At 46.8% G+C, this 212,007-nt stretch overlaps 1 protein-coding gene and 1 long non-coding RNA gene across 7 annotated transcripts; both read right to left on the bottom strand.

Moving 5' to 3' along the window:
• Nucleotides 1-24,543: 24,543 nt before the first annotated feature.
• Nucleotides 24,544-28,058, bottom strand: LOC132673434 (uncharacterized). The gene is made up of 3 exons (XR_009608054.2): nucleotides 27,921-28,058; nucleotides 27,437-27,526; nucleotides 24,544-25,300 (listed from the first exon to the last, which is right to left on the bottom strand). It is a non-coding gene; the product is annotated as an uncharacterized LOC132673434 (long non-coding RNA).
• Nucleotides 28,059-47,097: 19,039 nt separating this feature from the next.
• Nucleotides 47,098-163,441, bottom strand: NRP2 (neuropilin 2). Of its 6 annotated transcripts, none has more exons than XM_060623126.3 (17): nucleotides 162,468-163,438; nucleotides 147,397-147,574; nucleotides 128,567-128,748; nucleotides 122,176-122,406; nucleotides 120,620-120,775; nucleotides 118,606-118,775; nucleotides 116,553-116,708; nucleotides 103,944-104,088; nucleotides 102,462-102,811; nucleotides 100,501-100,645; nucleotides 95,844-95,960; nucleotides 92,782-92,922; nucleotides 80,991-81,253; nucleotides 79,369-79,465; nucleotides 78,171-78,191; nucleotides 52,980-53,027; nucleotides 47,098-50,404 (listed from the first exon to the last, which is right to left on the bottom strand). In XM_060623126.3, exons 1-17 carry the CDS (start codon nucleotides 162,538-162,540, stop codon nucleotides 50,100-50,102), a joined length of 2,778 nt encoding a protein of 925 aa, XP_060479109.1. In that variant the 5' UTR covers nucleotides 162,541-163,438; the 3' UTR covers nucleotides 47,098-50,099. The 6 variants fall into 6 exon arrangements, with proteins under 6 accessions (XP_060479109.1, XP_060479107.1, XP_060479108.1 ...); XM_060623124.3 differs by having other exon boundaries at nucleotides 52,980-53,030; nucleotides 78,156-78,191; XM_060623125.3 differs by having other exon boundaries at nucleotides 52,980-53,030; nucleotides 162,468-163,436.
• Between the last annotated feature and the right edge of the window lie 48,566 nt (nucleotides 163,442-212,007).

Consider the following 212,007-nt stretch of genomic DNA (forward strand, 5'->3'; position numbering starts at 1 on the left):
TATGGTTGAATAATATTCCATTCTGTGTCTAAACTACATTTTGTTAATCCATTCATCTGTTCATGGACACTTGGGTTGTTTCCACCTTTTGGTTATTGTGAATAATTACTTAATAAGAGTTTCTCTCTCTCTCAAGTAAAAAAAAAAAAAAAAAAAGAGAGAGAGAGAGAGAGAGAGAATGAACACATGAGCAGGGGAGAGGGGCAAAAGGGAGAGAGAGAATCTCAAGCAGGCTCCACGCTCAGCCGAGGTGGGGCTCAATCCCACAACCCTGGGATCAAGACCTGAGCCAAAATCAAGAGTCAGATAGATGCTCAACTGGCTGAGCCACCCAGGTGCCCCAAGAGTTACTTTTTAAATCATGACTTTATGTTGAATTTTATAACTGTTTTGTTTGTGTCTGTTGAAATGATTGTGTATATGTGTTGTCTTTTACTCTGGTAGCATGTGAATGACAGTTCAAGTCATGCGTGGTCTCCATCACTTTACTGGCCATCAGCCCTTTCTCAGGAAGCTTCTGGAGGATATGCTCCACCAAACTGAGGTTGTAAACCAAGAAAGAGGAAGACATGGGAGACAGGAAACAGAAGACTCAACAAAGGAGAGAGGAGGAGCCCTGTGACAACCATGTACCCAGAACTGAGGTGCTGAGGGCAATCTGGAACAGGTCAGATGGACCCAACAGGGATTTATTCAGTAAGATGACATTGAGAGTAGCTCTGTGCATTCATAAACATGGAAAAGAGGAGAGTGTTGAATTGATTAGTGGTAAAAATGTTAATCACAAGAAAGCAAAATGTTAATGTCAGACAAAACGGAAAAAAAAAGGTGTGCAGGCAAGAAAAAGTAATCATGGGATAGCTCGTGGCTCATCTGTAAAGAGAGTTTACTTAGTCATTGATATAAACACAGCATATTAATCGATCTAAAAAGGGGATGCAGTGTCTTGGAGAATTGAGGGCAGGAGGAGTGCATGTGTGTGGTAGGGATGGAGGCATCTGACAAAAAAAGAGCTAAATCCTCATCTCCCATAGTGAGAAGTCTGTGCATAATGCCTAAAAAAAGAACAATCAGGACTTAGAAATACAAACATGTTATTTGCTGATACGGACATAAATACCCAAAGAACTCATGGAAAGAATTGAAATCAGTTGCCTCTGGGGAAAGGATAAAGGGGGGCAGGGACTGATATTTGTGGCAACAAGTCTAATTTTTTTACAGTTTATTTAGAGAGGGAGAGAGAGAGAGCTGGGGAGGGGCAGAGAGAGAGGGAGAGAGAGAATCCCAGGCAGGCTCCCCGCTGCCAGTGCAGATGCTGAGGTGAGGTCCGATCCCACAAGCTGTGAGATCATGACCTGAGCTGAAATCAAGAGCTGGACACTTAGCCAACGGAGCCACCCAGGTGCCCCTGCAACAAGTCTTAAGGAACTGTTTGGCTCTTTAAATTTTGTGCCTGTATAACTTTGACAAAAACTAAATTAAAAAGAAATGAGGGGCGCCTGGGTGGCTCAGTCGGTTGGGCATCTGACTTCGGCTCAGGTCACGATCTCGCAGTTTGTGAGTTCGAGCCCCACGTCGGGCTCTGTGCTGACAGCTCGGAGCCTGGAGCCTGTTTCAGATTCTGTGTCTCCCTCTCTCTCTGCCCCTCCCCTGCTTGCACTCTGTCTCTCTCCCTCTCAAAAGTAAATATACATTAAAAAAATAATAAAAAAAAAAAAGAATGAAACACTTTCTTCTCTATTATCCTTACATCTAATCAATCACCAAGTGTCTCCAGAATGTACCTCAAATCCACCCTCTTCTTGCGTCTCTGTTATTCATGTGGCTCTTTGAACTTTTGTCTGTTTCAAAGGAAAGTTTTAAGGAACTATTCAAATAAGCACGTGACTCTTTAAAATCAAGAGGAACCGAGGTTTAAAATGAGATTTCGGAAGGAGAACAGGCCCATAGACAGGCATCCTATCAACTTCCTGCCTCTAACCTGAATCCACACCCATCCCCGCTCGTCTCCTGCTTCCGTGAAGAAGGCTCTCCTCCCACCTGAGAACCATTTCCTGCTACCAGCCTCTTACACCTCCAGAGGTATTTACTTCACTTTCTTGATTATCTCCTCTCCTCTGGCCCCTTCCTATGAACATTTCAACAAACCTTTGTCTTCCCCCCCCCCCCTTTTTTTTAAATACTTCCTTGATCTCTCAGCTCCTTCAAGCTATAATTGTACTCTTTTACTCCATTCATTCTTTCAGTATTTGTTGAGTGCCTACTCTGAGCTGGTCACTGTTTCGGGCCCAGGGGCTCAGTCCTTGCTCTCAGGGCACTTTTAGCCTAGTTGGGGAGGTCAACCTTACACATCCACACAAATAATTCGTTGCACTTGTGTTAAGTGATATTGCAAAGGAAAGTGAAGTGGGTACAAGAGAGTGTAATAATGAAATCCAATCTCATGGGGAATCAGAGGAGAAGGTGAGGAACAAGAAAGCCTTCACTGAGGACATGCCATTTAAGCTGAGCCTTGAAGGAGGAGTACAAGTTGATTGGTCTGGGGATTGAGATGGGGTGGAGGGAAGAATGAACTCCAGGCAGAGGGAACAGTGTGGATGATTGACCCTGATTTTGGAAGGGGGCCTGAAAGGGGAACCGTGTGGCTGAGTTATGCTGAGCAAAGGGTTGGTGACACCAAGTCAGCTTGCGTTCGGTTCGAGGGATGGGCAGGGGTCTCTTTAGGCCTCAGTGAGGATTTGGGATTTTAGCCCAAATTCTTTGAATCAACATTCACTTAGTCATCCCGTATTCACTCATCCCACCACACCTATTTCCCACCTTAGTGAAAATCCTGTTTCTAGGTCACTAATGAGCCCTGTTGCTAAATTCAGTGGACTTTGTCTTTCATGTAATTCACTTATTTTCATTCAACAACTGTTTAGGGAATCCTGACCCTGTTGACTTGTCTCTGGAATTATCCACTTTCCCTTACTTCTGTTTTCCTCTTACTTTTTAGTTAGTTTTTTGTCTTTTTTTCTCATACCTTTTTCTGCCCACTCTTAAAACGTTGGTGTTTCTATAAAGTCCGTCCTAAGGGATCTCTAATCTTCTCACGGTACTAGATGTATTTTAGATCGTCAAATTCTCTCGGTTCTGGTCCTGTAATTGCATGACTCCTTTGGTCTTGAATGCTTTTTCTCTCCACCCTTCTACTTTTGCTGGTGTTTCTCTCCATTCTTTGGCTTCTGCTTAATTGTAGCCTCCACGAGAAAGTGGTTTCTCTGAGTGGATTTATAAACTACCATGGTTTCAAAAAGCTCATACACGCTCTTGACTCCCAACTGTGGCTGCAGAACCCAGATTTCCTTCCTGAGCTGTGGACCTACGCCTTCCACTCCCTATCTAACAACCACATATGAATGTCCTTCTGACACCTATAGGCCAACCTGTGCAAAACTGAACTTTTCTTCCTTCCATATCTGCTCCTTCTCTGGGCTTCTCTGTGTGCGTGAATTACATGATCATTCACTTATTTGCTTGAGCCAGAGTGTCATCATTACCTCTCTCTCCCCCAGGCTCCCATTCACCCTACTCTTAAGCCCTTTTGCTGCAAAAGAACTCTGTCCTCTTTCCCCATACCCAGTGCCATTCATTATCCCAGTCGAGGCAATTATTGATTATCGCCTGTCTGCTTTTTTGGCATAGACTCTAGCTGGTGTCTTTCTCTGTTATTGCCCTCCTGTAACACATTGTTCACATTGTAGGCAAAGAGATCTTTGGAAAATGCAAATTTCCCTTTCTCCTGTTTCATATCTTATCCTGGCTCCTCAATACCCTTAGCATAAATGTCAAACTCTGTGAAGTAACTTACAAGGCCCCATTAGGTCTGTGGGCTGCTTATCTCTCCAGCATCCACTCTCGTACACTCTTTCCCCTGCCACAAGGCTGAAACTTTATTTTAGTTCCTCCTCATTTAGTTCTTTTACCACTGGTCCTTGGCACAAGTGTTCCCTTTATCTTGTACACTTTTTATTCTACCCCATCCACTTCATTTGTTGATTTCTACTTGCCCTTCACCTTTCTGCTTAGATATTACTGCTACCAGGCAACCTTCTCTGACATCCCTTTCCAAGTTTTGATGAGCGGCCCCTGCTGTGGGCCCCAAAGGATCCTTTATCTCCCTCATCATAGCAATTACTAAACTGGATAGTGATTGGGTTGTTTATTCCCAACTAGGCTGTAAACCATCAGGACAAAGATTATATCTGTCTTCTTCACCATTTTAACCTCAGTCCCCAACCCAGTACTTGGCCCTCGGGATGCTCAGCAAATATTTGTTGATGGACTCGCTGGATGTGTTACCCAATGTTCTTTTGGGACCTGGGGCTCCCTTGCAGGGCCGCGCCAGGGTGAAGAATGTTAAAAGCTGTATTTATGGTCTCATTGTTTTTAAAGTCCACTTGTGGTCTCTGATTGTCTTAAAGTTCCAGAGCATTAGAACTAATGGACGTAGTTCGTTAGCTCCAGATGTGCCCAGGCCAACCCCATGTGCAAATGGGGAACCACATCAAAGGAGGAGGAAGATGGTACAAGCTGCCAGAGGCACCAACAGCAGGGATGGTGGAGTGACAGAGTACAGAGAGTGGTGAGCTACCCAGAGCAGGGCTGGCTCTGGTCTTGGTTAAAAATCATGCTAGCTTAACTGCACTGGGTTTCATGTGGGACCACAATAATAGAGTCAGGGAGGTTAGGCAGGAAATTCTCAGATCCTCTTAGAGAGATGTTCTCGAAGTGTGGTCCAGGTTCCCTGGTGGTCTGCAAAGCTGGTCTCCTGTAGGATGAATGTTAATGTTAAGCTTTTGTTGCTGGTATAAATGAGTAATTATTTATGATGGCGCTCCTTTGGTGTTTCAGTGAAAGCCCTACCATTCTTCTCTTGAATTCTCCATTTGTCTGAGGATGGTGAGTAGGAGCTGCGAGGGTGGCATCTTTGTCTCACTGTGAGCAGGGACGTCTGAGAGGCGTGGCTTTGAGGGGTGACTTGGCCAGAAAAGGGATAGAAGCCAGGAAATCATCCCACATCTTTCTCTGTTGCCCCACAGTCATTCTTCACGGGGCTGGCTGCTAGCCTCTAGCTTCTGGCTGCCTGGAGTGAAAATTGTAGGAGGAGAACTGGAATTACCCAGAAAGTGTGTTTTTTTTTCTGAGACTGCCACAGTGCAGCTACCATTAGGTCAGCAGGAAGCCACTGTTGATGATAGTGGTGATGATAAGGGTAAATGAGTGCTTAGGCTCATCTGTGCAATTTTAGACTAGGCTCTCTGGTAGCAGAAGGGTCTAGTTATTGTTTTCCACTCTTTCTGCTCTGGAAAATCCATTCACTCACTCACTCAGTCATTAGTATTTTTTTGTTTTTGTTTTTTGAGAAACTATTACGTAGGAGGCACAGAGCTTGACTCTGAGATAACACTGGTAAAGAAAACAGATTTGGCTCCTGACTTCATGGAACTTACAGTCTCTCAGGGAAGGTGAAGATCAGCCAGATAAAGACCCAGCTGCTTAATCACAAATGGCAATGTGAGCTGTAAAGCAAAGTAACAGGGTGCCCCGAGAAAAATGGGGCCATGTAATTTAGATTGAGGGGTCAGAGAAGGCTGCTCCGAGAAGGCAAAGAAGGGAGCAGAGAGCATCTTGGGCAGAAGAAATGTGCACAGGGTAAAGCCTCAGTGGAGCCAAGAAAGATGAAAGGGGCTGGAAGAGTGAGCTAGGAAGAGGTGATGGGCAAGGTGAAGGTGAAGCGACAGGCAAAGGCCAGGTGATGCAGGCCCTTGAAGGTCATGTGAAGGATGTTGTGCTTTATTGTAAGCACAGTGGACAGCTGATGGAAAGTTTTAGGCAAGGAAATAATATACTTTTAGGAGATTACTTTGGCATCTTTGTGAAAATAAATAGGGGGCAAGAGTGGAGCAAGGAATAGAAAGTAGTGAAATACTGATGCATGCTGTAACAGGGATGAACCTTGAAAATGTTCTGCTAAATGAAAGAAGCCAGACACAAAAGGTCACATATTGTGTGATTGCATTTATATGAAGTGTCCAGATAGATAAATCTATGGAGACAGAAAGCAGATCAGTGGTTGCCCGGGGCTGGGGGGGGGAAGTGATTGCTGAATGGAGATGAGCTTTCCTTTTTGGGGTCATGAAAATGATCTGCAGCTAGATAGTGGTGATGGCTGCACAACATTGTGAACGTACTAAATACCACTCAGCTGGGCACTTTGCAATGGTTAAAATGGTGAATTTTATATACGTGTGTTTTACCATGAAATAAAGGTTAAAAAAAAGAATAGAAGCAAGGAAACCGGTTAGGAATCCATTGCCTTTGTCTGGTGAAAGCCAAGCGTGGCTTGGACCATGGTGGTGGGAGTAGACAGAGGAAAAAAGTGAATGGATTAGGGGTATATTTTGGAAGAAGAGGTAAGAGGACTTGGTGATGGATCGGTGATGGAGAGCAATGGGGAGAGAGGTTTAAGGGATCACCTGCAAGTTTCTGGCTTGAGCAACTTGCTGGGCTGGAGAAGGGTTGGGTGGGAAGGTCAGGCGTAAGGAGTGGTGGGGGAGGGCAGATCCAGAGCCTGTCCAAATGGACAGGTTAAGTTTGAGGTTCCCATGAAACATCTAAGAGAGTTGTCCAGTCAGCAGTGGGTCTGTAATCCTTTAAGTGGGCTCAGGAAGGTGACCTGGGCTTGAACTGTGGGCCTGTAGGTAAGTGCAGTCACACAGGGAGACCGTGGAGGTGAGAGAGGAGAGGGCCAGGACTGAGCCCAGAGAGTCCTGTAGATGAGGAGGTGCTAATGAGAAAATGAAGAAGGGAGGTAGGGAGGATGGTAGCCGGAGAGCCAAGAGAAGAGAGAACAGGAGTGTTAAATGGGGAGGAAGATGGCAGCATCTGGAACCCACTATGGGCTTCTGAGCAGAGATTAGTAGTAAGGACAATAATGAACATTTAGAGTCCCAGTCCACCAGACACTGGGCTCAAATGCTTCACATGACTTCTCCTGATTAATAACTATCATATTGTCTTTTTACAAATAAGGAAACTGAGGCATAAAGGAGTTGAACTTGCCTGAGGCCACGCAGCTAGTAAGCAGTGGAGCCAGGTCTCACCCCCGGTTCTTGCTGACTCCAGGATCTACAAGTAATCTCTACCCTCACTGCCTTGACTCTTGGCCCATACGGATGAAGACGGATGTGCTTTAGGCTCACCGTTGATGTATTAAAGCTTAGATCGAGAGGTCTCACCTTATTGGCAAAAAACCCCCAAACACAGCTTTGTTTTTCCAGTAACTCCTACCAGCTGTGCTCTGTCGACCACGAGTCCCTCCCTACCTGCTGGGCCAGCAGCTTCCCTTAGCAACTTCTCAGTTGGATTCCGTAGTTTTTCACTCACTTCCGCTTATTAGAACAGTCTCCTGGTTGTTGGAATTTGCCCTCATTCCTTTGGCAGTTTCAACTTCAACCTCGGATTCTGTTCAAAGCTCTTTGCCTTCCTCCCAGCACTGGCTGCATTCACGGCCCCAGCGGCCCGGAGGGGAGGTGAGGGTATGGTCGGCCATCTTGTACATCCTCCCTTCCTGTGATTTGCCCTCTGTGGTGAGAGGTGGGGGTGGGAGGAGTGGGGGTAGCCTCTTTCTACCCAATTGCCAGCGGGGACCTTGCTTGTCCCCTTTCAGGAGGTCATTCCAGTGGTGTAGCTTGTTGACCCTGGGTTTGGTATGGAGAAATAGAAACCCCAACAAGCCCTCAAGGGCCTATTTATGGCTGCTTCTGAGCTTTGCAAGCCTCGACTACATCTTTCAGACATCCTCCAGGTGGTACTATGGGGCCACACTCCCCTGATATTGTCCCAATTTGGCCTGTGTCTCAGTGGTGTCAGCTGAGCCTGCAGCCCAGTGTCTATGCTCCATGGCCTCCTTGCTGGGCCTAGAGGCAGAGGTAAATCCATCTTTAGTTCTTCTGGAAACTGGCACTTTCAGTCTGGCCATCTGTCCTCAGTTCCTGCTACCAGGGCTAGTCAGGAAGCTCACAGGCTAAGAAGTCAACCAGTCAAAATGCCAGCCTCCTTTTCTGATATACACCCCTAAATGTGATGAGCGAATCTCTGAGGTCACCCACCTCCCTGGCCTTGAGAGCGGAACTCCCTCTCTTCTGACAGACAGCCTCTGTGACTTCCCATGCCTCCTCTTTCAGCTCTTCATGATGAAAGCTGTGAGCCAGATCTCTGGTTCTGCCCCTGAGCACCAGAGACTTCTTTGAATCCAGCTCTGGAAAATGTGGAAACTTTTCTCTCGGTGGGGATTTCTCTATGTCTGGTGTCATTTCCATGACCTTCAAGGTTGGGACAAGACCCCAATCAGTGCCTCACACCAGCTTGGTATATGTGACTATATTCCTTTCAGAAAGCTGGCTGCCATGGAGTCTTGGTAATCATTAGGATTTTTAGATCCAGAATACCCATGATGGAGTAGAACGAACCTGGGGTATGCCCCTTTAGGCTGGCATAAAGGCATTAAGGGGACCCAGCTCTGGACTTTTTTTTTTTTTTTTTTTTTTTTTTTTTTTTTTACCTCTTTACATTTTTTCCCCTCAGAGATAGGAAGCACGAATGAATAATGTAGCTAACTCTTTGGATATCAAGGGCTCCTGAGAGTAATGAGTGAGGTCCTGGGGCCTAGTTTCTTTAGTTACCCTGAGAAAGGCAAATAAATGTCACATCTTCCTTCAATACAAACTCTACCAGTGTATGTCCAGGTCACCTGTCCCAACACTGGCTTATCTGATCCTCAGAGGATGCTGTGAGGGAGATGGTATTTCAGAAATACTGAAGGCTGGAGCACTGATGTGTTCTATGGTCACCTAGAAAGTAAATGGCTTGGAGTTTCTGACTTCACATCTAATACTGCTGGCTACCTCTTTGAGGAAGTAAGGAGGTGAGAGACGGAGGTAAGAATGGCCAGGAAAGAAGCTGTGTGTGTGTGTGTGTGTGTGTGTGTGTGTGTGTTGTCTCAGTGTGTGTCCTAGTCATTGCAGTAAATAGGCCTCATGATGGAGTCACCAGGGTTTCTGATGGATGTAATAACTTAGAAGCTACCCTCAACATGTGAGCAAAGTAGTTAAAAGCACTGACTACAATATGAGCATAAGTTCTGGCCCCATTCCTTACTAGCTGTGTGGTGCTGGGTAAGTTACTTTACCTCTTTGAGCGTCCTTATTGTTTACATAGTGCCATCCTCTTAAAGTCTTGTGAAAATTAAATTAGTACATGTTAAGTGCTTAATAAATGATATATTAATTTTTTTTTGTTTTTTGTTTTAACGTTCGTTCATTTTTGAGAGACAGAAAGACAGTGAGTGAGTGGGGGAAGGGCAGACAGAGAGGGAAACACAGAATCCAGAGCAGGCTCCAGGCTCCGAGCTGTCAGCACAGAGCCTGACGCGGGACTTGAATCCACTGACCGCGAGATCATGACCTGAGCTGAAGTCGGATGCTTAGCTGACTGAGCCACCCAGGTGCTCCGATGATACTATATTTAATAATCTAATAGATGCTATTCTTCTTAGTAGTTACATTCCCTGGCAAGATGACATTCTCAATAATCAAACTGGAGTTATTTTAAAAATATTCTGTTACATCCACTCTGCAGAGTTTCTATTGAAGCTACAAAAACAACAGTATCTGGCCTCTGCTTGCAAAGAAAAATGAATACCTGTTAAATGCAAAGCTAGGGAAAAGCCCCAAACAGTCAATCAGCAGCAGGCTGTTTAAGGATCTATCTGTATGTTTTCAATGAAATATTGATTTAAACAACTTTCCTGGAAATTTTATACTAAGATGACAAAGATTGCGGATGCTAAGATCACAGAAGCCAGCCTGAAATTCAACCACCCTGAAAATGGCTCTGGACTGGTCCTGAGCTGCAAATTTTTCAGTGTGTTGCAGATAAAGACAGTGAGCCTGCTTTGCTCTGAGGATCTTACTAACACGCCAGGAAACATTGTAACACAAGATCCTTAAAAACACTTGCATTTGCAGTATGCCCGCCTCCCTTTCCATTTAGGGCAGAGGTTGAACTGTTCACTGGTTCTGCCATTAGAAGTCAGGTGTATGTGTATACAATGATGAAATATACAGGTTGCAATAGGAACCATATGTCAAAATTTTGCCAAATCCAGCTATATAATCATAAGAACTAGATTCATCAAAACCATAAAAAGCTTCAGCTGTTTGCTATCATTTTAGAAAATTTTCAAAAGGCACCATCTGTGTGGTTGGCTATTTAATTAAAGTTCATTATTCAACCTTGGGTACACCCTTTTTTTCAGATTCGTTTAAAAATAATTTCCAGTGATCATAATAGAGCCTTCCTTTCCTAGGCTCAGAAGTTTTAACAACAACCTGCTTCTAATTATACTTTCTACCACTGTTGTGAATCCCAACACCCATGCCTATTTGTTATCAGCATTTCAAATTATTTAAATGTGTATTCATTTTTGAGAGAGAGAGAGAGAGAGAGAGAGAGGATATGAGACTGGGGGAGGGACAGAGGGAGAAGGAGACACAGAATCCGAAGCAGGCTCCAGGCTCTGAGCTGTCAGCGCAGAGCCCAATGAGGGGCTCGAACTCATGAACTGCGAGATCATGACCTGAGCTGAAGTCGGATGCCTAACCGACAGAACCATCCAGGCACTCCTGTTATCAGCATTTCAAAATTCCACAGGGGGACCACAGCACATGCAGACATGCAGTCTGTTTCAGGTGAGTGTCCCCATCAACCACCTAGAGCTGAGTGTGGCATACAGGTCAGATTAGAGAGTCTGTTTTCCAGTCTGCAGTGATTGAGTGGTGAATAAATATTCTATTTTTGGGTGGAATATTCATTAGATGTCTGTTACATTTAGCTGGTTTATGATGTTGTTCAAGTCTTACATATCCTTGTCAGTCTTCTTTCTAGTTGTTATATCCATTATCAAAATTGGGGTATTGAAGTTCCAATGATTGTTGTTGACTGACCTTTTCCCCATCAATTCTGCTAACTTTTGCATCCTGTATTTTGAGGCTCTGTTGTTAGGTACATATAAGTTTATGATTACTATATCTTCCTGATGAATTGATAATTTTATCATTATAATATATCCCATTTATTTTATAAATCATATATATTATAAAATGTATTTTTTATTTTATAATGTAGTGACATTATCTGTTTTAATGTCTGTTTTATCTGATATTAGTATGGTCACTCCTGGTCTTTTTTGATTGCTGTTTGCATAATATATCTATTTCCATCCTTAACCATCCATTTGTATCCATCCATGTCAACCCATTTGTATCTTTGAATCTGATATGTGTTTCTTGTGGACACATATAGTTGAGTCTTATTTCTTATCCAGTCTGGCAATCTATGCCTTTTGGTTGGATTGTATGTTCCATTCATATTTAGTGTTTCTACTGGTGTGGTTAGATTTATGTCTAACATTTCTCTCTTTTTTTTCCTTGTATGTCTCATATCTTTGCCCCGCCCCCCCAGGCAAATTCTACCAAAAATTTATTTATTTATTTATTTTTCTTTTCAAATTTGTTTTTAAATTCTAGCTCATTAACATACAGTGCAATATTGATTTCAGGAGTAGAATTTAATCAGAATTATATACAATCCCCAGTTCCCATCATAACAAGTGCCCTCCTTAATACCCGTCACCCATCTAGCCCATCCCCATCCACCTCCCTCCATCAACTCTCAGTTTGTTCTCTATCTTTCAGGGTCTCTTATGGTTTGTTTCCCCCACCCTCTTTTTTCCCTTCCCACATGCTCATCTGTTTTGTTTCTTAAATTCCACATATGAGTGAAATCACATGGTGTTTGTCTTTCTCTGACTGACTTAATAATCTGCTCAGCATAATAGACTCTAGCTCCATCCATATCATGGCAAATGGCCAGATTTCATTCTTTTTGGTGGCTGAGTAGTATTCCATTGTGTGTGAGTATATGTATATATATACCACCTCATCTTTATCCATTCATCAGTTGATGGACATTTGGGCTCTTTCCATAATTTGGCTCTTGTTGATGGTACTGCTGTAAATGTCTCATATCTTTTTGATCCTCTTTCTTTGCTGCCTTATTTTGCATTAACTGAATATTTTCTAGTAACATTTTAATTCCTTTATGATTTTTTAACTATGTTTTTTGAATTATTTTCTTAGTGGCTGTTCTAGGACTCTAGATATACATATTATCTTATATTAAGATTTAGTTGATTTTCTTAAATGAATGTTTCTCCATTTGATGTATCCCTTAGGAAAGTTTTCAGAGACTTTAAATGGTTTTTCTTTTATAAGTGGTATTTACCTGGGGAGAAGGTCTTCAGAACTCAATACATTGCCATTCTATGGTCACTCCCCACCATACTACTTTTAAATCTTTTCATGCAGCAACCTCAAATCTGGAAATATCTTGGGCACAATTTGAGCTAATTCCTGTCTAGAAAAAATACCAGAAAAGGTAAGTCATTTATTGTTCCACACGGTAGAATCTCTCTTTATCTTGTGCCAGCCACTTCAAACAAACAAACAAAAAATTAAAACCACAGCCAAAATGCCATGGTGATGGATTAATCTGATGATTCCTTTATGATCATAACTCTCCAGTGTTACCTGTTCTTACATTTAGAGGCATACTAATTTAGTTCCGCTTTGATCTTTGAAATTCATTTTAAAGCACATTCTGTGCCTACTCTTTGCTCTGTGAGTGTTGAGAGGGTCTTTGTCCAATTGCATTAGAGTTTAGATCTATGACAAAATTCACATGCAAGGAACAACTAGAGAACTATTAAGAACAGAAGTAGGCAATCTTGTGTTGAAGTGCAGAAGAAGTGTGGATAAAGGAGATGTTCTTGAAGGTTGGAGAATCTGTTTGAGGCTCCAGAGGCACTGAAGCCAGGCCTTGAAGGAGGAGTAGGATTAGATCAGCAGTGAAAGGGAAAGATTTATCTTACCTGCCTATGAAGGACCACACATTCCTTTCTTCTCACCTGGGAAAAATTAGTTTTCAACATCTATTGTTGACTTGATTGAAGAGAGAGTAATGACTTGACCTCGTCTGATAGCAACTTTCTTAAAGGGGGTGCCTTGCTCAAAGTGTAATCTATAGACCAATAGCATCAGCACTACCTTGTCAGAAATACAACTTTTTGGAAATGTAGATTCTCAGACCTTACCCCAGACTTACTGAGTCAGGATCTTTTGGGGCGGGCTTAACAACGTGCATTTTATAGTTTACCAGTTGGTTCTTATGCAAGGTAAAGATTGAGAACAGTATTCTCGAGTGTTTTTCCTGGCCACTGTTGGCATCCAGGGCATATTTGGAATGAAGTAGCCACGGTCAGCATCTAGGACCTCTAAATATGGATCAAGGCTGGACAGGTATGGCTATCCAATTAGCAGATCATGTAAATGGAAAACCATATGATTGTACCCAGGCCAGAGGAGTAGTTGAATAAATAGAAAGATACCTGGCTCTCCTCTCCCACAGCTGCCTCGCATTTTTCAACCCCAGGCAGCAGAAGTAGTGGGAGTGGTGCCGGCTCCCTGGCATGAGGCAGTCTGGCTATCTAGGCAGAGGGAGCAGCTTACTTAAACTGCCCTCATGAAAATACCTCAATATCAGCAAGATTATTACTCAGATCTCGTTCCCCTGACAGCAAAGTAGAACCATAACCAAGACTCCCAGTCATTTTGTCAACCTAATTTTATATTTCCCCTCTCTTCTTTTCATTAACATTAGTTTAGGGAAAACTTTCCTGATTCATTGACTCTCCAAGCCCACAAATCATTGAGTCTTTGCTCCCACTCTAGAGGGGATCTGGAGAGTGTGATGAGAACCACTCATGTATTCTCAAAATAGTCTTGGTTTCTTAATAGTCTCTTTAGGCCCAATAATGTTAGAAAGGGCTTAGAGGAAAGGGTCTCCAGGGGAGGTCAGAGTCCCTTAAAAAATGGGCTGCCCAGATGGATGGGCTGGGCTTTCCAAAGCCCAGCAGTTTGGTTTCCAATGGTGGTTGGATCCAGCTGCCAAGAACCCAAATTAGGGAAGGTTTTGTTGACAGCTCATAAGAGGACAATTTGAAAGACCGATTGAAGGTTACTGCTAACCCTAGACAATAAATAGACAGATATACAACCCAGGGAAAAAGCGTGTGCAAATATGTATTTGTTAAGTGTATATATGTTCCTGTGTGTTACCAAAATAAATGTGTTTCTCACAGTCTTTGCCACGCATGAAATGATCAAAACCAGCTGCTCTGTGTGGTTCTTCATTGAAAGGAATAGAGGGGTGGAGCTGGCAGTTAAGGGGGATCTACAAGCGCACTTCAGCATCGGGCCGACTTATCACTCCTCTGGAAATGGTTAACATGCCTGACTCAAACCACCCGTCCTGTGGATGTTATGTGCCTCTGAGCATTTCTGTAGATGACAGGTATTTACTTCACCCCCAAATCTGAGGGGCAAAGGGTCACTTCACAGGGGAAGCCAGTTTGCTTCTGAGCCAGTTCATTTGCATTTCTCATTAATCCAGGCTAGACCCTTTTTCAAGTCTCCACCATAATCTATTCAAAACAGTTCAAACATTTGACTTTGTTTTGGTTGAGTTTACTCTAATGTGGTTTCTGCATAGCTCTCTCTTTTATGGTAATCAAATGTTCTGCCAACATTTCTCCCGCTATGTGCACCAGCTAAGGAAACCAGATGCTTCGGGTTGGTCTTTTCAATGTATCTAGTGTTGTTTTTGTTTAGAATTTCAGAGGTTTGGCGAAAGAGCACTGTTTTATAAATCTGACCCTTGATGCACTCCATTTCCCAACCTACTAATAGTTTTGGCTACTGCTCACATCGTGATTTGAAATTGCCCCCCAGCCCCCCGCCCCACTATGTGGGTTAGCATGTGGAAAGAGAAGCTCACTTAATTAATCTTGTTTGATTTGCTTAATTTTCCTGTTCATCATTTATTCCATTTTGTAAGTTAAAGTAGATGAGCAGAGGAGCTGAACAGCCGACCCAGAACCACGCCCTGCGTTGTCTCTCAACCAATCACAGACCTGAGTAGGATTGCTCTTTGATGTGCGGGTGTTGTTTTCCCCTCTCACACCCTCAGTGTGGGAAGGAAGCAAGCCAGCTCTCGTGGGAGTGTTGGCTTATAGTGCAGACTGAAAGTGTTTAGAAAAGTAACTTGGCATTGAATCAAACTAATAAGTGGAACTGCTTGTCTGTATGGATTGAAAGAAGACTTTCTAGGGCCTCAAGAGTTTGTGGGAGAGAGAAGAGGAAAGGGCCGAGGGTAAAGCCTGTGAAAGGGAGCTTTATAAAATATGGGGCTTGAAGTTAACTCACTGGGAACAGTCCCTCAAAAATGGGAAGATGTAAAAGAAAGACAACCTGGTAACGTTAGCCCTCTCTAACCTTGGTTCTACTCTCTTGCTTGGTTACTAGGGGTCTCTGGTCTGATCAAGTCTATACCTAAGACAGGAAGGAAAATTAGAAATTCAAATTCAGTAACTGAAGAAAACCAGAAAGGACCTAGTGGTCTCCCAGGACTGAGCAGAGGATAGGATACCTGAACATATATAGATGGAAGCAGTGTTCGAGATTACATGTAGTGGTTAATAATTGCTGAGCCATGGAAAACAGAGAGGGTAAAGAGCTACATTTACACTAAATGAAATCAGAGGGATCAGTCTTCCCTTCAAGGATCTTCAGTGTTGGCCCTGAGATCTAGAAGTTGAGGCTCTAAAAGACACAGGGTGAGGAAAGTCTAAAGGGAACCAAATTCCAAAAGAAAGAATAGAGGGCAACTGTTAATGGATTAAAGTTAGTTTAAAGCCATGAGTCTAAATAATCCAAAGAAAAAGCACCAGACATTGGTTTTTCAAGAACAATAGCTATAACCACACACATTCAAACTCAAAAGAAAGACAAATCTGAGATCTCCAGGGAAGAGTGTTCAGACCAAAGTCTTGGCACATATTCCAAATGTTCAAAAGACTGCACATTTTCATTGTAAGTTTGTGCCTTTGTGAAGTCCACTGACAAAGAGGTGGTCCATTTGAAATGGGTCCCACACTACCACCATAAAGGATAAATACTTACTAAGTTTCAGCTGTGTGCCAAGGAATGTTGGGAAGCTCGGAGAATAGAAGCGTGGTGGGGACCAAGACCTTTGCTTCTAGAAATAGGTTTAATAAGAGATAAGGTAAAGACATGGACATTTTTGGAAGAACAGCAAGTGTTCTCAAGTTTACCAGAGTAAAAATGAGAAGATACAAGAAAACTGGTTCATTTTTTAGCCCAAATAGGATGTTAGACTCCAACTACAGGTTTTAGTTCTAGAAATTAGTCACTGTGTTTGGATTTTTTCAAACATACTTTTGAAAATCCAGGCACATTTTATTTTACTCATGGATGCCAATGAATTTAACAAAGGGAAAACTATCTTGCTTGGGAAAAGATGATTAATTTTGACAGTAGCTATATCCATAAGATCTGGATTAATGAGTTTTTCAACAGTTGTGTCTGTTTATTATAAGTAGTCAGAGATGGCTATACAGCATGAGTCAGTGGATTGAGGATGTTAATATGTCATTTTCAGAGTTTTCCAGGATTTGGCTCAATTAGAAGAAACAGATAAACTGGATTTCAACTTTTGTGCCATTTAACTTAGTTGTTCTTTTCTTTCTTTTCTATTTAAAAAAATCATTTGGCTATCAATTCCATTCTTCTTTCAATTTTTAAGATGTGGCACACCAACCCGTGCATATGTATGCAAATATTTGTGGAGGAACATGACCAGGAGCAGAGATTTTTATAAAAGGCTCAGAGGATCAAAGTGACATTCATAGAAGAGGAATGTAGGTCTCCATTTAAGATGATTTGTAGGGAGTGCTGCAACCCTGGAAATGTGGAGGTTGGTAAGGACATGATTCTAAGAGCCTAGGTGGGATACATGAAGAAAAAAAGAGTCAAAAAATGCTGGAATTTTGAAGTAGGCTGAATGATGTTTTTAAATTTCTAACTTTTTTTTTTCTTTTTTTGAGAAAGAGAGCATGAACAGGAGAGGGGCAGAAGGCAGGGAGAGAGTGAATCTTAAGCAGGCTCCACACAAAGTGAGGAGCCTGACTCGGGGCTCAGTCTCACAACTGTGAGATCATGACTTGAGTCAAAATCAAGAGTTGGTCACTTAGCCGACTGAGCCACCCAGGTGCCCCGATGGTTTTAAATTTCTAAGCTTAGGGAGTTTAAGGTCTTGGAATGCTGAGAATACTGCCAACAAGCCAGGCCCAGAGGTTAGCTTTTTCTTTGCTTGGCCTTATATGATGGCAGGACAATTATGGTGTGATAGACTGACTGGGAAAATGGCGGATATATGAACACACCCAGTTGAGATCAAGTCAGGCCCACATCACAAAACTACCCACAGCATTCATATACTCACAATCAATGAAAATTGGTTAGTGTTTTTAAGCCATTAAGTTTTAAGGTAGTTTGTTATGCACTGTCATTGTGACAATGGATAACTGACACATGTATCTTGGACGGACTTTATGCTGTAGATCGAAAAGATAAGGAATAGAAGTTGGAGATCATACATGTAGCTGATAGGAGATCTACATAATTAGATGAACCACTAATTGGAAGTGCTACATGGAGAAGAATTAGAAGCGACAGTCATTGGGCAGGAGGAGAAATAAGAATCTGCCAAGGAATTGTCAGAAAGGTTGGAAGTGATCTGCTGTATGGATGTATCTCTGAAGTCTAAACATAAACTATCATAGTACTAGGAAAAGGGGTAAGAAGAACACAATTTCTAGAAAGATTTGTACACAGGAAAACTATTGGGTTTGAGACAAATACAAATACGCAGTGATGGACAAAACCCAGATTATAAAGTATTAAAGAGGGAGGAAGAAGAGAGAAATCAAAGTCAAGATTTTCTATGCATTTTAGAGGAACAGTGTGGTAGGGGCTCTGATGGATGGTGAAATGACAAGAAGGCCTTCTAGGAGTAAAGGATTAAATGTGCTCTTAAGCACAGAGGGGACAGACCAGACACAAGAGAGTGATGACCTAGGAGAGGGGGTGACAGTGCAGGGGCTATTAACAGCTACTCTATAATGATAATACCGTGAAGTCAACATTCAACCTGAGGCCCTTTAGGATTTGCAGATCTTCATTAATTCTGTGAAATTCCTCTGTGAGATTCAGTTACACATCCAAGGTTGGGAGCAGCCCAAGAGCCAAAAATAACATGGCCATCATATTGTTTTACTCATGTTACAGATGAGTAACTTTAGATATCAAGTAGTTAAATAACTTGCCCAAAGTCAAACAGGAAACCTGTTATTGAGTTGCTGAAAGACCCCAGTTCTGCAAATAAACTTCTAGTCCACCAGCTTTTCACCAAATGAGTTAGTGAGAAGTCAGATTAAGTTCATGTATTTATGGATCCATTGATTTAAGCAAAAAAAAAAAAAGTTACTTCTAATGGGAGGTCCTAATATCAGAGTTTCTTTACATATGAAGTGGTGTTTACTTTTCCATTATTATCAATACTTTTTTTTTTTTTTTTTTTACTTTTTACACACCCTTTACCTTTCACACAGACATTTTTGGCTTCTTTCTGTGTGTGTGTGTGTGTGTGTGTGTGTGTGTGTGTGTGTGTGTGTTTAATGTTTTATTTATTTTTTGAGAGCGAGAGACAGAGTGTGAGTGGGGAGGGGTAGAGAGAGAGGGAGACACAGAATTCGAAGCATCAGCACAGAGCCCGATGCGGGGCTTGAACCCACGAACTGTGAGATCATGACCTGAGCTGACCAGCCACCCAGGTGCCCCTCTGTGTTTTAAGGTAGTACCTGCTAGGTCTGAGTCACAGCAGCCAGTTTTTCATGCTCCACACTGAATTTATAACACCATAGGGCATTTATTAGGTTCTGGAACCTAAGACTGAAGTCTTAACATTTTGTGGAAATCCCCTTAATCTGCTAGTGAGTCTAGGATGTGAAAAGATGATCACTATCTTTGGGAAATGCACTTTGGTGAGTTTACTCCTGAAGTTCATATTGCTTATCACTTTGAGGCTTAAATTTCTCCCCCAAGATCATCTTTTTTTTTTTTTTTTAGATTTTTAAAATTTTATTTATTTTTATTTAAATTCAAGTTAATTAACATATAGTATAGTCTTGGCTTCACGAGTAAAACCTACTGATTCATCTCTTACATATGATACCCAGTGCTCATCCCCAAAGTTGCCCTCCTTAATGCCCATCACCCACTTAACCCATCCCCCGCCCCCAGCAACCTTCAGCTTATTCTCTGTATTTAAGAGTCTCTTATGGTTTGCCTCCCTCTCTGTTTTTATCTTACTTTTCCTTCCCTTCCCTTATGTTCACCTGCTGTGTTTCTCCAATTCCACATATGAGTGAAATCATATGATATTTGTCTTTTCTGACTGACTTATTTCACTTAGCATAATACACTCTAGTTCCAACTATGTTGTTGCAAATGGCAAGATTTCAGTCTCTTTCATCGCAGAGATTTCCATTGTATGCATATACCACATCTTCTTTATCCATTCATCAGTCGATGGACATTTGGGCTCTTTCCATAATTTGGCCATTGTTCGTAGAGCTGCTAAAAACATTGGGGTGCATGTGCCCCTTCAAATCAGCATTTTTGTATCCTTTGGATAAAGGGATACGAAGGATATCCAGCAAGTGCTGGGTCATAAGGTAGTTCTATTTTTAATTTTTTGAGAAACCTCCATACGGTTTTCCAGAGTGGCTGCACCAGTTTGCATTCCCACCAGCAGTGCTAAAGGGTTCCCCTTTCTCTGCATCCTCACCAATATCTGTTGTTTCTTGAGTTAATTTTAGCCATTCTGACAGGTTGAGATGGTATCTCATTGTGGTTTTGATTTATATTTCCCTAATGATAAGTGATATTGAGTACCCAAGATCATCTTTTAACTTTGCCGATCTCCCCTTTCCTTGCTTGGTCCAAGGAAAGTATCAACCTTCCCAAAGCTTTCGGGCCTCCAGCTTCTGCACAGGATGAGGATTTTATATTAAAAGTACAGTCTGCTAATCAACCAGTCTGACACATGGGAAGGCAGCATTTTTTTTTCCTATTTTTACTAGAGATTAAGAAAACTAATGAATATTAATGACCATATGTATTCACCTATGAAATGACATTGCATTTGAGATGCTCTCTAGTTTCTGAGACAAATGGGAGGAGGGAGAAACTGAGGAGAGTCAAAATGGCGGATAAGAGAGAAGATGGAAGCTGGGGGAGAAAAATGGACAGAAGGGAAAAGCAGGTAGGGAAAAAAAAAAGCAGAATGTAGAAATAAATGCACTAGAGAAGAATGGTAGGCATGGGGAAGAAGGTATATTGATTTTCATATTTCAAAAAACTGAAAAAGTTGCATTTCATAAATACTTGGATATTTGTGCACGTACACAGGCCATTATCACTGCATTGACAATTAAACTTAATCTCAAAGCTTCAAAGTATACTATGGAGGTATTGATTCAGTTAATCCTCTCCAGGTGGATGAAACCCATCCACCAACATCCCTTCCACGGGGGGAAAAGGAAGGAAACAGCGTTTCACTCTGGGACAGGGGGGAAGCGGGCAAGAGCCCCGGCAATCCATGTGGTACCAGTCCTGCTTTTCCAGTCAGGCCTACCCCGAGGGAAAGGCCACTGAGCTTGGCATTTTAATGATAATTCATGGCATGTTATTTTCAGTTGCGGTCCTTTTATGTATTTTAATTAGTGTCTTAACATACTTGCCTTGGGCCCCTGAGGGAATAGTCCAAACAACCAAAACCCCAAACCCCAAAATACGACAGAATGAGTGAGTGAAAATTAAAGACAATCCTGGGAGTTCTTGGCTTCCCAGCCTGTGTTGTAACCACTGAAGCTCCTGCCCCTCCCCAGCGCCCCCTCCGCAGCCTTCTTTAGCCCGCCACCTCCCATCGCATCTATGCTGCAGGGAGCAACCACATCTTTTCTGTTTCCTTTGGCTGGGCATCAGTTTCAAAGGTCCCCCCCTCAGCCAAACGCCTGTTGCTCGTGTCTTTGTTGCCGGCCTCTGCCAGCCAGCTGCCCCCTCTCCCGCCCCCACAATCTGCAGTGCCTTGCCTTCCTTATTTGCAGTCCTTAGTCCACCTCTTCCCCACTATGCCTCTGCGGCCCTGCCGCTCTTTTAAGTCCAGGTTGGAATCTTTTCATCACGCTGCCTCAGCCTGAAAAGACGCCTATTTTTTTTCTGCTCCTAGCTTAGATTTATGGCCCTTGTCAGGCCTTCCTGCCGTGGCCTCTGACAGCCCCTGCCTTTCCTAACATCAGATTCATTGCCGTTCCTAAGGTCCTTTAAGATTTTAATGCTAAGTCTATAAATTTCGTTTCCTTTCTGCTTTAACCTTTCTTTAGACCTTCCCATTGTCTGATGGGATGTCCCCCAGGCGTTGATTTGCAGCCCCATTTCTCCACTCCAGGGTGAGCTGGGGGGGGGGGGGGTGGTTGTGGTTGGAACCCATGATGGGAGAAATGGCGAAAGTAGCCGATGAATTTAGATTTCCATCAGCTCCAACAATTCTTCAGGGTTTGATAGGGATTGACATTTTCCTTCAAAGCTGTGATTTGCTGTGGACTTGTGGTGGCTTTTCATTAAAATAGTATCTGAGAGTTAAAAAAAAAAAGAGAGGGTTGGCTGAACAGATATCCAACCTCCCTTAATAAATGCATCCGAGCTTACATTTTTTCTCTCTGATGTGTCAGCTGGAGACTCTCTTCCATCTCCAACACACATGGGCACTGCTTAAATCACTCTGATTTCTCTCCCAGGCAGACTCCTGCCGAAGAAACTTTTCTCACCTTAAGATAATAAAGCCCCCAGTTGAGAGAGGTGGAAATGGCAACTGGCTTGAAATTTCAGGGGAGAAGACTAGGTCACTGCAGAGAAAGAAGAGCTTGCCAGCTCCATGAAGCACAATGAGAGTACTTTGGAAGTATGATTTTTGGAATTCATTTTGTCTTTCTTTGGCCTTGGAGGTGTTAACAGCCTCACGGGCCTCGCTTTTCCTTTACTCCCATTCAGGGCAGCTGTAATGAGGGGGAAGGTTGGAGAAAGAGTGGGAGAAAAAGACTTTTGTGTCCAAATCACTTTGATTACATTGCTTGTTCAATCTTAAATTTATTCAAGGTGACAGTAAAAGTCTAGGGAGCAAGCCATTAATGGAACGGTGAATTATGTAACATATATGGAAGTCTTGCTTCCCTAGGTCAGACGTAAGTGGAGTCAAGGCTTTTGTTTTTTGATGGTGTCTGTCTCTAAGAATTCACTCCATTTTCGTGTTTGGATTCCAGGTATTGGAATCCTGTGGGTCATGATGCCTTGCATGCTTTTTCTTTAAGTTCTGGTATAGTTTTCCATTCCTTTGAGCTGATTTGTGCTGGTTTTATTGCTGTCCCTACTTTAATGTCCTTAAATCTAGTTCCAGGACTCTCCTCTATTCCTCCAACCATGACGAAGTGGTCCCCCAAACTCCTACAGACAAAAGATTTGCACTTTTTAAAGCCAACTTTAGATGGCTTGACATTCAATAAAGGCAGCTTAATATCGGATGTGGCAGAGACTAGCTAGCCATTCACTTCACCAGCTCCCTTTTCCTCTTGGGCACACAACTCGACTGCATTTCCCAGTCTCTTTTGTAGCTGTGAAATTTGCAACCACATGACTCAGTTCTGGCCGATAGAATGTAGAAGTGATGTCTGCTACTTCCAGGGCTGGCCCATGAAATTCTTACCCAGTCCTCCACGTCCACTCTCTTCCCTTGAGTGATAGTCAGATTTAGAATTTGCCACTGAGCATGGTGGGACCTACACACCTGAAAATCGGTAATCTGATAACAAGGACTTCGTAACTCCCTTGGAACCCACCAATTCCGTCTGCTAACCATTAGCAAAACCCAGCTATGTTTTATAAACACCCACTTTTATCTGTGTTTTCTACAATTTAGTAAAAGTTACCTTGAGTGAATTGGGTCACATTCCTCAGAAGGAGGCCCTTTGCTCTAAAGAATTATGAAAGCTTGTGGAAAAGATACGGAGGAATTCTTGCCATTTAGGAGAAAAGAAGGTCTCCTATGTGGGTTAAGAACTGCGATAGAATGGCTTATAGCTCCCAATGCTTTACCCTTTTCTTTGTCTTTGCGTTTCGTTATTCAACTTTTAAAGTTATCTTTATGCATTTAGGCATTTCCATTTTTTATCGAGGTACGAGTATTAACAAATGAAATTGTATATATTTGGGTTGTATAATATGATTTTTTAAAAAGGTGTACAATGTGATGATTTAATGCATGTATACAATGTGAATCAAGCTAATTAATACATTCATTGTCTCACATATTCATGTTTGTGTGTGTGTGTGTGTGTGTGTGTGTGAGAAAAACACTTAAGATCTACTCTCTTGAAAATTTCAAATATGCAATACAGTATTATTAACTATAATCACTATGCTGTACATTAGATCCCCAGAACTTATTCATCGGATAACTGAAAGCTTGTACACTGACCACCATCTCCACATTTCCCTTACCCCTAGTCCCTGGCAGCCATTGTTCTACTCCCTGGTTCTATGAGTTTGACTTTTTTAGAGTCCACATCCAAGTGAGATCATACGGTATTTGTCTTTTGTGTCCGGCTTTTTTTTTTTTTTTTTTTTTTTAACTTGGCATAATGTCCTCCAGGTTCCTCCATGTTGTCACTCAGCTTTGCAGTTCCTTCCACCAGTACTGGAGTATGCTTCCCTGCCCTTTGTCCTTGAGCTCAGCTGTGTGCTTTGGCCAGTAAGATGTTAACAGACACCGTGCAGACCAAGGCTTCAGGTATGTTTGAGTGTTGGGTGTGCCCTCTTGTGCTTCTGCCATCGCTATGAGAAGATGTTCTGCCTAGCTTACCGGTGTGAGGGGATGAAAGACACGTGAGACAGACTTGGCTCCAACCTGTAGTCTGGAACCAAGCCCAGTCTAGCTCACACTGGATCACCTTACCCCCAGATGGCCTACAGATGAATGACTGAAAACAAATGAGTTTTTAAATAAAGCCAACAAGTTTTCTTTTCGAGGTAAAATTCACATAAAATTTAGCATCTTAACCACTTTATTTTTTAAATGCTTATTTATTTATTTTAGATAGAGAGAGTGCACACAAGCAGGAGGGGGGGGGGGCAGAGAGCACGCAGAGCCCAACACGGGGTTTGATCTCATGATCAGTGGGATCATGACCTGAGCTGAAAGCAAGAGTCAGATGCTTAACCGACGGACGGGGCCACCCTGGTGCCCGGCCTCTCAACCATTTTAACATGTACAATTCAGTAGTATTTAGCGTATTCACCATATTGTGAGACTATTACCACTAACTAGGTCGAGAGCATTTTCATCACTCAGGAAGGACACCCTATACCCAGTAAGCAGTCACTTCCCATTTCCTCTCTCTCCCACAGGCCCTGGAGACTGTTATCTGCTTCCTGTCTCTTGGAATTTGCCTATTTTGGATATTTCATACAAATGGAATTACAGTATATGTGTTCTTTTGTGTCACTTAACATAGTGGTGTTGAGGCTCATCCATGCCCTGGCATATAGCATCTCATCCCTTTTTGTGGCTGAATAATATTCCACTATATAGATATACCACATTTTATTATCCAGTTTGATGGACCTTTGGGTTGTTTCCACCTTTTGGCTATTGTGAATAGTGCTATTATGAACATTTGTGTACAGGTTTTGTTTGAATATCCGCTTTTAATTATTTGGGCTATATAACTTGGGCTGGAATTGCTGGATCATATGGCAATTCTATATTTAATTTTTGAGGAATCACCAAACCGTTTCTGTAGTGGCTGCCCTATTTTATATTTCTACCAGCAATATAGGGAGGGTCATCTGCACCGAAGTGGCTCGCTTGGCTTCAGCCTCGTTTCTTGACTATGTCCTCTTCATCCTTCAACCTCTTCTATAGCCTTTCGGATCCTTCCTGACTCCAGGAAGTGTGGGAGCTCTATGTTGTACAGAATGAGTCCTGCCTTATTCTGTCCGTGAGCCTTCCCTTTCTCCTCCAGCTGAGCTTGAGGGAGCCAAGATGGCAGGTTCTTCTTAGTAGAGCTTTCACTGGTGCAGGGATAAGCCTGTGCAGGTGCCTGAATGACATTAGAGGGTTGGCATGTGAAACTGTTGGAACCCTTAAAGTGAGTCAGATACATCTTTTACTTAAGGTAAAAACATAGGAAAGGTTTTCGTCAGAAATAGAATTAAGACACTGGTTTCTTCCCAGCTCATTAATTATGTAGTCTGTTTAGAGAAATACATGAAGAGAAAACAAGTGGTTCATCCCCACTTTTTCCATTCCTTTTTTTTTTTTTTTTTTTGATTGTCAAAGTTTAACACAGCTGCTTTTCTTTCCTATTCTCTGGCGCTGGCATCTGATTACGGTAGAACTGATTTATGGTGGGAAAACCAGGAGGTGAATTATTTATTCTCCCCAAGTAAAGGATTAGCTATTTCTACTTTTAATGGATTTTTGTTGAGGTGTGTTTATATATTTTTAGATGGATTAAGAAGTCCTCTGACCTCTAATATCATATACAAAGCTATTTGCAAATCACATTAAAAGTCTGGATTTAGGGGCGCCTTGGTGGCGCAGTCGGTTAAGCGTCCGACTTCAGCCAGGTCACGATCTCGCGGTCCGTGAGTTCGAGCCCCGCGTCAGGCTCTGGGCTGATGGCTCGGAGCCTGGAGCCTGTTTCCGATTCTGTGTCTCCCTCTCTCTCTGCCCCTCCCCCGTTCATGCTCTGTCTCTCTCTGTCCCAAAAATAAATAAAAAACGTTGAAAAAAAATTAAAAAAAAAAAAAAAAAAAAAAAGTCTGGATTTAAACTGATGAAAGCAAAGAAATGAAGATTTGTAACATTGAGTCTGTGACCCAAGAGATTTTCCTTAGTTTATATTCTTGTGCCCCAGAAGGAATACATTGATGTGAGAACAGTACCATAGTCCAATAGACTGTGATAAGCTAGCCAACACAGGTGTCCAGCTTCCAGGCACGGTGACTCATCTCAAAGGCTGCATCATCCCCCAGCGGGTGAGGGAAGAAGCCTGGAGAATAGGGGAGAGACTGGTCAAGATGTTGAATGTCCAGGGCATCGACTTCAACTATAGAGCACTGGCAGGGGGCCATGCTCCTTAGATTGTCGTAAGATGGGTTTATTTATCTATCTATCTTAAATAGACAATTTAAAGTTTTACAGTAAAAAGTTTTCCCTTCGATCCTTACCCTTCCCCCATCCTCCTAATTCTCCATTCTCCTGCCATGACAGTCATTCCTCTTAGCTTCCTTCATATACTTCCAGAATTCCTTAATGTAAAACAAATGCAACTATATATTCTCATCCCCCCACCACTTTTAGACAAAATTTGGAATGCTTTATATGCTGTTACTCTGTGCGTTAAACAAAACAAAACAAAACAAAACAAAACAAAACAAAACAAAAACTTAGCAATATATCTTGGAGATCTCCATGTGAAAGTACACAGAAAATGTCCTCACTGAAAATGTCTACATTACTGCATAGTATTCAAACGCTCTGCTTCTACCAAGGTTTATCTAATGAGCTCCCTATTGGTGGACGCTTGGCTCATTTCCATTTTGCCATTTCAAACAAGTCTGCAAAGAACAACCTTGTACCTGTTGTATGCCACATGGTGGGGAGGTAATCTGGAGGATAAATTCTCCAGTGTGACCTGCTGGGTTGAAAAATATTTGTAATTTTGATAGATGTGTTCAAATTGCCTTCTGTAGGAGCTCTGCTGCTTACGCCCCCATCAGCAATGCCTGAGAGACCATACGCTGTGTGTGTGTGTGTGTGTGTGTGTGTGTGTGTGTGTGGTGGGGAGAGGTGTGGTTTAAATTTCTCTGAAAGTTGTGATAGTATTTAAATAAGAGGGGTGGAGTGAGAGAAGGAAGTGAAAGAGTTTCTCCTGGATCCCCGGAATGTGAGCAAAGAGCAACAGGGACTCCAGAGAATAATAATAACGCTAATTGTTAATGTTTAATGTAATGCTTGCTATGTGTTTGACACTAAGCGCTTCACTACATTCGCTCGTTGTTAGGCGAGGATGGTTCATCTGCTTTTGATTTTCTTCCAATTTTTGTTTTCAAATAAGCATCAAGAATTTACCGTGTGTGAGACATTCTGCTAGGTGCTGGTTGACGTAAGTTTTGTTGACAGAAGCCCTGCCAAATGTCAACAGAAGGGGAATTTGGGGGCAAGCTCTTACCAACACCGACCAAGTTGGTGTGGAAAGTATCAACAGCAATCTTGTGTCGGGCACCGTGTAATGTCTCCCGGAGGCTGTTTGCCCTGGAAGCTGCAACACAGACAAGGTGTGTGGTTGACTCACCTGCTGTAGGTTGAGGCAGAGCAAATCCCAGTAGCTTCATGACACGCGTGCACTGATGGTCTGCTTTGTTTCATGTTTCTGTTTAATAATTCCAGTTTGGGGTTGGATGGGTCGGAAGGGGGAGGAAGAATGTGATTTTGTGTGAATGAGCGAGCAAGTGTGTGTGTTGTAACACTCAACTAAGAAATAAATCCAGTTCGACGACACGTCAGATTTTGTCAATAGCTGGCAGTTATAATTAGTATATGTGATGTATTACTTCAAAGGAATATTGAGAAGGCAAAAAAAAAAAAAAAGTCAGAAGACAGAGTTGATTAGCATTGAGAGCTACTGCTTCCCCTTACTTTCTGGTTTTTCTTACTTTTTTCCCTCTGCCCTAGGCCGCCTTCAAGATGACTCCAAACTTCTATTGTCCTCACTCCTACCCTCAGCTTCCAGAGACTATCCCTTTACCGCAGCTGGCCTGCCTTCCTGGTTTCTAAGCCAAGCTATGTTATAGTGCCAGGGATGATTAGCCTTTGTTTGTACATCATGGGGCTATGATGTCAGTGTTACCCTTGTCTTTAGGATGAATTTGAATAATGGGAGGGGTTTTAGGGTGGGCCAACTATGGTTAGAGTGTTAGGCATTGGAAACTAGTTTTAGGGATAGTATTTATAGCGAGGGAAGGTGTTTGGGGTAGAAGAACAGTCTTTTGGAGCTATCACTGCTATTTGGAAATAGAAAAACAGGGGTTTAACAGGAAAATAACTCACAGTAATCGATTTTTTCCAAGGCAGAAGCAGAGAATGGGGTTCTGACTCTAAAAAGCTGGGCTAAACACGGTTTCAGTCAAGGTCCATTCCGGTTAATGTAAACCACAATAGTTATTTCAAATAGGGGGAGACTTACTAGAGGGAAGTGTATACAAGCATCACATCTGGGAATAACTTGTTTGGGCTTGGAACCAAATACACTCTTTATTTTTTATTTTTTTATTTTTTTTTAAATGTTTATTTATTTTTGAGACAGAGAGAGACAGAGCATGAATGGGGGAGGGTCAGAGAGAGAGGGGACACAGAATCCGAAACAGGCTCCAGGCTCTGAGCGGTCAGCACAGAGCCCGACGTGGGGCTTGAACTCACAGACCGTGAGATCATGACCTGAGCTGAAGTCGGAAGCTCAACCGACTGAGCCACCCAGGCGCCCCAAATACACTCTTTAGATAGGACGCATGCCTTGCTGTGTGCCACAGCCCCTGCTTGGCCCATGAACCGGGTATAGGCTGGCTAGGCCCCTGAGAGTGTGATCCTGATTGCAGAAGGAGTTTGTAGCAACAGAATCAAGATGTGTTTCTTGGGTGAAAGCCTTTCACCTTGTCGATGTTTTATAGGCAGACTATCATTACCTTCCGGTCACTTTTGACACATGGGTCCCTGAATTTTTAGACCTGTCCTTGACACTCCTTAAAAATAGGTCCAAGGCCTTCTCTTCTCAGGCTGTATTTGACCCATCCCTAAGAGATCCCATTCATACAATGGCTTCAGTGGTGCACAGACAATGTTGTGCCTCCGGCATAGTCTCCTATTCTGAGCTCCAGTCCTCACGGATGCTTCAAAGGCGAATCATTTAACACGTGTGAGACCGAGCTCACCATGCCCTACAAAACTCAACCTTCTCCCAGTGTTCTCCCAGGGACAAACATCACCATCTATCCAGTGGTTCAAGTCAGCAACCTGGGAGTCATTTATGACCTTAGCTCATTTTTCCACATCTAATTCATTGCTAAGTCCTCTCGCTTTTACCTCCTAACCATCTCCTGAGTCTGTCCTTTTCTCTCTCTCTCTGCCCCTCCCACCCTAGTCTAAGCTACCATCAACTCCCTCCTGAATAACTAAAATCGCCTCCCCCCTGGTCTGTCTCCATCTATTTTGATTTCCCTCCAGTTAATTTTCCAGCTGACTCTGGTGTGCTCTTTTCAAAGGCATATCTCATGCTAACATATTTTTCCCTCAGGGATGCTTTCTCTGCCCTTCATATCACTAATCACGGTGGCAATTTTACAGGGCTGAGTGTCATTCCTCAGTTACTGCCTGCCTTTCCCTGTGGATTGTCAGCTCTTGGAGGGTGGTGGCCATGTCTGTTTTTCCTGAATTTTCTGACATTCTGGCTCTCAGTGAGATGTATAGCACATAGCAGGGACCCAGCAGACATTTTCCATAATACTTAGCACAGAGTTTTGTACTTCCTCAGTGCTCAGTAAATACTATTTACAAATACCAAATATCAACTGAGCAAATGACTTTCAGCTTCAAAGGTGGGTTGAGATGCAGTTACCAACCTATCTGAAAGTATGAACGGAAGTCTGTGAACCTCTGTTTCCCATGGGATATGAAGGAATGCTTCTCAGGGTTTTTAGCTGCAAGTGATAGAAGCTGGGTCTGGCTGAGTGCGCGGAGAAGGATTTGTTCAAGGGGTACAGAGGGGTTCACAGGATCATTGAGACAGCTGAAGGGCCCGGCTAGAGGCTAAACCTCTGGAAACATGCCTACAATTATGCCATCAAACCAGTCTGATGGGGAAGCCACTGCAGCCACCACCATGCATTGGACACTCTGATTCCGTAGCAACCTCTGCACCAGGAACTCCATGTGCTCCTCCCGCCATTGCGTCTGATTGGAGGGGCCCAGGCCCCATGTCTGCACTGCAGCTGCAAGGGAGATAGGGAAGTGAGTTCCTCTCCAAACATAAGATGCATATGTAAAAGATGTCAGGCAGCCACCAACCTGACCCATGTCCTCTATGCATGGACGGTCATAAAGTCTTTGCTTGCTCCTAGCTCGTAATGGTGCATCTGGATGTTGGCATGTACCAGTAAGAGAAGTTATGTGGATAAATGGTCAGAGCTTGACCCAGAGTACTCTAAACTCTTTTCCTCCCTTTGTAGCTGATTTTGCATTTCACCATTAGATGCTTTAGCTTAACCATCTAGACAATTAATGTAATACTAGCTACCAAATGCTGAGAATCAGCAGTAATGGTAATGTGTTTTGAGGTTCTTGGATAAAAGGCACTCCAAAGATTTGCTGTATCATTATTTAAAATAGAAGATTTCTGATGAAAATGCTAAGTTCAAAGGGCTTGATGGCTTCTCAGGATGCAAAATGGGCAATGCCTGGTACATTAGCTTAATAAAACCAGTCCCGAAGATGTTTGCCTAACTCTCCTTCCTGCTCCTCTGTGGGCTTTTGAAGGCAGGAATATGCGGGAATGGTGATGGGCGTAGTCAGTCACCACGTGTGAGCCTGTTCCATTGGCTGCAGGCACGGTTGAAGCCTTCTGAAATGAATCGCCGCTTTTTTGCAAAGTTCATTGGGTCGGACTTTCTAACGCCCCCTCATCCCAGATAGGTTGAGTGGCAGAGAAACTCCAGATGAGGCCACTGATAGCACTATTTACTCATGTGTGATGCAGCATGAGAGACTCACATGTGATAAACACACATCTCTGTTCTTTCAGTTGTGGGATCTGGAATCTTTTCCAACACGGTAGGATCAGCAATTGATTTCCTCTTATGGCTCTCCTTCCTTTTCTAGTTCTCTCTCTCTCTCTCTTAAGCCTGGTAGCCTTCGCTCACTTCTTCCCTAAGGTTGCCAGCCGGTTTTTTGTCACTGACTACTGCAAAAAATGGCTACTCCAGCTTTGTAATCCTTCTTAACCTCTTGCAGCTGACCTTCTTTGGTGGATTGCTCTCCATCCCCAGAGAGGCCTTCATGGATCCCACCCTTCTCCTTTACACTCTTTCCTTCTTTTCCCATTCATTGGTTGAGTCTCCATCGATTTCCAAGTTAAGGTCATGGCGTGTCTATGTGTCTCTTCTCTGTCCGGTCTGCAGTGAGCCCTGGTCTTTTCCCTTTTCCCTTTCCCCTTATCAGCTGGAACATACACCCTGTTCTTCCTGTAAGAGGCCATGGCTTCCATGTTACAAGGTGCTTTACGTGGACTGCGGTAGGTTCTCTTTTCCTGTCAATAACATGGGGCACATAGAAGGATGGACGCATTAGGTTCCCACATCCCGTTATACCACCTGAGCTGATCTCAACTGAGGAATAATTTAGAGGGACTCTACCAACCCCAGTATACTCATGCTAATTTGCTAGCAAGCTTATTTGGAGGGAAAAAAAGCACTGAGAATTCCTTTTTTGGAGCCATCACAAGATGCAGGCGCCCAAGAAAGGTTTTTTGAGCTGAATCTGGCCCCTGATCAGTCAGTTGATTGACTATGACAAGTGACGGGAAGGTACAAAGCCTCCCTAAATGGCACACAAATTATAGTGGGGTGGTCATAGACCGAGAGGGCATTGGAGAAAGATTGAGTATTTATTAAAATATCTTTTGTCAGCCAGATTTATTTTCGTCTTTCTTTATAAGATGTGATAGTTTTGCATCAGCGCATCTAAATGAAATAATTTGCTAAAGGTCAAATGCAATTCCCTCCAGCCAGCTTTCATTTACCTTCTAATTAATAACTAAATGTCCACACATACATTAGCCTGAGGCTCATGCATAAAATATTAAGTACCATTTATTGAACACCTATTATGTCCCAGGCATTTTGAATACATTATCTCAAGTTCTCACAAACCCAGAAAGTAGAAATACTCCTCTAATAGAGGAGGAAAATGATGCCTGGAGAGGCTAAGTAATTTGCCGTTGGTCATGCAAATTAATATCTGAAGCCAAATGCTCAGTGCTTCCTCATATCACACTATAGGGCAGTGGCTTCCTGCAAAGATTTGATGTCTTGTGCCATCTGCTGTTACTAATGAACGGGAAGATGAGAGATTGGTATGGAAGACTGTGACTTTGTGAGTCAAACACTTGCCCACCGGAGGACATTGTGTTGCCCAAAGCTTGTAGTCCTTGATGGTTGCCATGGTGCTAGTAGCTGGGTAACTGAGGTAGGGACCTTGAGAGAAGAGCCAGAAGAGCCTCTGAAATGATGAAAGCTTTAGGAAATGAGCCCTCTGAGAAATCTTTGGCTCCTGTGAGCCAGTAGGGGTTGAACTTCTCTAAGAGAGGATGTGTCTTAGTATGTCTCAGCTCATATTTCTTCTCTGGGTGAACGAGTGCCATGATGGGTCAATGAAAAACAGATCTTCCTTTGCAGAACTGAGGTAAGAAGCCATTCTTCCTACATTTCGACTGACGTACGGTAGCCACAGGCATTCCACAGAGGGAAATTACAAAGGTTCCTGGTGTTAGGGCCACACTGCTACGGGGAACTTGCATAATGATGGAAAGAGAGAGAGGAGGAGGTAAATATATATTTGGGAGGTAGCAAAATGCTGTTCTGTTCTTGTTCTCAATCAATTCATTCCCCCCCCCCCCCCACCATGTCCTCTCAATTAAGGGAAAGGTTGCAATTAAATCAGAAGAACATGCTTTGTATTGGTAAGGCAGGATTGGATGTGCCTCACCTGGAGAGGTAGGTGAATAGATCAAAACAGAGATTCGCGACCAAATGGTGATTTCCTAATGCAGGCATTAACAGGTTAGCTTTTCGGGTGTTACCAGCTCATCACTTCCGGGGAGAGGCAGGTGGAACTGAAAAGTAGACAAAACTTTTTTCCGTAGCTCTCCAACCTCTTTCCTGACTCCTATTTCCATGTGTCCCGGACCCTGAAACTCTACAATGTATCAGCTGTTTACAAATCTAGTGCTCATTTTTCTTGCACATTACTTTTGGTATTGAATTTGTAAAAACCATCCAAACCTCCTTTTATTTTGAATTGGAACAAGCCAAATAAGCTTTGAAACATTTATTGAGTAGTGATTGGACTACATCACATTTCAATGACAAAATCACCACCTTCTGACCTCTCAGAGCCCTCCTTCCCATTATGCCTGTAATTTGATAAATTTCCACCTGGTGGTGATTCCTTGCTCCAGCTGCATAGGTCCAGGACATTACCCGGTATATAAATCATAAGAGTAGCTTCTCAATAGCGCGATGTAAATCCCTTGCATCAAATTACCCAGGACTTATTTCCTGTCCCTTGTTAAAACACAGATTCCTGAGCCCCAACCCTTCATCCACCTAATTAGACTTTTTGGGGCGTTGGGTTCAGGAATCATCATTTTGCGAAAGCTTCCTTGGTGATGCTGATGCAGAAAAGCTTTGGGAATCACTCATTTTGAGAAAAATAGAAATGCAAGTAAGAAAATCTCCTTATAACTTTAAAAATAGTAAGAAGAGTATAGAAAGTGATACCCATCTTAAAAAAAAAACCAAACAACTGCTGTACAAAAATCGATGTGCAGCTTAAGTCTTTGTCTCATTAGATTTGATTATCAACCAGTGTTTATTTGTAACTCTGCTTTTCCTTTCTTCCCTCTAAGCAAAATGTCCCTATTTTCAATTATTCTTAGAGTGTTAGACCAATCCCTTGGTCTCTCCTCACAAGCTCCTGGCAGTCTCCCTCATCCTACAGCTTTTACTGAACACCTTTAGTACTTCGACCTCCTTGTCGTGTCTCATCACCTGGCTGAGGTTCAACTTGTCTCTTTCCCAGGAAAGCCTGGCCTTATTAGTCTTATAAAGGTCCCCAAACCACATTCTTGCTTCCTGTTTCATCACTCTGAAACTGAAAAAAGAAAAAGAAAAAGAAAAAGAAAAAGACTGCATGGCAGTTTGCATAAAATTACTGTTTTTATTTTTCAATAAGGAAAATGTCCTTTTGGCAATCAAGCCATACGTTCCCTTCTATAACTGGCTCTTCCAGGTGTGGCAGAGGGATTTTTTTTTTTCTTAGATGGATGCTTATTCTTCAACTAAATTAGCAACTACACAAATTCCAGCTGTTTTTATTTCCCTCCATGCTACCTTGGGTATTGAATTTGTAAAACTCAGCCAAACCTCTCTTCTCTCCTAATATTTTAAATCTGAACAAGCCAGACAAACTTGAAAGCATTTATTAAGTAGTTACTTGACAGTAACACACAAATACATTTAGACATTCAAGGGCAATATATTAAGCTGATCTGCAAGATGTTCCTCTTTTACTACATTCAAGACACTTTGTTTTCACCTTCCAATTCTCGATGAAGAAATTTGATATTGGTTCTGTTTCATCTCCAGCTTCTGCCTACTGGGAATAGAATTTCTAGCAATTACCCTAAAGCGTCAATGGGAAGAGATCATTTGACTACTTCATTGGTTGGCTGCAGGGAGGGGTTGGATTGTTATAATGAGGTATTTCTTGTATAACCCATTTAAGGGTTAGGATAGCGTATCACTTGACTGATGAGTCATTCATTCATTCATTCATTCACCATTTCCCAAACATATATCCAGAACCTTGGAATGTTTCAGGTGCTAAAACACTCTCCTAAGTTGGCTTTTTCGTCAAAGTAGTCACCACAATTTGGTGGAGGATAAATGCAAGACAAAATAGACGGTGCAGGCATATGTATGATTCTCTTACATTGATACTTGTTCCTGGTGTCCCAGCCAACTCAGAAGGGGAAAAATTCGCAAGGGAATGTTGCAGTTTGGTCCAGCCTTTGTAATAGTTTTACAGCCAATTTCAGTTGAGTCCTGGAGTCTTCTTTCCCTCAGCTAGGGAATGCTAACCTCTGCCTCTGATCTTCACCTCTGTGCCTCTGGATTATTATAGTGATTTATCTGTACTCTTGGAAGTAATTCCTCATCACTCTTCTTAACTGCCTTACCACTTACATCACTTGGAGAGCTTATGGGTCAGTCTCGGGAGACTTGTTCCCAAGAGGTGTCACGTTGTCAAAATTTAAGAAACCTTTCCAAAAAAATGGGAGTCCAGGGCCATACTGAACAGTAATGTGGGCCTTAAACAGTGGTGAGCCGAGTGTTCATTTGACTTGATGGCATGAAAGAACTCATAGCCAAATCTGCCCAAATGAAAGTAGTCAGCCCTTACTTCCAAATTAGCCTACTTGTGTCTGGATGGAAGATCCGATAGGTGGAACAGCTGAGAAGAATTATTACATTTTAGGCAGATATCATATAGATCATTTACATCAGAGTTGGGGCTTCCCTCCTATGTGCTTAGTGGTTTAGAGCGTGGGCCCAGGAGCCAGGATGTCTTTGGCTGGCTCTATCTTTCACTGGCCAGGTAATATCAGGCAACTTTTCCTCTTTGGACTTCCTTTTCCTTATCCACAAAATGAGAAAAGTAGTGGAATGTGCTTTACAGGGAATCGTGAGGATGAAAAGAATAATTCACTTAGCACACGGTAGGTACTCAGTATGCGTAAACTATTATTTTTCCTTGTGATTCAGGAGCATCTCAGGTTCTGCCTCTATTTCTTTGGGTTGCACCATTCTGAAGATGTCTTTTTAGTTAAACTTGAAGCATCGTGTTATTACTGATACATTCATCTAACGCATGCATTTCATGAGATTTGGAGTCCCTTTGCTCACAGGAGGAGTCCCACTTATTAACCTGGAGGGCAGCCTCTGTGAAAATAGACACTGGCCCATGTGCCCAAGGCCTACCAAAGTTCAGGAGGCTGAGGAGATCCTCACAGAGATCACACACACACACACACACACACACACACACACACACACACAGAATATTTGCTATTTATTTGGCTTCCTGGAAGTCTGAGTCCATTGGCAAGTGAGTGAGTAGTGACAGAGGGGACGGTTTAATGCGAATGGGAGCCTATGTATTGCTTATAGTCTATGTGGACTTTCCTAGAGCCCTGAAACTTTTTCCTGATTATTTTAACTTTTGACTAGATAACAACCATAGAGCTCAAACATTAAAAAATACGAATAGGCTTATGGTGGAAATTCTTCTCCTTTCTTCTCTTCCTTGCCCTAGTGCTCACCTACTCCTCCATGGGTGAACCTTATTATTTAGTTCTTGTTGAGCATTTCAGGTTTACCGCATGGAGGCATACCAGCAGTACTGGCTTTATGGGTATGGGGAATGTGTGTGGCAGTCACACAGGGCCCTGTGTTCAGGAGGGCCTTGCCTTGGATTTAATGCTCTGCTCTTGCTGTCTTGCAATTCTTAGTAATTTTTGACCCCCTGCCCCTCCATTTCAGTTTGCACAGCCCTGCAATTTACATGGTCTGTGCTGCATGCTAGACATCATTCTTCAGTTTGCTTCTTGGCTTCACTATATGTCTTAAAGATCTTTTCATATTTATACATAAAGAACTTTCTTGCTATTACGATTTTTTACAGCTGCCCAATAGTCTATCCCCGAGGATTCAAAAACAAAAACCGTATACATGGCTGCTTTAGGATCCCTATACCAGTATTCCAGTCCTTTAATGCTTCCAAACTTGGGAGAGAGAAAAAGATTGATTGAGAGAAGCACCAGAAAATCTTCCCTCCGGCTGGATCCCTCGTTCCGCCCTCATGGTTTTAGAAGCCCTCAGAAGCAACTCTCATTTCCTTACCAGCTTCCTGACTAGCAGTGTCCCCACTCCCCATGGCTCTTTTCCTGCCACCCCCCACCTTGCTTTACCTTTCAACTCACGGTTACTGAAATCCTTGACAAGGAATCATCTGGGCTCCATCAGTCACAGCAAACTACTTCTGTCTTTGCCTCGATCTGCAGACAAATACTTTGAGCTGAAGGACAGAGTGGTCGCCAGAGACACTCTTTTAAAACCCCCCTTCCATTCCTTCTTAATTCTTACTAATCACTATTTCTGGATAAATCTATGGTCACGGCCCAACGATGTGGCTGCTTTTCAGAAGCGCCTAGGCCCTCTCTCCTAAGGAGTCTCTCAACTGTTGGAAGGCACCGGAGTAATGTCCCGAAGCCCATAACTCATTTTGAAACAGCCAATAGCTCTGGCTCCATTACAGCCAGACCTATGTCCTTGAAGCCCTCTCTTGGAGTTAGACAAGGACCGTTCACTCATTCAGGAAGAGATCCCGAGTGCCCCACACCATAGCCGTTCCGAGCGGCTGTCCCTTTGGAAAGAGCAAAACTTTATATGAGGTCCACATTCCCTGGGAGGCGAGCGCTGGGGTCTTGTACACAAGCACATGTCTTGCCTGTCACCCTTCCTCTGGCCATGACTTCGGTTTGAGTACACAGATCGGGATCCTTGTGCCAGACTTAGTCGTTGAGGTGCGCAACGGGGCCGGCAGGCCCCCAGCAGAGCCCTAAGAGGTGCTGGCCGCCAAAGGCACCTGCCACCAGACCTTGGCCTGTGCAACGGCCGCGTGGTGCGTCTGCCAGCGTGTGTCACGTGGGATAGACACCCAGGAGTGAACGGTGACTCAGGTGGGTGGGAGACAGTCCACAGCCTTGTTGTGTTACCGCCTCTGTTCCTTATGGGGGAAGAGAAACCACAAACCACTCAATGGCTTACTTCTCCTCGTTTCAATCAAGCCATACCCTCGGCACCTGGAAGGAAGATTAACTGGATGCTAAAAATGCACTTTTGGAGTCCAATTCCACTGCCAGGGAAAGCTTCCAGGTACCCTGAGACTCCACCGGGAGAAAACAAGGCTACGATTCCAATTAAACACCATATTGAGTACTTTGGTCTCAGTACACTCTATTTGTTTAGTTTATTTGAATATTTGATGAGGAATGCTGGGGTGGCAAAAATTAATTAAAATAAGAAAGAATGATCTTAAGAGAGGAAGGGGGGAAAATCCTAAGAAGCCGTAGATGGCTTCTCCTCACACCTGCCAGCAATTAATTAATCGCTAATCCATTTGTTATTTCCAACTTAGGAATCTCTGTCCCCTGGACAAAAAAAAAAAAAAAGGTTATTATTTTGTAAATGTCTAATTAAAACATGTCCAAAGACAATCTCTGAAATGGGTTTGTCCCATGCTAATCATATCCGCAGGATGGTTGGGAGTTGATGAAGTGCAGTCTTGGGGCTTTCTGGGATTGGAGAAATCTTTTCTCATCAAAGCGCTGAGCCTTTGAGGCCTCCCTTCCTTACAGATCACCATGTGCGCCTTCTCACTCCAGGTATCAGTGGGCAGGGACGGGCGAGAACATTAACAGTGATCTCGTCCGCCTTCCTGCAGTGGGTCGAAGGGGAGGGCGGAGGATTTCCACCATAGTCGTCCTGGGCAGCTGGTTGGAATATATGTATTTATAATAGCATTATCGAGACCTAACTTACATGGTCTAAAGTTCACCCTAGATTGTATTCTAACCCTCGGCAATTGACTCGGGAAAGTGCTGTACCTCTGCTTGGGCTGAGGACGGACGGAGGGAGTTCCAAGTTTCGCGCATCTCCATCCGGGGCCCAGCCAAGCGTCTTTATCCCAGAGCCCCGGACCCACCCAGGTGCTTGTCCCCTCGTTTTCCTGTTGCCTGCTCACCCTTCTTCACTCCAGCAGCTGAGAATCTTTACCCAAAGTGATTTACAGCTGTGTGCATCAGGCTGGGTCTGACACTGATGGAGTCCCTTATCTCCCTCCTGTCCTCCCTGCTGACAGCCTCTCCCTCAGGTATGAATCAGGGCATCAGCTCCTTACTTCCGGGTGAGCCGGGGGCTGTCGGGGATGCATTCTACCTGTCATCTTCATCCGAACTGCCACCTGCCCTTCACGGCTTAAAGTCTTTTTGAGGCGTGCGGGGGAGAGCAGGTACATACACTCTTCCTAAGCAACCTGCCACAGCTCGGGATGGTTCCACGTGTTTTGGACAAATTTGGGGATCGTGGTTTCTAAAAGGCAGCACAGGGGACATTTGCTTGCATCAGCTGTTCAGCCTCCAAATCTCTGTCAGGATGTTGATGGGGGTGGCGACAGCCTCACCTGGCAAGCCCCTTCCCCCCCAGGAAATATCAGCACGCTGTCCTCCTTCCAGGGGCCGCAGACAACTAGGGCTTTGGGAGCTCTGAGGCTGACGCTCTCGAAGAATGCAAGTGAGGAGCCCGTAACGGAGGAGACAGAGCGGTGCCGAACGAACACAGGAGTGGAGCGGGTGGAGGGGCAGCCCCTGAAGACTCCCCGGGATTTAAAACCATGGGGGCCAGGAGAATGAAATAGAACACCCGTCTAAGCCTGGCTGTTGAATCGGCTCCAAATGCAGTGACATTTTCTTTCTTGGCTGCTTTGAAAAAGGAAGTGAGGAGAAAACGTAGGCTCTGACATTAAAGATGGATGGGGCTTAGACAAATGGAACAGTTTTGAAGGTTCCCCCCATGCGGGGAAAGCTGAGGGCACGTCTCCACGGTGCGCTGCTGGGAGAGGCGCTCTCTCTCTGCTGAAGCCCAGAGAGAGAAAGCTGCATCAGGAAATGGCAGCTTTCAGTCCGGGCCAGCTGCAAGGTGTCGGCTGGCGGGTGTGCCGGGGTTCGCTCATCCACTTTAGGGTGGCATTTGCAACGGGAATGCGACCGGGCCTCTCAGTGGGGAGGAGCTGGGTGCAAGGGTGAGGCCAGAGGACTGAGCTCTTTGGTCTTCTGCAGAAGGCACCTGCGGAGAAGCCCCCTCCCGGGCAGAGCCTGTCGGTTCTGGGCCTGGCTGCGCATTTGACTTTAAAAGCAGATTCAGCTGGCTGGCCCCTCGGCATGTGAATGGCTGTGAATGGCATCTCGAAGGAGCAGAAATCCCATTAAGGAAGAACTATTGACCCATCTGTCTGCGTGCTGTTGACTCTCTGCTAACCTTCCATTTGTGGCCTGTGATTCTTTAATGTGGGAAGTGGTAATTGGAGAAGAGGGATTAGGAAGAGGAATGAGACAATGACTGCATGTGACACTGGAGAGCAAGGACTTGAAGGCCACTTGATCTGTGACGTCCTCTTGGCCACCACAAAACGGAGACTCCCTGTTCCCGTTGCCCCAGCACCTGTTGGTCCAGAGGGGCTCCAAACCCAGTGTATCTCATTCATCCTGGTCATTCCGCTGTCTCCAGCGCAGAATCTATGCTGGCACCTACTAGGTTCTACGTCGGTCTGTGTCTGTGTCAGCACAGGGCAGAAGCACAAGGGACCTGGAGGCCAACAGGGGTGATGGCCAGGCACACCTACCGGGACATACGTGCACCCAGGATGAAAAGCAAATTATAGGACCAACCCTCCCCACCCCCCCCCCCAAAAACCCTCACCCTGTTTTCATGCCATAGATAGGTGCCAGACTGACAGCAGTCACAGCCGGTGCAGGCTGGACGTAAAGAATTTCGCGTAGCAGGCAGGTTGAATCTGCTGCCATTGGCATTGGCTGCCGCCGTGGCCCCCTTTTTGATTAGTGTAGCTGAATGAACTTCCCCGCCTTTGGGCTTCACTCCCACCATGCAACACAAATTGAAATAGTGGGGTGGCAGGCAGGGGCAGTGGCGGCTGTGGTGGGGAGGGGAGCACAGGGACCTTCCATCTTGTTAATGTAACACTTCCTTATGTGATGGGAGCTGAGAGCAGCCTGTAATGAATTTCTCCTCTGGTAATCATTCACCAGTGCATTGTGACCCGTGTGTTTTTGCTGTGCTACACATTTCCAGACTTTCGCAGTGACTTGTCAGCACCTAGTAAAAATGAATTGGACACGACCCATCTCTTCACGAAATGCCCTCCCCCGCCGCCTTTCGTCTCGGTTGGGAGAAGGAGTACGTGGGACCACCTGGAATGGCAGCCGTGGACTCCGGGGCTGTGGTCTGATTCCAGGCCCATATCGCAGGCAGATTAACGCAAGCATGCCAGTCTGTGGGCGCTCTTGTTACACTGAGCCATGTTCTCTGGTCCAAATGGTTCCAAAGTGGCCTTTGCCTCTTGCACCTGTTGTTTCTTGCTGCACGATGAGCCGGGGAGGCAATTTCTTTCATCGAGAAGACATGGGTGCAAGCGGTGGTACAATTAGGCATCTGGGCACCCCATGGGTTCTTACCAACTCTGGTGTGAAGACGCATTGATGGCGGGGGACGAGGCCATCGTCTGAGTCATCCGCATGAGCGTCGCCATCTGCAACTGTAATTCTAGCCACGTGGTCAATCGTAAGACGGCGTTTACAACCAGCTTTTACTGCATTTGTGGATCATGATGATTAAACAACAGATGGGAAACCCAACCAAGATTTTTAATCTCTACCTCTTCACTGAGGGAGCGAGTGAGGGCTGAAGGAGTCACTTCGTGGCCTCTGTGTAGGGCTGAGTCTATAATTAGGGCAGGCACCCCCCTGATATCCTAGCCTATTTTGTACACTTATCCCTATCAGACCACAAGCACCCAGTTTGGGTTTTGAAATGATGGTACCTGAATCCTGGGAAGGTTCTAGGAAGCTCATGGTGAAGATAAAGCCCCACATTTAGGGTTGCCAGATAGAATGCACGATACCCACTTAAATGTAGATTTCAGACAAAGAATAAATGCTCAGTTTGAGTATGTCCCGAGTATTAGCCATAAAAAATAAGACTTCTTAAAAAAGGCAAGTTGCTTTTTTAAATTGTGGTAAAATGTACAGAACATAAAATTGACCGTTTTAAACATTCTTTAGCACACACTTCAGTGGAATTAAGTACATTCACAATGTTGTGCAATCCTCACCACTACCCATTTCCAGAACTTTTCCACCATCCCAGATTCTGCACCTGTTAAACAGCAATTCCCTATTCTTCCTCCCGCCAGCCTTTGGTAACTTCTAAGGCACTTGCTGTCTCTTTGAGTTTTCCTGTTCTAGGTATCTCCTAGTAGTGGAATCGTAGGACATGTCCTGCTGTGTCTGGCTTAGTTCATTTAGGATAATATTTTCAGAGTTCGTCTATGTTGTAACATGTATCAGAACATCATTCCTTTTTGAGGCCGCGTAATATTCTACTATACACGTGTACCCAATTTTGTTTATTTTCTTGCCTGTTGACAGACGTTGGGATTGCTGCCACTTATTGACTACAGTGAATAACGCTGCTGTGGATGTGGGTGCACAAGTATCTGTTTGGTCCCCTGCTTTCAATTCGTTTGGGTGTATGTACTTAGGAGTGGAATTGCGGGATCACGTGGTAATTCTATGAATAACACGTTGAGGAGCCACCCTCCTCTTTTCCACAGTGGCTGCACGGGATATTTTAATTTGTTAACTCTGGCAAGCCTCCAACTTTTTCAACGGTATTTTAATCCGAATATATTTAACCTGAATCATCATATCTAAACCGAAACAGTGCCCATCTCCACGTTGGAACTTGGGGGCATAATTTCTCAGTGCAGCCTCTAGGAAATCTGTCAGGTTTGCGTCTAGAGTGGAGCATAGGTAGCAATGAGGAAGAATTGATATACATCACGCATTCCTTTAGGAAACATTTATTGTGTTTGTGTGGTAAGTGCCGGGTCGGAGCTGGAGGTCCTGGTACAAAGGGGGAGAGAGACGTTTCTCCTTACCCCCCGCTTTTGCTCCACCCGGGTTTCCCTCTGGCTCCGAACCTCTGTCCATGCTGGCCCTTCTCTCTGACACATTCTCCCCCTGCCCTTCCCATTCACCTGACCCGGCCCGGGGTTTCAGCTCCCATGGGCCGCGGTGCTCAGGCTTCCCTGACCCCTCACGAACTCACAGCTGTCCACACGTCACTCCACAGCTCTTGCCCCGGTTGTGATGATAGATTCGTGTGGTTATTGGATTCACTTATGTCCATCTGGATCGTAAGCTCCTCGAAGGCGGGGACCACGTCTGTTATGCATATCACTGTCCCCTAGCACCTAGCAAGGCACATAGCATGCATTTAATATAAAAACGTGTTCACTACATGAATGAATCCATGCATTAATTATTTTCTCAGGAGTTAGTGGGAGACCCGTAAGCACATCTGCTTCCATGGGGCTCTGGCAAAGAGAGCACTTATGCCGAGACGGAGCTGGGATTTGGGCCAGCTCCACAGTGCAGTCAAGCCCAAGGATGTGCTCCCTGGCGCCTCCACAGTAGGGACACGGAGGCAAGGCAGGGACAGGAGGCTCTGCAGAGCTTTTTCGGACCGTGCGACACACAACCAAACAGAACTGTTCCATCGCTAGGATGTCAGAGCCTGGGGCTCAGAGTTGGTTTAGCCCAACTGCCCTCTGCCCAGATGGGAAAGCCAAAATGTGCATCACCTTCCCGAGGTCACTGTGCTCTGAGGCAAAACTGAGAACCCTGCTCTCGCAAGTTCTGGGACCAGAGCTCTCCCACCTCCTCAGCATGCCCACGTTCAAGGTTAGAAGAGCGCTGTGCGTTTCAAAACCTTCTAAAGGTTTCTTTGAACTCCCACAGGATTTAAAAATCGTTGGCTGGGAATAGAAATGTGAGTAATCAAGATTAGGTGGTAAGGGTGGTGGGGGAAAAGGTAGAGAAAGAGGGCAAATCCAGAAAGGCTGCCTGCCAGGGCTCTGGAGGCAAGGCCCTGCCAGGGCACTTATGCGTGAAGCTTGGCAGGGCGGAGGGGGGGCAGCCAGCGGGCGCTCGGAAAGGCTGCGCTTCAACTCCCAGCGGAGGCAGTCAAGGGCTTCAGGATGGAGATTTATTAGCGGAGCTGTGCTCCAAACCGCGGCATCCTGGCCCTGCAGACGGTTCTAAGCGAGGCCTGGGGGCTGCGGAGGCTGCCGCTTGCCCTTGGCGAGAACTGTACCGGTTTCCAGGGGACTCTGTCCGAATGGGGGTGTCAGAGAGTCCACGCCTGACCGCGGCTGCCCAGGCCGGCTGGTTTGGTGAGGGGCCCAGAGCAGAGCACCCCAAATCTTCACATCCTGGGTCCTTGGCCCCTGGGCCTTACCTCCCTGCTGGTGGAGGGCTTTTCTGGGCCCCTCTGTGTGCTGGGCCTCAGGACAGGGTTTTGCACCCTGTGTGGGACCTGCTTGGGCCGGGTCCTCCGTGGAGAGAGGGGTCCTGCTAACCTGGTGCCACAGGGCAGGAGGAGGGATGAGGAAAGGCTCAGACCCTGGGGCCAGGTGAGGCGTGAGTCCTCAGCGGAAGGGTCTCTTGTTCTCATAGCACTTGAAAGCCAGCCATGACAGGAACCGTGTGCCTGCACACACAGGTGTTGTATGGGGTTTTCTGGCAGGGAAGAGAGAGGAAACAGGTGTCATTCTCTGGATAAGCTGCGAAAACAACTGCAGCCCCTCCCTCAGAGGTCTCTCAGCCCGGTCTTCAGGGAGTACAGAGAAGGCATGCCCTTCCTCCAGAAGCTCCTCACAGGGTCAAAGGAAAGGAACGAGGAGGCCAAGCCTTGCAGGCAGCGAGGCCCAGGAATTCTGAGAAGTGAGAATTCAGAAGCAAGCTGTGCCTCTGCCTCCCAGGCCTTTGGCTTCTTAGGGCCCTTCCCATTTTGTTGATGGGAACAAGAGTCACAGTTTCTGTGGAGCCTGTGGGTGGATGCAAGGCAGCTCTGAGGACCCACACAGGTAGCATTTCCTATTCTGACCATCACCTCCTCCTCTCACACCCAGTCCCCTGGCGGGGAAAATGTTTCCCCAGGAATTTGTTTAGCTCAGCCTGGGATTAGAGCCTGAAGCCTGTAAGAGCTGGAACCGAGTCATCTTTCCATTTCTTCTTCAGGCTTCCCTTCCCCCTGCCGTGCGCGCCCCCCCCCCCCCCCCCCCCCATCGCTACCACCAACGTTGCAGAGACAAGGGCACCTCAGCATCCAGATGGGTCCTGTTTCCCTCAAGGATGGGCTTGTTCCAACTTCATTTCACTCCCTCCCCTGAGGGTTGTATAAACATTTCCAGAAGGATGCAGATAAGGAAAAAAAAAAAGACCTTATATAAACACTAGATGGCTAGGGACCGGGAGATATTATTAGTTTCTTAGGACTTTGAAAATACCCAAAAGCTCAACTAAAGGCAAGTACAAATTTGCTTTCATTGTAACCTCTGTTATTGTTGCTAGGGTCAGTAATATGATAGAAGCAGGCATCTCAGGAGACACATGATACCGTCAAGATCACAGGGGGGCAGAGAGGGAAGTTGCAGAAATTTGACTGTGGTGACCTTACCGGCCAGTGAAGAATGGCAAGGGGTGGTGGTGGGGGTCAGGGTGAGGAGCTGTCTTTTCTCTAAATTAAGGAAGGCCAAAGGGTGATACAGATCAGAGAGTATCTCCCCACTGTGCCTTAAAGGATCTTACCCGGCTCCCCAGCCTCTTCTCCATGCCTTTCCCCCACTCATGATCCTGTTTTTAACCAACCATTGCTTTGTGTTCCTAGGGGGCGCAGCAAACTCTTTCCCACAGCAGGGATCTCTCAGTGCTGTTCCTTCAATTTGGAAAGCTTCTCCCAGGCACTTGGCTGAGCTGACTCCTCCCCGTCAATTCAGGTTTTAGCTTAAATATTACCTCCTCAGAGGCCTTTTCTGACCACCCAGTTAGTGGGAGTGACCTTAGTGATTTTTTAAAGGGAGTTCTAAAGAGATATATTGTATTAGATTTCAGATTCATTAGATTTCATTATGGTAAGTGTTGTTGACTCTAAAATTAGACAGTTTTATGTAATTACTGCAAATCCTATAACATCAGTAATAAAGAGCCGTGTTTTGCAAATACAAACTCAAGTAACACAAATATTACACCTTCAATGTCTAGTAATTTTCCATCAGAGCCATCGGTTTATTGCTTTTACATAACCAGTCCTTATTCTATGTGTTTGGCTATTTGCTTTCTGTCCCCTTCACTGGAGTGTAAGCTCCAAGAGCTTATAGAATCAGGAAGTACTCAAAAACATTTCCTGAGTAAATGATTGAACCAAATTTCCTTTCCAGGGTGAATACAGCCTCAGGATGGGGGGGTGGCAAATTTGTCTTGTGGAGTCTCCCATTTATGTGTATGTGGGAAGTTCATAGTACAGCTTCTCCCTCCTCCTTCCCTGGGACCGGGTACTGCCTAGAGGTGAACTCAACCTCCTAATTTAGCTTTCCCTGGCCAAAGTCTAGTTTGCTTTGAATCCAATAACCCATCGTTGAAAAGATCCCTGACCATTTTGGGAGGCCAGGCTACTTTGCCTTTCTCTGAGACCAGAGGTTCTTAAACTTGAAAGTGTCCCAGAACCCCCTGGAAGGGCTGTTAAAACACAGGATCCCTAGGCCCTCGTCCCAGAGTGTTTTAGTCAGTAGATCTGGAGTGGAGCCCAAGAATGTACAACTCTGACAAGTTCCCAAGTGATGCTAATCCGCTGGTCCACACTTTGAGGAGCAGTGTCACAGACCTTAAAATCAGCACAGATGTTGACAAGCTAATGTTTGACCAGGAAGAAGCAGAGAAGAGTCAAAAGTTGCAGGGGATTGGCAATATCTTGGGGGTGGGGGTGGGGGTTGACAGGGATCATAGTCTTGGAACTTTACTGGGCAAGCCTTTGAGTTAAAGTAGCCGACCTGTCCAGGTAGCCCATTCCCCATCCCCATCTTTCACTTTATAAAAAGCCAGCCAATCGACCTACTAACTCCATAAGAAGTGTTTAGAAACATTGTCCTAGGAGAATGACCAACCATCCTGGTTTGGCTGGGATTGAGAGGTTTCCAGGGACATAAGATTTTCAGTACTAACACCTGGGGAAGCCTTGGGCAAACTGGGATGCTTTGGTCATGCTCAATCCAAGTCTCTTTGTCTCCGATAAAAAATACGCAGAAAAATATCTCTGGTATAATGTTTATTTAAATAGCAATCTTAAAAAGGCTTTATACAAATCATATAAACACAGTTTGACCTTGTCGTTTATTTTTTACATTGAAGAATCACAGTAAAAGCTCTCAAGTTCCCATGATCTGGCTCAGCCAGCGAATGGTCGAATACCTTTAGCTGCAAACTCTGGAAAAGTTAATCTTCTGTGTGACAGCTTAACCTTTCCCCTTGTGTTCTTGTATTCATGCTCATTCCTCGGACCCTCAACCCTGTCAACTCCCCATCCCCGCCCAAGAGAGAAAGCAACCCTGTGGCCCTGTTGACTGCCTAGTCCGGGAGAGCGTGGAGGTAATGTGTCATTCAGTACAAGGCAAAAAAGGAGATCAATACTGTGAGTTGGGTTTCCCCAAGGGAACGATTCAAGGAGACGGGTCAGCTAGCCTACCTGCAGATAGAGAAAACAAACGCACCAGGGTGCCCCCTGGCCGAGTTAGAATCAGGCCCCACTGTCTTTCTGTCTTAGGACAGCCCAGCCTCCGGTGTTGGTGAGGTATCTACATGCAGCCCCGGATGGCCAGCTTTCCTTTAGCAGGGCCCACCCAGGGCCTCAAACCAGCCAATGGTGAGTATGGTTCCAGGACTGGGAGAGGGATGCAGGTTGGCTTGTGGGTAACTTAGAGGCGAACTGCAGGCCGAAGACAGGGCTGGTCTTTGGGGAACTGTACAATGGCCCGCTGAGCATGAGCGGGCCAGGACCCCCAGGGTAGGCTTTTGAACTTCCCTTCTTCTGCAGGCAACTTCTGGAAATCCCTAGGACTCGCTAGCTTCCTGAACACTGAGCTACGTGGGAAGGTGAAGAGGAGGGTGGGCTAATGAAAAACTTGCTTCTGCTGCATGCCCAGCTCGGGGTGGGGGTGGGGGGGTCCTAAAGCTAAGCCCTTGGGCTTGACAGCTTTACTTTTCACCTCTAACTACCACTGTGCCAACGAGTGCGAGATCAGCGGTGACACTCGGGCCCTAGGTCAAAGTCACAACAACATCACTGAGTCCCACATGACCATTCACATACACAGTAGATACAGAGAACTCAAAGGCTCGCAAAGACACACATATATGAATAAATAGCTGTCGGTTTGGACTCTCCCTCTCTGCATACAAAACACTGTGACATTACCATTTGAACTAGTATTTCTGTAAGTTAACATGTAAGGGAACCAGCCAGTCCCATTCACCCTTTCCCTTTCACCTGGGTAGGAGACAAATGAACTTGTGGGTGACCATAGCAGCAAAAATGGTCTGACAGTTAGTTTACCACTGATAAGCAATGGGCTGGGCATACTGGTGGGGTTTCAAAGGTATTTCCAGCACACAGGCAATCTTTAGGCATTACTACAAAATCAAGATTTGGATCTTGACGCGGACAATCTTATCCTTCACACGGTTTTTCTGATGCCTCCCCTTCTAGAGTAGCTGAGAGTCATCGAGGGCTATGACTGCGCCTCGGGAAGCAGGGCTCAATCCATTAGTAGGATCAGCGGTGAGTTGGGGGAGCTGGCAGTGGGGCCACAGGGGTTAGGGAAGAAGGGATGCCTTACTTAGAGGATACTCACTGATTTCTACATAGAGGGAAAATACAGTTTTCTTCATTGTTTCAAGGCACTTAATAAAAAATACATAAAGTGTGTGTGTGTTTGTGACCTAAGATAGACCTAAGAACATAGGTCTCTCTGGGATTGAAGCAGTGTTGTTAGTGTTTTGGTCCGCAGTCCTTGCATACTTCTGGCTCAAATCAGCTCGCGTACATCCTACCTGCCTCTCCTGAAATGCTGTAAACCCCGAGGAGTAGTCAATGTTTACTAGCCTATAGGAGAGACTGATTCATCAAAACGTCTCTGTACAGTCTGCTTAGCCTTGGCTATGACATGATCACAGAGGTTGGATTTCCTTTTCCCTCTCCACTGTTCTCCTTTCCGTCCAGTGGTCTCCAGTTACATTTCACTGGGGGAAAAACATACTAACAGCCTGTATTTACCACCCCATCTCTGAGAGTATCAAACAATGCTATGCCTTGGGGACGAGACGCCCGACAAATGGGCGCACGTGCGTGTGTGTGTGTGTGTGTGTGTGTATGTTTTAGAAGAGCAAGGAGGAGGGTAAAGAAAAAGTAAAACCACCACCAGAGGCCCCACGAAGTAGCCTCACAGCCACAAATTCTAGGTCTAGATGTAATGAATGGCTCCTAGTCGCAAAGCACGTTAAGGCTTGTCCGCTTCTAACATGGAGGTGCTTCTGTGGATTTCTGACGTGTGAAGTTTCCTTTCTGGTTTGTTTTAAATCGCATATAAGAAAGAGCTATTCATGCTGACCCTAAAATGGCAATTTTCCCCTGGATAAAAAAAGTTAAAGGCAACAACATCCTACTTAAATGCTAGGACTGGAAACGGCAGCTTGTAGGGTTGGCTGGCACGAACCTACACAGCAAATCCCGTAAAGTCGTAAAACGATCAGAGGACAGGATAAGTTGGACGGCTTTTTTTTTTTTTAAGCTTTTTTTTTTTTTTCCTAAAGATGAAAAGTCTGAAAAGACCTTTTGCTTTTCAAGTGTTGATTAGAAAGAGGAAGCAGAGTACCATGACCGCCACTCTGCTTCTATCCTGGAAAAGTCATTCTCCTCTTCTGCCTCTTTGAGTTGCTCACAGACCAAAGAAATAAAATATAATAACAACAAACTCACAAACGAAATAGAACTGTGACCCCCAAAGAGATGCGCTCCCGTCTTAGTCCCAGCAACAACTCAGCCACCGCGCTTCTAGGTGGGTTGTAACCCCCTTCGCAGCTGCATCGCCCTGCCTCCCTCTACTCGTCTGTCTGTTCTGTCCACACCTGCGGTATTCTGGATCGGTTTGATCGAGATTATGGCATTCAGTTTCCAAAGGGGAAAAAAAAAACAACGTAATCTTCACTAGCCCCTCTTGCTGGAATGAAGCGTCAGATGTGATTTGGGTGCAATCCATCATGCCTCGGAGCAGCACTTCTGGTGGTTCATCTTGACCTTGTGCTTGAGGCCGTCGTAGAGCTCAAAGTTGTAGTTCTCCAGCGTGGTGCAGCTGCGGGAGCTCAGCCCTGAGTAGGAGCAGGTGCAGTAGAGCAGGAGCCCCGCACACGTGGCCCCCAGGAGGACGCCCAGGGAGCTCATGGCGATAATGGTGATGAGGATGGGATCCAACGTGTAGAGCCAGCTCTTTTCTTTGTCAGCCGAAGGGGCACCAGACCCTGAGATCGGGGAAGAAGAGTTGCTCCAGTCCACCTCATACTCATCTGTGACACAAAGCATATGAGAATTGTGGGCACTGCCTCTTTCGAGGTGAAGTGACTGACACCCACCCCCCGCCCCAGCCCGGTGTAGAGGTTCTTCAGGGCACAAGGACAAGCAGGGGGACCCTGGAAGTGCACTGGCTGGCGTCAAAGCCCAGCCTCACCAGGTCTTTGCTGTGTGACTTTGGGCAAGTTGCTTAACCTCTCTGCCTGTGTCTTCCCATCTGTAAAACAGGGATACTGTTAAGGCTGCCTTTACTGGGTTGCTAGGAGGATTAAATGAATTAATAATTACATGTAAAGTGCTTGGTGTCCAGCACATAGCTAGTACTAAGTATTTGATATTTAAATAATTTGACTCCGACTAGGTAAGCTCAGATTTTGATGAAAGCTTCAGGGTGCCTTTGGGACACTGGGGTGGTCCCGTGATCTGGGCACGCTTCTTTCTTTGCCTCCTCACCCCCCACGTCCACTTGCTTCAAGTTCAACCAAAGGATAGACAGGCTGAGACTATTTTCACATGACAAGTTTCCCAATTTAGTATTGCTGGCCATCTGAGCAGCAGACTTTTTTCAAGCCACCACACTCACTTGACATACACCTTACCTTACTGTTACGGGTTGAATTGTGTCCCCCATATGTTCATATGTTGAAGTTCTAACCCCTAGTACCTCCGAATGTGACTTTATTTGTAGATGAGGACCTTGAATTTTTTTAAAGTAGGCTTTACACCCCGCGTGGAGCCCAACCCAGGGCTTAAACTCATGGCCCCGAGACCAAGACCTGAGCTGAGATTAAGAGTTGGACGCTTAACCGACTGAGCCACTGAGGCACCCCTGGAGATAAGGTCTTTATAGAAATAATCAACTTTAAATGAGGTCTTTAGGGTGGGCCCTAATCTAATACGGATAGTGTCCTTATAAAAGGGGGAAATTTGGGGGCAGACACAGGTGGGACATTGCCTTGAAAACATGGAGATGACCATCTACAAGCCAGTGAGAAAGGCCTGGAACAGATCCTTCCTTCCCTCATGGTCCTCAGAAGGAACCGGCCCTGCTGACCCCTTGATCTTGGGACTACTAGCCTCCAGAAAGGTGAGAAAATAAATTTCTGTTGTTTAAGACCCCCAGTTTGTGGTACTTTGTTACAGCAGCCCTAGAAGACTAATACACTTATTATTTCCATAGTGTGGCCAAGGCATGACCACATCCACAGCTCATTTTGTAAGATTTCCTAATAATTCCACGAAGAAGACAGGGTACTATTATAATTTTTTAACAGGTGAAGAAACTCAGGGGCACCTAGGTGGCTCAGTTGGTTAAGTGTCCGACTCTTGATCTCAGCGCAGGTCATGATCTCACAATTCATGAAATCGAGCCCCGTGACCAGCTCCATGCTGACAGGCAGTGCCTGCTTGGGATTCTCTCTCTCTCTCTCTCTCTCTCTCTCTCTGCCTCTCCTCCCCACCTCCCATTCTCAAAAAAGAAAAAGAAAAAGAAAAAGAAAAAAGAAAGATGAAGAAACTCAGGTTTTTAAGAAATTAGGTGACCAGATAACTCACTTGAGGTTCCAGACTTAGCAAGCAGTTAAACCAGGAATAGGAATCTGGCTTTCTGTATCCTTATCCCCTGCTCTCTGTACCCATCATAGTGCCTCTTGCTGCTACACCTACTGTGGCCTCTCCTTTTAAGCCAGTTCCACAGCTTTGCCCATAAAAGGAGCGTTAGACGGGGTTTCGCAGGGAGAGTCTGCATTGAGTTAACAAGGTGCTGTTTGGGTTAGTCACTCTGTTTCTATAACTACACTTGAAGTGTTTGATTAAGGTCGGGTTAAAAGCAGCTGTTCTATAAACAGCTCTTCTTAAATGCATCAATCTTGGTCTAAAGTTGTTCTTTGAGAGGAACTGTGGTGATCTCTCTTGCAGATCAACTCTGGCACTCAGAGAAGCCCAGACAGACATGTGCTGCTCTGAGTCGAGGGGAGAAATTATATCTACATGTTTGCTCGGCGGCCCTCGAGTCAGGGCTCTTGCTTTATCCTCTTGAAGTATGTGTATCTGAAGTGGGCTAAATACAAGATGGGCATTGTAGAAAAGAAACCTAAATCTGGCAATGGGCCCCAACTTGGAGTCTTGGATAGTGTGAGAAAGGCTCCCCCCCAAGCCAGGGAACAGGAAACCACAGAAAGCCTAGGAGAATATTCACATTTATACTCATTTACTCAGGTCCTTTTTGGGAAGAGGTCAATGGGTTCAAGCAGCAACACATTTAGAAGAGCCTTGCTTTTACTTCTAAAGGGTTTATCCAGATTTGAAGTCCATCAATGTCGAAAGTTGCCTGAAGTAGGGGACCTGTTTCAGATTAGGCAGAAGGAACTCAATATACTTTCCAAATTTCTAAATTTGACCTTGACAAAGCAATTGATGGTTTCTTCACTGCTCTCTGGATTCTTTTCCCTTCTATTTCTGATTGGTAGTTCTAAATTTTGGCCTTCTCATACCCCAGGCATTATTTTTGTTGACATCTTTATAACCAAACCTGAATTTCATGATGATCTGCTAAATCACAGCAATACTCACCATCAATTTCATCTTCATAGCCCTCTCTTCCATGTATTTCTGGAATGTCTACTATAATGAAAAAGAAAACAAACAAATCAAGTTATAACAAGTTCTATTGCCATGGCTAACAGGCAGAGATGCAGCCTTTCTGAGAGTGACTCCCCAGTACAGTGGGCAGCTAAAGAATCACATCTGCTTCTAGATCATTTAGTATGTACATTATTGGATTCTTTCCCCTTCAAATGATTTGTCTTTATTGCCAACAGCAACCAGAAGAACAGAAACAAAAAAGGTCTTTAGCTCCAAATAACTCCTCACTTGTGTTGTGGTAATGACTGTAGTTCATTGCCATTATAGGTCTGCATTTATCCAAGGCAACTTGGATGGCATGCCCATCATCAGTTGCTACAAATGTGAGGTTTATTTAGTGTAATGGACCCTCCTCATATGCATGCATGTAAGTAGACATATCCTATAAGGGTCTTTCTCCTCTGGCTTTCAAATAAACGTATGGTAATTCAACAAAGTCACATTTCATCATTATATGCTTTCATGTAGAAGTAGGACTGGAAAGAATGTCATAAGGCCTGTCCAGCTCCACGTATCTGTGCTAATATCTCTTGTCTTTCCTTCTCAGTTTACTTTTCCACTGGTTTTCTTTATGGCTTAGAATAGGTCAAACGTGGGCATCTCATCTGACTAGCCCAGGCTTGAAAAGAGCTAAATTAATTTATTGTGGATTTTCTCCAGTATTATCACTGTCTATCCTTTTCTTTTTTTATGATAATTTGGGGGGGTTGGGATGTGGGAAAGACAGTCTCTCTATTCACTATGCTGTCCATCTTACAGAAATCAGAGCCAATGAAAATTACTGGTCTAAAATGGCAAAACATCAACAAAGAGAATCAAATATGTGGTGATTTATCATTTCTTTGTTTCTCACAGGTTAATTATGCCTGCCCTGGCTGTCAGCTCAAGATGGCGTTAGCAAGTGTATGGACATGTTAGGAGTTATATTGAACCCTAAGTCAGGTGCATAACCTTGAGGTCAGCACTATAAACCGATACCCCAAAATTCAGGCTTAAGCAAAACCAAATCCCAAACAGCTAATACTATCAAACAAGAGGAAGAGAAGAACTTCACACTGGCCTGAACTTTCCCTCATCAGCACATCTCAGGGAAGATCTACTTGACCATGACATGAACTGAGGATTGATCTATCACCGCCACACTTGAAATTCAGTCTTTTCCTGGAAGCAGTGATTTTAGTCATGTTAGATAGAAGTCTTCCTCATCCTGGCCAGAGTGCTAAAGCACATTTTGATCCCCCTGGTTGTTAGTAAGGGATGCAACAAAACAACTTGCCAGGACCCCACTTGAAAGGATCAATGCCATGTGGCACTAATTTGCCATAAATCCAGCCTGTTTCTGGCATGTTTATAGCACAGCAACTGGCACCTGCAGGTCACAACAGCTTCCCCACCTCAATGCCCATCCCCTGCATTATTCTCCAGGACCCTACAATCCAGGCTGTTTCCTTGGAATCAAGATGTGACTATGAATCAACAAGAGGCAGGAGGTGTCTGTCATAGGGATCAAACTGAGCTTGTGAAAGTCAATCTGGAGATTTTTTTTTAACCTTGTGAAAAAACAAACAAACAAACAAACATGGAAGAAAAGCATCACATTTCCATCCACTAATCGTTTTGATGGGATGCTCATATGTCTTAACACCTTCACGGTTAAGAGATGCAGAACATTGGATAAGAATATGCGAATCAGCCTAGTACAAAAACTGTGGGGCTCTTGCCAGTGACTTTTGGGCCAAATCCTGTTCTTGCTTTTAGGGATTTGGTCTCTGCCAAGGATGTGACAGATTCTTGGAGGCTAGAATGCCATTTTGCTCCATCTCACACCCTCAGGGAAGAACTCTTAGGACACTATTGACCGTGGCTGGAAAGGAGTAGATGTGCCATTGATCTTAAAGGAAAAGGGGTAAAAGGATGGTAATGAGTGTGAGTACATTTTGTCCCAGGAGATCACAGCCTCTTGCCTCTGGAGGTGGAGGACTGGATGAGATGACCTCCCAAGAATTGGTCCATTTCTAAGGTTCTATGTAATTGATTGCTTAGATGGGCCGAGATTTCTGCACCTGGTGAATCAAAGGCTACCTAAGGTGAAGAAGAACACTTTAGAGGCTTGACTTGGCTTTTTGTGTAATCACTGCTCCCAGGAGTTTGGGTGAGTGGGAAGGGTCAACAAAAGGATAAGTTAATCAACATTTTCAAAAGCGCATCTGTTCATCAAGGCTTAAAGAAAGAATGGCACACTAGGGAAAACCCAAATAAAGGGAACATTTGTACAAAAAAGCAATTTGCTTTGAGAGCAATTTTCTCTAGTCCCCTTGTTAATATTCTTGATATCTGTGATTAAGAGCTTTCTTTCTTAAAAGCCCCATTGCTCTTCATGGGCCGCCTTCCTTTTCTGTTAAGCCCAATAGGTAAACCTCACCTTGTTTCCTCAGGATGCTGGTAGGAAGGAGTGTGGCTCTCCCACCAGGTGCCTGTAGTTCTAGCAAGACAAGGCAAGGGCGGAAGGGAGGGAGAAATGATGAGCTCGAGGCACAGAGTAGAGGTAGCACCTCCCTGATAGCAAAAGATAGCACAAGCATGTAGGGACCAGGGACTCTGAACCGAATTGAATTTCTCTTTTTTTGTCATGAGGACAAACTTGGAGAAGACCTTCCAGGATCCTGGTTTAGTGAGTGGGTGTGTCTATGACTAATGGACGGACAAGGGCGAGTGGAATGGGCCACACCTCTAGGATCACACAGATCTGGAAAGGATCTTACCACCCACATGACTTCCACTTTCACCCTTTGTGCTCACATGACCTTATTTCCTCCGGGGCCCTGTATGGACTCAGTCTCAGCCAGTTTGACTCCAAAGCCTGAATTCTGACTCTTCAGTACTGTGTGAGGGCCAGAGGTGACCTCTCACCTCCACCCAGGTCTGCCTCCAAGTTCTCTGGGTATAGGCAGGACACTGCATCTATCAGCGTATAATTACTACCTTATTCTAACAGTAAAAACAGGCCTGCCTTGTCTCGGATCCTAGTTGACTGGATATACGCTCTCTGGCTCTTTGCCTGCATCGCTCTCCAGACACTTTGATGGGAACTCAGGAGGACTTCTCATGAATGGGAAAATACGGTCTGAAATTTGAAGCTCATGTTTTCTGTGATAGGCGTGACTCAGGGGGGAAGGCTGATTTGCCTTCTTCTTCCAAGGGTAGTCTTCATTACCCAACCAGTCAACCAATCCTCACTTATGAAAGAGGTTTACAAAGTGCCCAGGAGCCACACTGGGTTTTTGGAAAAATGAAGATGGATGGGACCAGGTGTCTACAGTCAAGGCCCCTCAGCATGGTTGGGAAGCAAAGACTTGTCCATGACAAAACAGTATAAAAGAACGTGGGGGCTTGTAGACAGGACGCTAAATGCTGCTGGCATCCAGGGTAAGGATTGGGCACATGAAGCCAGGCCACTGCCAGGAAGGAAAGCATTTGAGTGGGGAGGAGGGTGCTTCAGAAGAGAGGCTGCTGCACTGTGGCGGTTGGTGAGTTCGAGCTCCTTTATCCGTTTGATGGACAGGAATGGCTTCGAACGTGGCACCTGAGCCTTTTTACTCATATACTGATCCCTTGGTTTTTGGCTTGAATTCGCTTTTGTCTGCTCCATCAAGGAATTCAAAGAGATGGCCAGGCCTGGCCATGTATCTTCCACCTGGATTTCCCTACATGAGAGTCAGGTTTCTGCGCCTCTCCTCCACCAGCTGCTGTGAACCAGCACAGTGAAAGGAAGAAGTAAACTCATGAAGGACCGGAACGGAGTTTACTAGAGTTTAAGTAATCAAGTGAGCAGACTCACTACTACTTAAAAAGCAAACAACCTAATTCAACAAAACCTGGTTATTTTCATATTGTCATCAAAGCCTCAGGCTGCAAAGTCCAGTTTCCCCAGGAATCCTTTCCCTTAGCACCGTCAAGAGGTCGGTGAGGTACACAGTGGAGAGTGATTCAAAGTCTTAGTCCATCTCCTATAGTCCTGATTTTTCAGGGCAAGAGGCCCAGAGGGGCTAGTTATTAAAACACTCACTGACTGTTCCAGAACTCCTTCCACCCTAGAAGAGTCACGTATTTTCAAGTGTCTTTGTCAGTAAATTGCAACACTATGGCACAAAAGGTTAACGGCCATACCCAGTCATAAACCGAACCTACTCTAAGGAGCTATGTTTTGCCCTGTGGGGTCTGGAACACTGCCTGGTGGTGTCAGACCACACATGTTATGCAGGAGAAACACCCCCAGACACTCAACGTGCAGCTGGGGGATTCCCCACCGAGCATGATTTACGTCTCAAAGAGGAATGCTCTCTCCCAGTCTTGGCTTCCCATTCTCTCCTTCCCCACCTTACATGCACCTGCCTGTGCGCACGCACCCCCCCTTTATCTATCTTCCTCTCTCCTTCATTTTCTTCCATTTTTTTCCCCTCTTAAATTAAGATCCTTTGGTGTTAAACTGCTTTTCTGCAATTACTCTTAGAAAAATTTCGACCTTCCCTTTCACCACTACTGCTATGCTGTGGTCTACCGCGAGTGTATCAGCGCGGGTGTTGTTCTATTTACTTTCTGCATCGTAAAAGGAGCTTCACAAGACTGCTGGGAAGTGAAAAGCCTGCCCCAAACCACTGGCTACTTTCAGATAAATCATTGAGGACAGTCCATTCCCGGGCTATTTGCATGGAGATCATCTCAGGACACCAAAATACACTGGTTTTCTTTGAAAAGTCCCTTCCACGTGAACTCTGAGCAGTGGAGTAAGAAGCCTGGTTGAAGCTGATGACAGATTTGTGAGCCAGAGGGTGTAGCAGAGACCCTCTAGGAACCGTGTAGTGTCCGCCCTGCTCTCTGTCTGAAGGAAAGGAGCATGGGATTTGGAGGAGCACTGCACTGGGAACAGGTTGCCTACTTCTCACCTGAGCTCCGCTATCCACTGCGGGTATGAGAGTCTGGGTGAGTCATTGACCCTTTGAGTCTCAGTTTGCTCCTCTGAAAGTAACCACTCATGTTCTTCCCTGCTCTAGTCTTCTATGTCTTACGGGAAGAAAATGAGAAAGGTCTGAGGGCCCTTCTGATGAGGGCACTCTCAAGAGGCTGCTGGTTGAGGTAGACAAGGTGACTCCCATAGAAAAGAACCCCACTCTGCTCACCACTCCAGTCTTCACCCCAGGTCTGTTTTCTCCTAGGTTGTTGCTCCCTGAAGACAGCCGCCTTAAGGTGTGTGTGCAAAGAGAAGACCACGAAACAGACAGGTAAAGGGAAGCTGTGAGATCCCATGTTTCCAATACTGGTTCATTTGCCTTAGAAATCAGCCCTGCGAACTGGTAATTTAAAAAGTGGTGGGTAAATTGTGCCCCGAGTTTTAAACTTCCACCTTAATGGAAGCCAGGCTGATAAAACCAACCTTAACGTGGCCACTTAACCCACCAAAGTGCAACCGGCCTTCAAAGCAAGGATTGAAGAGTCTCTTACACCCAGAAAATCATTGAAATCATTCATTTTCACAGGCACAGGTGTCACCGCTTCTATTTTAAAGAGAATGAAATTGAAGAAGGAGGGTAGAAAAATGCAGTAAGTCATTGAACAAATCAGTGCTAAGGCGAGTAAGCCACATTTTCGACACCTAGTTTGGGGCTGTGATTTATGTGGGATAAGCTCTTGGCTACTTAGAACCCTTGCTGAATTTGATTCCAAGTTCTTGAAACCCCTGAGCCAGCTAAATCACCGGACTGTTCAGATGGGAGTAGTCTTTAGAAAATTCTCTCAGCCATTTCGTTTTGATCCCAGCAGGAGATGTAACCCTGAGACTGAAATAAATGAGAAATAACGAAGGACTAGGAGATATTTCTTGGCCTTTTGCAGTGTTTAATTCAGTTTAACATTTAGTTTTGGCTGAGGGCCCCCCCCCCCCGCCCCACCCCACCACCTTAATTTCCCTAATTCAGTTTGTTCATCCCCAGTTGCTACAGGAGCCAAAAGTTCAGATGTTGATGAAAGCTATGCCAAGCTCCTCCATTAGAGAGTCAGGGTACTTGAGAGCCATTTATCCCTTGCTGGGTTTGGCTTGAGTTGAGAAACACCACCAGAAGATCCTTTATCATGGGTTTTTATCTCTTGGGCTTATAGCCAAATATATGCAAAGTCATGGAAAAAAATATTTTTTGGAGTTTTCAAATGGTTTCGAGCTGGAAAGCACAGGTTTGAGATATCTGGAGTCTGAACTTGAATTTAGCCATTATTTCCTATTATTTTTAGTTGAATAACTAGATGGAAACACTAAAAAGGGTTGGAAATACCAACTGCAAATGAGAAAGCTGTGAAATGACCTAATAATATTTTCAAGTGTGGAGGCGGATGAGCAGCTGAGGCCAGAATGGCTCCACTGAGCCCCAACGATGATGTGAAAATAAGAAAAACGCAGCCAGAGAAATATTTAGCTATAAAGATGGGATTCAGAACTGTGCAGGTTGGAAACACCCAGCAATGATGATGGAGGAACATTCTGGAATCTCTCCTCCACCCTAGGTCTTTGAAAAATCAGAGATTTTCTTCATAAGTACCAGTAGATATGTCAACAACAAGAAATAGATACGTGAACAAAAAGAAATTCTTCTTTTGTTGGCTACCTTCTCAGAGTATGAAGGTGCGAAAACCCTAAAATTTCAGGGAAATTCTCACATGTTCACATTTCAGAGAGCTCGCCCAGCGGGCTTTGACATTTCTTCTCTCCTCCAATCCTGATACTCGGGAAGTGTGCATGATGGGAACACCACTCAGGTGGAGTAGTTTCCTACCTCTTGGGTGAGTGAAAGAATGGCGTCAAAGAAACAAAACCACATTCGCTTCCACTGTGAAAAAGAGATGTCTTGTCAAAGCCTCCCCTCATATTCTGTAAGGCCCTGAAAAAATGCCCTATGTAGCTCACCAAGTAAGCTTGCTCTACTTAAAAGGTGGGCTCTACTTCAGAACACAAGAATGAACAACACTGTGGTAAGAGGTTCGGGGTTCCAAAAAGGAACCTGTCTCTACCCACTCAAGAGGTGATTTTCCCCAGAAGCTTGCTGTTATCCCAGGACTGTAATTATAACATAAGAGAATAATTTGGTCTCTAGTAAGAACACAACTACTTGGAGGAAAGTAACCAATTGAGCTTTCGTTTGAGGGAATCCGCCCCCCCCCCAACTTCTCTGGGAAAGAGTTTGATGAAGGGGTGGGGGTGGGGAGCAAGTATGAGAATGACAGAGGAGAGGAGAAGGGGCCACTAGGAGAGGGGGTTGGTGCAGAAAGGGGAGGCTGGAAGTTGAAGACGAACGATATCTGGCACAAAGGCAGAGGGGTGGAGACAGGTCCTCCTTGGGGAAAGAGGAGGCGATGGAGGCCCCGTGGCGAATTGCAGAGCGAGACAGAGGACGGCGTCGTGGGTCTGGACTTCCTATGAACGCCATTATTGAGCTTACACCCTCGGTCTGCAGTTGGCCGAGGCTAATGAGGTGCTCTGGGTGGCTGCTTTTACCATCCATGTCGGCCCCCGCCTCGGTCCTAAGGCCCATCTTCCCGCCTCAGTGCCAACTGTTGGGAACTGCCCAGGAGAAGCGACAGGGAAGTCCACGCGGGCCTCCTTCTCCCAGCCCCTCGGTGGCGGTAAGGAAACACAAAGGGACGAAATCGTTCTTTCACAGACTGTGCTAAAAGGCAGCCTCAGTAACTAGCAGGCTGGCTGAGAATAGGACTTCGGTCAAGGCCTCCTCCAGCTCAAAGCTTTCTCTGCACTGCCATCATTACTGGAGCCGGCCGCTCTCTGGCAAGTCAGAGAACTCTAGTCCAGGGCCCGTGTTAATGAGTCCTGCTGCCCGACGACGAACGCTCTACTGCCGAAAGCCAAGACTTGGTATGCTACCACTCCGGTTCTGGATCAGTGCCCTCGCTTAGGGGTATGTTAGTTCATGATCTCTAAAGAGTTCAGTTTTGCACAATTACACACAGAAGACAAAACAAGGCGTGTGCGTGTGCGCGCGTGTGTGGGTGTGTTTGCAGTGACATATTCGAGCTCATCCATATGTCATGCTCATGCTGCTTTCTTTCCTGAACTTCCCCCCAATTATCCACCTGAACCCCATGCCCAAGAGGCAGAAGTCCTGGGTTTTTGGCAGGGTGGAGAAAAAAGCCCACAAAGCCCACAAATGGCGGTAGACACTGTCCGTTACGCTCGGAGTCCAACTCCCATTACCAAGATCCCTTTGTCTTAGTGCACAGTAGAAGTCAGAGGAGCGCTCTTGGAGGAAAAGATGTTTTGACCAAACAGGCCCATTGGCTTCTCTTCCACTCGCCACTCCTTGCTGGAGCCACTTGGGGCCGGCAGCTTTGCCTACGCACACACACACCTCCCACTAGAAAACAACCTCGCCTCCTGGTCACTTTTCTTGGGTCCCAGCAGCCCTGGACCTCCTCGGAAGAAAGCCCGACGCCACCTTTTGGCCCGGAAAGCCTGCTGTCCTGGGGACCGAGGTGGGCGCTTTGGTCCTAAGGCCCCAAGGATTGGAGACTTTCTGTCGACACGTGGGCCCTCCTCGTGGCTGCCGGAATATTTTAGTCTGCAGCACAATACTGTGCACTGACCTTAAAGGATGTTTTTTACATGAATTTTTTAGTAGGAAACATAAATAAATAACAGCAAGGCACAGTGCAGTCATTCTTTGAGGAAACCAAGTGGAACTCATTAATCATGGAGAACAGGGCTCTGCCTACAGAACCCAGGGATGGAATTAACCCCTGTACCACAGCTGCCACAGCTCTGGTGAGCTGCCACTTACAGTCAGGCCACATTCGCCACAAATTGACAGTTAAAAAAAAAAAAAAGTCCCTGCAATTAAAATTCCCTTCAGCTAAAACTATATAAAGTCTTCTCTTACAAGCGCTCCACCCACTCCAGGAGAGAGAGATAGACCCAGAGATTACGTGGCCTGTGGCGATGTGGGAGGGGATAGAATCCAGGACGTCCACTAGTTTGTGACTCTCTCAAATGGGGACAGGTTCACTGTAAAAGGTTAACCTCAGCCACTTGAAGCATCTGGTAAAATGAATCGAGGCACACCATTTGGCCGACTCGTTCTATCGCAGAGAAACATGTGCGCAAAGATGCAGCCTCAAAGATGTTCATTGCAGTATTGTTTATAACAGAAAAAAAAAAGCGGAATTAAACGCAACCTGAATGCCCACCAGTAGGGGAGCAGTTAATAAACTAGGGTACAATATGGAATGCGATGCAAGAGCTAAACACAATGGGGTAATCTGGCAGTGGGTACTGTCAAGATTTTGTGAAACGAAAAGGAGAAAGTTGTCCGACAACGGAGCAAATGTTGTGATACCATTTATGCAAACAAAACCGAATCCAACCAAACAGATCACATAACCGGACACAGACATACAGGTTTGTAAAGGTCTAAAACAAGGCCTGGAAATATATACCTCAAGCTGTTTCTCGTGATTACTCTCTTTGGGGAAGAGAGTGGGACTGGTTAGCAATGAAATGGACTTCTGCTTCTTCTGTATTACGTACACATTTCCAGGATGTCGTTGTGTATAACTTGTAAGTTAAAAAAAAAAAAAAAAGCGAGAGAAACATCCAGCCAGTTATTATCCTAAAATTTCCCCCAACAACCTCTTTCAGGATCACTGACCACTCTGGTCCTAAGCCTCCAGAACAAGACGTTTGCCCCCTTCCGCCCCCAGGGTGACGCTAGAATGTCAGTTGCTGATTTTTCAAACAGCCTTTCCTATTTCTTGGTGCAGTGCCTGTGGGCATTTAGTCTTTTTGGGCTCTTGGAGGTCGGTGACGGCAAAGCCTAAGGACAATTAGAGTAGAATGATTCTGGGTCTTCTGCCCACTGGGCTGTGGGGGGAAGGAGGAATGGTTTCTGCTGGCTGCCCGCAAGCACCTAGATTCTCCATTGAGCCACACTATGCTAAAAGGGGTTTTGTTCCTTGGCCATTCTTCACATCTTGCGTCTCTACTGCGCTTAGGTCTGGGGCCAAACGGACTCCTCCACACGGTTACTGCAAGTGTATTCTGGCTGAGGCATGTGGCCTGACGCCTTTTGAGGGTGTAGGTTCCTGATTATATCTAACCTCTAGACATACTCCAGTGCACCTGATCTATGTCAGGCTTAATTAAGTCGCACACTATTCTTAGATTTTATTTACATAAGGCGATTCTTTGCTGACTCTAAGACCATCAGCTGGTGTTCCTCTCTCCCCTCCTTTTTCTCTGGTTGGATTGGTTTTGTGTTTTCTTTGGGCCATCACCGAAGGGGACGAAAGGCAAAGGACAGCTGGCAGAGCCCCAGTGATGTGCACAATTAAAGAGCGAAAGCAAGCCGCACCTACACCTTGGCTCAGATGTGTAGCCCACAACATGGACAAACCACAACTTAAAAATGAAGCTCTTTTCACCAAAGATTACAGAAAGGCCACAATGTTTGTGCAAAACAACTGCAAAGTCAGTGAAGAGGGGTGATGGACGCAGACGCTGTGCCGCAGCAGATCGGCTGGGCTTGGGTTATCTGGGCTGGGAGGGTGGTGTCTTGCTTCAACAGCAAGAACACACATTTAAACCATCATAAAGGGCCAGGTGGGAGCCAAGGAAGACACACGGGGCCTTGACATCTGGTATTTATGATCCATGGAAACACAATGTCTGTAACATTTATGCTTGGGCTCGTTCTGAAATACCACACTGATAACAGTGCTGCACTTGATGCCTAAGATTAGAGTCCTAACAGTCGTTGCCCTTTTGGGGAAGAGAGAATGCTTCTAGAATTAGCCCTGGGACTAGAACCAAAGCAGGAAGAGCAACGATGAAATTCTCAACCATGGCTCTAAAAACAGGAACGCTAATGAAGCATAAGTGATGGCTGGTTTAATTTAGTCTGGCAAATTTGGCCCCAGGCCAGCTCAGGGAAGTGTTGACTGAGCCTGGGTATTTGCCTGAAATAAATACTTTTGAGAGGCTTTCATTTTATCCTTTACTAATGGGAACAAATGGCTTTAAGGAAAGCCAAAGATCATTTACACAAAATGGGTAATTATACTTGTCATTAGAGGCACAAACAATGCTCTCATCATGGACATTCTACTCTATTCTCTGGCATAGGACAGTGACATCTATACTGAGCCATCTGTACTAACAGAGTTTCCTGTAGGATCTGAAAACCAAATCCTATTTCCTTTTAGCACCCCTTAGGTTTTACGGATGTAAAAAGTATTCCTTCCTGGATCTGGGTTTAGAGGGGAAAAGTAGGACTCTGGTGGAAATAGTCTCTCTGGACAGTCCCTTTTCTTAGAACCTTTAAGGATGGTTCTTGGACCCCTGAGGAAGTCTCCTGGGCTGATGGAATGCTCTTAATACACCCCAGGAATAGGGGGTGGTGGAAAATCCTTCCCCAACTTCTTCTTGACCACCATTTCACTGCCACGTTGTACTGCCTACGTTTCCCTGCCAATCCCCCACTGATAGAAATATTTTATGTATTTGATATAACTAATCACTAATGACCCAAACGGGAGAACCAAAGAAAAATATGTGTCCACAAGATCTGGCTTTTAGGGTAAGTTTCCCCAAGCCTCTCTCGAAGTTTTTATGGAATATTCCTTTTATAAACTTCTCTAGCTGGACAGTTCCAGGTACATAGTCATCGTAGAATTATCTTCATTACTTGCTCCAAAATGAAGTCTGGAATATTTTGGAGCCTTGAACACGCCATAAGTTCCCATTTTGTCTGGGAAAGTGCTCATAAAGAGATCAATGTCCCCATGGAAGAAATGATTTGGTAGGCGAGGGGCATCATGTCGCCGCTTCTTCTCCAAAGGAAGCTATCTGTCTCTGTAGAGCCAAGTACATGATTCAACTCCACTGGTCCCATTCCCCCTGGGGCCCCTGAAAGGCAGAGTCCAATCTCCAGGGATTTGCCATCAAGAGAAATTTTGTGGAATCACACTGAGCAATTTAGCACTTAGCAACTTTTGCAAAATCCCACACCAATCATAAAAGTTGGCTCAGCTGCACAAATTGGATAAAACTCCTAACAAGCAGTAATAAAAATAAAAGAAGAAAAAACTGGCATCCAGCCTCAAGGAGAAAACCCACCTACCTCCCACAGCAATGCCCTGTAGCTCAGAAGGCAGTGGTCAAACTTTGGAAACATCAATTTGTTCAAAGCCTACATTTCAACTTTGTTCTCATAGGCAAACAGGAAAAAAAAACCCAGATGTTTGTATAAAAATATCATCATTTTATTACATTCCACACAATACATTTTCAAATAGTTTCCAATGTCCACAAGTTATTTAGACACACAGGCAACTGAGCAATGCAAGAGATGTCACAGTTATAGGAAGAGGGATAAGAATAGGAAGTAAAAATCTTTAAGTTTTCTTGTTTTGTTGTTTTTCTTTGGTAATTATCGATTATTTTAGGTGTTTGCTTGCCTGCTATTTTTAGTTTAAAGACAAGATCTTTTTAAAGATGGGGTATCAACGTCAGAAATATTACTGGATTTCCTATCCTATTCTGGCTTTAATCCCAAAACTGTGGGGTGAGGGAAAAGACAATTTCACTTTATTTTCAGGGTCCTGTTTTGTCAATGGCAATGCTATAATTTTTTTTTCTTTTTTCTGCCTTCACCAGCAATTAGGGGAGAGCAATTGTTAGAATAATATCAAGGAAGGGATTTTTTTTTTTTTTAAACCCCAGAGATAAGGGTTGCCCTCCTGGAGCTGTTAATATGAAACCTCTACTAAGGCAAAAACTTTACCAGCCCGAGCTAGACCTTCAATTCTTCATTCATTCATTCATTCATTTATATTTTAGTAGTTGCTATCACCTTTTTGTCTTCTGAGAAGCAACTCTAAACACATGCATGCATGCATTCACCTGTCCAGTCTATTTTTCTTAGAAGAGAGTGATCCTTCCCTCCCTCCATGAAATACAGAATTTTGCTTTCTAAAGCTGCAAAGCATGATTTTATAGAACAGCTGCCCTTTTAGCATAGTACCTAGATAATACTATGAAAGTTGCTGGGCCAGAGGGGGAGAGAGAGAGAGAGAGAGAGAGAGAGAAGGAGAAAGTGTGACATCCCCAGCTGAAGTTCATCATGGGATTCACAAAGATTTGAGCAGTCTCATATTCTCAACTATGGCATGTACATAAAGATGATGCCACATGGGGCACCAGATAAAGACACAGCAAATGCACAAAGTTGTTGTCATCTTCTTGTAAAGAAGGGAAATCCTCAAGGGTAGATAGTAAGTAACTCAGACAGTTGATACACTGGCTGGATTTTCCAGGTGTAATTTCCCGACACCATACCTCCACGGGGTGCCTACGGGGATGTCAATCATTTCGAGGGAATGCCTGGCCCCAAATGCACAGCTGGATGTGGACACCTGAGATAAAAAGCTCGTAGTGACTGGCATGGAATTCATCACACGGTATGTTGGGCTTGTGCCCCTCCTCCCTCTCGCAGCTTTGTTTTCCATCTTCAGCTGGGGTAGGACACTTGAAATCTCAAGGTAGCTCATGCTCTAGCCTTTCATCTTTTCTTTTCTTGGCAGAGCTTCTGTGGTTGAGCCAGAGTAGCTCTTTGAAATAGAATAAGAGTGGGAGAGCACCTTTCTTTCAGAAGGATGAAACAAACCAGATGCGAAAGTGAGCGTGTGTTGGAGGGACCTGCGAATATATTCTGAAAGAATGCTAAAAGTCTCTCTCTCCCAAGCAGCCAAAAAAAAAAAAAAATTAATATTTTGTTCTCAGAAGGTACCTGGAGGCTTTCAGCCCAGGCAACCATCTTTGGAGAGAATCTCACACTTCCCTGGTGGATTCCTAGCAGGAAGTGGAGAAATCAACACCCCCAAGGCTGAGCCCCAAGTCACTGAGCGTCTCGTTAAAATACGCATTTTCTATCAATGAAATTGACTTCATTATTGAATCTATCCTTTGTATAATATCATTAGGCAATTTATCTCTAACATCCCTCTCCCTGCGTTGCTTAGAGAGGACACACGGGCAGCAACAGATTTATCTTCATTATACCCTCTCCTGATGCAGCAACATCTGGAAATGCCAGGCCAGCCTAAGAAGGTGTATTTGCCAGATGCTATGAATGCTTTAAGGGGTAGCATTTTAAGGGTTGGCAGTTGACATTTAAAAAAAATGGTTACTTCTGAATAGCCTCAGAATATTTAAATAAGTCAGGTGAACAGTCTTATGTTTTAGTGGCTATAGATTCAGGCACACATTAATACCACAAAAGGAAACGATCCCTTCCCCCCATATTTTACAAATGCTATTACAATGACCAATAGAATACCAAAGATTACAATTTTTAAGCTTCTTACTCAACTCCATCCCAAGTCGGGCACAGTAAACCCCCCAAGTGAGGAGACTTTGAAAAGACCACATTCAGTCCTCCCTGCTCCTCCCTTCTCTCCTCCACCTCTCGCTCCCACCTTAAACAGGCTACTGCTTTTCCTAAGCCAGTCTCAGACTTGTTATTCTTTATGACGTATTCCAAGATTGGACTTAACTGATAAAAGCTACACATTCATTACGAGCTTCCCTTTCATAAGGCAACACGAGACAGATTTGCTTCAGGGCCGGAAGTAGAGATGATTCTGCACGCACCCAATGGCTGCCATCTTGCTACTTCCAAGACTCCAGGAGACATGACAAGGGGTCATGTCTGAATGCACTGGGGGAACTTTCCTCTTGGGTCAGGTGGATCGGGAATGGGATAGGGATGGGAGGGGCCACATTTCATTTCATGCGGCCTCGAGTTTTTTTTGGGTACCTGGAGATGACAGTGGTAGCCAACAGAAACCCAGCCAGAGCTAGATAAGGCAACAAAAAGCTTCAATCTCTTCTCCAAGTAAACAAAACTAGTACAGCATATTATTTTTTTTGGAGAATGTACCCCCGGAGAAGTAACACAAGGGTTAAAGGGGGTCCTCTCTCAACACATCCACACACACTACCCCCCACCCCCACAATGAACCAGTCTCTCTCTCACGTCCACACACACACACACACACATACACACACACCCGACACAGAGCGATTCACACGCACATGTATATACTATGTACAAACACACAGATCCAGGTTTCCTCTCCGGTCTCCTGGCAGACTGCCCACCGGGAGGAGGTATGGGATAAGGCAAGGGGAAGAAACAGGGAACCAGTCTCTGAAAGAAAACCAGCTGAGCCTTCAGTTGTGAAGTGCTGAGGGGCGTATCTCTTCTCATATTCCAAGATGCAGCATTAGAGGTGGGGGTGGTTGGTTTGGAATCAACAAAGGATAAAAACAAACCAAGAGAGAGAGAACCCAAGGACAATGGTCAGGATGAATAAAAGCACACAGGGTTTGGGCCCCCGGGGGGAGAGAGAGAGAGAGAGAGAGAGAGGAGAGACAGACAGAGATGTCTTGAGAGTCCACACAGAGACTAGGCGAGGAGAAAAAAGTGCAAAATCGAGGCAACGTGTTGGTAGTCTTTCTCGTTTGTTTTGGGTGCCGTCCTTGGCTTCGGCCCTCAGCAGTGCGAGCCGCGGTCTTGCTCTAGTTTAATGGTTAGGGTGGGCTCCACCGCCAGAGGGGCCCCGTTGGTGTAGTGGGAGGTTTTGTAGGTGATGGAGTGATCGGTCTTCTTGGCCGCATAGCGGAACCGGTGGTAGTGGAGCACCAGGGCCAGCGCGACGGAGACGAGCACCAGCACGGCGCCCCCGGCGGCCATTACGTAATACCAGTAGGCTGGGATGGGCTGCACGGGCACCGTGTCCACTGTGGGCTCGGTCCCTGGTAGGAGGGTGCCCCCTGGTGGAGAGACATAGAAGAGTGTTGCTAGGCTGAGAGCATGCAGACTACTCCAAAAATTAATTAAAAAAAAAGAAAAAGGAAAACACATACATGCTTTGGAGCGGATAGGGAAGGGGCAGGGGAATAAGATGGTACTGAGTACTTCGCTCGTGACAAGCACTGTTAAACGACTGACATCATTTCCTACTCGCAACCTGATGAGATAGGCACTGTCGGGCCCATTTCACAGATGGAGGTCTAAACAGAGGCTCAGAGAGGTTAAGTGACGGGGGTTATACAGCAAGTGATGGTAAATATGGGATTCAACCAAGAGCTGTATGATTACAAGGCTCTTTCCTTCTTTCTGTTAAACCGCAGTTACCCTACCGTAGACAGAAGCGTCATAATTCACACACGTACGGACACTCACGGATGCGCACAAGCAAGTAAATGATGCTGGAACGACTTCCGGGATTCGGGCAGGCTGATTCTCGGAAGGGGTGAAAATAGAGTATTTGGTCCGGTTGGCCAGCATTCGTAAACAAATGTATTAATTAGGCTGGCTAGACTTAAAGGTGAATTCCACTTTGGCTTGCCAAGGCTTCCATGCCCATCGAAATCAGCCTGGTCTTGTCTAGACAGGCCGGTTATCACTGTCAAGCCATGACTAACGCATCTTCATTTTTTTTTTTTTTTTTAATTGGATGGAGGATTTCGAAAGCTGATTGGAAAGACGTTGCAACAGAAAAAAAAAATGTGGGCACACATGATATGGGTATGTTAAGAGAGAGAGTGAGTAAGTGAGAGCCAAGGGAGGGAGATCATTCTTAATCTCAGAAAAGACAGAGGAGGGAAAGAGAAGCTAGCAGAGGATTTCGAAGGCAACCACATTCGCTGGCCAGCCTCTGGTTGCCATGGAGATGATATAGCAGATTTAAGCCCAGGGAAACTCTGGGGAAAGACTGGCCGGAGTCCCACTTGATGCAAAACAGTGCTACAACTTGATTCTCCCAAAGATTTACATCAGATGAGAATCTGGCCCAGAATGGGACTAGGAGCTTTGGAGCTTGCCAAAACCAGACATGATCTTTACTTCTGAAAAATGATGTATGCTTAACCTATGAAAGCTTCCATCCCTAGCTGCTTCCATCAAGTGGTGGTGGCCAGAAAGACCCATCCTCTCTGTCCCTGGGATCCCTCAGGGGGACGCACGGCTGGGAGGGGCCGCTGCCTTCTTCATCCATCCTTGGTCCTACACTGTGGGTGCATCTCTACTCAAGATGTAGCCAGGGTGCATTTAGATTTTCATGCCCCCCCTGCCCCCCCCCCCCACCCCCACGAGGCTTGGAGACCCTCAAGTGGAAGAAGTCCCTCTCCTGTTGATGTCTCCCTCAGGGGATGGACAAAGAAAGCGCTCCACAAATGCTCTTGACTGAAGGGCTTCTGAGGTGAAGCCTCCTATCTGTGGGTCAGTGTTGGCCAACTCCTCAGCCTGAACACCACAACGCCTCTCTTTGATTTGGGGAATAGCTGGGGGGTGGGTCAGACCTTCTGATGTGTCTCAGAAGTGGAAGCAAAATGAGAGCATTTTGCTGGAACTATCTTCTAGAGCCTGTCCACCTGCCCAGCCTTTAATCACTGGTTCCTCTAGTTTTAGGGATCCCCTTCTGCTAAAGTGCAGGGTTTGTTGGTGCCTCTTGGGCCACCAGGAGGGTGCAGTATCGGAAGAGCTTTGACAAGGATGTGTCACACAGCATATACACTGGCAGCCACGTCCAGAGCCCCACCGTCCCCGTTCTATCTCGTCCCCTTCGTTATCACCTCCTCTATTTTCCTTTATTCCCAAATCACTTGTCTTTTAATAATTTCATTTCTGTAGCTGAGAAAGCTCTTTATCTCCCTCTCCCCCTTCTGCCTCCCCTCCCTTTCCCTCTCTCTCTCTCTCTCTCTCTGTCAATCTTTGTGACCATATTGAAAATTACGCATAGAAACGGAAAGAGAAAGCAAGGCGCTGAAAACAGCTCCTTGAAAATGGCCAGCTTTTGAGTCACAGTGAACTGGTGGCAACTCATTATTCAGGTCACTAAGAGTATCTGCTGCCTGGCAACCACCCTGCCGTTGGATTTTCATGTGGGCTCAGAAGAATGCACGAGAAGCAACAAAGTGCATGGGGACGGGCTGAAGTTCCCCAGTGCCAACCCCCTCTTCCCAAAGGGCATCCTTGGGTTTGCTTCTGATTTCGATTTGGTGCCACAGTGAGAGCCCTCCTCTAATGAGAAGAAAGGAAGGTGATACATCTACAGGGATTCACTCCCCATCTGAAGCACCTGATCATACACCACAAAGGGAGCAGCACAAATTTTTGTCAAGCCAAAAATGGTCACAACTGCTCACATTCCCTCCAAACCACATAGTTTCAGTTCAAAGGCTTGCTTTCCTTCAGTCAAAATGCTGGTTTTCAACATTAAATAACCCCCCCCCCCCCCCCCAGAGCTCAGAGTGCTAGGGCTGGGCCTCAGTGCTACTTCTGAAGTGTTTCTTGTGATAGAGACAACATTGGGCCACGGCGGGGAGGATGTCAGGGCCCAGAAGAAGGGGAGGTGGCAATACACGGGTTACACGTTCAGAGTCACAGCAAGACCCCTGGTCTCAGAGTTCTGTTCCGCTTTGGAAGACACACTCCACTTTAGGTATGAGACCCCTTCCCCTTTCCTACCAATGCTCCCCTCCCCCCAAGTTATCAACATGAAGAAAATTTTCGTGACAAAAGCCATCTTATGGACAGTGAAGGACAGTACGTCAGCTCCTCAAACATTTTCCTTGGACATTTGTTTTGAGAAATGAGGAAGCATGCTATGTGAGTTTGTGCTTTTAATATGAAGGGAGTTAGAAAAGAGAGGATCCACCTACCAATTCTTCTCTCCTCCCCCCACAGGCAATTTTGGGTGACGCACAGTTGGGGCCAGAGTTTCTCAGAACATTCTCCAGCTAAAGAGACTTAACTCCCACAGACAGGTGGATTGCTGGTTTGGAATCTGGCTTTGTGGCAGCCTTCAGGGGCTATATACTAAGGCTCTGGTTTGCCAGACAGAGAAAAGAAAGGTGATAGATCAACAGGGGTTACATGCCCTTCCAAAGAGCCTTCCCAGACAATAGCAGCAATCCAATGGATGTCAGAGGGATGGATGGATGGATGGATGGATGGATGAACAAATGGATGAGAGAATGTATTTGAAACAACATCCAGAGTCCCTGGAAAACATTGACGACCCACTGGTACTTCACATAACAGTTATTCTTGGAAAGTGCTAGCAATTTTGCTGGCTCATATTGTGCCTCTTAGGTGAAGTTGCACAAAAGGTACCCCCCCTCAGATAGATGTCACCTGCACCAGGTGCCCAGGTTTGTGAGTGCCTCTGTTTTGGCCCCACTTATCCCCTCAGTCATATGGGGTGGCTGGGCCATTGCTTTGTAACAAAGGAGCCTGGGCTGGTTCCCCGATATGGGAGAAAGAGGGTGGGTAAGACCTCAGCCTTGTCTAGAGCTAGCAATGTGCTGGACTGGAATGTTCCTTTTGATTGCAGTAACGTCTATCACTTATTCACATCCCTCCTCCCCCCCCCCCTTTTTTTACCCAATTGGAAAATGCCTTCAACTCTTGAACTATTTTTCTTTAATTACCATCCTCTAATTCTCCACAAAGTTTTCTCATTGTGTGAGATAATGAGAAACAGATATTTAAATAGTCAATAATTTCAAGTGTATTTGCAAGGTTGAGCAGGCTTCCATCTGTAAAAGTTCTGGGCCCCCTGGAGAAAGGGGCAATGCAAAGCCATAAGAATTTGAATTCTGGCAAACCATAAATTCTAAGAAGCCATGCATAGGAGGAGACTGAGGGAAAAGAAGACACCCAGGTAGTGCTCCTTCCATTCCTCTCGTGCACACAGGGTCACTGAATTAATAAACCCCTGGGAAATGTGGCCATAACAACAGCTACAACGAGCGGTCACTTTCCATGGGAAGGGTATTGGGCGACAGGCTTCGCACGAATCACCCTGTTTGCTCCTCGTGACCCTCAGACGGGAGACCCGAGAATCTGAGAGGATGAGTGATTTCCTCCTGGTTTTACCTGGAGGAACATTGAGGAAGAGGGCAGCGCAGCACAAAGCAAAACCCTAGCGATGGCTTGGAGCCCTCAGGAAGCCGTTGGAAAGTAGCAGCGTCAGGACCAGAAGCACGTGCACCCAATCCCCAGCCTGTGCCAGGGCCCCGGGGTCGGATGACCGCTCTGGCCCGCTGCCCAGTTTTGTCCATTCTGGAACACAGCCACCCTCTTCACATATTGCTTACGGCTGCTTCTGTGCTACAGCGGCAGAGCTGAGTACTTGCGACCCAGAGTCTTATAAAGCCCGACATGCTCTCTGTCCTTTTCCAGAAGAAGCGTGCAGACCCCCGTTCTAACCAAGCTGGGATGGGACAGGAAGTCACCCTCTCTCTTTCTGCCTCCAGCCTCCGTCTGAACCTGTCTGAGGACCATCCCGGTCAAGTTCTCTCTGAACCACTGTATAGAGAAAGCACGTCCTACAGCCAAGTTTACCCCATGTCCTCTGGACCTGGAGGAGTCACCCAGGTTTCCAAAAGAAATGCTCTGAAAGACCCCGGTGCCAGGCGGGCCATCTCTCCCAGAGGAAGGGATCAAGGCTCGCTGCAAGTAAGAGGTGGCCTCGCTGTGGGGAGACTTGGCCTGTCGGCCGCGTCCTAGCTGCACAGCTTGGAAATGAGGTGCAGGCGAAGGAGTATTTCAGACAAAAAGTCTTGTTGAATTTGCGAGATTAGACAAACAAACGAAAAAGGTTGGCGCCTCTGGAGAAGTTTATGAAAGACAGTAGACGAACGCGGCCACGTCCCCTGGCCTGTTCGGAAGAAGATTGTAAAAGTACAACGTCTCCCTGAGAAATGACTCTTTAATTGGCCTTACAAGCAGTGTCCAGAGGGGCCTTGGAAGGGTGCCACTAGGCTTGCAGAAGCTGCACTGATCCCCCACATCTATCCCAAGTGCCTCTGAATTCAGAGCTGTGGCTGGCTGGAGTTTCGGACACTTCTCTCTGGTGGCACTCTCTTCCTGGAGAGAGGAGGCGTCGGTGAAAAAAATGTCCTTCTCCCCTTAGAGAAACTGACTTTGGCAGCTGTTTAGATGAATGGCGAGCTTGCGAGGAGGGGCGCGTCGGGCCTCTGTGACGGGGGAGGCAGCTTGCACAAGCAAACCTCACAAAGAATGCCTCAGTGTCCCCTTAGGCAAGCTGTGGCAGCCAAGCAGTTATGCGGTTTACGCACATCTGATCTCCATGCTTCCTTGCTCAGCAACACCTAGCCTCAATCCGGCAGCTGGAGACGTTAAGGGGAGGGGGGCCAAGGAGAAGGAATCGCACACCACAGCCGCCTTTCCGGAACCCTGGCAGGGCGTAGGAATGCTTCTCTGCCTTTCAGCCACGTAACCCTCACCGCCTCTTGGAAGTGCTTCTAGGAGAAAAGAGCTCAAGGGGAAGCCAAGGAGAGAGGGCACTGGGGGGGGGGGCGGGCAACCCCAGGTCCTGCGCCCTGGGATGGGGGGATGCTGCACTGATGGGCAATGCCTCTGGGAGACGGCCAGTGGGGAATAAGGGGGGGGGGGGATAAAAAGGGAGAGGTAGTGGGAATTGGTCCAAATTGGTTTGGACCAGCTGGCACCAAACAAACAGAACTTAAAACGTGAGGCATACCCCGGCCAGCTCTGTCACTACCTGGGAATGGGTCTCTCTTAAGACTGCTCCCCTCTGTGCCCAGGAGACTGACTGAGATGTTCACTTTCTCCTGGTGTAATTGAGCAGGGCTGCAGAAAGTGAACCCTGAGCGAGACCCACGGCTCTCAGAACTGGTCTGAGAGCCCAAGCTCACAGCCATTAGTTAGCAAGAGACACTGATGTCCCTTTTAGCATCCATCAGTGGCAGACCCAGTGCTTCTGAATCCTTTACTGTAACAACCACCTTCCCTGAGAGCCCCCGTGCCTGGGATTTCCATGGGCCTCTAATGGGTAGGGTACCAGACCCGGTGTCCCTGCTCCTGCGTTGTTCAAAGTCCTCAGCCTCTAACATGAACAAAACCTCTTGCATCTACTGTGAGCTCCTAAAAATAACTACTTGGTCAACAGCTACAGAGCTCTGATCATGGGCCCTCCACATTTTTACTGGCTTCTTTATTATTCTTTTTTCTTTTATGGAAAAAAGAAAGTATTGGTTAAGGGGAAATAATCCATCACCTTAATTATACCACTTTTCGGGTTTTTTTTGTCCTTTTCCTTTGTACGGGTTTTCATTTGTTAAAGCTCACATTCTAGAAAAAGATACATGACGGCACTGTGCTTATAGCCGATGCTTAAAAAAAAAAAAAGAAAGAAAGAAAGAAAAAAAATGCACACCAACCCGGGCTACATTGTTTAAGATGTGACTCATAACAACAACAAAAGTCTTTTTACAAATCACATGACAACGCAGCTTATTCACGTTCTCTTTTCCTTGTTCCTTCCCTCTATGGCTTGTTTCTCTTCATTACTGACTCATACCCTGGTTTACAATCAAAGTATACACACAAAGCAGAAAACACAAGGTGATTGGAATAAAAAAAATGTTTCATGGCGAGAAATGAGTAAGAGGCAGAAAAATGAAAGACACTTGCCAATATAACAGATCAAGAATACCTAACAAGACCCAGCCCAGAGGCTACTTCTATTGCATTTCCTTAAAGATTGACCTAGTCCACACTGGGCTCTCCCAAAGAATGAGACTGCGTCTGTCACATGGTTAATTTATAATGGAAAAGAAAAATAACCCAGATTCAAAAAAAAAAAAAAAAAAACAAACCAACCACACCAACAATGTAACCATCTATGGTTATTAGCGTTGAACCACCAACTCTCTGCATCCTGCCTGCCCAAACCTGAGTTCTCTTTGTTCCCCTTTTTGAGAGAAAAGGCCAATTTAATCCCAGGACACCCAGGCTCTCACCAGGGCCAGCGGTGCCCTGACCAGGAGAGGAGCAGTGCACCAGTCACCAGGTTAGGCAGGGCAGATGGTCCTCCTTCCTTTAGCCAGTGGAAGGCTTTGCTTGAGTCAAAACACAGATTGCATGCTGAGACCAGAGGGGTCTCAGCCCAAAAGAAGACCGGTCCTGGGTTCATCCGGCTACCGACTCTGAGTGCCATGTACAGCTTGACAATGTGACAGAAACTGTCCATGTTCAATTTCAATCCTGCTCTTGACTCTATGTTCCTTGGCCCAGTCTCTGCCCCCCAAGACTCGGTTTCCTTCTTCCAAAGTGCTCGTTACCTCCAGAGACAACAGTCATGGGCCAATGCACACCCCCCGTGCGCTGCTTTTGCTTAACGCCCCAGATCAGCCCTTCGTGAGAGCGCTGGAGACGCTTACCTTCAAGTCACTAAGCCCTGTGTTTATTTTGGCTAAATGAGCACTGCGGCTCCGATGATATTTTATTTATATATTTTTTACAAGAGAACATGACTGGACTATAAAGCCTCACGGTAAACACAACCTCAAGGAAGCACATGTGCCCCGGTTTGTTTATTCTCTTACAGAAGCAGAGCACTTAGCCCCCGTTCTTGTCAGTCATGGACCCAGACACGCGTGCTCACTCACAACCATGTCTGTGGTCATAGCTGCAAGCCTTCAGCCAGCCTTCCCGGGAGCTTTGAGTCTTAATCAGCAGGTTTCACTTCCCCAACATAAATATTACCTTGGGTCCTAGAGGTTAGAGCTTGAATTCAACTGTGATCCAAGTGATTCAGTTCGGATCTCAGCTTCCCTCCCAATGCTCAGATCCGCATTAGCATAAATCTCACGCCCAGAGAGCACCAACATGCACACGAATACTCTCCACCCTTTACAATGTGCAGCGGGGAGCGGGATGCCGTTCGGGAGGCAAGGAAGGGCGAGAAAGAAAGAAATTGTATTCTGTGTCCGTCTTGCATGCTCTGTTCTGCCGCTTTCTTCCCCACCTATTTGCTTAGAGGGTGAGGAGTGGAAAATGAGGCCAGATGATTTGGAGGCAACGGCGCATCTAGGTGGCAAACCAGGAATTCATCTCTTTCTAGCCAAGGAGCTGGACAGATTCATGAGAGCGAAGGTAACGAGTCTAGACTTCAGATGTAAAAATGACTTCCCTTACCGCTGGAACGCTGTCACCTCTGGGGTTAAGGCCAGCCAGTGCAAACAGGGCACAGGAAGCCTCACAACTGTTTGCATAAACCAGGGTATGAAAAACCCCTGTCCTCGGGTGAGGGCGAGTGTCTGAATGAGCTTTGCCGCCCCGGCCAACGGAAAGGAAGAACTTAGGAGTGGCTTCTAAACACTCAGCATGGGGACCGTGGGCGGAAACGTGATCGGTACGAACTCACTGGAGCACAAGGAGGGCAGAGTGTGGGACCCACTGCACCCCCACAGGACAGGCGTTACCACCACCCAGGCTCTGAGGGTACGGCCATCATCCCCAGTTCCCCTCTCTTTACTGTGCTCTCTCCTTTAGTAGGGAGAACATGGCCTGAGCTGGGTTTCAGTCCCCTATTTAAATGCTCTAACTCCAGTCAGCATATGTGCCTCCATCTTCCCTTTACCAGACACCAGCTCCAGATTTCTGCACCTTTTTCCCCTTAGGATTATCCTTCCTTGTGTCTTTTCCCTAACTTTCTGCCCTCGTAAAGCGGCCTGCCACCGTACCTCCCTGAGGGTTCATTGAAGCCACTGCCTTGGTGCCCTGCAGCTGGAAAGAAACCATCTTCAGGCGAAAATAAATCATTGCCACCTCATTTCACTTTTAATTTACTACTGATTTTTTTTTTTTGTTGTTCACTCTCCCCCACAGCCTCTCCTTTCTCACCACTCATGCATTTTCAGCCTCATTGCTCCCCGTTGGACAATGCAAGGCTGAAAGGTTTATCTGTAACCTATTTGTCTCTATTATAGGTTTCTAAACTTTAATTAAACAGGAGACAGTGAAGATCTCAATCCTCTTTCCTGGAAGCTACAGGTGTGGTTGGTGCCATCTAGTGGCGGGAAGGTGTGGTGTCTCTTTTCTCGTGAGAGCTTTGTCAAATTTGGAGGTTTCTTCCCCATACCAAATTCACATCACATGGGGGGAAGAAAAAGACATGCAAAAAAAAAAACAAACCCGTAATTTTTTTTACCTTTAAAATTCTCACCTGCAAAAGCCGATATGGGTTCTGGGGGAAAAAAAAAGAAAAAATATTGAGTTAGACAAGGTGAAGAAACAATCGGGCAGGTAGAGGGTATGATGTAGATGACTTCCAATAATTTTTTTGGTAATACCCCATGGAAAGTGTCCTGTGTCCTCCTCATGCTCTAGACTGTGTCTAACATATCAGTATCACGGGGGCTGGGTGGGTGGGGAGAGATTCCCAGAGTTGCTTTGGAACAAAAAGTCCTTTATAGAGCAATGGGTCCCCAAAGCATTGTAATCAGTCACTTACCACTGATTACTTTCTCAGAGCCTGGATTATGCGTAGATGCCCAGGCCCGAGAGCTGCCTGAAGGGACTGGGGTGGTCCCAGGCGCTCCTGACATCATCAGGCACATACACATCGGGACCCACGTGCCAAGAAAAGCACTCGGTGAGTGATTACAGTTACTCTGCCAAGTAAAAGCAGGTCCGTTCCTTCTGGGGATTCCCTCTTGTTTTGGAAATGCCCATGGCTCTCATGGGAGATGGTCAGGATGCCCCTGGGGTGGCCTGGGTAAAATGTGTGCATCTTCCTTGGGCTGGTCGCTCAGCACTTCTGTCCAAAGGGACACTCATGGTGTCCTTCTTGTGCTGGTCACCTGGCATGTGATGTTTAATCTTACAACTCTGGGATCTTGGGCACTGAAGGTGTCAGCTTCAAAGCAAACTCTAAAATCTTACTTCACCTGCCATAGTTTGCCCTGTAATTCATTCATGTAAGAGAACAACTTGGGTAATTGTGTTATCACTCTGATATAACATATGTACTATTTTCGTTCACCAGTGAAGGCTTCCATTAAAAACATCAAACCTTTGCAGCATGTAATTCTGACTGGCAGTTGCTCTCAGCCTCTAGCATTTTCTTTGCTAAAAGCTGGAGTCTGACGATGGGGTCTTGGCACCCTGAGTCTCCATATACTTAATGCATGTCTATTTCTGAATGGGAACAGGAGATAGAAGACTTCATCCCATTTATACCCCTCCCATCCTGAATGCAGCCTAAGATACAACTACATTCATACCTCACCTCCTGCACAGACTGTTGCTGTTCTACCCCCTGGGTATCACTGGGTTTGAAAATGGTGTGATGCTTCCTCTTGTATATCCCAGCCCTTGGTATCTTATTTGGAAGAGCCACAAAGAGACAGCTATTCACGTACCCATACAGTTCTCCAGTGGGACATCAGTGCTTATCCGAATGTCATCAATGGCAATTTCTCCTGAACGTCCTTTTCCTATGACTCCTTCAAACACAATCTAGAAGCCAGAAGAACAAGAGCCATGGTTAACTGAGCTGCTTGGAAATAGTGCAAAGATTTCCAATTCTCTGTTAACTGCAGCTTAAAGCGTGTGCGTGCGTGCGTGCGTGTGTGTGTTACTGTACCTGGTACACACATCTGTTGACCACATGACTATGGTGCTTGAAATCTTAATTTAAAGAGTGGTTCAAATCAAACGTATATCTGAGAGGATTAAAAATATATATAACAAGGTGATGGACACTGTTGTCTAGTAATCAGAATGTAGAGATTAAAAGGACGAGAATCAGGACATGTTTACAGGAGGGTTGAAATGTCTCTAGCAATCTTGGAGGTTCCTTTCTCATGAATCTTTTAAATGCCCAATGCAGGTACTGTATTCGGAAACTCAGAGCACATAACAGGTGGGGGTAAGGTGAGAAATACAGCACTGGGCTTTGCCTTGGGGGCAAATTATTACACTATTACAACTAGGAGGGGAAGGATCTCTTCCTTCACCAATAGTTTACTGAACACCTACTATGTGCCAGGCACAAGGACAGTCACAAAATCTAATAACCCAGACCCTCTGCCCAGAGAATCTCACCATCTGGCGGGGGAGACAAAAATGCAACCAGGCACTTACAACACGAAGCATTCAGGTTTCTAAACGGGAATGCAGTTAGGAGTGCGGCGGAACTGGGGATAGCTTGCAACCTCCAGGGCGACTGCAGGCGGCACACAGAGGCCCCTCTGCTCTGTGGTCTTCAATCCTCCCTCATTCCACCCTCCCGGGTTCTTTCTGCAAACTAGCACATGTCCTCTGGCAAGCCGAGCGAGCAGTTGGCTGCCTCACCAGCCATCTGTTGCTGCTTCTCGTCTGGGGAGGAGCAGGTTAATGCTTTGGCTGGTTCTCAGTCACCTCTTCCACAGTGTGTCTACTCCTACCCAAGCCTCAGCCACAGCTGTGCAGACCCATCTGTGACTCAGTCTTTTGCTCCGTGGGGCAGAGATAATAGAACTCCACTCCTGGAGCCACTGGGAGAGAAACTACTCATTTGGGAGTCTTTCTGGTCGGCTGGCCACTGAGTGCAAACAGCAATCCTCCCCTTCCCACGTTCACCCTGGGACAGGTCTGGCAGGATTTTCCCCTCTCCTTGGAGTGCGAGAGGGCTGGGCAGTCTCCTTCCCGTGCGTGTAGAGGTTGGTTCGTGTTGATTTCCCTGGCTTCTGTGTCCCTTTGTCAGCCTACCTGATAGCAATCTAAACTAAAATGGAGAGAAGAAACATTTGTTGGGAAGATTTTGGCAATATAAAAGGCAATAGGAGGAACAAAGAACCAAGTCTGGATGTGGAGATAGGCACGTTTTGAATAACAAATAAGAGTGTCATTCAGTTGCCATGGCAATGTGAGAAACACAATGAAAACAGCAGTGCTTAACCACGTTCCCTAATGATGAATGGGCACGGCCCTTTTAAAGCCTGAAATACACATCACAAAGATTCCCTTGGATCTCTGCACCCACCTCCTGTCACCACCCTACCTGATACTCCATGTCATAGCTGGGCAAGATGATGCGCCCGTGTTTCCACTCGTTGCCCTGGTCCTCGCGGATAACCCAGAGGAGCTTGCTCTCCTGGCTGGCTTCGCGCACCACCTGCAGCGCCACCCCGCGGCCGCCCGTGGCTTGGTACTGGAACTCCATGCACACGGGGCTCCGGGGCAGGTGCACCGGCGGGCTGATGAGCCGCGCGTACTGGCCCTCTCTCCGGCCATCGCTCTGCAGCCGCAAGAAATTCCTGTCATCTGAGGGAAACAAACCCAGAGGTTCTTGGTAAACGCTTGGGAAAGAGACCAGTTTGCGGCTGTGGCCCCTCCTGGGGAAGCTGGGACCAGAGTTTAGGTGTCTTGTCGATTCATGCCTTTGTCCTCCAGGCCCCGTGTTTCTTTCTCAAGGTGCTTTCGGGGCTTGGCTGAGACGCCGCTTCCTTTCGAAGCCCCTTCTGGAGGCTCTATGTCAGGTTGGTCCTTCCTGCCTATTTCTCTGCGTCACCTTCTTTGCGCCTCTTTCGCATACGGCACTCGGGGCGGTTGGCCTTGTGTCTTGGCTGGTGGCATCTGCTCTAAGTCTTGTCTTCCTGAATTCTAAGATGCCAGGCCCATGTCTGATTCACCAGGGGCTTACCCAAAGGGCCAGTGCAGCCCAATGAACTACATTATAAGGGGCTGAGGTGGCTGCTAGGCTGGAAGATGATTCTTGCAGGTGGTTTATGCTTGAAGCCTTTGTCATCTTGGCCGGGCACTGTCCAAATGGAAGACATTGAAAACCGTCTGTCTCCACCAGGGCTACTAGACGGTGCCCGGACTCTAGGGAGTATTCGGAAGCCCAGTGTCAACTTTAAGCACAAGAAGGGCTGGATGGCGGCTGCACAGGGATGAGTCAGGGACTCGACCCCCTACTCCCTTCCCTGTTTGGCTTGGGGAGGCCAGAGGCGGCCTTTTTCAGAGAGCCTGGCAAACAGAGCTCCAGCGAGAACAGGCACTGTCATTATCACTAATAAAGGCTATGTGTTTAATAGAGAAGATACGCATGATGGGAAATTAAGGTTTCGCCCGCGCAAATGTTTGGGGAAAGGGCCTTTCGGCGGATTAGTTTTCAACCACATCAGACACTGTGCAGAAGACTAAGTTCTTGTTGCCATTTGCAGACCTCACGCCCTGCAGATATAGGTGTGGGGGCCTGTAACTGCAAACCCACCTGGCACAGAAGCATTCTGGCCACTTGCACAGAAAACAGGCTGCGATTTGAGGAGACAGGCTCACTGCCTCCTTTTGGCCCTGAAACATCTTATGCTGAACACTTCTGCAAGATGGCAAGGGCACTTTCACACCACACAGCCAGCACACCAGACACTTCAGGATCATGTTAATCTGAGACATGTGAACCCAGCTTTTCTATTCACCAGAGACTGTGAATATCCCAGGCTTGTCAGCAGAGGACAGGAGAGGACTCCAGAGCCTTGTATCAACAGGTTAGTCTCTGGACCGCTGGTTTGCTGTTACTACTCCTGCTGACATCGCGACTCTAGCAAGAATGAGCCTGTGACAGTCTTCTTATCCATGGCCCCAAACCAGCTCCTTCATTTGCCCCCCTAGCCATTTCCCTTCCTCCTTCCTGGCTCCCCTAAGTCCCCTCCAGTTAGATTCTCTGGGATTATTGCTCCAGAAGCTACTCTCCCCGGGGAAGTCAAATCAGACCAGTTTAGGATGCATAGTTGGGATTCCAGTTTGTCTCCTTAACCATCCAGAACCATGTCTGTCTAATACCCTCACAACATGAGACTTCTGCAAGGTCAAAGTCAGCGCAGATGGCTAGGCAGCTGCCTACACCAGAGAATTTTAAAGCTGGTGATCTGCCAAGGGAGGAGACGTGGGCACTGCAAGCAGACACTCAAAGACCTTCCAAACCTAAGCTTCTCCTATCGGATCTCATTACGACCGCTATTAATGATAATAATTACAAGTCATACCTGCAGAATGCTTTGTGGATTCCAAAGCACGTCACATGCATTATTTCATCTAACCCCATGCTAGATACTTGTGAGCCAGATCTTCTTAATCTCGCTTCGGACAGGATGATGCAAATGAGGCTCAGGAAGGTTCAAGTGACATGTCCAAAGTAGGGGGTAGCAGAGCTGAACCTGACGTTAGGTTTTCCACCTGCTTGTGGCAGGTTCTTCTCTTCAGCTGCGCCCCAGGTACCTGCCCCGAGGCTGGGCAAACAGGCACACTCTATTCAAGCCGGACTGGCTTCCCCACCCTGCACCCTGCTCCTGGACCTCCTTAGTGTCCCCTCTCACTCCCCTAACACCCCACTTTTGCTAGTTCTTCTCCTAACTCTTCTGGCACATTTCAACGAATGCTGCTTTTCTCTCCACAACTTGAGCGTTTGCTGACTGCACCGCTAATCTTATCTTGTTTTTATTTTTTTATTACTTACTTATTAAAATTTTTTTTAATGTTTGTCTTGGGTGGGGGGGAAGGGCATAAAGAGGGAGACACAGAATCGGAAGCAGGCTCCAGGCTCTGAGCTGTCAGCACAGAGCCCGACATGGGGCTCGAACCTACAAACCTCGAGATCATGACTTGAACTGAAGTCGGAAGCTTAACCAACTGAGCCCCCCAAGTGCCCCGTTACCTTGTTTTTAAAAAGACTTGAGGCCATTATTCATGCATGTCAGCAGGGAACCGCCCACTACCTTGTGCTGTAATTTAACTGATTCATGTGTGTCTTTCTCATCACTCCGGTTAGATGATTAAGTCCCGGTCTTACACATATGAGGGTTAATACTGCTCCTTCTCCCTGACATACATATGCCACTACTCAAGAAAAGTTTGCTCCCATGGATGAATGACAAGCACAGATAAAGAATGATACGAGTCTCTATATTCTCACGAGAGAAGCAAGAAAATCCCACAGACCCAGACAACGTCTTCACAATTCCCTGCCACTCTTCCGAGCCAACAGCCCCTTTCAAAGGTGAGGTGCACTGACAATAATGGGGTGACCTGTGGACACACCCTGGAGCCACCTGTGAGAAGCCCTCAAATGCTGCCATGCTCCAGTAATTTCCAAGCCCTGACTGTTTCTACCTCATATATAAAGAAAACCAGATTTCAGAGACTTATTATTCAGCCTTCTTCCTTCACAGTTTCACAAATAAGACCCACTTGCTGCTTGAAAATTGCTTGGCAGAAATACTGTCACTTGTGTGAATTTACATTCTTAAGCGGCAGGGGATTCATAGCATAATGGTTAGAATTTAGTAAGTAAAATGTGTGTGGAGGTGGAAAGAGCCGTGCTGGCTGGATTTGATCTGGGTCTGTTCTATTTACCCATCCTGTTGCTAAAACTTCAGGCACAATCAGGCCAAAGGTCTCACAGACTGCCGCACCCGGGACAGGGACGGAGCTAGCCCCCTCCTCCTCTCCTCTCCCCCCCACCCCCTCTCCCTCCACAATAAGACGATAATCGCTTCGCATGATTTAAAGGACCATTGGAAGACCAGGGAGTTAATGCTGGTGGCGTGCTAAGCACGAGCAGCTGAAGGATCATAATTCAGCGCTGACATCTAAGCTAATCCACTAGTTTGCAGAATCTCAAGACAAGCAGGCCTCTGAATTTCACTTAGTTAAATCATTTGTGCCCCACTTGTCTGTTAAGTGCTGTGAGCTTGAGGGAAGAAAGATGATATGTAAATTTAAGGAATTAGCAGTAGACATCAGTCAGAGGGACACGGAGCTGCAAAACGTCCCTGCCTGTCACTGAGAGAGGGCTGATTAGAAGCAGGACATCACGAAGGAATAGCTCAGACCAGGAAGAGCCCAGGGAGGGGATAAGAAACGCAGGGGCAAGAGAACTGACGTTCCCTGGGCACCTACTATGTGCCAGATGGTGCAGCGGAAGCCTTGTCTGCCTTTTCTTATGTGGTCTTCCCTGTGCAGTCTAGGTCTGTGAAACAAGTATTGTTTCCTCCATTTTCACCAGAAAGGAAATGGAAGCTCAGAGAATTGAAGCGATGTGTCCGAGACCACTGCTGGAGAGTGAAGTACTACATGAGCCCCGACTGGAGTGAGTAGAATTGCCAGGGCATGGCCTCTCATCTGGCTTGGAATCCTGGTCTAATGCTCACTAGTCTTTTAAAGCCTCAGCCTCCCCATCTGTAAAATGGATATAATAACAGCATTACTGGATAGGGTTGTGAGGAGGAGGAAATGGAACAAGCCATGCAAATGCCTTGCACAGTAACAGGGATATAGTAAGTGCTCAATAAATGTTAGGATCTTTGTCTCATGACACATACTGCCTGCTATACTTGCCCCCCATTTTTTTTCTTAAGAAAGAAAAAGGTCACAAGAGCACCAATAACCTGGAAAGACTACTCCTAGACTCACAAGGAAGTATGGTTTGGCCCGAGGGCAGTGAAGATGCTCTCTGGATTGGCTGATCCATCCAACCCCGGCAACCAGCCAGCTCCTACTTGTGCATCATGTGCTGTTTACCGATGTCTTTCCTGTCAAGATATAGTAGATGAAATAAAGTACTACATGATTCTGGAATGAGAGTGGGACCTCAAGAGACGGTTTAGATTGGGTCAGCCTGGCTGCCCAGAGGAACCATGCTGTAAACATCCCTAGAACAGCTGTCCACCCTCTGCTTGAAATTCTCCAGAGAAGGAGATTCCATAGGCCACATCGGCAATGTGTTTTCTGGGTCACAACCCTAACTGTCAGGGACTTCTTAAATTCAGTTTTAGGTTTTCCTGCTGTCATTGAGACACATGTCCCCCTTCGATCCCTGATGGAGCACGGCCAATTTCTGTCCTCTAACTTGGAAACATTTTCACCCGTGAAGAATTCAGACCCCTAGTGTTCGCTTTCTCGGGAAACTCAATCCTTGCCTCTTTACATGTCCACTTTCCAAGCCTTTACTTATGGTGGTAGGTCTATACCAACCCTCCTCTAAGCTAAGTGCGCTTTTAAGCCACGGCACCCATATATATGTTCTTCTAGAACATTCTAATTTATGGCCTGCCACTGACAAACACGGAGGAGGTTTTAAGCACACAGTGGCCGTTGATGACTGGATATAGCAAGGGCTTGGCATGGTACGGGTGGGCCACTTTAGCGATTTACTTGGACTTCAAGGAAGAGCCCTGTGGATTGTAAAGAGGTCCCCAAACATGACAACTGACCAGCTAAGGACCAGCTCTGCCTCCTGGAGGCCGTCTTCTTGTTCTTGTAGCTGATGGCAGTGCTGTCGGCAATGGATAGCTTCCAACAAAAAGACAATGGAAAGGAAATATGTTCACTCGCTGAAAGAGAGTGAAGAAATAATGTCCCAGAGACCCAATCCCTCTCCTCCTGGACCTGACATATTTGGGAGGCATTTTGCTAAGTTCTTGACTCAAAACATCTGTTGTTGTCCGTGATACAGGGGAAAATAATCACACGGGAATGAACAACAGGAGTGCAAAAGGGCAGAGAGGAAGTGCAGAGGACAGGGCCATTCAGGCATTTTAACCTGCTGTTGTCTCTCGAAAGGGTCTCCTGACGTTTCACCTGGCGATTTATGGCCGCATCTGGCTTCAGCTGCATAAGTGCTGGGTGAACATGTGACTGTGTTTGGCCCGACAGCAATGGTAACGGTTGTGTCCACACCTTACCAAACCCTGAAGTAAGTCGCCAGTCTGATCCTCCTGGCTATGGCAAAGCCAAACACACCATCTGTCCAACACACACATCTCCTGGCTAGCTAGCATCTTGCCCTCCTACCAGAACAACCATCTGAAAGAATATTTAGTGCTGCAGGAGATGTAATCTCTCTGTATAGGTCATGCTTAAAACATGAGTCAGCCCCTCAGCTGGCCTCCCAAGGTCTGTCTATCTCTGCTAAGGTCCTCAAATTAACAGCCAGTTAAGGGAAACATTGACTTTGCATGAACTCAGCAGGGTATCTTCAAGGTTTACAATTGACCATTTTGTGGACATTTGGGGTTTTAGGTCTGGTCTTTGCAAGAGTCTTCTCAGAGCTGGTTTTTTGTTTGTGTGTTTTTTAGTGTGTCAGCTTTCATGAAGGCTTTTCAATTGAGGCAGTCTTGTTATCATTCTGCCCTTCATTATCAATCTGCACACTGCTGCGGAACTCAACCAATCAGGACTTTCAAAAAAAAAGGAATAACAGCTTCTCTTTACTGCTGTCTTTTCTATAAAGTCAGAGATACTTTTCTTCCTATTTTTCTTAAAGAAGCACCGCTATGCTTTCCTTTTCCAGTTGAAGTTATTCCTTGAATATTGGCTTTCTTTCAGCCAAGTTCTTCCTGGTCTTTAATTATTCATTGCAGTCTAAGCCTGAGAAGGTCCTGTGTCTGTATTTGCAGTGGCTGTGCCCCAGCCGAGCCCCATCAACCTTTTTTTGAAGGCAACTCAAGGTAATGCCAATGCAGCTTCTGGATTCTTTGCTACCATCGGTCCCACCTACCGGGGAGGTCTTTTGAGTTCAGGGAGAGTTGCTTTTTAATTCAGAGTCACTATTAGTTCCCTGTCAAATATCAAGCCCATCATGGTCAAGTTCAGTCATCAATTCTTTCCCATAATTTCTTTGCAACCATCTACTCCCCCACACTTAATCTTCTCGTGTACATGTTCCCCAGGGAACCATAGTTCTGGTCCTCTGCTCTCATGGAGTTTATAAATGGCCCAATCTGCATCAACACAGCCCCATGATACGTTAACAACTTTACCCCTGACATTTGATGGAATAGCTACCATTAATAAAATTTGAATATTTCAGAACACTGTATTCCTTATTCTGTCTTGAGCTTATTTTTGAATCCAAAGTAAAGGTTCTGTTTTCTCAATCCAATAAACATATAAATGCGAGGCAGCCAAAGCTCTGTCTTACCATAATGGTGTACTGGTACAAATAGGCATGGCCTGTTTTCTTCCTCCCTCCCTCTCTTCCTTCCTTCCTCCCTCTCTCCCTCCCTCCCTTCCTTCCTCCCTCCCTTCCTTCCTTCCTTCCTTCCTTCCTTCCTTCCTCCTCCCCTCTTCCTTCCCTCCCTTCCTTCCTTCCTTCCTTCTTCCTTCCTTCCCTCCCTCCTTCCCTTTCCTTCCTTCCTTTCCCTTCCCTTTCCTTGATTTTGCATAAGCTCCACACCCAGTGCAGCACCTGAACCCACAACCCTGAGACCGAGAGTCTCATGCTCCACCAACTGAGCCAGCCAGGCTCTCCTGCATATTTTCATTATATCACTTCCATGATTTGAAGCTATTGAAATAAAGAAATACTGTAACCATACTTCATGAGGTCAACAAATGCATAGAAGAACACACACTTAGGGAGACCAGACATTTAATACTTAAGGATTCTGAAGCTAACATGGTACCCTCTTTCTCTAGTCTTCTTGTCCCATTCCTGACAATAATGGTGATAATAGTAATAATAACAACTATTATTACTATTATCGGCATTCCTTAGTATTTACTTTTTTTGGTCCAATGAAATAGTTCCCACACTATCTAATGCTAAGCTATCTGCTTGCTTTCACTACTATGGTTGTTCACTGAGGTCGAATGGCTCAGTGAATAGCTGCCACTGGACACTGTCACTAAGGGACCGTAGAGAAGCCACGTCCACCTAATTACTTGCTTCCTGGTTTACGATGTGATCGGTTCCCCTCATGGGGAAGCAGGGTCAGCAAGGACCCCAGAGGTTACACATACGTCAATGCCAAAAGATGCCTGAGCTGTCTAACCAAGACAATTCTGCAATGATGGCCACGTTTTACATCTGTGCTGTGCAGTATATCATGGCCACCAGGTCCCTGAAATGAGGAACTGAAATTTCAGCTGTATATAACTGTAATTAACTAAAATGGAAATAGCTACTTGCAGCTCTAGACATGTGAGCTCACCATATCGTCTCAGAGTTTTTACCTTGTTCCTTAAAGACCTGATCATTCTCGACACTGGGTTGATGATCATCGCACTTGAGAATGTCTGTAGAAAATACTACAGCTCCCTTGGGGTGCCTGGGTGGCTCAGTCGGTTAAGCGTCCGACTTCAGCTCAGGTCACGATCTCGCGGTCTGTGAGTTCGAGCCCCGCATCAGGCTCTGGGCTAATGGCTCAGAGCCTGGAGCCTGCTTCTGATTCTGTGTCTCCCTCTCTCTCTGCCCCTCCCCAGTTCATGCTCTGTCTCTCTCTGTCCCAAAAATAAATAAACGTTAAAAAAAAAAAATTAAAAAAAAAAAAAGAAAATACTACAGCTCCCACTAGGGAAGACATTTTCTGTGTCATAGCTACACAGAAAAGACAAAGTGGCTTCTCAGAGGACACCGGACCGGTTCCTCTACAACCACCAGGGGTCACTGGATTCGGGACAGGGTTCCCCAGGGGCTGGTGTGAGCACAGTCCAGGCTTCCAAGCCACAAGCAAAGATCTCAAAGAAGGAATTCTGAGTGGCTTGAAAGATCATCTTGAAAAACAAAAACAGTGGCATGAAACCAGTGGGTGTCTTGTCAGCCTTAAGCAACTATTACCACTGGCCAAAAGAACAGAACTAATTGCTGACTTAAAAGGAAAAGAAAAAAAAAAAAGGCAAAACAAAACATGAGAAAAGAACTAATTCAGAAAATATCTAAGGAATGTAAATAGTTTCCACAGACACTTCTAATCAAACAGGCTGCATATGATATTTCAACATGGCTATTTCTTCTTCCTTTTCTCTCTCCTTGTCTATCCTAATGCCCCCTCTATACTTGATGGAGACACCTCCTTTCTTGCATGCAATTACTTTTGTTTATCTACCCAATAAGCGGGTAAAACATATGACACACTTCTCCTAAAGAGCATCTCCTCTTTGTGGAGTGGCGAAGTGTGGGGGACACAGGACTTTTGGGTTTGACTGGGAAGGTCCAGCATTTGCCCTGTCCCTGGTCAGCACAGCTGTTTCCTCTCTCCCAACTGCTCCCCTCGGGGCCCCATTTTTGTTTTTTTTGAAGAAAGGACCACCCTGAACAGAAAGGGCTTTCTATCCTTCCCTGCTTAAAGCCCCATATCGAGTTTTGTAAGGAGAAGGAAAATGGGAAACACAGCAGACGACTTTTAAAATCATCAGAGGATAGAAAAAAGGGTTCTGAAAAGAATGTCACAGTTTTGTTTCCTGGAGACAGGTTACGAGTGCCACTTTTTCAAACTTCAGGGGTTCCTCTGGAAGAGGGAAATAATTATTTTCCTTCTCAATATCTTAAGGGAAAAACAACATTAGATCTAGCAGTTCCTTATGGCCCTAATTTTCTTTTTGTCCCCATCCATCCAGCCAACGGTTGGAATTCTGCCCGTGCTTTGCGAGCTTGCTCTGAAAAGCCCTCCCAAACTGCAGGGTGGAATGAATCAACTGGAATGAGGACAAGAACTAGAATTTCCAACCGGTTGCCAGGGCAGTGGAGGGGGCACTCAGGTGAGGGTGAGACCCGCCGCAGGGGGAGGCCAAGGGCAGAGGGACAGAAGGACAGAGGTCAAGGCCAGGCTCAAATGGAGAGTGACTGAAGCTCTCCCAGAAGTGGCACTTGCTAACTGGTGGCCTTGTGGCCTGGACAGGGCTGGCCTCAGACATTCTTAGAGAAAGTCTGCTCAGAAGACGGCAAGGGAGGAGGCCAAATTTTTAGGGAGAATCTGAAGAGGGATGTTGAGTAAGAGCCAGTAAATCTCCCCATGCTGTGCCACCTACACCCGTTCTTTCAGAGCGCCTCTGCCCAGCTGCCCCCTTGTACACACCTCACACGATGTGCGTGCACACGCACGGCACTCATGCATACGAACCACGAACACACTCAAATGCAAACACACACACATGCGCAGGCAAACACACGTGTATACATATTCACAAACACCTACGCATAAATCGCATGACATTTGCACACACACACAAAACCCACAACACCCTGAGAGAGAAACACATATGCAAACACATACATACCCACATCACCCACAAGTACACACTGTGCGTGCATACACTCACGCATACCCCACAAACCTTCCTTATGTTGGGATGAAAAGTGGAGGTTGGGAAAAACAACCAATTAATTGGGCCGAGTCTCAAAGGAGAGGAAATGAAATGAAAAATCCAGGCTGGGTTATAAAAATAAGTATTTTTTTTCCAGCGTGCAGGAGGCTCATTATACTAATTAAACATTATTGCAGTGAACGAGAGGGGGGGGTGATTAAGGCTGGGATGAGGGTGAGTACTCTCTCCCGTTGCCCGAGGCCGTGGTGATCTTCAGGTATTAATCTCTCCAAGCACTCAAATGCTGAAGAGACAAACACTTGAAATATGAAAATGTTTTTCTCCAGAGCAGACACTGTGACCCTCCAGGAAAGCAAGTGCAGGCCGTGTTGGGAGGCCGGCCGGCAGAGCTCTCCTGGCGTCTGTCCCACTGCTGTCCCCTGGGGGACAGGGGATGCGACCAGTCCTTGGGGTTGAGGAGCTGCAGAGCAGCTCTGGGGAACCCTGTAGAAGGCGAGGCCCCTTCCTCCCTTTATTCTCTAGTCAGGCAACATTTGATGTACTAATTTCCAGAATTAACCCCTTTCCTCTCAAAAGCTTATGGGGCCCCGAGGTCCAGGCCAGGGGTGCAGAAAAAATGGAAACCGAACAAGCGGTGTGTGGGAGCCAACGTGTGCTGGCTTGCGAGAGCAGACTGTTAAAATTTCCAGAATTTTGCAAGGCAGGTGGTAAACGCGGTCATTATTACAAATTAAATTACATAAAGTTACCATTAAATAAATGATATTGAAAATGAAAGGCCATACATTCTCAAGACTCAACACTTCCTAATGATTTTAATACCTTTTATCAGTATCAATGCTCCTGACGTCATTCATATCTATTCTAGCCGTCTGATGGCGAAAAACCATGTCGTGTAGTTCCTGTGCTTCCCAGCCCCGCCTCTGATCATGTCCTGTTGGCAGCTCAGCCACAGGAGGGCTTTATACCCCCAAAAGCTGCACACATTACAAAGCAGGGTTTTTCTTTATCCTCAGAGTTGGTGGTGAGACCCTGACCCGAACGCCACTGTAAAAGCACGCTGCGGTGCAGAGGGTAGACGACCCTTGATTCTATGGGCTTCTAGGAGGGCTACAGGCAACCCCTCTCTGGCCACCGTGCCAAGAGGGGCTGCTAAGACCTGGCTCTGAAAGAGCGGCTGGACGATAGTTCAAGGACAGGCGTCAACACGCTCCTGGAGGCTGAGCGCCAGGCCACTCTACTAGACCCCCTGGGTGTGGCAGCATTTCGGACCCTCAGCTTGGTTTGCTACTGAAGCGATGATACCCTCGGAGAAGTATCAGCCAGGCTTGAGGCCAGGGTTTCCTAAGGAGGCATTTTAGGAACAACAGGCGGCTTGGTGTTGACAAGAGGCTCTGCCGTGTCAGCCGTGAGCGCTGGCTATGGAGACAGGGAGGCACTGACTCATCCCGTCTCCTAAAACCTCCCAACTGCTCTTTCTTTCTTCCTTTCCTTTCTTTTCTCTTGGCCTCTCTTGCTCCCTCTCAGCTTCCAGGCTGCACTGTAATCACAAGACGGGGCTAGAAACCGCCAGCCAGCTATGGTGTAGGGTGACGTTGTAAGCAAAGACTGTGGTGGTTTGTGGGCGCAGAGCAGAGGATTGCTCTGTGGTGGGGAGTTACGAAGCTTGCCGGGGAATCTGGGGCTGGGAGACGTGGAGCAGGCTCCTCTTACCTCCTTCACCGCTGAGTCTCTAGCCGGCTTACCTGGAAACGTCCGGTCGTGTGGGCTGGAGCTGCTGGCCCAGGTACTCCTGAGCCACTTGGCATGGTCGTACATCCAACCGCAGGGCTCCTCGGGGAAATCAAAGTTGCAATTGAATCCTGAAGGGAGCTGCAGATCTTTGTCTGAAAGTGGGGGGAAAATAACCCAAAGAAGGCAAATGAAATGGGTTCGGACAACAGCCACAGTGGTGCCATTGAAAGGGCTGGCAAGGCCTAAGTGGAGGGCAGAGAAAGAAGCGGCTCCCTTTGCTTATTCATTTAACTCATCTTGGCGATCGTTGGCTTTCGGGTCAGCCTTTGGTCTCATCCTTCCCAGGCATGAAAGCCAAGTCTGCCAGTGGTTCCCAGAGTAAGCAATTATAAATGAGGCCACCAAATGGCTTCGGGCTCTAATCAGGCTCTTCTGTCCACCTCAGAGAGCAGACAAATGTGAAAATTGCTGTTCCCTAAGTGCCAATGAAGAATGTCTCCCCGGTGCCTCAGTGGAAGGCTGGTTCCTGCCAACCTGGCTCTCAGAAGTGACGGGGCAGCCCATTAACATCCAGAGAGGCTGAAATGCCGGGGAGGTGCTGGCCAGGGCGGAGAAAGTGGGCTCAGAAACAAGGAAGTCTTTCACCTCCTGTGATAGGTCTTTTGTTCCAGAACACAGGGTCAGCCCGGCATCCCCGTGGGGTGCCAAGGCCAGGTAGGTGATTTGGCGTGTTAGGGCAGAACGAGGGGGCCAGACCAGCCGGCTGCCTAGCTCAGCACTGACCGGCAGAAAACATAATTCCGCACGGCACTGAGAGCCTGCAGGCCAAGATCCCAGGGCACTAGAGAATGCTTTCCTCGTGGACATGTCCAAAGTGGCCGCGCCGTGGCCTGTCCCGTCTGCCTCGTTGTTCACCTGTCTAAGCTCCCACTCAGCTCTAAAAACCCAGTGTAAGCTGGTGCAGATGCATGATTGAGCGGGGGCGGGTGTGGAGGTGGGGGAAAGAGGAAACGGGAATCCAAATGTGGAGGCTTGCCGGCCCGTGGCCGTGGCCGTAGAGACAGCGGAAAAGTGCTGGCTGATGCTAGCAGCGGGGAGGAAGCAGGGTTTTTGGCCTTCTCACTTCCCTTCTCAGGGTTCCCAGAGAGGAATTTCCGTGGGGAAGGCCTCGAATGCAGGGTAGGAAGTCTAAAGGGAACAACAGATGGGTGGGAACAAATTGCTCACACCATGGGGGCGAGGAAGGCCCACCTCTGAGGGGAAGGGACTGCCACCAGGCTCCCGTTGGGCCGCCCCTTCCCAAGACACAATACTACACGTTTGCCTGCCCTCAGCCAAAGTCAGCTTGACTTGACAGGAAACACATGGAGTCTATTACAGAAGCATCAACCTGTGGCTTGGAAAAGTCAGCCCTTAGCCCTCACCCCCCTTCTCCCAACAATTTCTGAATTTCTATTTTTCTGTTAAAAAATATGGAGTAATTCAATATACCATAATTCCTCTCTAATGTTTACACGCATACTGTAGCTCAGGAACCAAATTCCACAAAAAGACCTTTTGCAAAAACAAAAACAAAACAAACAAACAAACAAAAAAAAAAAACAAAAAAAAAAAAGAAAAGAAAAAGAAAAGAAACAGAGAAAAGGGAGGAACCATCAAAGAAAGCTAAAATGAAACAAACCACTATCAACGGGAAAATTATACGAAACTGCTGAAAGTCTGTGGCAGGACTCTGACATTTCCCTTTGGATTGCCACTTGGATAGAGCCCCGTCCTCCTGCCCTCCACCAAAGCTAACTCTGCTGATCCCATGCTGTCTATTAACTCCCTGTGCATTCCACTGTGAGCTCTCCAACTATCTGAAACACGCCTCGGAAGATTCTCCGAGTCTCTTTCTCCTCTTCACACAACAAAAACAAGTTCATTAAAATGTCAGAATCCTGTATTCAACTAACCCTGACCAAGAGCGTCCCCGCGCCCACACGATATACAAAAGCACATTCCTAAAAGCATATGCGTTAAATTATCATTTTTCAGTCACACAACTTCAGCATTTATTTTTGGCTTCCCGCCCATTCTGCTTTGCAGTCACTGTTTGGAGCCGTCCACTCCATCAGTGCGACCGCTCACACCGCAGTGGCCGGTGTGATGGCCTCGGCAGGTTGTGCCGTCCACCTACTGGGTGGGGGCTACATTGTGTGTCTCTGCCATTCCCCAAGTCCCTCCACTGGTCTTCCCTCATCTCATTTAATGAAGGTTTAATAATGATCAGTAATGTACTGTAAATGGAGGCTGGCAAGCATTACATTCTAGCCAGAAACGCCAGGTGTTCCGAAATTTGTGGTTTGTTGGGAATGTCCTCACACTCAGTAAGGTGATGTTCTTTTGGGCTCTGCCAATTAGTGTTTTTATGTCACTCGGATGTGTTTACAAGATGAGAAAGGAGGTGACGCAGGGTGCCCAGGTGAAGACGCTGATCCGGAACCAGGAGGCCCTGTGATCTGAAGGAAGGGTTGAGGTGCCTTTGCCCATTCCTGCCTCTGTCACTGACCTGGGCTCACCCCATGGAGGATGGGATGTGCCATTTGATGGAGCCATGGTTATCACGCTTTCTCAATGGGCAGTGTGCAAAGACACAGCGAAATTCGGTCGAGGAGTGGTTAACTGCTGTGTTAACCTGACTGCCGTGCTCCACAGACCGAGTCAGCCAGACGACCGTCAGATCTTCACCTGGCTGGACGGTGGAGTCACAGCTCAGTAGCAAAAGGCCAAGGATTCTAATGAGGCCAAGCGAGGGCTGGAAAGGGAGCCTTCTCAAAGCAGGGGTTGGGGGTCCTCCCTGGATGGACTCTTACCTCAGCTGATGACCACTGGGTTCCCACTTATAGGCTGTACTGTTTGTTCCAATATCTGAGTGTTTCCAGAGCGATTGTAAATGGCCTCTGACCTCACACACCTCCCTGACCTCTGACCATGGGACGCCCAGGTCCCTGCCCCAGCCACAGACCAGCGGTCTCTGACTGTTAGCACCGTGCCATCCCGGATGAACCATGACTCTGACCCCAATTCTCACCGTCCTCGAAGCTGCAATTCTCCCCACACTCCGTGGCCTCTTCATCAATGGGATATGGGGTGGTGGTCTCTTCACTCTTCACAGTGGGTCCCAGTGTCTCTACTGTGGGCTTCGAGTCTGTGTAATGGCAAAGAAAGGGGAATGAACACTGTGTATGGCAGTGTGCATTGAAACCCAGCAGGAGGAAGATGCCCCAAACTAAGTTTCCTTTTTATGTATTTATTTTTATTTTTTGAGAGAGAGAGAGTGCGTGCGCATATGAACACGCTGGGGCAGGGCAGAGGGAGAGAAAGAGAAAGAGGGAGGGAGGGAGGGAGAGAGAGAGAGAGAGAGAGAGAGATCACCTTAAGCAGGCTCCACGCCCAGTGAGGAGGCCAATGTGGGGCTCCATCTCAAGACCCTGGGATCAGCCAAAATCAAAAGTCGAATGCCTAACCAACTGAGCCACCCAGGTGCCCCTAAGTGTGGGCTTATAGAGGAGGAAGAAAGGATAACTACTAACGATGGACACACACACACACACACACACACACACACACACACCGCTCCGGAGTCACCTCTGTGAGCTATCAACAAATTAGGAGCATTGTCTGAGTTGAGCGAGAATGGTCCCAAGCTGCAGAAACAGCCACGACAGAGGCACGGACACAAATCCGTGCTCTTTACCCCACAGCAGAGGTCCTGGAGCCGGCATGAGAGGCCACGTGGGGCCATGGTGGACGTGGGTGAAGCTGACCCCAAGGCAGGCTAACCCGTGCTCTGGGTGCTCTGTCTACGACAGAAGCGTGGGTGATACGCACGTGCACGAAATGAACAGTGTCCCCCTAAATGAACGGTATCCCTCTAACACAGTTTTGAGAAAATCCCGGTGTTTCATGAAATGAGCTTCTTGTGCACTGTCCCTCGGTGGCTCCTGACGTGCCTTCCTGCCGACTCACCCTGCTTTTACGTGGAAGGGATGTTCTCTTTTCAATCTTCTCTGACTCACACAGAACTTTTATGGAACCCAAGCTAACTGACTGATGCGGCCCACCTATAACAAGATAATCAGAAGCACAATAGCGAAGCCAAGAGCCAAGCCAGACAGCTGGGGAGGTGTAACTCCAGACATTGTTGTTCGTGTTTGCACGAAACTGAATGGAAAGGAATATGGACTCAAAGGGACTCATGCTCCACTTGGTGGAAGTAATTAGGCCTGTGCCTCTAGGTCAGGTCAGGGTGTGGCAAATTCAAATGCTTACTGAACGCAAACGGCTACTGTAAGCAAGACAGCTGACTGGGGGCCAGGAGAGTAGAGTGGGGGATAGAAGGTGGCAGAGGGGATCTCGCACGCCCAGTTTAAGGGCGGCCACCAGGACCGGCTCCAGCACCCTGAAGGCCTGAGGGGACGTGGCCCAATGCGGCCAGATCTTGCAAAAAAATTTTTTTTCCCACAAGAAGCCAAAAATCCCCATGGGAGATCTCTAGACCTGTCAGTGTTGGCAACTTATCCAAAGTATTATAATAAGGAGCATGCAGCAGAGCTTGGCCGGGCCAAACCTGGCTGCAGGCAGTCAGTTCTGACCTGGGCTCTAGGTGATTCATTCACCCTTCCATTCACTTGTCTATTTGCTCCCGCCGCCAGTCATTCATTCAGCAACTTACTTATGAAATGAACGAAACAATGAGTCAGGCCCTGGGTGGGGCCAGGAGGGGTTCTGGTAAGTGGCGCTCAAGTCTGTGTGTTGCGGGGTGGGGTCTTCATCCCAGAGCTGCCCTCCAACGCGACTCTCCGAATAAGCTCATGCATTGTTCTTCCCATTTCTATACATGTTCCTTTGCACTATTGTACGTGATTAGGCACCTTTGTCAGGCACACTTCAGGATACCATTTAATAAAGCCAGGAGCTGAAGGAAATCGCTAAATACGCTGAATAGCTTTTTCACGGTCGACTTCCCACCTTTCTGCTATTAAATACTACGCACATAACCTTTCATACTTCCCTTTGCCGTATCTGCCTCTTGCTCACAGTAAATAGCAAATAACCTCGAAGTGTCCTAATTTGTAAGCTCAGATTTGTCACTGTGTCACAAAATCTCAAACTCGATTGTAAAGCAAACTACGGGCAGCAAAGCAAGAAGTAATCATTTGAAACACAAACAAACAGGTGAGCCCGCCCTGTCACATTATTTAGCTGCAGTGACTCAGGCCAGCCCTATTATTTTTCCTGCTATCCTTTCAGGGTAGGAATGAAGTGAACCAGGGATGAGTCGCTGAAGGAATGGGAAATTGAACAGCAGAAAAGCCACATGGCCTAGGAGAATAGTTTCTGGGAGATGTTAGGAAGCTGGTTGGCATGGATAATGTCAAATCCAGGGGTACGGGGGGCTGATGAGGCGAGAGGGCAGGGCGTGTGAAGGAAAGTGAGAAGGCGGGGCCGTGTCTGCTGTGTTTTGCTGGGAGCTCAGAGGTAACTGCCCATCAAACTGCAATGCTCCCCTGCAATTGAAACCAGATGTCAGAGACTTCAAAGGGAAGGAGGCTGGGCGGAGGGTAAGAAGCCCCAACTCTGATGTTCCAAGGAATGGCCAGGCAGGACTTTGAAATGAGAAACCTGTTGCTGACCATCACCAGGGTAATTTGGGCCAGGTTGGGGTAGGGGGGCAATAAGAGGAAAAGGACATTAGCAACTGTCCTGCCAGTCATAAAGCAGGGCCAGCCTGGGAGAGGCAGGGCACGGAAGGCCAGAGCATAGGAGGGAAGCAGGAGTCAGCATCCAGCTACCTAAGCAACCTCTGGCAAGTAGCTTCCTTTCTCTGGGACTCAGTTTCCCCATCTGTGAGAGAGAGGTTGGCCTAGATATGTGATTTTTGTTTTTTGATTTAAAGTGTGTGCCACACTCATTAGCAGGTTGTGGGATCAATGTGTCGGGTCATGGCCAGCATTTTTTTGAACGTGAACTGTAATATTTCAGAGTACGCTCACATGGGGAAAATGAGCACTGATCTGGGAACCTTTCGTTCCGTTGTATTTACTCATTATAACAGGTTTGTTAGGTGCCAGGCAGCAGTCTAAGCAGCTTACATCCATTATTTTACTGAATCCTCATTACAACCCTGGAGGGTAGATACACTCTCATCATCCCCGTTTTTCAGCTGAGATAACCAAGATGCTGAGAGGCTAAGTAACTTGTCTGAGGTCATGCAGCCAGCGATCGGCAGAGACAGGGCTTCTACTTGGCAATCTGTGCTCAGGGCCCAGGCACTTAACAGTACGCTATAGCCCACATGCACACACTGTGTGAGTGTGTGCCTGCAAGTCAAGTGGATTGTGATACAAATTTTCAACCGTCGATCATGGTCAAAAATGTTTAAAAGCCCCTGGCCTACAAGCTCCTGGCTCCCCTGCAGCTCTAACCGTTTGATTTCGAAAAGGCCGTAAATGAAGCCAGCTTGTACCCCTGTTGGACGGCAGTTTTCAGCACCTGCAAGCAGACAGCTGACGTGCAGGCTGCAGCGAATTGGCCTTTCCCCTACGTGACGGGGAATAAAGTGTCTTCCCACTAAAATGTGTTCACTGGGGCTGCCTTCAATCCAAAGGTGAGAGAGGCTAATTTGGGCCTGATTTCCAGCCTGCGTGCCTCAATGGGGCTCCTCCTCTGTGCCATCATGGCCAGCACACAGGCAGCACTTTGCTCCCTGGGAGCCAGAAGCACTTCTCCGACATGCCCTTATTAATCCTTCCCGCTACCCTGCTGGGTGAGCTGGCGACAGGTACGGCACAGACAGGAAAATGGAGATACCTGGGGCTCTGGTGGAGAGAGGGAGGGTGGCTCTGCCTGTGTGCTGCTCCTGCTGGCACTGGGTTCATGTGGCCCCCCTGAGCTCCTTCTGGAGGGCAGTGAGCCAGCTCCGGGTGAGATCTGCTGCCAGCTTTGCTACAGGAGGTGCCCGGAGGGAAGGTGGGGCCTGACTCAGAAGAAAGGGGTGCTTTCCAGAAACCAGAAGCGTGGGCATGCTCGGTGGGCCTTATCCACATTAAGGAGAATTAGAGGACCCCCCTGCCCCCGCCACCACCAGCCTGGGCCACTGAGGAGGGGGCGGGCAGGAATGAACAAGACTCCTGCTCCACACCGGGAAGAAGTCCTATTCCCGTCAGCTTCCCTGCAACAGGGTCCCTTCTGAGCAAATAAATGCCTTTTACAGATGTGGCTTCAAAATGAAAATGAAGTCTCTTAGCCACTGACATCTGGAGGCCAGATTCAGACATAAACCGATTACTTTATTATCATGAGGGGGTTTTTTTCTTCCCTAAATCAACAGCCACAGCCTTCTGGCCTGAAGAGTCAGGGTCTAATTGAATTTGGGTGGGTCGTGTGTGGTTACGATTTGTTTTTGAGAGACTTGGGCTGGAGAGCTGAAACGATCCTTCAAAAAAGACAAAGCACATCCCTTGAGAAACTGTCCCGAGCCCAGAGGCTGCGGTGCCCGTGGTCTGAGGCAGGGGAACACAGCAGGGCCTGGGGTGGGTCAGGTTCCGAGCTGACAGAGCTTCAGCAGGGAAGGCTGCCCCCTCTGCCCATCCGTGTCATGGTCTGAGCTCCTCCCAGGGCATCCCGGGAAGCCAGGCTCACGAGACCCCGCGGGCGAGAGCCCTGGAGTGGAAGGCGGGCCTTACCTGTCCAGTCGCAGCCCAGCACTTCCAGCCGCATCCCAATCCCTGCTGGAGACCACCGCTCGGGGTACACCCGCACGTACTGTGCAGGAACGGGGTCGAATCTTCGGATGTCCGGGGTGTCGTAGTGCATGTTCCCTTCAAACAGCTGCAGGGGAGACAGGCCACTCAGCCCTTCTTCTGTGGGACGCCCTCCCCTCTCCCCCTCTTCTTCCTTCTCCCCTTCCTGCCCTTCTCCTCCATCCAGAAGGCAGCCTCATAGTTATCTCACTGGACATGACAACCCACAGGAGCTCCATTCTCAGACCGAGGTTTTGATTCAGTTGGAAGATGGCTAGGGTCCCAGAAACATGGAAAAGAGGGAGCAAACGCAAGTGGCAGTTGCCAGCTTCTGTCTTCTATCCTGGGACGGGAGACCGAGGGCTCGGGAAAGAATTAGGCTCCGAATAAGCCTTAAGTTGGACTTGGCTGGAGAAGTGAGTTTGAGGCTGCTTTGCCCGTTGTCTTAGAAGTTCTTGTTGCAAAGCTACAAAGTCTAGATGTGAGACCCAGCTCACTGATAGCTCTCGGGTCACTGAGGTCGCTGAAGGTAAAGCCATCCTCTTCTCTAGGCTAATGACAACATCGTCTCATCACACATTTGATAGTCTGAGACTATGTTCCTTAGTTTTGTTCAGCAGAGCCAATTCTCTCACAACAAAGCTCACCTGAAGCCCAGGTACCTGAATTGAGGACAGTATGGCTGCCCCGGTCAAAGGAGGGTGGGGGACCCAAACGAGAGCACACGTAGAAGCCACCGATTTAGGGTGATGCCAGTGTGGAGACGTGCTAGGGGCTGTGGCACCTAGGGACGCTGCAGGGCTGCCTCACTTGCAGGATGCCCACAATTCCCAAAGGGGGGCACTGTCATCGGGAGGGCCAGGCCCTGACCCTGGCTAAGATCATCTCCTTTCCCAGGCTCCTACGATGGTCCAGAAGAGTCAGGGTCAGCTCTCCCGGGAAAACCCATGATCCAACTTCTGCTCTGCCCACTACAGGTTCTAGCTACCAACTCCTGAGCCTTTCCAGGCTTCCAAATTGTGAGCTGGGTGTTTACATCAGCGCTGCAGAGCCTCCAAACCAGCCCGTGCCTCTGCATTAGGAATGGAAACATTTGCTGAGCAAAGGCAGCCAAACGGAGACACGTCATTCCCCCTTCCTTGGTAGGGGTCTGCTCTTCTGAGGAAAACGAGGGTAACTTGGCAGTTAGGATCAGAACGCCTGACTACCCCCAAGATTGACCCGGAGAAGGACAAAGGGACGATGTCTTTTCCCCTTGCTGGGGCTCCTCCATACCCCGTGTTGAGGGCTGACCTTCCTTCCCTGATGGTGGGAGGGGCAGGCTGCGTTGGCCTGGGTGAGTTTCTCCCGCCTCTCCCCAGCCTCAGTATGAGAGGTGGGAAGATCGAAGCAGAGTCAGGACTGGGAAAATACAAACGAGTGCAGTGACATTCAAAAACAACAACAACAAAACAGTTGTTTTTGGAAGTAATCCCCTCGTTTCTACAGTTTAGCCTCCAAAAGCTACATCCCGTTTGGACGTCTGGCCAATTCCAAGGAAAGTTCATGTGAAGGAGGGTATAAAGGGTATCACGCTTTACAGAAAGGCAGTGCTGAGTGGTGGGTAGGTGTCTGGGCTCCGGAGTCAGGCTGTGTCCGAACTGTGGCTCTCCACAGGTATACATCAAGCCTCAGCTTTGTCATCTCTAACACGGGAGTGGCAAAACAATCTCCCCCTCTAGAGATGTTGTAAGGATTAAACATGGCATTTAGCACAGTGTGTGGCACAGAGTAATGTATAAGTTAATGCTTGTTTTGTTAGAACACAGGGGTTTGGTGAAGACTGTCTAGTTGGGCAGTCAGCACCTCCAAACTGAACTTCTCTGTCCGGGGTAAAGTTAGGGAATCTTCCAGAAAATACCTACCTTCGGCTGCTGGGTCCTGGGGTCCTGGATGTGTTCCCAGTCTCTGCCGTTTAGGCTGTAGGAGACTTTGAACTTGCGCACAAACGCCCTGGCTTCCACGGCAGTGATGCTGTCTCCTCCACGAGCCCCCTGGATGATGATGCCCTTCACCGTCTTGGGCACTCCCAGGTCCACCTGCAGCCACTCCTCGCCCGGCTGGGCCTGAGGGACCCGGGGGAACCAACCCGAGCGGCTGCTGACGAGGCGGGCGGCGCTGGGGCTCCAGAGGTACTCGCGGGTGGAGGAGGCTGAGATCTGAGAATCAGGGATGAGGCCCGAGAGCATCCCCAGCATGTTGGAGCAGGGGGCATCTGTGGAGGGGAGGAACGTAACAGCTCGTGGCTGGCACCCTGCTTAACGGATACCACCTCCCGTTAATAGGGAGCTACAAAAGAACCCGACTATCAAACGCTGTCGGCCAGCACCGATTTCTTTGCATTTCAAGCACGGTGGTTAAGAGCCCAGACTGGCAACCAGACTGCCTGGGTCCACGTTTGTTTTGTCGCTTGCTAGCAGTTTGACCTTGGGCAAATGATTGAACTGCTCTGTGCCTCAGTTTATCTAGGTCTAAAGGAGGGCTGGTGGCAGAACTTACCTCTCGGGGGTTGTTGTAAGGATTCCATAAGTTACTACATGAACGCTCATGGCACAGGGCCTGGCACATCTCAGCGCTCACACTGTTAGCCAAGGGCTCTCGAATCCTCACCAGTGACACCAGTCCCCAGTGAGCCTCCCAGGGCAGTGAGCGCGGGGGGAGTTCAGCTGAGCCCAGAACTGCTTCCCGGGTGACTGCTTTCCCAACTGGATGGACACGTACCTAGGGTCAGGTTCTTGCTTCCACTTGTTATCACCGCTCGTTACTACCTTGCATCCTTTGCACATGCTGTTCCTCCCACTCCAAATGCTGTTCCCCTCAGTCGTCATCAGGCTAACCTTTACTCACCCCCAAGCTTAAGTGTCCCCTCCTCAGAAAGGCCATCCCCAAATTTCTAATCAACAGTCAAGTCCCCTCGGCCACTGTTTCTCGGAGCACCCTGTTCTTTTCCTTCCTACACGCATCCTAGTTTATAACTATCCAGTGCTTGACGACGTTATTATCTATGTTGCCCACCAGCCTGAAAAAGTGTCATGATGTTAGAGACCCCATCTGCTTGTTCACTTTTCCTGTCCACTTTCACTCCCAGTGTGGGGCCTGGGGCACAGCAGACCTTCAAAACACACTCGTGCCGCCAATGACCAAGTGGCTAAGACACAGATAAATGGCGTGCGGCAAGGCAGGGTCTGCAGTCAGGGTGCATTAGATGCTTATAAACTGAGTTCCAGGTGAAAGCGGACCTTCGGGAAAGGTCACGTGGTGCAATCATGCTATGGGCAGAGGGCTGGAGGGGGGAGCAGAGCCCAGGGCACCATCAGCTCCCCAGCCTTACTGGGGCGCCCCCTCACCTGTGACCCGGCAGCCGAAGAGCTCCAGCCGCAGGGCAATGCCGGAGTGCCAGGTCTGGGGCCGGACCCTGACGAACCTGGTCAGGAGCGGCGTGTGCAGCTTGTTCAGAACCACCTCCGTGGCATCGTTGTTGGCTTGGAATACCTGCAGCGGAAGACGGGAAACCGCCGTTGAAGTCCCGGTTTGTAGGCTGGCCACTCAACACAGTCCTTGAAGGCAGTGCAAAAGTTCCGTTGAACCTTATTTCCCTCCAGTTTAGAAAGAATCAGTGCGTTTGTTGTTTGGGGCTTTGTTAGAAGCCCCATGAAAAAAAAAAATCTAATGGCTCACACTGCTCTCACGTGAAAACAATAAATGGTCTTCCAAAAACTTTTAAAAGAAAGGAAAATTTTGCCTCTGGCCGAGAGCAAGCAGAGGGAAACACGTTTGCCTTGAAAAGGAAAACGCTTTCAGGAGCAGAGAGAGGGAGAGGCACAAAAAGTGGAATATTCTTTAAAAATGGAGCCGAAAGGTCATCTTTTAGGGCTGGCAGACCCCACCCACTAGCTCGAACTTGATGCTCCCCCCTCCGTCATGGTGCAGGCATATAGGAATATTCACAGGGTATTTTCACAAAGTGCTTCAACAGTTGTCTTGTTAGTTACTTTGAGGCCTCCCTGCTCCATGAGCGGGTGAGAGCATGGGGCCACCCACCATCTACCCCTAATGGCCCTGTGTCAATCAACACTTTTTTGGTTCTCTCTGGTCTTTGTTGTAGGGTCAGGGTTGCAGACAGTCTCTCAGAGTCCTGCTCTGGCTTCCTCTCACTGTAATCCCCACCCTGTAATGAAATCCATCCCTGTCCCCATCTGACCAATGCATCTCTTAGGGGAGGAAAGGCTTTTTGGGAGTAGCTTCTAAGCCAACATGGTAGGAGTAAGTCCTAGTTTACCAGATGGCCCAAATCAATAACTGCCATATGGACCTTATGCTTTTCTGTGCTCTCCATTAAAAAAAAAAAAAAAAAAAAAGTAGCTGGTGCAAGTATATATGAGTTTCTCTTGGTTTCTCTGGCTAAGGGTGGAGGGAGAGACCGACCAACCGTCACTTCTAAATCATACCTGTCAGCTCTAACAATCAGGAGACTTTGCAAATCTACTCACGGCCAACTCTGCAACACGTAGCAATTTCTTCTGGGTCGAGGGACTAAATACTTCAGCTCATGATACCTATAGCATGCCAGGCATTTGGGCATGACAGGGCTGGGGCAAGACGATGGGGGAAACTGGGATGTTTGAATACCCCTGAGCCAGACGCTGTGTAAACACAATTACCTCTATAATGCCCCAGAAGGTAAGTATTATTATTTCTGCTTTATTGACGAGAAAATGGAGGCTCAGAGATGTCTGTCTGGATCCAAAGCCCCTGCCATGTTTTTAGGCTGTAGGCTTGTGGGTTCCTACGTTGACTGTCATCTCTTTTAATAAATTTGCAGCGTTTATGTTGGTGGCTAGGAGTCTTGGAGCCCTTAAGGTCTCCAAGCATGGGCTGAATGGAGGTGGAGTTGCTGTTCAGGGATGTGTGTTTATAATCCTGACATAGAAAGCTCTAGGTCACAGCAGTGGGCTGCATGGCAGCTTAGAGCTAATTAACAACGTGGTTCTTTCTTTCCCATGAACTGTAACTAGGAACTCTGCCATTTGGCAACCTTGAACCCTTCATATTTCCCACTTGCTGAGGTCAAAAGTTAGAGCCATTTAATAGCACAGCACTGATGGCGGGGGGGGGGGGGGGTAGAGTAAGAGACGCTACACCTTTTGCGACCAGATGAGGGGAGGTGGCTCATTTAAGACAGATGGACGAAAGGCGAGGAGGAAACAGGTTTTCACTGGCCTACCATATTCAGTTTAAACCTCTTGTTCCTGGTGCTAAGCCCACCGACCCAGGGGAGCTCCCCCCGACAGCCTGCCCAGCTTGCTGCTTCCCTTTCCTTGCTGGGGAGCCTCCTGCCCAGCCCTGAGGCCAAGTTCCTTCCTTTGCTGCCTTGCTAACTGCAGGGAGTAAGAGGCAGAACTGGTTGACCACCGGTCTCTCTCACAGGTTTGATTTGGCTGCTTCCTTTACAGTGATGGGGGACAAAGAGGGGCAAGAAAACAAAACAAGGGAAGAATGGCCAGGGAAACAGGAGGAAAGAGGCTTAAGGTCAGACACTTGGGGAAAGGCCGAGGGGGAGAAGGGGAGAGAGGTACCAAGCCTCTGTGATCTTAATCTTGGAGAAGGATGACCGGAGGAGGGGACAGGGTGGAGGACGGCTCTGGCCTGGCCATGCCCACTCCATGGCTTCTTGGGTGCTTCTAAAGGACTCTGCAGCTCTGAGAAAGGAATGGAGGAACTGAATCCAAGAGAATGAGATGACTCAGTCCTCCTAGAATTCAGCATGAGGCAGAAGCTCTTGTTTGTTTGTTTGTTTTTGTTCTTTTGGCAAGGCAGGAGCAAATGCAGCACTTTGCTTATTTGGGGAGGGTGCTGGGAGCAGTGGGGGGCCACCACCAGCCTGCTCCCTGAGGACGGTGAAGGTGACTGTGTGTGGCCTCCATCCGGAGATGCTGAGGAGTTCATATGGGGGCGGGGGGAAGCTTGATTTGTCATGTGAATACAGAACTGGAGCGTTGAGTGGATTTGAACTTTAACACGGCTGCTAATCCACAACATATACACCACGCTGGTACCGTTTAGAAACACAGCACGTCTTATGTGTTTTTAATATCCAATTTTATCTTATCTGACCCCTTCATTTTTCAGCCTTGGCAGACAACAGTGCGAAACCTTTCCTTCCTCCCGCTCAGTAAGGAAATGACTGTGTCTTTGGACTGCCTTTGGGCGGCTGGCATGTGCGTGAGTGCGGCTGCATGTGGGCGTGGCCACGCGCACACGCGAGTGACCCAGTCTGGCGAGGGGGTTGGTCTTCCCCCAGAGGCACGAGGTCCCAGACTTTGGGTGAGCCCCCTGGATCTCCGCCTACGGTGGCCCCAGTCGGAGAGGGGACGAGCACACGGTTTCTCTGCTGAGGCCACCTAGCTGACCGCTCCAACTCCGCGTCATTCTAATTCCGTTTTGCTCACTCTGCTCCTGCCCCTGCCTGGAGCCACATGAAGCCTCATTCAGTGTGGCCTCAAATTATCCTTCTTGGTTTCCTGTTTGCCCTTGCCTTTGTGCTCAGATCTGCCCCTGCTCTCTGGACCCTTTGCTGAAGGAATCCCACCTTGTTTGATTAAACCTGTGATACACCTTTCATGCTGAGTGTGGTGGAGTGGGGAAAAAAAATCCTCAGACTTCACTGAGGCAGGAGCCAGGACAGACGCTGCCCTGCCGATTAACTCGTAAGTGTGGGCAAATATCTCCACCTCCCCCAGGCCTCAACTTCCTCCTCTATTAAATGAGTTGATTTGTAAGGTCTTTGCTGGCCCCCAGATTCGAAGGCTTTCTGCATAAGAGTGTCCAACTAGAATTGCCCCAGCAATGTAACAGGGCATTTTAGTTGTCCATTGTCCCTTAGAGTCTGAGTGCTTTTGTAGATGAGTGCTGTGGGTTTTAATACGCTTCAAATAGTGCCCAAAACACATGATGAGTGCCCCACTCAGAGGGAGAGTATACCTTGTTGATGTTTTCGCTCAATAACGGTTCAAATTATGAATAATGAAAAGTAATGAATAACAACACCTTAGTCCTTACATATTGTCTTGCACCCAAAGATACCAAAGTGCAATTTATGAAAATCCATTTTTAATGAAATATTAAGCAGTTTCTATTTCTCCTGACCCAATGGATTTACAAGGTCTCTATTTTTCTCCCTGCATCTTCCTATTTATAGCTGGTAAATGCTATCATATATTATACATCTTTATGACTTTCTCAATGCTTCTGTGGTTTCAGAATCACCCTTCATATGTTTTTTGATCAAATTCTCTGAGATGGATTCTTGGCATCTAGTCTAGGCGCTGCAAGGTAAGGGGTTGTGTGCATGGGAAATGATGCCAGGAAATTGGTTTTATTCCCTACTCCCTGCCGACTCACTGAATCACTATAGGCAAATCAATAATCCTTAGATACCTTGGTTTCTCCTTCAGGAAGATAAACTCAATAACAGGCTTGCAGGTGAACGCTAAAGTCTACCAGCCCTCCCTGCTGGCTCCAATGGCTGCACAACACCCAGGACAGATGTTACAGTGAAAGCTACATCACAAGTGACAAATGGGTCTCTGTTCAAAGGGGAGGGTTCAAGCTCTAACAGCCATTGACTCTCATGTCCCACTTCGAGGTCGTAACTTGACAGTAAGGTGTCCATAATGCTGAGAAGAATCAGTGGATCGTCAGTATATGGTACACACCCAGATAAGCATAAGACACCCAGATCATCAAACTGTGATAACATGATAACATCTGTTTTAAAAGCTGGATGTCACAGATGGTATATGTTTTTGTTAATTTTAAAAGAAAAACTGGGGCGCCTGGGTGGCTCAGTCGGTTGAGCCCCCGACTTCAGCTCTGGTCATGATCTCACTGTTGGTGAGTTCGAGCCCGCATCGGGCTCTGTGCTGACAGATCAGAGCCCGGAGCCTGCTTCCAGTTCTGTGTCTCCCCCTCATGCTCTCTTTCTCTCAAAAATAAATAAACGTTAAAAAAAATTTAAGAAAAATAAAAGAAAAATGCTAATATGGTTGCTTTACCACCCCAAAAGAAAACCAGAAGTGTATTCAAGTAGGGATACACAATTAGTGTATCCCTAGTTTTTTTAAGAGGTAAGGATAGCATTGATTGATGTAATTATTAAATTGTGTGTGTGTGTGTGTGTGTGTGTGTGTGTGTGTTGAACACATAGATTTCTTCAAGTGCATCCCTGTAAACCAAGTTTAAAAAGGAATTCAGGCACAAAGTGGTTTGGATGATCCATTTGGTGCCTCGCTGAATTCTGAACATAATCCAACACTTTCCAATTGATTCTTGAGACCTTTGGTTTACTTGCAGTAAGACAGAATCTGAGACCAGCAGCACTGCAAAGATTTTCTGATTTGCGCCTCTGGGGGGAGGGGGCACCTGCCAATTAACTTGGCTGCCACCCAGCATCCCAGCGTGGTTACTTTCTATACCCCACCCAGGAAAAGAAAATCAACATGTTTTGACCATGCCTACGAGCTCCTAAGGCGTGGAGTATACCAGTACGTGAAATGAAAGAAAATAATATATGTGATCTAATAGGAAACATCTAGCCGGAAGGCATCCCTGATGGTTTTGAGGTCATCTCTTCTCTGTTTTTCATCCCCTTTCTTGTTACAGCCACCGCTCCCCGCTGACCTGTCCGTAAGTCTTCTTTTAAGAGTATGCAGTGACTCTAGCAAAGCTGAGAACAAGTGAAGTGCTGGCCAGGTGGAGGCCTCTCTGGGCAGGGGTGTTTCCTGCCAGGCCCACATCCCTCGCCGTCGCCCCCCTCATCTCTGCCATCAGCACTCAGGTGCCCGGGACGGCGTGGATGCTTCACGTCCATCGCAGGCTTTGAGCTTCTTGGCAGAGAGATACGGTGCAGGCTCGCGGTGTGAGCTGGCTGCTTAACCTTCCTCAAGCAGGCAGGCCCTATAGTTGACACGCGCGGGCTCTCGTCATGTGCACCGTCTCCCATCCGAGTAGGGCTTTGGTATTCAGTCTGCACACGCCTGTCTCTTCATTACCTATGGCATGACCTACAGTTTATTCAGATTTTGCTGTAAGTATCTGAACGTGGCCAGCTCCAGGGACTGCAAAGAAAGCAGGCAATTTTTCAAAGGCAACACAGTGCTGGAGCCCTGAGGTAGAAATTGTGCAGGAGATGTTCTTCTTCTTCCCTTTTTTTTTTTAAATAAATATTTCTCTCCGCTAATAAATGTTTCATTGCATCCAAAGTTCTCCTTTTCAATCTACTTGGCACGGACACTCAAGGAGGAGGAGAACAAAGCAGGCAGAAGGGAGAGGTGGCAGGAACAGAGGGCAGAAACTGGGGAAACCAGTGGCAGATTTTAAAAATTTCTCTCTGAAACAACTGAATGGACTCATCCTCACTGCAGAACCAAAGGCCTGTCTGCTCTCTCCCACCCTCTTCCCTGGCATCTTCTCTAAAACCAGCCACCGGGCCTACACATAAAAATAGTTAATCAATGAACACCATCCTGTTTAATTAATTTGTTGCACCAAACAGGCAAGGGGTGGGGGGCAGGGTAGGGGGGCTGTTGCACTCGGGGACAACGATGTTAAGGTAATGGACGCTTTTTTTTTTCCTTTTTGTAAATCATGGCCCTGACAATTCTCTCTTAAAACTCCTCCTTAAAGACTATAAAAAAATTTTTTTAAAGCTGCTTTCATTCTAGTGGATGTGGGAACTTAGCCAGACACAGAGTCAGAAGGGATGTGTCTCATATAGATGTGTATACATATACAGATATGAGAGAGAAGTGGGGGAGACTTTAAGGGAGGGGAAGAAGGGGGGCAGGGCAGAGAAAATTCCTTAGCCACCAAATGCTCATTTATGACCATGATGCCCTCCTGTCTCCTGCTCCTTTACTTAGGGCTGTTTTTGTCATCAGGCAGCTCTGCTGATGCAAAGGAGAAGACAGAGGAGCAGGGACATGTCATGGGGTGGAGGGCGGGGGAGGCCGGTTTCTTCCTGAGGGTGAGGGCGGAGGTGGGTGGGATGTGTGCATCCCATCTGTGTGTGCCTTGTGGGTCCCCGTTAGATTTACTGCAGGATTATGTTACCCCCATCGAGACGCCGAGCCCTGGAACACAGCATACTAACAGGATTAGGGTTTTGGGACTGGAGACAGGAAAGCACCAAGGAGAAGAGGAGGGGAGAGCAGCTCAGGGATTTGGGGCTAGAGGAGAGATGGTGTGGGGGAGAGTATAGCATCAGAGCAATGAAAGGGAGTGGCCAATGTCCTCCCGGGAAGGTCGGGAGAGAAACACAGGCATTCTCACATTGTCACATTTTTTGAGAAGGTGCCTTTAACTTGCAGGTGGGCAGAAGAGAGCGTGAAAGGGTATGGGAGTCAGGCTCCGGAGACTCTCTGCCAACCGCATTCCTCTTCCAGCGGAATCTCAGCAAATCTCCGAGCAGGGAAATGGTGATGGCAAAGAACCCGACAACCTACCAGATGAGGTGTTCACTCCAACGCTCATCTAGAGACGCTGGGGTTAGGGCAAAGAAGAGTTTTTCCAGCCCCAGCAGAATCACTACACCCTTTTATAAGCCCTGCTCACTCGCTCTGTCCCACTGGCCTCGGTGCACGGCAGTGAGATGGAAGGCATTGCGAATTTGGCAGGGAGCATCGTAAGCGCCAGGGAGGCTGGCCTCAGCTCCCAGAGACAATTCAGCACCCATGGGAGTTGGGTGAAGCCGGCCACAGGAGCCTGATAGAAAAAAGGTTCCAAGCTTATGTGTAATGACATTTTCCCTTGGGCTTCCTAAGTGGAGAGGCTAAGGGTCTGAGCTCATCCCATGGCAAATGGATAAGGGACAAACTTAATTACGTAGGGCCCTGGATTCTTCTCAGTTATAACTGTAGGGGGCAGAGAAACCAGGGGACATGAATTTCGAAAGGGCATCGGCTCTCTTCGGAATATACGCAACCCTGGTTCGACGAGGCAACCATACGCATGGCTTCTGAAGTCTGAGGCTATTTCCCAGCTGACAGCTTGTGTCATTGTCGTCATCTCATACACAATAAACAAAAACTACAATGAAAAGGATAAGGGGAATGCAGTCATCCGCCAGGAGGTTAAAAAAAAAAAAAAGGTATTTTTTGAAAACTGTGCGTTGTTAATTAGGGGAACGACTGGATCCCTCACAGAAGACTGGAGCCGAGGAGGGCAACGTTCGTCTCAGGCAGCTCCAGCGCAGGGGCCATCGGATGCAGGGAAAGGTCTGGGTGACTTATCAGGTCCCTTCCAGACCTCCGATCTTAAAGGAGGCAGATACATAACCCATGGGGCCTTGTTACTTTTTAAACTGATAACTTGCTTCTGCTCAAGAAGAGCTTTGTGGGTCTAATACACTAATTCCACCTGCAGACAGACTTCCATCTACAGATCCCAAGGTGCTCTGCCAAGAGCTGCCGCAGCACCATTCCATTTGGGCAGGCGGAAACACTGAGGCACGGAGCCATGAAGAGAAATTTCCAAGGTCACACAGTGCATCCTCTAAGGGGATCTGAAAATAGACGCCGCGTGGTTCTGTCCGCCGACTGATTTGGGGGGTTTGGTTTCAGGACACCACTCTCTCTCCTCCTAAGTCTCTGATACTTTCAGACGGTTTAAAATTCTCAAGTGGCTTTCAAAGTCATTTGTTTTAATCCAGAAAATAAATATAGGGCAGATAATTTTCGAAGTGAGGTGTTTAAGTGTCTTGAAGGGATATGGCTGAATCAAGCGCAAAGCAACTCCATCTTCAAGATTCTAGGATGCAGCCCATTCTGTGATGTAACTCCAAGAGCCTGCCGTGCTGAGTCACACTGTCTGAGCCCAACTTCAGATCTCAAAACCAATGGAGGCTCTCCAGGAATATGCACACCTCTAGACCCTCAGACTGAACATCTAGGAAGCTGATTTCCCTCTGGATCCAAGACGACGGCCAGGCCTAGATCAGATTGCTGGGAACACCCTCCTAGAGATCAAAGCCCCAGGACCAGGTGCCTTTCACGGGGACTCCATGGTTCCCCACGTCCTGGGGCAAATTACTTTAAGAGCTGCGATTCCAGTCTTTGAAACAGTGCCACATTCTGAAGTGAATGAGGTGGTACCTGAAGGCTCTCTGATCCCGTTGGCGGCCACGATTGCATTAGTATGACAAGCTTCGTGCGTTTCCGCCACTCATTACAGGGTAATTCTGCAAATGCTTGGACCTCATCCCTGTCCTCCCCCTCCCATCCTCAGTCTGGCCATCAAGATATGTTTAGCACCCCCACAGACTCTCTCTTTGAGCCCAGATTTCTTCCAAGTACATCAGAACAGCCAGCAGCATTGTGACTAAGAGCAAGGTAGCCGGGGCTATGTCAACAAGGAGACGCCCACGCTTACCAAATAGGGGAGGAAGGAAGGCAAGGGCTTTTGCTTAGACACATAAGGGCACTGGCCTCTGTCCCTCTGTCCTGACACTAGAAGTCTCGGTCTCATTCCCTCCAGTGCACACTCCCAGAATCAGCAAGTCAGAGGTAAGTGGGGTCCTGGCCAAGGCCTCATGCCCCCAGCTACTCCCATCTCTCTCTATGCCCCTCTCTTGGTTTGTGTGCACATGATTGTGCCTATAATTATAGGCACGTACACGAACCTTCTAATACCGTATTTACAACACTATGTCAATGTTTGGGGTGTTATTAATATAGCTGGCGAAACCAAAAGCAGTCGTTTTCTACTTGTGGTTTCTGAAGAAATAGATCTGAAGCAATTTGTATAATCTAAGGGAGCACATGGGCTGGATATGGGCTCCATCAGGCGGACAAGCTCTCTGCCTTGTGGTTACGCCATAAATATGCATGAGGAGGGCCCACCCTATAGGAAAATCATAGGTTCCATATATTTATGGCATGTGTAATTGGATAAGGATTTGGGGATGTGCTGTACATGTGGCCTGCGTAAGTCGGCTGTGTTTTGCCAGGAGGATGCTCGCAATACCCCCCACAATAGCGGAATGCCTCCCCCATAGGCAACCTCGTCACGACCTACTGGGTGGGAAGAGACAAAGAGGAGGCTGCTCGGAGGCCGAGGGAGGCTGGAAAGAGCTCCCTGGTCCCCACTTCCTGGACAAGAGTCGTTCGGCCATAGGCCCAGGCCCTGCCTCAGCCTGGTCTGGGTCCAAACTGTAAACGGTGTGTAGCAAGGAGATAGCATAGCCATCCCCCACCACCTCCAGCACTCCTTCATCTTGTTTTTCTCCGATTTCCCTGATTCCCTGGTCTTTGGTACACCGTGTTGGTGCTGACCCGGGGACCCAGGAATGGAAATCAAGTTCCTACATCTCTGCCCCCAACGGCACAATCCCCTCCTCACACCCCGCGCGCGGGCTTGCGTCTGCAAACCCTCCCTCCGCACCGTGGAGCAGAACAGCCTCCGCCTTCCCCTCTGCTATGCTTCGCTCACAGGTCCTGAATTGTGCTTTCAAGCCCACCACCCGGTACTGGCCGGCCTGGCGTGGCGCCCACCATCCATCCAGCGGCTACAAAGAAGAACCTAGTGGTAGCGACCGACCCAGACGAAGCCTCTTCCCCTCTTGCCCCCGACGCCCCTCCTCACCCCCCTCCCCTTCATGGCATCAAATCAAACTGCAGCAGACTTGACAAATCTATTTGGCATGGTTCACTCAACTATTTCAACCTGAACAGCCCAGAGAGCCGCGCTGACGCCCCTTGAACGGTGCGGAATCTGCACGTTAAATACAGACATCTGGGAGACGGATCTGCTAATGGGGGAGCAGCAGAGATCACCCCTGGAGGGGAGGACGGGCAGGTCTCCCTCGTCACCCACCACACCCGTGGTGGGGCAAGGGAGCGTGGGGAGGGAGTGACGCCTTACTGGCAGGCTTTCCATTCTCCAGCCTCCTTCTAGGTTAGCCAGAGAATGAATTATCTAATGGGGAAGGGAAGGGGCTTTTCCTCTGCCCCAGCACTTTTTATGTGAGCAGGACGGATTCACTAAAAAACCAAACAACAACAACAAAATGAAAATGAAATTACCCCTTGGCTCCTGGGCAAAGAAATTTAGCCAAGGGTGAGAAGAGAAAGTGAGAGAGAGAAAGAATAATGCATCCAATATGAAAAAGTTGAGACTGATTCCAAAGGAGCCCAGAAAGCTAAATTCAATTCTCAGGAATAGCTTCCCTGCAGAATGAATACCAGGGATAAAGCCAGGGAGGACAGCATTCTGTCAAAATGTGCAGTGCTAAGGTATTTCCGAAAGCAGATTTCCTACAAATAGTGTTTTAAATAGCATCCCAGTCCATCTGCGTGCTTTTAAAATCAGCTTATGCTACAGTATCCCTCTGGCCAGCACTGCTTAGTCATTGCGCCTGGACAGGGAGGCTGTCAGGTGAAACTCCTCCTTCTCCCTCAGGACCCACTCCGACTCAGCGCGGGCCCTCGCCTGCCTGGCTCAGCTTCTAGGTTCCACCAGTTTCTTATTGAGCAGGGTGGGTGGGGAGAGAAGGCATGAAAAAGAGTAGGTTGGGGAGAGGACTCAGCCCATGCACCTAGCATCCAGTGCCAGCTCCGGCTTGCCATTTCCAAGCGATATTTGCAACTGAAATAAACAAAGTCAGTGAGAAACCAGACCTGGTTGAACATGTTAAGGTGAGGAGGTCCTTCAATTAACTACCTCACTTTCCCTATTCGTGAAATGAGGAAAGTGTGTGTGTGTGTGTGTGTGTGTGTGTGACACCTGGTAATATCTAGAAGCCGTGATTTTCAGATGAATGGTGCCACGTTACTATGGCAATTTTAATAATAAAAAAAAAATCCACTGCCTTAAAAACTCACATTTCCAGAGAGAATCAGTGCCGACATTACAGTGGAGTATTTTCTCGGTTCAAGGTTTCCAGTCTCCCCAGCGAGGGCAAGCAGCCTCGGGGCAGTGGTAGGAGACAAGGAGGCTGTGTTTGCAAACGATCTTTGGCCTCTCTAGGTGCGGTGCCACGTGTCCCATTTTGATCATTCACAGCGTGACAGACAGGGGAACCGTAGCGCTAAAGAGGAGGGTCTCTTTGCCTGTCCCCACTTCCATTCAGGGAAGGATAGGCACTCTCCTCCTAGAGCTGGGAGCCAGCGCATGACCGTGTTCTCCCCCCGCCCAGGTGAGACCACCAGCCACTTGCAATAAGCCCCCTATACGCTGCGTGCACCTTATGAGCAGTGTATCGCCAGTGCCGGCCCGGGCCCGCTCACTGGCAGAATGCCACATGTCTAAGTAAGCCGAGCGCCAGCATTCATCCTTGTGCACAACAAAAACCCCACATCACCCACACGGCCACACCTCTGGGGGCCACAGACACTGAAGACACCAGCTGCGAGAATTCAATGCCTTGCCGCCAAGCGTGATTGCCAGTTCAGATCCCATCCCTGACAAACTGAATTTCTCCTCATTATTTATTGTCCTCTTTCTTCTTCGGGACATTGTGAGTCCCTCTCAGGATTTGTGCCCTTTCATTTCCAGACCTCGGTAACTCCTGAACTACAGTTTCATGTGGCTTTGTGATTGTTAACCCAGCATGTGGAAGGGACTCAGGCCATAAATGCTCAATGAATCCTGTGTAGGGAGGCGCGGACTGGGAACGCATTTTCTCCTTCATTTGCAGTCAGAGAGCACTCCGCAAGCTTGCTCACTCTCTCTCTGCTGTGCGACATGCAACAGCAGCCTGGCTGTCGGAGAAACCGTGTTTTCCAATCGCTTTAGCATAAGAAAGGATATTTTCAGGGCCACCGCCTCCCACGCCTCTATCAATTATTTGAACCTCACGGAACAAGGCCTCCTCCCCTCTGTGGGGTCAACTGGAAGCTCCTCTGGTCCCAAGCCTCCTGCACCACCCCAGCATGCCTTTGAGGTGGGGATATGGGTTTTACCTTGTGGTTTTTGCCGTGCCGGTACACCATCCAGTCTTCACCGTTCGTGCTGACTTCCAGCTTGTACGATTTGACGTAGTAGCCATTCTGGGTTTCCCTGGAAATCGCTCCTTGCGTGGCAATGGCTGTAAGCATGGTTAGAAAGTGCAAATCCACCTGAGGGAGAGCAGAGGAGGAGTGAGGGGGCCGCAGCTCCTGACAGGAGGGCAGCATCTTGCTTTTTCTTCAAAGGACACAAATGGAATACCCGGCTTACAAGTCGTGTCTGTGATTCCCTCAGAATCAGTGCGATCAGTTATCAGTTTGCAATTCCAAGCTGGACGGTTAATCTCGACTTATTTGACACTGGATTGGACACCTTTGAAACCGTAACTTGATTATTTTTCTGCTTTTCTCTTCTTTGCAAATCTGAATGGACGGTAGTCAGTTTATCTTAAAGGGATCCTTGAACATCTAGAACTGTGACCCCTTCTTACTGGACTACAGCCCGCCTTAAGTAGTAAAAGCAGACGCTATTCTAAAGGAACAATGGTTAAATCCACGCCACTCCGCCCACTCCACCCCAGTCCAGTCCAGTCCAGTCCAATTCACTTATGACCCCCTTGTTGCAGCGTCTCAGCTCAGGGCTGCTTTGCCTCCCGTGCCCTCAGTCCCTCAATCCATTGTGTATTTAGTCACTCAGGTCACTAAAGGGTCAAAGGGCATGCAGAGTCTGCCCAAGCAATTAGGCTTATGCACCAAGTCCTGACCTTTCGCTTGATGAAGAAGATGGCCGACATTTGGAGGCACCTTTCTCCCCACAACGCCAAACCCATTTGGAAATTGCTTTGGAAAAAACCCAAAGGAATGCCATTCCTTTGCTGGCCACGGCGTTTCTTAATGGCAACCTCTGTGTGATCAAAATTTAGCCAGCACTCGCAGGTAAAATTTGAGTCAGGAAGCATTTATTGGCTACTTACTATGTGCTCAGCATAGTAAGCAATTCAAGAGAAGTATGCGGGGCTGCATATGTGTATGACAGACAGCTGGATAGCAATAAGAGAAAGTTTATGATTGAGGCCGAAAAATAAGGAGTGAAATCAATGGGACATTGATTATAAAGGAGAGCGTTCTGGAAGCTTTGCAGGATCAGAAGGGTTTTTGGAGAGGCAGAGGAGACACAGTTACAAAATGGCCGGAGGACTGTGCTGTTAGAACCTCTGTGGACTCCCTGGAAGTTTCTAAGTAGCCCTTCTCCCTTTCCTGCTGCCTGTTCCACAACATCCTTCTCAGAGCGGAGGTCACTGTGTCACATCAGAACTAGGACAGGATTGTCAATGGGTCACAAGGCCGTCTGGTATGTGTGTCATAAAAGCAGTCATTGCTCTAGCATGGACCCAGAAGCTGCTCTTCCCTGGGGGATGGGAGCTGGACCAGTCTGTAGTTTCAGGGTGATTATTCAACACAAACTGCAAGTCTTATTCAGAAGGAAGGCAAACAATAGTCTGAAAAGATGCCGCAGAGCATCTGGGCAACTAGAGTTTCATTCCCGGTAGTGACATTTTCCCATGTGTTCTATCTTCTCTGATAGCTATGTGCAAAACCTTCCTGGCAGGGCTCCCTCCAAGTAGCAAAGATCATGAGAGGCTGCCATGCTCAGCTAGCGACTCAAGTCTGCCCTTAGGAAGACGCCCTCCCCCTACCAAGTCTCTGATGCCTCCCTCTGCCAAGAATGAGGAAGATCTGGAACTGTTTATAGAACGTTCCATGGATATCTTTACTGAGAGGCAAACAGCACCCAGGCCAAACAACTTCTCCGAGGCCTGGTAAGTGTCACAAGGGCAGCAGCAGTGTCCATCTTACTTGTCATTTTTATCCCAGTAGTTAGCACAACACCTGGCTAAGTCTATTCGTGCCTGGCACATGTGTTTTTGGACGGATGGATGAATGGGGTTCTCGAGTAGGCTGTGTTTATTTTCTTTGTGTCCTCTGTCCGCTCCAGGCGAGGGGCCACCTCCCTTGTCCACCAATACACGTGCCCTCTGCACACCCTCTAGTACATCTGAGTGAGTACCTGGAGATATTCCTTGCTGGAATCCAAGTTGGGTGTCCAGCCATTGTCGTCACCATGGAGGCGGCTTTGCTGGGGTGTCCACCTTCCATCAGAGTAGGTAGATGAGGCACTGATCTGTTCATTGGCAATCCGGCCAGATTCCATTCCCAGAGGGACATTGCACTGGAAGTCTGGGGAGTGGAGATGGTCAAAGGCAGAGTTATGTCTCTCAACCTCGAACCCCTGGGACTCTCAAAATGTTGCTCCCTCTTAGGGGCAAGTCCTTGCAGGAACTCGCTCATCTTAAAGACCTCATTATACGCTCGCATTTTAAAAAACAACCCTGCCAAGTCACAGACTTTGACAACCCCTCTGGGTCTGAAAGAAACTAAATTGGGCCTAAAAGAAGTCAGGCTGTGGGTAAATAAGAATCATCATACAAATTAAAAATACAATCTAAAGCACAAGAACTGTTGGTGCCGCAGGCTACGGATGCTCACAGACACCAGATGCACCGATATTGAAATACAGGTAAACGTGTGATAGACCCGTGGCAATCTGGGTGGGCTGATACATCGTGGGAAGCTTGCTTTATTAATAAACACCCAGGAGGCACTTTTGCTTCTTTCTTTCACTCAATTGTCTCGAGTTCTGGCACAGAAGACAGACATCACAAAGCAGTAAATGCCTGTCTTTGGGACACCTCTCCACGAGCACAGGCGTGTCACTCCATTCCCCTGAGCCACTTGCTTGGGCAAATGGACCCAGAAGTCACTGAGTCTGGCCATGCACCATTAGCTCAATTGCTGTCCTTCCCACGGATACCTCAGGCACTGGTCAATATTCGTGTGTGCACATGTCTGATAAAGACCAGCAATTTTTTCAGCTATCAAATCCATTCTCTAGCTCTGTGACTGAACTGGCCCATTGCAGACCCTGGTGCAATTTGCAGTACTGTTTTCCTGTCATTCAATCTTCATGGGCTTTTTGAAGAAGCGCAAAAGCAAAACCCAGAACAAAACTCGTCACCTTTCCGGCAGGCCAGGCTGCCCTGTGCGTAGGTAGGCACGCAATAAGCTGTCTACAACCGTGGCACGATTTCCCCAGCTCCAAGCAGCCTTCAAGTACGTCTTTAGTACTTAAAGTTATCCTTTGGGTTTCTTGGTGGAAATGGCAGCACATGTGGGGCACACATCCTAGAGGAGCTGATGTGAAGATTCAGGAGGTGGGAGTAAACGTTGATGGAGGCCGGAGACTCATGGCCTGGATGGGAAGTTCCAGGGCAGCTGGCGCCAGAGCTATACTTTATGCTTTGCACGGCACCTGGCACATAGCAGAAGCCTGGGAACTGTGTATACTGGAAGCGTGCAGTGAAAGTGCAAGCGTGTACCAGTCTAGTGAGAGAAGCTCTACCCAGGGCCAGAGATGTTTTATATATATATATATACACACACATATATATACATATATATGTATATACGTATATATATACGTATATACGTATATATGTATATGTATACGTATATACATGTGTATATATATACGTATATATATATGTATATGTATATATATATATGTATATCATATATACATATATATATATATGAGAGAGGTGTAAAAATTACTCAGTTTTCTGACAATGGCCACTGAGGCTTAGAGAGGGAGAAAAATAGCCTCAGACTCAAAAAATGTTAGCACAGGGTAGGGGACTCTATAGAGACGTCCTCACTAACCTCCCTTCCGTTCACAGATGGGAAAACTGAGGCTTGCGATGGTTCTGAGACTTACTCTGGGAATAACTAATTCTTGGTACACATACGTACTTTGTAAAGAAAGGAGTACCCAGTCGACATCTGTTCTATTTTCATTAATCTCTGCCTAGCAAGAAGATATAGCCCCCATTCCCTGAACTCAGATGCTACTATAAATTCTGGAGAACTGCTCTCTCCTTTCCCAGAGGCCAGTCTGTCTTCATTACATGTCCTCACAGCCCTGATGGAAGGACAGGACAGAGGTTCCCAACTGCCCAACTCACTGTCTGGTGGCTCTTGATGGACCAGGTAGTAGCGTGCAGAGAAGCCATCCTTGGCCACCGCCATGTCTGTGTGGAAGGTCAGAGAGAGGATCCCGGTCGACGAACGGAGTTCAGAGGGTGTTTTGGTCCCACAGTACTTGCCAATCAGGGGGCCGACTGGACATGCAAGACAAAGACAAGTCAGTAGACATGGGAAGGTCAAACTCCATTTTCGATACATTTACACTTGCCACAATCACCAGTCACTCCATGGAGCATCCTTTGGGTATGCCTTGGCATAAAAGAATGACCAAAAATAGGTCTTAAGAACAACACGTAGTATTTTTCCTGGACATTAAAAAGTACAGTTCACCCTTGAACAACACGGGTTTAAAGTGTGTGGATCCACTTATACGTGGATTTTTTTTGGAGAAATACAGTACGCTCCTGTAAATGTATTTTCTTTTCCTTATGATTTTCTTAATGACATTTTCTTTTTCTCTAGTTTCCTTTATTGTAAGAAGACTGGGTACGCTACACATAATATATAAAATATGTATTAATTGACTGTTTATGTTATTGGTAAGGCTTCCGGTCAACAGTAGGCTATTAGCAGTTAAGTTTTTGGGGACTCAGAGTAACGTGTGGATTTTTCAACTGCATAGGCAGTTCAAGTATTGTTCAAAGGTCAACCGTACTTTCCCTGACCTGGCTTCATTCTGTTCTCTCCCTCTGTTCAGGGATGGGCCAGAAAGCTGTCATGATGATGCCTGTTCTACAGAAGAAAAAATTGAGGTTCAGAGAGGTCACATGACTTTTCCATGTTCATACGGCTAGGAAATAACAGAGCTGTGACTCAAACCTGAGTTTTCTGACTAAGTCCTAGGCTTTTCTCAGGAAATGAAACTGCTTAGCCATCAAGTCTCCCTTATAGTGCAAAACACTAATACTGACCACAAAAGGGAACAATTGGTTTCTTCACCAATACAGATTCTGCTCAAGACCTATGTTGGTCTCCCCCTGAGAAGCACCAGTTCCTCTGGGCCTTGGGTGATGCACCTTTTTGATATTTGTGATTGTCTTAATAATAGTAAAATCATAGTAATAATAATGGTGATGAAAACAGTTTATTTATACACATAAGACACAGAGTTTAAGTGACCTACCCAGGGTTGCAGAACTGCTCAGAGCAGAACCAGGATTCAAACCTAGTCAGTCTGGCTCTGGCATCCTATTGGGGCATAGTGGTCACTGAGTCACTTTCTCTGGAAATCCTGACAACTTGGGGTAGAAAAGAACATTACCGATAGGTTTTCTCATCCTCATCCAAGTACCTATTCACTCTCCTCCTATCCTTCTCCAAAAAAATACCTCCAAGAAAGGAAACTGCCTTCCTGTAATTTCTCTGAAATCATCCTTGGTGAAGAATACGAAGAGAAAGTCATCATGGGTCATACACAAACCCTAAGGAGCTTTGAAGTCTTTGTTCTCTCTCTCTCTCTTTTATCGTTACTAAAGCAATTCACAGGCAAAGGCAAAGCTCCTGAGAAGGGTCTCGTGACAGCGACATCACTTACCATGAGGAATGCCGTCCCAGATGTCCAGCCAATCGTATTTGCAGTCTCCTTCGCCCACCTGCAAAGGGTCATGCTCCAGGTCAAAGGTCAGAAACTGCAGGATGATCTCCATCTTGGGTTTGGCCAGGATGGTAAAGGTACAGTCCAAGTTGTGTGGGTACTTCTCGGGAAATCCAGGGGATTCAATGGTCCCGTTGGGGCTTGTGAAGTTTTTTGAACAGTCTTCGGAGCCTGTATGTAAAAGAGAACTGTAGCATTAAGAAAGGAGAAGAACATGCCTTTCTCTCCTGCCTCTGTCACATGGGTTATTTACATGTTGGAGCCCCAATCCACCTACTCGTGACGTTTTTGTTTTCACTGGAGTGGCCCTTGAAGCAACATACTCTTCACAGCCACGTCTCAAGCCTTTAAGCCAGACTTTCTTTAGGAGAGAAATTAGGGGAGGAGAGCTGGCGTGCTCTACATAATACAGTAAGATCAGCAATTGAGGAGTTGGGGAGTGGAGGGGGGTTAGAAAGAAGTGTGTGTGTGTGAGATACAGGGAGGGAGAGAGAGAGAGAGAGAGAGAGAGAGAGAGAGAAAGAGAGAAAAAGAGAGAGATTCTCTTGAAAAGAGGAACAGAGCCTTCTTTCTCAATTACTCAGCTGCTCGCTCCAGAAATGTAAGTTATTTCAATCCTTAAGGAAGGCTTGCTGATTGCCAGCAGGGAAAACAATGTTACCCCTTATTTATTGCTGACCTCAACACTAGCCCCTATTGTCCCAGAGCCAACCCAGTGCCCCCTTCTCCCTCCAAGATCCAAGGTGCCTCAGGGGAGGGGCAAAGGGGAGCTTGGGTCTCATTCATGTCATGACTATATTAAAACGAGCTGCTCTGTAGTGGCCAGACAATTAACAATCGACGTTTGTAGCTGGTGGATCACAGCAGGGCGTTGGGGATGTTAAAGGCCGCTCCGGCAGCAAGTTTGGAAAAATGTGGCAGTGTATTGACATTTGGAAGGCTTCTGGTTCCTTTGTGGTAGGGATGGCCTTGTTTTTTCTCCGAAGCTCTTGTGTCTGCTTTCCTGGGACTCACGGAGGCGTTCTTATTAAATGCCGCACACATTCGCATCCCGGTGCAGGCTTGGACGGCAGCAGGAGCTCTAAGAGGATTACAGCCACCAGATCTGCTAATGCCTCTAGGTGGAGTCGCATTAAAAGGGCCCTCGTGTGCTTTCACCCAGCCACCATTGGCCAGCGTGGGCTTCCGACCAGACCCGGGACGCTGGGCCCACGGAGCAACACGGGGCCAGAAGCGATGCCAGTCAATTGCAGTGGATGTAAAGGCTGGACAATCGCCATTGATTTCACTACGCTCCGATTTTAAAATTAAAAAAAGCTAGCAGGATTTATGAGGAGGATAATAAGCACTCTAAGCATGAAGAAAAAATACAGAAATACTCGATAAACCAGGTGTTTACTGGCAGGAAGTGTCCTCTGGGGATCCCGCTGAAATATAACTGTGTGATGTCAATACACTGATCTTAGCCCGCAGCGATGTCTTTATCCGAGGCTCCTGCAGCAGGGCCCTCCGTGAGGCTCTTTATTGATGACGGCTTTCTGGAAAGCGCGCGTGTCTGACTTGGAAAAGGTGCCATGCAGATAAGTGGGAGAAGGGGGATTGCAACTTCCTTTAGCATCAGACCGGAAATTCCAACATCCCTACCTGCCCATCCATCACCTCTGCCTTCAGCCCAGCGCTGTGCCCTGGCAGCGTGGGGATGGGGGATGGGCGAGAGCTAACCTTTTCAGCATTCCCAAGGCTCCCTAAAGTGCTGCATCTCTGAGGCTCTGCACTCTGTCAGTCAGTCATGGGCGGCCCAGTGGGCAGCTGGGTCTAGAGGGCTGAGCTGGGACGGCCTTTCCCCAGTTTGTTTACCACTGAGCCCCCAGCTTTGTTTACTGCCAAGCCCCACGCTCCGGAGGGCCTCCTCAATGGTTTGGGATGAGGCAGTTTGGCAAAGCGAAGCCAGCTGGCCGGTCTTTGGGGGGCTGAGAGGAATCTTGAAAAGGTTAGTGTTTATTGCCATTGTGCAGCCTTCTCCATGTGGGTCACTTAGCCGGAGGAAATTAACTCTCTAGCCACAACTGGCTTCCAGAGCCAGAAAAGGCATCCTGACATTCCCTCCTCAAGTTTGCTGTCTTGTCATTCCTTCTCAGGGCAAGGGGAATCCCCACCCCACCCCACCTCGTCCCCCTCCTCCAAAGGAGCGGGGAATTTTTGGTGGAATCTTTCTTTGGTTCCTCCCATCCATGGGGGAAAATTCGCCCACAATGGACACCTAGTAAGTCGAAGACAGGCCCGGAGAATGCGACATTTTAAAGCACCCACAGCTTCCAGGGTTCTGAGGTCCTGCACTTCACTGGTCAGAATTTTTCAATATGATATATATTCTTTTAACGCTTATTCATTTTTGAGAGACAGAGAGAGACAGAGCACGAGTGGGGAAGGGGCAGAGAGAGAGGGAGACACAGAATCTGAAGCAGGCTCCAGGCTCTGAGCTGTTAGCACAGAGCCCGACGCGGAGCTCGAACTCTTGAACTGTGAGATCATGACCTGAGCCAAAGTCGGACACTTAACCGACTGAGCCACCCAGGTGCCCCCAATATAATATTCTTATGGCAAAACAACCAACCAACCAACCAACAAACAAACAAAAACACCAAAAAGAATATGTATCTATCTCTGACACATGGCTATCCATGGGTATATTCTCTGGGTTATTTTAAATGAGGAAGAAAGACAGTTTTATCCTTTTTACGCAGAACAGTCCAACTTGTCCATTAGAACGGTGCATTCGTCTGTAATCGTGCCACCTCATAGTTTGGACTGTGGTCAAAGTGTCAGAAAGCAGGCAGCTGGATGTTAAATGTGGGGGAGAGATCTCACAAGAGGGTGACGATTTTGGGACGAAAGGGGCGTCTTGCAGACATCTACCTAATCCAAGATCCTTTTCTGCAATGTGTTAAAAGCATCAGAGGTTAAAAAAAAAATAGCTCAGTCAACAAATACGCAGGTTCACTCAATGCTAAGATTGTCCACACAAGCTGGGGGATTTTGGCTGCAGTGAATGGTTTCATACCAAAGGACTCTGGTGTGAGAAGTGCCCACTCCATCTTTTTCCACTATAAATTTTACAATAACTCTGCAAGCAAAGGAAGAATCCACACGCATAAAGCTATTTAAAACACGGTGGTGGATTTATCCAAACTGAGCTGGGCCTGCCCTCAAAAGGTGAATTCAGTTCAGGGAGCGGGAGCAGGGGGGCACTCCAAGTTTTCTCTGTCTGTGGATGACCCCAGAGATTTCAGATTCTGCGATGTCTTTGGGCACCAGGAAGGAAAACCTGATCTTGAACTTTGGTCAAGGGAGTCTCAGAAAACGAATGAACAACAACAACAACAAAAAAACACCCACGTTTTCCAGTGATTCAGTTTCCAATGTTACTTTTTAAGTTATTTTAAAATTCCTTTCTCTGTTCTGCTCATGGTTTGGCAATTCGAGATCCTTTAAGTCTGCGAGCTGTTTCGGTTTGCACTTTTGTATGTGAGCAGTCTGGTAATACATAGACGCGTTTAGAAACCACTTCATTCAGGGGAGACGTGGACCTTGCACTCCAGCCACATGTCCCCCTTTTGCACCTGAATTGTGGGTTTGTGTCTGTCAGTAGAATTCGGCAGCTGAGCTTCCACAGTCCTCGGCACCATTATTTTGGGTATCTGTGTTTACAGTCCCAGCCGCCCCCCCCCCCCCCCCCCAGCCCCGTCTTTCTCTATGAATCTGACTAGCAAACATAGCTATGTTTGTTTGGATTTCTTCAGCATGTTCACGCATTTCTTTCATGTTTTGTGGATGACGTAAATTTTGTGTATTTTCTTCCAGGACTCCCACAGTGGAAATGTGGGTGCAGGGAGGGCATGGCATCTGGAAGAATGCTCATCTTCCTAGGCTTCTCAGCTTTGAATTTTGTAGCCCACGCATGTATGTGTTTTACACAGCGTTGCCCTTCATGCTGAGGGCTGTTCTTTCAGGCAGGCCTGATGGCAGGTGAGAGTGGCCCCCAAGAAGACCACTGGGCTCTCATTTTCTCTCTTGCGTTCCCCGGAAATATGGCTGTGGTTGGCAGGGCTCTCTCCCACCACAGGAACCTCTGTCCTCTGTCTTTAGGGAGTCCTCGTCCTTGAAGTAGGGTGCCCCGTTGGTCCATGCCTAAGCCACCTTCCATGGCTGGTGCTATGGTGTCGAGGCGTCCGCAGACTATCTGTCCTCAAAACAGTACTGCTCAGTTATGATACCCTCTGTGCATTTTAACTTTTAACATCAAAACTGCATGATGGATAGGGTTAACATTCATCCTTTCGGTGGCTTTCTGGAGAATACGGCATCATCCCTTGTGAAATACGAAGTCAGGAAGCATGAAAGAGACATGAACTTTAATGGTCCTGCTCACCCTTGTTCTGACTTCCCTCGGCCAGCTCTCTGGACGACCTTGCTTGGAGCTGTTTTCCGTTCACTGTCAGCACGGGAGAGCTGAGTGACAGCTTTAGCACTGGTGACCTTGCTTTCTAATTGACTTCCTGGATCCCCTGCTTGCCACGTCACTCAATAGAGCCCTCATTTTCACAACCATAGCACGTTAATCGTACCTTTACTTGGTGCTTACGCCTTCTGCCTCATATTATAGTTTTCCTTTCAGTCGACATATCTATTTACTTATGTTCATCCAACGGCGTCTACTGTGCATGGGTTACGTGCCGAGGGTCTTCACGCGTGTTTTGCCCTCTTCTAGTGTTTTATTCCTTTCTGTGCTCTCTCTCCCCAACTGCTCCCCAGCAGAAGAGGGTATGATGAATGTTCCATCTGAGCTGGTGGCACTGACTGATCTGAATCTTGCGTAGGACTCTAGGGAATGTGGACTGAGGTATTCAGGAGCCTCACACCAGCCCCCGAGACACTGGACACCGCAGACTGTCAGTCCTTATGACCTCATGTGGGTGGGAAGCATGGCAGCCCGTGACAGACGGGCCTTCTTGAGATTCGTGCCCTGGGACAGTCTGTGCTCCCACTGGGGCTTGGAGATGGCTTGACAGAGTTCCCTCGGCCCGCCCCTTCATTGGATTCTTCGTTCTTACTCTCAGGCAGACAAATCTGACAAATATTTAGACAGAGTGGATATAAAAAGTGCTTTCAGCAGCTACCACTTCCTTTCAAGAACTGTTCAGTGAAAAGAAAATATATATGAATAGGTCCCCTTACACTGAACTCAAGAGGCGCCGGACTTGGGCCTCTCGACGACAAGGCGGACAGCCTCCCCTTGTACCAGACTCTGTCTACAAGTTGTAAAACGGAGGCTCAGGAGGGGCCGTGCTGGTAGATGGGGTAGGAGCCCGTGAGGCAGGGAAGCAGGCTGGGGGTGAGGGGAGAACTGGAGGGTGCTTCGCTCAGCCTCAAGATAATGAGCTCTCACACTGGAGGGAAGGGCATGCCGCTTAGAGTGCTTCAGCGTAGCTACTGAACTAGCGACTTATGAATAAAAGTTGGCTCAATCCAGTTATGGAAATAAGGATGGGTGCATGTTTTCAGGGCCTCAAGTAATCTAAGGGGGGGCCTCATGGAAAGCAGGCAGTCAACTTAAAAGAAGTGAAGTGTTCTCTGTCTCTTTTTCTCCTATCTTTCTGATTGCTTTTCAGGGGGCAGCTGTATCTGCATTTAGGAAGCAGGGGTTCAACAGGTAGAAGTGGTAAAACAGATCAGCAAGGGGGATTCCTATGAGCCACATTTGATTTTCAACGCTACTGGATGACCCCACTGGGAGGATCATACTAAGATCTTTAGAGACTCTAAATACTGAAAAGATTATGTCCTTCTGCCCATGAAATCCCAGATAAAGGCAACATTAAACCATGAAGTAATCAGGAGGACGTTCAACTGACTTTTGCTTTCCCCCCATGAAAAAAACACACAGAAATCAAATTGTGATTTAAAAAAAACACACACAGAAATCAAATTCTTTTCGAAAGTGGTTCTCGAGTTAATTGACCCTCCTACACTTTTGGTGCCACAAACAAATGCTTGCCTGCCTGATGGGCAGCACCCAGCGCTCTCTTGAGTTGGATCGTAAGTTAAACTGGGTTTTCATCTTAGGCTGTCACCAGGGTCACCCTGAACCTCTCTTCCAACTCCAACAACTTTTGTAACCCCTCCCATCCGTCTCACTGGGCTCCATCCATGTGCATATGATTCTCACACAGTTCCCTTACACAGTGCCCCACAGCCAGACACAGAGGGCAGCTAGCTACCCGTCCTCCCGGAGGTGCCCAGCTCCCCGCTCTCCAGCCGTGACCACACTGACCTGTCTTGAAGATCTCATAACGCAGGGAGAAGCCTGCCCCCTGCCTGGCGTAGTCGGAGGTGAACTTGATGTAGAGCACGGAGCCCGAGGAAATGATGGTGGGTGGGGCGATGTTCCCACAGTGCTTTCCCAAGAGGTCTGCAGATTCACTGTCCCCATCCCGAATCTCAATGAAGTCATACCTAAGTGAGGATGATACACAGGGGCACATATGAGCAAAGATCACGCTCAGATGAAAGGGACCATTGTCTCACTCCAGCTCCTGTGCCCTCCATTTCCAGATGTTCAGGAGTTTCAGAATGATAAACAAAGGGCGTTTAGGTTTGCTCGTATAGACCGGTGAACCTAGATATAGGAAGTTGCATTGCCTTATTGAAGCCATGAACAGAATGGGCGCCTCAGTGGATGGCTAGGTTTTAAGGCCTTATCTTTTGCCCACATAAGAGCAGTAGCATCATTCTATCAAATTATCTCAAAACAAACATTTTTCCTTCCTTCCATAGCACCACTTTTATTTCCATCACGATCTCTCTGAATCTTAGTCTTTTCGTCTTAGCTCTGCATCACTGAGAGTTACTTAGCCCCTCTGAAATCAATTTCTTCATCTGTAAGATGAGGATAAAAATATCCAGTTCAGAAGGCTGGGCTGGAGATAGAATGAAAAGTATAAGTAAGGTGCTAGGCACCGAGCCAGGCACACTGGGGACAGTCCCGGGATATTTGTTTACTTTCCTGCCCTCTCTCCCATGTTTCCATTTTCTCCTGGGTCATCCCCTCTTTCCTTATCTTTAATTGTCAGTGACAAAGGCTCCCAACCATGGGCCCCCTCCCTCCTTGAGATGACTCTGCAAAGTTCACATCAGCAATGTCTCGTCAACAACACGTTTTTAAAAGGAATCAGCATCGTATTAGATAAGGCAATAAAAACCTTTCTCCAAAAGCAGGGGGTGAATCCTCAGGGACCCAGAGTCTATGAGCAAATAACTATTAGCCTCAGCAAGCTGCTGAGCAGGCTGCCCTCCCTGTACTGAAGCTTGAGCTCATTTCAAATAGAATCAAACTGGCCCCAGGTTGGGGAAGACACCTCAAAGACATCCTTGGCTCGGTTCGTGGAATGGCACACACACCATGGGTGCCATTTTATCTGTTCAGGCACACAGATCCAGCCTCGGTGGGTGCTCTGGCAGTCTTCACTGTGCCGGCTCTGTGCTCCTCCTCTGGGTTCCCAGTAAACATCCCTGTCTCAGCGGCCGAGGTGGGAAATTCCTTCCCCACCAGCTCCCTGCAAATTGCTGGCCACTGCACGATTATTTACCAACAACCACCCATTTCCTTGTCTCTCCCTGTTTATTTATTTTCCGTCAGTCTGTTAAAACAACATGTAAGACATTTCTTTCTGGGGGGGTAAAGAGAGGGCCTGGAAAAGCTACTCTCTCTGGGATGTGCCTGCAGACTCCTGCACACACGGGTCTGTGGGAGCTGGCTGCCTGTAGAAGTGGCTCGTTTGAGCTGGAGTGGCCCAAGGCCTCCCTGCAGCCCCCAGGAGCCATATTTCAGATTGCACAGCCACTTATGGATAAATAGGCCTGTGAAGGAAGTATAAGGAGTGCACCAGGATTAGTGCAATCTGAGACCCCAGAGGGCTGGAATCCTACAGTCAAAAGAATTACAGAAGCTGGTTAGTCTGGAAAAGACAAGATGGCAGGGTTTCCCCCCCAGGAGCTCTGAAGAGACAGCTACAGATTGAGAAAGGCAGTGGGGGTGGGGGAATCTGCGATTTCAGTTTGGGAGATGATGCTGCCTTTGAAAATGTGCCTCCCCACTTCCAAAACCAAAGTGAAAAGACACTTAGTTTGTTCTCAAAGGAAATTCCCCAAACCCTCTGGAAAATCCCTCCTTAGTATTTCCACACTGAGGTAAGCACTGCTGGACAGTCACTCTCAGCTGAGTAATGGTGATGCCTGACCAGGGTACATAACGGTGGAGAAGCTGGCTGTGTTCAGTAAAGCAGACACTACCCAGTTCCCCTAGAGCAGAGCATGTATGAATCTGCGTGGAAGAGTCCCGTCCCCCTGGCCTCCACCCCCCCAGCTAATCCCAGAAGTAGAACTGGGTTTGGATCTCAATTCAGCCTTAATAGCTGGGTGACTTCAGGCAAGTTACTTCACCTTTCTGATCCTTAGCAATGGGGAAAATGACAGTAAAACGGGATATTAGAACCTTCCTCCTAGGGTTGTTGTGAGATTCGAAGGACCAATCTAATCCATATCTAGTGTCAGTACCCAGCCTAGTAGTTTAGTGACTGCTCAATGAGTGTTCATTGTGATTTATTGTATTCCCACACACATTTCTGGGGTGAAGAGATACAGCAAGTGAGTAGAGGTGCAGTATAAGCGGAATGAACATCTGTTAAAACATTTTGGAGTGCATTTGGGCAGAAATTTGACAAAGTCTTTAATCCAGCAATTCTGCTGCTAGGAACTTTTTCCTAAGAAAATAATCAGACAATTGTGCAAAGATGTACATGCCTCCTTGTGCATGTATAGATATAAGAAAAACAAAAGTGAAGGGCACCTGAGTGGCTCAGTCAGTTAAGCATCCGACTTCAGCTCAGAATCTCGCGGTTCACAAGTTCAAGCCCCACCTCGGGGCTGGAGCTGCTTCAGATTCTGTGTCTCCCTCTCTCTCTCTGTCCCTCCCCCACTCACACTCTCTCTCTCCCCCTCAAAAATAAACAAACATTAAACAACGTTAAAAAAAAAGTGAAAAGATGGTTCGTTTATAAACAGCATCATATCTAAATGTCCAATGGTGGGGGGGGGGGTGGTAAATCAGTTTTGTATTTATAAAATGGAATACTCCACTGCCATAGTAGGTAATGCTGTGGGTCTAGATATTTTGTTCTTATGGGAAAAGGGCCATGCTGTATTGTTAGGTTAAAAAATAGATTTTAAAAAAAGCATGTGTTAAAAACATATACATATACACATTCTTACATATACATAAAGAAAAATGTCTGAAAGACTACCTACTAAAATATTAACAGTAATGAGATATATATGGGTGGTGACATAATTGGTAATTTCTCCTTCCTTCTTTGTTCTCTTCTATTATCTGAATTGCTTACAGGGGGCTTGAATATTTTAAAAAGCCACAAATATATAAAATAATGCTGCTTCCATTAGGATTTTTTTTCATGGTGACAGATGGTAACCACACCACGGCGGTGAGCATGGCAGAATGTATCCAATTGTGGAATCGCTCCGACGTGCACCTGAAACTGACATAACATCGTATGTCAACTGTACTTCAGGAATAATAAAGACAGAATAGAATAAAAGAAAAGGAAAAATAAAACAAAAAAAAAATTTTTTTTTCAAAGTGGGAGAGCTGAGAAAAATAACCCAGCTCTCAGAACACAGCGGATGAAAATGTAAATATCCTCATCATCATCACCACTGCCATCATCACCTGTCTTGCGGAACCGTGGTGGGGACCAAATGAGACACAACACTGGGTCACCTACAATAGTGCCAGGGGCATGGCCCACACTCGGTAAGTATTTAAACACTTTTTTTTTTAAAAGACCACCAGATACCTCCAGTGTTTCTGTTGCCAGTGTTTCTGGAAAGGACAAAGAGAGGCCCTGACGTCCCACTGGCTGGTTCATTAGAAAGGGAGGGTTTTATCTGGTTGCCTAATCACCCATGGAGTAATTTAGGGGATTAACACAATCAGCGATGAAGTGGGGTTACCTAACAAACGCCATAGCTGTAAGCTGGCCTCAATTTACTCAGTGAATATACCACCCCAAGTCCTCTCCTGTAAATGCTGGCAGCTACGAATACATCCCGACGTATTTACACACGCAGAGAGAGTGAATGAAGGGATGCATTTTTTGAAAAGGGTTCACATACATCAATCACATTATAAATTTTCTTTCTAGAGCTTGTCATTTAAAGGACCCCTCTGGTGAATCCTTTTGTGAAGCAAGTAATCAGCTCTTACTTAAACTCCTTAGAAAAACCAGATTTTCCTCTTAGGTTTGCTTGAGGGGAAAGGGACCCAGAGTTACAGTTGGGTGGCTAATCGCCGCCCCCTCCCTCCTCCCCGCCCCCACTTCCAGTGCCCGTGATCTGCCCCGTGGACAGGCCCCAGTTAACCACCAGGCCTTGTGGCTCAGCTTCCTGCATAAAGGGCACACACCAGATGACATGTTGACTTCACACAGAACGTCTCACTTAAGTCCTGTGTGCCTGACTCATTTGGGGAAATTTTTTATTATTAGGGATTTGCTACAGCTGCAGTAAATCTCCTTAGAAATTTCAGTGTTGTCAGGTTCATTTGGAAGAGCTCACAGAGGATTAGGAAGTTGGTGGCCTCGGAATAAATATGGTTCCGCATCTAGCATCTGATACCCAGCGTTTGTTTGGTAAAGGAATCTGGGCTCTAAACTCGGGGCTCACCCCAGCGACAGTCAGGTAGGATAACCCGCAAAGCCGTTCCTCTTCGAACACATTATTCATTTTCCGGAAGAAAACATAAACCAGCTAACGGACATATTAACTACTGTGTTTGCATTTCATTATTCGTAATCTCCCTCAAATGAAAAAATTCCTTCCAAAGCTTTCACGCTACCTTTTGTTATTTTATTCATTTATTTACTTTGCTAAGCCCAAGTAGCCACTTCCACTCCTACCTTTCTCTTCCTCTCCACAATGGTTCCCGAGTGCCTTTTTACTTTTCTCCTCACAGATTCCGCTATCTGCATGTTGAGCATTTGTCGAGAGAACGTTTTCTGTCCGTTCGTCCTCAACTTCAAAGTCTTAATTTCTCTCCCCAAACCCGCATGTGGGGCGTGGGAATCTTGACAGCGGAATTAATTTTCAGAGACCACGGGAGAGGTATGAAAAAGCAACAGTCTCATCCTTCCTCTCATCACTAAGGCCAACAGGAAAAGGGGCTTTCTGCTTTCCATAACTCTATCCACACTTGACGCTTCCCAGCAGGCCACCAAAACGCTGGGTTAGCCAACCGAGCCCGTGCTAGAAGATCCACTACACATCAGAGCCCCTGTGCACACCCAAATCCTGAAGCCACAACCTTTGCCAATCAGTCAGTGCCTCCTTTTATGCGTATCACAAATGATTAAGACCGCACACTCTGCACATGGCAAGCTCCTTCCAGCCTCTGGGCCTTTGCACTTGCTCTTCTCTCTGCCTGTGATACTCTGCTACCTTTTTCTACGGCGGGTGCCGTCTCATCCTTCTAGGGGCAAATGTCACCTCCTCAGAGAAGCCTGCTCTGACCACCCTATTTCAGACAGCATACCCTTATTCTCCAGCTCACCACCGTCTTATTGCCTTTATAGCTATTCATCGGTACAGGTCTTGTCAATATACTTGTTTATTTCTTTAGAATCTGTGTCCTCACTAGATTGAAGGCACCATGAGGGCAAGGATCTCACCTTTGTGCTGCTGAACCTCTCGTGCTTGCACAGTGCCTGGAGGGCTCACAGTTTTTTGTGGAGTGAGTAAACAGATGAGGGACCTAAGGTTGGTGAATTCTGAAGAATTCACTCTGTGATGACGTTTCCTGAGGGGTTGGCTACACTGGGTCCATTTTGTGGACTTTGCCTTTGTGTTCTAACACATTCCCTGAGCTATTCTGGTTTTATCTGGAAACCGAAATGTTGCCTCATGACTCGAAAACACGAAATATAACATTTTGAGTGGAAGAAACATCTCAAATCATGCTGACAGCATTTTCACTATTAGCGGCAAACAAATCAACTATAATTAAAATGCTGTCAAAGTGATTTGAGATTTTTCTCACACTTTCAAAGTTCCATATTTCATGAGTAGATTATGGAGGCCAGAGAATTTACCACCTCCTGGAGTGCCTTTCTTCTGGGAAGCTCAAAGACATCTACAAACACTGTCTTATTAATCCTTACATTAAAACCTGCAGGGAAAATAGGAGGAAAAAACAATGCTGTCATGTACAACTTCTCGGTGAAGAAGCTGCCTAAGACACAAAGAGACCGTGGGCAGGCCTGCAGGATGCTGAAGTCTCTGGTCCATTCAAGGCCAAAGGCAGGGCACCTGGTCTCCAGCTCAATAGTGAAATCCAGCCTCAATGTCAGGGCACATTTTTTTAAGTAGCAATTGTCATTTCCTGGAATTTCTCCCTTTCATTGGGGCTACCCATTTCATACGAAGCTGGAACATCAATGGGAATATCAACGGGAAGAAGTACCGATCATTTATTGAGCCTTTATTATGGGCTAGACCCCTGTTTAGATAGTCCTTGGTTTAATCCTCAGTGAATACACACCACACCCTGTTATAGCTACCACCCGTTTACAGATGCAGAAACTGAGGCTCAGAGAGGCCAAGTGACCTGCCCAAGTCTGAGGCAGGCTTTACCCCCAGGTGGTCTCACCGCTGGGCAAACTGGCCTCGCCTCCATTCTTTTGTCTCACTATTGGATAAAGATCTGAGCGCAGTAAGAATAACAGATTGCCACAGTACAATACCATTAGAAGGTACTGGGTATAAAGAAACCGCCTGGTTTCAGTTAGAAACTTAACAGAATCTTGCTCTTTTTATTTAGCTGTTTTGTTTAAACAAAGCCCACAGGACTTGCCAAAATTAATAGACAAATCTTACCAATAGAAGCAGTGAGCAGATTTGGAATTCATGGTTTCAAGATCCACCCAGCTCTGCTTTTAAGTGTTCAGATGGGATAACATATTAATTTTTGCAAGTGAAGTATTTTTATAAGCGCATATATACCCATATGTGAACATATGGTCCATCGAGTGAGAAAACAGTACCCTGTGTATTTATAAGCTCTTAAAGTATCATCTAGAGCATGTATTCTTAAGCCCGTGGATTTCCAGTAGGGTCCGCAGATGAGTTTCAGTAGGTGAGGGAACCCTACAAGTCAAACGCAGAAATTTTGTGTTTGTGTATGTGCACATTTTCCTAGGTCTGTGACAAAAATAATCTTAAATCACTGTTATACAGAAACATATCTGTCTATAAATAAGCGTGTGTGTTCTGAGAAGTGTAGTACATGGGCTTTGTGGGTACACCCATCCAGTTTCCAGCACTCATTAGTGGCCTGACTGCAGGCAAGGCATTTCACCTCTCTGAATCTCAGTCTCTTCATCTATAAAATGGAAAAAATAATAGTCCCCGCCTTATGGGATTGTGGGAAGGACTGCCAAAGTACATACAAGCCCAGAAGAGTCCCGGGTGCCTTAGAAAGTCACCGGGAGACACCGGCTATTTTTACTACTCCTCCTGTTTTTATAAAGCGGGGTGGCGGACGTGGGGGAGAGAAAGGTTACATACACGTGATGTCGTGGAAACTGAACACGTGGAGATGGAATGAAAAGTCATAATGGTAGAGACAGTCTTGGTGCCCCCCCCCCCCAACCTCAGTGCTAGCAGTGGGGGTTTCTAAAAATCCTCCTTCCGTACAAATCCATCAATAGTGCTTCAGTCACTTGAGTTTTTGCGATTTCCTTTCCATCTCATGTTTCTGAGCCCAGGCTAAAATCAAACAACCTGTGCCTTTCCCCTCCCCCCGCCCCGCTCCCCACCTATAGGTGGGTCTTGAACAACCACCCAGCCTCCCTCTTTTTGGTGAGTTAATGCATGTCAACAGCTCAGCACAGTGCCTGGCACAGAGCAAGTACTCAGTAAAGAAATGTTCGTCATTACTGCCGCTATTATTACTGTTGTTATTGTTATCATTTGTGAGATAACTACGGGACTCAAACGGTGCCAAGACGCTACATCTGTTTGCGTATTTGTGTCGGTGCTGCTGCCTTTTTAACAGCGACTGTTGGCAGTTTCATTTTCTTCCTTCATTTCTTCCCACCACAAATCTCTGATACGCGGAGGTTATCCGCAGTCCCCGCACAGCCAGGGTCATCGTGCCTCTTTAGAAAGGAGGAAATCTGACCACCCAGCAAAGGAAGTATGTGAAGAAAATAACCCAAAACAAACCGAAGGAATCATTCCAGAAAACCTTGAAGGCAAGAAAATGGAAACTACAAATAACATCTATTTATAATTGCTGGTTGTTTTCCGCAGAAGCCCTGGGATGATGGAGAGGGGCCCGCCGATCTCATTGTTCCTGACAGAGCAGGCTGCCAAGAACGCCTCGCGACGTGAGGAAGGAGGCCGCTCCAGACAGGGTGTCTGATAAGTCTCACTGAGGATGAACTTTCGGAGAATTAAGGGCACACAACAAAGCCTCCGGCACTTTTCCCCTGACCCCCTGGCTGAACACTGCTTCCCCCACTGACCTGGCTCCCCAGCAAGACACATTCCTGAGGCTGTATGGACACAGATCTGTTCCACTCCCGGACCAGCGAGCACTCTGGAGGCTGGCTTGGGTGGAACGTGTTTGCTTATGTAAGGACTGATTTTCTAGGCAAGCAGTGCCAATGTGAAGTTTAAGGCTGCTGGGCAGGCTCTTTTCGGCATGACGGTTGGGTCTTTTTTCTATTTGCTGTACACGTCTATAAAATCCTCACTCTGCAGTTAGCTTAAAGGGCCCCTTGTTAGCATTTGGTAACGATACTAGAGTGGGAAGGAGGTAAGAGGAGCCCATAATTTATGTCTGTTTACCAGTAGGCTGGCGCTTGGATGGGAAGGTGAACCCCGGCAAGGCCAGAGACTGCCTACACTGTCCTATGCTGGCCTGGGTCAATCAAGCTTGCGTGCCTCAGTTTGCCTCATCTCATAAATAGGAATCATGCCTCTGTGACTGGTATCCACTAAGGGGAAATCGGAGCACACCATCCCAGGGCTTGGCATGCTGGCAGCATCCTTGCATTTGGCCGGGCAGACAGTTCCCTCTGGAACAGGCGATCACTAACCCTGGCTCCCAGAGGGTCTAATTCTGAGAGCAAATCATAACCTTCCCATCTGTCCGAAAAATGGGAGCCTGCTGGGAATGAGGCACACTGGGCACCGGGGAATCAAACACTGCGTCAGAAAAATGTTTTTCTAAAGGTTTGGGCTCCCGACCATTTTTTCTATCCCCCCTTTGCTGGCATCCAGCCTCCATAACAAAACTTAGAAAATACAAAGCTTGCCTGAAAAATGTACCACGCAGAAATGCAAGCAGGGGACAATTTGGGAGTACGTGGCTGGTGTGATGGGCCCCGTCCTTGGATTTCACTCACTGCAAGCTTCAGGTTACAGAGTTCAGAGCCTCTCCAGGCTCCAGCGGCAGACTTGTCGCCATTGTGCAAAAAAAGCACCTTGGTGTGGAAATGACGGGCCTGCGCGAATGTCCAAGCAGGAAGGGCTGCTGCCACGCCAGGGTGGAGATTCTGAATATATGGCCAGTCGGCTGGAACGGCTTCCACCTCTCAAGCCGCCGCTGGCTAACTGTGCTCTCTAAGACGGCTGTGTTGTGCAGGCACTGTGGCCGCAACAGGCGCAAAAGCAGCCCCCTCTACCCGGTGCACATGGCAGCATGCTCCGCTCCCCGTCACAGACACGGCCCTCTATTCTGAAAGAACTGGCCGGCATCTGTCAGGGGTGGAAGGAGGGAACGTTCGGGAATACCGGGTTCTCTTGGCCGGAGGTTCCACAAGACCAGGAGGAAACAGGTCTAGAAAGGACGCCACCTTCTAGGAGAAAGGGAACCAGATTGCAGGAAGTCTCCCAGCAGGATGGGAGCAGGCTGAGTCAGACCGTGAAGGACCTTTATACATCCTACAGCCGTCACGGGCTGCTTGCTTTGGGCAGGAGCTGCTGGCTGCCTGGCTGCACGGCCCTCATGCCGTCGGGGGGCGGGGGGGGGGGGGTGGGGGGAACGCTGGTGCCAGGGGTGAGCTGTGAGGGCCACACAAGGTAAGGGGCCTGGTGGGCAGGAGGGCAGCAGAGACCCCCAGAAGAGGAGTCAGTCCCCCACCAACACGGAACCCAGCCGCCTGGCCCGAGGCTTAGACCGAATCCCGAATCTGCCTGGACCTCAGTTTCCCAGTGGAGAAGACCAAAAATAAAACAAAAAAAAAAAACAAAAAAAACAAAAAAACCAAAAAAACCCCAACTTTCTTACCCTCCTACCACTCTCAAAGGGATGACACATAGATAAATCACTTTGAACTTTCAGATGAAAGGTGCTCTATAAACTCCAGGTCTCATCAACCGTAATTGTTACGGTAATTATTTTAATGATAATAATGATGATAATGGGAGAAAGGGGGGGGGCGTGGGGACGAAACCTCCTACCTTGAGACAAAGAAAAACTCTTCCATTAAAACCTGCATCACGATTCCTTCTGCTTCAAGCTCTCAACCGTCTCCTTCAAACTGCCAATTCCTGGGCTGAAATATTATTTACTCCTTTCCTTCCCAATAAAACAATTATTTGTTCCACTGTTCTCCCGCTCGCTCACTCTCCGGTGTGTCTGGCTTCGCCCTGACAGCTCAGCCATGGACTGTTTACATGTCTCGCTCACCTCCAAGACTCTGGTTCAGCTCCATTGACACTGAAGGCAGGAGAATTCTCTCTGTGTGAGGAATCAATTACTTCCGCTGACACTCTATTACTAACCCTCACATCTTCAGATTCCAGCTGCAGAGTGAGGCGGTGGGGGGATGGCAGAGAATTTGAAGAGGATGGCGAGGGGGGCTGGAGGGGACCGGGAGGTGGATGACAGGGAGGCAGAGGAGACCATCGACCGAGAGGCAGGCCTCCACCCTGTATTTAAAGTCACAGATCTCTCTCTCCTTGACTGCCCTTTTGGCATCCAGAGGGGACTGCATGGCAGAAAGAGGCAAAGAAAAGGAATAAAAAACAGAAGAGGACAGGAAAAGACTCGTCAAGGATGTCTAAGGAAATCAGAGAGGCCCCAAATACCTAAGGACAGGAACAGCAGGTGACAGCTCTAGGTAAATAAAGGCAGCTTTCGGTGGTGGCTTTCCAATCCCAGCTCTACCCTTACTGTCTGTGAGATCGCTCAGGGCCTCGGTGTTTCCACCTGTTAAATGGGAACAACGGTAGTACCCGGCCCATTATATATACAGGCCGCCAGGATGCTTGGCTACAAAGTTAGGGGGGGAAAAAAGCATACACAATCGTGTGGATTTTATCGCATGAAGTCCTTTGCCAGCTTTCCAAACCTAAGCCCGGTTCACATGTTTTTCTGTCTTCTTTTTTAAAATTTTATTCTGACCCAGCTAACATTTTTTCAGGGATTTTCCCTCTAGGAAAAAAATTCTGATTATGTAAATTAAATACAACCATCTACTCTGCAATCACTGAGATGAGTTGTGAGGCCCTAGGTTTTATAATGAAGGTCGATTATGGAAGCTCTTTTCTAGAGGGAAAGACAAGGGCAGCTAATATGTATATATTTTTTTTCGGGGATGATTTATCCAGGCAGAAGTACAAGAATGGAATTAAATTATCTATTGAGTTTCTCTTAATCCAAAGGTTTCAATCCCCCTGTCACCGAAAAGGACAAAGAGAACACATTATTTTCTATAGGACTTATAACTATAGGCAAATACACAAATCCCTTTTTAGAAAAATCTGATTTCTTCACTCGGTCTATTTCCTTCTCCTCTCTATCCCCTCCACACCCTGAGCTCCCACTGAATTTCTGAAGACAGACTCTCACCCGGTGTAATTAGCCGGGAGAATTACACGCAGTTACATGGGGTAAGATGCCTGCCCTCTGGGACCTCTGGCTTCAGAGAAGGTGCCAGGGTTGAGAGGCAGAACAAGTGGGATTGTGTATGAGAAAACCTCAAGTGATTTTCTCAATCAGGAGATAAAAACGCATTGTTAGGAAGGAGATCCACAGCGAAGCTTGCATTTGGAGAGTTGTGATTGCAACATCGCATATTTAAAAACAAACTGCCAAAAATAACCCTTGTCCCAACTGCTCTTTAACCTTGGTAGGAGGAGGAGCACAGTCTGTGATGTTTTTTTTTTTTCCCACTTCTTTAGCAAGTTAAGTTGCTGGGTGGAGTCCTTGGTCAAGGTTGGTGAGCTGGGGTCTGCTGCCAGCTGAGCTCCAGTCAGCAGGACCGTCCCGTTATTGCACCACGTACCTGCAGGGGGATCTGTTTCTGTCATTAGGCAGGGTTGTTGCAATACGGAAGAATATTGCTGCTCGTTGGTTCCTTGGGGGAATCAGAATATTTCTGTGGTTGGGCAGGCAGTAAATCTATAATAATGTCATGAGTAATCAACCTGAGGCTCTCTCCGGAGTGCAAGACACTCTCCTGAACCAGAGAATTTATACTCTGCTTCGATTTCCAGAGACTCAGGTGGACACCAGCCGAAACCACACCTCCAGTTGGGCAATGTGGCCTCCTGCCCTCTATTCTTAGGAAAGAGACACGTGTTCAGAGAGAGTACTGTGTAGGAGTAAACTGGCAAGTGGAGTTTAATCCAGTGTTTTCTGGACTTTTCCAGGCCAAACCCCACATTCAGGCATTAACTCAGGGTGGGGGGGGGGGGGGCGTGGATCCCTGGATATAGAGTACAAAATTGTAAAGACGCTGGCCAGGGAGGGTGAGAGCAGCAGAGAGTCCTTAAGATCTTAGTTTTTCCTACTTCCTGACCCAGCCCCTTCTCCGAGATGGTAGACGCCTGGCCAGGAAATAAAATTCAATAGCATTGCTTAGGCACCTCTTCACTGAGAACTTTCGTTGTTCAGCAAGTCACAAGGATGGTCCTTCAATTACTGTTGTTCCCAAAGGCATCAGATTCTTTCCCCTTCTTATCTTTGGCATGATTCTCTCCACCTGGAGAGCCAGGGCGCACACACTCCCCCTCTGTCTGCCTAACTTCTTTGGGATTGGTGCAGCCATCGCTTCTTCCAGGGAGCCTTCCCTGATCTCCCGAGCCTAGGCTGGGTCTCAGTGCTGTGGGCTCACATTACTCGCCTATGCCGTATCCTCAGTCAGCAGGCACAGTGCTGCGGGGGTGGGCAACAGAGCATAAGAGCGAACAGCCCAGGTTGCAAAGTAGGGTACTCTGGCTTCAAATCCCTTCTCTGCCTTTTTCCGTGAATGGGACCTTGGGCCAGATGCTTAACTGCTTTAAGCCCAAGTTCCTTCTTCTGTAAAATGGGAAGAGTAACAGTGACTTCACATTTTTTGGAAGCAGGGATCAAATGAGATGATATATGTGAAGCACTTAGCAAAGTGCCAGGCTCAGGGGTGATGCTCCAGATGTAGTAGCTTTATCACGAGTAACCACATTTTTTTTCACTTGCTCCCAAACCCGAAGTGCCACGAAGTCAAAGAATACGATTTGCCATCGCTGCATTCCCAATGCTATCATCTCTCGTGGCACATCATGGGTGTTTAATAACTATGAGTGAATGCATCATCTGTTGCCATTTGGGTGGTGAAAGGCCGAGTCACAGAGAGCCTAGTGACTTCAGTGAGCCTGTGTCTCATCTTCCCGTTGTTACTATGTCACATCACAGGCTGGGCGAATGGGGAAGACAGCTCTGTCTGCCTTTCAACGCAGGTTCATGCCATGCTGACCTATGTCCTGGCATCTCAGATGTAAAAATACCAGTGAAACAATCATTTGCACGTGCCTGCTTGGTATTCCAAGACCAGGTGTCTAGAAATGAAGTATGTGGTCCATGCCCTTAGAGGATTTACATGCTCAGAATACAACATATTGACCGCATAGGAACCAAAGGCAAGCCAGCAAATCAAGGAAATACACAATGCTCCGGAGCTCGGCACTGGGACCCATAAAAGAACTAGAGGAATCAAGGAAATGGAGGGGAAGAGGAGGGGAGTGCACAGCTGGACACTAGGGAGGGGAGAGGGAGGAGGGTCCAAGCACTGGGCGCTCACAGATCTCATACAGATGTAAGGTTGTCTTTGGCTGTTGACTGGAATCAAGGCTGCTCACTGAGTGCAGAAAATCATTGCTGGCTGGGTGGGGAGGGGCTAGATTATTGAGGTCTGGTCTGTTCCCTCTGTTTACTATCGTCAATTTATCAGCCTGGGAAACCGCTACCTTTCAAAGATATCGCCCGCTACTTTAGTAGAAACAGACACATCTTCTAAGATTTAGAGGGCTCCTCTGGCCGTAAATAAATACAAGAGCACCTTGCTTATCCAGGACACTTAGCTAGAGGCCAAATGTCCCTAAACCTCAAAAATGCAGAACGTGGGTGGCCTTCAGGGGATGGTTTCAGCCTTGAGCATCTCCATCGATGCCGGGGACCCCGAGCACTGCTGTTCTTATACTTTGTCCCTGGGGGTGTGCCTCAGTCCCGGCTGTGCCACGAGCTTGGCCAACGGAAGCAAACCAGACATGCTGGCCCTGGGGTTACACTGGCTTGGGGCAGAGCTGAGACCCCAGAACCAAAACTTCCCAATAGACAACAAGACCTCCTGAAGCAAAATCTGTACAACACAATAAAAGAGTAAAACAAGTCAAAAGAGGAAGGGTCCAGGAGGCAGGGGTACACATAACAGGAAGTGACAGCAACAGTACTGATAGAAAAAAGCCACACACGTCCCCATGACAAAGTACAAAGATGCCCACACGGTGGCTAATTCATCGTGTATCCACATAAATAAGATGCAGGAACCTTGCAATGCAGTTATCATCACACTTTTGCAGACGAGGAAACTGAGCCCTGGGAAGTTGAAATGGTCAACCAACACTCAAATCTCAACCTGTCTGATCGAAATAGGACAGTACCTGACCTCTGTCACATAAAGTGAAGTTTACAATTAGAAGCCTGAATCATCAAGAAAAAGTTGACTCCCCTTAGTATTGGTTTTGTTTAAGAAGACAGGGAAGTGTGGCACATGATTTAGAATGTTCTCTATCAGAAATTCTTTCAAAAAAGGACATTAGAGCTTTAAAGGAGTATGCTTGAGTATCTAAAAATTCCACTCGGATTCAGCACTACTTTTCAGTGCTGCGAGGTAAATAAGGTGGTGCTGCGCTGAACACACGTAAAATCGTTAGCGTAAACTTCTTGTGGGTTTTTTAGCAAAAAATGTTTTTTAACAAGACTTTTTTTTTTAACAAGCAATGTTCTTTCAGGTTTTCCTGGTGGTTTGTGCGCTTTGTGGAGCACGTTTTTGTTTTTACTTAAAAAAAATTTTTTTTAACGTTTATTCATATTTTGAGAGACAGAGCGTGAGTGGGGGAGGGGCAGGGAGGTAGAGGGAGACAGAACCCGAAGCAGGCTCTAGCCTCTGAGCTGTCAGCACAGAGCCCGACGCGGGGCTCGAACTCACAGACCGTGAGATCATGACCTGAGCTGAAGTCGAACGCTTCACCGACTGAGCCAACCAGGCGCCCCACGAAGTACGTTTTTCAAGACACCCATCTGGAAATGACCCACTCTTAACGGGACCCAGACTCTTGGTTTTGGTTTCCTTTGAGCCCCTGGGATGGGGTCGGGTGCCACGCCCCCATGAGGACTCATGAATAAGCTGTGTCTCACACCCAGGTGGGGGCCTTTAAAAGACGTATATATTTTAGATTTCAGAAATAGAGAAAGATTCAACTCTGTGTACATCTGTTCCTAAAGCCCTAATGTTCAGCCTCTTGTCTGATACTCAGGTGAAAGGCAGCGGTATTCTCTTCCTCACCACAGGGAATGGGTGGCTTCTGCCTGTTTGCTCAGATGGCCCTGAGTCCTGCCCTTTGGTAACTCGGCCACATCAACGTGGCAGGGCCACCGGGGCCTCTGGTCTCTGCCCACAGCCGGTGGTGAATAGGCCCCAGAACAGCCTGTGGGCGCTGGGGGTTTGGATGCCTGCTAACAGCCCGTGGGAGGAGTTGGGGACCTCACCACAGATGGCGGTGGCCTTGGATTGCACTGACTCAGGCAAAGTTGAGGCTTGTGAGCGAAAGTTTCCAAGCAGACAGCGCTTAAGTGGAACCAAATTAATAAGTGACCGTTGGGGGGAAAAGGTCTGTCTGGAGTTTATTCATCAACGGCCTTGACCTTTGGGTTGTCGATTTTAAGGGACAGAGAGCTAAGGGTCCAGGGGCCACTGGCCAGGGCCTATTCCTGGCTCACGGGGCAACCGCTGCAGTTGACCTCATACACAGGAGGGAGAGGGGAAAACACGAGGGGGAGGTGCTGGCCGCCGCCCTTTCTCCACGGTGGGGCTGGCTTTCTTCTGCCGCTCTTACTCACTTCCCTGTTTTGCAGGGGTGCTGCCACTGAGCCCTCTCACCAGGAGGACGGCTTTGGCAGTTTTCTCTTGGTAAGCATCCACGCTATGGGCCTCGAGAGCCAAGTCCAATTCGAAGCATGCACCGGAAATGAAAAGAGAAAGGAGTCTAATTTCCTTCGGTACTAAGTGCTTTCCAAACCCAGGAGCTCCCTTGGAACGAAAAGGAGAGAGGGCAAGAGAGGAGGAACAAGACAGAACTTCGAGGACTTCAATTAGGCTAATTGTTCCTCTCACAAGCAAGTGACACGAGGCAGTTGGGGGTGGGGGGGGAGGAGGAGCCCACTTATTCTGAATGCAAACGGCCGGGAATGTTAAAAATACCTTGCAGAGTGAGAGACTTCAGAGAACCGGATGTGTCTTTCTAAATACAAAAATTAACAAGAGTGACAGGGAGACAGGGAGAGGAGGGGAAACGGGGGAGGGAGAGAGAATTAAGGATGAGGTTAAGTAGCGGAGGCTTGACCCCAACAGAGCCTTCTTGACAATTTGGCGCTGGGGAAAAGAGACCCCAGAAAGATTTTTCTCTGACCTTCCTGACCTTTTTGGTTCAAGCCAGAAGCATCCACGGGGGAGTGGGGAGGAAAACAGGAAGCTACTTAGTAGGGATGATAAGCCAGATGATAACCTGTAACTTGCCTGCTTCCCCTGCTCCAAGTCGAGTGCGAGGCAACATCCTTGTCCCCTTTTTGCTGCCAGAGACTCCAGCGACCTGAGTTCTCCCCATCCCTAGGGCTGAGTCCTGTGTGGGGAAGGTGGACCCTGCAGCCCCAAACAGGGCAGGAGCGTGTTTTCCTGGCCTTTCACGTTTCCCAACACGTGTTAAGTCACGCTCACCAGCTCCCCGACTTTTTCCTTCCCAGAGCCATGCCTTCTCCCCACTGCCACTATGAATATACATAAGACGACCTCTTAGCAATTTCCCTGGGAGATTTGCTGGCATAAGCATAACAGAATTTGGCCCTCAGTCGACAGAGGTGCTTAGTCAAATTTCCCTGAGCACAGACCCAAGCTCTCTGTGCATCACGCTTCAGTCCGTGCCAGCCGTCTGCAGCCCAGCCAAAGGCACCAGGAGCAAAGACACCTGACAGAGGAGCTCTTCTAACAGACACCCTTGCTAACGTCCACTGCGGGGAATCAGCAGGCTTGAGATGCCGTAAAAGTATTATCAGGCTGCGCATTTAACTCAGACAAAGAGGAACTTATGAGTTACCCTAAGTCATCCACTGGGTCAAGAGTAGGTCTGGGATTAGAAAACCCATCTTATGACTCTTCGTCACATGAGGCCTCATCCATCCCGGAAACCCTCGGGTTTTCCGTGAATACTACCTCTCGCTAGGAGAAAGCCATTATGTAGGTGTGAAGCAGTCCCAGGAAGATAACGATGCCATCGATTCACCGCCTCACAGCCTAGCCCTGGTTAAAGAGGGGCCTGTTTCCTGCACAAGGACGCGCTGGCCTGGACGTAGGCCCTGCTCCCTTGCACCTTTCTCACCCGCTGGCCCCGTTAACTTTTCAGTACTTGCAACACCTTGGTCACAAGGAATGTCCAGACTGCTCGTGAATCATAAGGGGACACTGAACACCCATCAGAGCACTGGCACATCACAGGTGCACGTTTGGAGCAGAACGTGATCGTCGGCACATTCTTTTCTGCACGGAAAACTCGCGCTATTGTTTCAATGAGCAAGGACTTTCAGATAGAGCCCACTAGACGGTACAAAGCACATTCACATTCTTGACATTACAATGCTACCTTCCCCTTCCCCTTCATTTAAGGGACCTCGGTGTCAAGGAGGCATTTCTAAAGCGCTCACAGTTGTCCAAATGTCCACTTGGTATCTCCCAAGCTACAGATTCCCAAGGCGGCAGGGCTGACGTTGTGAGACCAGCTGAGCTGTCTTGGGTAACTGACAACCTCTCTGGGCTTCAGTATACAAGTCCTGACAGCACCAGCCTCCCAGGGCCACCGTGAGGACTGGATGGATTGCTATTTGTAAAGCAATTAGAATGGAGTCTCTTAACTAAGTCCCTAACACTGGCTTCGAGACTCTAACTGGTGCAGCACAGACAACAAGAGTCAATGTGAATCTTCGACCTACCAGTGTAGCCTCCGATTTTTAACTCGCTTGCAGCTGCTTCCTCAAATAGCAGCCAGATCCTTCGGGGCTAGTCTCCGCTGGGGGGGATCTGGCTACTAGTTTATCAAGGAAGCTGGTGGGGTTTCTGTGTGTGGTGGCAGCGGTGGAAATGGGGAGATCTCCAGGGGGAAAGTAAATCCCAAAGTCAAGAGCTGGCCTACTGTAGTCCAGCCCCTGCCTCCAGATGGATTTCTCCCTCACTGCCTCCTTTGAAGATGGGGTGCTACTCCCTACACTCTTCACTCGGGAAGGCTCTTTCTTCCATGCTATGGGATCCACTGGGCTTTTATTTCCCCTGAAGGAGAACCTCAGCTTGAGGTTTCCTCCCAACCCCCCACCGGTGTCACTGTTCAGCAGGTGCTGGGGTCGGGGGTCCTGCCATTAGGTGGCAGAGGTGGCGGGAGGGAGCCCCGGGAGGTGGTGGGAGTGTGGCTCACGGATGCCCAACGGCACAGCATGGTGCTTACTTGCAATCGTGCTTCTCAATTTCGAAGTGAGGGTTGAAGTTGAGGACGATCTTCTGGTTAGGTTCAGGGGCGTAAACAATCCACTCGCAGTTCTGGTGGGAGGGGTAATCCTGGGGGTAACCTGGGGAGGTGATATAGCCAGCATCTTTGGAATTCAAACGACCTCCACAGGCTGAGTCTGAAAGAGAAGGCAAAGAAGCCAGAGAACTTCAAATATGCTACAGCCTTCCACCCCCCCACCCCACCCTGGTTCTTTTCGCTACCAGTGGCTGATTAAAACCGTCTTACAGACCTTTTATGGCAGTCCAGAAGACTAACCTACTTACTCATTCAGTGGAAGAGATTATTTCAGCTCATCTTCCCCACCCCACTCACCCAACTGCACACACACACACACACACACACACACACACACACGTGCTCACAATTGCACACACTCCTCAAATTAAAATATTCCAGAAAATGATCATAAATATACTTAATTACATGGTCTGAGATTAACAAAAACAAAAGAGCTGCAAACATAACATGCCCCCTGCCTTTTCCTGTCTCCCCTCCTTGGCCCGTCTTCTTCTGGTGCAAACCTCTCATCTCTAACTTTATCTCATAAATCCTTCATTTCATTCGGTGTGTCCCAGCCCAGCCCAGCCCAGGCAGCCAGAAGTAACGGCTCCAGGAACTGACAACAGTGGTTTTGTGGGGCCGACCCACAACCGAGCCTGGTAACAATTACATGTGATGGGGAAGGAAGCATTTTCAGCTTTGGGCCAGAACTGGCCCTGGAGGGTGATTTTAGCTTCTTCTTCTTCTTCTTTTTTTTTTAAGAAAGAAAAAGCAAAAACCCCAAACATTTAATTCCACATACACCACAAATTTGATTTATTATTTCATTATACACCGAGTGGAAAAAATCTGCATCGCAGAATTCACTGGCTCTGACCTCAGAGTTTCGACAAAAGTGCTTTGTGTTTTTCTCTCGCTTTCTACCCACTGTCCCTCCTGCCCGGTCACCACCACCAGGGTGTGCTGCTGCTTTGTCCGGCGGCAAGCAGTAACCAGCCATTTGAAAGGAGGCTGCAGGGGATGTAACGGCCCCCACCTTCCCAGCGGTGCCTGGCTGGAGGTAAACAGCTTCACATGAGCCAGGAGGCGAGGGGGCGACTTCAAAGGCAGACAAGGTGGGCGCTGACATTTGAAGAATCTCCTGTACTGGGGAGTGAAGTTCTGTCATCCCCAGGAGGGGTTCCTGGGGAATGGGGGTTTTGCTTAATACCACAGTAGAACAGAAGACGGGAAGGCACAAGAGCCCTGGAAATATTCAGAAGCCTCCTGGAGACCTTCCTGAGATGCATGCCTCTCTTAGCATCAATCACGATTTAATATCGCCATCTGCATGGAGCAGCATGGGCCCGTGAATTATGTATTACGGCTCAGCAGCCACCCTACAGGACGGGGTCTTTCTCCCGTGTTCACTCTTTGAGGGAAAGGGTCATGCATTTTTTAACTCTACAGGTGCACTTTACTATCCCCCATGTCTGTTGGCATTACTGTCTTCCAGACCTCTGCTTTAGATTACCAGCCTGACAGGCTTTAAATGCATAAAAGATGGGCACGCCGCACAATGGTGGTTGGGACACACAAATCCACACAAGTAGCCTTTTAGGCATCGTGCCTCTGAGAGCTCAAACTGTGCTGTGCTGAACTGCCCAGAATCTAATGGATTCAGGTTCCACTTCCTACTGGGTGGAAAACAAAAGCAGGCCATTTCCTCTGCCTAGCAGCGGCCACATCATCCTCTAACTAATGACCCCGCACCCTCCCCAGTCCAGCAGGACAATGGGCCCAGCCCTCCCGCACAGACAGAGAGGAGGCCAGCAGTGAGGCCCGGTGCCGCCCACTCCTCTGCAGCCAACCCCCACAGGCTGCCCCGGTGCCCGTGCCACCGCCATGTCGGGCACCCGACACCTTGCAGCAAGTCACGCTGTGGCCCACTGGTGCTGGCTCATTCATGCACGTGAAACTGGCTGAGAGGGACCCTCTGAGAAAGCAGCGGTGTGGGGGCTTCGATCACCAGCTGCTCTTACCACGCTAGCAGGAGAGGGAAGTTTCAACTGGGTACCCCTCCTCTGGCAGCTATTTTGCTGAAGAGTATTGCCCTGCCGCACACTCACCCCAAACCGCGCTTTTTGCCTCAGACCTCATCAGAGGGAACCTGAGCTGAGCTCCTGTTTAGTAACTGTTATGGTTTCCACATCATCCACCCTCTCTCCCTCCTTCTCCCACCCCTGCCCTGCTTCTCTCCAGCTGCTCCTGAAAGAAGAACTTCTCCTCAATTTTCCACTCCGCCCCCCCTCCCCCCACCACCAAGTTCAGGCTTTTAGTAATTAGACCGGGCACACATCATCAGCAATAAAGACAGGAAACTTCCTCATAGGCAGGTTTCGTTTCTCATCCACACCAGGAGCAATCATTTTCCCACTCAGAAAACACTTTTAAATGATACAGAACCCATGGCTGGTAGTCTGTATTTTCCACGGTAAAAACTTAACTGAAAGATAAAGGAGTAACACATCTCTTTCTGTCCTTTCTTTATCTGAAGAAAATCAAGGTGCTTTATTAAAATTTTTGAAAACTCATTACAACATCTGCTTTGCTTTTGTGTGGTTAACCCTTTCGATACCCAAACATTTATAAACTCACATTCTTGTGTGGATGGCCCTCACACTCAGAAACACACCCAAATGTGGATATTGCACATATATCGGGTACGTAGACATATTAGAAAGTCACACTTCAGTCCCGAACACACTTTCACACCCTCTCATAAAATATCACACATCATTTGCGCAGACATATATCCACCAAGATAAATACTAGAATTTCTGTCTCTATTTTTCTTGGAGAGAACTGAATTCTTGAAATATATCAGTAAAACTTGTAAGGAAAACACACTTAATCCCTCTACACCTCCTCTTGATCATTGATATTTCATATCCAGGTTTGGGGGCCCTTCACTTCTTAAATACAAAGACACCCCCAACCGAAATGAGCTGGACTTTCTTCTGAAGATCTATACCGTCTATTACCTTGGAGGCCTGTATTGTGTCCCCCTGTATTATGTGGAACAGCATAAATGCTCTCTGTCCGGTCTCAGAGGAGTCCAGCCCAGGCAAAAGAGAGTTGAACTCAAGGGCAAACCCCTTTAGGCCAGTCTCCACATACTGAAGGGGAGTTGACCCTGGTGAAGTTTGAGCTACTGAGCCTGTTTGGTGAGTTAACAAGGGACTTCTTTCTCCAACCCTTCTGTGAATACCTTTCACCTGGGGCAAATTCATTTCCCAAAGAGGAGCGGGCAAACCCAGGCCTGGGCTGTTCAGAGGGGGTTTTCTCCTACATCTGGGAGGGAAGCCTGGGGGATGAGTCAGCTCAGGCCAGATAAAGACCTCGGAGGCCCAAGAATAAAAGGATTAAAGTGACACCTCTAGATGTAATTGGAAAGAAAGTCCTAAAGTCACAAAGGCCTGATTTTTTTTCCTCCAAGATGAGTATTTAGGTGTTTTTATTTCACATATGAAATGTCAGATTATTTCGGACATCTGTATCTTTCTCTCTTTTTTTGTTTTTGTTTTCTCTTCCTCCGGTGCCCTTGTTTTGCTGGTCTCCTAAGTATCATCTGATGCTGCCTTCAGGTAAACTGGCTCCTGATCTCGGTAAAGGGATTTTGTATTCATCCACTTAACAATTCTAAGGTGTTCTGCCAGCCTCGGAAGGAACTCGCCCTCCTACAGAACCCAATTTAGGACAAACCGTAGTTCCTCCGTAACATCAGATTTTTAGGAAGTCATAAGGAATAAAAGAAAATCTTAAAAAAAAAATCTGGTCACCTTCTAAGGAAATTCAACAGAAGTTGTTTTAAAGGAACACTCTATGGCTTAACCTTGACAGCGGGATTCACTAAAAGAAGCCTGTTGTGAGTACTTTAAAAAAAAATTTTTTTTAACGTTTATTTATTTTTGAGACAGAGGGAGACAGAGCGTGAACAGGGGAGGGGCAGAGAGAGAGGGAGACACAGAATCTGAAACAGGCTCCAGGCTCTGGGCTGTCAGCACAGAGCCTGATGCGGGGCTCGAACTCACAGACCGTGAGATCATGACCCGAGCCGGAGTCGGACGCTCAACTGACTGAGCCACCCAGGAGCCCCATGAGTACTTTTAAATAATTAGAATGGCAATGGCTTACTTCAGGACAGGGAGAGACACCAGGTGACACCAGGCGACAGAAAGCTGGCAGTCCCACAGCAAAGGGAGAAAAATCAGATCACCTGGGTTAGCCGAACTGAAAAAAAAAGTCCTGGGCAAAAATGGACGTTTAGGACTCGCTGAAGGTGGGATTGGAGAGTCCGGCTGTTGTCGGAGGTGGGCCTGGGGTAACGAAGCAGGGTGGGGTGGTCTGAGAGTAGTTAAGAGGGGACACGGCACTTGGATTCTTGGTGACCTTCCTGGGTCTCAGCTTCCTAAACTGTAATTCAATGAGTGGGTTGAATGAAGTGGGATGAAGCGTGTAGTTTTAAAAATTCTTCTTAGAAGGTGTTTGTTTTCTCTTTGGATAAAACTCTACCCAGAACTCCAGTGTCCAAAGCAGAGAGAAGTGGAGCTCTCTTGGATGCAGGAGGTAGGGTGACGAGAAGGGGTGTTGAGTCTGGGCCCCGCAGTTCCCTCATCACCTCTGAGGGGCTTTCTCCGTAAGAAGATCGGGCTTCTTGGAACAGGACGTGACACCCACCGAACTAGGCATCAGTTCCCTTATTACTTTAAAATGCCTTGTGAAAGAGAAGGAGTAGGCTGATTGGAAGACACCTATTTCTTTTTCTTTTTAAGTTTATTTTTATTTATTTTGAGAAAGATACAGAGAGCAAGAGGAGGAAGAGCACAGAGAGAAGGAGAGAGAATCCCAAGCAGGCTCCACGCCATCAGCACAGGGCCGATATGGGGCTGGAACTCACTAACCGCAAGATCATGACCTGGGCTGAAATCAAGAGTCGGACACTTAACCGACCGAGCCACCCAGCCATCCCAAACATCTATTTCTTGTATGTATCTGAGGGCCATACACTTGGTGGAGAAAAGCAGTCGATCTCATTTCCTATGAAAACACTGTCCTTTATTTATTAAATAATTTATCCTTTGTCCACAGCATGACCCCATCCTGTGGGTCCACTTCTACAGCATTTCCTTCTTTAAATTATTAGTAGCAAGGCAAAGAAGAAGCTCTTTCTCCTACTTGAAAAGAGAGACGGTTGTCACCTTGCCACTTGACTAACAAGAAGCCTTGTCTTCAATATGGTCTCACCACGGGCAAGCTGTGTGACCTTGGGTAAGTCAGTAAACACCTCTGAGCCTTTGCTTTCTCATCTGTAAAATGAGGGGAGTGATTCTAAAGGTCAGTTCCAGTTCTAAAATGCAAAGCCTGTATAATGAGGTGAGGAAAAGATCCTATACAACCGATAGGTGGAACCAAAAATTTAAAGACTGGTCTCCCCTCCTAGAGAACAAGACATTTGTTCAAGGTGTCACTTCTGCTTCCTCTGTTTGGTAAGCCTTGAAACAACCTCTAGGATTTTTCCGATGAACATGCCTGTCTTGCATTATGGAGAGTTCAAATGTCTCTTTTAATCACATTAGCTCTACTGACGTGAGTTTCTCTCCTTAACTGAGCCTGTGGCTGCATGCTTAATAAATAGTGTGGATGTTCAGCAGTGTGTGTGTGTGTGTCCACAACAGCGATGCATAAAAGGAAAGCCCAAGAAGAGTTTCTTCAAATCCCTTGCCTGAATCATCTAAGTCCTCCGCTCAGGGTTTTAACCAAATTTTGCTCGCTAACCCCGGATAAGCTGCTTTTTAAGAGTTATTTCTGGGAGCCGAGGCTGGATTTTGTTTTATTCAAAGCGACTTCAGTCTGTCACAAGACAGTCTCATAAAATCTGTATCTTGGCTTAAGCTGGGAAGAAATGAACCGATCCATCAGCCTAGGAATGTGGCTGTTTGACCACTTCCTAAGGCAACTGGGAGGGGATTCAATCTATTCAATTTATGGGGCCGGGTGCCATTGAGTGATGTACTCCTGAAGGCACAGCAAATGGAAATCTCTGTGAACTTTTGCAGTGATAAAGTTCAAAATCTGAATAAAAGAACCTCCGGGAGGACAGGATGGAGGGGATGAGAGAGAGGGAATGAGGCCAGCCTGTGAGCATGGAGAGAGGAGTGAGGAACCAGGCAGGCTTTTGCTTCGGAAACACTTCCCGTGGATTCAGAGGGGACAGAACTGGAAATTGGGTCTGGAAGTAGGACCTTTGGAAAGTCTTCCCCCCTTAATCTGGATTCTAAAAATGAACCTTCATTTCAGTGTTACAACGTAAGTTCGATGCGATGACCCCCTCTGACCTCGAATCATGCCACCTGTGGTAACCTTGTTATTTGTCATCTTATATCAGAAACAAATGCAATTCCAATAGGGCAGTCAATATAATAGCATTAGTTTATATTTATGTCCACTCTTTTCCAGCCCTCATTGCAAATGCAATTTTGATGCCCTTGATGAGAGATCTGGGATTACAATTCCTGACCATTTCAACAGACATTTGGGGAAGGAAATGGAAGAAGAATAATTTTGAGGTCTCTCCAAAAACCAAAGGAGAATAAAAGGTAATATAATATTTTTTTCCATTTATTTTGATTAACTGAAGGCTTATGTTGAAACATCAATGGCTCCCCATTGGTTAGTGAATGAAATCCAACTCCCGAGGCCTGGCAACGGGGCCTTGCATTTAGCCGAACCTATCATTTCCGACCTTCTTTGCAATCATTTCCCTCCACACGTTCTAAACTGCAGCTCCTGAGTGTTCCCCAAATACACCAGTGTCCATTCCTCTGCTCCCATCTTCCCCTATTACACCTTTTCCAGCTCTAACGCCCATCCATCCTCTACCCCGGGCTCAGATGTGACCTCCACCCTTCCCTCCCTGGTGTCTCACACCAAGACTACTGTTCCCCCCTCCCTGTCTGGAACCTCCGAGACGGAAGCTCTTTAATGTCCTTCTAAGGCATGTGAGGGCTCCGGAAGGCCTTATCTGTTCTTCTACACCGAGGCAACTCGAGGGTGTGACTCCTTCCTCCGTGAACTTTATAGGATCAGACTCAGAGTCTTACCCAAAAGTCAGACTCGGTGACTTTTGGTGAATTATTCAGTTACTAGCTGCCTAACATAACACCAGAAGCAGCCCTAGCTGCCACGCACTCCGAGGAAGCCTCAACACAATCATTCTGCTTCTCTAGTACGACTCTTCTTCCCCAGCCTGCAGCTGCTATTGAATGCGGAGATGTTTTTGTGGTGAACCGAGAGTTTCAGTTAACTTGTTTGGAACAATAATACCTGGTCATGAGGCAGGGTTGAGTCCCGTGAACCATGTCTCCAAAGACACTCTAAGCCTCCGCTAATAATGATGCAGGTCAAAGGATATTTACATCTTAATCCTAATGATGGTAAAAATAATTTATCTGAGGGTCTCTTGGCCTCCCTCACTCTTCCAGAGGTGAGTTCTAGATATTTGTTGTCAGTAGCAACAGGAAGATGCACATTACTTCTTCGTCACTAAGCTGTTTGCTGGTAACAGATTATCTCTTGCTGGGTTTCAGTTCCTTTCTCTCTACTTCTATCTCCCCATCTCCCTTCCCCTGGCCCCCATTATGCCTTTAGGGCACATCTGTTTTATTTTTTGCCTTTATCAAAGCAATTATTATTATGGCTCGGCCCAGTAATTTGCAATTCCCTCTATCTTCTTTGCTGAAAGACTGGCCAGAGCCCAGATCACTGGTTATCAGGATCCTTGGAGGCAGTGAGCAGGGTATCACTGGCTTTGTGCATTAAGCAGGCCAGCAGCCCCGTCCTCTGCACACTACTGGGGAGAGCTTTCCTTTTGTTATTCCCAGCTCCCCCACCCCTCCTTTTTTTCTGGATTAGATCCTGACTCTTTTATGAAGACCCAGAGGGAAATGGGATTATTAAGAGTCTTGCTGGGTAAAAGCTATTTTGTCTTTATGATGACTTTCTTGAGTTCAGCTGCTGAGGGGCTTTAATGCCAGAGTAGAAGTTATTGCACATTCAGGGGAGCACCGTGCACAGAGTGCTCCCTGCTGAGCACACCTTCTGTGATGAAGGATGGAAAGGGAGGAAAGGGGAGGAAAGGAAAGGGAAGGAAAGGGAAGGAAAGGGAGGGCAGGGAGGGGAGGGAAGGGAAGGGAAGGGAAGGTAGGGGAGGGGAGGGGAAGGGAAGGGAAGAGAAGGGAAGGGAAGGAGAGAGATAAAAAATAAGTAGAGGCGAGAGCCCTGAAAGCAGAAGAACAAGGAGAGAAAAAAATGGCAACGAGGAGACGTAAATTTTAGACGAAAATCCAGCAAAGACTATTGCTCTCTGAAGAACAGTGTGAGTGATAATCTGAAGCTTATAAAATATAGACAAACGTTCAGTGGGGTAAGAGCCGAGAAAGAATAATTGTTTACTTATTAAAAATAACATAAACATACTACAATGGTTATAATGTGCTTCCTATGGTCATGAGATACAGTGATTAAATGCCTTTAGAATAGGCTTGATATGGACCAAATAGTATTCTATGTAATCTGGCATAGCACAAAACAAAACAAAAACCTATGGAGCAGGTATTACTACCAAACATACTTTACAGAAAAAGAAATTGAGGTACAGAGAGATTAAGTGTTCTAGACCACAGAGCTGGCAAATGGCTGAGCTGGATTTTAAACCTAGGCAGTCTGGCTTCTGTACCTCAGAAGCTGGGAAGCCCAAAGAAGGGCTCCCCCAAACCTCTATGTGACAAACTTATTTAGTGCCATTTACGGAAAGACAAATGTTTTGCCTGTGTGAAAACTCCCTTTTCTCTTCCTGTGCCAGTAATCTGTCTGCGTGAACGATAAGAGACGTGTTCCAGGCTGGGCTGTGGGGAGGGCGAGAAGCACTTAACACCTTCTCCACTGCCTGCACACGCTGGCACCCAGCTTCTTGTCATCCTGACTGTCTTTCCTGTGTACTGGAAACCAACGTATGTCTTTGGCTCTAGAGGGAGGGTGGTGTGGATAGATGTTTCAGGTCTGAAGCCATGTGTCACAATATTGAGGGGTTTTTTGCTGGCAACTCCCATTTGTCTCCTTTTCTCAACCCCACTCAACCCTATCCTAAATGCCACATTGTTATTGTTCTACTGGATAGGAGCAGCATTTTCAGAAACGGGGGATTTATTTTTATAGCACAGCTGGTCTGCCAAAGGTCACATAATTTGGCAACGTTCCCAGTGGTTAAAAATTAATTTCTTCTTATTAATACAACCAAGGTCCCATAGGATTGGAGCTCAGCCTTATCTAAACTTGACAGCTTCCTAAACCTTCAGAAGATGCTTTCTCCTGGAGGGCCAGTCAGGCTATAGGGCCACTGTGTCCAGGAATCCAGCCTCACCGAATCCTGTTAGGTAATGAAACCATTAAGCCCCTAGGCCATTTCTCATCAAGGCAGATAAAGCTTTAAAAAATGCTGTAGGCTCTCTAGGACAAACTTCTGCCGTATCTTCCATGAATGGGTTAATTAAAAAAGAAAAGGAAGAAAAGCGAATTCTTTCCCTGGAAGGAAAGGTACAAAGACTAACTTTTGGGGATCAAACTCCTATCTGCCATTCAAAGAGGGTGCCTCAACGATGATACAGTGGTAAACAATGGTCAAATGACAAAATACCTAAAATATGTTAATGATAACATAAACTACTGCCCAGATGTTACTTTTTCAAGTCCTTTTTCACCCACGCAAGAAATAGAAAGGTATTATGCTTTAAAAAATTTTTTTTAACGTTTATTCATTTTTGAGAGAAAGAGAGAGACAGAGAGAGAGACAGAGCATGAGTGGGGGAGGGGCAGAGACAGAGGGAGACAGAATCTGAAGCAGGCTCCAGGCTCTGAGCCGTCTGCACAGAGCCCAACGCAGGGCTCAAACTCACGAACTTCGAGATCATGACCTGAGCCGACCGAAGTTGGCCGCTTAACTGGCTGAGCCACCCAGGCGCCCCGGAAGGTGTTATGCTTGTGCTCCATCTTTTACAAAAGGAAAAAAATCTCAGTTCTATTTCCTCATCTTTCCCTCGACTTCTGGGGAATGTATTCTGAAAACTCTTACCAATGAACCTGGCTCTGAATTCAGTCAACCGAGAATTGTCCCACACTCTGGTCACCCAAAGTCAGCTCATTCTCTTGATTACTTTAATGAGCAGCTGAATGAAAGACACCAAGTAGGGGCCTCAGAATCACCTGAGTCCATGGCGTTTCTCCCCAGTGATGCCCCCAGACCCCTCCCAGCTCTTGTTTACATTCATGTCTCATTGCATATGAATTGGCATCTGGGCTCCTAACTTTTTCTGCACTACAAAGATAGGAACTGGCCTTTCTGGTTGCAGAATATGGACTTCACATGCAACAGCAGGGGATGAGAGCCATTTGGTAGACAGCAGGAGTCCTGTCTAGACAGCCTGGGGTCCCAGTCACTGGAGCCTTCCAACCTTCCATTTTGCCAGTTGTGTGCTCTGTGACTTAATCGGAGGGCTCTGCAGAATGGCATCAAAGTCCAAACCAGTGGTGCTGCTTGGGCATTCACAATTCCACCAGGCACATCTTGGACAAGAAGGTGCTTGCCTGGAACACTCATGGGGAGCTCTCTTCTTTCCACTGTTTGCACTGTGTGTTCTGTTGGCAGTTGGTAACAGCTTCATTACCTCCAGTGGCTGTTTATGGGGTAAAGTTTACTGGGCACACGTTGAATGTGGGCATGAGACCAGTCCCCAGAGCATAGAGCAGGCTGTCTGTGTACAATCTAGGAGTTCACAGTTTTGGTTGCAAATTATTGTATCTATACCTACCCATAGTCGTCCCGCATTTTGGGGAGACAGGCTAAAAAAGAACGTCTGCCCAATAAGGGTGCCTAGAACGTCACTGCTTCTCATTTAGGATTTGTTTGAACCCAGACCTATCTCCCACAGACAATTTAGACCTCTTATCTGATCATCCATTCCGGACGCAAGGTTGATTGACCGCGTCTGCCCCGTGTCCATGGCAATGGTGTTTAAAGCCAAGCACAGATCAAAGCTGGGGGGGGGGGGGGAGGGTTGGCGGGTGGAGTGCGGGGGAAGGTTGTTGGTTATAGGGTCCGGGTTCTTTGGGCCCCAAGTGGTGAGGAGGGGCGTTGGGGCTGGGAGTTGCCACCATCTGAAGAAGCCCATTGTCAGGGCCTGAATGATTTCCTGAGCAAACCCCAGACCCACCCCCCATCAACTGGAGCAAAGGGGAGTTTCGAGGCCAGGCGCTGACAACGAGTGGCCAGCGCCAGGGGGCTCTCCACTCAGTCTGAAAACGAAAGGAAAGGAGGCGGAGGGAGGGCAGCGAGCATTGAGCACACGCCAGTAAACCAGAGTGTGGATCCCCTCCCCTTCCAGAGAAATTCAACCGGAGCCGCAGAAGCTGCGACAAGGATGAGCCGGATCCTCTAAGCTTGCCAGGAAAGCTGATTCCCACCCCACCCCCATGGTTCCCAGAGGAGCAACCGGTTCATTCCACCACCACCCCCCGCCAGCCCCTGGACGTTGGCTCTGCGGGTGCCCCCCACCCAGCCGCGGGGCGCCTGGGACCCGGTTGGAAAAACTGCGGTGCAGTCAGCCGGAGGCAAAGGGTGGGGGCAGCCGTTTAATCACCGCTCGCCTCGCCTCCATTAACTTGTATTGATATTAAAAAGAAATCAATCAGTGAAAATGAAGCATTGGCCGTGAATATTTTTTTCTCACGTGGAAAAGCAAGGAGCGAGGCGGCGGGGGAGGGGAGGCGGACCACGCCGGCGACTGCAGGTTTCTCCCGAGCGGAGAGCCGCAGCGGCGACTTAACTTTCTGGCAGTGGGCAGCGTGGAGGAAATGCCGCAAGCCTCTCCCTGGGGGTGTCCTTAGTCAGGAGGAGGAGGCGACAAGGCTGGAGGAGTTGGAGGCGGCCAACTTCTCCCAGGCCCGAGCCTTGGTTTTGCTTTCGCTGGGAATATTTTTGCCTAATAGAATGTTTATGGATCGTTCGGCTGTGTTTCTGCTGCTCAGCCCAAACAAATCGATGCGGCGTTAGAGGCGGCGCGGAGGGCTGGGGCGGGCTGGGGGGCCACCACGTCCCCACCACGTGGATGCCGGCGCGCCGCGTGCTCTTCACCTGCTCAGGCGCACCGGCGGGCGCTGGGCGCTACTAGGGGCAGTGGAAGTTGCGCGCATTCCCGCGGCTAGAGCTGGCTCCTTTCCGCCCCTCTCCGCCCCGGATTCCGAAATCCCACCCCGGCTTCCCGCGTCCCAGCTTCGCCAGCGTTCGGATCCCCTGCTCCGCCTCAGCCCCGCGGAGCCGGCCCGCCAGGGGCGGCGGGGGAGGGGAGAGATTCAGCGCAGAGCAGAGCGCGGAAGGCAGGAGGGGGCGCTCCGGTCTGGGTCCTCCGAGCGGCCCCGAGCCCAGGAGGAGGGAGGCAGGTCGGCGGCGCGGCTACGATCTGGCGAGGCAGCGTGGCAGAGAGTGGGGGAGCCTGATGCGCGCAGCCCGCGCGGCCTCCCTGCTGCCCGCCAGTCCGAGAGTGCCGCCGCGGCCACAGCCACAGGGTTATTTGCTCAGTCGCTCCCCCTCAGGCACCTTCCGCCCTCCCTTTCCCCTGACTCCTTCTCGGAACCGGGTTCCCGCCGCCGCTGCCTCCGGCTGGGCTCGGCCCCCTCCCGGCAGACGCGCACCGGGTGAGTCAGAGGTCTAGCGGGGCCTCGCCCTTTGCCACCCGCTGCCAGCTCCCCGGGTGCCAGTCGGGTGCTCCAACAGGAAGTCCGAGCTTCCCGCGGCTTGCTTTCGCCTTTTCAAGGGGCTGGAGAATATCCACCTAGGGCGGGTCCCAGCTCCGCGTCCCACGAGGGGGTCCCACCCCGGCGGTAAGGCTGCTGCGGCAGCGTCGTAGTGGATGACCTGCCTCGCGCTCCGCGCCTCTGGGCTTCTCTAGAAGTGACGCAGCGCGGCCCGGGGGAGGGTGGGAGGGGGTTCTGCAGAGAGCGCGAAAGGCAGGTGGCAGAGCGGGAGTGGGTTCGAGCGGGTGTCGCACACAAACGTACACTTCGCGCAGAGCTCGGGGACAGATGTGCGAACATCTGGGGTAGGAGATGGCCCCTGAGTCTTCACGACCCCTCCCGCTCCGCAGAGCACACAGAACCTGAAGTTGTGTGTTGTGAGTGTGTGTGTGCGTGCGCGCGCGCGCGCATGCCGGTGTGTGCCCCAGTGTGCGCGCGCTCGCCGGGGCCTACTAGAGTCCGTGCCTGAATACATAATATACCGTGGGCATCTTCCCCGCGTGCGCGCGCACACACACACACACATACACACACACACACACACACACACACACACACAGCGAATCACACAAACATACATAATTTATGCAGCATCTAGGTCTGTGGGAGGTAATTTAATTTCGCTTCAAGCTGGGAACTTAGAATTAAGGCAAGAGGGAATGGGGAGACACAGGAAATCTCCCCAAGTGGGACCTGCACCCATCTCTTTGATAACGATTTGCAGCTGCCCCGAAGACCAGCTATGGCAGAGAAGGAGCAGCAAACGGGTGGATTTCGATAGCAAGGGCATTCCTCAGGCTTCCTTCCCCTCAAATAAACACTCAAGCTTGAATGGGGTGTGTTGGCGGTGACAACCAGAGCACCAGGCGCAAAGCTTCCCCTTTAGGCGCCCACAGGACCCACTAGACCGCTCTGATGGGGGAAAGGGGGGGACGTGCCCAGGGAGCTGCTGCAAGGGGTTAACCCTACCACTGCGGCCATAGCCTTGGAGGTGCCTACCGGAAAGGGCACTTCAGCCAGGCTTTATCTCCTCTTTCTCTTTCCCCTATTTCCTCCATAGATGGTTTCCCCCATTCTCAATCACCTGTAGCAGCTTCCAAGAGTTTTGTCAGATTCCAGACACTGTTCTCAGAGGGGAGAGAGGTTCACCCTGGAGAGTGGTGTGGGGAAGGAAGGACAAGCCGCACTGGATTCCCCGCAACCAGAAATCCCTGCTCAGGCAGGGTGCCCCTTGCCAGCCCACCTCCCCGCTGCCAAATACTGGCCCCAGACTGTTCTGGGCCTTGCAGTCCTTATCTCTGCAGTCTGTCCACACACCCTTTTTGGCAGTGGTTGAGAACAAATTCCACTCAAAAGTTTCTAACCACTTCACAAGAGTAAGAGACCTTCGAAGGCCACACAGTCTGTTTTATCTAATACGGATTTTTAAAAGAACATGATTTACTTTCCCAGAAAACACACGGATGCAGGAAGGAGAGCAGGGACGACCAGCGCCTGGGTATCCAACAGCGCCCAGCCCAGCCCCAAGCCCCCAGCTCAGCCGCAGGCCAACTTGCTCCATCAGCCTGAGCCCTAGGATTCTGAGGCGTATCCACACAGTCTGCAAAGAATCCACAGCACTGGAAAACCAAAACTAGACTCTTGTCTTTCCCAAGCCCTTCAGTTAACATTGCTCAATGGAGCTAAGTGGAGAGAATGCAAATGATTTATATTTCACTGGCCAGGTTGAAGAAACTCAAGGGAGATGTGTTCTGCCTCAAGACAGGGGGAAAAAAATCCCAAAAACTGTAATGCAAAGGCTTTGTAGTATTTTTAAACCTTTGATTCAGTCCATATGTGACATCTGAACACCGCCAAATTCTATGTTTCAAAACACACACACACACACACACACACACACACACAGTGCTAGCAGGAGAGAAAAGTTGGGTTTTAGAAGCGGTGGTGGTATAGGGAGGGCCGGCTGGGATCTCTCTTTAAATTATTTACTATTGAGGGAGTCTCCTTCTATGCCATCCCATGTGCCCAGAATGAGCGGTTGCTTTTAAAGGGAAAAGCATGTTGAAATGAACAGAAAAAAAAAAAAAACCCAACAAAAAAACCCACAACTTTTAGGGGCTTACCTGGTTGGCCTCTCACTTCGTGTCCTGAAAAGTAGAGAGCCAAGAAAACCCAGGTGAGAGGAAACATATCCATTTTGGAGAAGGAGGCTCTCTCCAGAGCTGGATTTGTAGATGTCTTGTATAATTTTAAGTCTTTGTGTTTTTCTCTCTCTTATGTTCTTCCTTACAGTGTCTTCTGCAAAGGTTTCTAATGGTCAGGGTTTCCCTCCTGGGTCCTGACGGCCCGTCTTCACCTTTATTCTTGCTGGATTCTCACCTAAGAGGAGGGTGGCTCTTGAAATCAGCAAAGCGGGAGCAAGCCAGGAAGGGGGGACGGGTTTCCTCTCTTAAAAACAAAACGCATCTATGTCCTCTCCAGTTCCTCAAAGTATCATTTCCTTTATCCTACAACATCACGAATATTTCCCGAAAGCCAAGCGTAAAAAAAAAAAATTATAATAAAAATAAAAGCCCAGACTTGCTTTGGGCATCACACGGCCCCCGGGCAGCTGTGTGATCTCAGAGGCGTAAACTGACACACATCTCCAGGCACCCGGGACCGACACGCGGGCGGAGGCACAGACCGCCGGACGGCCCGAGTGGGAGAGGCGGCCGCCCCGCTCTTGCCCTCGCCGGGTTCCCCTAGCGGGAGCCTCCCCAACGACTACACCCGCTCGGCCAGCCAGACGAGGGGAGTCCGAGGAAAGAAGCTGCTGCTGCGGCGGCGGCGGCGGCTGCTGCTGCTGCTGTTGCTGCTGCTGCTGGCGGGGCGGCGGCGGCTGGGATCGCCTGGGAGTGAGCGAGCCCCTCTCCGAGTTCGCTCGCGCCCGCCCTCACCTCCACCTCGCCCAGCGCCTCGCCGCGGTCTGCGCGTCTGAGGATGTGCCGGGGGCGGGCTGCGGGCTGGTGCCTCGCTCGCCTTCTCTGCTTCCCCTCCGGCTCCCCCCAGCCTTTTCAGGCCGAGCAGCATGTGGATGTCAGAGCCGCGGCAGAGCTATCCGATTACGCGCCGGCTCAGGGCCCGCCCCTTCTGTGTTCCTGATTAAAGAGGCAGCCGCGGAGACGAGCGGCGCACAGCCCAGCGCCGCGGCACCCGGCTCGGGCGGGGCGGCGGCGGTTCCCCCCCACCCCACCCCCCCAGCCGCGGCCCGATCAAAGTTGAGGCGTCTCCTACCCAGGCTCTCCTCTCCCACCCAGCCGCTTCTCTCCCACCCCGCACCTCCCGCCTACCCCGGGCACCTCCGCGGCTGGCTGCGCCCGGCCGCCCGTGCGCACAGCCGGGGAGAGGGAGCGCCCCGGGGCACCTCCAGGGCGCAGTGCCCTTGGCCGCGTTGTCCCCGCCCGGGGGAGACTACACAGGAAATGGGGGAAATCCCTGTTCCCCCCCAATTCCCTGGCTCCGAGGCCACACACGTAGAACCCAGCACAATGCCACGCGCAATGGCGTTACAGGAGGAGTTGGGTGGCGTACGGTGTTTGGTGTGGGGAACCAGGCGGCAGCTCAGCCATGCGTTCGCACAGGCAGCAGTGCGTGGCGGCGGCACACACCGTCAGCCCAAGCTGAATACAACCCCAAACACTCGTGCGCTTACTACTCAGATCCTTTGTTGTGTCCCAAACATACTCCTGTCCTCGCCGGGCGAGCATTTAGTTCTCTCTGCGCACCCAACTTGTAACCAGCAGAAGGAGAGGGACTTTCCGCAAAGAATTTCTTCAGGCAATTAAACCCGGTTCTCCCTAGTCCTCCCCAAAAGTGCAGGTACACGAGGGCTTCTCCTCAAAACGCTACTGTAACGACTACCTTTTCCCCCATGGAAATGTGGTCACAGCGCGCAGAGAAAGAAAACCGCATTATGCCAACTATTTTTAAATGGAGGTGTGAAAACTGTTTAGAGGGAGTTGCAAGCTAACAGCTGGGGCAACACTTGTATCTTTGTTTCTGAGGATGGCTTTGCGGATTCCAAACTGTCTTGCTTCACTAAGCACCTATTACTACATTATCATGAAGACTCTAACAAGAACAGTCTAAATAACACTCTGCATATACCTTCTCTGCCACTCTGCGGATTAAGAAAAATAAAGTTTCGGTGACAAGAAGCACACACACATCCGACTACCCATTTATTTCTTTGCTTGCACTTGTGGATTCTTCTGGGTGGTTTTGCTCCTTATCTGGACTTGCCATTAGCTTTGTTTATCACTTTTAGTGTTTGAAAAAATCTGTAACTCCCACTTAACTGTTATTTACACTGAGATAACCAAAACAAAATTGAATCAGAAGTGATTTGCAAATAGTTGAGCCAAGCCATGGAGGGATTTTACAGCGCTGTGTAAATCCACTGGCTGCATATCACACTGTTAATCTTAGATGCCTGGTTTGAAAGGGCATTTAACAGAGGCCTAGTGAGTTCTTCCAGGGAGCATATCCCCTGGCTGGCCTGAAGGCTACCTTCCGTTCTTTCTCTCTTCCTTCTGTTCCTCCTTCTCTCCTTGGTTTGAGAGCACACCCACATTATTGAAAACTCCAGATTTACTTTTTTTTTTTTCCTGTTTAAACATTAACTGCACAGAAAGATTGCCACTCATCAATATTTCATGGGGTAAAGAGGCAATCTGGATTTTGAACCTTCAGCAGAGATCCTGGTTTCTGTCATTGCCAAGATGCTAACCTAAGGACAAATAACACTATCTATAGTAACACAGCCTGAATACAGGAAGTCATTTAGTATCACCCATCCCCACGACTCACCAGGTGTGCTAAGCCATTCTAGCAAGTGTCCCATATGGAAGAATCTTGTTTCCGAGAACATTATGGCCAGAGTTTAGGTGAAGGGCACAGGGAAGAGGAGAGAAAAAGTACACTGAGGCCCATTGGGAAACCATAAGAATGACAACTTTGGGCTTCTGCTTTTGGGGTTTTAGGGTTGAGGGTCCCCATCAGGCTGCTTTGAAGGTCCTTGGTTACCGAAGGAGAAGGGTCAGTTCCAGTGCTCTGTTCCTGGACCTGATTCCCCGTATTATGGGTTTTAACTGTTCAGAGGTGTCCTAAAGAGGGAGCTAACTTATTTCCTGGCAGTCCTTGGGACCAGTGCTACAAGACATTCTGGTCAATACATTTGAGTGATCTCCTGCGGTTGGGTAGAGGGCGAGTCTGGTTCAGAGCCCTGGGGACTCCAAGCTGCCAGACCATTAGTACCCTCTAGGGGGCAGCACTCAATAAATAATGCTGAGACTACCCGCCAGCAGCACTTCTGGCTGCGCTTTTTCTTCCAGGAGCTCAAAACCCTTTTTCAGACCAGGGAAGAGTCAGAGTGAGACCGGATGGCCCCCAGACCACTCTGAACAAGGGCCCACGGGCCCAGGGAGGACTTAGAATTTCTTTAACCCAGGACTTCCAAGGACTTCCCAAGGACTCTTGGGAACTAAACAAAATTCCCATTTGCGCCTGATGGCAAATAAACCTTTAGGGAAATTCTCCCGACTGGGACTGGTTCAGACCTGCCAGCCCATTTTTGTCTAGACTTGGAATCTCAAGGGGTTGGCTGCAGTTGGTTTGGTTTCGACCGGAGGTTCAGGGGTGAGGAGCCAGGCTCCGTACTATTCATTATTTTGTGAGTCCACCGAGGAGCCTGCCTACCAAGAGACAGGCTAGTAACATGGACAGAAACAATGGGCTTGTTAACAGAAATACAGAACTCTCTAGAAAACAGCTAACCTAGTGAGGTTGAGATTCCTGGCAGCATCACTGACTCACCTGGGACATTTCGCATCATTATCCTTAATTGTGAAATAATAATAGATAATCCCATCCTACATTCCATTCCTTTGACAGGACGGGATATGGGGAGCATAAAACAGATTTGTAAAAGATGGTACGAGAAAGCTGTAACCTGGCCACACCCCACTGGAAAGATGGGTGTTCCCAGCTAGACAGTTCTACCCTCGAGGGTGCATCAGAATCACCCAGGGCAAGTAGGGAAAATTCAGATCTCTGGGCACCGTCTTCCTGCAGATCGGGTTCGTCAGATCTAGGGTGGTGTCTGGGAATCTCTAGTTTTAAACACACTTTTTAGGTGATTCTGATGCAGATGCTCAACAGGCCAGCAACTGAACACCTCCGCTCTGAGATGTTATATTTACCATTAGCCTTCGATCTGTATGCTTCCATTGAGGGATACCTGGACGAGTAGTTCTCCACATTTTTTTTCTCGAGGCACCTTTCAGACAGGGGGCAGATGTTTCAAGGAAGACATAGGGGAAAGTCTCCGAGAACATGTCTCTTAAAATGCCAGAGTGGTGGTATTTTCCGGCTTTACTTTGTGACATTTATTTAGGAGCAACAGCAAAGAGCCTTTTGAAAACACCAAGAGCCTCACCTCACGGGGGCGGGAGGTTTGCAGGAACATGCTCAAAGTTGTGCCAGCGGATGGGGTTTATGAAGCTGGATCTAGCCGTTTCGCCACCAACCCACTCAGCCCCTGGTTGTTACTAGAGTTTTGTTTCAGGTATGCTTTTCCATCTGTGTTCATCACATTGTACTTATTAAATGCTCATGGAAGCATGACTATGCAGGAGGTGTGCAAGCATATAAGACACTTGGGTCTTGTCTCCTGGGATTACAGGATCTGAAGGCTCCAGAAGTTTCATGCTTCCACAATAGACACCACCTGTCACATGGTGCTCCCTCTTATCTGAGCCCTAACATCGACAAGCTCTCACCCTGAAAGGGGGAGATACGAGGCATAATTGCGTCCTAATCTGTCATTTGCTGCATTGCCCCAGTTAATATTTAGCTACATCTGTCTCAGAGGCAAAGCTTCAGTTAAAATGTAATAAGCCCTCGTTTTTTAGTCTCGCTTTTGTCTGAAGTGAAGTCCAGGTTCCCAGTCGGCGGGGTTGTCTCCCACTCACTCTTTGAACAACGTTTTTCTTGTATTCAATGCATTTGGCTACTCCCTTGCAATCCGTACTTGATATTACCTTTGATGGGTTCCCCGAATCTTTACCGATTTCCATAAAATATCAGCATCTCCTTCACTTTGAACTGTATACCTCTCATCTCTTTCTCAGACACAGACACTAGATCAGGTAGGAGGGAACCTTATGAATGAAAAACAAGTGAGCAAAATGTACCAAGTTCTTTCAAATGTCGCTGGAATCCTCGGCCAGTTTCTCTCTCTACTCTGTTTGGCTTAGGCGTGTGGAGATCCCCCTCAGTCACGCCGATTTTTATACACCGGAGGCATTGGTGCTTCAGAGAGGACCCCGTCAGCCCTTTTCTGCAGAGCAGCGTTCTCCAATGCAACTTTCTGCAAAGAGGGAGGCACCGGTGCTTTTCCCATGCCTAATGAGCATTTGAAGTGTGCCTGGTGTGGCTGCATAACTGAATTTTAAGTTGTACTTTGTTAAACACATTTCCGAACCCCTCAAAAAATACAGATTCCATTGGCGTTCAAGAGCTACCTCATGAGACAGCTCAGCTCTAGATAATCACGTACCAGAGCTGGAGATTTCCCACCGCAGCCCGTAGATGTCCACACCCTTGTGAGTCTCTGAGACAACTGCACTTGTTCACCAAAAAGGGAATCCTAGCATCAGCAGAAGCATCATTTGAAAATGTTTGGTGTCTATTTGGCAAAGAGAGAAGGGCTGGATCATATTATTATCTATCATCCTGTGCTCCGTCTGTGCTCTCTTGGATGACTTTTCCAGAGCGCTCACCAGGAATCAGATACTCCGCAGTGCTCCCCTGGCTCCTGGCCTCAGCTCCAGGCCTCAGTAGAGAGAAGCAGGTTGGGGCAGCAGAAACCTGAGGTCAGGACAGATGGACCCTAGGTCTCTGCTGCCCTCGGGTGTCCTTGAAAGGTCTGTTAACTAATGCAGGACCAGTTTCCTCACCTGTAGAAATGAAGGGGTTAGTTTGAATGACTTCCATCCCTTTACAGGTTAGGATTTTGGCTAGGAATGTTTCCTGACTCCATCCTCCTTCATAAATTTAAAACTGTTTTAGCCCTAATTCCATAGCCACCCTCAGTAATTAAAATTAATAGCCATTTATCCCCCAAGAAGACATTAATGCACGGATGGGGCTTAATTGGATATTCCATTATCACAGTATTTACATTGAGTACCTTTTCTCAAAGAGTGAGTAATAGTGAGTATGTTAGGCATCGTCACATGGCTTTCAGAAGAGATATTTCTGGACAAAGCCTTTTCCTAGACCCTCAAGAAAAAACAAAAACAAGCAAGCAAACAAAATGCCCCCAAACAAGAAACAGATTCCATTTGACAATGACGAAAGCCAAGAACTTATATGTAACTTCATGGCGTTTATAGGTGTTGTGATTGACACATTTTAGGGTTATGATCTGAAATGTCCCACCGTTCAGGAAAATCTTATTCTGAGCTGAAAATTCCCAGTCTCTCACTAAACATATCGATTAATATTCTTGGAACCTTGAGTCTTCCACCCATGTGTGCACATTCTCATGCACACACACCCTATCAGACCCCCATTGATTTACAAGGGATTTTTTTTTTTTTTTTGGTTATTGCTGCTTTCAAATTTGTAACCTGTGACTTATGGTGCCTTAATTAGACATCTACATGTCAGGTGATTGTTACATTATGATGGCAATAGCTGCTAATTTGAGCATGAAAGTCGTGATGGAAAGGCAAGAGTCAGGGAGCTGACCTTTTGCAATTGAGGAGACTTCAGGGTGGGTTAATTCACACCCACCCTAGTCATTAGTTCCCACTCACCTCCTTCATATTTACTCCTACGCAGTTTACTGAGCTGCCAATCAACTTTAGTATCAGGATGGGATCCCTGTTGGGGAAGGAGGCTTGGAATGATGCTTGCTTTCTGCAAGGAAAGATGATTTGTAGAGGCAGTTTCCTTTTCCACCTCCAGACTTGGATTCTATTTGTTTTCTAAATTAAAAAGAGAATGAGTGGTACATGTACATCTTAAAAAAAATGTAAACAGCATAAAATGTATTCGATGAAAACCCAAGCTTCCCATCCACCCAACCCCCCAGTTTTGTAATTGACCACTCCGGTTCACCTCCCCATTGATACAGGTTTTGTATTCAATATTTTTCTAGAGCTGTCGATACTATATGTTTCCAAGTGAAAAGCAAAGACATATTTTATGTTTTTCTGCCCTCTTTTCCTTCTCTCTCTCTCTCTCCTCTCTCTCTCTCTCTCTCTCTCTCCCCCTTAGCAGTAATGATCTTGACAACCATTAGGGGGCAGCTGTGACCAGAAAAGAAAACAACAGGAGAAAATGCAGAACTGAAACCCAAGAGGAAGGGATGGATGCACAAGGAAATGAAAGGAACACTAAGGAGAGACATCAGCAAAAGTAAAAAATGAAAAAGAAAGCAGGAAGATACGAAGGCAGAGCATTATGAAATAAAAGGAAATGGAGAAGGAAATTATATTAAAAAGCGAAAGGAAGTGTAGGTGTAAAGGGAGGGGAAATTTACAAAGGCCAGGGAGTTTTTGAGGGTTTGTTGTTATTCTTTTTTAAGCAAACCTGTAGAACCTGAACTGGCTCAATGCTAGCAGAAAGTGGGAGGTTATCTTTTTCTGAACCGGAAGGCATTTATCATACTAGACTTTACATTCTTAGGACCTGGAGGGTTGAGAGCACCCTCTGTCCCTTGGGGCTTGTGATGTGGGAGGTGAGGGTGGGAAGGAGTACTCCCCCTCCCTTACAGCTTTAGAAGCCTCAGAATGCTTTCAGCCCTCAGCAAGGCAGCAGAATTAGCCTGAATATAAAGGTGCAATTCTATTTCGCAATGCAGCAGAGCTCAGAAATGAGGGAATGGGTTTCTTTTGAAGCTGATGCCATAATCAAAGTGCTTTCAGGTGTAGTTCAGGCAAACCTCCCCTGGTTTCAGCAGGTTAACTTCATTAAAGCTCCTAGCTACTGCTTTAATGTTTTCTAGGCTTTCCCCCTGGGTACATTAGGCAGAAACAAGCCCTCACGGGAGTTCTGTACCCTGATGTTTTGCATTGTGAATGGAATGCAGGGGCAACATTTATGCTGGAATAATATGAAACGGAAAATTACTTCGAGAGCACAATAAATATGATCACTTTTAGCTTTGTCTCCTTTTCCCTTTCTAATCCAAACTTCCCATAAACTAGACAGGAGAAGCTTGAGGAAACCTGTTGTAGGGTCACCAGATAAGACATGGAATGCATGGCCATCCTGTGTTTATTATTTGCTAAATCTGATTCAGAAGACAGAATACTCCCAGGCTGTCCCGAACACCGTGCTCAATGTCACTGAGCAAAATCCAATGAAAACTTTTGTTTTAGAATCAAAGGCACTTCCTCTCAATCTTCTGTCACAGTTGTTAGACTTATATATTTACTAAGGCCCAAGATGGGCAGGGGACTTTTTGGGCACGCTGGGGTTATTAGGGAAAAAGCCCAAGGTGCACTTGCCATAAGGAACCCTTAAACCCTGTGCCAGATGGAGCTGGGGCTTTCTCAAGGGGGCACTGGAGTTTTGATGAATTGCAGTCAGTCGCAATATGAGCTATCTGAAACAGTGGTCATTTTGCAGAATTTGGGCTTTTCTCTGTTGCCTAAAGTCACAAGCTGTCTGTAATCCTCCCTTCCGTTTTTTCTTTGACACAGAGCCCTGAAGTTTAGTATCTAAGCAGCTTTAAAAAAATCATACAGGAAATTTGGCCAAACAAAAAACCCTCTCTGACCAGAAGCAGTTTGCTTCCTTTAAACAAGTCCCCCAAAGTTAAATTACAAAGCAAGTTTGTCTCTTTATTAGAATTTGGCTAAGAGCTAGGATGTAAAAACACTTCCCATTTGATTTCCCATTTGATTTGATCATAATTTAGAAGAAGTAAATGTAATTTTTGACCTTTCAACACATCTGGAAGTATGCCTGTAGCTATACCCGACTGACAGTATTATCACAAAGACTGAGGCTTCTTCAACACTGAGCCCCTCTAGCCCTTAGAAAAGGGGAGAGTGGCACTTCAGGGGTGAGGAGTATTCTAGGACAAGTCAGCCCAGTAACATTAATAATTAGGTTGACAATGTAAGACAGACATGTCAGAGGGAACTCACTCAGGTCCCTGAACTGGGTCAGGACACTTAGTTCCCGGTTCTAGTTTTTCCACTGAGCTGTGAGTGCCTTGTGTCACAAGATCCGTTTGCCTCTTTGTGATTCTGTTTCCTCACCCATACAAGGCATGTGGTTATTCCAAAGTAATGGCCCTATCAAATTATTCAGGCAAATCTGCACTTGATATAAAGCAGAGTCAGTTTAGAGCCCTCACTGATTCAAAAAGTATTTATTGAGCACGTAGTGTATGCCAAGCTTTGCATGGGGGGCAATAATAGTAAGTATTCAGTGAAGACAAGTATTCTCCTAGTGGGAGAGACAGATAACACCCAAGTCCACAATGAGCAGGATCACTTCAGAAGGTGGTTGTGAGTTTTGAAAAGGAAAACAAAGTAAGATAATGTGATAGCGAAAAACCAGCAGACAGGAAATCGGGGTTAGCCCTTCCACTAACCAAGGCTCTGCCATAAGCAAGTGACCTGACTCAGGCTCACTCTCTCATCCTTAAGACAGGGACTTGTTCTATACTGGTACCTTTCAAACTTCAGGATGAGATCCATTAGTAAGTTACAAAATCAACTTAGCAGTTTGTGATCAACTTTAAAAAAATGCAATAGATCCAAATAAAATCAGAGTGTACATGGTTCATGAAACTTTATATATATATATATATGTATATATTGATTTTACTTATTATTGAATAAACAGTAGCATTTGCTCATCAGAGAAATCTCAGTGTTTAACCCAGTTTCAGGCACACGATTGGTGCTTGGTGAATGTTTTTTGAATTAATGAAAACATGAGATTTATGCACCAGGTCTTAAAGTAAATACAGCAACTTAATATGAATAAGCAAATAACTTACCAAAGTATCAAAATCATTTATTATATTTCCCCAAATGCCATTACAAACCAAAGTCAAAATTATATTGCCCTTGTGATGCTAAGAGCTGTCTTTTCTTAGAATTCTCAGAAACTCTGTTAAGATTTAAAAAAAAAGAGCTTAACGTGTTCTTCTCTCGAGTCGAGTAAACTGCCTTCTTCCCACTTATAACTGTAATTCAATAAGGCTTTAGAATGTTTAAAGAAAGAAAAGCATTAGTGGGGAAATTTTTTTATTTCTTGTCCTTGGGGATCTGGATAATTCTGCCTTCCTAAAACTGGACTTGTGAGTTTTCATTTCTTAAGACAGCTTTTTCAAAGCAGTAGTCATCTTACTGTAACCCAGATTTTTTCTCTTCGTTATGGCTTAAATGGTAAGTTTCTGAGTGTCAGAATCATTTTTTAAAATTACACATTTGATTAGAAATAGATGACCCAAGTCTTCCTTCCTTCCCTGCCTGGATCCCTTGTTGACGTCCATTGGGACGGGAGAACCAGACCGAGGCGATCCCATTGAGGAATCAATGATACATCATCCTTAAGAAAGGCAAGAGTCAATGGACCCCGCTCAAGGCCCAACGCACATACCCGTGAGTTAATTTTCAAGTCCATTTCCTTAATTGCCTGAAAATCCATGGCCGGGCAAATTGACTCAGAGTTTAGGATTGCTACACCCAACCTTCTGTATCTGTCCCCTCCTGCCTTCCCCAAAGCAAAGCAGACACACATATACAAAGAAGAAACATCAGCATCCCAGTACCTCAGTCACATTGCAACTGCTTGCCCAGCTCAGGACAACTCAACGGTCAGGGTTGTTTCTATTATGGGCATCTTGGTTCAGGCAAAAATGTGCTCTTGAGCTATGGCATAAAAAAAATCACATGTTTGTAAGTCCAAGTGTATTATATATAATAGCACAGAAGGCACTGCATGAAGAAAGCACATCTTTTTGAAGTGAATAAGCATCGCACGGTTGATCTGTCTTATAGGTGTAGATTGATCTGGAACTTACTAAAGTATATTTGCTTGGAATCAGTTCTGAAGTCATAGTTTAAGCCAAAATGTATAAAAACCACGAAAGGCTTTTGCACCATTTTACGGTTTTTATTTGTGTTATTTTTATTGTTATTATTGCTCCTGTTACTAATGATGAATTTTCCCAGGCCAGAGACATTCAATGTATTCACATTGCTTTTCTTTTCTTTTTTTCTTTTTTTTGCATTGCCAAATACAAGTTATATCAAATCCAAACCCATCCCACGTATTTCTCTAATTCTAGCTTTTGTAGATTTTCTCCTTGTGGAATGTCTCATAGAATCATTTTAACAATGAGACTCTGGTAAAAAAAAAATATGCTAAGGCTCATAATCCTTTTTTTTTTTTTTTTTTTTTTTTTTTTTTGTAGCTGAAGTTAACCGTGCTCATCATTTTGGGACTCGACACCCAACCGACACTGAGAAATGGCAGCTTTCAGTTAAACAAACGCAAAGCTGTATTTAGGCTCTCTTGCAACATTGTGATGAGAAGAAATGAAAGCGTCTTCGGCTGCTATTTTTAAAATACTCACCAGGGCAATTCCATCAGAAATACGATACCTTACGATATAGCTTTTATATTTTGAGCCTTTCTTTTCAAGAGTAACATGTGGGAGAAACCCCAGATCCAATGAAACCGATTTAAAAAAGTCGATTTGAACAAATGCTGCTGTGCTGTTAGAGTTATTCAAAAAAATTCTCAGACTCTTAAAACATGGTGGCAGGAGGATCATTTAGAGAGGAGGGGGGTGCTTACCGTCAATGGAAGGAGTGTCAAAGTCTGGGATCCTCACAAAATGTTTCAGACAAGACCCTTTACCTTTTGCTAATTGCAAAATAAACATAGGTCCCCTGCTCCAGAGTTGTGTAGACAGTCTTTCTGCCTATAGGTACAGGGATGTCGGCTTATTCACCACACAAAGAGTTGTTGGCTGAGGAGGAAATTAAACTCTAAACTCCTGGAAACAAGTACTGTACTTTCACCACAGGGCAGTGTGCAGACTTCAAACCCCAGCTCTCCCAACCTCACGTGGTGTGTTTACTCATGTGCCTGCAAAAGAACTTGGTAACAGATCCCTCCCCCAAATCTTGCAATAGACCACAAACCAGCATCAGCTGGCCGAACTGGGGTCTGTCACGAGGATGCTGATTGAAAAAAAATCCTGCTGATTGAAAAGTATTTTTCACCACTGTAGTAAAAACCTGTCCCCCTACAATAGCATTTCCTAAGCACCCAATTGCTTCTGGGGGTAGCTGGGACTGTGCAGAGAGATAGCGCCTCCTTCCATCTATCTATGAGTGCAGATCACACGGGTAGCCTGTGAGCAAGAGAGGGAAAGACCCAGGCATGACATGCATAAATGCAGTAAGACTTCCGCTCCCGAGTGAGTGGTAAACTTGTTTATTGTTGGTGTGGCAGGCTCTCTCCGGGAACAAGCAGATGGGGCGGCTTAGGTGGGAAGAGCTACCGAATGTTCTTTCTACTCGCTCTGATGGGAACTAAGTTAAATAAACCAATTCCTATCTAAATGGGGACAAGTTGCCATTGTTTGTCATGTAACATTCTCAAAGAGAGAAATAGCTCAAATATCTCTTTGTCGGTATCTTGTTGCTTAAAAAAAAAAAAAATCACAGCGTTTAGCCCAAGGAGGGGCACGGTAAAGCAGAAAGAGCATTCTTTTAAGGGATAGGAAGTCTACTTTCTATCACTCGGCAGCTCTGCAAGCAAGGGGTGCTCGATGCGCTGGGTTTCTGTTTCTTCCTGTATAAAATGAGGGGGTTGGAATAGATAGGTCTCCCTGGAAGATTAGTCTTTCTTCTACTGCCTGGTCCTCTGAAGCGTCAGTTCACCGGACATTTGTATCCACAGCCCTCTCTCAATGTGTGTTCTTTCGGAGGTGGTTAGCCGTACATGATTTCGAATGCTCATCCGTACTTTAGAAGAAAGAGCCTGGCGATTGATAGGTTAGCGCCCTTTGCCCCAAAGCAGCAGGGTTAGGTACAGGGGCAGGAATGCAAACATCATAGAGGTCAAAGGTCATGACCTTTTGGGGGTCGAAACCAAGACAGTTGCATACCTCAGTGGCACTAGAGTCTTGATTTGGGCCGGTCACAAGGTACTTTTCCGCTAGAGTATTTTGTCACCAGCTGCGGGTAGAGGTGCTCAGCATTGGGAGAGGCTGGGCGGCGAATCAGAGCTCAGGCCGGAGTTCCTTAAGCGACTGTAGAAGGACAACTTGGCAAACTGAAAAGTGAAGGCCCTGCTGCACATCAGCATTGTTTTGGAGATAATTTAGAAGGGTCAGTGTGTGCTAACAGACTTGGGCTGCTTCCCTGAAATATAGGGAGCTTAACCAGTGGTACGGAATCATGGACCAGCGATAAGGCACAGTGCAGGGCTGGGAGAGGCACATGTAGACATATGACTTCGAAAATGCTCATCTGTACATGGCCCCTTTGAGGCAGGAGGAAGGTCCTGAAGAGTATAAAGAAATCATGGTACTTTCGGAAGACAGAAGAAAATGTGGTGGTCGTGTGAGGGTGAGATTGTTCGACAGATGTGGATGGTGGTACCCTGCAGCCGGCTTCCATTTGACGGAGTCGCGAAAGTGATTTTACTTAGTGCTGAAAACAAATAAACAACAACAACAACAACGACAACAAAACCCCCCAGAATGGAACACACATACACACACTGAAAAATCTTGGAAGTGTCACCCTGGGGCTCATCTCTCAAGGATAAGTCAATAGAAAAGTAATTTGTATGTAAACAAAGGTTGTGAAGGAGACGTATCTCTTTAGCCTAAGAAGGTACAAAAACCTTGCTAGCAGGGAGAATATGAGTCTCAGCTATACACTTAGGGAAATCTATTGGCAGAAGATAAACTTTTGCAGTGTGAGATACCTGCTCTATTTAAAATGTGACCATAAGTGAAGGAATTCAGAGAGGAAGCGAAAGCAATCTGCCTCTTCAAGTCAAGCCCACACTATGTCTTTCTTCCACAAGGACTCGAGACTTTCCTGTTACCTTAACCAACAGAGGAAATGGGAACAGGCAAGAACGTGTATCCCTCGTGCCCCCAGAGATTTCCAAGGCATAAGAGGAGGCTTTGGGAAGCACTACAGCCTGGGAATGAAGGGGAAGTAGGGAATTTGGGAGGGCAAAGAAGACCCAGCCCCGTGTGTGTGTGTGTGTGTGTGTGTGTGTGTGTGTGAGAGAGAGAGAGAGAGAGAAATGAAGAGGGAGGTAAGGAGTGATGGGTGTGGCATAAAGAAAGGATAAGAAATTCTCTGAAGGACACTAAGGGCTTCCTGAAGAAACAGCAGTGAGGTTATGCCCCCAAAATCTGGACAGTGGAATTCTATGATACTGTATAGTTGGAATAAGCAGGTTAGCTCCTCTGTGGGACCCTTCCCCAAAGTTTGCCACTGAGATAGGTTGTACCGTTGGTCCCAATTATTCACCCTATTAACTGCAAAAGGATGAGGCATTGCTCCTTTGTTCTGCGGGGTGCGGTGCTTTCTCTAAGGTATAGTGTATGTCTCCTCCCCTTTAATGTCAGACTTGGCCATGTAAGGTGCTTTGGCCATTGGAGTCTGAGTGGAAGTGACGTGTATAACTTGCAAACAGAAGAGCCGTTGTGTGGTTCGGCCACTGCCCTTTGCCTCTGCCGGGAGAATGGCATGTACCAGCCAAGGGTTGCCCCATCAGCCTGGATGCCAGCATGTGGAGGAAACGAGGAGCGGAGCTGAGCGGTGAGCCATGCTGACGTGTGCCGAGAGTGAGACACAGACCTTTGCAGTGAAGTCACTGAGATCCCGGGGTTATGACACCATAATCCTGTGGATGCAGATTATGCAAACCCACTTTACATTATATGGATGCTCGCAGTGATCCTGGAACCACGTGATAGATGCGATGGGACTTAGACCATTCTGAGCGGGGTGTGACCTTGCCAGAGGGAGGTGTCCTTGGCCCTGTGGCATGGGTAGGGAGATCAGGGGAAGTCTCTGACGATCACCTGACCAGTTAAACTGTCACATCAACGTTCCTGCCTGTGTTTCCTCTCCCCACAGGAGAGCTGCAGTCACCCTTTGGGGGGCCAAGAGAATGACTCTGTGACTTATTCACAAAATCCTTAAAGAGGAAATAACTGAAGGAACTGACCCAGAAAGGGGGAAGTTTGGGGCAGAGGGATTCCGTGGACAGGGTGCAGGAAATTCCACTGAATCAGTGCGGGTGACCATGAGATGAGCAGTTTTATTCTGGAGGTGGGCGTGCAGGGAGAGGGAGCTGGGGTTCAGAGAACAAAGACCCTTGCTTTTTCCAGGAACCTTAAAAGGGAGAAAAACTGAAAGAGAAGCTAGACATGCCTCCGGTATTGCTACTGAGAGTAAAAAGTGCCATCTGATAGTGGCAGCGGGAACTTACCGGGGTTCCTTGTGACAGAATCCTCCCACAGACACACTTTTCTCCACTCAGTGGAAAACTCACCAAGCTTCACACCACCTATGAGGGCTTCTCCTGAACCATTTCATGAGGGAATTTTGTGCAGTTTCTTAGTAATTTGCTGTAGAGCTGAAGTAGGAATCTCTCTCCGTTTCACTGGACAGGATATGACAGAAGCTATATTGGGTGGGAGGTAGGCCTAGACGACCTCTCAAACTCTTCCAACTCCAACAGATTAATATTTATTATCCAGGGCTATAACTTATGACATTAAAATGTCAAAATTGACTTCATTAGGGCAAACAAGTAGAATTGAAACTGCGATGCAAACATACCATTTTATCATCTCTGTAAGCCACATCAAATTATTTATAGGAATGAAGCAGGGTATAAATAAGTGAATGAATGAATAAAATGTGACGTTGCCACCTAATGCCCCTTTCAGACTAACACGAGTGAACACTAGCAAGTTGTGAGAGGTGCAGGACCACGGAAACGGAACCTTCTTCCATCATGGGGAAAATGCTAATAGATTTGGGCGAGGAAGGAAAAGGACTGGTGGTTGTGTGTGAGGTTCATGAGTTCCAACACTTCCACAAAATGCTGGAAATGGTTCAAAAGGAAAGTGAACCATTAGGTGGTTCCCAGCAGGCACTGGTGCATTCCAACAAGAGACGTGCCATTGCTGTGGGTTTACGTTAATTTCTTTTTCATCCCCAGTGTTCATTTTAGTCTCCTGAGGGGAGTTCCCCCCAGTGTGACAAATTTTCCAATTTTGTAATGGAAGCCAGGAGAAAATGGAATTCTCTTTATAGAAATCCATTCTGTAGCCAACTTTCTTGAGGGGCATCTATCGCTGAAAGCAATTTCTCTCATCCAGTAGAGGCGGCTGAGGTGTTTAGGGCCGGCTAAGTGGATCTCTGACAATTTGCTCCTAGAGCTTGTGGGAGATTTAACAGCAAGGCCTTGTGGGGAAATGCGTTGAGACCTACCCTGTCCAGGCCATTCTCTAGCCGCTCTGAGTTCTGTTTTCAGAACAGCAATTTCACAACGGAGTCGGCAGGATGTGGGGAGGCGTAGCTGGGAATCACTTCAACACCCCAAGGCACGAGGTCAATTACCTTTTATATATCTTCAGCATGCGTTGGAATCTGCCTGGTAACCTGCACGCCTCAGCGAGGTAAACGGAAGACAAGTCAACAGACAAGCGTGGTGTCACAGTACGTCTCTGTCGCAGATCGGAATGGCCACAGAGGGTTTGTAAGAAAGGGGAAGGGATTGTCTCATAAGGACTAGAACTCACGTCTGGCTGGCTCCTTGCCCTGGCTTACATTCCAATATTGCCTCTTTGGGGGCACATTTGTGATTATGTAATGGCAAAACAAAGCGTTTGGTTGTAAATTAAATCCGTTTTATACTACGTAGTGACTTGCGTGCAGTTTATACCGCCGGGCTTTGATGCATTCCAATGTGGGAAAGGTGCTCTTGAAGCTTAACAACTGGCTCTTCTCCATCTGTTCATGTTCCCCATTTGACTCATCCCTCCTCTGTAAATACTCTCTGACTTGTTAGCACGTTGAACAAATTTCAAAGCTCTATGAATGAAGTGCGTGTAGATCAGAAGTTACCTTGTGGGAGCCTCGGAGGACTTACAAACTTGCCTTACCGTGAGGATCGTTCCATCCATTTGACGCTCATGAACAACTGTTTCTCATGGAAGCACAGGGATGCAAATAAAGATCAGATGAGGGCTAGTGGGGAAGGAAGTTGGCGAAAAAGTAAACATTTGTGTCCAGACGGAGAGAGCAAAAAACCTACCATTGGGACATGATAAAGAAAAATAAATGTTCACGGAGGTAACTAGACAGAAAAGGCATTGACAAGCACAAGAAGAAGAGCTCTGTGGTTCTTAACCTTGATGGGTGTCCATGGTCTCCTCTCTCTGGTTTTCATAACAGCTTCCCAGAACACCATCTGTGACTTGCTGTGGTGGCGACACACCATCGTGGGCCTTCCTGATCATGCCACCTGCTGCCCAACCCCACAGGACAGTGATTCCGTGTGGAGAAACAAGCACCCGATTTCACAGGCAGAACAATTGGGAAAACTACGAGGTGCACCTTGTGTAGCCGAGGAGAGCTGTAGGATTCTGTATCTGTACACCCATAGTTGAATGAGTACTAACAGGAAGATTTCACTCTTAATAATGCCAGCTTACATTTTTTTTTGAGTATTTGCTATGATTTGGGCACCGTTCTATCTGCTCTCCTGGCACAAATCAATTTAATTTTCATGACCATGAGGTAGGCTTATTTTTTTCCGCCATTTTTACAGATAAGGAGAATGAGACACGGAGAGGCAATAATTAGCCCAAAGTCACACAATATATAATGATTTGAACTCAGGCCATCTGGAATCAGAGTTGGAGTTCATCATCATGCACCCAGGTATACATATACCCCAATCCAGTCAACAAAAATCCTGTGAGTTAAAGCACACACACACACACACACACACACACACACACACCAATGACACTCAAATGTTTTGACTGGCCTAACCAGACTGATGTCAGAATAAGAAAGTCATACTTTTGTGCCTTAGCTTTCCCTTAAATCCAGTGAGCAGTATGTCACAGCCAATACTGGTTAGTAAGTTCAAGATCCCACTATGTATCAGGCAGTGTGCTATACTTTCAGAGGTTCCAACCTTTTCCCCGAAGAGCTTTCAATCTGCTCATGGGACAGCACTGACCCTAGTGAGAATGATATGATGCAAATGGAGAGAATGAGATGAGAAGGGAGACTTCAGTTGGGGTGCGCAGAAGAGAGGGGGAAACCCAAGCACAGGAACTAACATCAGGAGAACAGTTATTGGTTACGCTGTGGATTAAATGATAAGGAGCAGGAAGAGAGAATAGATGCTAAACTTCTGATGATGCCTGACTTGCAAGGAGGCCGACTATGTTCTCTTTAAAAAGCATAGTCATCTCAAATCACCTTTTCTTGGGGCGCCTGGGTGGCTCGGTCAGTTAAGCGTCCGACTTCGGCTCAGGTCATGATCTCACGGTCCGTGAGTTCGAGCCCCGCATCGGGCTCTGTGCTGACAGCTCAGAGCCTGGAGCCTGTTTCCAATTCTGTGTCTCCCTCTCTCTCTGCCCCTCCCCTGTTCATGCTCTGTCTCTCTCTGTCTCAAAAATAAATAAACGTTAAAAAAAAAATTTAAAATCACCTTTTCTATCTATGTTATAGATATCACAAAGAGGTTCACGAAACAACTGCTTCATCCAATTATGGAGTTTGGGGTTTTGTGACTCATCTGCCCCCCAAAATGAACTGATAAATCGTGTCTATTCTTTACTGGTAAGTTCATTCCTGAATTAACCAAACCTTTGACTATTACATAGAACAGATATTCAACCCAAATCAACTCAGATGAAATGGGAATTCATTGGCTCATCTAATTAGGAAATCAGAAGTCTAGGAACAGCCAGATCTGGGAACCCAAACAATGTTGTCAAGGCATTAAGCCATTGCCCCATATTAACACATGTGCCCCGAATAATCATTTCTCTCTTGCCTCAGAACGTCTTGGCTTTGTTCAAGTGGCAGGCAACTCGCGTCCTCCCAGCTTAGCAATTTCAATGGGAACAGAACTTCTCTCTTCCAACATCTGAACATTAATCTTTGAAAGTCTCCAATTGGCCATGCTTCAGTTGATGCCCATCCCTTAGGCCAGAAGATGGAGCATTCTGATTGGCCAGCCTTGGTCATGTGCCTCCTTTCAGCATGGGGTGCAGCTGAGACTCCACGCGTGAAAGTCCCACCATGGCTACACGGTGTTGGGGAGGAATCTTCACCAGAACAAGGAGACCAGGAGATGGGGATAGGGTCAGGAAGTGGTAAAGAAGCTAGACTGGTAGAACCAAACTGCCATAGTCCATCTGATGATGCCTAAGACTTTCAAAACCTTAGAGCTCTTCAGTTTCTCTTATCGGTGTTTCTTAGCATGAAGAAGTATGCTGCACCTACAGACGGCCATGCGATTTATGACTACGAACAAATGTATCTTCCTATAGTTTCAGGGTTCTCATGATGACTCGTCTCTTGCTATTAGCAGCCACTCACACTTGTCTAGTTCTCACGGATCACACAGCGCTCCCACATAAAAATGATCTCATTCCCTCCACACAGCAACACAAAAAGTACATAGGGTGGTCACCATTATTCCCATTTCATAGATGGGGAAGCGGGGCCTCAGCATGGGTAGTGGCTTGTGTAGGGTAACACGACCGGTAAGTGGACAACCCAATTGGAAACCTGGGTCTTCCAGCTCCAAGATGAGCAGAGGAGAAATCGGAAGTTTTATGTGAGTCTAGGGAACGTTTCTGAGGTCACATAGTGACTCAACCCCTGAAATAGGATTAGAGTTGGAAATCGTGATCTTCCCCCCAGGTTTTCATGAATAGAACTTTGGCTTCCTGAGCCTGTCTTAAACCTGTCCAGAGCTGATGCCAAAAAATTGTTTCGAAATGCATTTGGTGAGGACTCTGCAGGCTGATTTGTCTACAGTACACCCTGGAATGCTACACATGCACATTTGATCTCCAGGCTTCTTTGAAAAGGAGCCAATACAAGAGATTTGTGTTTGTGAATTATTGCACTTGTAATGAAAAAAGAATCACAATACATGCTTGAGATGCTCATATGTTAGATGTGTGCGTGGCTTCTGGATTGCTAACACAGCATCTAACTGCCCATCCTGTTAATAATGCCATTAAAATTTTTGTGAAAGGGAAGTTACCTTCTTTGGGGAGGTACAGGGTGGGAGAGGGTGCAACCTGTTTCTGGAATTACAGATGGTAAGGAATAGGATTAGAAGGTGTAGTCAGAACACTGTAACTCATTGCAGCTGCTAATTGGGCTCTCATCTGACAAGCACCTTATTGCTTTACAGGGGAGGGAGAAAAATAAAACAAGTAGCCCAGACAATTAGGGACCAAACAAAATTAAACAAGTCCTTATGGCCATAGGTATCGAGTATAGTGCTTTGCCTTGCATTGTTAGTGACTCATGTATTATGAAGCACTTAGGGATGCTCGCTAATGGGGTCTCTCTCCCTCCTGGAGGGCGACTTGAACATTAGACTCTGTGACTCAGGTGCAAAAACTCTGCTGTATTAGCGCCAGCAGAATGATGCTTTCCTCTCTCACAGGGGTGTAGTGAGGCTTAATTAATTGTTGGGGAAGCACTTTGAGATTCTGGGATGAAAGGCACTATAGAATGATAATAATTTGCATCGACAAGGTACATTTCTTCAGTGGATTTCCAAGCACTTTACAAACATTAATTAATCCTCATAACACCCTGGCGAGGCAGGTAAGTTTTCCCAGGATACACAAAACAAATCCACCATGTTATGAGTAGGAGGGAAGCTATTGCTCTATTGCGATGAGCTCACTTTATTATTTATTCTTGTTGGGAACTTCCAGAAAGGCTGATGTGGACCCTGCTTCCCATTAGTCCAAACGGTTTGCCATTCGCTTTTGATTACCCACAAATATCGTATTCTGCTGGAGCGCTAATCATTCTGCTTGGGGGACACGTGTCCTGTGCAAAGCGAGTCATAAACAGCTGTCATTCCAATGGATATTAATGCCTATTGTCTCCCATTCTGGAGCTCTCTGCCTCCCTGGCGAAAAGAGAATGGCGGCGGAGCGGGTGACATCTGTTTCAAAGACGATCGGCAGCCATACTGGAGAAAATGCACCTGGCTTCCACTTCCAAACCCATGTAACCAGTGGCTTCTTGGCCTTTCTTTGTCACCAGCACATTTGATATTTTACATTCTGTTTTCTCGTCTCCATGCAGCAGGGGGAAATGGAATTGCGGAGGTGTTAGGGGGAGGGAGTTCTGGGTTGCATGTAAACAGGGCAACCAGCGTTTCCAGAATCAAGAGTCTGTTATAAATCAGCGGTGCAGAAGCAGCTCAAGTGTCAGGACCCAAACAGCTCCCCCAAACCCCAACCGTTCCGCAAATGAAATAAACCTAAAGAGGAAAAATAATCTTCCAGCTAGACAAATGACTTCAACATGCTGAGCGGTCAACTTGTCAGTCTTGAGTGGCTCTCCGATCTGGCCTCTGTTCCCACACTCCTGGCTTTAATTCTGCACACATTCAATGCAGCTTTTCAGATTGAAGAGGAAAAGAAAAAGAGCGATGAAACTCGCGGGCTGTCATTCTGCACAGGCGCGGCACTTTGACAGTTGTCCCCCCGCCGTGCTCTTGGTGGTAAAAGCCCTCCCTTGCTTGTCTCGGCAAAGCCGCCCGACCAGCGCGCCTTGAGAGAACACACTATGCACAGAGGCGGATCCCCTCAGCCATCGGGATGGTTGAGCACCCAAGAAGGTCGCCTTCCCTCGTTCGTTTACTCTGGGACGCTTTATAAATAGTTTTTATTTTCTCTGTGCTTTGGGACACGAAAAAAATGGGAAGTGCTGCACTGCTTACTGGCATTACAGATGAGTAAATGAAGTCCAAGTGACTTGCCCATCACTATATAGATAGTAATACCTGTGAGTCTGCCTGATTCCAAAGACTGAGTTCTCAACCACCATTCTAGGAGCTCCCAATCCTAGCTGCCCATTGAAACCAGGGGAGGAGCTTTAAAAAATACCCATACCTGCTCCAGAGACTCTGATCGGACTAGTCAGGGTGGGATCTGGGCTTTGAGAGCAACTTGAGTTTCCCCAGGGGATTCTGTGTGCAGTATTACTGAGAAGCACTGGTCCAGACAGTATGGTTCCCGCTGTAGCGTTTGTAACTGAGGGATTCTAGTGGCCCTTGAGAAGTCAGTGAGGAGCTCTGAATCATCTAGCCGGTGTAGTAGAGGCCAGCTTCCATTTTCATTCACATATAATGAGGGCGGAAAATGCATTTGAAAGTAAAACGTCCCAAAACAAGCTGTAGACATTACAGCTTGTGGGCATTATGTCACAATGTCCAGAGAGCTAAACAATTTGAGGTCCTGAATTAGGTTTTAAATAATTCGGTAGGTCACTGAGCAGCTTCCCTGGCTCCTGGAGTGGGGGTTGGAGATGACTCTGGGTTGCCTCCTTTCTTCCCATCCTTGAGCTGGGAAAGTTGCAAACCCTGTGCTGTGATTATTTCCTGAGACCGGGACCCTCTTCCTCACCTCAAACAAGAATGTCCCATAGCCCTTTAGTCTTCACACCTCCTTCAGTGCCTGGCTAGGTGTCTGGAACCAAGGTGAGGGAGACGGGTCAGGTAGGGCCTCAGTCCCCTGCCCCATCCCTGTGTGACAGTGAGGTTTTCTAAGCTGCTCCCAATGCCCCTGGCTGGGGGTGGACAGAGGGAGGAATAGTGTCGGCACCTAAGGAATGGAAGGCAGTTGGGGAAGGCAGTGCAGTGCTGCTTCCAGGGGAGGAAATAATCTCCAGCCCCTCTAGTTGGATGATGGCTCCTCTTGGAGCAGGCCCGGAAGGAAGACGAGAGAGTCCTCCCTGGGAGAAAGGGAGAGAGCCCATCAGCCTGCTCCATCACCCAGCTTCAGACTGGCTGCTGCCTCGGCAGAAGCAGCTCTGCCTCCCGGCCCCATGCAGCAGGAGCTTGGAGTCTCTACCAGGTAGGTTTTGTCACCTCCATTTTAGAGAAGAACAGGCCCAAATGGCGAAGAGATTGGCTCAGGGGATACAGCCGGTAATGAGTGCCAGAACTAGGCTCCCATCCAAGCTTCTGGCTCCAATTCCAATGCTGCCATTTCTGTAATTCAGCACGGTGGTTTGGAAAGAGGTTGGGGTGTGGATTCTTTCAGTTTGGTACTCAGATGACCTTGGACAAGGCCCTTGAGGTTAGAGCAGAGATTACATGAAGTAACGATATATGTGGAAGTATCTACCTCTGCCCTAGAAATGGCAAGTGCTCAAGAAATGTGGTGGGCGTGGTAGGGTGGGAGTGAGGGGGGTAAAAACAAGAGTAACACTGGGCCTTTGGCCCTTAGGAAATTCACGGTTACGGGGAAATGGAGGACAAGATAACAGCAGTTAGGCCGCGACTCTGGAGTCAAACCATCCAGGTTTGAAGGCAGGCATATCTTCTTCCGAACTGTGTCACGTTGGGAATGTTACTTGTCCTCTCAGTGCCTCAGCGTCCTCATCTCTAAGATGGGCACAATGGCAGTATATGCTTTAAAAGTTTACTGTGAAGATTGAAGGAATGAGCGCACGTAATGCACTGGACAAAGCCTGATACACAGAAGGCTTGTGATAAATATTCATTGTCAGTACTATGATCGAAACACGTAAAAAGGCAAACAGAAGATTTTGGTACCAGTCAACAAAAATAATGGAAGAAATGGCACAAAGCAAAAATGAGAACTTTCAAGAATCTCCTAAGGAACAAATTTCCTGCTATGTCTGGAAACACATGCAGGTACCATTTGTGGCCAGATGGCAACTGATCCAACTCTTAGTTGATCATAAAACAGAGTCCAGACAGTGATGCCAAGTATTTCTTGAAAAATAGTGGCGTTGTGTTCTTTCTCCACTTGCCTGTGGTTTGTTCTGGGCATCTTGCTGCAAGGTCAGGTCCTCTGAACTTTCTAGGTGCTCGCTAGGAAAAGTCTTTGGTATACAGTGTATTATTTTGCTGTTGCTACTGTAACAAATTAGCACAAAGTGTGGCCTAAGGCAACACAAATTTATTATCTTACAGTTTGGGAGGTCAGTGTGGAGGTCTAAAATCAAGAAGTCTAAAATCAGTGCTGCGTTCCTTCTGGGAGCTTCAGGGAGAATCTGTTTCCTTGCATTTGCCAGCTTCTGAAGTCGGCCTACATTCCTTGGCTGGTGGTCCCTTTCTCCATCTTCAAAGCCACCAGGGTGGCATCTTCTCTCCTCTCTGACCTCCTGTACAGATCCTTGTGGTTGCACTGAGCCCACGAGGATAATCTCTTCATCTCAAATCCTTTAACTTACATTTGCCACCTAAGGTAACATATTCGCAGGTTCAGGGATTGGGGTACTGTCAGTTTCAGGAGGCCATCATTCAGCCTGTCACAAGTATCTGTAAGTCACACACACCTTTCTCTTGCTGATATGGGCAGCTTTTCTTAGCTGATAATGAACATGAGCTATTGTGCAAATTCTCCACCCCACTATGGGTAAGGTGGGGGAACATGCCAATGGTGAGAGGGAATGAGAACCCTATCCATATAATTGCCATGGGAATTCTGGTGAAGAGCAGTAAGGGAAGGCTCTTGATGGAACTAAGAATGTTAAAATACCTTGGGAAAAGAACAGGTCCAAGGTTTATTTCATTTACCCGTAAATGCTCGTGTAGTACTTGAGGTGTGTGGGGCCTCTTCTAAGCACTTCATAAGTAGTCATTCAATCCTTCTAACAATGCCACGAAGTGCATTCTATTATTATTATCATCCCCATTTTACAGGTGAGGGAACTGAGTTCTAGTCAAGGTTAAGGGATATGCCCGAGGTCATATAGCTAGAAGTGGCAGCTCCTCATGAGATGGGGTTAGATGATCTTCGACAGCAGAACCCTAGTTCCAGCCACCCTTGGGCACTCTCCATTCAGGGCTGGACACAATTTTCAGTGTCCAGCAGGTGGCTTTTTTATTTAGATGGCACAACACGAATATCAGAAGTAATTTTGTCCTAGGGGAACGTGTTTGTCTCACCTCTGGAAAGAATGAGCACCAGGAAAGGAAGGAGGATATACTTTTAGAATCCAAGAGCTGGAACAGACCTTAATGATCATCTTGCTCATCAAGGGTTCCTAAACTTCTAACCCCGGGGGCAAAGCAAAGTAGCTGAGCTGGCCTGAGGGTTCAGGTGTTTTGCCTGGATTTCCTGCCTCAAGCAAGAAAATGGCTTTCAAGTCTCAAGTTCTAGCTTAAAAATTCATGAAGCATTTTGCATTTTAAACCTATAATGTCTCTGTTAATGAACTGCGTTTCCAAAAAAGTAAATCTGTGAATTGGTTATCAAAACATTGTGCAAGATATAACTGATGATTTTGAGTGCCCCCAGACCCACCTTGGAGCCAGACACCCAATTTCCCCACCAGTTAAACAACATAGGCTCTAGAACCACCCACTCGAAGTCTAGGCTCCAAACTTATGAAATGATGGTTTATACAGGGCTTGAACAAATCCCCTGGGAAGCAGAAAGGGACCAACTGCTAGCTCATGAAATGCAGGAGACACTGTTGTCAATCTAAGCCTTGGAGCAGAAGCAGAGTTCTTACTCTGGCTTCTAGAATCACTGCATGTCAGATCATCCAAGCTGGTGTGAGAGAAGGGGCAGTGGTAGTAGATGGGGACATTGGGACCTTCCCTTCATCTTGGGCCTGACTGGGCTCCTGGGGACAGAGCTGCTGCTTTTAATAAAGAAGCACTGATGGTCAACACCGTGGGCAGAGAGCAATAGTGCTGAATCCCCTTAGGACTTGAGAGGTTTTTAGCGTGTGTTAGAAGGAAATATCAACTGTTGTATGGCACGGGAGAGCCATATCATTCATCCAAGTTTAATGGGTTTTCCCAAGCAGAAATTGTTAGGGCCAGATTTAGGACAGGATTTGTGCAAGTTGGTGACTTGGGGGTGGGGGTGGATGGAAACAAATACACTAAATAAAGCAAGAGTCTAGGCTCTGGTTGGCTCTTGAGGTAAAATCTTCTTAATAACCAGTCACCTTTAAGTCTTGGTTTATCTATGCTGGGAAACATGGTTCCAAAGAAGTCAGAAATTGGGTTCTTAAGATTCTACCAGGCCTAAGGTCATGTGCTTGTACGCACATGCTCAAAGCTTCACAAGAATTTTCACTGATGCTTGGTCTAGGCAGATGACAGGCTAGGGGTGTGCTTCTGTGCAGAGATATTATTGCCCAACCAACCTAGACATCTCTCACTCAAGAAAATGAGAATGTGGTGAGGAGGAAAAGGAAACCCTGGTTTATATTTGGTTCTCATAGGACTTCAGGACTGCACTACAAATTTTCAAAGATCCATAGATTGTAACAGCTCATCCCAACCTCAATTTAGAAACCAGATGAACAAAATAGATCAAGTGGCATTTGAATGACCCCTAAGATCAAGATGGGGAAATGGCCATTTCGCTATTCCATGCTGTTCAGAGCCTTATTTTATTTTATTTTATTAATATAATTTATTATCAAACTGGCTTCCATACGACACCCAGTGCTCATCCCAACAAGTGCCCTCCTCAATACCCATCACCCATTTGCCCCTCTCCCCCACCCCGCCATCAACCCTCATTTTGTTCTCTGTATTTAAGAGTCTCTTATGGTTTGCCTCCCTCCCTCTCTGTTTGCAACTATTCTTTCCCCTTCCCTTCCCCCATGGACTTCTGTTAAGTTTCTCAAGATCCACATATGAGTGAAAACATATATCTGTCCTTCTCTGACTTATTTCACTCAGCATAATACCCTCCAGGTCCATGTATGTTGCTGCAAATGGCATGATTTCATTCTTTCTCATTGCCAAGTAGTATTCCATTGTATATATAAACCACAACTTCTTTATCCATTCATCAGTTGATGGACATTTAGGCTCTTTCCATAATTTGGCTATTGTTGAAAGCGCTGCTGTAAACATTGGGGTACAAGTGCCCCTATGCATCAGCACTCCTGTATCCCTTGGGTAAATTCCTAGCAGGGCTATTGCTGGGTCATAGGGTAGATCTATTTTTAATTTTTTTTTTTTTTTAATTTATTTTTGGGACAGAGAGAGACATAGCATGAACGGGGGAGGGGCAGAGAGAGAGGGAGACACAGAATCGGAAACAGGCTCCAGGCTCCAAGCCATCAGCCCAGAGCCTGACGCGGGGCTCGAACTCACGGACCGCGAGATCGTGACCTGGCTGAAGTCGGACGCTTAACCGACTGCGCCACCCAGGCGCCCCTATTTTTAATTTTTTGAGGAACTTCCACACTGTTTTCCAGAGCTCAGAGCCTCATTTTAGATATACCCTTAGAAGGTGCATGGGTGGCTTAGTCAGTAGCATCTGACTTCAGCTCAGATCATGATCTCACAGTTTGTGGGTTCGAGTCTGTGCTGACAGCTCAGAGCCTGGAGCCTACTTCAGATTCTGTGTCTCCCTCTCTCTCTCTACCCCTCCCCGGCTTGCATTCTGTCTCTCTCTGTCTCTCAAAAATAAATAAATATTAAAAAAGTTTTTTTTTTTTTTTTTTTTTCAGATTTGCCCTTAGAAATGTGGTTCTGATCAGGAATGAAACCATAGGAGGAGGAGAATAAGATGGAGAAATCCAGGAGCTGTGCCAGGGGCCTCTTGGTTTCAAGAGCCAACCCACTGGTAACTTCGAAGACAGAGCAATTCAGGTATGCCACTAACAGGGGATTCTCATCAGAGCGAGGGGGCAATTTGGGACTGTGAAAGAGTCTTCCTTTGAAGTCTTTGTTTCTCTACTAGACACAATCATGGAAGGATCCAAAAAGGGAAGGAACACAGCAGAGTGGGAATTACTACAGGCAGATGACAACTGCACTGGCAGAGGTAGAACCTGAGGACAGTGGGGCTACTTTTCCTTCCTGCCTCTGCTCGCGGGAGAGCTGCAGCAGACTGGAAATCAAACTCGGTTGTGGCACTTTGAAGTCTCTTCCCATTTGAGGTTTCGGTGGAGGGATAATGAGTGGATGAAAGGCCTTTTTAGCTGGGGCTGTGAACAGGCAGTTCCAGATGAATGGGCACTAGCAACACAGGGCAGCCTGTGAGGCCTGTTCCAGAGGGGAAGGGAGGAACAGAGCAGGCCTTTGGACGACGTCTGCCCCCAGCTCTAGCCCTGGAAACAATTAGTGAGGGGAGGGGAGCAAAAGGGAAGGAAGCAAGGACGGAAGGACAGTCCTCCCAGACTGGGTGACTCATTGGCTTCTTGGTTTGCCTCTCCTTAGGCATTTGAATGGACTGAGGACAGTAGAGGGTGTGAGCTTGGAGAACAAGGCAGATTCTGGCAATATCTCCCTCTTTCCCCCATGGGATCCCTTTCATCCTCCTGTATTTATGGATCAAAGGCTACCATCCCCCCCTTCTGGGGCTATGAAGCAATCTCTCAGATCCCCTGGCTTTGGGGTTCCTGTAAGACCCTTTCTTCCTGCCCCAGCACCCTGGACTCCTCCGTGTTTATTATTGGGGAAATCCCCCTGTCTCCTCTGCCCTTAACTGAGAGACCAAAGGCCTGCAGACTTGGCTTTCCATTATCCCTAAAGTATCGCCCTTCCCAGGCCATTACTTGGTTGCTACAAAATAGGCCACAGACTGGCAGTCCTTGGGTGAGTTGTGTGAGGTTGAATTCTGTGTCATCACTTAGCAATCAGAGTTCATGTTTCAGAGAGAATCCTAACTCAGAAGCTTGGGCAGCACTGCGCCCTATAATCGGCCAGAGTCAAGTAGAAGGGGCATGAGTCTTCCTCTTCCCCAAGAACAGCCTCTGTCTCTCCCCATCTTCTCCCAGACCTTCCATCCCCCCACTGCTGCCCTTGATGTTCTTACACTCCAGCACAGTTTACACAGCTGCACTATCCCCCTGTGTTTGAGTCTTTGACCCCAGATGGGGCTGATGGTGGGGAGCACTTCATCTCTCCCTTCCATGTTTCTAGGCAGAGAAAGTTTCACTTGAGTGTCACTACTGGCTCTTCCCTTCCCCTCACCTGTACGTTTGGAAGAAGGACCAGGCATGCCCAGCTCAGCCCCTCCATCCTCAGACTGCCTGCCTACGGGAGGCTCCCTGATGGCTCTGCTCCCACCCAGAGAGGAGGGCTCCCTTTGTAGGAGACCACTGAGATTGTCCATCACTGCCTGCACCCAGGAAGTCACGTTGATCTAATTCAGGGTGAAGCATTAGCAAGCTGAATTGGGTGAAGCTTCCAGCCAGTTTCTTTAGTCGCATTTATCAGTGATCAAGCCGACATCTCCATCAGGTATCCTGGTATCTGGTTTGGAAAAGGTGGTAGCTGTGGTTCAGAAGGTGAAGGATGCAATTTACATGTGCTGACATGTACGTCTAGCTTGGGACCAGCAAACTTCTTACCCCGTTCAGTCGGGTGAAATCTCCCAGGCCTCGTGGATGTGCAAACACTCATGGGCCACAGAATTTGATGATCCCGCTTCACTGGCTCGGGCTCCCTTAGCTGTATGGGAAGGACTTGCAAAATGGCCCTTCCCTGAAAGTCAGAGGCATGTCTTTTGCTCTCATTCAGGGCCTGTGTGTGTACAGCTTTTGCCTGCATGATGATGTCCACTGCTTGTGTAGCTCCTCAACACCACCCCTGGCTGGGGTCCTCCCTGGGAGAGCTGATGTCTGTACTGATGGTACTCTTTTCAGATGCCCCTCAAGTGCCCATCCTTGTGGTGACTAAGCTCTTCTGGGTTCTCAGAGTTCTTGAGGAGTTCTTGAGGCCTCACTGTATAAAAGTAATTTGTCTTCTGTGCAGAAGCATCAGGAAGACCGCCTTTCTTTCTTACTCTGGGTCTTGTTTTGGCGAGCCCCAGAGGAGCTCTGTGTGTACTCACATTCCATTGCTGGCTACCTTCTCTCTCTCCACGGGCCTCCAAGGGGCCCAACCAAAGAGCCCACTCCTGACATGGACCCTCCGCTGTCTTCCCCATCCCAGGCTCTCTTGAATGTCCTCTCTCCTATCCTAACTTCTTGTGAACCTCTACTCATGCAAAATGACATCTCAACAGCCAATCCAACAGTCATTTCCAAACTGAACAACAAAAGTCAATATTGACCGAACCAGACCTGAGTCTAACCACTCCACATAAACTGAGCACTGGGAGATAGGGGCTGCTATTACCATCTACATGTTACAAGCACAGAAACTGGCTCAAAAGGCCTCAGAGACTTGCCCCAGGTCACAAGCCTGGTCAGAATCAGAGCCATTCTTCGGATATGGGTGGTAGGGGTTCAAAGCTGCCCCTCCTTGCTCTCTTTGGACCACATCTGTGAGGTAGGCCAGAGAGGAGGAAAAAAGGAGAGGAAGATTTAAGGAAAGTTGGAGATGGGCAGAGAAGTAGAAAATGAGAAGGTCCAGCTCCCAGTATTTGCACGAGAAATCATTCCATCACGCTGTGTTGCTGAGAGTGTGAAGGGACCTCAGAGAACCCACCCTCACTTCACCAGAAAGCTGAGACCCAAAGCTTCAAGAAACTTGCCCTTATGGAAATATGTGTATTCTGAGAGGATAAAAGAAGACAAACTAAAAGAGCTTCTAAAATGGAGATGGTGCAAATCTTTGTCTGACCTTATAGATGGAAAACCAGAGCCCAAAGGGAGAAATGACTTGCCCACCATTAAAATATGTGCAGAAGGGGAAAGGAACTAGCCCGCACGAGCTTCTAGAATGGAGATTACTCCATTTTTGCGTTAAAAAATGAGAGAAAAATTACTCTTTAATACGAGCAATATACGAACCATACTCTCTATACTGCTATTGAGTAATAGTGAAAATAGAAGGTTTGCCTGTTGATCTCTTTGAGTGTCATGTAAAATCGAGCAATCTTCTAGGTGGAATCTACTGGAATTTGGAGCCGGATGCTTTCACATTTCATTAACTGGAAAGGCTCTTCCTGCATATTTCACATGTGCTCAGAACTGGGTTTGAGGAGCTCTGTCTCGAGGAGAGGCACATAAATTCATAGTGGTTTGGGAGACATGATGATGGAGACGTGTAGGGTGTTGGGCTCGCGCAGGATCCATCCGTGTTTAGGGAAAAGCATAGATCAACGACTAGGAGGCAGTGAGCACTGCAAACATTAGGCGTATGTTTAAACACGAATCACTGCAAAAAGGCTGAGGTTAATGTGAACGCCTTTCACTTCCCTAATAGAAAATTGAGCCAACCCGTGCCTCCACCCACAGGCTCGGCGATGCCTATGTGGTTTCTGTGTGGTCAGAGGCATTAGCTAGGGTCTTGTCCATATCTATTAGAAGGGAGGAAGCCCATTTAGCAAATTAAAATTGTTTTTATTCCCCCAGCTAATTGTTTTTTAATTGTTTAAGTAAAAGGTTTTGGTCTTGATTAGAGGCTTTTAGTAAATTAAATCTGTTCGCGTTTTACATGTCTAATATTTAGATCATAGAGAGGCAGGAACGGTTAGTGAGGTTTGCTATGACAAGGGTTTTGAAATCTAAATGTTGATGCTGAAGAGGCCTCAGAGATGATCTGGTTCAACACTCTCAGCCGACCACGGAAGGAACAGAGGCCCAGAGAAACGAGCGGATTTGTCAAAGGTCACACAGCTTGAAAGTCGGGAAAGCTAGGCCAGAGCTGCCAAGGTCTGCTATCCTGGGCTGTGCAAGCATTTTCAGGAGGAATACCTCTAGTCAATACAGAAGGCTTTAATTAAATATTTAACCTCGAAAATAGCCTACACATAGAACAAATGGAGCATGCAGAAACATTAATTAATGTGATTTACACCTTGATGTCCATTGTGCGCCTCACACTTTCATGTAAAGGGGCCGGTGCTTTGCTATTTGACTGAGCAGTTGTTAGGGGAAAATTTAACACACTGTTGAGGATATTGGAGCTAAGTGACCCAAAGAAAGGTACCCACGTAATGTGCATACGCTCCGTAAAATATAAGTGATATATTCCACTATACTCTTTAGAACAAATGTGAAACAAAAAAGAAGATTGTTATGATGCAGAATCTCCCCAAGTACTTTGGAACCCCACAGAAGTCGGTGCAATAATAACAGTTCTTGTGAAGAGGAAAATGATTTCACGGTCTAATGAAGATGGAAAATACCAGGTGAAGCCAGGGTAACCAGATTTTTTTCTCCTTATTTTCCTCCTCTGCTTCTCTCTCCTTCCTTCTCTCTCTTCCATCCCTCCTTCCTTTTTTTTTTTTTTTTTTTTCCTATTCTTTCTTCCTCTCTCTAGCATCAGGTCACTGGGAGAGTCATGTCGTGCGTCACAGGGGGAGAGCTGTGTGACTCAGCTGGGAGGGCCCCTCCTCGTTTCCTTGCAGGATCTGGGGAAGGCTGGCCTGGGTCACACAAGACATTTCCTTTCATCCAGGATTGGGGCTCACCTGCACTTCCTCACTGCACTGCCCAAGAAATCCCCGCCTTTCCTCAGATCCCAACATCTCATCTCTTCCCTGTCTGTTTGGGAATGCCTTGGCCTGGAGGTCCTCCCCTCTCCCCTTCCTCTCATGTCCACCCCCCCTCCCTTTGCAGTCAGGCTGCCGTGATTCTTAGGGTTATTTTTAAGCTGGAGGACCATGCAGCCTTTCCTAGAGAACAGAGGCACCTCCTGTTTACATTCAGAAAGGGCCACACACACCTATTTTCCTGGGCATTCTGGTGGAGCCCAGGCCTGCAGCAGCTGCGAATCCCACAGAAACATGGTGCCTCATACTCTCTCTCCCGTCTCCAGGACGCATCTCTGAGAGGCCAAGAGTAGACACCAACTTTCCTCTTACTTGTCCAGTCACTTTGGTTATTAACAGCCTTGTAGAAATAAGCTTCCCTGTCTTGAAATATGGAATGACTGAGAACACAGCCGCAGGATTTATTGCTCCACACGGCATGCAGTTATAATTTTTACTTGGCTGCCGCGATGACAAGATTCAGTAAAGCATTAGGCAAGTGAGTCTGAATTACTCGGCTAAAATATGGGCTGTCCCTGGACACTCAGTCCCTCTGAGAGGATACCTGATTAGCCTTGGTCCGTCTGGGGGGCAAGAGGATGTTTGGAGTGTCATTTCCATTTGGCTGGAAAGGTGGGGGACCAATTTGGCTAAGTCTCTTGGGAGTTTTGGAGGAAGGTATAAGAAAATGAAAACTGGCCACAGAGCTGTCGCTCACCATCAGTCACTCAGATTTTAGATAAGGACTCTTTCCTTTTTTATTGTCTCTCTCACTTAACCTCTGCCTCATTTCTTTTCCATCCCCTCTGGGGACAGGAGAGGGGGAGAGGGGGGAAGAAGGGGAAAGAGTACTTTCTTTTCAAGTCCGTAACCATTGGATTTGAGTCTGTAAATAAAGGTTAAACTGAGAGGGAGCCAGGGTTAGCACAATAAATGCCCACTTGAGCTTATCAGGGGCTCTGTCCCCCACTGGTCACTCTCCTGGAGTCTCCCTTGAAGAAGCAGCTGCAAAGATCAAACCTTTTAGCTATTTGGTCTCCTGAATCCAATTTGACTTGGCCCCACTATCACCCACTGACATTTGAAATGTGTCTATTTAAAAAGGAAAAGAGAAAAGAGCACAAATAGGAAGGAAAACATATGCTGGAGATGCCATATCCTGCAAGGCAAGAGAAAGAAATATCCTGTGTGTGTGTATGTGTGCACATGTGCGTGCGCGCGCGTGTGTGTGTGTTGATGTGTGTGTGTGTGTGTGTGTGTGTGTGTGTGTGTGGTTTTTTGTTTGTTTGTTTTTTGTCTTGGTCTTTTCCTGTCTCTCTGCCTTCACTCTGCCACACTTATTGATATGATGATAAGGATGACTTAAGCGGTCTGAGTTTTTGTAGAAGGCGGGAGGGAGGGGACTTGGAAAATGAATGGACTGAGCCTGCCCCCTGCTTAGTCACAGGACTGTGCTTTGAAGGGTGTCCTTAGGCTCTGGGTTTCTGGCTGGTTGGGTGAGGGAGGTCACTGGAGGAAGTTGGCTGGACGGAGACAAAGACAACAGGCATATCCAACGGAGGAAGGATGTCCTTGACCCAATCTCGGAATCCCAGACCAAGGGACAGGCTTCTGCAGCCCTGCCATTTGCTGGTCAAAGAACATTAGACGTGTCCGTTGAGAGTCTGTCCACAGGGGATTCTGAATCTCCTGTGGTATCATTTCCGGTGTCTGTAGGTGTTCCAGTCCAGTGCTCTTGAATGTAGGTTCAAATGTAGGGTCTTATTTAGTTGGTCTGGGGTGGGACCTGAGATTCTGCTTTTCTAACAAGCTGCTGGGTGACAATGATGCTTGGATGACAAACGTGCTTGGCACAAATGTAGAGGTGCACAAGGGAAGGGTTGGGGCCTGAAGTCACAACACTGAGGGCACCTAGTGTTCACAAGTGTTAAAAATGCTTTTAGTTATTTGAAGGCAGACCCAGGTGGCACTTGATTTTCCCACATTTACTCATATTCAGTACATTGGGCCTGTTGTAACCTTAGAAGAGATGTCTTCCCAATAAGGAGTAATGCATATCACAGGGTTTCTCAAAGTGCTGTTTTCCTGGAATGGCTGCAATAGAGTCACCTCAAGAGCTTCTTAGAACTGTCATTTCTGAGGCTTTTACCAGACCTCAGCAGCCCTGGAGGGCTGGGGCATGGGGGGACCCAGAAAATGACAATGATCGAGTTTGCCAGCTGATTCTTGGACACACAGAAGTCGTTGAAGTATAAGGTCCTCATGTCCAATCGCTCTTTTAATCTCAATAGGGTAATAAGCACCACAGGAAAATAGGACATTTGTTTTAAGAAACTGAAAAATACAGGTAACACGTATATGGTCAATAGAGAAATTGAGAAAAGATAAGCCAAAACAAGATGAAATTCATCTACCTACATTATATTTAACATTTTGGTTTATGCTCTTCCAGACATCTTTCCCTATGCATTTTAGGATCAAAATGGAAACATAATTGTAATAAGATGTTAACTTTTTTTTTTTTTAACTCCACAATAAATTGGAAAACTCTTCAAGCCACTACATTTCTCCCATACATTTTAATGATATCCTATTTGATTTCTTTCTTTAAAATCCATTGTCTATGAGCCACCTCTTTTTTTGTTACTGTTTATTTATTTTTGAGAGACAGAGAGGAGAGAGAGAGTGCACAAATGAGGGAGGGACAGAGAGAGAGAGAGAGAGAGAGAGAGAGAGAGAGAGACAGAAAGAGAGAGACAAAGGATCTGAGAGTAGCAAGCCTGATGTAGGGCTTTAACTCATGAGCCTCAAGATCATGACTTAAGCCGAAGTCAGGTGCTTACCTGACTGAGCCACCCAGGCGCCCCTATGAGTGACCTCTTTTAAACAGTGTTTCCTTGAGCAAAGTGAAGTAACTTTCTTTCCTTCCTCTCTCCTTCCTCCCATCCTTTTTTTTTTTTTTTAATTTTACCTTTCAGATCAGGTGACAAAGTAGGTTTGAGAGTTTTGAAATTAATTTCCCAGGTTCTGTTGGGTCTCACCTGCTGACTTACTGAGTCACCTCAAGAAAGGCTCATCCCTTCTCTGTGCTCTAGTTTCTGCATCTCTACGCTAAGACTAATAATGCTTGCCTTTATCCCACTCACAGAGAGATTTCCAGAGTTACATTAGGATAAAATCTGTGAATCCCCTTGGATTATTGAGAGAGAGAATGATAAGAAAAATGAAAGCACCATTGTTATTTCTTTAGTACTTATCACAGAATTACCAGCTGATGTCCTATAAAACCATGAAAAAAATAAGCCACTTTGAAGGTGTTCACTTCTGTGAATGATACATTTCTCAATTCTCCTTTTAGACACTGGCATGACACTGACTGCAAAAGGACAGGAGACAGAGGGGGCCCTATTTGCAAGCCATGTAATTTAATTCTACTCTGAATCAAGTTTCTAAAACATGGACAAGATAAAGAGCCATATTACAAAGGTACAGGAATAGAGGAAGAGGCAGTAGGAGATGATAGATAGGTAGGTAGGTGGGTATATGTGTATACATATGTGTATATGTAGGTGGGTATATATGTATATGCGTGTATATACATAAGCACACATATACATATGTGCATGTATAGATACAGATTTAGTAAAAGGTATTGGCTTACAAAGTTGGGGGGGGAGGTGACTAAACAAGTCCATAGGGCAGGCAGTCAGGAAGGGAAGGTCACAGGTAAGCTAGAACTCCACAGGCATTGGCTGAAGCTGTTATCCACAGGTGGGAATGTTTTCTTTCTTGGAAAAAAGTCTCAGCCTGCCTTTACGGCCTTTCAACTGATTAATCCAGGGCCACCAGGACAATATCCCTAATTTAAGATCAACTGATTAGGGAATGTAATTACATTTACCCAATCCCCTCACAGCGGTATCTAGATTAGTGTTAGACTGAATGAGTGGGGGCTGTAGTCTAGTCAAGTTGACACATCAAACAGCTATCACACTACACCTCTCGTTAACTTGGCACCCGTATGCATCTCCTTAAACCACACTTAATCTCCAGATAAAAATCATCGCTAAATCGTAGTTCCACCCAACAGGATACAACTATCTGGCATACAATTGAAAACAGTTGTGAAATTTGCACACACCCACTGTCTCTACCACCTTCCCCTCTACCACCTTTTCGCCTTCTCATAGCATCATGTTTTCATAATTTGTTAAGCTTCATTTCCTTCAAATCCCTACCACTGATCTTTCCAAGGCCAATATTCCTCTTGGTTCGTTTCCATTATTTTTGTGATAGAAAACCAACCTAATAATAAGACAACAGCAAACATGTTAATGACTCTCCTTGAAGTATTTTCCCTTAGGAGTAGGTCTCCAATTACAATCACCAGGTCCAGTGCTCAACATTGTTTACATAGTATTTTATTTAATCCCCATGACGACGCTATGATATAGGAATTATTACCTCTATTCTCTGGATGAGGAAGCAGAGCCTTAGAGTGGTTGACTCAATTGCCCAAGATCAGTGAGCCAGTAAAAGGCAGAGCTTGGATTTGTGCTGGGTGCAGTTGTATTCCAAAGACAATGCTCTTAAACCCAACTAAGACATTTTGAAGTTTCCTGTAACAGTAATATTTCTTCAAGGGTGAGCTATAGAGCACCTATATCAGACTTAACTTCTGTACACACTAAAAATGCAGATTTCTGGATCAACCCCACACCTAAGGAAATTGCATCTTTAGAGACAGGCCTAGGATCCATCAGTTTTGACAAACTTACCAGGAATGTTTTATGTATTCCATGTCTGGAGCAGTGCTGAAGTAGGGAGTAAAGGAAAGGATTTTCAAAGATCAATCAGCTTAGCTGTTGGTAGGTTTCAATTATTCATGTTGTTGAAAAGAAGCATTATCAAATGTTGGGAAAGGCCTTCTAGATGGGCTGGGCTAACAAGTTGGAAGACTTTCCTAGTTATGCTAACTAGGGAAGTTTCTCACTTTCCTTAGAGCTTTGCAGAATGGGTTCCTACCAGAGCCACATATCACATGCTCAGAGGACCAATCTCACCACATACACCAGTTGCTGGACACATCCAGACATGACCATGGCATGCTGTTATTACTATCCCCATTGCAACAACGATGGCATTGGATGGACCAATATTTCAGATTACAATACAATTCTTGGTAACAAAAATAGACACCAGAGATTTATAAGACCTTTTCATTACCCTGGTTTGGCAGATAAAGGCAAGTGTGGGGGAAGAAAGGAGCCAGAAAAACTCTGAAAGTCATATGATTAAAAAAAAAAAAAAAAAAAAAAAAAACAACAAGAAAAGGGGAGGAGGAAGCTTAGTCTCATTCCCAAGCTAGATCAATCATTATTCCAAAGTGATTTTTAATCAAATCCAACATATGGTTTTTATTAATTTGGGGGCAATTCCCCTACCATCTAGTGCAATAAAAAAGGATGTTGATATCATAAAAGATTATAGCATCCCTTATCAAGCTAGCAAACAAGAAGTGTAAAATCCAAGATAATGAAATAAGCTGAATTGCCTCATCCTTCCCTCCCTGGTTTTATTGTTATTATTTTTTTTTTATCGCTGAAAGTTCTAAGGGGAAGAGATTCAGAGCTGGGTTATGAATAGATTGTGAGTCAAGTTCATTTCCAGTATGAAGCTGATACCAAGGGCCCAAACTTCTCAACAGCCTCAGTGGGAAGAAAGCAAAGTACGATCTTTAAGCTCTAATTTGCAGGAATGATTCACCCATCCTTAACTTTCTGTTTTCTGAAGATAAAAAAAAAAAAATCTGAGCATAGGAGGCTTTAAAAAAAAAAGATTTTATTTTTGAGTAATCTCTACACCCAACATGGGGCTTGAACTTACAACCCCAAGATCAAGAGCCGCATGCTCCACCGACTGAGCCAGCCAGGCACCCCAGGAGGTCAGTTGTGTGATCAACTTTTGTTCCTGTTAGTATAAGTTCGTGCTGCCTTCTCTGGAGCTAAACCTCAGCACAATAGACGCCGGTAGATCTCCTATGATAATCCCACCATGAACATTAGGTTCCTCCTCAGGGGAGGCTGGCTAGCAAGGCTTTTTAGCTCTGCCACCGTGAACTTCTGCAACATAGCCTCAGACTCTGACCCATTCAGTCACAGGCTGGAAAAGAGCGAGGGTGGTTCATATAGGAGGTGATGACCCATGACTTCTGGGACTTGCTAATCTATTGTTGAAAGAGACTAGGAGGGAAGGGCAGTGGGAACAGAGCTGATGGAGTGCTTAGGTATGTTGATGCAGGTATCTTATTCATCTTCCTAAACATCCTGTGAGGCAGGAATTATTGCCACCAGCTCAAAAAGGAAGACCCTGTGTCTCAGAGAGTTTCAGCAACCCACTCAAGGTCATAAAATTCATCGGTGGTGGAGTAGAGACTCAAATCCTGGCCTGTTGGACTGGGAAGTGCAGCCTCTTCGCATCTACTGGTACCTGCTGAGGTGATCACCTTCGCCCGCTGTGGTGAGGTGGGGAGACAGGAGGCAGGTGGCAGAAGGCTCAAGGAGTCCTTCTGTTCCATTTCTGTTCCCACAGCTCTTGGTGCAGCCAACTTTGGGGAATGGAAGAGGAGCTCGTGTCACCTGCCTGTCTCAGGAGAGCTTGACATTGGCTTTTCCGTGAGTGAGGCAGGGTAGTATAGAGCTTGCCAAGCTGAAGGAGGCCTTTGTGTGAGCCAGCTCTGTTTCAGAGAAAAATTCTGACCCACAGAATTTGTTTCTGCCAAACTGCACTCCGCAGATTTGCCAATCACTCTGCCGATTTCCATAGCGCAAACATTCAAGAGAAACTACCATAGGTGGGGTAATGTGTAAAGAAGAAATGATCATGCCACATTTTGTGGATGAAGGGGTGTCTTAGCTCCGGCTGCTATAACAAAATACTATAGACTGGGCGGCTTAAACGACAGATATATCTCATAGTTCTGGAATCTAAGAGTCCAAGATCAAGGTGCTGGCGGGTTTGGTTCCTGGTGAGACCCCTCTTCCTGGCTTATGGATGGCTGCCTTCTCATGATGTCCTCACATGGCAGAGAGAAAGCAAGCAAGCTCTGGTCTGTCTTCCTCTTCTTATAAGGAAGTTATAAGGATGAATGAGGACTAGTCCCATCATGAGGGTCTTACCTCATGACCTCATCTAAACCTAACGAACTCCCAAAGGTCTCACCTCCAAATACCATCATATTGAGCGTTAGGGCTCCACCATATGAATTCTAGGGAGGAGAGAACACAGTCAGTCTATAACAGGGATTCAGTCTCTGCATCAATGAGAGGAGGTCGGCCATTTTCTGTTCTCCTGATCTAATCCATGGGAGGCATGGCAGGGAGGGGTCTGACTGCAAAGGAACAGCGTCTGAGGATCAAGGTGACAGAGACAGAGCTTCCTCTCCACTTGTGCTGCTCTTGAATTGCTTTGCACCGAAGGGGAGTCCTCACGGATCCTTTTCAGTGGGCTCTAAGAAAAGCTCACAGGGATTCTTTTTTTTCAGTTGAATGAATTGCTGTTTCGGGCCTTAGTACCCGGGCACATAAAAAAATCTTTTCCTGTCATCCTTAAGTAATTTTTCCAACCTTGACGCCTGGAATAGAAGAGATTCCTTGCAACCTCAGCATCCTGTTTCTAAAAGTTGAGGAGCATCTCAGGATAGTTCATGGGATGCCCTGTGATATGGGATATGTGGCACGTGGAAAAAAAAATAACGATGAAGGAGCACTTGTTAGATTAAAATGCAAGAGAAAAGCAGACACCATAGATAGAGTTTGGCAGACGAGAGGTTTCTCACTAATAGGGCTAACAATTTAGAAGAGAATGTCATCAATTGTAATATAGGTTTACTTTTCATCTAATGAATTTTAATGGCAGCTTTCACCATGAACTCCAGGAATCCATAAGAAACAAGAAAACCTGCCTGGAAACTTATTTGATGGTCGCTAAAGCAAAGTCTCTAGTATTATCCCAGCTCCATTTCTAAAACACATTATTTTCTCACAAAACATTTGTAGCACAAAGAATATTCATCATATTGCTTGTACTCAGTGCAACCTGAATGCAGGCTCTCTTTGAGAAGTCTTATTTTTCTGCATAGCTTATTTTGTTATTCAAATGATGAAGCATATTTTGCAGGGAGTTTTAGAGGCAGATTTTGTTCTGGAAAATGGCACAGCATTTCCATTTTTCACATCTTTTTTATTTATTTATTTATTTATTTTAACGTTTATTTATTTTTGGGACAGAGAGAGACAGAGCATGAACGGGGGAGGGGCAGAGAGAGAGGGAGACACAGAATCGGAAGCAGGCTCCAGGCTCTGAGCCATCAGCCCAGAGCCTGACGCGGGGCTCGAACTCACGGACCGCGAGATTGTGACCTGAGCTGAAGTCGGACGCTTAACCGACTGAGCCACCCAGGCGCCCCCCATTTCTCACATCTTTATGTAACTGGTTTCTTATTAGCAGATATAACGTGTGTTTGACAAACCAGCCCTGTAATCCATCCTTGCAAGCAGTGGGCTGTGGTGTATTTCCAAATCTCTAATTAGGAGGCTATACCTTCCCCAGGAAGAAGGTAAAATGGACAGGCGTTTTTCAAGATCTTGACTTCTGGCATTAAATATTGATTCAAAATACAGACGCTTATCACCTGAAAGTGATCTCTACCCTTGACTTAACTTTCAGGTCGAAACCCGTTTTCCCAACAAGGCCGTGCTCCCCATTAGCCATGCTGGAGAAAGGCTGGGCCACACAAGCCCACACTGACCCCAGCTCACCTGACTGTAGAGGTTTGCCTGAGGTGAGGAAACCCCAAAGCTTTCCTTTTTATTCTCTTTTTAAGTGGAATTTTTGCCATTAGAAGGTGGTGTTTTGCATTCATCAAATAGCAAAAATCATGGGGCTGCAAGCCAGGTACTTTCGAGAGAGGTGAGCTGTATGATACCTCATACAGACGTTGCCCTGTTTATCCCTACTGTGCCAAGCTCTAGCCCTTATTCTCATAGATCCCGCACGATGCCTCTAACTAGCAGGACTGTTGCACTGCACAACTGTAGGAGGTGCTGTTCACATCATATTCTGTATGGATGGCCCTCCAGGGCTTAGGTGAGCGTTGCCGCCTGAGTTGTATATCAGAGTAGTGCTACCAGCGAAATTAAAACAAAGTCACACCATCAGGCAAGAAAACTTTCTCCCAGAAATCTTCATGGTTCCGTGTGGTTGTGGGATTCCCACCGTCCCTGGTGAGCAGGTCCTCAACCCTTCTCTAAGGCCCCTGAAGCTACGCCTCTGGATGCTACTCCAGGTCCCATTATTATTTTGTATTAGTTTTTCATTGCTTCTATAACAAATTGTCACAAATCTAATAGCTCGATCCAAGTTTATTATTTTATAGTCCTGTAGGTCACAAGTCCAGTATGAGTCTTATCAGGCTAAAATGTAGGCCCGCTGTGTTCCTTTCCAACAGCTCCAGGGGAGAATCCATTTTCTTGCTCATTCAGGTGTTGGCAGAATTCAGTTCCATGCTGTTACAGGATTAAGATTTCCATTTTTTCATTGGCTGTCTGCCCCTGGATGCCTCTTCTGGTCCTAACATGTAGATTCCCACACCTCAGAGCAGTAACAGATCATTGACCCTTCTCATCCCACCATCTCTGCTTTCTACCATTGAATTTCTGTCTCATCGCAGTCCTCTGCTTTAAAGACTCATATGATTGGATTGGACCCACCTGGATAACGCGGAATAATCTCCCCATCTCAAGGCTCTTAACCTTAATCACATCTGCAAAGTCCTTTTTGTCAAGTAACATATTCATGGTTTTCTAGGATAAGGACAAGGCCATCTTTGGGTGCCCATTCTTCTGCCTACCATGTTATTGACTTAATTATTTTGCCTTTTCAACTGGTTAAACACTAAAACCAATTATTTATTGAGAATCTACTGTGTTTTAGACAATTTTAACTAACTGCTACTGTTTTTTTCCATCCACAGACATATATATCCTCATTTAGTCCTTTCAGTGACCCTACGAGGTAATACTGGAGTCAGCCAAGAGTGCGATCAGCTGCAAGTAATGGAAACCCCAACCAATTGCTCCAAAAAGGAGCAATATAGCAGCTCACTTAAGCCTTCAGGATCCCCAGACTCTTTCTATCTTTGCTGACAGGTAGAAGGCCGTAGTAATTACTAGCATGGACCTTGCATCATGGGTTTGTGCAAGTTTCAACCCCTACAAATAGGAATAATAATACACTCAGACAATGGGGTTGATGGAGTGAGTTAATTGCATTTAATGGGCTCAGAATCATACCTAGTGCATATTAGATGCTCAATAAGTGTTGACTATTTTAAATGTTATTTCTGCATGCTAAGTGTTATTTAGCATGTTGGGTTCTGGCTTCGCATGCTCATGCTTAACACCTCACGGTAGCAAGATGGTTGCTGTCCTTCTAGCTATGACAGGTAGAAGGAAGGAACAACTGAGAAAGAGGGAGACAGGTATGCTATTTGTATCAGGAAACCAAACGCTTCTCAGAAATCCCCAGCCACTTCTCACTTCTCACCTCTCATTGGCCAGGCAAGTGAGGCATAGGACTTCCTATGTTGAAGGAAAGTCTGAGAAAGTGGTTTTTTTTCTCCCCATATAATGAGGAATCCGGATGGACAGACATTCGTTGCCCCCATCCTTTGCTCACTGTTCCCCACTATCCCCCCAAATTGTGACTTTTTTAGTAAAGAAGGAAAACAAGTGGAACATAGGAGGACACTAGCAGTATCTACATGGTTGGTCATTGGTACATTGATCGGTGTGCAGGAGTGTTGACTGCACACAGGGCAGAGATTTTGGTGGGAGGCTGGTGGGAGGTGCAGAGATGGGGGATGGCCTCTGGATGATGGATAGTGTTGTGGGTGGAATTGTGTCCCCCTCAAAAGATATGTTCAAATCCTAAATGCTGATACCTGTGAGTGGGGACTTATGTGGAAATAAGCTCTTTGCCGATATAATCAAATTAAATTGAGGTCATACTGGATTAGATTGGGTCCTGGTCCAATGCTTAGCATCCTCATAAGAGGGAAATTTGGACACAAAGACACACAGGTAGGACCCTATGTGATGACAGAGGCAGATTGAGGCCCGTGCTGATGCTAATGCAATTCCAAGGTTTTGGGAAAAGTAAAACTTCCATTTGATGCTCATTGTACTTGGGGACAGTCTGGTTTTTCTCCGGCTCTAGTAGGAGAATCAGCCAAATGCTCCTGCAGTCATCCACTGCTGGGAGTTGAGAGCAAGAAAAGGACCCACAGACACATGGCAGAACTCTGGTGAGGACCAAGTCAAAGAGCCAGGCAAGATCCTCCTTGGGGGAAACCTACCTGGTCAGGACCATCTCTTTCTTGGAACATTCTGGCCTCATTTCACTCATTTATTCATCCATCTACAGGTTTCTCTGGAGTCCTCGGGTTCAGACAAACAGCTTGCCTCTTCCAGAAGTTACTCTACCTTCTGGAACCCTCAGAGGTCCCTGGGACACCTCTCCACTGTATTAGCACAGTGTTTCCAAGCTTTAAATTTCAGCCACACCGTGGTTTTTACTATATCCATTTGTACCATTATTTACTTAATATCTACCTATATAATTTTATTTTTAATGGACACTTACTTTACTACTGTAAGTGAAAAAAAAGGGCCAGGATCCTTTTGATCTAAATAGAAGACAATTAGAAAATTAATACAATGAAAGCAAAACAAAGTTATTAAATTCAAGCTAGAGCCTGCAGAAGTCTGAGGTCTGCTGTCTGTTAATAAGAGATTGGCAAGTTGTGGAGGGGTGTTGAAGGCATACTAGCACTTGACCAAGTCTTCCTTCCTGTAGGAAGCAGAGAGTTAAGAAGGAAATGCTTTCTTATGATAATCACGTGCTATTTACCACTTGCAGACAGATTCTTTGAAAATCAGGGCTAATGATGGTAAATAACCTCCATCCTCCTTCAGCCGATATAATAAATGCTTTATGTGCATTATTCCATGTAATCTTTGCACCACCCTATGAGGTCAGCATGATCATCACCACTTCGGACGCAGTAGCTGAGGACGAAGTAACCAGCTGGTTCACCCAGCTTGTCTAGCTGAGAGCCACCTGTAACCCAGCGACCACAGTGCCGGCTCTAGGATGCTTATCCTCCCACAGAGAACTGGGGATGAAGGAGGGCGCACCTGCCACTTAACACACCCCAACCTTGGCCCAACATGACTCTGTTATCAATCTCACTCCAATGAGTTCGCTGGGGCAGGGTGATCGCGTAGAATTGAGTGACAGACAGCAGTAAAGTCTGAGCGAGAGCCCCAGAGGGAGCTGGGGACTCTGCAAAGGAAGGATGGAGAAGGCCTGATGCCGGGGCTCTGGAAGGACCTCACTGCTTCTCAGTACAGCATGGCTGGCCCTTGGAGCCAGGAGTACTCAAGTGTCCCCACCCCCAGCCTTACATGGCACAGGCCTGGTTTGTGTGTTAGGGGAGAGGGGTGTTACATCCGTAGAGAAAAGTTCTGCGTTCGGGAACAAAGCCAGGTTTCACACAACCAACACCTATAAGGTAGTCCGTTCACCTGCAGATACTCATGTGCCCATTGCTACTCTGTGATCTCCACTGGGGGCCTTCATCCTGTGATTTTCCAGAACACAGCCTTGATTTCGCAGAACACAGCCGGGAGAGCAGGCGCCTTTGAAAGTGGGTCCCATAGCAGTGTGGCCGCACCTCTCTGAGGCTTCCCTTCTAAAGCCTGGATGGAAAAAAAAAATCACCATGAAGAGGCAGAGCCTCAGGCCAAACACTGTCACACTGTGAAGGTCAAGAGAGGGTCAGGAGAAAAACGGATATTGAAAGGCCACCTGGAGAGCAGGGCTGTGCCTGGGTCTCCATCCCCCCTCCCCCTCTGCCATCTCGCACCTGGGGGGTCGGGAGGCAGGATGGTGGGAGGGGACGAAGGGAAGGCTCCACTTTCCAATCACCCCAAATGCTGCTTATCAAAGGGATTTTTGACTCCTAGGTGGTAGAGCCATTGGGAGCTCGGAATGGGGAAGGTATAATATGGCTAAAAGCTGCTTTAATAAAGCGCAGGGCTGGGTTTGAGCTTCACTCTCCATAAATCAAAGGGCGACACCACAGCTCTCTCTGAAGATCAGCAAGACAGCGCATTGTGGGGCTGGGGCGGCTCTTAAATCTAATCGACAGCTCTTTGAGCAAAAATACAGCCGTGACTGGAGGACAGAGGTGGCTGCACGCTGGAAAATATCCTAAGGAGCACGCACATTTCCCAGGTGATAAGAATGCTGAATGGTTCTGAGTCGAGAAACCTTGGAAAACAATTAGCCAGAGAAGCAAGATAACCTGTTGAAATTATGGCCCTGCACTTTACTGCTCTTAATAAATTTTCTGGCAGCCTCTTTCCAACCCAGAGTCCTGGTCTGTTTATACCTTTAGTAGTTGGGGGAATTAAGTCATCAAAGTTTCATCTACCTGTCTGACTTCAGCCAGAAGTACAACTCATTTGCCTGGATACCTTTCAAAACTGCTGTCTACATAGATTATAATTTAATATATAGTGGAACTAACACAAGGCTGCATGTTTCTTAAGTCTAAAATGTCAAAATCTGCATTTACATGTTCTGAATTTTCTTCAACATTGCACACACTTTAGGTAGTGATCACAATGTAGGCTTTGAAAAATTAAAAGAAATTGCACTGAGATTTACTTTTAATGCCCCTTGGGGGTAGCAAGGAGACTTGTGGACCCAGAGCTGGATTTACCAGCCACTTCACTAGCCACAGCTGTTCTTAGGCTCTTGGAGCCTCAGTTTTCTCATCTGTAAAATGGGCCCCCTTGCTTGATAGGAAGAAGAAATGAGATTAATGTAGGCAAAGCAACTCCCATAGCTCCTATACACTCAGTAAATATTAGCTCTCCCCTCTTTAGTAAAAGCTGATGGTTTGATGACTTTTCCAGTTCCTTTTGTGTATTGCTTTCACCTGGGCTGGTTTTATTTAAACTGTCTTTTGTGTGAGCGATTCCCCCTATACCAACTGTCCAACTCCCTGGGGACCCCACGTAACTTATTCTAGCGTCTGAAATTCCAAAGGCAAGTTACTTAATTCATTTATAGCTGTTTTCTCATAGAGTTTGAGGATTAAATGAGATAAATTATGAAAAACATGAAGCCAGCATCTGGCACTTGCTAAGCACTGAATGATATTAGCCATTGTTAGTATCAACCTTCCACCGTCTCACCCCCCTATCTCGCAACCTATTCCCCCCCCCCCCCCCCCCCCCGAAATCACACAGAGCTGGGAGTTTCCTGTCTCTGTGTGGAGGCTTGTGTTCTGTAGCTGGAAAGCCAATACCCTTCCTTGCTTGGCCTGTTTACATCCTTCTCATCCTTTTAGGCCATTTCAGATGTCAGGTCTTCCATAAAACTTACCCGATCCTGTTCACACCCAGAGGCAAAAGTCAGGCTTCCCTGGCAGTGTATACTCACCATGTTCAGCCTTGAGTTTTGGTTCTTTGTGTCTGTTTTCCTCTCCAACTTGACTTGCGGGTCCTGGAGGGCCGAATCCAAGCCTTGTCTATGTCTGCAATACTCTGCAGCGTTTTACAATATCTGACATGAAGTATCTGTTGGGCAACAATTGAATCTCATTTTCTTTTTGTACTTCTTATTTGATCGACCAGGCAGAAGGGTCACAAAGTCGAGGGTTGTTAGGTTTCAGTTAAAACCATTGGTTATTATGCAGCAAACTTAGGTATTTGGGAGGGTCGGTAACAAGCAGCCAAGTGAAGCTTCAGTGGAAAGGGTGATAGCTGAATGTTAAACATTGATTGCTGAAGCAACTCTCTTCTTTCTCCAGAGGACATGGGCCGTGCCTGATGACCTCTGAGAGTCCAGGAATTAGGAAGTCACAGGTATGATGCAAACTGGCCACGTGCCGAGGAAGGACCTTTTAATGCAAGCTGGGGAGGAACCCACCCACGTTGCAAAGCAGAGAGCCCACTCAGGAGGTAGCACAGAGTGCCAGGAACATAGTGGTTTCTCAAGAAATACTCCACGAATAAAGGAAATTCACCTTTCTCCTTTGGCCCTCAATTACCTGGTTGGTTTCTTCATGCCTCAGTTTCTCCAGGTGTAAAATAAGCCTGATGTTCTTTGGACGAGAAGCACAAATTACTGTAATCATGAAACATTCAGCATGTACTATAAACAATAATTAGTGAGAATAAACACGGCCACTAAAAAAGAAATCTCCATTGTCAAGACACAAAGTTACCTCTAGGTTTTTGGATATGCCTAAATAGGAAGATGGCGGCGTAGGAGGACGCGGGGCTCACAGCGCGTCCTGCCGATCACTTAGATTCCACCTACACCTGCCTAAAGAACCCAGAAAACCGCCAGAGGATTAGCAGAAGGGAGTCTCCGGAGTCAAGCGCAGACTAGAGGCCCACGGAAGAGGGTAGGAAGGGCGGCGAGGCGGTGCGCGCTCCACGGACTGGCGGGAGGGAGCCGGGGCGGAGGGGCGGCTCGCCGGCCAAGCAGAGCCCCCGAGTCTGGCTGGCAAAAGCGGAGGGGCCGGACAGACTGTGTTCCGACAGCAAGCGCGACTTAGCATCTGGGAGGTCATAAGTTAACAGCTCTGCTCGGAAAGCGGGAAGGCTGGAGGACAAAGGGAGGGAGAGCTGCTGAGCCCCCGGAGGGCAGAGCTCAGCTTGGCGGGGAACAAAGGCGCCAGCGCCATCTCCCCCGCCCATCCCCCAGCCAAAATCCCAAAGGGAACCAGTTCCTGCCAGGGAACTTGCTCACTCGGCGCAAACACCCAACTCTGTGCTTCTGCGGAGCCAAACCTCCGGCAGCGGATCTGACTCCCTCCCGCTGCCACAGGGCTCCTCCTGAAGTGGATCACCTAAGGAGAAGCGAGCTAAGCCTGCCCCTCCAGCCCCCGTGCACCTTGCCTACCCACCCCAGCTAATAGGCCAGATCCCCAGCAACACAAGCCTGGCAGTGTGCAAGTAGCCCAGACGGGACACGCCACCCCACAGTGAATCCCGCCCCTAGGAGAGGGGAAGAGAAGGCACACACCAGTCTGACTGTGGCCCCAGCAGTGGGCTGGGGGCAGACATCGGGTCGGACTGCGGCCCCGCCCACTAACTCCAGTTATACACCACAGCACAGGGGAAGTGCACTGCAGGTCCTCACCACGCCAGGGACTCTCCAAAATGACCAAATGGATATGCCTAAATAGCGTTCATTAAATCTTTATGTTAGTACCATTCTATGTAAGACTCAGTTTCCTTGTGGAAAGTCAGGGAGCCGTTCAGTTCACCACCTACAGGTGTTGAAAGGAATAAGTAATACAAGTGATCACAAGGCACTTGCCTAAAATCCAAGGAATTATACAATAATAATAGTAATCATCTGTCACTAAAAGTATTTCCATCTTAGTCGGTTGCAAGGAATACATTTTCTCTTTACTTAAGTCTCTCTTTGCTCTCTAAATAATGCATTACCCATTGCATTTACAATCTCCTCGCCTGCTTCGTGTTTTAAATTAGAATCTGGCCTGCCCACGTGAGCTAACACCTTTTACCTCAGGAAAAATACCGGGCGATCTTTAACAACAGGACTTTGAGATTTATGGTTTGAACTGCAAGGTGGGACGTCAGCAGCGCAGCATTTCAGAAAAAGAACCCTCACACCTCATTTCTTCATTCAAATGAATTCAGCAAATATTTCTCGAGCATATAGTCAGAGCCAGGCAACGTGTTATAAATACGATACTCTTCAGAAGGCCACACGGACATGGAAACTAATCATTGTAATAGAGGTAATAAAAGTTT

Source organism: Panthera onca, chromosome C1 (assembly GCF_046562875.1).
Source record: "Panthera onca isolate mPanOnc1 chromosome C1, mPanOnc1 haplotype 2, whole genome shotgun sequence".
Taxonomy (NCBI): Eukaryota; Metazoa; Chordata; class Mammalia; order Carnivora; family Felidae; genus Panthera; species Panthera onca.

Coding starts and splice junctions, on each gene's coding strand:
- NRP2 (XM_060623124.3), bottom strand. CDS start 162,540: ATGGATATGTTTCCTCTCACCTGGGTTTTCTTGGCTCTCTACTTTTCA. Junction 120,776..122,175: donor CTGGGACGGCATTCCTCATG/GTAAGTGATGTC, acceptor TTGCATGTCCAG/TCGGCCCCCTGATTGGCAAG. Junction 92,923..95,843: donor GAATTGCAGCTTCGAGGACG/GTGAGAATTGGG, acceptor CCCCACTTTCAG/ACAAAGATCTGCAGCTCCCT.